We start from the raw sequence: 288,358 nt of genomic DNA, 5'->3' as shown, positions 1-288,358 counted from the left end.
TTTGCAGCTTGGGGTGATGAGCTCATGAAGTATATGTTGCAAACCTCAAGAGTTCAGTCCGAGTATGAACTAAGTTGGGTCCCCGTATGGAGCATAGCGTGGGTAAGATAATCTAACATTCCTTTTGTGGGCCATGTTTTTTACACTGACGTGTAAAGAAGATTGTGTAAAGATTCCTATGATGAATTTTGTATGAAATTTTGGAACTCCCTTATTCTGAGAGACCTTTGGTTTACCCAGCGTAGCATTGTCTGCTCTGAGTAGCTCTGCAAGTTGGAAGGGAGTGAAAAGTCTCCTGGCCCTGGAAGCTCCAGTGACCTTCTCTTAGGGCTGAACTGTACATTACAGGCAATCAATCACACGAAGGAATTATTCACATGCTGGTTTTTTTATGAATTTCACAGCAGGAGCTTTTCTTATTTTAGGCAATTTGCATATTAGCCTCCTTAGTTTTGTAAATGGTCTTCAGGTTATCAGCACATTTTTTTCCTTTTTATGTCTGATGTGTAACCATTGGATACTAATGTGATTTCAGTTGTAATGGCAGGTCAGCAGCATGTAGGGTAGCATTTGACCCTTAAATGGTGGCCAAAACTAAGGCTGCCTGCTCAGACTATACCCTTTCACAGATGCATGATTGTTCACAATCCAAGGCAGACTGCACGTTTTTCCCTCCCTCCCTCCCTCTCTCTTTCCACACAACATAGAATCTCCTCTTCGGTACATATTTATGTAGTCAGAATCAGAGAATAACTGAGTTGGAAGGGGCCTATAAGGCCATCAAGTTCAAGCCACTGCTCAAATCAGGAATCCAAATCAAAGCCGATCTGACAGATGGTTGCCCTATTTTCTTTTGCATGCCTCCAGCTTTGGACCATTCACCACCTTCCCAGATAATTGGTTCCATTGTCATACTGTTCTAAGAGGAAGTTTTTCCTGATATTCAGCAAAAAAAATGGTTTTCTGTAGCTTGAGACCATTATTATGTGTCCTGTACTCTGTGAGAATTTGGAACAGATCCTGTCCCTTCTCTGTATATTAATCTTTCAAGTATTTGAAAAGCGCTATTGTATTTCCCCTCAGTCTTCTTTTCTCCAGACTAAACATGCCCAGTTCTTACAGTCTTTTCTCATAGGGCTTGGTTTCCAGTGCCCTGAACATCCCTGTTGCGTCCTCTGAATATATTCCAATTTGTTGGTATCCTTCTTAAAGCACGATGTCCAGAACTAAACACAGTCCAGTCTAGATGAGTCCTAACAAGTGCCAAATGGAGTGGGACGAACACCTCTCAGGACCTGGAGACTATACTTCTGTTAATGCAGCCTTTGTTGCAGCCACATTGCATTGCTATATCATTACGTCCCATACAGTATTTGGCTTTCTGCATGCACCCTTCTGGTGCTGAAAACATGCTCGAGAGGGGTTTTCGGTTCTCCCAACACAGGGTTTTAGGACATGTGGGAATTGCAGGCAGGAGGGAAGATTAGTTATCACCCACCGGGCCTCACAGAAACTCTTTCTGCAAATGCGATTACAACACTGGATACAGGTGAAAATGATACAAAAAATTATCATCATCGTCTTTGAACTGCAAGGGACCCTATGGGTCATAGAGTCCAGCCCCCCCCCCCAAGAAGGCACCGTGGGGGAATCAAACTCCCAAACTTTGGCTCTGCAGCCAGAAGCCTAAACCACTTAGCTATCTAGAAGTGGTTGTTGTTTATGGCTCTTTACTACACCTATGGTATTATCTGAGAAATAAATGGCAGCGATCTCTGTTAAACATTAGAAAAGACACAGAACTGGAAACCACTTGTAATGGATGGAATCCAAACATTTTGGTGGGGGAAAAACCCTCAACTCCCACTTGTCTGACTTTTTTAATGACTCTTATATCAAAATTCTACACATAAGGAACAATTAATGTCCTTTATAAATCCGGCGATTGTTCTGGTCCTAAAAATTACCAGCTTATTCCCTGTGCATCCAGTTTACAAGCTCACGTTTGCAGTTTTCTCAAGTATTACCTAATGGATCAACAGAAAGGCAACATTAAGAAACCCTGTGGTTGTAAGGAATTGTTTAGTGTTGATTCCTTCATATTGAATCCAGCTTGGAGGAACTCCAGGAACTTACCAGGATATTGATTATCAAAACGCATTAAATTCTGCAGCCCATGCATGGCTTCTTAAAATGTTGAGGACTTACAAAATTGGTAACAGAAACATTACTATCTAAGTCAGAATTGACTTGATGGCACAGGATGATAATGATGATGATTTCTGAACTCATGATGTAGTAGTGAAGGGTACAAAGAAGATGCAGGGACCTCCTCTCTGATAATACAGTGGTGCCTCGACTTTATGAACGTCCCTACTTATGACCATTTTGAGTTACGACCAGCTCCGGCCACAAAATTCATGTCATTGCCCTAAACTAGCATCAGTGGATTATTTGTATGAGCATAGCCAAGTTGTAAAGATTATTTTTCTAAAGCAGTTAGCTAAATGGTATGGATTACCACATATTTTTCTCCATATTAGAAATCCCAGACACCTCAAGTTTTAGAAAATGAAACCACAGTACTATACAAAGATAAGCAAATTATCATGGACAAAATAGTTAATTTTAATATGTTGGACATTATATTTCTGTAAAAGAAAAGGAAAAAAAGCATGCCTTATAGAAGTAGTTCCATCAATAAGCAACCTTAAAAGTACAGAAAGTATAAAACTCATGAAGTACCAACCATTAAGGCAAGAAATTAAAAGAACATGGAAGTACCAATAGACAATCTTCTTCCCCATAATAATTTCAGTAATTGGAGTTGTTTCAAAATCTTTGGCTACCAATTTAAACCCGTTACCAATAGCTCCTAATGTGCTTCCAAAAAACCAAAAATCTATGGTTTTGCAAATGCAGTCTCTTCCACCATTTTGAATGAGATGGCTCCTAATGTTTAAGTGCAAAGCATGAGCTGAGACATAAGACATATAATGATCAATGATGATGATGATGATGATGATAAGAATCTTCGGGTCTGCTCCCATGCACAGGCAATGATGAGAACTAAGAAGTTTCTTATAACAACAACAAGCATTGTAAAGGATTTGCTCTAGCCTACGATTGTTTTGTTTGCCTTTTCCTGAACCTTTTCCAGCCCTACAATCTGCTTGCTGAGGTATGAAGACCGATCTGTGCCACAAAAAGGCAGTAGTGTGGCTGTTATGATGGCACACGATATTGATCGCTACTTTATTTAATCTACAGAACAGTGCCCTGTGTTTCACTTACATCTGCAATAAGAGGCTTTCTCTAGTTGGCTTTGCCCCAGCTGGCAAATGCAATGTTTTGTTTAGTTAGAAGACACAAGCCCTTGTCTGTGGTACAGATTAGACATATTAGTATATTAGAGCTTGCCCATATCAATCACAATCATGTCCAGACCTTGAATCAAATGAAAACATCCTCAAACTGAACAAGCTTCATAACTGGAAATTCCAGGGAGAGCTATCCAGGAGGCAATGTCCAGACATTTGGAAGAAAACATAATAAATCTATTGTGGACAAAAGCCTCAGATGCTGCGCTCCTAGTTCATAAGATGGGTACTGATTGCCTTTGGGAATTGGTTATGCTGTGCACACTATGCACTTTGGAATTGTTCTCCCTGATTAATTTTTTCAGAACTGATTTTAGAAGAAATTGGTGGACTGGGCAGAAAATGATAAACAAAACAAAAATAAATCTGATTTTTTTTCAGGATTTAAAATATATATATATATATACAGTGGTGCCTCGCACAACGAGCGCACCGTAGAGCGATGAATTCGCTCTACGGTGACGCTTTTGCGATCGCAAATGCGATCGCACAACGATGGCCCCAATGGGCAAAAATCGCAGAGCGAAGGTCGGTAAGCTGCTCGCTTACCGACCTTCGCTTTGCGACCCGCCGATCAGCTGTTCGGCGGGTAAAAAATGGCCGCCGGAAAAGCCGAAAGGGGCCGGGGCGCAGCGTTTTCGCGCCCTTGGTAAGCAAGGGGAGCGCGCGAAAACGCTGCGGAAGCCCCGAAATGGCTGCGTGCAACCATTTCGGGGCTTCCGGCAGCGTTTTCGCGCGCTCCCCTTGCTTTCCAAGGGCGCGAAAACGCTGCGCCCCGGCCCCTTTCGGCTGTTCCGGCGGCCATTTTTTACCCGCCGAACAGCTGATGGCAGCCATTTTGGCGCCCTCGTTCTGCGAGGGGAGGGCGCGAAAATGGCTGCCGTCTATGGAGGAACTTCGCTGAACGGTGAGTTCAATGCGTTTCTATGGCTTTTTCCCTCCCGCACAGCGATGTTTCCCACAGCGAAGGTTAATCCGGAACGGATTAACCTCGCTGTGCGGGGCACCACTGTATATATAACCATAGCAGTTTTTATGTGCTGGAACAATCTATCTATCTATCTATCTATCTATCTATCTATCTATCTATCTATCTATCTATCTATCTATCTATCTATCTATCTATCTATCTATCTATCTATCTATCTATCTATCTATTTATTTATTTATTTTATTTATTTATTTATTTATTTATTTATTTATTTATTTATACCCCGCCTATCTGGCCCACCGGACCACTCCAGGCGGCTTCCAAATATAAATCAAATAACAAAACATAGACAAATACATAATAATCAAACAAGACCAGCAGTAAAAATAATAAGGAAAAGTAAGAAAAAATCAAGAAGGCCTGAATAAACAGCCATGTTTGGGTTTTAAAGGTGCCCAGCGTGGGGGCCGCGCGAATCTCCGGAGGGAGATTGTTCCAGAGGCGAGGAGCCACCGCCGAGAAGGCCCAGTTTTGTGTCTTCTCCTTCCGGGCCTCTCTCGGCATCAGGCTCCTCAGCCTCACCTCCTGGCTCGCGCGGGTGATCCAGGTAGACCTTGGTGGGAGGAGGCATTCCACCAAATATCGAGGTCCTAAACCGTTTAGGGCCTTATAAGTAAGCATTAAAACTTTGAAGTTGACACGGAAACAGATGGGCAGCCAATGCAATGCGGCCAGCGTTGGAGAGATGTGTTGATATTTTCTCACTCCTGTAAGGAGCCTGGCCGCTGCATTCTGCACCACCTGAAGTTTCCGTGTCAGCCTCAAAGGCAGCCCCAGGTAGAGCACGTTACAGTGATCTAATCTTGAGATTACAAGCGCATGCACCAAGGTAGTGAGCACCCCCATGTCGAGATAGGGTCGCAGCCGGGCAATCCGCCAAAGATGGAAAAATGCGGTGCAGACTACCGACGCCACCTGAGTTTCCATGGTGAGCGTCAGGTCCAAATATATGCCTAGGCTGCGGACCCCACTCTTCACGGCCAAGGTGGTCCCCCCAAATGTGAGAGAGCCACCCAAGCCACCTACCACGGGGGCACCCACCCTCAGAACCTCCATCTTATCCGGGTTCAGCCTCAGCCCGTTCTCCTGCATCCATTGCAGTACGACCCCCAGGCAACGCTGAAGGGAAAGGACGGCATCACCTGCAGTTGGTGAAAAGGAGATGTAGAGCTAATCCAATCACCATTTCCGGAATACTGTGTTTGTAGATAGCAATGAGAGGCCAAAAGATAGACTGGGATTTATCAGTAAACTATTGAGTCTACCGTGGCAGATCTGCTGCAACTTGAGACACTCCGTAGGTTAGAACAGCGGCTCCCAATCCAGGAACATGTGGGAACCCAAGGTTGAGAACCGCTGGTTTTGGGAAACCAAACACAGTTACCACGTGGGGGATACGAGTATTTGGCTCAGCAACACTACATGCACAAAGGAACTAGGTATTGTTGCAGACTGCAAACTAAATATGAAAACTGTAATGTGGCTGCAAAAAAGGCACGTGCTCATTTAGACTACATTAACAGAAGCATAGTCTCCAAAACACATGAAGTACTAGTTCCCCTCTATTCAGCACTGGTTGAGCCTCATCTTGAGCATTGGGTCAACTTCTGAACACTGCCCTTTACAAAGGACGCAAAGAAAGTAGAGCAAGTTCAGAGGAGGGCAAAAAGGGTGATTGGGGACTGGAGAGCAGGCTCTGTAAGGAAAGACTGAAAGAATTGGGCATGTTTAACCTTGAGAAAAGACGTCTGAGGGAAGATATGATAGCCCTTTTCAAGCACTTGAAACATCATACAGAGGAGGGACAGGATCTGCTTTCAGTCATTCCAAGACACATAATGATGGGCTCAAGTTGCAGGAAACAAGTTCTTCTTCATGGTCTCTGTGAATCAAAAGTCTTCCCGAAAGAGGAAACATATCTCCTCGTATCTTCCGCCTCAGACACTGATACCGAAACTTGTCCGACCATCGTCCAGACTCTTGATACCATGTGTCGAACCCACCACCCGTTAGACCAGTGGTGTCCAACCTTGGCCCTCCAGATGTTCTTGGACTTCAACTCCCAGAAATCCTGGCCAGTAGAGGTGGTGGTGAAGGCTTCTGGGAGCCGTAGTCTAAGAACATCTGGAGGGCCAAGGTTGGACACCACTGCGTTAGACGATCGGCGAGCTCTAGCCTTCTATGTTTCAAGGACTGCTTCCTTCTGCACATCCAAGAGACTTTTTCCCCACACTTAACACACAGAGGATCATTTGTTTCCTCCCAAACCATCTCTAAATGGCTAGTGGTGACCATACACCTAGCATATCAATTAGCCAAGAAACCTCTTCCTGTTGGGATTAAGACTCATTCTACGAGGGCAGTGGCCGCCTCAGCAGCATTCCTCAGAGGCGTTTCCTTCCCTGATATCTGCAGGGCTGCTACGTGGTCCGTGCCATCAACTTTTGCCTCTCATTACCGCTTGGACCTCCAGGCTAAGTCGGATGCAGCCTTTGGACGAGCGGTTTTGTCATCTGTTCTTCTGTGACGTCCCTCTTCCGGACAGGTAAGCTTGTTAATCACCCATTAGTGTGCATTCACAGAGACCACAAAGAAGAAAGAGAGGTTACTTTCCTGTAACTCTGGTTCTTCGAGTGGTCATCTGTGAATTCACGCTTCCCACCCATCCTCCCTTCTGTCTGTCACGTCTGTATTTTTTATGTAGCGATGGGCTTTGGGGGGGGGGAGTTGAAGCACTTGCCAGGACAGGCAGACTACGTGTACTGGGGGGGGGGGCGGTCCTGGTGAACAAATGTTAAGCACTAGAAGACTCTGGAAACCTCTGCGCCGGCACAAATGAACCCATTAGTGTGAATTCACAGATGACCACTCAAAGAACCAGTTACAGATAAGTAACCTCTATATGTCAGTTGAGCATCAAGAAAAACTTCCTAACTCTTAAGAGAAGAAAGGCAATGGAACTAATTACCTGTGGATGTGGTGAGTGCTCTAAAACGGGAAGCATGCAAGAGCAAATAGGACCATCTGTCAGATCTGCTTTGATTTGAATTCCTGCACTGAGTAGGGGGGTTGGACTTGATGACCTTATAGGCTTCTTCCAAATCAATTATTCTATGATTCTATACTTATAAAAAAAGAGTAGTACAATAATGGAACCTGTCACTTTGGTAGGTGATGAGCAGTACTGGAGACATTCAGGCAAAAGCTAAACAGCCATCTGTCAGATATACTGTAAGTTGGATTCCTGCACTGAGCAAGGGGGTTGGACTTGATGGCCTTATAATCCCCTTCCAACCTCATTATTCTATGATTCCATGGTGAAATGTAGTGACAACAAATTCCGCTACTTCCAGGCAAGGGCCTCTGGTTAGCAGCCACTCAGATGTAATCCTGAGGAAAGTTACTTTTTTTTTGAACCATAACTCCCAGTGATGTAAAAATTCTGATTCATTTCCTCTGACAGGACCAAACCTTTGGGTACCTGGAAGAGAGAGAGAGAGAAAATATCACTAAACATGCAACACTGTCTTTATTAAATATAGTGTTTGGTTTATTAGAAAGAGTAACCCAGATCAATGCATCTCAATAGGATAAAATAATACCCATGCCTTTATAGTGACCTCAAAACATAACAAACTGAGATTGTTAGATCGAATGTCTTAGCTACGTGGACAGTTTGTCCCACAAACTGCTCTAGGACAACCTTGATGGTATGTTTGCAGCCTTCTGATGGGCTGTGACATGTTCATACAAACATCAGAAATATACTGGTTACATGCTTGCATGGATGCAGTATAAGATACATTAATTGTTTAATATTTTTGGAAGGAAAAATAGCCAATTCTCTCACAAGCGAATATGTCAGTTCATCTGTTACATTTAAGCTTCCTGTTCTGTCACGGGGACTTTCCTGTTATCTTCTTCCTCTGTGTCTCCTTGGTTCTCCAGCTGGGAGAGTGGGAGAGAGATCCCTTTGGTATTTTCAAGCAGAGTTACCAGAAATGGTTTGAGGTGCTTATCTAGAAAGAATATTTTAAGGAGAAATTCCTATTGAATGGGTTCCTCTGTACAGTATTGGCCCATATGCAGTAATTAGAACACAAAGCATTTGATATATACTGATATATATTAGAAGGGGAAAATGTGAAAAATAATTTTGTATCATCAGTATCTCTCCTAGAAACACAGGCATAACTAGACTGCAGCAAACTTCACTTTGGGACTGTCTTCCATTTCCTATGCCAATGTCAACACAGGGAGGCTCGGTTAGAAAGATCCTTGCTTGCCCAGGTAAGGCTGTAGCCCCTTAGCCATGGGAGGGAGAGGGTGACATCTGATTAGCACCTGGACTCAAGAGACCATATTCCCCCGGACTCAAGGAAGCTCCCCACCCTGTGAGAGCATTGGTGTGTTTCTGTTTGCTACACTAAACCATGCAACATCCCTGTCAATCCCCAGTACAATTGTCCACTGCATCAGCAGCTTCCTGCCTTTATCCGGACTCAAAGAACACCAGCGCAGAAGGTTGTACGTTGGTCCAAAACATCCAGTAGCACGGGCAACCACATTGATTCAAGTTGATAAAACATTTCTGGCAATTTTCATCCTTACTGGGAGCAGGCCTTTTCCATTTAACACCAAGTCTTTCCAAAATACTGCATATAACTCATAATAATACATTGCTGCTAGAAAATCCGATTCCTCCCCTAGTACTCTTCCTAGATGATGGCAGCCAAACCAGGAAAGGGCAGGGAGGTTTGTGGAGGCTGGTTATTGCTGTTATTGTCCCTGATAATCAAACAGTTTTGACCCTATGAGCCCTAGTTCCATGATGCCACTTCCAGCATAAGAAGGGCTCACCGGAAAGCGACTTGCATTCAAACCTAGAACTAACCTTCCGTGTCAAATTTGTCTCTTAACCACTGTTGTCACATAGTCTGTTTCTTATTTTTTTCCACAACCTAGCACGTATCTGCTGTCTTTTCACTTCCAGCAGCCACTTTTTAACGGGTCTTTCTTTATCGCTCAGGTGATGAACCTACATCACGTCTACAGTTTTCCCCATTGAAATTAGACTTTTTCTTCTGTCCCCTAAAAGGTGAGGATTTGTTTGCCAAGATTTTAATGCTAATAATGTCCCTTGAGCACCATGTTTGGAAACATTTCATGGCATCACAGTGACCCAGCATATCAAGGGTTGTAGAAAGGAGATGGAATTCACCAGCTAGCAGCCAAGATGAAGTTCTTTGCAGTACTTACGACACTGGGTTTTTAAAAAAATTAAGATATCTGCTTAAAAAAATAAGGGACTGTAAATTCCCAGTAGTGTTAGATAAGAGGATAATTTACACTTCGAATAAATGAAATGTCTTGGCTCTAGATCAAATCCCAGCAAAGCTCAACATTATCTGTTTTTTTTCAGATAGACATAGACATTTTTTCCTAAAATACACAGGCAATTTTATATTTCACTTATAAAATTTAAATGAGGGCATTATGTAACTCACACAGAGGGAGAAGGAATCTGACTTCCTCGGGGTTTTTTTCTTCCCTTTCATTTTAATTTCTTTTAATACAGCAGCAATTTTATTTTGTCAAAAGCCTCCTTCCACCCTCCTGCTTTATGTTTCTCTAAATCTTAGTTATTGAACAAAGTCCTAATTATTAACCTTTAAACATTTCATTTCCCTTGAAATAGATACACCTATTTGTTCCACTAAAAGGCACAAAAGAGAAGTTATGAAAGTGATTCCGTGCTGTGAATCATTTCCATTCGGTCTAGAGTTTCAATGTAGGCTAGCTTTCGACTACACCAACAGGAAGAAAAACTTGTTTATAGTCACTCCACCCCACCACTGCCCCGGGAGCGAGAAATTTCAAAGATGAAGTATTGACAAGTTTGGTTTTCTTTCAAAGGAAGTTGCTGTAGGCTTTTTTTTTTTTACAGTTTTCTTTACAGTTGAGTTCAAATGTGCATATTGAACACTGATGGAGGCACGGCCCAAACCAGCTTGCCTCACCCTAGTGCCCTCCAGGTCTTTAATAATGCACCTCCTAGAAGATCCAGCTTACATATCTAATGATGGGAAAGCTTACATTTGAAGACTAAAACATCTGGAGAGAATGAAGCCAGGGCTGGCGTAGCTCCACTGCTCTCATATCAGGGCTCTATAACCATCACCCAAACACGCTAACACAGTCTGGACCCAGCAATCTGGGGGTCAAACTGCACATTACAGGAAATACAAGTTTTCTGTTATTACACTGTACCCTTCCCACAGGTGTGCAATTCCTTCAAAGGAATGCTTACCTCTTGAAGACCAATCACAAAACAAACCAAGCTGATCTGCAGCATGTTGAGAAAGGTAAGTTCATACAAAACTAAACAGGCATCTTTTATCTCTTAACAGGTTCCTGCTTTTAATAGAGTGCATGTGTAGGATGGGCATATAACCTCTTACAATCCCCCTTTTGAAAGACTGTACAGTCTAAGACTGATGGACTAGGGCAGGCAATTGTCATGAGTGCAGCCGAAGTCCTGGAACCAGAAGGGTTAACTGAGGCTGAAGAGAATGCTGAGAGATCAGAAACACCTGAACCGCCTCTGGATTCTCCTTCCCCAGCAGACAAGCTTCGGGCCAGGCTTCGGGAAAGACTTAGGACAAAAAGGTCAGAGGATCGCTCAAAGCCTGTCCACAGAAATATCCGTTCAACTAGCCCTGAGTATTAACAGGATGGAAAGGTTTCCAGCAGCTCAAGGAGTTGTTTTACTATAAAACAGCTCCTAGTCAGCCAGAAATTCAGTGGAAGCAACGAGTCAAAACCCCTGGCTTGCATCCATGCTCCTTGAACCATGTTCCTGACTCTGGATTCTGACCCTGGACTATGCTGTGTATTGGACTCTGGACTCTGACCTTGGACTGCATTCTGTGAGTTGGTTTATGGACATTGGCTTTGCATTCTTGGTATTCCTGACCCTGGACTGGTTTATCGGGCTTTGGCTGTTGTAACCCCCAGGAATGTGACAGCAGTGGATTAAGGATCTTGATGCTGCCTATCCACAGTTAGCACATGAACAGCAAACTCGAATCATCCTCCTTCAAGTGAGATACATTGGTGCCTTGACTCATGAATGTCCCTACTTATGACCATTTTGAGTTATGACCAGCTCCAGCTGCAAAATTTTGCTTCTACTTGTGACCAGAGCTTCGAGTTATGAACAGAAAAAGGCAGGGAAAAAGGTGGGAAATTCAAATTGCTAACTGTAGGTGGTGGCAAGGCTGCTTCTTTGTAGCTCTTTCGCCCCAGCAATTGGAAAGTGTGCATTGGAGGAGGCTGCCTGATAAGGTAAGGTGCTGTTTTCTGCTTTTTAAAAACTGTTTTGGTTGTTTTTGCAGCATGGTTTTGGGCTGGGGAGGTTATGTGCTGTGATGGGTCTTGGGGGGTTTGTTTGTTTGTCCCCCCATTTCCGATGGGTCTTGGGGGTTTGTTTGTTGGTGCTTTGCTTTTCCCCCATTTCTGATCGGTCTTGCATGCTTTGCTTGCTTTTTGCATTGCTCTCTTCCCATTTCCGATCTGTCTTGCATGCTTGATTGCTTTTCTTTCTCCCCCCCCCTTCGGCCAGAAGGGATTAATCACATTTCCGATGGGTCTTGCAGTGATTTTTTTTGTGATTTTTTTCTTTGGCCAGAACAGATTAATTGCATTGCAATGCATTTCAATGGGAAATGGTGCTTCGCCTTACGCCCATCTTCTGGAATGGATTAAGTTTGTAAGTCGAGGCACCACTGTATGTTTAAATTGTAAAACCTAATTTCTAATTTGCACCTGTACACATAGATTTGCTTTTATTGTGTGCTGTCAAATTGCTTCCAACTTATAGTGATCCAAGTAGAGTTTCTGAATTATGTGAAATGCTCAAGGAGAGGTTTACCTTTGTCACTCATGGAACATAAGTACAGTGCATGGAACCATTCTCCTATACAAAATGCCTTGTTCCTCTAGGAAAATGTATGTGTGGTGTGTATGGTACTTACCACCATTATCTGTCTGGAGTGCCTTGAGTTTTCTTTCACATTTGTTGCTTACCTTGGCCACACACTTCTTCAGCATATCTAGGGTCTCACTCTTCTCTTTCAACAGGTAAGTGACAGAGTACCTTGAGAAATCATCCACAAATATTAGGATACGTCTATTATGTCCCGGTGATGAGATATTGAGTGGCCCACACAACTTCATACACATCAAATCCAGCACTTGTTTGCTTCTTATATCCATCCTTGGCAGGAATGATGTATCATAGAAAAGCATATTAGGAACATCTTATGAGCCTGTTTGTTTTGGTTGTATTATGTGGGTTTATCTTGACACCTATAGCATGCATTTGGTTTTGCAGCAGCAGATTTGTTTTTTGATCTCTGTGTGCAATGTGATGATGCCTCAGCTCCTTGTAGTTGCTGTCTTCTCTGAACTTGTACTATGTCAAGCTGCTCATTTAAAAGACTCAGTTTATATACACCATTAGATTTAAGTGCTTGAAAATACATTTCAGCTTTCATTAGTCTACCCTGTCCCTTTTTAAAATGTATAGAAAAACCTTCTTCATTCAATATTGATGCACTTAACATATTGCATTGTATTTCAGGAACGAGCAATACATCATTTATAGTAGTCTCACTTATTTCATCAGGCATATCGCATCATAGAATGCCAGCTCCTTTCCTTCAATTTTCATGGAATCACTATTAGCAACTTGAATATTTCCACTGGATCTTTCATCGAGATTTATAAAGAAATAATTTTGATGTGTACAATGATTAGTGCATGAGTCAATGATCCAGTAATTTGATTTCTGTTCACAATGGGCCGTGCATACTTTGTTTTCTTTTTCCAGTCTCTCTTTTAGGTGCTCTGTTAGAGTCAGGCTTCACATATTTCCTGCTAGTTATTCTGATTTAAAATTAGCAAAGCTTTTATTGGCTGAGGAATCTCTTGGAATGGGCAGTCCTTTGCCATGCGACCCATCTTCCCCCAGCTATAGCAGCTGAGTGATTGGATGCCTCTCTCATTGCCTTTCCCACCTTAATATGAAATTCATGCAACTTTTATTTGAAGTATCATGAAAACCATTTGGGTCTATGACAACACAACACCTCAGACAACACAAACACTCTTGAAAATGTAACTGTTTACTATACACAAAAGCATCAAAACATTGACCAAGTGAAGCTGTGAGAAATCCCATTTTCTATCTATCAGTCAGTTCAAAGCTAGTCAAACTTAGATTGCCAAACACTGTTAATAGAGCAGATATGTGCTTTTCACAGTCTTGTTTGTTGTTAAGACAGAGCTGCATAAGTTATCTAAGAAAAATTGCCTCTGATTTAGAGCTGGAAAAACCATAGGATATCTCAAGTGCTCCTAGCATTGCTCTGGTAGTTTTCCAGCCTTTAATATATACATCATCTCTTTATCTGAAAGGCTTTGTGAAATTATTGTTTTTCTTATAAAAATCCTCATTTCCCCCTTTAGCTTTGCCCTGTGCTGCTTTTGGTTTTTGTCTTTGTAAACAACCATGCACCCTCAAAACTCTGAAGTTAAAGTGCAGCTTCTCTTCCCCCTGGTAGAAATTCAGAGAAGTTAACTCTGGAAGGTTCCCATAAAACGTTTTGCTGTGACCAAAATCCTTTCCCGCTGCCCATTTTCTCTTTCTGAGCAGCTTTGCTTAGCAATCTCAGAAAAAGAAGCAACAGCTCTTTCTTTTCAGCCAGTTCTGAGGTGTTTTTGGATAAAACATGGGGTGAAGAGAAGGAAAAAAGCTCAAGTACTTTGAAGAAATAACAAAGCATGAAAAAATATGTGTTAGCTATTTGTCTGTTTTTCTGGTCTCTGGGCCCATAACCTAGTGAAGAGTTTTGAATTTCTGGATAAATTCCTCTAGCTGTGCAGCAGAAGTGCAGGGATTCAAAAAAAAAAAAAAAAAGTAATAGCTTAAAGTTCCCCATATTACTCCACCCCTTTTCTCTTTAACTGGCACTTACAGTCTCAATAACTCACTCTGAGAAAGAATAAAAAGGAGTCATTACTTACAGATCTACAGGTCAAACAGCAAACTGACAACATGATTGACTGACTTTCAGCAACAGACCTCAACAGACTCACGCATTGACAACAGGGAAGGAAAAAGCAAAGTGAAGAGGCGGGGCTGTCTTTGAACCAGAGGCAGGAGGGAATTATTAGTTAGTGTTGGAAAGATTGATAGTCCAGAAAAAGTCCCTCCCAGCCAAACCTACTAAAAGCAGCGTGCAAGGATGCAAAAACCCCAACAACAACAACAACAACAACAACAGCGTTTGTGCATATGCATGCACACTCAGAGGCTGCAGAAATGAAGGGGGGTTTTTGGTGGGGCAACACAGAAGGAACATTTCTGTCACAGGACTGACTGATCTGTTCATTTCATTACATCATCTTCAGCAAGGAGTCAGGGTAGGTAGGAAAAAGGGAATTTCTCATCAGAGAAAATCGGAGGCATATCAGTTGCTAAGGAACATTAGGCTGTCCCTGCTCCCCATCCCAGCTTTCCCTGCAGCTGCGAGAAAAAGTGGGAAGCTATTTAGTGAGCCAGCAACCCGTATAAGAGTGGAAATTCGTTCCCATGTGTAGTTCCCATGCCTTAGGTCAGGACTTTTGTTCTTATCACTCAAAACCTTACTCCTGTCAAGATTAGCTACATAAGACAAAAACTGACTTAGAAAAGCCTCAGAAGCATCACGTAGGAAAATTATAGCCCAGGGCTGGATTTGGGCCAGGCTGATCTTTTGAATTTGCCATAAAATATTCTGTACAAGAATGAAAAGCACACATAATCACATTATTGTATTTTCCATAGAACCACAATGCTGACATAATTTTATTATTGTCCTTTCTTGCTCTCTCCCCCCCTCCCCGTGTCATTATATAATTGAAACCATGTCTAAGAAAGCACAATCTCTTTCCCTTTCAAAAACATCCAAGCAGGTCTGGTCAAATTGTTTCCTAGAAAATGCTTTTCAATTCTTGAAAAGGCCTAAAACAGATTAAAAGGCTATTTTTCCCCAGCCCTAAAAGCATTTTCTATTGCTAAAAGGAACTAGGAAAGGTCATCAAGTGTAAGAATGTGTCACCGGAGACAGAGACCAAGATCATCCACACTTCAGGATTTCTAGTCACCCTGCATGCATGTAAAAGCGGGACAGTGAAAAAAACGGACACACAAGTTTGTTAAGGATTTGCTTACAATAAACATAGTAAGTAGTCTGACCCTGAGAATATAGGAGATGGATGGTGTGGTGCGCCTGCTGTCTTCCATCTTGAAAATTCTAACATTTCAAACAGAGATAACACTGGCTACTATACCATTAAATTTTCCGTTCCCATAAATGTATGGCCCACCAGATTGAAAGCTGATGCGAAATCACAGTTGCAGTAACTTCCCTGAAGTTCTGGACTGCCTTAACAGCCTATGATCTCAGCAAAAGGCAAACTTCTCCGCTGATGTGATTGGATCAGGCATGAGGATGGATGCTTTTAATACACATCATTTATTGACTATTCCAGGGATAAACAACCTGGTATCTGCCAGAGGATTTGGGCTGTAATTTCCATAGGTCTCACTGTGGATTGTACTGGCTTATTTTATGGCAGTTATTGTCCAATAACATCTAGAAGGCACCAGGTTGCCTAATATTGGCTTCCTGTGCCTGACAGTAGCTTTCCATAGACTTGGGTAGGGAATCACCAGTCAGGTGATCCTTTTGGCTCACATTTCCTACAACCCCCTCGCCGCTCAGAGACCACTGGTCATGGTGCAAGCTAAAAAATCTTGTAAATAAATAAACTGAACTTGGGCCCTGCTGTCTATTGAGCATTTGCTTGACTTATTCTCACAGGCAGCAATGTTTATAGAAACCACTAAAAGGGGCCATATGAAATCATGTCCTCATACACTATTCTTTGAAGAGAATCGACACCTGTAGCTCTTGCTTTGACTTAGTTTTGGTCTAGCTTAGTACATTTTCCCTCCTCTTTCTTGCCTAGTTATTGGCAGCTTTCCCACATTTTATTATCCGGCTTCAGCTGAACTCTACATCATCTGTTTAAGCAGAAATTGCCTTGTCTTTAGCCCAAAGGACAAGCGTGTGCCTGACAGTATCTTTCCATGGATCAATATTTGGATCGATGCTTTGCTATGGGTGGTCAAAGGCCTAGAGAGGTGATGAATACCCAGCTATTTCAGAAATCATTAGAATCCCTCATAGGAAACTGCCTTATGGCCAAGTTTGATATTTCTTCTACAGCATGAAAAAGTTACCCTTTTGCACTCAGGGAATTCTCAGACTTGTAATCCAAAAATATAAGTTTTCTAAGCTCTGATTTTTCCACCATCTTTTACAGTATTCTGTATTTGGTAGCTCACCAGGGTGTCAAAACAGAGAAAAATAATGAATTATAGTACCACAGTCCTAAAAGTCATTAATTATTGTTATGGTTATAATTTCAGAAGCAACTATTTGCTTTATTATTCAAAACTATCTAAAATTTATACCTTTAGTTAGTTAAAACCTTGGGAAACCTTGACCTCTGAGTGTTCAGCCTGGAAGCAGGCGGCGCATCACGGCCTCCCCCAGTTTGAAGAGACCCTTGTCCAGCAGGCTGAGGCCAAGAGGCAGTCCTGAAACCAGACAAATCAGGGAGCTGGACAGGGTGCAGATTATATTTGTCTTCAGTGTGGAAGGGATTGTCACTCTCAAATTGGCCTTCTCAGCCACACTAGATGCTGTTCCAAGTCCTCCATACAGAGCACGTTACCATAGTCTCTCAAGACTGAAGGATGCGTAATCTAAAAGTTAGTTAAAAACAACATCAGACTATCATAAGCTGCCTGTTTATGGAAGAAATACTTCTAAATTGTGAGGCCTCAAACCCTTGCAACTATAGAAGTAACTGAATAAATCACTGCAGTTACAACACCGAATAAGTGAATTATCCCTCAATTCATAATGTGACATAGTTAAGCCTTAGTTCTTGAAAACTTGAACTAATTACATGTATTTATTAATTTGATTTCTATTAGGCATGTGCCAATACCAGCCACTTTGAAACAGTCTGAATTATTTGTCTCACAAATTGCAACCAGTTTGCTTCAAACCAATTTGCAGAACATCTGATTTGATTTCTAGCTGAATATTTTGAAGTGTTTGCAGCTCATATAATTAGATTTGTATATGCATTCATTTTTATCCATCTGAATTGTGAAAAAAATATGAAAACTTCTTCATTTTGCTTCAGAGCAGTTTAGAAACAGACACATAGCCTTTTATTTCACTTTGTTTTCCAGATAGTTTCTAAATCTGAATCACTTCCCTGATTTCTGTCCTAGGACTGGGGCTCATGATAGCCCACCAGTTTAAAAGAGATACAAATTAAAGCAGACAAAAGTTATAATACAAAAGCACAATACAGTAGATAATACTAAAGCACAATACAGTAGGACACCCGTATCTGTGGGATCAGTATCCTCTGATTCACTTATTCACTGTCTGAAAATATTAAAAACATTAAAAGAAAAATCCTTGACATGTATATATTTCTAAAGATGAAGTTATCAGAACTGGCCACTAGAGGAAAGCCAGAGACCATGCCATCTATATAGCATTAGCTATTAAACTGGTAAAGGTAAAGGTAAAGGTAAAGGTTCCCCTTGACAATTTTTGTCCAGTCGTGTTCGACTCTAGGGGGCGGTGCTCATCCCCGCTTCCAAGCCATAGAGCCAGCATTTTGTCCGAAGACAATCTTCCGTGGTCACATGGCCAGTGCAACTTAGACACGGAACGCGGTTACCTTCCCACCGAAGTGGTTCCTATTGATCTACTCGCATTTACATGCTTTCGAACCGCTAGGTTGGCGGGAGCTGGGACAAGCAACGGGAGCTTGGATTCGATCTTATGACTACTTGGTCTTCTGACCCTGCAGCACAGGCTTCTGCGGTTTAGCCTGCAGCGCCACCACATCCCTATAAACTGGAGTTCTCTATAATTCAAGCTTTTTAAGCATCTGAGGGGGTGGGTGGATTTGGAACCGTTCTCCTACAGATATGGGGAGTCCTACTGTAGACTTATTTCTGACTATTCACGTCCAAGATCTGGTTCCTTCTCACCATTGACTGTCATCTCCTTTTAAATGGGGTTTGGACTACAGCACTGCAAAACATATAATCTCTCCCCATTGTGTGATCCCGCCACTAGGCTTATAGGCTGAAAGTGCCCTTACAAAAAAGCCCCTATCAATTAAATCAATGGGAGCAATGTGGGCCATTTTTGGCTCTGTCTTGGCTCCTATGTGCCACGATCCACATCACAGTTATGTGTGACCTTCCAAACGCTGTTGGCCTGCAGTTCCTGCCTGCCTTCACCATTCACTTTCCTAACTTGGGCGGATGGGAGATGCAGTCCAGCAACATCCGGAGGACCATATTTTCCCAAACCCTGATCAAAACAGACTCAACAGCAACCCAGAAACTTCACTCTTCGTGGAGTTTTCGAAGCCTCTTTTCCTCTCTATTTTTCTGATCCCGTTTTTCAAAAGTCAAAAGCGCCCACTTAATTGTTTTTCAAATTGTATATGCAAATAGAACTTAAGTGCCCAAATGGATTCCGAAAAATAATACATCCCTTCATAAGGTCTTGCATGTGTCATTTATTATCCATAAATGGAACCTGTGGCTGCCCAAGGTGCTGTGGGCCATAATAGGCAGTTTCAGCCAGTACAAAGAGGCCATAATTGCTGCCGAGTGGGACCACTTAACCCTCAGAGGCTGACGTGCATGCGGTGGCAGGTAGCCATTGAAATATGCACGTCTTCAGGGCTGTGTGGGTCCTTCTTCCCTAAGACACGGCCTCTTAGCTACTGCTCATCCTGCCAAAAAATTTTTTTGTTTTCCTTTTGCGTTATGTGAACTTAATTCAGCAAATTTTCTCATACACAAACACCCGGGAGGGGGGGAACTAGAGCTAAGAGGAAATTCTCTTTTTTTAATGCATTTTTGCATATTCTTTGATTGTGATTTGTGCCCTTTTTAGACATACAGTATATATATATGGGGGGGGGGGAGAGAATTGAATTAAGAAAATCAATAAAAATTTGCACTTAAGCACAGACACAAAACAACAGCTGTGTCATAAACATAAAGGAGAAAAAAATGTTATTAAAAGCTGTGTGGCCAACCAAGGGCACAATCCAGGCACCAAGACAGGCTGGCGGTGTTGAGTTTGGAATGGTGGAAGGCTGTGGTGCTGACGGAACTGCCCTTATGCCATCCTAACCCCTGTGTCTGAGGACCCTAGATATGTCAGCACAAAACAAGGGGGTGGAGAAGGGGAGAAGCAGTGTTATGCCAAATCCAAGCCCAGCTCAGCTCAGACCCAACATGCTAGCACAACTTAGTTCAGGGTCAGGGTGTGTATGAATGCCATGCCATCAAGTCAATTCCATCTTATGGAACATTTCCGAGGGTTTTGGAGGTAGTGAATACACAGGAGTGGTTTAATCATTCCCTTCTTTTGGGGGTGCCCTGGGACTGTGCAGCTTGCCCAAGGCCACCCAGGCTGGCTCTTATTGCAGGAAGCACAGTGGGGAATCAAATTCCCAAACTTTTGCTCCGCAGCCATATACCTAAACCATTGAGCTATCCAACCGGCTAAGTTCCAACATATAAGACCCAATGGGAGCGTTTGAAATAATTAAGGTCCCAATCCTCCCACCTCTAAGGGAGACACACTTAGTTGAGGGGATTGACCTTAGGATACAGCACAACTACCAACCAATCGGAGCACACCACCCCCAGTATATAGAAAACCCATCTAGGGAAGATTGAGTACCAGGGGACTCAATCTCTCTAGCTCCACAGTGTGTGAACTTTGCACTGACAAGGAGACATTTAGGTAGTGGTGGCTCACTATGGAAAATGATAGTGTGCACTACAGAACACGCCACAGGGGACTTCCAGGAATGTGGCTGCCAGCAACAAACAAACACCCAGAAAACTGAGGCTTGCAGCCTCCAACAGATCACCTAAGTAAATGAAGGGGGGAAAGCCATGAAACAGCAGTGTTGTTATTATCTGACACACAGCCTGGGCTCCTCACCTATGTCTTTGAAAGGGCTGTGGGCTGTACAGTGGTGCCTCGCTAGACGATGACAATCCGTTCCACTGAAATCGCTGTTTAGGTAAATCATTGTCTAGCGAAAAGCATTTCCCCATTGGAATGCATTGAAACCTGTTTAATGCGTTCCAATGGGGAAGAATCGTCGTTGTCTAGCGAAGATCGGCCATAGGAAAGCTGCTTTGCGAACCACCAATCAGCTGTTTAAATCACTGTCTTGTGAAGCTTAGGTCACGAAAACACCCGTTTTGCGAGCACAGAGGGAGCTGTCAAAATCATTGTCTAGTGAAAATCGGTTTGCGAAGCAGGGACCAAACATTATCCAGCGAAATTCCCCCATAGGAACCACTGTTTTGTGAATTGCTATAGCGATCGCAAAAAGCCAATGTCTAGCTAAAAAACTGTCATGCGGGGTAACTGTCTAGTGAGGCACCACTGTACTTTAAAACTTTCCCAGCAGCTGGACACACATACCCATAGATAAATGGGACAAGAAACCACAGGTAAGTGAACTGAGCTTGCTAGCTTCAGTACAATGTGAGCTTCCTTCCTTCCTTCCTTCCTTCCTTCCTTCCTTCCTTCCTTCCTTCCTTCCTTCCTTCAAATTTCATGAATGGATACCAGAGGACTCTCTGTTGTTAACCCACCCATTCTTATTTGTCACTCATTCAAAAAAGATTGGAGCTGATGTTTCTCCACTGGTGACATATTCTCTCAGGGTCAAACTATATATTACAGATAACATGTCATTAGAATCTGGAAATCCATTTGGCATTCCAGAGATATGATTCCAGCAGACCTTCATTACTGAATAATCACATTTGAAAATAAAGCCCATGTTTACACATGAAGATCAATCACAAACAAATCAAGATAATTTTCAAATTACAGAAGGTGTATGATGTTCCTGTTGTGACCATCAGATTTCTCAGCACTTCCGGATTGCCCTTGCTAAATCACCAGCGAGCTGTATTATAGATATCCTTCAGATTCAGAATGTATTCAGAAAACAAAGTAAGTGAACCAATCCAAAGCAAAGTAAGGAAACGCCATACTGGGGTTTGAGCAGTAGTTGATGGCACTGAGTTTCGCCACTGCCAACCTTGCCATGCCAAAGCACTTTATTTTCTGCATGTTTGTGTTTTTTTATTATTCAGACTAATACAAATGTGTACACATTCTTTAAAATAGATATATATCAACGTGGACAGGCTAGAAATTGGCTTGGGGGAAAATGGCTGCAATTTGTAAGAGAAATAATTTGGGCATAACTGAAGCAGATTCGATTCACACACTCTGATCAATAGCATATGCTTTTGCCCTCAATTGCAGCTTCTCAAAAGTTATCCTTTTATTTTCCACAAATGCTCCCCAAATGACAACATCCAGGATATTAAGAAAATAAAAAGCAGGGAGTAACTATAATTTAGAAATGTTACTTTTTGGAGTAAAATATCCAGGATTTCTCAGACAGCCCATGATGTAGCCATACCAGCTGAGGCATTCTGGGAAGTGTAGTTTTTAAAAAGAGTGGTTTTCCACCCTCAGATCATCGTTGCCAAGACCAGTCCTCTTTCTACAGCTGCTGGAAATGGTAGCCAACTCTAACTCTCTAATGAAAAACAAGTGTGATGCACATGAACACATCATTAAAAGGAACAAGGACTTAAGTAATGAAAGCAAACAGAATTATGAAACAAACAAACATTTCTTGCATGCTCTTAATTCTGTACAGAGAGACAGCTCAGACAGGAAACTAGGCTGGGCCCTGCCATTCGTAATAGCAAGCCAGTTGCTTTGATCAGATTGTTGGCATCAGAAAAAGGCAAGGAACGGCTAGTTACTTCATCTGTTATTCTGTTGTTTTGTTGTTGGTTGATTGACTGAATAATTATGAAGCTGATTTTCCTGCCAGACTGGAGGAGACACTTTGTGGACTGTTCTGACTCATGCGCCTGAACAATCTGGCTGGACTTTGGGTACTGTGGCGTTTGCCCAGGCAGAGAAGCAGGCAAGTAGCAAAAGGGCTTGAGCCCAAACTCTTGGGAGTTTTCCCTGTCCTATGTTCTCACTGAGGGAATATCAGCCCATCTTTTCCATTAGCCGTCAGCCAAACAAAAGCAAGCTCTGCTTACAATAGTCATACCAATATGTAATGAAACTAAAGCAAACAATTTAATTGCCCCCTCCCCCTATGAGCTGGGCACTCTGTTTGCCAACTTCAGAAGGATGGAACACGGAGTCAACCTTAAGCTGGCTACCTGAGCTTGTTGGAAACTAACTCAGACCAGGAGCAGAATCTCGGCTGCAGTATTGCAGTTTTAAACAGGTTCACTTTTATCAAATAAGATGAAAAACAAGGAGTGTGTATGCTCAGTGCATCTGTGACACAGTGGCAAAACTAAATAATGAAGGCAGGCTGCTTTTACTTTTAGAACCTCCAAAACCACTGGCAATTGTCAGCTGTGCTCATTTATCTTTAGATTAATATGTGTTCTTCTAACAACACACATCCCAAGATGCTGGGACACAAGCTATTTTTTCACACAAGGATTTTCACCTGTGGAGGACAGAGCTGTGTGTGTGTGTGCGCGCACGTGTGCCATCAGCCTTCCCCTGTGTCCTGTAAACTCAGGAGACATGGAGGATACTATCCCCATTGCCTGCATTGAGGTTAGATACAACTGCCAGTCCAATTAACGTCTCTACATGGAGCTTGTCCGTTGCCTCCAGCAGCAACATATGGTGGACCAGCCAGGGATGAGAATCCAGACATTTTCATTTTTCATTTTGAACCCTCCCATATTTACCATTCTTTCTCCTGCCTTTTTCTTTAGCCCCATCCCTGCCCCGCCTGCAAAAACCCCAAAACTTCTTACAGTAAGGAGGAAAATGAAGGACAAGCTATGCAATGCCTTTTGATTGACGGTACGAAAAACAGCTTGGTGTTGCTGCTCTACACGACAAACTCCATCATGGGAGGCCATGATATCTGGGAGAACGGGAGTGGTCTTTCGAAAAAGCAAAATTCTCAACATCTGGCTAGGAGCCACATTCCCAGACACTGCCAAGGAGCTGAGGCGGAGGGCAAATGGGGTGAAAGTTGACCAGCCCAGGGGAGGGGGCAGGAGCCTTGCAGGCCAGCTGAGCTAGCAAGGGCTCAAGGAATGTGCTGTTCGGTTCCCAGCCTGCCTTTGGCATGAAACTCCTGTAATCTGCAATGTGGTGGAGGTGTGCCAGTAAGCTCTGCTGGAACCTTTCAGCATTTTCCATGATGTAGACCTATGGGAAGGGACAGGGTCGTTTAGTACAAAGAGCTGAAATGAAATAAAATAGATGCTTTCCCCTCCTGCTGAGCTTTGAACAAGCGAGGAAGCTGAGCTGTGTGAGCCGGAGAAGCAAGGAAACTGGAACATTTTAGCCCATGTAGGACAGCAAACGTCACTCACTGGCACCAGACTCAGTGGCTGTTAGAACGAGCCTGGGAACCTTTGCCTGTCCCCAGGAGAGCTACCCTGGACTCTCATCAATCATGAGCCAATGTGGTCAATGGCATCAAGTCTTGATGGGAGTTGCAGGCACAGGGACAAAGATTTCCCGGCCATGCTCCATCGACCACCTTGGCACCACTCTGCACCTGCCCCACCTGGTTCTGAAAAAGAGCTGAATTTTGTAATATGAAATTGCACATCTTCATCCTAACGTCATGTCGATTCTTGATGCTTAGATATTCTTGGTGCTGGCTTTTGTTGCTGCATTTCATTCACCCCTAGAGTAAATAGGCAGCAGCCTCGGACATGCATCTCTTAAAATGGATCAGTAGGTGAACATGGGCGTTGTTGTCTTCTGCAATAAATGTCTGACGGCCACATAGGCAAGATTTTGGAAAGACCTCCAGAGTGCCAATCAGCAGAAGGAACAAAGGGGGGGGCTTCCGCTGGGAGCTCTCTCCTTATTTGAATACAGTGAGTCGAGCAGAGATGTCCAGCTCTCCGTCTTGCCTGGTAACTTTCGACACCTTTCAGCCTGTCACACCTGATTCTGTAGCCAAGGTGCTTGACCGCTGTGGAGCCACCACCTCCTCCCTTGACCCTTGCCCGGCCTGGCTAATCAAAGCATCCAGGCCGTAAACAACAGAATGGGCCACAGCAATAATAAATGAGTCTTTCCTTGAGGGCAGGTTTCCCTCTGCCCTCAAGGAGACACTCATTAGACCCATTAGAAAGAAACTTAATATGGCGGTGGATGAGATTGGCAATTATAGACCCATCGCCAATGTTCCTTTCATGAGCAAAGTGGTCAAGAGGGTGGTCGCTGATCAGCTCACTTGGATGAGGCAGATGCCCTGGATCCATTCCTGTCAGGCTTCAGGCCGCGCCACGGTACAGAAACGGCATTGGTCGTCCTGTACGATGACCTGTTGAGGGAGGCTGCCAGGGGCAAAGTGTCTCTGTTGGTCCTCCTCGACATCTTGGCGGCCTTTGATACCGTTGACCATGGTATCCTCCTGGGGAGGCTCTCCAAGTTGGGAATTGGTGGCTTGGAGTTAGCCTGGCTCCGTTCCTTCTTGGAGGACCGCCCCCAAAGAGTGCAGCTTGGGGAGAGTGTTTCGGCCCCGTGGAATCTCAATTGTGGGGTTCCACAGGGGTCGATCATCTCCCCAATGCTGTTTAACATCTATATGAGACCACTGGGTGGGGTCATCAGGGGGTGTGGAGCCTCGTGTCATCAGTATGCTGATGACAGCCAGCTCTACATCTCCTTTTCACCAACTGCAGGTGATGCCTTCCTGTCCCTCCAGCGCTGCCTGGGGGCTGTACTGCAGTGGATGCAGGAGAACGGGCTGAGGCTGAACCCGGACAAGATGGAAGTTCTGAGGGTGGGCGCCCTTGGGGCTGGTGGCTGGGTGGCTCTCTCACATTTGGGGGGGGAGACCCTGGCTGCTAAGAATGGGGTTTGCAGCCTAGGGGTACACCTGGACCCGACGCTCACCATGGAAACCCAAGTGGTATTGGTAGTTCGCACCGCCTTTTTCCACCTTTGGCAGATTGCCCGGCTGCGACCCTACCTTGACATGGGGGCGCTCACTACCTTGGTACATGCGCTCGTAATCTCAAGACCAGACCACTGTAATGCGCTCTACGTGGGGCTACCTTTGAGGCTGATGCGGAAACTTCAGGTGGTGCAGAATGCAGCGGCCAGACTCCTTACTGGACTGAGAAAACACCAACATATTTCTCCTGTTCTGGTCAAACTGCACTGGCTGCCCATCCGTTTCCGCATTGACTTCAAAGTTCTAATGCTTACCTATAAGGCCATAAATTGTTTAGGACCTTGATACTTGGCGGAGCGCCTGCTTCCACCAAGATCTACTTGGATCACCCGCATGAGTCAGGAGGTGAGGCTGAGGAGCCTGACGCCGAGGGAGGCCCAGAGAGAAAAGACATGAAGCCAGGCCTTCTCGGTGGTGGCTCCTTGCCTTTGGAACAACCTTCCTCCGGAAATTCGTGAGGCCCCAACGCTGGGTACTTTCAAATGCCAACTGAAAACATAGATGTACATCCAGCCTTCCCTCCTGTCAACTACTGATTTCTTTTGCTTTGCTATTTATTATTTATTTATTCCTGCACTATTTGTTATTGTTGTATGCTAATGTTTTTATGTTTTTTTTAAATTGTTTTTGATATTCTGTAAGCCGCCCAGAGTGGTAGAATATACCAGATGGGCGGGATATAAATCGAACAAATAAAATAAAATAAATAAAATAAAAATACCATCAGAGATGCCTTATCACATTTGATGTAAATGAGCTAGAACACATTGTCATCTTAAGAGAAGCCTGTCATAAGCATGTTAAGGCCAAAGAAACTATTATATCAAAATCTAAAATTACCCATGGGCACTGTTGGGGACTTCATGATTCATACACATTGATGGCTCTGTCAGAGCTGAACCACTAATAGCCGTAGAATGGAATTAATAATAATTATCATCATGTATCATCAAGCCAATTCCGGCTAATGGTGACTCCAGGGCTTTCTAGTATATAATTCTCAGAAACGGCTTGCCATTCCCTTCTTCTGGGGACATTTTAGGATTGTTCAGCTTGCCCAAGGCTCTATAGGCTGGTTTTTCTCCCAGGGGGCACATCAGGGATTCAAACTCTTACCCTCTGGTGCCGCGGCCAGATACCTAACCAGTGATCTTACAAGCAGCTGCAGCTGGGAGATCAACTCAAGAGCCAGGGCAAAGAAAGCCGATCACTGCATAGGCAAATAAGCGAAGAGTTCTTCCCCTCATCCAATTGGCTACCTCATTAATGGATGGTGATAGTGAAGAGGGAGAGTAGTGGTGGTTTGTAATTTGTTAACGCTCCCTTAGCGTTAAGGGCTTTAGCATTTAGGAGTTGCCCCTGATACTTATTGAGTGGTCGCCTACATTTCGGCTGACAGAGTAGGGTTTTGGAGGCTCTCAAGACTGTTTTAGGTATACAGTACTACCAACAGGAAGAGAGGGAGTACCTCGCACTGGGTCCAGCATCAAAGCCTTGTCCAGCTCTCAGTTTGGTTGGACCAATTTTATACATTCCTGAGTAGGTCAGAGCTGATTATGAGAATATATCCTTTAGCTCCATCTGAGTGGTGGCACTGTCCTTTCAATGTGACTCTTTGGAATTTCAGCCACTCAGAATGTCATTATAAAAATGTTGGTGACTTTATAAAATCTTTTTTATGAAAGCTTATGCTAGTTACCAATATATTTCCACGCATAAGTCAAACTGCTATTTATTATCTTTAAATCCCTAAATTGCTTTGTTTCAGGATCCCTTCGGGACCAGTTTCTGCCAGTATTATATCTGCTCCCTGAAATTCAAAGGAGAAGCTCTTCTGTGTATTCCATATTCCATGGAAAAACACCTGGATAGGACAAGAGATAGACATTTTTTGGGGGGGGCTGCACCCAGAGACTGTAGAACATACTGCCCTACAAAATTATAGCCAATCCCATTTGTCACTGATTACTGTTAAACACTTAGGGGGAAAGACCAGTCTTTTGTTTCAAGAAGCAGACAATACATACTTTTGCATACATTTATTTGTATTTCCTTTTTTTCTCCAACAAGTTCAAGGTAGCTAAGGGCTTTCCTTCTTCCCAATAATCCTGTGAGATAGGTCAGCCTAAGAGTGATTGCCCCAATGTTGCCCAATATTTCTCTAATTTCTAAGTCCTCATAGGCATCCTTCAGTCTCGAGAGACTATGGTAACATGCTCTGTATCGAGAAGTGTCCTCTTCAGAGCATGAAGCCTGGGTAAAGTAATATGGAGGATAGGCTGTTACCCAAACAGCAAATCCCCCCTCTCCACGTTGCTGAAATGGTCCAATGGAAAGGCAAGAGCCAATACAACTGGTTCCAGCAATGTCGCAGGAGTTGGCAGAACAACATGAACTGCCTTCGGGACTCCAGCTCCGGATTTTGCCTCGAGGTTAATTCCTGAAGCCTTTTCCATCAGTGGATATAGCCACAAGGCAGTGGAGGTTTGAAGTCGGAGTTTTCCTTCTCCTAGATGGGCTGCCTTCCATGGCTGACAAGCCTCACCTACCCGGCCTGCTCTCTAATAGTGCGGAAGTATGGTCCGACCCTTAAAACTTTCCTGCCTCCCAGGTGTATGCAATATTCTACCAATATATATTATTTATGAATTTTCATTCGTCCCTTATTAGAATATACAGTAATCCAACATTTTGTACACGGTGTTCTGCATACTGATTGAACAGATATGCTTTTTAGCCAATAATGTTGTTATGCATTGTCAAGTGGCCTCAGACTTATGGTGACCCTATGAATTAATAACTTCCAAAAGACTATCACCAACAGGCTGGTGCAGCTCTTGCAACTCAAGATCATGGCTTCCTTTATTGAATTAGTCCATCTCTCATTTGTTCTTTTCCTGTTGCCACTTAGCTGCACAGACATGCAGCACTGCAACAGGTGCATGCAACTGAGCCAGTGGTGTTGCCCGTTTGCTTCCAGTTGCAGCTGGAACACTGCACGCAAGGTGCAGAGCCCCTGTGCAGTGCTTCAGAAAATTAGATGGAATGCTGCCTTTTGCCTTAAATTTTCCAGTGCTGCTGTCTTTTCAAATGCGTCTTGTCTCTCATCATGTCCCTAGTTTAAACATATTTGCTTCTAGGGAGAGGTACAGCTTGATCTTATCTAGAATCCATTCTACTCCAACAACACATTCAAAATGAATATTTTTTTTTCTGTCAGCTTTCTTCCCTCAAGGTCAATCAGGACAAGTCAGTGCTAACTCCCTCTCAAAGGGTAGATTACATAGGTGCAGTTCTCGACTCTTACCACACCAGAACTTTCTTCCCCCAGAAACGCACAACCAAAATAACTTTCTTGTCGACCACTTCCGGCCATATGGGTCTGTTACTGCCCATTAGGTGCAACAACTCCTCAGCCTCATGGCCTCGACCACATCTGTCATCCAACATACCAGATTGAAACTGCACTTGTTACAGGCCTGGTACCTGTCTCTGTTCAACCCACTTCTTGACGTACCCACCATGCACCTACAGGTTACCCGCAAGTTTGCTTACCAACTGATTTGGTGGATCACACCCTCCAATCTCTTCCTTGGCCGATCCTTCGCACCTCTCCAACTGTCAACTCAGGTCAAATGAAGACTGAAGCCAAGAAATCAGGAGCCAACTGAGACATGGAAGAGCAGCTATTGGAGAAATAAATAAGATACTCAAGTGTAACCCTTAAGCATAAGCATATGTCACTAGAGGTGAAGATCACTACTATGGAGTTCCCAGTTACTGTTTACAGATGTGAAATTTGGACGGTGAATTTCTAAGTCCAACCTAAGACCATTATACCACATTGGCGAAATGAAACAAAAAAACATTAATGCAAACACTAGTCAAAATCCTGTTGCTTAGTGTAGTAAATCACACTAGGCTAGGCCCATTGAATCAATGGGGATTTAGTAAGTCAATTCCTTTGTAAGTTTCACTGTTTCAAACAGACTTAACTGTGGCTGACTATGTTGATAAGTTAGAGTATACCCATTTGAATCAATGGAATTTATGGAGGAGGTGACTTCAAATCCCCATTGATTAAAGGGGCCCAGTCTAGTGCAATTTATTATTCTAAGCAACAAGAGTCTATCCAATAAAACACTGAAATAACAAAATAAATTTCATTTGAACTACTGACTGCACCCTTTTTAAAATAATGCCATTGATTGCATTTTTATGACATTGTGCTTTTATGGGTGGCATATAAGTTAAATAAATAAACATAAATAAATTTTTGCATGGGGAGTTGACATTTAAAAGGTGATACACAGGTACACATATAAATGAAGAAATAAATGAGTAAGTTCAATGGTCCAAAGCGCAACTTAGGATTTTGAGAAAGGATCTGTGTGGGCTGTTCCAGAAACTGTGTCTGTTAATGCATTGTTAATGCATGTTTCTTCGTTAAGCAAGCTCTTTCCGCTTAATTAATTAACTGATGGAAACCAAGGCCCTTCCTGAAAATCAAACTTCTACCAACATGAAGTGACAGTTTAAGCCCTAACAAATTTATCTGAGCAGAAGTAATACACAGAGGAAATCTGCTCTGTTATACAACTGCATGCCACAGGCTATTCTGCAAAGCTTTTCACCAATATGACAGGGCAGTGAATGGAACCAGTTCTTCACGTTATAAAGGTCCAAGAAATGGTACATGCTTGCAAGCACGTTCTGATGGATGAGTGTACTGAAAAGAAAGCCCCACTGAATGCAATGGGAGTTTCTCTTGAGGAGCATGGATAATGACAGCCTTTGGTGACTTCGGGACTTTTTCAGAAATTGTATATGTAAATGAGAACACAAAATTGATGCATGCCCTGTTTCCCCTAAAATAAGACCTAACCTGAAAATAAGCTCTAGTGAGGAGGAATTAAAGAACCTCTTAATGAGAGCGGAAGAAGAGAGTGCAAAAAATAGTCTGAAGCCCAACGTAAACAAACAAACAAACAAAGATCATGGCCACTGGTCCCATCACCTCCTGGCAAATAGAAGAGGAAGATATGGAGACAGTGACAGATTTTACTTTCCTGAGCTCCATGATCACTGCAGATGGGGACAGCAGCCACGAAATTAAAAGACGCCTGCTTCTTGGGAGGAAAGCGATGACAAACCTCGACAGCATCTTCAAAGCAGAGACATCACCTTGCCAACAAAAGTCTGAATAGTCAAAGCTATGGTTTTTCCAGTAGCGATGTATGGAAGTGAGAGCTGGACCATAAAGAAAGCTGACCGCTGAAGAAGTGATGCTTTTGAATTGTGCTGCTGGAGGAGATGCTTGAGAGTCCCCTGCACTGCAAGGAGATTAAACCTATCCATTCTGAAGGAAATCAACTCTGAGTGCTCACTGGAAGGACAGAACCTGAAGTTGAGGCTCTAATACTTTGGCCATCTCATGAGAATAGAAGACTCCCTGGAAAAGACCCTGATGTTGGGAAAAAGTGAAGGCAAGAGGAGAAGAGGATGACAGAAGACGAGATGGACGGACAGGGTCATCTAAGTGACCAACATGAATTTGACCCAACTCAAGGAGGCAGTGGAAGACAGGAAGGCCTGGCATACTCTGGTCCATGGGGTCACAAGGAGTTGGAAATGACTTAACTAAACAACAACAATGATTTTTCAGGATGCTTGTAATATAAGCCCTACCCCCCCAATAAGCCCCAGTTAAGTGAAAACCCGCCCTCCACCATTGTGCAGCAACCAGAAGACGACATGACTATATTTGAATAAACGTAGATTGTTGTACATTAAAAAAGTAAAACAACCCCTGAAAATAAGCCCTAACACAGTTTGGAGCAAAATTTAATATAAGACCCTGTCTTATTTTTGGGGAAACACGGTATGACAATGTTGGTTGAGGATAATGGATGCTGTAGTCTGGAGCATATAAGTTTGGGAAACACAAGAAAGGTTATATTTTCTAGTACATTTACAGTGCAATTCTATACATTTATACCTGGAGGTAAATCTCCATGCTTTCAGTGGATCTTACCTCAGGGTCACTGTGTGAGCTTAAGATTCCTATAATATTGTCTTCATACTTCAAAGCAAGTCTGCTGAATGCAACAGGGCTTGTTTCTGACAAGACACATGCAGTATTGGGCTATAAATCAAATCCTACACATCTTGAATGGGAAGTTCGTCCGATTGTCTTCAGTGCAGATTGGTCCCTGAAAAGTATCTTTGGGATAGCAGCCTTGATCCATTCATCTAGGCTAGTTGTTCCAGCCTTGGGTCCCCAGATGTTTTTGGGTCCCTCAAATGTCCCCAGATGAACTCTCAGAAATCCTAGCTAACACTGCTAGTTGTGAAGGCTTCTGGGAGTTTTAGTCCAAGAACATCTGGGAAACCAAGCAATGAACTAATTAAATGTTGCTGTCGTCCAACTTCTACAGTAACTTTCACATGGAAAACAGGACATTCAGGGTACATATATTCTCCAAGCCCAAGATCCAATTACAGTGATTTGGCCTCCTTTCCCATTTAGTGTGATTTGACCTGCTTTCCCATTTACCTCTTCATTTCTTTTTATGATACTGCTCTAAGTTTAACCTGTCTAAGCTTTAGATGTCGAGGTATTAGGAAAAGTGACAAAGTCATGATGCACATCAGCATATATCTGGTTTCAGAATAGTCAGTCCTTGCCACTCCTCTGGATCACTAGTTCAAAGAACATACATTAAAACATTAAATCTTAAAATGCAGGTATATATATAAAATCTTCTGATTACTCCCTTATAGTCAAAGCCAGCTTATATCCAATTTGTTTTATTTCTTGATATTTCATATTTCCAAGGAAATTCAAAGGAACTTCAGACAGCATGCCCATCCTTTCTTTTCTCCATCAATTCACAACAACTTTGTGAGTCAGATTAGACCGAGAAGCAAAGACTTATCCAAGGTCACCCAGGGAGCTTCATGGTGAGGGAGATGGAAACTTTTTTGTGCTCTTTTCCAGAACTCAGAACAGTTACTTTTTTAAAACCATGATTCATCAGCTCTCTTAAACTGGTATTATTCTGGGGATAAGTGCTCTGTCAGTGATGCCTGTACCGGCTGCTGCCGTGCTTAACAACCACCACCTTTGAAATGCAGAGATGGAGGAGACCCTTTGAATCACTGAGTCCAGATCATGAAAGAAAAGCAGAGTGGGGGATTCGAACACCCAACCTCTGGCCCCACAGCCCGATGCCAAAACCACTGAATTACCCAGCAGTTCTCTGCCCAACATGGTTATTAATGATATTTTGCACTCACAAACTCATGAGGAAAGACAGCAGCAGAAACCAAGATGCCAGCAAGCATGTATAGAAATTATACCAAATACTAACAATATCAACAGTGCTAACTTGGGTGGAAAATCGAGGGCATCTTTCCATTTCAAACATTGCACTGTTGTGACATTAGTGGACTTTGGGACCAAGGTTTCTATACTGATAAACTGCCCCTGTCACGCCACCCCTTGTTGCTCAGTTTCCTATGTTATTTAACATCTACATGAAACCACTTGGAGTTTTGGGGTTCAGTGTCACCAATATGTGGATGACACCCAACTCTATCTCCCATTGCCATCTAACTCTAAGGAAGCTGTTTTGGCTCTAGATCAGGGTCTAGTAGCAGTAACACAAAGGATGAAGGTAAATAAACTGAAGACAGAGGTGCTCCTCATCAGTGAAAAGGCAGATCAGGGAAGAGAGATGCACCCAGTGGTGGATGGATGAGGTGACCCTCCCCTTGAAAACTCAGGTGCGCACCTTGGGGAGGGGGCTCCAGGATTCATCTCTGAGCCTGGATGTTCAGGTTTCAGCCATGGCCAGAAGTGCCTTTACAACATCTGCACTGACCCCTGGAAAGAATCTGATCTGGACACTATGATACATGCCTTAGTCACTTTCTTTGGATTGGTGTAACATACTCTATACGGGGCTACCTCTGGAAAGTGTTGGGAAACTTCAGTGGGTCCAAAATGCATCAGCCAGATTGCTAACTAACGTTGGTCACATGGATCACATCACACACACATACACCCTGTCACAGTTGTTTCACTGGCTGCCAGTCCACTCCCGGGCAGAACTCAAAGAATTGTTTTAAGCCTATAAAGCCCGAAATGGTTTGGGCCCAAATTATCTCAGGGACCGCGTCTCCCTTTACGAGCCTGCCCGGGTGTTCAAATCATCAGGAGAGGCCTTTCTCTCAGTCCCACCACCTTCACAGGTAGGGGACACAGAAGGGGGCTTTCTTTGTGACTGCCCTCAGACTTTGGAACTCCCTCCCACAGGAAGCCAGACAGATCCCATCTTTGCAGAAGGATTTCTGTAAACAGGCAAAGACCTTGCTCTTAAGATAAGCCTTCCCACAGTGACTGGTTGCCTTAGCAGGGTTTTTAAATAGATCGTTGTACTTTACTGCCTCAAATGTATTTTGCTATTATGTTTTTAGTATTGTATTCATTTGTATACTCACTGTTGTTAGCTTTATTTTTTTAATGATGTAGACTGTCTTAGGTACTTTTAAAGGAGAAAGATGGGATAAAAATATTGGAAACAAGCAAACAAATTTTCTTTTGCACCCTGGGATGGAGTGAAAAGCACTCAGAAGTATATTGTCTTGCCCCCCTCATGCCTTAGCTCTTTTCCCTGTGCCAAATCTTCCTCCTGCATGCTTTTGGGAGAATGCAGTTGAATTTCATTTCCCTAGAATATTGCACAGGTTTACAGAATGTTCTGAGTTTTAGTGCAGATCTCAGCCGCCTATTAAGAAAAGAAAAGAAAAGAAAAGAAAAGAAAAGAAAAGAAAGAGAACCATGATTTCAATATAGCTTTTGGACAGCTTCCTCTTTTTCGGCATCAGTGAGGGAGGCCGCAAGAGAACTTGCTGACAAAAACAAATCTCTAGTTAAACTGACCCAAAATATAACTTAGAGAAACAGTGGCCCGTTAATGGGATGTGACGTGCCTCCTAGCCATCATTGCTGCATCTTATGCTGAATTCCCCCAAGTGACCTGGTTCATGCATTTCCCTGCGGATGTGGTATGCTATGATGATCACTCTGTGAGTATCGGGGTTGGGTGCATAGGTCAGGCGGACATTCCATCTGTCAATCTCCATTGAATAGCATGGGACTGAGATTGAAGAGCCATCTCAAGAGACAGACGTTACATAAAAACAACAACCCACTGTTTCATTAAGCAGAGCAAAGCAGCTGCTCTAAGTACAGGTGCTGAGAAGCAGCCAATAAATAAAGGCATATGTACCAATTAACCGGCCAGCTAACTGCCCATGAGCCCCTAAGCTAACTTGCTGCCCCCCTGGAGAACAGATGACCACACCTTGGAAAAATTACTTTATTGCACCACGATTCCTAGAATCTGCAACCCAACAAAGCCACTTGCTCCCTCATAATGGCTAAGTGCAGTCAGCCCTGGCCATCCTAGTTCTTGTGGCAGCTGTCAGGGGGCAAAACAAGAGGATGTTCCTCATCTAACCGCCTCTTGGACTGAAGTCATGAGGACCTCATCATGTGCTACCTCTTATTTTGCTTGAGGAGTCAAATCTCTCAGAGATGTTTATGGAGCCATCTGAGCAAGAAAGGTCCAATTGCAAGGAAGCTGTGAGGACCTAGAGTTTGTTTTGTTTTGTTTTTCCTCCAAAAGAGGAGAAATCAAAACTGGAAGTGGCCAGAAGTCCATTTCTGTTTTTTTAATTATGGGAGCAAGAGAAGGTGCAAGTTCTGTAGCCTGTTTAAATGCAATATTGGTGCTCTTTGATGATGGAGCAGAAGTGGAGACTGACTTTTACTGGCAACATTTGAGGCTGGGGGAGAACATTGGGGAAATCACAAGGGCCACACCAAGAAGGTCACTGGGTGGTGCATTTCACCTACTTTTGCAGCAGAGGACCACCTACAGGAGAAGACCACCGCCCCTCAGATACCACCTCCTGTTTCTGCTAGATTGAGTTAGATCCAGATGTGGAACAAACCTTGACATTCAACATATCCCACTGACGACAGCCAAAGAATATGCAAAATTCTCTCCAGAACATTATTGATTCCTTTACTAACAATTTTAAAAGGCTATGCCGGTAGACCACAATGTGTAAGTCTTTAAGTATGGCCATGGTGATAGATTTTGTGTCTTTAATTCTAGAATCAGCCTAGCTACGTACAGAGTGCCCTGTCACCAGATGGTTAACTGGCCATAGAGATAATGCATGGAATAGTTAGCATCTCCATAACAAACTCAAAGATCTTCCAGATATTCCAGGTATTCAACCCAGGAAACACACACATATACACAACCCGTCCCTTTCAATCAGTCTTCCCAATGCCTAGAAGAAATCTGTCACGTTTAAGCCATACTGGCCATTAGATCGCAATTGACAGAGTCTCCAGTGAGAAAAGATCCTGGGGTTTGGCAGGCTCCAAATGAACACCTAGCAGCTCACGCATCTTTTGGAAATAACTTTCAAAGGAGTAACTGTGAGGAGATGTCCTCCTTTCTTCCTCGTCAGATGATTGTGCAGGGTGTCCGTGTTAGAACGAGGTGTGACTCTGGGCATGTGGGCTAGCTGACTCAACACATCTGAAGGGAGCCAGGTGGTGGGAGGCTGATGCATTGGTGGCGGAGAACCAGAGCTTCCTTCAGACATTTATATGGCGGATTCAGACCACTGAGAAATCTATCAGTAGATTTGCATCTACATTCCAATCACACCTACAGGATTCTACCTCTCCTCCTCCTCTCTACTTTAGCTTTAAAAATTTCTGCAAGGTAAAACCAGGCTGAGAAGAGCAACGAAAGGTGCCACCACTGTGGGATTTGTTGTAGGTGTAAAACGGATGGATTTGCATTTTTTTAAAAAAACTGATCACACAATGCAAAGGCCAATTCAAATCAATCCAGCCATTTTTTGCTTCCGATGCGGAGTTTTTTCCTCTCTGCCTCTAGGGGCTTCTGCTTTATTCATGCCAGAGCAATTTGATCGGACTTTTCCCCATGTCATCCCTTGTTTCGTTCTCAAAAAGGATGGAGGGGGGGCAATGACTGTGGGTGTTATTCTGGTGACGTGCTACGCTGGGCATGATATTTTGGACAGCAGGAATACCCACCCCCCCAATCTTTCTCTCTACTTGCCCTGAAGTTAATTCTTTTTTCTCAAACAACCAAGTTTAATGCTAGATCACTTTTATCACTACACTGATATGCTAGTGTAGCCCTAGATCACTTCTGCAGACTGAAAAGAGAGAAGAAAAGGAGAAAAACTGATATGAAATAGAAGCCAACTCTGACAAACTGCAGCAGACTGTACTATGTTTCTCTGATATGGGTGTTAAGTGTTTGTACGTTACAAAGAACTCTGGAAAATAGCCCCTTTTTCCTAGCACTGTGCAACACTCTAAACAGACCACAGGCTTTACAATAACTGTAAAGCGATAGCTGGGGATAAGCAGAGGATGGGATCAAAGGAAAGGGGGCTCCGGGCTCTGGCACGCATCAAACTACATCAGATTGAAGGACGCTGGCACTGAAACAATCCACAGTCTCTGCATGATCAGCTAATCCAGACAGAAGTGTAAAATGGGCTCCTAACCAAACCACCGCAAAGCTGAGTACCTCAGTTTTGGCTTGCTACTGTAGTCGCAGCCTTAGTAGGTTTCATGAGCCACTGAGGAGTAGAACCCAGATCTCCTACACCCAACTCCAAACCGGCTCTCCATTTTGTTCAACAAATTTGTCAAATAATTGTGTTTCAATTTGTGACCCACTCTAGGTCTCCTTCAAGTCATCCTGAGATGTAGCAGTAGATCCCAGTTGACCTCCGGTAAGTAATAACTTTCAATGGCTCGCCAGAGGTCTCAGTCAAACGGCTTTCTCAGACCTACCTGGAGGTATAAAAGGTTGCAGGTGGGACTTTCTGCATGAAAACCATGCCTGTACTTCAGGCACACAAAGGGTGACAGCAGTAGGACCACTGGACACTCTGCCTGTGCTCATGATGGAGGGCTGCCTCACGAAGGTGAAGCCACCAATAACACTGCAAAGAGTTGGGACTATGGACTCCTACCAAGAAGAACCTGGTTCAAGAGCCTGAGACCCAGGGTGGAGCCAAGACATCTTGGGGCTGGGGAAGATGACACCCATCCTCCCATTCCACATACAAAAGCTGACTGGGCTGCTAGTTCAGCTGTACTTCAGTCTAGTAAGGTAGCAGTGGCCAGGAATGCCTTCGCATTGTTAAAAATAGTGCGCCAGCTGCACCCAATTTTTTTGAGAGGTTTGATCTGGCCAAAGTGACGCAGTTAGGTCCTGGCTGTAATGTGCTCTACGTAGGGCTGCCTTTGGTAAGTGTTTGGAAACTTCAGTGGGTCCAAAATGTCACAACCAGATTGCTAACTGGGGCTGGTTAAAGGGAACATGTTAACTCCCCTGTTCCAGCAGCTCCACTGGCTGCCAGCCTGTTTCTGAGCACAATTCAAAGTGCTGGTTTTAACCTTAGAAGCCCAAAATGTCTCAGGTCTAAGCTCTCTAAAAGACCCTCTCCCTTTATGAGCTTCTCTGGCAATTAAGATCGTCAGGGGAGGCCTTTCTCTCAGTCCCACCATCTTCCACAGGTGTGCATCTGATGGGGACACAGGAGAGAGCCTTCTCTGTGGCTGCTCCCAGATTCTGGAATTCCCTCCCATGGGAAGCTAGGCTGACCCCATCTTCGGGCAATGATTTTTCTCTTCAGACAGGGTTTACCTGAGCAACTGGCAACCTGAGAGGGTTTTTTTAAAACACAGATTGTTCTGCTCTGTTGTTCATAAATGTGTTTTAGTACTGGTTTAATTAATGTAATACTTGTTTAATTATTTTCAGATATTTGTATGCTCACTGTTTTTCGCTTTTAAATATTGTCTTTCAGTTGTTGCAAGCCACCTTGAGTCCTTTTGAGGAGAAAGGCAAGGTAAAAATATCTTACATAAATACATAAATAAATATATCAATCAGTCAGTCAGTCAGTCAGTCAATCGAGCGACCGACCAACCAACCAACCAATCAAAGTAGTGCTTCCACCAATGCACAGACATCGGAAGGGGAAAGTTACCAGGGCTAGCACGATAGGGGCAGTCGGGTGGTCACAAGCTACCAAATGGTCTTTGAAGGTCTAAAGGAAAATTCTGAAAAAGGCTGCAGTCATTTTGAACATCCCATTCCTTAATCGCTTGGGAATGTAGAGGCAGCCTCATCATTTTGGTTTCCACTTCAAATGCTCATGAAAACTCCCTCGGCACATTGAGAGGGGCTGGAAAATTAACAGCCTTGCAGATCCAAGCTTGTAAGAGCAAACTGTTTTAAACTCGTATGTGGAACGCATTGATATTCAGATGATGTTTGGATTCCCCTCCCCCAACTTGCCTTTCCTTTTCTGTCAGCAGAAACATTTATCTGAGAATAAATAATAGAATGGTCTAAAGCCAAAGAAAAATGAAATACTTTGACACCGCCTAAAGAAAACGCATTAGTCAAATACACCCTTCATTTAATAACCTATCTTTTGTATGCTTGTGGCTATCATCTGGTGGGAGGGCTTCATCTCCCCAAATAAAGACCATTGCAACACAAAAATGACATATCAGCTGCAAAACCAAGGAGGCCTCAGAGTTGATCCTGGAAAAATCACTTTTTATTTATTTATTTATTTATTTATTTTGGACTTCCCCTCCACAATATCTCTGTGACGCTGTTGGCTGAAGGGTTCCGGAAACTACAGCCCAAAGAAATAATTATTCCAAGTTCTGGCTGGGAATGTATTAGGGAAACCTCCAGAAATCTAGGGGACACACATATGAATCCCTGGACCCTCAATGACTGCATGTTTACCTACTCCCACAACTGTCACTCAACCACTCCCAAAATTTCTTATCAAAATATGATGGGGGATGCTAAAAAAAAACCCACACACATGCATCTAGTATTGAAAAGTGTATGTTGAATGTGTGGGATGGTGGACGGTCTTTGAAAGATGACAAAATGGCCTCCTGTGCTTCTTAGAAGGCAGAAGGCAACCTGACACACTGGGGCCCCTGAGGGATTCTATTCAACTTTTTAAAAGAATTGTTATAAATTGCCATAAATTCTGGCTACCAGGCATTTCATGGCATGGCATGCATTGTTAGCATAATTTACTGGCATGGAATGCATTGATACGTTACAGTGTGCCCATCTGTAGACATTGAAATAATGTAGAGATTTAAGATTCGAGGATCATTAAGGCAGCAGCAGATGACTTTCTGAGACATGGCTGCTCACTACAGGAGGACGGCATCTTTTCAGACCTATGAGTGCATCTGGTGGGAGCTTGGGAGCTAGGGATGAAACTCACATGCACACACATACACACTTGCTCATATATATGCAAACACACACACAGTTACTAAATAAAGCAACAGCCTCATTCTACCTAACGGGAGGATCCAGCCTGCTTGTTACGCATAAAAGGTAAAGGTTCCCCTTGAAAATTTTTGTCCAGTCGTGTTCGACTCTAGGGGGCGGTGCTCATCCCTGTTTCCAAGCCATAGAGCCAGCATTTTGTCTGAAGACAATCTTCCGTGGTCACATGGCCAGTGCGACTTAGACACGGAACGCTGTTACCTTCCCACCAAGGTGGTCCCTATTTATCTACTTGCATTTGCATGCTTTTGAACCGCTAGGTTGGCAGGAGCTGGGACAAGCGACGGGCACTCACTCCGTCGCGTGGATTCGATCTTACGACTGCTTGGTCTTCTGACCCTGCAACACAGAGGCTTCTGCGGTTTAGCCCACAGCACCACCACGTCCCAGCTGCTTGCTATGCATAGGGATGTTTTAAGTGGGGTGGAACTTGCTTTATATATATGCAAGTCCCTGCATGCTTTATACCTGCCTGGGCACACAGGGATCTAAATCAGTGGTTCTTAACCTTGGGTTACTCAGGTGTTTTTGAACTGCAACTCCCAGAAACCCCAGCCAGCACAGCTGGTGGTGAAGGCTTCTGGGGGTTGCAGTCCAAAAACACCTGAGTAACCCAAGGTTAAGAACCACTGATCTAAATCACACAAGGTGCCGACCTGTAGAGCCTTAGGAGAGCTACTTTTGTTTTATTGCAGTTCCCAGAAACCCCAGACTACCATGATCATCAGACTAATGGAGATATTCTGGAAGTTATAACCCTAAAAAAGTAACTTTCTCAAGCGGCTGTTAAAATATACAGAACAGGTACCTCAGTTTAGGGTGGAAAGGGTGGGCAGGAAAGCAGAGTTCAACTAGGCCTAAAAAGAAACTTTGAAATATTAGGAGCAGTAGGAGAGTAGAAGAGACTTCCTTAAGAGCAGCTGGGTTCTCCTGTGTGGGAGATATTTAAGGTTCAATCCCAGGTAGCCAGTTCAAGGTTCACTCAGCTCTCCATCCTTCTCTGATCAGTAAACTGAGCACCCACCTTGCTGGGAGGGGCAATGTGTAGCTTACATAAAGAGAGTGCTTTAAATGCTATGGGGTGGTATATAAGCAGCACATTTTGCTTTGCTTCATTGCAGCATTTGCACTGAGCATGGGGTTGGCCTAGATCCCCTCAAATTCCAGTCCCAACTTTATCATACTGTGACTCTTTTTGTAAACAGCACAGTTGTGATTAATGCACCTCTGAATCAGTCTGCAAAGAAACATCAGGCATATGGCAGTTGCTCTTGACATTGCAGATCCTGCTCAGAGCAGGGGATTGCACTTCCCCGATCTTCAAGATCCCATAAAATTTTATTACTTAATGCGCACGGCAGTGGTGCACGTCACAATAATACACTTCCAATCAGTACTGCAGGATACCAGTACTGCTTCCAGCTGTGCATAAGCTACAGTAGAAATCCAAACATCTTCACAATCCAGTCAACGATTATGGGATACTAGCTGAATTGTACACATCCTTTTGATCTCCTCTCCTTTTTCTCTGTTTCACGTGATTCTCCAACACTGATTACATTGCCATCTGCCATCAGGCCCAAGCAGCTGCCAGTCAAGATTCTCCAGGCAGCCTTGCCTGCTGTTTGTCAACGACTTAACTGCTGTTTTCCTCCCTCTGGGAAGTTCTAATTTATAGACCTACAATCCCAGAAACTCTTCTCTGTCTTAATGTGCCTTGCTGTTTCCAGGCAGAGATTCACTAATAAAGTTAGCCTTATATAATCAGCGTAAGCCACTGGTCCAAATCCAAAGCCAGGAAACAAGGCATGGCGGGAGAAGGGGAGAAGGGACAGGAGGAAGCCATCACCCACCAGCAAGCACAAAGGATTGATTTAAGGAACAATAGTGTCATTTTAAAAATGTGATTCGGCTGTGTTGCAGGCATCTTAGAAAAGTTCTCAATTTCTCAAGTTTAGCACGCATAGGGGCGAAGTGCAGTAGTTTTAGTGTGGCTTTCAAACTGGAAGCAAGTAGGCAAAGTTTTCATCGTTTTGACTTCCCATTAATTAAAGGGGTAGCTTTATTTCATTTCACTTTATTTTTTAGCTATCCAGTGGATCTATTTTCTCCAGGGAAAGCAGGTCATATGTTGGGGCTGCTTGATGTGATCCATAGTCCAACAGTGGGGGATATGGTTGAGTCATGCAATGGACCAGTTCAGAACCAAAAATAGTTGAATTCCAATCTCTCTCTCTCTGTTTCTCTTTATTTTTTTCCTGCTACAGTATTTGTTCTCCCTTCCCACCTCTCTGTCTTCACTCCCATCCAGCAGGCTGTTGGGAACAGGCTTATGTGCAGATCTAATCTGAACATGTGCAGAGGGTTTCTAAAGCTGCCAGTGGGCAGATGAGTTCTAAGGCTCAAGTTGCTTTCTGCTGCTGAAATGGTGATATTACAGGACAATTGTACTCTATTAGAATTGGGAGGAGGGGCAGGAGGGGCTTCTGGTCCATCAAAAAATGGCCAAATTATTTGCAACATCACTTAGAGGGCATAAGGGGACTTTTTACAAAATTAAAACAATTGAGGGAGATATGATGGTTGCCTTATTTGGTCACGGGGGGCGGGGGGGCATATAAAGCCTTTGCTACTTGTTGCCCATCTCTCCCCTATAGGGTGCCCTCCCATCACACTGGCATGGCAAGAGAAACTGCAGCTGTAGATGGAGGCCATAATCCAAAACATTTGGAGGGCAGCTGGAGTGAAGGTTGAACAAAGCTATAGGGAATTTTTCCAAGCATTGACATTTCTTGGGGTCTGGTGGTCACTCCAGCTTCAGTTTCACTTTGTATCAAGGTGGCGCTGTGGGCTAAACTGCAGAAGCCTGTGCTGCAGGGTCAGAAGACCAAGCAGTCGTAAGATCGAATACACGCGACGGAGTGAGCGCCCGTCACTTGTCCCAGCTCCCGCCAACCTAGCGGTTCGAAAGCATGCAAATGCAAGTAGATAAATAGGGACCACTTTGGTGGGAAGGTAACAGCGTTCCGTGTCTAAGTCACACTGGCCACGTGACCACGGAAGATTGTCTTCGGACAAAAACGCTGGCTCTATGGCTTGGAAACGGGGATGAGCACCGCCCTCTAGAGTCGAACACGACTGGGCAGAAATTGTCAAGGGGAACCTTTACCTTTACCTTTTACTAGAGATTTACTGTAGTTGTTTTTTTACAGCACATGTGGATCTAGTTGTTGCTATGTGCTGTGTATCATTAAATCACATCTGACGTATGGTGACTGTATGAGTGAGTAACCCCTGAAATGTCCTGCTTAGCTCTTGTGTAAACTCAAGGCCACGATTCCTTTATGGAGTCCACCCATCTCATATTAGGTCTTCTTCCTTTCCGGTTGCCTTCAATTTTTTTTAATATCATCATTGTCTTTTCCAGAGATGTGCCCAAAGTATGACTTTTTTTTAAAAAAAAAATTACAACTCCAATAATTTCCTAGACTGGAGAAACCTGGAATCTGTAGTTCAAAAAGCCCAGAACTTCAAGCTCTGGTTTTGCAATAACTATATTTCTTTACAAATAGATATATTATGTTTCTCCCCCTTGTTTTTGCCTGTTTCACAGGTGTGAGGAGTAGAAAGGCATATTAGTACAGATTTGTGGGAAGAGGTGGCATTAGCAATTTTAATCCTGTTCCCTTGGCACGGGGAAATGTGTATCTAGGGGTTCAGTACACATGCAATTATATGAGTTCCATTTCCAAAAGAGCAGGTTTTTAGGTGGGTGCTCCTTCAATAAGTAAAGTAACTTCAATTACATCCCACTCTGCTACTTCACTGGAATGTCAACATGAACCTGGAGTCTCAAAGTCTATGCCAGCAGACCACTGTCCAGCCAGTAAGATCCCACCAGCAGTGATTTCTTTATTATTAAAAGCTCTCCACATCACATCCTAAGGCTTCTAAAATTTATCTGGGGCAAAAGGGAACCTCAGAACCTGAAAGCCGGGGGGGGGGGGAAGGGATTATACGAGGTTAAATTAAATATTTCTGGCACCTGATCCAAGTTTTGCCAGTGCAAAGTTATACAACAAGATTTTACCCAATATATTCATTAAAGGCAGGAAGCATGTACGGTGGTTTGTTATTGGAAAAACTTTTTTAGTGGTCTGTACACTGGAAAACATTTTAAAATACATGTTCTGTCTTTCTGTTCCTATTTGCATATATCACCTTGCATTTTTTTCGAAGCCCCTAAAGAAGGAACTATAATTTTCAAATGTGCTGGGCATCCACATGAAGTGATTCACATAATCTAATAATTGTTTTTTTTTTCTTGCACCTTCAGTCTTACCAGTAGTACTTGAAAAAAACACATGTACTTCAAAGCCCTGTTTCCATAGGTGAAGATGGATGACTCTAGAGATCTCCTTATATAACATTCTTTCTTTAAAGCTGCCTTGAAGTCTCAAAAAAGAAGGAGAGGAAAAGGTAATGAATCGCCTTCAGTATATTCCACTGCCCATTCAGAATAAATCAGTATACGCCAATGGCCATTTGAGGTCACTTCTTTTAGCATAGCTTTGATTTGCTGATTGAGTAGTGGAAGATCTGATTCATTGCAATCGCTTCTGTCAGAAACAGTCAGCTGTATCCAGCACTGAACTTCTGCTAAAATATAAACAAAATCCAGGAGAAGTGAGGTACGATCCTCTCTTCCTGCTGCAGCCCCCCTCCCATAGTTACCTCAAATATCTGTGCCTGGAGGGTTGCAAAAACTTTTGGATCTGATTTTCGGGCAGCTCAGAAGACAATGCCAGCCAGTGTCATGTGGGCTGTTCCACTGCAACAAAAATACAACATGACACACTCTGTGCATATGCTAAAGTAGGACATAATCTTTGCATGTTTAAAGGAGCTGGAGCTACTGCTTCTGAAATAAGCAAACAAAATGTTTCTGTTCCTCCGTCTCCCCAGCAGGCTGATAAAACGTTTGTAGGCTAGTAACTTTTGTGAACTTATTTACAAGGTTATGAAGCGTTCTTGATTTTTCAGAGCATGTTGCTTAAGATATTGGCTGCCTGTACTTGCAGCGTCACCCCAAAATGGAAAGGTTACTTTTTCAGACTAGAAATCCCAGAATGCCACTGTGAGCAGAAGCTCCACCATCTCTGCCTCGCCTCCTGGAATCCATTTTGTCCTGAACTGCCTTGACCTTTCTGGGATTTGAAGTTCTACTTCTCTTAAAATAAAATAAAAACTATCCCATTTGCCAAAGTGGGTTTTGTTTGGATTTAGCAATTAAGGAGACTAAAATTATTTGTGTGCATTAATGAAAATGTAGGTAGTCTGGCAAACCCATGACCTCCTCCCCTCCTCCTTCCCATTTTGATACCATTTCTTCTAATATCTTGGGACTTAGAGATGCTGGGTCAATTCCCAAAACTTATTAAAATATTTAGAAATAATTATTTTTTTCCAAGGACATTCAAAGGCACTTGTTTCAGGCTATAATAGCAATACTCACAAGAAAGAGTTTGAGTTTAGAAGCTAAAAATATAAAATGAAACGCTAATGGAATGGCCCAGTAAAAGTATTTTGCTTCATGTGAGTTTGTACTGAATGAGCAAGTTAAAACGAATCCAGACCAATAGAGTATATTTGAGCAAGCATTGCATTCTGGAGACTACAGCTCTTCTGGAGGGCCAAGCTGCAAAGAGGAATCATGGTGTCATGGTGAAAATGTGAGGCTGGGGTGGCCTTGAAGCCTGTTGGGCTCTCTCGTCGAAAGGTATTTGTGAGAGAGGAGGAAAGCCATGTCCTCTGCCTTGACGTTGCTGGAGGAAAAAGTGAAGGATAAATGTATAAGAATATTGAGTGTGGGCTGCATCAAGGATCACATGACAGTAAGCTTTTCCTGTATCCTTTAGGTATGAACTTTCCTGTATCCTTTACTTATGCCACACCTGTGACAAGGTACTGTTTTTACATCTTTATTATCTGGTAGTGCTCATGCGCCTTGAAGCATGCCTTGTGAGTGTGGTGGGAAGCATAATATGGAACAGTCCCTTTGCCCACTGTTAACATAGTACAAGGCCATCTCTGTTGTAGCCTGATATTCTGGAATGGTCTCCCCAAAGGCTTTCATTTAGCTTACCGAATTTTTGGCTACATTTGGGAGGATCCTGCCCTTCTTTCACACCACTGTCTACATGGGCACCAGCCAACAGCGGCTTCTTCTTTGCTCTCCAGATAGCCTTTGATTGGTGTAATAGCTTGTACTTGTTCTATTACAGTGGTGCCTCGCTTAGCGATTGCCTCGTTTAATGATGTATTCGCTTAGCGATGAGGTTTTAGGAGTGACCTTGCGCTCCGTTTAGCGATGTTTCCAATGGGGAAATTTCGCATAGCAATGTTCGGGACCTTGCTTTGCTCAGCGATGACAGTTTAGGTCCCCTGTTTTGCTTAGCGATGTTTTGGACAGCTCCGTTTTTGCTATTTTTAAAAGGTGTTAAATTGTTTAAAAAGGGTTTAGAGTGCTTGAAATTGTTAGTGCACTTAATAAACCCTTTGTTAACCAAATTTGGCTTCGTTCTGACTCTTTTTCAATTTTTAGTGATTTTCTTTTCTCCCCCATTGAAATGCATTGAAAAGGTTTCAATGCATTCCAATGGGGGAACCGCGTTTCGCTTAGCAATGTTTCCTATGGCGATTTTCACTTAAGGACGGCAATCCATTCCCATTGGAACGGATTATCCGGTTTTCAATGCATCTCTATGAGAAAACGCATTTCGCTTAGCGATGTTTTCCCATAGTGATGTTTTTTCCTGAACCAATTAAAATTGTTAAGAGAGGCACCACTGTATTCTGATTCTGCTGCTGCTTATTGAGGTTGTTTTATTGGTTCATAAGGTTTGTTCTTCTAAATTTTCATGAAAAATTACAAATAGTAGCAGTGTTATCTTTTAGAGAAGACTTAAACACAGAAACAAATAAGGCTCTTTCCCCCTCTACTAAATAACTTTTAACACTGTTATTTTTGAGGACAGGTTTGTTGATAGCCAAAACTCGTTCTTCCTTAGAGAAAATAAAGGATTTATTTTTAATCTTCAATAGAAAGACATTATACCACCACATAAGTCTTTAAAACGATGAAAGCTTTTGTGCAATGACTGTTTTTCAGCCAGAAATGAAAAATGAACCAGAGGTAGGGTTTCAAGATGTGCTGGCATGCTGGAGAATAGTGTATTGCTTTAGCAGTGATGCACAAAGTATTAAGCAAAGGGCCCCTGCACCTCATACAACAATATCCATGGCAAGTGCTATTCTGAGGAAAAGTACCCTTTATAATTGTTGTACTGCCTCCAAGGAATATTCCCAGTATATACTATGTAAAGCCTAGACTTTCTATGTACAGAGAAACAGTTGCATGGAAGTTCAACAGTTGACCAGAAAAACAGGAGTACACACTAAGAAACACCGAGAAGCCATATTCTACTGTTGACTCATATTGAGCTTGTGGTCTACTAAGACTGATGGAGACTATACATACATACAGTACTACTTTATACATACTACTTTCCCCAAGCTATAAACCCCCTTTTTTAATTTTAATTTTTAAAATTTTCCAAAGCAAATACAAGAATACAAAATACTTGCTAACACTGTACAACCTGAAACAAGTGCACCCCCCATACCCACGGGACCCTTAGGAGCAATTCTTTTATTATGAACCTCCTTTCCAAAATTGTATTGATTGTTGCTTAGAGGCCTTCCCCTTTCCTTTCACCAATACAAATTCAATAAATCAACCCCAAATAGCATAAAAATATTTAAACTTATTTCCCCTCTTTTCATCTTAAGTTCATTAGTCAATTTATCATTTAATGCAATGACCCATACTTCATTATACCAATCTTCTAATTTAATAGCATTTTTATCTTTCCAGAATCTACCTTGTTTCCCCAAAGATAAGACAGGGTCTTATATTAATTTTTGCTCCAAAAAAACGCATTAGGGCTTATTTTCAGGGGAATGTTTTATTTTTGTCATGTACAACCATTTACATTTATTCAAATGTAGTCATGTCATCTTCTGGTTGCTGCACAATGGTGGAGGGCGGGGTTTCACTTAACTGGGGCTTATTTGGGGGGCAGGGCATAGTATAAGCATCCTGAAAAATCATACTAGGGCTTATTTTCAGGTTAGGTCTTATTTTAGGGGGAACAGGGTAGCTATTAATATCCTAGCACTTGTCATAAAATAAGAAATCAAAAATTGACAGCAAAGCAATTTTAGAATTCAGTTTGATATCTTTTCCAAATATATCACATATTTCCTTAAAAATCAATTCCCAAAATTTCTGAATCAATTTACACCCCCACCACCTATGATAATATGTGCCAATTTCTTCATCACATTTCCAACAGGCCTTAGAATAGTCTGAATTTATTGTGTTCAATTTCACTGGAGTCATGTACCACACCTTAAACTAATTTTGAAAATTAATCTACCACCTTAAACTAATTTTTTTTAAAATTTCCTTTATTCTTACCAACATTGATCCTAAAACTCTCATCTTCCAAATTTTTGTCCAATCCTCTGTTTTAATTTCTATCTTTAAATCATGTTCCCAAATTTGGGAACAATTTGGGTCCATTCTCTGTTTTTGCATCTTATTTTTCCTTCCTAAATGTAGAGCTTTACATTGAATTCTGTTGAAACTCAGTTTATTCAGTAAAGGCCATCCTGTGCCCCAATTCTGCTTTCTGAAGTATTCGTTACCTCATGTCCTCAGACTGAGACATGACCAGTCTGTTCATCTGAAGAGATGTGCTTAGACACACAAAAATGTATGAAAAATAAAAACTACTGTGTTTTAGGGGTGTTTTTCAAGTTTCAGTTTAGAGAGATAGAGAACTAGGGAGAAAAGGAATTTAATAGAACAGAAACCAGTCTCTTATTTCCTTGAACAGGCTGATATCACCACATTGATGCAGGAAGGACAATGGAGGGGCATATTCCTCGTGGTGGATTAGTACTTACCTATGCATTCTATTTTATGGCTTTCAGGTTTTTCTTTTGGTGCTACATTTCTTGGATCATTTTACAGAAGAAAACTCTGAAGGACACGGTTGTCCTATTTTTTTAAATTAAACAGACATTGTAGGTATTATCTGTTAAGTTGCTCCAGTTCAGAAAACTCAGGGCTCATGAATTCAGTTTGGGCTGTCTTTGTATCCCTATTATTGTCGATTTTGTTACCTGATTCAAAATCTTTGCAAAGTCAATTGTGTTTACGATACTCTTTTTAAAAGATAGGCTCTTGGAACCAAGAGATTTTTTTTCTTGCGAAATGCTTACAGATTGTTTAATTACCTGTTCTAGAACATTTCCTCGTGCTCATATCAGACTGGCAGGCATGCTTGGCTGTGGTATCAAGGCTATGACCAGAATGTCTTGGGTTGAACTCTCCACTTAGCCATGAAACCCATCAGATGATCTTGGGTCAGGTACTTTAAAGTCTCAGCCTAGCCTACCAGACAGAATAGCTATGAGAATAGAAGATTTTGGGCTTGGCTACATGGTTGCCTTGAAGTGGGGTGGCGTGGGCTAAATAGGGTCACTAGGAGGTTGGATATGCCATTAAGTGCCGTCCTAACATCCAAACGATATATGGACCTTAAGCAACCCTAGTGGGTCCACATCTGCTTGCTGTCAATTTACCAGTATCACGAAGTGGCTTAAGAAGGAGTCACTTCAGAATATTGGTAAATGAAACACTTCCTTGGCTTCATGGAGGGGCCAAGGAAGTAATTTTTAAAGTAGTATGCGAGGACAGCACATATGCGCTACATCACTTTAGTCAGAACCAACTTTTAGTGACCCTAATAGGGCTTTCTCAGTCTACATCCCAATCCCAAAGAAAGGCAGTGCCAAAGAATGCTCCAACTACCATACAATTGCACTCATTTCACACGTTGGCAAGGTTATACTCAAAATCCTCCAAGGTAGGCTTCAGCCGTATGTGGACCAAGAATTCCCAGAAGTACAAGCTGTGTTGACCACTGCAAACTATGGCAAGTTCTTAAAGAAATGGGAGTGCCTGATCACTTTGTCTACCTCCTGAGAAATCTATATATGGGACAGGAAGCAACAGTTAGAATTGGATATGGAACAACTGATTGGTTCAAAATTGAGAAAGTAGTACGACAAGGCTGTATATTGTCCCCCTGCTTATTTAACTTATACAGTATACAGAATACATCATGCGAAAGACTGGACTGGAGGAATCCCAAGATGGAATTAAGACTGCTGGAAGAAATACCAACAACCTCTGATATGCAGATGATACCACTCTGATGGCAGAAAGTGAGGATGACTTAAAGAACCTCTTAATGAGGGTGAAAGAGGAGAGCGAAAAAAATGTTCTGAAAATCTAAGATCATGGCCACTCATCCCATCACCTCCTGGCAAATAGAAGGGGAAGATATGGAGGCAGTGACAGAATCTACTTTCCTGGGTTCCATGATCACTGCAGATGGAGACAGCAGCCACGAAATTAAAAGACGCCTGCTTCTTGGGAGGAAAGCAATGACAAACCTTGACAGCATCTTAAAAAGCAGAGACCACACCTCACCAACAAAGGTCTGCACAGTCAAAGCTATGGTTTTTCCTGTCGTGATGTATGGACGTGAGAGCTGGACCATAAAGAAAGCTGACCACTGAAGGTGTGAAGGCAAGAGGAGAAGGGGACGACAGAGGACGAGATGATTGGACAGTGTCATAGAAGCGACCAACATGGATTTGACCCAACTCCGGGAGGCAGTGGAAGACAGGAGGGCCTGGCGTGCTCTGGTCCATGGGGTCACAAAGAGTCGGACACGACTTAACGACTAAACAACAACAAAAATAGGGCTTTCATGGTAAGTGAGAGATTTTAAGGAGCAATTTTACCAGTTCAACACGTGTTTCCATTGCTGAATGTGTATTCAAACCCAGGGCATCCTTGTCTGTCACTCTATCCACTACACCAGTGGTCCCCAACCTTGGGCCTCCAGATGTTCTTGGACTTCAACTCCCAGAAATCCTGGCCAGCAGAGATAGTGGTGAAGGCTTCTGGGAGTTGTAGTCCAAGAACATCTGGAGGCCCAAGGTTGGGGACCACTGCACTACACCACAGTGAGTTTTACAGCTCTTAACTGTGTAGCAGAATCAGTGGGATCAATACAATCTATGCTCTGTATATAACTATCAAATTCAATTACTTTGAGATCAGGAGCACCAGGGGTTCCTTCCAGCAAACTAATCTCTGCTCTTTCCCAGCATCTTTTATGCCAAAGCACACTGCCAGCTGTGTGTTTGTTAGCAGAAGTCATCCCCACTTGCAGCTCCCTGGCCTCTCCAAAGCTGCATTCTTTTTCCATGATACAAGATTCTGGCTCCACTGAAGTGCTGTTTGCTTATATTCCGCACAGACATCCTCCTCATTTTTGCAGGCTAGATGTCAGAGAAGGGGGAATAAAAATCTCCAAAATGAAATGCTACAGATTAAGCAGCTTAGTTGTGGTAGAAGTCTGTTCCACTTGGAGATTGCAAAATGCAGTGCAGATGTTGATTGACTGACCCTTTTCATTGAGGGGCAGGTACTTGAGGTCTGGAAGCGCTGCACGAATTCCATTCTGCTTAGTGCTGAGTTGCAGGTTCAGAAAGTTCATGTGATGCTGCCTCTTACGGATTTCACCATCCTTCTGCTGAACAGGAATGGAAGGGGGAAGGGACAGAGTGCAGCAAGTTCCTCCGTTACAAGTTGGAAATGCACACAGAACAGAATACATGAAAATGACGACTAATCTCAAATCTTCAACCTTGTACCACAAACTTTCTAGAGATAATTAATTTCCAACATGGGAGGAACAGAAGAACCTCCATTTGTGATGCAATCCAGGCATTGCTTTATAACATGATCTATCTGCACACAGTCATTGTGCTGTAGCCTTAATAATTTATTACACTGATCCAAACCTGTTATTTATCCCCTGCAGACACGCAGTATCTCCAGTTTGTTTTTGTCAAGGCAATGTACCAAGACAGAAAAAAATAGTCCCAACATATAAGGAAAAATCACCAGATGATCACCCCAGGTCGGATTGAGTCGGATGTAATTTAGTCATGATTATCTCATTAGTTTCACTGGGTCTGCTTTATGTATGAATAAATCTGCAACCAACCCAAAGTTACTATTTTTGCTTTCAAAGGGGCAAACAGAAGTATTGGGTTGAATGACTAAAGACTAAAAAGAGAGCAGGAAAAATCATATAAGGAATCTGTGTGTGTGTTTGTGTGTGAGAGAGAGAGGAGGAGAAGGCCAAACAACAAAAGATTGTGTGACAATTTTAAGACTCAAGAGATTTATTGTAGTGTGAGCTTTCATGGACACACTGCCCAGGTCTTCAGGCATAATTTATCAAGGATAAGGAGAGATTCGAACCCATTGGTCTGCTGGCTGCGAGTGATAGGAATTGTAGTTCATCACATAGAGGGAAGTTGAGGAAGATTGACCAAGATGCACATCAGGCTAATCAGGTACAACTATTGTTATTTAAACTGGGTTAGGAGACAAAGTGGTGCATATTATGTGTGAGATCCTCTTGCTGTTGAAATTGCCTCCTTCTGCAACTGAAGATGTGGGAAGACCTGCAAATCGATCGCTTCTGGCCCAACGCAGGGGCTTGAAGCCAAGTGCGGCCTATTTAAAACAATTGTGGCTCCAATTTATATTCATATCTAGTGAAAGTTGGAAAACCGTTGACACAGTTCAGGAGGGGGGAAAAGTTTTGGAATCCTTTGACTTCTGCAGAGTGTATACTTAGGACTCTGCATCTCAATCAGCTCCCTCCCCCTCCTTTGAAGAAATGCTGGTGGTCCTCCTCCCCCACAACAGAAGTATGCAGAAGGAAGACTGACTCAAATGGTAGAGGGAGGGGATTTTAAGGGGCCATGATGCCTTTTATAAATGCAACACTGGAAAAACCTTTCTCAGTGCAAAATGTTCTGGTTAATTTAATTTAAGTTGTTCTGGTTAGAAGTCCAGTGCCTGGCAGACATAAACGAAGGGAAGGAAGCTTTCCCCAACTCCATTGGTGTGGGGAGCATATGAAGGCAGGCAGCCAGTGAAAGAAAGAAAGAAAGAAATGGAAAGCATGTGTCCCATGCTAGGTAATGTTTTTTTATTAGGATAATCAACATGTTTCAAATGTATGCAAGCACTTGAGTTCTACCGAATTCTGTAACCAGCTAGATGGTACGCAAATTAGGGGAAGGCATTTTGTTGTTGTTGTTGTTGTTGTTGTTGTTGTTGTTGTTGTTGTTGTTGTTGTTGTTGTTGTTGTTGTTGTTGTTGTTGTTATGTGCTGCCAAGTCATTTCCAACTCATGGGATCTCTATGAATGAATGACTATCAAACAATCTTATCACTGTATTCTCGAAGGTTTTCATGGCCAGGATCCGATGGCTGTTTTAGGTTTTTCGGGCTGTTTGGCCGTGTTCTGAAGGTTTTTCTTCCGAACGTTGTGCCAGTCTCTGTGGCTTGCATCTGCATGTCTGCAGATGCCGGCCACCGAGACTGGAAAAACATTAGGGAGAAAAACCTCCAGAACATGGCCAAACAGCTGGAAAAACCTACAACAACCCATCTTATCACTGCTCATGTCTTGAAAACTCGTCTGTATTCTCGTTGACTGAGTCAATACATATTATGTTGGCTTTTCTCTTTTCCTTTTGCTGTCAACTTTCCCCAGCATTATTGTCTTTTCCCATGCAACGTATCTTCTCACAATGTGCCCAAAATATGATGATCTCAGTTTCATCATGTTTGCTTCTAGGGAGAATCCAGACTGGGATTGATCTAGGATCTTTCTGGTAGTCCACAAAGTTCTTCTCCAGCACTAAAATTTGAATGAATATGTTTTCCCCTCTCAGTTTTCTTCACTATCCAGCTTTCACACCCATATATAGCAATTGGGAATATTACAGTATAGATGGTTTTATTCTTGGTTTCTAGTTAACACACCCTTACTTTTAAAAGTGTTTTTTCCTAGTTCATTCATAGTTGCCTTTCCAAGTCTTAATCTTCTGGTTTCTTGGCTGCAGTCTCCATTTGGATTGATGATTGAAATCAGACAATGTTGGTTTCTTCACTATCAGCATTAAAGTTATGTAATTCTTTTGTGGTCATCATTTTTGTGTTCATTATATTCGGTTGTATTCCTGCCTTTGCACTTTTTTCTTTGATTTTATTCAGTAGTTCTTTCAAATTATTGTTGCTTTCTCCCAGTGACACACTGTTGTCCTCTTATCTTAAATTCCTGACATTACAGATACAAAGATAAAATATACCCTTTGCCAATGGGTATATTCTGTCTCTCCACATATTGTCTAACAGTAGCCTCTTGCTCAGAGCATAAGTTGCGCATCAGGAAAAATGAGATGCTGGCACACACTATTTTATCTGAGAACAAATCATAGCTTTTCCTGATCCATACAACCAAAGGATTTGCTGAAATCTATAAAGTGTAGAATGACTTTTTTTCCTGAAATTCTTTTGTGCACTGAAGTAGCCAACATATATTTGTGGTATGATTCCCTAGTGCCTCTTCCTTTCCTGAACCGAGGTTGAACCTCAAGCATTTCTTATTCTGTAAATGGCAAAATGTATTTTTATTTTATTTTTTTGCAAACTCTTGTCACTTGTTTGGAAAATAAATGCAATGGTCTGGTAGTTACTTCACTCTTCAGCATCTCCTTTCCTGGTTATTGGAAGGTATTTCAGTGTTTCCAATCTGTGGGCCATTATTTATTTTTCATAGTTGTTGACATAATCTTTTTAAGATTATGACAGATTTAGTTTCTGAAGCTTGAAGTAGTTCTATTATTATCCTATTTACTCTTTGTGATATATTTCTTCCAATTGCTTTGAAACCAGCCTTCACTCCACGATCTGAAACTACAAATTCTTAACCAACGTTATACTGATCTCTGGTTCACCCATGAAGTTAAGAAAGCAACTTCTTGGAGGGGCTTCATTAGACATGGTGACCACCTTGACAGTCACTTCTGTGGCATGTTAATTATGCTTGCAATCTCAAATAGGAACATTAAGTGTTTGCCTTTGATCAACTGTCTTTGTAGGTCTAATAAACAAGACAGCCTTGATTAATGTGATGCCCTATGAATATTTTGGACTTCAGGCTAATATTAGTGTTCTAATAAAAAAAGGGGGGGGAGTCCCCACAAGACTGAAGTCTCTCCTGCTCACAGCTGCTTAATTGTTTCCCACTAGAGTAAACCCATTGAATCAGTGGACTTTACTCACATATGTGTTGACTCACTATTTAGCAGTTGATTTATAGGTTTTCTTTTGCTGGGATGAGCCTAAATGTTTACTAGTCCTAAATGTTTACTTATAAAGAAATCTTGTGAAGAAAACTGTGACTTACTTGTTAGTAAAACTGTATACAGTGCCTTTCAGGCAACAAGGCTGATGCATTAAAATATTTAAATTTTAATGAACGGACAACCGGGGCAACATGGTTACTTCTGTATTCGAATTCTAATTGATGAGTAAACGGGTAAATTTCCTGGATCCAAAGCTTAATCAGAGGCTCTCCTGTATCTTCTCTTTCTGTCTAATGGCAGAAAAAGATGATAAGCAACAGCTTCATATTTAGGTGATAATAAAACATTATAATGCCGGAGATATATTATTCACAGCTGCCATGCCTAGGCATTCAACATGCAAATGAAGTTGGTGAATGAACTTTATCCCCTGATGGCTAGCTGCCAAACAAAAAAAATGATAATTTGTTGCTTGCAAAGTTATGCAACAATACAGGAAGATAACCAGATGTCATTTATTTCTTAAGGCAATTCTAGTTCTAACTGTGAAGTTATCTTGCCTGTTTTTGCCCTAAATAGCATATCTTTTTCTCCAGGTTTACAAGAACATGAACAACAGTGGAATGGTTGTGTATTAATCATTAATTAATAATAATCATGTTTCTTTAACACTAATCACTTTAATTATTATTATTTTTTAGCTTTTCAAGTCTATTTATACCAAATTTAGCCAGCCAGATTCCTGGCACAGTAGCTTGGGTGAGAAATGAAGAGCAGTCCCTTTCAAATATCTTTCTTTAATTGCAATTCTACTTGAGGGTAGATGCTGACAATGTTATAAGCTTACATGTGATTATGTTGCTGCTATTTATATCCACCACCACCCCATGGTACATCTTGCCAAAGTTTTGTATCAGAGGATCACCATAGCTGGAAGCAGTAAGAAGAGAAAATATTCAAACATATTTAAAGTGCTTATTTCAACCTTGGCAATTTAGCTTAATCAGAAAGAACAGCGTAAATAAACCAGAAATCCTTTTATGGTGTCTGCCAGAAAATACATATTTAGGCTATGATTCAAAGAGACAGGAACAGAGAGACAGTACTTTACTACGCTATGCTTAGGGTCGGCGTGGTGTAGCATCTGGAAGAGGGGTGGGGAACCTCTGGCCTCCCAGATTTCATAAGCTACTACCTTCGTCATCTCTGACAATTGGTTGGGGATGATGGGACCTGGAGTCCAACTTCATTTGGCAATACACCTTTTCCCTGTAATTTCTTAAGAATGTCAGATTGAGTCCAGGGAGGAATCAAGTTTTTAAGAGCCAAAAGATAAGAGCCATGACTTCCACTTCCTGAGAGGGCAAGAGACACAAGAACAGAGGGAAAGAAGTGGCAACTCCAGGCCAGGCTGAAGGGTTACTTGGCTAGCTCAGCGGTCTTCCCTCCCACAATGGCCAAGAAGCTCCAAAAGAGAACAGAAGACTCATCTTTTCCCTGTTGTTATTTGTACCAATGAGAAGAATGTTGCCAACTAGTTTTCCTTCTTCTGGCAGGTCCCATTTGTTTTCAACAGCTTTCTGGCAAGAATAAATATTAGCGAAGAAAAGATTCTGCATCGTTACTGCCTGTAACCCTACTGGTGTGCTGCTCTCAGATCCACATCTGCGGAGTGGGCAGGAGATGGTGGCAACCACCCGGGTGAAAAATTATCACTACCACCATCACTATTGGGCCTGTTCCCGAAGACTGAAGTCAGGTTCTCCTATGATATAAAAAAATCTAGCCAGATTCAATTTCAGCCAGAACTAACTCAGCTCATAAACCTACAAGCTTCTTTAATAGAATAATGTAAATAATAATGTTAATAAGTAGAGGTAAATATTTTCAGATTATCTACAGAGTATGATACATATATTCAAATAATATAAACAAACACACTTGAAAAGAATGGAAATAATAAATAAAAACTCCACAAACATCAGATAATATAAACTTTTCAAAAAGCTGAAGTTCAGGAGATCAGCATGAATCAATTAAGATCTTTCAATTCCGTAATGTAAAGCACTAATTAGAATTTGATCCATCCAAGGAAAGATTTTTGCTCTTAAAACATATTTTCAGTTTGATCCCTGCCTTTCTTCTTGTTTCCTTCTCAGGTCCTCACATTTCTCCCTAACTCAGTTTTGCAAAGTTCACTTTCCAAGTCTTGCGTTCATCTAACCTTGCAAAAAGGTTTGAGGGATCACAGACCTTCCATAGATACAGAAGTGACCCATTCCGCCTGTTCCTCAGTGTTGTTGTTGTTTAGTCGTTTAGTTGTGTCTGACTCTTCGTGACCCCATGGATCAGAGCACGCCAGGCCCTCCTGTCTTCCACTGCCTCCCGGAGTTGGGTCAAATTCATGTTGGTCCCTTCCATGACACTGTCCAACCATCTCGTCCTCTGTCGTCCCCTTCTCCTCTTGCCTTCACACTTTCCTAACATCAGCATCTTTTCTAGGGAGTCTTCTCTTCTCATGAGATGGCCAAAGTATTGGAGCCTCAGCTTCAGGATCTGTCCTTCCAGGGAGCACTCAGGGTTGATTTCCTTCAGAGCGGATAGGTTTGTTCTCCTTGCAGTCCAGGAGACTCTCAAGAGCCTCCTCCAGCACCACAATTCAAAGGCATCAATTCTTCGGCAGTCAGCCTTCTTTATGGTCCAGCTCCCACTTCCGTACATCACTACAGGAAAAACCATAGCTTTGACTATTTGGACTTTGGTTGGCAAGGTGATGTCTCTGCTTTTTAAAATGCAATCGAGGTTTGTGGAAGTCAAATTTCATTTTGATCCCAGAGTTGCACAAGCACCAAAGGGGCTTAAAGCAGATGTTGAAGGCACCGTGACGGCAAAGGAGTGCTCCTAGCTGGTCACACGTAGGCACAGCAAAAAATCTAGAAATATGGATGGGAGAGTGGAGAGGTGAACCATATGTAACTACTGTGTTTCCCCAAAAATAAGACAGGGTCTTATACAGTATTAAGTTTTGCTCCAAAAAAAGCAAAAAACACATTAGGGCTTCTTTTCAGGTGATGTTTTTTCCCCCATGTACAACAATCTACATTTATTCAAATACAGTCATGTCATCTTCTGGTTGCTGCACAAGGGTGGAGGGCAGGGTTTCACTGAACTGGGGCTTATTTTTGGGGTATGGCTTATATTACAAGCATCCTGGAAAATCATACTAGGGCTTATTTTCAGGGAAACAAGATAAACATTTTGGCAACTGGGGCAAACAGCACCCTCTCCTGCCCACTCTGCCATGAAGCCTGGGTACAATCTCACCATGGAAAAGAAAGAAAACATGATGCCACTCCCCACACACCCCAATAAAGTTTATGCTTTCCTAAGTGGAAAGTGAACCATGTGGGATGTGTGGGAAGCGGGCATTTATATGGGAGGGAAGGACCTCTTCAGTCTCTTAGCCAGTGATGTAGTGGAGGTAGAACACACTGGAATGCCACTCCCAAACTCTCCCCCCCCCCCCCAGCCAGGAAGACTGGTTTCCTATGTTGAAGGAGGAGGACAAGTCACCCATGTGGCACCGGATGTTTTGATAGCATGATCTGCAATAATGGGAAGGGAAGCTCATCTTCCCTTCGATGAGTTTGAGGTGATGATCCATCATTCCTGCCCTCCCTAATTTTGCCTCACTATACTTCTAGCAGGGAGGTGAGGCTGAAAGGGACTGGTCAGCCCAAGCCACCTAGGGAGTTTCCTGGACAACTGGGGGGGGGGGGGACATGGATCGCCCAAATCCTAATCTGGGATTTTACACACCCACACTGGCTTTCTTTAAATGGAAATATTACACTTCTTAGCTAGACTGTTTACATTCCTAATGAAAAGCCTTAAAGGTTGCCTTTCATTTTAGCGGAAGCTCTTTGGTTGGAGTTTATTGGTCAGGAGAGGGCTTTCCAGCCTTTAGCCAGGCCTATAACCGTGTGGTGAACATGAATTTCACACATCGATTGGAAGGGTGGTTTGGCTTTCACGTGAACTAGACAGAAAACGCCCATTATGGCTTTATTGCTTGTGTGCGCCTTTCACAATAACCTCATCTTAAGAAATTTCCTCCAGACAGGCAACGATCATTGTCTCCAAGGTTTCTCCCATGTAACGGTATTTGGGCACAAAGGGCGGGACAAAGGGAACAGGCGAACATTTCAGGATCCTTGCAAGGAGTCGATGTACAGTAGTACCTTCTTCTTAAGTTCCCCTCTGAGATCCCCGAGAGCGGTAGCTCTTCTGAGCCTTGTGCTGCGTTTTCCAAATATTGTCGATGCTTCTTCTTCTGCAGTGCAGGAGGGCAGTTCTGTTGAGTTGTGCTCCTCAGTGTGTATGTATTATAGTATTCAATTAAAATCCAACTGCTCTCGTTGCAAGTTAAAACTCTTGCCAGGAGAGGAAGGCGGCATCCCCAAGTACTACTGTAGTCTCATGGCACGGGATCCCAGGCAAGCAGCGAGGCGGCTTGTAGTACGAGTCCGGGCTCTCTCCTGAGAGCGAGCGAGCGAGTCGCGACGAGTCGCCGGCGATCGGGGGGGCGCGTCTCCGGGCCCCCCGCCCGCCCCGCGTGATCCTCCCTCGAAACCCCTCCCTCTTTCCCCGCCACAAGTTGGAGGGCAGAAGAAGAAGGGGCGCCCGCGCCAGAGAGGCTGGCCGAGCCGGGAAGCGGCCGCTTCGCTCCAGCCCTTCTTTGCGCCCGCTGGCTGGCCGGGGGAGAGAGAGCGAGAGCGGCGGGGACCAGCCCCGGGGCAGGCAGCCGGCCCACCCACCCGCCTTGCTCACGGAGGAGCACCCCCCCGAGGCCCCGGGAAGGGCAGGGCGAAAGAAGCCGCGGCCGGGCGCGCAAGAGCGCCGGAGGGAAAGACTGCAGGAGAGGCGCGGCGCGGCGCCCCAGTGGGGCGCAAGCGGCGGGAGAGCCTGACGGGACCCCGGTGTGTGGAGAGGGGGCGAGCCCTAGGAGTCCCCTCGCCGGGTCCCTCCCCCGCCTCGCCCCTCGGGGTGGGGGGGCTGCCTCTGCCACCGACGCCGCTCCAGCCTGCCCTGCGCGAGGCGACCGGGGGGCGCAGCGGCTGCGCTTGGACGGCCCGCGCGCTCGGAGCCCCGCAGTCGGCGGCGCGGCGGAGGCGCCTGGCGGGGCGGGGAGAGGAAACTCGCGCAGCGGCTGCCGAGACTGTGGGGAGCCCGGCGGCGGCGGCGGCGGCGGCGGGGCGCGAGGTGAGGCTCCCCCCGGGACCGGGTCGAGGGGAAGGGGGGGACGGCGGCGGGCGGCCTTTCGCGCTCCCTTCCAACTTCCCCGGGCCCCTCGTGGAGCGGGGGGGGGGGGCTTCGCGGCTCTTGTGGGGCTGGGTTTTCAGGGCTCTTTTCTCCCCCCCACCCCCAAAACTGGAGAACTGGACCGAACCATTTGGCGCTGTGCCCCCCCCTCCTCGCTTTCATAGCAGGAGGTGAAGGAATCCATCGGAAAGAGGCAGAGGATGTACAACAGCCAGCCCCCCCCTCTCTTCAGAGGCCCGCAGGACTGAGGAAATTACCCCCTCAGCTACCAGAGACCCCCCTCCCTTTTAGGAATCAGTGCCCCGCTCGCCATCCTTTGAAGAAACATCCCAAGGATGTTGAGAGGGGGATGTGCAGAGATCCCCACAACGAACCCCCCCCCCGTGTTCCCTAATCCCAGGGGGTTGTGCGGTGCAATGGGTAAAGATGCTCCAGAGCCGTCCTGACTTCTGAAATGGCCATCCATCTCCCAGGGAGGGAGGGAGGGAGGGAGGGCTTCGGGTGGCTTCCCCTCGTCGTGCCTGCCATGTGTTCTGGGTGTTCCCTTGTGCCTCGCCAGAAAACTTGCCAGACCAACTCTAGAGCTCTTTCCCTTCCCCTCTGCAAGAAATGAAAAAGGTCCAGAGCCGCTGGGGTTTCTGTTTATTCCTTCCCCTTCCTGGCATGTTTTTCTTCAGATGGCCCAAGAAACAGCAAGCCGGTGGGAAGCCGCACCACGTTTGAGATCCTTGGCCTTCCTTTTCCCAAGAAAGCAGATCCAAGTGTCGGAGAAATAATTGAAACGGAAGAACATCAGCGAAAGAAATATTAACTCCCATTAAGTGGCGGATGATGTCTGCTTTGCTTACAGTAAGTGGCTCTTCCCAGCTGATCCCTTGTGTCTCGGAGTGGCCCTGTTGCATTGTGTTGTTGATGGGTTGTCTTCCAGCTATTTTTCATTCCGTGGCGTCAGTGCAAAAACATTTGATTTGTTGGGAGGAAGCAGATATCGCACTCTCCATCTTTAAAAGCTTCTGATAAACACCCCATTAGAATCATAGAAGAGGTGGGGCGGAGAGCAGATTCAGAGAGCAAGGAGATTTGGTGATCCTGGAGGCAGGTCAAGATCCTGTTCTTGCAGGACAGTGCCTCTGTCTAGATTTTGGCTGGATTCCTATACAATGCACTGTATTCTTTGTTTTATTGTGCAGTACACCATACACATTTACCTACAGCAGTCCCGCACAATGTGCTGTGCTTTATACTGTACTATGCATGCTTACTTAGAAGTAATTCTTATGAAACATAACAGGTTTACATCTAAGTACACATGCATGGGATTGCATTGTAAATAGCAAACAAGCCTGATTTGTATTTACCATTCCTGGGTCCCAGTGCAAAGGCCAGATGCAGGACCATTATGTTGAACTAACTTGTGAATCCTTGTGGCCTGGATTGGCTGCAGAGTTGAAAGCCAAAAATGGGGACCCCTTCATTCTTTCATTTCTAATGGTCTCTGGGACATCCTTAGAGATTTCAGAAAGAAAAGAGGATGAGGTGAAAACATTGGTTGGTTTAAGCCAGTTTTTAGCTTTTTAAATGAAAAACTAGGAGGATGAGTGTGCATTCATAAATCCAGATTCTTGGTTTGATTTCCATTTTAAAAGAAATTTATAGGGTTGGTGGGAACACCGTGGTGTATGAAACATTTCATGGTTTGAGAGGAGGAGAAAGAGGAGGAGGCTAGCATCATAGACTTGAACATGCCAAAGGCTGAGGTCTTTTTGGTAGGTGTCCATCCACTGTGGATAAAAACAGATTTCAGTACTCACAGGGGCCTTTAGAACTGGAGAGAGGAGAGGTCCACAGCCAGGAGGATGAAAGTTCAAGATGAGAGCAACCTGGTCAAATCAATGTGCTGTATATTTTCTTTCTGCTATTCTGTCTCAGTGTCATTTCGGGCAGGACATGGGATTTTTAATTTTGACACCATGGTCAGTAGCTGGGGGGTTCAGGGAGTTATAGCTGAAAAAGTAAGTTTTCCAGACTCCGGTTTTGGGCAGAGTTCACTATCTTTCTACTGGCCTGTCCTTTAAAGCAGAATGGATTATTTGGCTGACCCATACAAAGCTTACTTCCATCAAGAGGCAAACTATAAACACTACACCATCTACAAAAAAAGTATTGCGTAAATGATTTTCAGAGACTAAACATCAGAACCGTATTTTAATCCATTGCCACCACTGCTTTCTAAATCCAGATTTCCCCTGATATTTGCATGGGCAAAAAAAGGTCCCATTGGTGCTGGTCTGTCTTTCAGAGTTTGCACCCCAAAATCTGCCATTGCAAGTGTAATGCCTATGTAAGAGCATCCTTCAGATGTTGCTGGACTGAGAAACCCAACTTCCCTCCCTGCTTATACTGGCTGGGGCTGGTGGGAACTGCAGTCTAACAGCATTTGGAACACCCCACATTGCCAACCCTGATGTGTACATATTCTTCTATAACGCTGAATGGTTGACTTGGATAGATCAGTGAGAAGAGCTAGCCTGTGTAGTCTTGGGCAAGAAGCACCTCAGAACAAAGGAAGAAGGGAATGGTAAACCACTTCTGCATACTCTGTACCTAAGTAAGCCTGCAAAGAGTCACCATAACTTGGAACCAACTTGATATTATGTAATTTTGCAATTATTATAATTACCCTGAATTATTTTTTATTTTGTGTTACCTAGGAGTAGACTGTTGTGTGAAATATCTCTGATTTCCATTTGGTTCTGGTACCCAGGCACAATGGGATGAGACATTGTCAATTGAAATTTGAGGCTGACGCAGACTGAGATTCTTAGTTATCTACTTATTTCTACGTTTACTATCAGGAACGGATGGAGGTTCTTGTGAGATTTATTGCCTCATATGCTAAAAGAACTTGGATAGCTTTCAGATGAAACTTGGCTGCTGGGCATAATTTGTTACTCTGTCTCAGACAGCAAAGTGTCTTGGGCCAGCCCTACGTTGGCTCTGGCTGGCGAATTTCAGGGTGCAAATAAAAATAAATACCGTATTTTCCCGTGTATAAGACTATATTACGGAAGTAAGCTGAGGAAAGAACAAAAACAAGTGGAGGGGAAAGCAGGGATCAAAGCGATTCTGCTACACTTTTGTCCCTTTTCCCCACACTTGCTAAGCCCCACTTAGATTTCTTAATTTTGGATTAGAAAAGTGGGGGGGCGTCTTATACACAGAAAAATATCGTAAATAATGTAGTCTGCCTATCCACTGTTCTCATCTCCGATTTACAAAAGCTTTCCAGGTTCTTAGACAATAACTTTCCTGAGACCTGTCTAACATCTGTTAGTGGGAGATGTTGGAAACTGAACCCACAACTTGATCTATGCAAAGCATGTTCTACACCAGTGAGCCTCCTTATGCCTCATAAAACATCTTTGCAAGTAAATCTAAAGCTTGGGGACATTATTTTTTGAGCAAAACAGTCTGAATCCCCCAGGCTGCAGCCCTACTTTGCAAAAAACACAATGTACAAGACTCAGTAGAAGACATAAGGAAAGGGATTTTATAACAATTCATTAAACAATACCGGGGGGGAGGGACCTCAACAGCCTTTCTCCAAAGACATTTTATGTTATTTTAATTATACATGATTAACAACTTATTATGTAACTTGTAACAGCAGCAAATTGAATTCTAATTAACTAGCTTAATTAGATGTTTTAAATCCATATGTTAATCATTTGTTGAACATCCCAGTACACTGAGTTGATTGTTGTTTTAGCCCAGTCCTATTTATCACCCACCCCATTTTATTTTCTCAACATTGAAAAAGGGACTATTCAGTGCATCAAGTTTTTCTATCTCTTCTAATCTGCCCCTTCTGTATGATCATTTTATGCATTTAATAATGAACTAACATTCATTTCTTCACACAAGTCCTCTCTCTTCACCACTACTCCCAAACATTCACTTTTTTTTTGGCTTGTGACTCAGTTCAGAGACCTTTGCATCTCTTAATTTTGGAAACTGTTCTTGTCAAGCAGCTGCCCCAGCAGGACTCTCCCGTCTTGCATTTTTAACATTTATTCTCCTATTGATGCCTGTAATGCATCTGTACAATCATGGATGAGCCCTGTGAAGCAAAACTATTATAAAACCACTTGAGAGATTATTAAGAAACCAGGGAATGACTCAAGCTTGCTCCTACTGTTTATTATATGCATTCTTTATAATGCAGGCTTCGTCAGTGTAGAAGTGAGGAAACCAGGAACTTAGCTTAGCGGTACAAGCATATACTACTTGTGTTCAAGCGGTCCTGGCAAGAGATGTTGGTAACTTACTCTACCGTTTGGTAGAGTAAGGCAACTGCCTTAAGCAGGAAATTTTGGTAGGTAGCAGTGTTAGCCCATTGGCTGATCCTCTTCATTATAGCTCTGTGTGCCAGATAGTTTTCATGATCTCTTGAACTAGCCTGCCACCTTCAAAGTGTGTGAAAAACATGCCCCCGTTTTGAATATTGACATCAGAGTTTAGAAAAGTTTCCCTTTTGGATTACAATTTCGAGACTATCCCCATCTAGCATAGCCCCTGGCTGTCCTTTCTGAGGGCAGGATGCTTGGAACTGGAATTCCAAAAAGATGGCTTGCTTGCTTTTGAAGCTCTGATTGAAAGAGGAAAAAAAAAGACTCACTGTGCAGGATACAGGAAGAGCGAGGCGTCTTGCCTTTTGTCTCAGACAGTGCTTTGTATCACTCTTCAGGTATCTTAGGGAACTGACCTGGTGTTCCTCTGATCCAGCTTCCAGGTTGAAAACGTCAGTTCCTCCCTGTTCTCAACTGTTATATCATCCCTGGTGAGGGCAACTCTTCACTCCTTTGGTCAGCTATTCCCTGGCAAAGGATGGAAGTTTACAAAAATAGAACCAGTAGCTCAGATAATATGCTTTTGGTCCTGGGTTCAGTCTTAGACACCTGTAACAAAAAAGAGATTGGGGGGGTCTACTGATTTCTAGTAATTTGAATATATTTACAAAGCTTTCTGGCTTGCAATGATTTAATAAATTGAAGAGTCAAGTCTTCACTAAGTGGAGAATTATATTGGGTGGGATAAGATATGGAGGGGAGGAGAACCACATGTGCCACCCTGAGCTGATTGGATGAAATACGGGATGAAAGTGTAACTAATAAATAGTAAATAGTAAATAGTGAAAACTGTCCCTCTTGCCCTTCTAAATTGAGTTACTGAAATAGGGAAAAGTGTTGGGAGGCACTTGTGCCCCGTCTGTGAAAGACTTACCAGCTTTATGCTGCAACTAGAAAGACGTTTCTGGTTTGAATCATCTGCTCAGCAGTGCTCAGTTCCTTAATTCTTTGAGTGGATGTCGGCCTATTGATAGTCCTTGAAGTCCTGGTTAAAAAACAAAAACATGTCTGAGATGCTTGTAATCTGCTTGCTGCCTGCTGCTGTAGACAATAGTGAGCTCAATGGCCCAATTGTCCGACATGCATAAGGATGCTTCTCTATTCCTATGATCTTCTTTAAGTAGACTGGCACCTTTAAGCTTCCATATTTAGTCATTGTGTGCCAAAGCATCTGTTCCTGTGCCTTGAAAGCCTCTCTTCTTCAGTAGTTTTTCAAAGCTCCCATGTTGTGGGAGCTTAGCACCATGTCTGGCACAGATGTAGCAGACAGTCTGTTCTTGCTCTGTGCCAAATTTGGGGAAGTTTGGGGAAAGGGGTTTTGAGTTATGACTTAAAATTTAAAACATTACCCTCATGCAGAAACAAGTGATATTAAATGTCTCCAGATTTCAAATAGCTCGTACAAATTTAAAAGACCACTCTTGCTTATCTTGAAGAGAATGGTTGTTCCCACCCATTTTTTTTAATTTGGGAAGATTCCAGGTTTCATGGGCTGAAGTATTAATCCTCAAAAAAGGCCTTTCAAAAGGGCAAAACGACCATTTTTTGTTATAAGCTTGAGCATTTGGAACCAGTTTACCAGCAAGAAGGATGCAAGCTAGATAACATTGTTGCAGCTTTGCAAGTGGGGAAGGGAATGTTTGGAGGGCAATGAAAGATCACAGAAACAGTTAAAAAAAACAGTTTTCTATGAAGAGTAAAAAAAAAACAGGCTTGCTTTAAAGAAAGTAATGGAGTAACAGTCCTCCAGAAAGGGGGGAAATTCTCCATGTATCTCCAGGGAATTAGAATACAGTTTTGTAAAGCATATCCAGAATATTTCTGCATTACAAAAGCTGTTGTATTTGTTGCAGTCCTGAGTGCTTTCAGTAAACATTCTCTCCTGACATAGGCCTTCAAAGAAGGAATCATCTCCAAGTCTGGGGCAATCTGAACTTTTGAACTTGTCAGTCAGCTGACTCTCAGGAAGATAACTTTTTAGGTTCTTGGTCATTCATGCCGGAAAAGGAATTCTGTGTATGGTTGTAAACATATTTTAAAAACAAAACTTGCTGAAAAAACAGCTCTGAGAATTGCTTTATGTCTGGGTGAAAAGTGGTTAACTGATAAAAAAAAAAAAAAGAAGCCAGCATCTAGGATTTTCCCTTGCTTAATGACACTCTGTGAATGGTAGTGAGGACAATAGAATAGACAATAGCACAATCCTGTAGAACATCTTGACTAATGCCATTGGTATTGTCAAGGTTCAGATTGCCTTTTGCTATGTAAAGCTTAGCATCTTTTTTCCTCTTGGGAACACAGGTATGATATTTTGAATGGTGGATACAGAAGCACAATACAGTATCCTATATTCATAAACTGGATTTTTTTTTTTGAAGAATTGAATCCATTAATTATGTTCCTGATGAACTTTACATTATTTAGAAATGGAAAACATTTTGCCCCGTATCACTGTATCGTGTTCTGTGTTTATTTGTTTAGATATTCCTAAGGAAATAGTAGGGTGAAGGGGACCAATTTTCTTTGGGGCGTGTATGCAATGGAAAATTGAATTCTTCCATCTCCTATGTTACTGTCCTAGAATTATGCTTACCTCCCAGTGGTATGGTGTGGCTGTCTGGCAAAACAAAGATTCAAGAGACTGGATAATTTTTCTCATGGTCTTACCTTGTTTAGTTTTCAGATCTTTTACTTCAACACATATTCATTAAACTCAATGGAATAAGTAGCAGAAAGACTAGAACAGTGGTTCTTAACCTTTGTTACTCGGATGTTTTTGAACTGCAACTCCCAGAAACCCCAGCCAGCACAGTTGGTGGTGAAGGCTTCTGGGAGTTGCAGTCCAAAACTCCTGAGTAACCCAAGGTTAAGAACCAGTGGACTAGAAGACTGTGAGATGGTAAATCAGGGATGGGAAGCTTTGGCTGTCCAGATGTTTTAGACTAGAACTCCCATAAATAAAGGTAAAGGTTCCCCTTGACATTTTTAGTCCAGTCGTGTCTGACTCTAGGGGGCGGTGCTCATCCTTGTTTCCAAGCCATAGAGCCAGTGCTTGTTCGAAGACAGTTTCCGTGGTCACATGGCCAGCGTGACTAGGGAACACTGTTTTACCTCCCCACTGAGATATCTACTCGCATTTACATGTTTTCGAACTGCTAGGTTGACGAGGAGCTGGGACAAAGCGACAGGAGCTCACTCCGTCGCGTGGATTTGATCTTATGACTGCTGGTCTTCTGACCCTGCAGCACAGGCTTCTGCAGTTTAGCCCACAGCGCCACCACATCCCTTTAGAACTCCCATAAGCTCTTACAAATAAACCATGCTGGCTGGGCTTCTGGCAGCCAACATCTGTGCAAAACATTTGGTAAAGGTTCCCTACCTCTTACTTAAAATGTCATTGCTTGTCAACTATGTTTGCCAACTTTAGCTTCATCAGGGCAAAGGTGTTGAATTCACAGTCTTCTGATTATCATGAGTTTCCCACAGTATTGCCCCAATCCAGGGTCAATGCAGGCCTGGCTACAGTAAGGGGTCCATATGCTCCCAGCGTGATCCAAAGAGCTTCTGATCACTTTCGTCATCTTATTTGCCTTAAATACTTCCAGTTGAACAATGAAAGTGTGACCTCGTTTCTGAAGACGCCAGTGGTGAAGAGAATGTTCAATGTGTCTCAGTTATTTTTGGTAGAAACTAGACCATGCCGAATATAAATGGTTTCTGGGTGGCCAAGTTATTTTGTGATTTCCTGGTTATGAAAGGCTGGATCTCCATTTCCCAGCTGGAGACATGACTTTAATTAGCAGGTTTGAAGTCTGGGTGGAGGAAGGAACAGAGGCTCAATAAATTCACATCTGGCCAGATTGTGCAGTATGCCGCTTCTACCATAGAAAAGGGTGGACACATTAGTCTCTATGCAGGCCATATATTCAGTCTGTGCATTCATATGTATTCACTCAAATGCCCCTTCTATCCCAGTTTCTGCACCACTCTTAGTATTCATTTTCTTACGTAATGTTCCCTAACGTGATGGCTTTGTACAGAATATAGGAAAGTTACTTTTTAGACCATGACTCTCCCCCTCCTCCTAACCAGCATGCTGTGGGGACTTTGATATTCAAAACAAGCAATCAAAACCATTTCCTAGATCTGGGTTTTGTTTGCGACAGTTCCTGGTATGTACCTTTTGTACACAGTTCCCCCTAATATACATATTTTTGTGCCTGATTCCAGAGTTGAGAAACTGCATTTGCAACATTTAGCAAAGTGAACAGTCTGAAGGAGAACTCCATATCAGGGCAAATGAAACTGAGGCTCAGATGAAGTTCTCCCCTTCCCTGAAAGTGCCCCCCAGATAGGTCTAAGGGCTTCTTTTTTTAAAATGAGATCTTAGCTTAGTGAGAATCTCTTCTGTGGAGGTAGCTGTAGAGAAAGGAAAGTGGGCTCAGGTTCAAGTTCTCTAAGCCAAAGGTGGGCATTTGTATGTCTCCGGCATACAAAAAATAGATTCTAAGAGTAATGCAGAAACTGGAGGAAATGGGCATTTGACGGAATATGTGTCAATACTTCATGCCTTTCTGTGCTAGAAGTGGCATGCAATACAGTCTGGCCAACTACCACGTTCATTCCTTGAAAGTCATTTGCTCAGAGGGCACTTGCTAGTGGTGCACAGGGCTGAATTCAGCGACGGCCGGATTCAGAAACGAAACGTTGGCAGAGACATCGCTTTTCTCTAATTCTGCTATCAACTCATTTCTCGCTCTTCTTTGACATCCTGTTTCTCCTTCCTTCCCTGCTCAGCAGGATGCCAGAAGACAGAGTGATTGTCGGTCTGAATTAGCAGAGGGCATTTGACATTAGCTGGGCAAGCCCACCCCTGCTGGAGGGCGTGGGGGACTCTGGGAGGGAGTGCCGGCCTAGTTGTGCTGTTGCGGCACTGTGGCCCCCCCCCCCCCCCCGGATGAGTAATGCTGAGGGACAAGCGTCAAGTGGGCATAATAGGAGTCTAAATTCATTGTTTTGGAATTAAATGACCCCTGGCTTCAGCTGGAGATTTCTGGCATGAATATGCAGCAAAAGTAGTGGGGTCTTCAGCTCCAGAGTTGGTGTTCTAACCCTGAGGGGAATTCGACCAGTTTGGGGCATTTATTTATGTATATCTACCCTCTTAAAACGTCTACCATAGGGCTGTATCACAAAACTAGCTCAAGGGTTCAGAGTCGCTTTGTGATGGATAGAAAAGGGAAGGGAACCCAACAGTTAAAGGGAGTGCCATTCTTCATTCTTTCCCCCCTCCCCTCATGCCACGGAGTGGAAAGAAATTGTGCGTTAACTCATGGCTTCTGTCCAGTTCCATTTTTTTTTAAAAGCGGTTTTCTTGACGAGTCTCTGGGGAGAGCAAGTAGAAAAGAATGCGACTTAGCAAATGGCCCATCCACAAATCATGAAGTACTGCCAGCTCTTCTGCTCTGAAACTCCTCTTATTAAGGGAAATCTACTCCTGTGACCATTCCAGAACGTCTCTCGATGCTTGGCCTTGGGCATTCTGGGCTTCTTCGTTTCAAGGGACGCTCAACTCGTAGGCCCGAAACTGACCTTGCTGTAATAAGGGGAGCTTTCTAGGGCCCTAAATAGAGCACGATCTGATTTATCCTGTGTATTTGACTTTTATTTCCCCCTCAGCAAAACTTCTTAAGTGTTCCAATTGCCCATAAATATTTAAATATCAACATTATAGGGGAAAAACATAAATTACGCTTGATATGGTAGAGATATTAGTTTTAAACAAATACAAAGGTTTATGTGAAAAATTATTTTATATTAAAATACCTGCCTTAAAATTCTTTAAATTTTAAAGGAAAGGGCCATGAAAATGACTAACACGCTAAATGTAACACATGAAACGAGAGCAGTGCATGCTATGTTGTTGTTACTTCTGGCAGCATTTAGCTGTCTTCCGCAGAGGTTAGTGGAGCACTTCCAGTTTTACTGTAACTGCTGGTGCGGTCACTAGCAACTAAGGGGGCAATGGGGCCACCCTTTATCTCATGTTTTGGACTGGTTTGGGCACAATCAGATTTCATCTGTTTTCTGGCGACTGCACAACCTACTGGTAATTGCCAGTTGGACCAGTCTTTTTCCACGGCAGTCTCTGCATGTTTTGGATTACTGGCGGGGGTGACTGCTTTTTTAGTTGGGTAGGATCACTGTGTTTGAGTTCTGTTTCTGGCACGTTTGATCAACAATATTAAACCAAAGCGGCAATGTTAGGTGTTTCCCTCAGGATTTCAGTGCTGTGTCACTTGGGTAGCAAGCCAATATGTTACTTATCAATTCTTTTTTTTTAATCTCGGTTTCCTCTGCTCCTCATGGAAGGGGAAATAGGAGAGAAGGTGGAGGGTGATCTCTCTCTCCCCACCCCCATTTCCTTTTCTTTATAATCTAGCGCTATGTCATTTGTGTGGCAAAGTGAGTGTCTTGGTATGCCACTTACCAATAAATGAAAAAATATTCAGCCTACCCCTCATCCTGTGGATGGGGAGATAGAAGAGGAGGTGGAGAGGCATCCTCCTCCTCCTCTTCTTTCCTTCTACAATCTAGCTCTGTGTCACTTTGGCATCAAACCAATGAAGTCATATGTCACTTACCAATAAATTTTAAAAATCCAGCTTTCTCCAAGGGAGAGACGAGGGAAGGTGAGGGAGCGCGGAGGCTGAGGGCTAAATAGGGTCACTTGGAGGTGTGCTGTGGTTTCCTGTTCTGGACCCACTGATCCTGACATGTGGATGCAAAGATGGTCTTAAATGTCAGACTTCACTTCCAAGTGGCCCTTTTTAGCCCACTCCAGCCTCGATACCTTCACTCTTAGTTAAATTTCACATTGAAGCAATTCAGCATCCACTGTTGCTAAATCAATTTCATGCAATAATTTTCTCCTTCTTTTTGTTTAGAAATAGAAAATATTCCATAGAAAAATTAAGCCCTGGAAGCCACATCACTGGCTTGCCCCACCACCAACTCAACCCTAAAATCCATGTCTCCCAAATAATTAGCAGCAGATTGCACTCGTGCATTCTGGTGAGATATTGGGAAAGGTCATTAAAGCAGGAGAAAATGTTTGCTTTAAAGAGGTTTTTGTGGGCTACCACTTAAATACATTGGCAAACCAGGAAAGCCCTATTAAAAAGCGTTTCCTGCTTGTTTTAATTCTGTTTTCTGGTTTGCAGCTGAGATGAGAGCGACATGATGTGCTGTCAAATTTCAGAGGCAGAGCAGGAGGGAAATGTGGTCTACAGTGGCGTCTAGGAGACGAAGTTATTCTCTGGATGATCCAGAATGACTCACCCCTGTTTTAGGACATGGCTCCGGGACAGAGGATTGCTGCAGACCAAGATTCTGTCTCTGACATCTTCAGTCAAAACAGGGACAGTGACTATGTAGTCCTCCAGATTTCACTGGACTGCTGCTCCCTGCAATCTGTGCTGGCTAGGGCTTATGGGAGCTGTACATATAGCAGCATCTAGCGGGTCACACATTCCCCAATTTGAGCTAAAAGGATCTGGTAGCAGGAGATGAGAAGTACTTCTGCTGGAGAACCTGGAGATTCCCTCAGGGACAATGGAGGCAGGGGCTAGAGGTTTGGGTCATTTAACTGTATATAAGTAATTTGCAGGGTTGAAGCACCGGACCTCAGATTAGCTGCAATAGTGATGTTCTCTTACTCCTTCAGGTTTCTCTTCTCCCCCCCCCCTTCCGAGTTTAGCTGCCACACTTCTGGTATTGCAGAAGGGCATGGGGCGGGTGGATTTTCCCAGCAGTCACATTTTGCTATAAGCAATCTCTCTTGCTGTCTGGAATGTACAGTTTCCAAAATATCTGCTTTGGGTGGAAATGAAAACTGAACTGATTTGTTGAGATGAACCAACACCACTGCTTACGGTTTCAGATTCTGCTTGGAACCCTCACTCTTGGACCCCAGGATAGTGAGCTGCTCTTCAGATTTGTTTGTTTGTTTGTTTGTTTGTTTGTTTGTTTGTTTGTTTGTTTAGGTGACACTGCTGGATAAAATACATTTACTGATCAGAGATCATGTTGTTTTACTATTGTCTTGTTTTATTGCTATAACATTTACTTATCAGAGATCACGCTGGCAAATGTTCTAGGCATTTAGTACTAACAAGATCAGGTAGTAAATGTTGGTCTATATAAATATTTATGCTTCTAATTCCCACAGTGCCCGTATGCCTGAGTTTGCATACCCTTAGATGTGAAGAGATAGGGCATAAAAAGAGAAAAACAAAATTAATAACTACATTAAAGTAAGGCATATACTACATGTCCTTGTGTTTTTTGTCCATGGTGGAAATGCAGATGGTATAACAAGGAGTTGTGTCATGGTTAATATTAGTGATGTGCACGGGTCTTTGAGCCAGAGGTGCAGAATGGAACAAATCAAGGAGATTTTCATCATTTTTTTGGGTGAAGGAATCTGTTTCAAGGCAGGTAAGCCCCACCAACGGATCACACAGATTTGTTCTGACAGTATAGTCATTGAAACATCAGCCGAAGCAGGAAATGCCATAGGAGAAGAAGGCTGACAAGTGAAATGCCAGTGCAGGCCAGAGATCTCCCATGCAGTCCCAATTGCTAAGACCCAGGGAGGGCCAGAATTTGTATATGCAATCCACTGTAGCTGGTCTGGCAGCCATTTTGCAGTTAGCAGGATGGAGGGTGCTCCTGTCTCCCTTTTAGGTTGGCCAGTGTCTCCTGCGGTTATCTCATTTTAAAATCCTCCAGAACTTTTCCCCACTCCTTTTTGGTTCTGTAGTGACCAGATCTGTACATTGTAAATTTTGTTCCTTGAATTGCATGGGTCTGAACAGCATGGTTTGGGTTATATATGGATCTGTTTTCACTAAATAAATAAATATTCCAATAAATAAATAAATACCCAATAAATACAGTGGTGCCTCACTGGACAATGTTAATTTGTCCCAGCAAAATTGCTGTAGAGTGAAAACATTGTCAAACGAAAAGAAATGCGTTCCAATGGGCTGAAAACTCACCGTACAGCGAAGATCCTCCATAGGGGCAGCCATTTTCGCTGCCTGTAAAGCGAGGAATCCGTCCAAAAACCACAGTGGGGAGCCATTTTGAGCACCCGGCAGCCATTTTGAAACCAGACGATCAGCTGTTTTTAGATCATCATAATGCGAAAATCAGTTCCCGAAGCAGGGAGCCGATCATCGTGAAGCGGATTTTTCCCATTCAAACCATCTTTTTGCAATCGCTTTTGCAATCGCAAAAACCTAATCGTCAAGCGATTTCCTTGTTAAGCGAGGCAATCATTAAGAGAGGCACCACTGTACTGTGCCCCCAGTCCCCCTAGAACCTCATTAGTTTGACACTGTAAGTGACGAAGTGGTCCACTTACCCCGGAACACATCACAAAGACATTTAGGGCTCTTTGTAAGAGCAGCCTCACTGTAGATCTGTGTAAAAGTGTTACAACACTAGCCATTTTATTTTACTGTCCCTTTCTCAATGATCCTCAACCTGTAATATGTCTCCTGGCCACTGCATATCAGCCACAGTTTGGGTCCATGTTTTGCCAAGCAGCCAGCTGCAAATTCAAGATCTCTTTATTCAAGAAGCCTTTACCAGTTGCTTGTTCCCAGTGCAGACCACATCACTCCCAGAGCCAACTAACAAAAAGTCACTTGACTTTGGTTTCCTTATGGAAGTCTGTAGGTGTTTAGATCTTGAAACTGGCTTTGGCTTAAAGGAGTTATAAATAAAAGTCATCACAGTTTCTCTTTGGCTTAATATTAGTCTTCAGAACCTAAAACTGAGACTGCATTTCCTTCATCTGGCCTCCAGCTGCTCTTTAACAGCTTCAACAAACCAACCCAAGAAACATGAATGCAATCACACACTTTATGTATTACATGTTACATAGTTTAGCCTTAAGGGTGAGGATTTCTTTAAGACAGCACTACTGTTTGCTGCTGCTGCTTCTTTTTTTAAATCAGCACAGCCAAAAGATTTCTTGGAGTTGCCACCCCCATTCTGAAAACAGGAATCTTTTATTAGTAGTCGTTGGAACAGGTTTTCGACTTCCTTTTAGTTGGCTATCAATTTGGTTTGTAGCAGAACTTGGAAGTAACACATTACACATAATGCGGCTGCTGGAAATAAGTTACCAATTATTTAAAAAGTAGTAAAGGCAGAACAAAAATTACATTTCCAAAGTAAAGCAATGAGTGGGGAAAAGGGTGTAACATTTTATAGTTATTTCTAAAAGTTAATGTAAAACAGCATTTACAGAGCTACTTCTAACATTTTTTAAGAAGTCTTATGCTATTCTCTTGTAAAACCTAAGTTGTGTTTTAATTTAACAAACTACAGTGAAAAGCAGCAAGCAAAACAGTTGGAAAGCAATGAGCTACTTTTAAAAGCTAAAACAAGCACAGATAATAGATCGCTATTTTAAAAAACCCTATAATGAGTAGCAGGAACAAGTCATTTTAAGAAGTACATTTCTAAGCATTAGCTTTGTAGAATTTTCCTGCTAGTACAGAGGTGTTCAGGGAAGAAAAAGATGAAGGAACAGCAGTTGATGGGATTGTTGTTGACCTGCATTTATCAGTGCAAGTACCTTTGGATTAAAATGTCGCAGGCTGCAGGTGGTAGCTTGCATGAAGGAATGCTCCTGGCAGGCCAGACAAAGAGTCTTATTTGTAGGTACACGTTGAAGGCATTTCTATTTTTGCAAGCCCCATGTTCTGCAGTGCCACCCACTAGTGTCCAACTGACAGATCAGACGGGGCTAGTTAACGCCCCCAAATCCAATATTATACTGGGTCAGGTTGCAAAACTTTATAAAACTGCTCTTCATTATGGTTCTTGGGTGTTTTTTTAAAGACCTTGTTTTGCAAAAGGAGCTTGTTGTGTTACTCTGTTTTATTCATTGCGTGTATACCGCTTTTTTATTATGTTAAAAAGTTAAAAAAAAGGAGAGTGCTGGATTTTGGACTGTTGTCAATTACATTTGAGGGTGATGTGGCAAAAACCTGCAAAACGATTGCAAAGCGTCAGTGTGGGTTTTAAGGGAATCCCAAAACTTGGGGGGGGGGGTTGGTTAGCTAGCATAGTCTCCCTTTTTATTTCATCTGGCATTCTGTGCATTTGGCTTTCAGGCAGAGAGGGAACCTGGGAGGGTATTGGGAGGAGTTTCAGAAATAACAGCAGGTTCCTTGCTGCTGATGCTTGACTTCCAGTGCACGGAGGGTATCAGAGCTGGCGATGAGGGTGCCATCAAGGGAGCAGCACTAACCACTACATCACTGCCCATCCAGCCCCTTGTTGAGAGAGGAGACAAAGAGCTCAACAGGGCCAAGCCAGGTGGGCTTTGCGTTTGCTCAGCAGTAATGGCGAGAAATAATGCGGCAGGAGGTAACTTTCAGATTTTCTGACTGTGGCTAGCAGGGTGGATGGCGGAGGTTTTCTGTGTGTGAGAAAGCCTTCCTTTCGAGCATCCTGCAGCAGGCAGGCATTGCCATTTTTTGGATCCTGTCCAGCCTGTGAAATCACCCTGAGTGTTGCCATATACTGCAGCTGGAGGTGGTTGGCACCTTTGTGTGATTGACTTCAGAGCACTGCTCCAGGGAGCTGGGGGAGGAGGGAGGCTGCTTCCTCCTCCCATCCTACTTTAGCAATCTGCTGAGTGTTTCCATCAAAAGAAACCTGCCTTCAAGGCAGAAACTGAACAACTCTGTAAACCAGAGAATCCGCAAAGTGGCGTCTTGCAAATGACTCTTGCAGATGAAGTTGTCTTCAGCCCAGCCAGTGATGGTGAACGTGGGGAACTACAACCCAGGAACTGGTGGGGTTCTGCAGTTTGCCCACTTCTTCTCTAAGCCCACCCACCCACCCAGTTACAAATTGGCCCGGGTTGGAAAGCCATATCACAACAGATGCTCACTCCAGGCATGCTGGTGTGTGCGTGTGTGCCATCTCCTGGTTAAGATGACCTAAGTCACCACCCTACTCTGGTCCCTGCTGTTTCTGCTCCCCATTTGACTGCCGTCTACCCAAAGCACATCACCATTCTGGGAGAGGGCACGGTGTTGGCATGATGCAGTGGTTAGAGGGCTGAACTGAGGTTAAAGAGATCCAGGTTATAGTTACCACTCAGCTTTGAAAACTAGCTTTTAGAGCCACCATAGATCAGAGCAATGGGATAGCAGGTAAAGCCAACAATAATAGCGCATTGTCCACAGCACCTGAAGCAGTGTGGTCGTTTGGACCTGGGGCTAAAGGGGAGTGATGCTTTGGAATTGGCAGCTTTGTCTCAGAGATGGTAAATACCTGGTGTGTGGGGTGTGTGTGTGTGTGAGACTGTGGAAGTTGTAGTCCAAAAAGCTCAAGTATTTCTTGTCTTAGTTTTGTCCCCCCCCCCAATAAACGGGAATGGCTTCCAGGCCTTCTCGAACAGCAGCCTCCCTCTGCCTAACGGTAAGGCTGGTTCCGTTTTTTTTTAATTCACCAAAGTCTTCTGCCAGAATTCCAGGAAGGATAACAATCCAGACCTTCTATTTTTAGGATTGGAAATGTGGAACGGTGACAGATTGACAGGAATAAGGAACACATAATTGGACCAGGGATCCGTCAACACTGCTCCCTCCCTTTCTCAATCCATGTAGGTGGCACAAGAAGGTTATGCTGAAAGGGACTATTTTTAAACCCCTTATCTTGGAGCAAGCTGTGATTATGCCTCTTTTCTTTCTACGTGAAAGGTGGTGATGACATAGAGGAATGTGAACAGTCACGAGCAAAACTTGAAATACTACCTTTTTTGGATTACAATTCCCAAGATCCCCCAGTCATAGCTGCTCCCATCTTTCCTGGGGAAGGCTTATCTAAACAAAGCTCGCCCTACTGTTAGGCAAACAGAAGTAATGAATTCAGGCAGCATAGGATGGGAGGCAGCAGGAAGAAAGAGTTCTATTCCATGTGGCCCTAAGTGAGCCTGCTGCCGGAGAACACACACCCATCATCATGCACCAGTTTTATGTAGGTGACAGGGCAAGAAGGTGTGCCTTGGGCAGGCCCTGGGTATAAGGCATGGATGAAGAGGCATTGGGAATTAGTGCTCTGGTACTTTGAAACATAGTATCTGACGAGGATGTTGCTGTGATCATTGTTTCTCAACTGCTGACATTTCCCGGGTGATACCCCAAGGCTGTTTTTCTGCAGGCTCTTGCAGCATCATGGGGAATTATGCCACTGAATTTGGGTGCAGACTGTTAACTTCCACTTAGAGGAAGCAAAATGCTTGCATTTTAAATGGGAGATTTCCAGCTTCTGACTAACATAATTTGCCACTGAATGTTGGTGAGTTTTGGACAGCGGTGATGAACAGTGATGTCCTTTGAGAGAAGATCTGGCCTAAGGATGCTTGTCCCTGGGTTGTTAAAATAACAGGAACCCAGGAGGCGAGGTGCCAGCCATTTCTGATGTGAGAGAAGTACATAATTCTGCAGTAGCTAGACCTTTACAGAACCATTCCTATTCACCCTGCAGCATGTCTGAGAGGCCATGGAAAAATTGGGGACAAGTCTGGAGGAGAACGGTGAAAAAGAAAAAGTTGCCACGGATGGTGGGATCGGACTGAATGTTCCCAATTCACAGAAGATAGACTTTGGATGAATATTTAAGAAGAAACTTTTTTTATGGTGTTGAAAGGGTTAAACAGTGGGATCAAGTGCCTGGGAGATCTCTTCACCTAGAGCTCATTAAAGCGTGGACTGCCGTTCGTTGGGGCTCATTTGCTTCTTGTACTGAGTCAGAAGCTAGAGTAGACTAAATGGCCTTCCAGCAAAGGTGGTAATGGGGAATCTTGGAGCGGAAACGCTCATCATGACAGTTCCCAGTGTTGTCCCAACAGATCCATTTTAATAATCTAGTAGTCTTTGTCTCCACCAAGAGCAGGTAAAGCCAGTGGATCTTAATTGCCTGCTCAAGACCTGCCTGCACTAAAATACTTCACCACATAATAGAGATAGCTCACAACACTGTGGAGGGTTGGAGATGAACTTCCCAACAATGAGCTCAAAGGTGACAATTGCCTCTGTGAGTTAGCAGATGATGCATTAATTATTCTTACTATTCAAAAACCCCTTGTGCTTTGTACCTTTGAGCCCTGGATTCCAATATACCAGTACCCTGTATAGGTGAGCAGGAAGTTTATAAAACAATAATTTTCAGGGACTACTGGAGACTCTGAAAAGCAGTTTCTGCTGTTGAAATGTGTTGTGCAAACAAAGTGGTTTAGTTTCCCTAATGAATTCCATTTACAAAATCATGAGCTTTAGAGAGTTTGCAAGTTCTTCTGGCAAGATCTTTTACTTATTAACTGTCTGCAGCAAGTGGGTCTGAACAATAAGGAAATAAGAGAGAATTGTGGAATAGGAAGAAAATGCATTCTCAATCACACAAAGAGGGATCATTTGTGAAAGAAGTAGGAAGCATCTTGAGTTGTTCCTTGATTTTGTTTGAGCATAAGTTGAACATAAAAGAAGCTTCAGGACGTTCCCCCCCCTTCAGCTATTTCCCCTTCAGCCCTGTATCTTTATTCTAAAACATGGTGGATGACAAGCATCTTTTCATGCAGACGTTCATGGTTTTAATGTCGCAGTTTTAGCAAATACATGTGTTTCCCCAAAGTATTACAACAAGCTGCCTCGTGAGTCAGATCGCCCGGGGTCAGCTTCAGCTGGCCTGCCAGTTATAACCTTTCTAGACAGGGGCAATGTGGCAACAGAAGTCCATGCGTTCAGACCACTGCAGTGTGTTTTATGTAGGGCAGCTGCTGAAGACAACATAAAGGCTGCAATGAGTGCAGTAGAAAGCTAGATTTAGCAGAGGTAGTTGTGTTCATCTGTGCAAGCTTTCCAGGCAAAAATCTGTGGCACCTTGAAGACTAACTGTTATATTTTAATGTTTTCCTTGGGTCAATTGTTAGGAGGCGAAGCCCTGACCTCGAACGTATGTATTTGTTTCACGCTGTCTGTGAATCCAGAAATCTAACAAACTAGCTTGAATATGTTTATTTTATATGCCAATAAAGGTTTATTATTATGTATTATTTTAATGTGAGCTTTTGTGGACATGTCCACTTGTTCAAACATATTGAGTGAAATACAGTAAAAGATGGACGTCACAAGTAAAATGTTAATGCAGGGTTTGAGAGTCAGTGGTGTATGGTTGCAGTAATTTATGGCTTATGTTTTGTATTCAGTTCTTTTTGAGTCTGGTCTGTATAAAGTGGTTAGGTTTCTGGCAGGACCACTGTATAGAAACCATCATCTTCTAAAGAAACTGCATGAGCTGTTGATAAGCTTCTGGTTCAAATCATCTGGGGCCCCATGGATGTATTCTGGCAAGAGTGTGGAGTTCTCATTTCGTGTACATTGTCTAAAATTGTCTAAAATTATTTTATTTCCTGTGTCCTCCTCTAAGACCCTTGAGTTTATAAATAGTGAAATAAATATATACATATACATGTGAGTAAAGTTAGTGGGGAAAACCCATTCTCCTCCCTGTAGCCTAGTTACCGTTAAGGATTGCAGTTAAACTCCGAGGGAACAGACCACTTTTGGTTTCTGCCCCGGCCTAGGAAGAGGAGAGGTATCCAGACAGAGGGCTGTTCCAACCAGATGGTGGGTAGACTATGCAGATTTCCCCACATCTTGGTAGATCAGGCATCTAGGCCAGACAATAGGAAGGCCATCTTATTTATATATGGTATGCTGAACAATAGATGAGCTGGCCGGATAGCTCAGTGGGTTGGAATACCAAGCAATAGTTGCGAATTTGATCCCGTCTGTGCCTCCCAGGAGAATAGCCAGCCTGTATGATCTTGGGCAAGCTACATGGTCCTGGAATGCCCCCACAAGAAGGGAATGGTAAACCATTTCTCAATGTGTTATACCTAGAAAGCCCTGAAAAGGGTCACTGTTAGTCAAAATCGAATTGATGACATGCAGTGATAACTATTATTATACGGTACACACACATACACACATTTTGGATTTGTTGTTCTAGTCTGACAATACTGCTTATATCCTGTGAAGGGAGATGTTGGCAAGATGTTCAGTACTGTATTTACTTGAATTATTTTCACATCATAAATCTCAAAGTTGACTTGAGGGTGTGTTTTGTATTGCTTGCCCAGGGCACCAAAATTGCTAGTTCTTCTTTATGGCCTCTGTGAATCACCAATCTGAGTGATCTGCACCTGCATGGAGCCTCATTGGAAAGTTCTAGAGCTTCTGCGGTAGCAAAAAACACATTAGAATAAGGCCTTTCCCCCTCGTATAAGTACCTTGGCGCCAAGGCTCCCCTTTCAGTTTCTTTCAACCACCGCGTTGAGAGCCTCATAGCTCTGCTCCCGTGAGTAAAAGAGAAAGAGAGTTTATTCTTGATTCCTTCCTGTTATCAATCTTTTTTCCTTTAAACTTTTAGATCAAATTCATTATCATCAGAGGGTTTTTTGTTTTCTACTTCACCCGGCCTCTGGCCTCAGCACACACACTCCAATAATTGTTTTTTCTCCTCAAATTATTTTCTCCTATTCATGGCTCCTTTGGGCCCAATTAAACACTACGTGGTCTGTGATAACAGAATACCCCTCTCTGACGGCCACACCAAGTGTCTTTTTTGCTTGGGAGAGGCACACCAGACGTCCTCCTGCCAGATTGCAAGAACTTCAAGCGGAGAATCCTCCGTTCTCGCCTATCCAGATTGAAACTCTGTCTTTGGGAACGATCCCTTCAACCAACCAAAATGGTCCAGCCTCCTTCTAAGGCCACCTCACAAACCAAAGCAATGGAGAAGGCTCTTTCTGAAGCCTCAAAACAACATCCATCGACCACACCATCCCACTCTGATGCCCCATCCACTTTGTCTAAAACTTGAAAAACCCATAAATCAAAGTGCTCGATACAGAAATCCTCAATATTAAAGCCCTCCACTAAACGTCAAATGTCCACCGCAGCCTTTACGGTTCCAGAGCCTTCTCTGCCTAAAAGACCTAAACAGCATAAATCTAAACCTGAAGTCATTTCTCAGCAGCCTCAACAAACCCCCAAATCAATCTCTGTTGGCTCGCCTTCTGGCGATGACGAAATCCCCTCTCATCAACTCTGCTCTCAATCACCGGAATGGGATGACAGAGTCGATCGATTAACATCTTCTCCTCCCAGTCCTCAACACTCTGTTCTTTTGAGCAACCCTTCCATAGTTGCTTCACCTAACAGGGTCGACTCCAAAGAACAAGCACAGACCATACCACATCTGATCATCCACCACGACCACTTCAGAGACATCGGCCCCAACAGTCCCTGGAGCCATCTGTTTCATCACGTGTGGCTCAGACCCACATTCAGCACTCTCACAAGGTTGCCATTTGCCCCGACCAGTGCTTGACCAGACAAACCACAACCGCCATTCAGCCAGTTGCTCTTTCCAGCTTGGCCATACCTTCTCATGGTGGGCCTCGATCTCGACAGCCATTGGTATCAAAACGGACATATCACCGTGACCCACATCAACTCAAACCTGCTCCCTACCTGGCACCAAAAAGACCCAGGACGGTCTTCTACACGCGAGGCTTTTACAGCTCCAGCCTCCCGATATTTTCCTGCTAATCCAGATGAGGGAAGTCATTCCTTTCGCTCGGCATCTCCAGCTTCTATATACTCCACTGCTTTACCAGCTCATCAACAACCTCCATTTTGACATCACCGAGACACAGGCTCTGATGTCGATATCCATCCTGGTCCCTGGACACTGGTTCTGTCCCTCTATCAACACACGATTTCCGTCACCCGATAGAACCAAGCCATCGAACTCTACATTGCTATGACCCCGAGTTCGACACCGACGTTCAACCATATCAAACAACTTCCATGTACACTTGGATGACATCACTCGATATCGAAAATCCTCGACACTAACAAATGCCCATGGACATGCCGCCTCCATCAACATTGAGCCACAAACATCAATACTATGACACCCAACCTATCGACACCGAAGTCAATTTGCAATCCGTCAACTCCCAACGTGATCCCGATTATTCCTATCATGGATCCAGTCCTCAGACGCCATCAGTATTACTTACCTCACCGGAATCCGACCTTGTCGATGCTGATGGTGGCATCGTCGGTGGAATACTTCCAAACTTATGCCCAACTTATGATACGTATGGCTAAGACTCTCAATCTCCAAATCCACTGTCCTTCGACAGAATCTGCCAATCATCTGTACGACCGAATCTCTAAAGATACAACGACTCCAGTACACATCTCGATGCTTCCGTCTCTACTCAGCACCACTCAACGATCCTGGACAAAACCAGCCTCTTCGCATACCATGTCTAAACAAATTGATAACCTCTACAGAGCCCATGATCCTGGAGCTCTGTTTCTTCAAAAACAAACTCTATTTTTGTCAAAGCCTCATGATCCAGATCTCGACATTGACAAATCCTCATATCACCAAATAAAGACAGTAGAAGGACTGAATCAATGGGAAGATGGCTTTGTTCATCATCAGTGTTCACCGTGCGTGTCGCTATCTACCAGGGAGCCATGGGTGCATATCATCATTTCCTTTGGGACAATATGTCAACCATTGTCGAATCTTTACCAGAAGATAAAAAAGTACTCACCCAAACCTTTCATCAAGAAGGTCTTTCCGTTGCCAAACAACAAATGCTTTCTGCTAGGCACACGGTAGATGCCACAGCAAAGTCAATGGCCATTTCAGTAGCCTTTCTCTTGGCTAAGGACAGCTGGCCTGGCTGAGGATGCCCGCGCATGTATCGAAGACCTTCCATTCGATGGGGCAGGCCTCTTTAATACTGAAACTGATGATATTGTGGGAAACATGCAAAAGAAAAGATCAGCAGCTAGACATTGGGGAGTTTATCCATCTTACCAACAATGCCCCCGACAAAATCAGTGGAGATGACCATACAGGTCATATCAAAAATTCCAACGTGATCCTCCAAAACAAACATCTTATATATCCTATTTCAGAAATCAAAGAAACAACCCATTACTAGGCGCAACGACCGCAAGGCCAAACATCACGTTTGACACTCCCATGACCGAGATTGGACACCATTCCACCCACTCTGCCCTCTGGAAACACCTACCTGTCTGGAAATTCATCACTTGCTACTGTTCTATGTTTTTTGCTTCATCTCAAGTCTAGAGGCCTTTCCCTCTCTTCCTTGAGAGTTTACCTCTTCGCCATAGTTTCTTATCAGCCCCCTAACTCTCCAGCAGCTGATTTCTTCAAGCATCCAACATTGAAATGTTTTCTTAAAGGTCTATCTCATATCTACCCAGATACCCACCCACCTTCCCCACAATGGCCACTAACACTAGTACTGCAACAACTTACTAAAGCTCCTTTTGAACCTTTAGCTTCAACTGATTTACGGCTACTTACCTTTAAAACAGCTTTTCTCATTGCCATCACTTCAGCTCGACAAGCCTAGTGATTTAGTGGCCTTATGTCATGACTATCCTTATTAACAGTTTTTTTCTGGACATAGTCAAACTATCCATGAATATTTCTTTCCTCTCCAAAGTCGTATCTCAGTTCCATCTCTCTCAGCCGTTTATCCTTCCTTCCTTCTTCCCGTCACCATCCACAACTCAAGAAAGAATCCTCCATACTTTAGACGTTAGGCGAGCCCTTGCCTTTAAGTCCAACGCACCCAACCTTTCAGGCATTTATTTCGAGTTTTTATAAGTCACCAACCGCCTACTAAAGATCACCAGGTGATGTCTCAAACTATATCTAGATGGGTTGCTTCAACCATTCACCTCGCATATCAGCTGGCACACAAACCAGTCCCGAAGTTGATTTGCCCTCACTCCACCAGAGCAGTGGCGACCTCTACAGCATTCCTACATGGCGTACCTCTTCCAGATGTCTGTGCCTCTGCCACCTGGGCACAGCCCTCCACTTTAATCCAGCATTATAGACTTGATCTCCGGCAGAAGTCTGATGTGGCCTTTGGGCATGCTGTTCTAGCCTCTACCTTGGTGTGACACCCTACCTCTGGGTAAGACAGCTTTTTAGGGTGTGATTCACAGAGGCCGTGAAGAAAAACAACAGGTTATCCACCTGTAATTGTATTTCTTCAAGTGGACCTCTGTGATTCACAATCCCGCCCGTCCTCCCCACTGTCATGCCATTCTGCTTAATGTAGCGGCGGTTGACACAACTGAAAGGGAAGCCTTGGCACCAATGTACTTATATGAGGGGAGAGGGGCCTTATTCTAATGTGTTTCTTACAGCCGCAGAAGCTCTAGTACTTTCCGATGAGGGTCCGCGCAGGCGCAGATCACCCAGGGTGTGAATCACAGAGGTCCACTTGAAGAACTACCGTTGCAGGTAGGTAACCTGTCATTCTGGTTGTGATAATAAGTTGGGGAAGAGGTGAATCATGAACTCTCTTTGACCTTTTCTTGTGCTTATTAGAAGAATGGTAGGGCATAAATTCTTGCTAATGAATAAATAAAAATTCCAGAGTGTCCCTGAGCAAATGATAGGAACATCTTAAAATCCTCATTATAGGTGTTCCCTAGGCAATGTAGATAAACTGTACACTTGAAATTCAAGCCAGCACACTTTTGAGTAATTTAACACCCACACTTGGAATTGTGCTATTTATTAAGACTGAATCCTCCTCCACCACATTAGAGTGTAAGTGTGGGGGATGCGGACTGTAATGCGGGGATCAGAAATACGGAGTGTACTCCCAGAAGTCTTCCTTATGTTCCTTTTCAAATTCAGCCCATCCTGCTTCTGATCTGAGATGGATCCAGTCCTGTTTCCATGGGTCTCTGTTATCCAGGTGAAGAAGCCAGGTGTTTTCTAGGTCAGAAACAGTATTCGGAAGAGGGTATCCCTTAGCAGGAACAGGGAAACAGCTTCCTTCTGTGTGTGAGAGAGAGAGAGAGGGGAGGGAGGGAGGGAGGAAGAGAGATCGCACCCCCCTGCTCAATGCAGGAACCCAAATAAAAGTATATCTGACAGATGGTTGTCTAATTTTCTCTTGAAACACTTCCAGCATTGAAGCGCTCACCGTGATTGCCTGAAATAAATGCTGGGTGGGACTAGAATGAAAAATGGGCAGGCCTATCGCTTCTCTATCTCTCTTTCTGCCACCCTCTTCTCCTCCCTCCTGAGGGCCACCTCCCTGTTTTCTGAGTCAACACAGAGATTACAGTGGATTTGTCATTGGAAGGAGAGCTCCCTTCAGATGTTACACTTGGTGGTTTGTTCTAACAGGAGGTAAGCCCTTGCTGGCTTTTGTTCGGACACTGATAAAGGGAGATAGGCCAGTGAGATTCCTTTGCAAGTTGATTGTGCAAACATGGCAGCTTTGAATATCTGCATATCTGGAGGAAACTTGTTTGGATAGAGCAGTGATTCCCAACCTGGAGTACCAAATAACAGCAGGGGTATGAGCTAGGACATATAGGGGTATATGAAAAAAAATTGAATAATAGCGGGAAAAGGCGCGTACATCAAAAGTGTAAGACAAGATACAAGTAAAAAGTTTTGAAATTAATTGAACGTAATGAAGAGTGGTCGGCGGGTTTTCTTTGTTATTTAATCTTGAGAAAAGCTCATTTTGTTATTTCGGTGAACGGTGGGGAGTCTCTCCCTAAGCAATGTGTTGCAAACATGCCAGTACAGTGTACATCTTTGGCAGCACGCCCCTCTCTGCCTTAGCACTCTTCTCTGCTTTACTAACACTGAAGTGCTGTTGCACTTGTACCAGTGTATATAGAAGTGGCCATCTCAGTCAGTCCTGTGAGGCCAGCAAACTGTATTCATCACAACTATTTTGCTGATATGAAGGGTACAATTTATGGAAATGGGCTGCCGATTGGTATGCAATTTTAAAAAAGATTTGGAACCACTGGGATAGAGGAAACATGTGTCTTCTTTATTTTGGCCCTCACTATCTAACTCTCTCTTTCTTCCACACCCATACCACCCACTCACCTGCCTACCTTCCTACGTTCTTCTTTCCTTCCTTCCTCTCTCTTACTTTCTGTGCTGCTTTTCTGCACTCAAAGGCGGTGGGTCTTCAGAAGGCATCCCCTCTACCACATAGAGAGCAACAAGACTACCATTCCCCAGAAGCATTGCGGCAGCTTCCTCCCAGGAAGCATTATAACAGGAAACAAGGCCTAGAAGAAAGTCTTGTCCTTATCCAGGTGAGTGAAATGAAGGTGTCTATGTGTTTATGGGCCAGAACTCCCAGAATTCTGCCTAGGGAATTCTTGGAGAATTCTGGAAGCTGGAGCCCTCCAAAAAGAGAGAGAGAGAGAGAATTAAAGCACCATTACTGTTTTGAATGGCAAATTGAATAATTCATCAGCCAGCGTGTCCCCTGGTCTTTCTGACTTAGGGGGATTTGGGGAAATTTCTTCTCCTGAAGTAATGTTTCCAAGCCCTAGTGGGTTTTCATTGTGCACCAGCCCCATATAGTATGGCCAACGGTGGGAGTTGTAATCCAGCACCAAGTGAAAGGGGTTCAGTTCCCCCCACCCCTTACTGTAAAGGAATTTGTTTGGCTCTTTATTCAATTTCTGCTCTCTCAGGCTCAATTCCACCTGCTTGTGAGCCTCTCTGGTATCATATATAATGTTCAGTATACTTCATACTAGATAGATTAGCCAAAATTTGATGGTCTGGATTAGGAAACTATTAATTCCCTTTTAAAAAAAACACTCTGAAAAGCATCTCCTGCAAATACTGAAAGTTTAAACAGTCAAGGAACTGAACTGTTGTTGTCTTCAGCACTGGTAAGAATATTTACATTTCTGTTGCACTTGTCATCCTAGCAACTGTCACACATTTTAGCCCCTACAACCAAAATAAAAAAAAATGCATAAGTATGGATGGGCAGGATCTAGCATTTGGTCACAAATAACCACTGAAATCAACTGCCAATTTTATATTTAACAAGGTTGTGTATGCCTTGCTAAAATGTGGAATCAATCTGTTAAATTGAGCGACAATGTCAAAGAGTCCTAGAAGTTAATGTTTGATTTTTTTTTAAATATGTGTATATATATTTAAAAAGCTTATGTAACCTTTCTTGGGAATTCTAATAATAAAATTATGATCTTGAACTCTATAAAGAGAGCAGTCTTTGCCAAGCAAAGCTTTCTTTTGCTTTCTCTCTCTCTCTCTCTCTTCATTTGAACTTTGTTACTGCCAGATAAATGAATATTGCTTTCAGGCATCACATTAATTCTGTCTCCCAGCAAGGGCCAAAATGATGTAGCCTGTCTGTGACATTATTTGTCTGCAATTCTTCCCCAAGTTATTCATCCTTTTGGCACATTCTTTTTTGTAAGATTATGGCTTAAGTACACATGAAGAATAAGTGTGAGACAGTGGGTTGAATCCACATTTAGTCAAACTTGAAGGAGATTGATGGAAATCAGTGGGACTTAAATTCCAGTGGTTTTCCTGGGTTTACTTGAAGTGTGACAAAATTCGCATCCAGCCTAACAGTTCTATTATTCGCATCACCATCAAAGGTTTAGCAGTCACTCTCAAAAGGATGCCACTCAACTTTTATTTATTGGCTATTTAGGAACTTTGGGCCACTAGTTTATTTGGGCCACTAGTATTATACATATTGCTGTCCTTATGTGCTGTCAGGTCATCTCAGAGTTATGGCGACCCCGTGAATCAGCAGTCCCCAAATTGTCTTTTCTTCAGCAGCCCTGCTCACTTCTTGTAGACTCAAGCCTATGGTCTCCTTTTAGGGATTCAGTCCATCTCCTATTCGGTCTTCCTCTTTTCCTGCTGCCCTCAACCTTTCCCAGCATTGTTGTTATTTCCAGAGAACCTTGCCTTCTCGTAATGTGCCTAAAATAGGACAGCCTCCATCATCATTTTGCCTCCAGAGATAGTTCAGGCTTGATTTGCTCCAAGACCCACTTATTCATCTTTCTGGCTGTTCAGGGTTTCTATAAAGCTCTCCTCCAGCATCCTATTTCAAATGAATCATTTTTCCCCTATTGTAATAGAGGTAGCCATGTTAGTCTGTGCAACCATTATCAATAAAAGCAAAACAGAAATAAAAGGTAAAAAAGACAAATATGTGGTGGTACCTGAAAGACTAACTTTTATATTTTTTTTTACTGTGAGGTTTTGTGGACAAGTCCACTTCATGGGCTTGCCCATGAAAGCTTACATTGAAAAATACATTAGTTAGTCTTTAAGTCGCCACCAGGTTTTTGTCTTTTTTTAACTTCTGTTTTGCTTTTACCTAGAATTTCTGTTCTGTCAGTTTACTGTCCAGCTTTCACACTGTGGTGAATTGGGAATACAAGAGTGTGGATGTTCTTGGTCTTAGTCTCCAGTGACAAATCCTTCATTGCTGTCCTTCTGAGTCTCAGTCTTCTGATTTCTTGGCTGCAGTCTCCATTTCGATTGATGATTGAAGCAAGGCATACAGAATCTTTCACTATTATACAGTGATAATGAAATCAACATAATCAGTACTCTTAACTCTGAAGTATTGCATCCTTCAAGAATCGCAGAAACACAATTTGGAGAAGTTGCTTTTTAGACTCTAATTTCCAGAACTTTCAGCTGTTCGTTTGGAGATTCTGGGGATCATAGAATCATAGAAAAGTGAAGTTGGAAAGGGACCTACAAAGGCCATCAAGTGCAAGACTCTGCTCAATGCAGGAATACAGTGGTGCCTCAACTTACAAACGTCCCGACATAAAACTGTTTTGAGTTGCGGCCAGCTCTGGCTACAAAATTTTGTTTCGACTTGCAAGTTACAAGTCGAAGCAAAATTACAAGTTACAAGTCAGAGCTTCGAGTTACAACCAGAAAAAGGCAGGGGGAAAAGGCAGGGAATTCAAATTGCTAACCGTTGTTGGCAAAGAGGCTGCTTCTTTGTAGCTCTTTTGCCCCAGCGGTTAGAGTGTGCGATTGGAGGAGGCTTCGGACTGCCTGGTAAGATGCTGCTTTCTACTTATTAAAAACTGTTTTGGGTGGGTTTTGCAGCGTGGTTTTGGGCTGGGTGGTGGGATTATGTTTCTATGCTTGATGGGACTTGCACGGTTTGTTTTTTGGTGTTTTTTTCCCATTTCTGATGCGTCTTGCGGGGTTTGTTCGCTTTTTGGGTCCCTCCCTTTCCGATGGGTCTTGCACAGTTTGCTTGCTTTTTGCTTTGCTTTTTCCTCATTTCCGATGGGTCTTGCACGGTTTGTTTGCTTTCTGCTTTGCTTTTTTTGCTTTTCCCAAAGGTCTTGCGTGGTTTCTTTGCTTTTTGCTTTGCTTTTTTTTTCTTTTTTTCTTTTTGCATTTCTGAAGGGTCTTGCACGGTTTATTTGCTTTTCTCCCCCCTCCCGGCTACATCGGATTAATCGCGTTGCTGATGGGTAATTTTGTTGTTGTGATTTTTTTTTCTTTGGCTGGAATGGATCAGGTTGCATTTCAGTGCATTCCTATGGGAAATGGTGCTTCGACTTACGACCATTTTGAGTTATGACCAGAGTTCCGGAACCAATTAATTTCGTAAGTCAAGGCACCGCACTGTACAATCAAAGTGTACTGTATCTGCCAGGTGATTATCTAAGTTTTTCTTGAATGCCTCCAGTGCTGGAGCACTTAATAAACGTTGTCTTTATAAGTAACTTTTGCTAGCTCTTCCCAGAAACGATGGTTACATCTGTGAAAATAACTGGCTTTTCAAAGAGGATGAGCTGCAGCAGAATTAGCAAAAAGAGAACTATCAAATATTGAAAAAATAGTGTCATGTGCCTTGTGTTGCTGTAATCAGTGTGGATGTGCATAACATTCTCATAAAACCCATCAAGAGGAATGAGTTCTCTCGGAGAACAATCTCTCCTTGCATGACCTGACAGCACTTGAAAGTTTGCAGTGAGGCTGACTGATTTTGCCAAAAGTTTGGAAGGGTTGGTACCACCTACATTGTCAGCAGGAGATTTAGTAGCTTAATGTAACTTGATAAGGTAGGTCACATCTCAGATGGTAATTAAAGTTAGTTATCCTCAGCAGAGGGCTGAGGGGACAAGTGTATTAGAAGCAATTGAAGGCTGAAGAGAAGGAAAATAATCTCTGGAAAATTCAAAGGGAAGCTTTAAAATGTGTTATATATTTGTCTGCTCACTGGCTCTTGGAAGAGACAAAGGTTAGCTGCAGGAGCAACTCCATCATGAGGCATAGCTTAACTTCATCTTGCTAAAGGATTAGCTGTATTTTTCCAAGACCTCTTTGAATTGTCATCTTTTACACGCTTCTGTTCTTTCTCTTTGTAAAAACTCCCTCATAAAAATTATGATAGCTTGACAGTTTGAGGTAGGAAACCTCTTTTCATCACAAAGCTTGTACACTTAAAATCCCCAGGAGACTAATCACACCTTAAAACGATTAGAAAGCAAAGCAGACACTTTTTCTGAACTTAGCTCTCTTCTCATCTCTATTAACTCCAAGTTGTCCCTGTTTAGCTTCTCAGACTCGAGTTCAAACTTTGCCCAAAACATGCAACATGAATTCCACCATAGTTCAGTGTTTCTATGTATGTCTATGGCCATTTATACAGTGGTGCCTCGCTTTACGACGTTAATTCGTTCCAGCGAAATTTCTATAGAGCGACAACAGAAATAAAGCGAAATTTAAAAGCCCATTGAAATGCATTGAAACCCGTTCAATGCGTTCCAATGGGCTGAAAACTCACGGTCCAGCGAAGATCTTCCATGGGGCGGCCATTTTCGGTGCCTGTGCAGCGAGGAATCCATCCCTAAGCACAGCAGAGGGCCATTTTCTTCAGCCGGCGACCATTTTGAAACCAGACGATCAGCTGTTTTTGATCATCATAAAGCGAAAATCGGTTCTCGAAGCAGGGAACCGATCATCGCAAAGCGGAAAAACCCCATTCAAACCATTGTTTTACGATTGCAAAAGCGATTGCAAAATCCTCACCATCAAGTGGATTCGTTGTTAAACGGGGTAATCGTAAATTGGGGCATGACTGTACACATATTAGACCTGGGCTATTACAGTCATATCTGAACAACAACAGAGGCCAGTGTTTTGAAGGACTTTCATAAAAGTGATGGATCAAATTTGTTTTGTCTTGCTTCAGAGGATAGGATCCAAACCAACATTTCTCCTGGGTGTGTATTGGCTTATTAAGCTCCCGAGACTCACTGTATTGCTAGATGGGTACCTTATCTCATCCTGTTTGCTGCTTATACGAGGAGGTGGCAGCTGGTTTCAACACTAAGAGTCTTCTGTTCACACCTTTCACAATCCTTACTTTGACTCCACAGAAAGACATTGTTGTGTGGCACTACACTAATGCTGAACAATGTGAGCGTTCATGTTTCTTACTCTGGATTTGGAATTAGGATGTGATGAGTACAGGGAAAATATCCAGTGACTATCATGTTGAAATTTCCACTAGGCAGCATGCTGTAAGACTTGTTATTTTGAAAAACAAAATGTTTCATGGAGACAAAATGAGTTGGAATAGTACAGTGCTGCAGCGCAAAAGCACTACTAAAGTGAAAAACTGAACTACACTTGTCCAGTTTGTATTCTCCCTACACCACGGCAACAAGAAAGATGTGCAAGTTAAATTTCTGAATTCAGTTGTCCAACATTATACGTAGTCTACGTAAGTGTAGACATAAGTGGTATCCCTGCAAATTAAAGACCTATAATAATAATCTTAGAACTGTATGGCTTTAGGAGACTGAAAATGATGGAAGTGATTGCAGAAGAGAAACAAGCCTTGTTTAGTGGTGAGATTTGCATTGTAGGTGGAGCTGGTATGTGTTATGCTCCGCAATGAACATCTTTTAGAAGGGAAGAGGCACTAGCCCAGAACTTTACTTAAATATAAAAATTAAGTGACCTAGTCATATTCAAAAGCACATTACCAGCCCCACACTGCCAAGATGCCACAAAACGCCTAATCATTAGCAGTGCCGGTCTTGTTCCTGTTGCATCAAAGGAGAAGCCCATCTCCTTGCGTTTGGTCTGTCATGCTAGTTGCATGTGGACTGAGGTTCTTCTCTTGTCTCTATAGAGTGTATGGCTTTGCCTTGTGTAACAGTGAGTTTTATTTTAATCCCACTCCTTCTCCCTACTTTTAGCCCCTTTTATCTTCACAACAATCCTGTGAAGTATGTGAGCAGGAGGGGGGGGGGTGTTGGCCGGAGATCATTTGAATTTCATGTCTGTGTCAGGATCTGAGCCCAGCTTTTAAAGCAGTTTCGCCACAGCACCATTTTAGTTCTCAAGTAGAATCAAGGGCCCCCCTGTTTTTGGCTTTAGGACGTTATGGAAGTGGTTCCAGCAGATAAACAGCCCTTGTTTCGTGATCAGATAGGCATTGGCAAAGGAAGACTAAGTGTGTTATGCTTTCGGCCGACAGCATTGCTGTGAATTAAAGACCTGTAATGATCTTAGAGCTGTAGATCTGGACAGGGACGCTGTGGATCATCAGGTCCAGCTTCTGTCAGGGAGGCACAGAGGGAGGAACTGATCTACCTGCCAGATATCTAAACCATGGAGCTATGCAGCAGATGAGACCTGACAAAAAATATTATTTTTCACAGCCCTAAACAAGTCCTGCAAACTAAAGGTCATGGCTTTTTTTAAATTAATCCATCTAACTCATATGTAAAATCCTTCCCTTATCCTGCTACCTTCAACTTTTCTTAATTCTGTTATATTTTCCAGTGAGTTGTGTCTTCTCATTATATGTCAAAAGTACAGTAATCTCAATTTAGTCATTTTAATTTCATCATGTCTAGAGCAGACTTATTTATCTTTCTGTGAAATAGCTAATACTTCTTCAATACCATATTTCAAATGAATCAATATTTTTCCTGTCAACTTTATTGTTCCAGCCTTCACACCCAACTAGGGTGATCAGGAACATCAAAATACGTACTGTGCCCATGATCTTGAACTTGGTCTCCAGTAACACATCCTTACTCTTAAGGATCTTTTGTAGTTACTTCACAGTTGCCCTTCCCAGTCTACTGAGTTTCCCTTCAATTTTGTGGGTTTGGTAAATAAGTGAATTAAGGTATGGAAAATCTTAAACAATTTAGATTTTTTTTCCCATGGTCCACACTGAAGTCATGCAATTCTTCTGTAGTCGCTATTTTGTCTCTTTAATGTTCACTTGTTAACTTGCTTTGACGTTTTTCCTCTAACCTTCATGAGAAATCGTTTCAGATTTTTGCTATTTTCTGTCAGAGATGTAGTGACATGGCACATCTTACGTTACTGCTATTTCTTCCTCCAGTTTTCACTCCTCCTTCATCTGAATCTAAGCACGCTATTTGAATGCCAGCCTTGACAGAGTCAGCACGTGGATCCTCCAAATCCGTGGACTTAACAGCAGTGCTTGAAACGAAGAAGGATTTATTAGAACTTGACGGGGGGGGTGTGTTCAACAAAAACTGGCTGTCTTGGCTGGCCAACGTCAGGCCTAGTTATCTTCATTAGTCCTGGCTCAGTCTAGGTTTGTTCCACACTCCAAGTCAACTGGACTGGGCTATGTGAGTTTCTGCCTGGCTTACTAGTGGGCATCATGTGGGAATGTGGTGGCGCTGCAGGTTAAACCACAGAAAGCCTCTGGGCTGCAAGGTCGAAAGACCAGCAGTTCGAATCCACGCGATGGAGTGAGCTCCTGTCGCTTGTCCCAGCTCCTGTCGACCTAGCAGTTCAAAGGCATGTAAAAATGTGAGTAGATAAATAGGTACCATCTCAGTGGGAAGGTTTAGTCACGCTGGCCACGTGACCACGGAAAATGTCTACGGACAAATGCTGGCTCTACGGCTTGGAAACGGGGATGAGCATCGTCCCCTAGAGTCGAACACGACTGGACAAATTGTCAAGGGGAACCTTACCTACCTTTACCGTGTGGTGCTGGAAATGGAGGCATGAGGAAGTGAAGGCCTGTATGCCCACATGGAGAACTTGAGGCCTCAACAGGGTACAGATCTGGTACAGCGGCTTCTACTGCTCCTGAAGTCAACCCTGGTGTTCCCTGTGTTGCATCCTCCTCCAGTGTCACAGTTATATCAGGGTCAGCTCCCCCAGACTAGACCCAGGTTGTTGCTGTGGACCCTGCCTCTGGTAACATTCCCCCAAGTAGTGCAGGCATGGTGATGGCGATGGCTACACAACATGGATCTATACCTTTTCCTGATTCACACAGATGGGTTTACTGCAATCTACAAAGGACAGAGACATTTCCATGTGAAATTCTTTGGTATGCTCCAGTATCTGGCATACACTTGCAATGTTATCGCTAATGCCTCTTCCTTTTCTGACTTTAGAAAGGGAAGAGGCACTAGAGAAAAGTTAATTGTTTTAGGAAAGTAATTGTTTCAGGGTGTACTTTGACATGCCATTTTCTAGCCAAGTGAGAGGTGCCCGGAAGCCTGTGTTTGAGTGTGTTTTGTGTTAGTTAATATCTTCTCTTTTTCTTCTCTCCTGTGGTTGATAGATGGCCCATGGACGACATGATTGTAATGATGACAGCTGGAGATGTTGAAGCTAAAAGCACCATGAAGAGTCACAATCCATCTGGGAAGAAGCCAACAAGAACTTCTGCTCCTTCCCGATGGCATAGGGGCAGGTTTCGGCGAAAAGTGCCCTCCGAAGTGACTGTGAAGGGGCAGCTCCGGATGCGCTCACCCTCAGGAGCTTTTGTGATGGTGGGTGTCTCAGTGGTCCTGGTGGGCATGACCATTGCTGTCATTGGGTACTGGCCTCACCGTACAAGATCTGGAGGTAGCAGGCTGGGGAACTCCAATGCCACAGATGAGATCAAGAAGGAAGTGAAAGTTTCCTCCCACCCCATTCCTCACAGCGAGAAGCTGAAGCTGGTTGGGCCTGTTATTATGGGCATTGGGTTGTTCATCTTCATCTGTGCCAACACCATGTTGTATGAGAACAGAGATATGGAGACCCGCTTGCTGATGCAAAGGGAACTCTATTCCATGAGCCTGAGTGTCCCGCAAGACACAGGCCAAGCAAGCAGTTACTTTCAGAGGAAGCCAAGCCCATCTACCGTCCAGGCCAACGCAGAATGTGTAGAAGGATGTTACGAGGTGGATCTCTCTTCCGGTGGGTTCCTGTCCTGTTCCTGCCCTGTAAAGAAGTGGAGCAACAGTTACAGCTCAGATAAACTCCACACCCAGCTTCTTCACCACAAAAGCGTGTCACCTTCCCTCTCACTCTTGAGTGTCCACTCGGAGGTTGGCCACTCCATGCCAGAAAATCTTGGCCTCTCCTTTGCCCATGGAGATGAATCGGTCATCTCCACGGCTGTCAACACCCTCTCACTGCCTCTTATTAAGCTCAATAACCGTCTGTTTGAAAAACAGGGCATTTCTCAGGTAATTGTCCAGGAAGGCACTTGTGTTAGATTGCCAGAAGAGAGGGAAGAGATACTAAGGCTTTCGTGGACTCTTCTACCTGGAGGCAGCAGTGTGGCTCCCCTAAAAGATGAACCCAAGGGCAATCATATAGCTATTGATATGGATACAGAGTCCTCCTCAGCCACTTCCCTTGAGAAGCTCTTGCATCCTATAAATGTAAAGAGGGAGTTCAGTTCAGGCACCGAAATCTCTACTTCAGGTCACTCCAAGTCTTTGGATCTTGGCCAGCCAGGAGTGGTGCTCGTGGCACCTGTCAAAGAAAGGAAGCACAGGAGTTGGCCGAGACTTGACCACATGGGTTTAATCAACTGTGCAAAACTGGAAAGCAAAGGAGAATCTTCCGACAGGCTTTTGGAACTAACACGAGAGCCTCTCAGGGAGAAGAGCAAAAAGTCATCCAGGGAAGTGGTCATGGATATAGGTTCTGGAGTCTGATTCCATGTCAGAGGGATTGTGGGTGCGGTGGTTGTTCCTTTCTTTTTTATTTTGCTGCATCACACTGGGCATTTCCAAGCATGGATCTGTGTCTTATGACTTTGCAGTAGCAGCTGTTTAGTCAGCCAGCTAGTACTCGGACCCCAAACTGGGCTACGGAAGCATAGCACATCGGATGCTGCTCAATGGATTGATTGATTGCTCAAGGTCCCATTCCTTCCTTGCCTTATGAGATCTGTCTTCAACCCAACCCACTCAGTGTACGTGGGAGAATCTGTATTTTGAAATGGAAACTGATTACAGATTTAGTGAGTTGGAGTGGGGGAACTGCTGCTCCTCATCCAGACTTCCCTCTCCACTCTGTCCTCATCTGAAGCAGAGCTTGACAAAGTTATCTTGTTTTGGATTACAGCTTCCAGAACTCCCGGACCTGGGCAGGGCAAGCTAAATAGAGGACTTGGGAGTTTTTATCCAAAGAAATAACTCTGCCGAGCTCTCTTTCAAAAACTCATTTGTAAGGACCCCAGGGAAACGTTAGGTGTAACTACTAGGGTTCTAAAATGATAAACTGGTGCCTCCTAAAGTCATAGAGATGTGGTTTTAAATGTTATGAGATTATAGTTTTATACTCAGAAGCTTCTTTCTAAGCTCTTTTGGGAGCCAAGCAGCAATCCCTACTTATGGTCTTTTATCCTCAGGTAGAAGAGCAAGGTTTTTAAAAAAAGAATCATACACTTTAATTGCGAATCTCATTTTCAAGTTCATCGTTTGCAAGTTCTCTCCCCTGCCCAACTTTAGAGACTCATTGGGTTTTTTGCAGTAAAACAAGCTTATTAGCAACAATGGTTGTGTCACTGTTGTGAAGATCTTGAGTCAATAATCATGCCTTAATTATAATTTGGAACTAATTTTTCCCCAAGGGAAGTTTCCCAGTTGACTGCATCTGGTCTCATCTCTTTAGAAAACACAATTCCTTTTAAGAATGGGAATAATTGGATGCCATCACGTAGTTTCCAACTTAGAGCAACACTTTCCAAGGTTTTCTAGGCAGATAATTCATAGAAGTGGTTTACCATCCCCTTCTTCTGGGGGCACCCTGGGACTGCGCAGCTTGCCCATGGCTACACAGGCTGGCTGTTCTCCCAGGATTCACAGTGGAGAATCAAATGCGCAACCTCTGGTTACACAGCCAGATACCTAAATCGCTAAGCTATCCAACCATCTTTTCTTTTAGTCCTTTAAAAATGGATTTTTATGACCTGGTGAATTCCTAGAGTATGGGAAAGTCAGAAAGTCAGATTTCTGCTGTGAGCCAGATGACGTAAGGCCTTTTTTCACAACCCTTTGGCCCTTCACTACCAGCCCCTCCATGTTAAACCAACTTGCTTGGTTGTTTCTAAAAGCATGTCTTGTTTTTGAGAACTGCATATTTCTATAATATTTGGGGATGGGGGGAATTAAGGAGAACGTCGGGGTACAAAAGGAACTTAGGGACCATATTGCAGCCTATGAGCTGCTTAATTCTGAAACCTGACAGAAAGGAATGGGCACCCTGTGCTATCTAGGTCGCCGTCAAAAGTGTTCACCGGAAGACTTCTCAACTTTGGTAATAGAGCTAGCTGGTTTTTGCCTTGTCTGGGCCTTCCCCAGCCAAGAAGAGCCTGAGAGGAGAGAAACAACCACAAGGCTTGCTGAAAGAGCTCTTCTCCAGCCAGCGCTTCAGTCAGAGCTGGTTTTGACCCATCAGGCTCTTTCCATCCAGAGAAGGCCTAGGTTGGGTAGTGCAGCGTCCAAGGCACTCAGCTGGCTTGGTGACCTCCTCTGCTTAGGGGAAAGGCCAGAGAGAAGCAAAGCAGGCTCTCGCTGAAGCAGCTGCCTGATTTCCATTCCAGCTTCAGCCACCGTTGCCACCACCCACACCTGCTCCTGTCTCAGAAGAGAGGTTCCTTGTGTGGAGACCGCGCCACTCTTTCCTCTCTTTCAAGCAGGGGAAGACAAGGGGGGGTAGTTATGGCACATGGTTTCAACTCCCCCCCCCCTTAATTTATTGTTGAAGGTAGGGCTTCAGAGACAAGGAGCAAATCTCATCTCTCAGACCCCTTAGATTAAAGGAGCTGGTCCGGTAGACCTGATTTAGCCCCCATGCCCTTGTCCTGAATTAACACCATTTTTTAAACACTGCCAGGCTAGAATATGTGGGCATTCCCTGGGAGAATTTCCCTTTCCTTGACATGTCTGGGATTTGCACTGAAGGACGTCGTTTCCCCCAATCCTTGCTTGCTGGAATCCATGCCTCAATGGTGCCCCTATGGCAGGACTTTAGGGCAAATATCCGGAGCCAAACTCTGCGGAATGTCCCTGAAGGACCTAACACAGAAAGTAGGGCGATTTTGAAGTCAGTGAAGCAGTTCACTCCCAAATTCCCATTTGGAGATGTAAACCCACAGAGTCCAGAATTTTGGGGGGGGGGGGGCAAAAGATAATGAAGTCTAGAATTTAAACTTACCTAAATGTGCCATTGCCGGGCCCCTTAGCAGAGAGTGCTTTCGTTTCCCAAAGATCGAAAAATAAAGCTCTGACAGTTCAGACATAACCTGAGAACAGGATTTTGGCTGTAGGACTTTCCCAGGATGATGGGGATGTGCTGTACCCAGATATTGCACTACCTGGCATGCAGGGGGTGGGGATTAGGAGAATCACAGAAGGATAATTGCAAAACCAGCCATCCATAAATGCAGGTAACCTACCTGTTTTCTATGAAGTGATGCAATTGTATTATTTCTTAAAAGCCATTTGGGTGGGATACCTCATGTTCTTTATAGTTCTCCAATGAAAAGGGCTGAAAAGAAGGAAAAAAACTTGAATGGATTAAAGTAGGTCAACCTTGTTAGCTCCAGGTTGGATTCGGAGGGGGGGGGGGCTGTGAGCCACATTCCTTCAAGTGCCCACCCCTTCAAGAGTGGATGGGCATTAGTGAGTCTCCTTGATGACAGCAGCCACCATTTAAATTTTTCACAGCACCTGCTGATGTATAGCATTCCTGCAGGGTGTTCTGGGAAAGAAGCTTTAGGACTAGCAGACCCAGCAGCCCAAGGGAGATCAGGAGATAACAGATTGGAAGGGAGCTCAGAGGAAGCCTTAGTTCGGAGCCCTGATGATACCAGGAGTGGCTCACAGACTCCCCATTCCTGGTACAAGTGGAGAAAGAGCAGGGCCAGTACCATTCCTATTTCATACTTGATGGTCCATCAAGATAATTTCAAGCAGGTGTCCCCAGTGTTTCTCATCATAAGGTCTGTCTCCACTATATAGAGATGCAACTTCTATGTCTCTTGGCACCATCCTGTGGGATTTGCCAGCCTGTATCCTGTTGCAAGTCTTAACTAGAAGAAACCCTTTGACTCTATGGGATTTACACAAGTGTTTATTAACCATTCAGCAAGTGGGTGGGAATGATTCTAAATTAAGAAAAATGAAAACGATACTGGGCATTGCTGAATAATATAAAGAGTTCTGTACTTTTAAAAAAAAAACTCTAATGCACTCCTCTAAACAGAATTCTCAGTCCTGGGGATGCATGAGTTCGATCTTAATCTGCTTTGTATCTGAATATTTGCTGTGCATGTTGGAACTGCTGTGCCACAAGCTGGTTTGAAGGTTGCCTGAAACACTGTGTTCTTAGATTCTTGTGAGGATTTGTATGTTTCCAAATTGGAGCGCAATGTGAATGGTTGAAACAAAAGACTACGACTGGGAATGAGGGGCAATGTGTTGCGCCTTCAAGAATGGGGTGGACTTTCAGTGTGTAGGCAAAGGTCCTGCTTGCTTTCTTCTTTCCACTTCTATCCAGCAACTATGCTGACACCCTTCCATGAATCCACCACGAATCAGCAGCAGGAGGAGGCATTGCAAGATAACAGAAAATAGATCAGGTGGAAAAGAAGGATTATCTAAAGTGTTACTTTGACTTATCTAATCAAAGCCCTGATGAGAAAGTCAACCATACATCCCACGATCGCACATGCACCCAATCCAAAGTGTAATGAAAAATTAGCGTAGCAACCTAAAATGGAAAAGGAAGAACATTCTAGAATTCCGTCAGTCGAGTAGGAAATGTAGCATACTTTCTCTGCTGTGCCTGGATGGGAAACGTCTGCTTGATCAGGTAGACATAAACAATCTGAGGAGTTCAGTGTAAGTGCTCCCCAAGGGCTCAGCAGCTGGATTTCCTTGCACTAGTGTTTGAGCTATCTATCTCTCCTTCCTTCCTTCCTTCCTTCCTTCCTTCCTTCCTTCCTTCCTTCCTTCCTTCCTTCCTTCCTTCCTTCCTTCCTTCCTTCTAGCCATCTCCTCCTTCCTTCCTTCCACAACAACTGCCACCAAATTCCAACCCTCCAGTTTAGACATTTCTAACCCCCCCCCCAAATGCTGGGATAAACTTCAAGGATTTGAATTTGTTGGGGGTGCCCTAACTGATCCAAAGATAACAGGATTTCTGGAAATTACTCGACAGCAGACCCTGAAATGTGGTATCAAATAAAACTTAAAATTAGAAAACCTGGGGTTGTCCAAGTGTTGGATTCTAGCTCCCATCGCCACCCGCCAGCCTCAACCCATTGTTAGGAGTTATGGGAGCAGTCATCCGAGATCATCTAGGTCAGTGGTTCTCAAACTTGTGTCCCCAGATGTTCTTGGACTTCAACTCCCAGAAATCCTGGCCAACACAAGTGGGCAAGGCTTCTGGGAATTGCAGTTTAAGAACTTCTTGGGACCTCAGTTTGAGAATGACTGATCTAGAAGGTCTAGAGCAGTGGTCCCCAACCTTGGGCCTCCAGATGTTCTTGGACTTCAACTCCCAGAAATCCTGGCCAGCAAGAGGTGGTGGTGAAGGCTTCTGGGAGCTGTAGTCCAAGAACATCTGGAGGCCCAAGGTTGAGGATCACTGGTCTAGAGAGCATATATTCCCAGCTCTGCTTTAAGCAAAACAGCATTCTATTTGAGTACACCTTATGGAGGTGCATTTCTTTCACCTTGTAAGGAGACTGATTATCTGCATAACCAAAGCAAAGCAAACATCTGGTTTTCATTTTTTCTTGTAGTTAGATTCCAAGTGTTTTGTCACATTCTTTCTGCATTTTCCCCACTTCCTTTGACATGACCTCAACTCCCTTCTGCCGTTGGAAGTGTGTCAAGCAGAACTTTTAGTTCTTGATGTTTCAAGGAAGGGGTAGCTGGGGAAATCTTGCTTCTTTACCTGAATCACTTTTAACTGAAGCAGATTACAAGCAAAGACTTTGGAACTCAATTTTACTTAATCAGAGTAAATACTGTATGCATAGGACTGTGCTGGCAATCTAAAACACTAAAGTTTCTTTAAAATCAACAAAGTTCCATTTTCCAATGTGAGTAACAGGCATGAAGAGCCTGATCCTGATAATTATTGCAGTTGGAGGCAGGGTTAAATCTCACATGGAGCATCAACCACATCATGCCATGCCAGAATACCAATTCAAATCAAGGGACCCACTCCTGAAAGTTACTAAGATCGCCCAAATCCAAGGCTCTTGAACTGCAATGTACCGTTTTCCCCATTGTCTTGTTTTCTTTGTATTGCTTGTTGCTTATTTTTTGGTTTGTTTTTGCACATTTGTCTTGAAAATGAAGCGAACAATCCATAGCCAAAAGGCAATAAAAAGCCATCTTTTGAGTCCCAGGACTTTCAAAGCTGATGTAAGGTTGTATTTCTTACTCATTCCTCAGGCCATTTCTGCAGCACTGTCTTGTGGTTGCTGTTTGTTTTAAATACATGGGAGAAAAGTGGGCCTTATTACTGGAAAAGAGATGAGCACCACACGGATTTTGCAAGGGGAGAAAGACTTCCTAGCACTGACATTCACATTGTTCTTTATTTTTAGCGGGCGGAGAACTTCTGAGCTCTTGTTTAAGCTGTCAGTCAGCTATCCATTCCTCTCGCTGGCTGTTGTAGTCCTCTTCCCATCTCCCGCTCCCCAAATAGATCTTTGAGTCTTATACACTCTGCCGGCACAGCGGTCTACATACCACATAGTTAAAACCAACAAATGCACAAAATTAAGTAATTGCATTGTAGTTCCTGTACTGTAGGGATACTTTTGTTCTGTGAAGCAGAGTGATCCCTCCAACCCCGGCGCCTCTGCAGTCAGGTGGAAATTATGGAGCTGTCACTGGAGCAGGACTAGTGCAAAAGCTTGTCCTAGGGGAGGAAATGCTTCTTCCCCCCTCAAGAGTAACAAATGCCTTTACTGTCCTGAAAGTTCAGCAGATGAGCTAGTGCATTGGGCGGTTTGCCAATAGACCCAAGGGCTTAATTTAGAATCAATTTCTAAATCAAATAACAGTCAAAATATACGAGGAGTCCAACTGGACAATTGCCCGAAAGATTTTTTTTTTAAAACACCACTGGATCTGGCTAATATTTCAGCAGTTCCCACTAAGAATCAACAGAGACTTCCATATTACTGGGGGTCCTGGAGGCACTCCTGGCCCTACGTTTCTGCAAAGTGAGATGCCCAGCTCAAGTGGCAGATGCTGGAACATGGCGGGAAGGCGTTGGAGGAGGTTGCTGTATGCCACAGAGCCTGGCCCTTCCCAGGTCCAGCTCCCCAAGCTACTTCTCCATTGCTCGTACTGAAGAAGAGTCAACTCCTATTTGAGTCAGCATCTGTATATGGAATGGGAAGGGGACCCCTTGTTTGCCACCTTAGGGAGCTAAATGTTTTGGGGTGTCTCCACCTCAAGACAAAGTGTAGGATGTTAATCATTTGTGCTGCGGTTTTTAACTCAGTTTTTAACTGTCTTGACTCAGACAGAGTCAAGATTGCCTGCAGGCAAGGCAGTCCCAGCTGTCCTTTGTTATTGACCACATGTTCACCGTTGCTTGGAAAAGGCATCATGTGACCCCGCCTGTTGTGGATGCCCTGGCAATCCTTGTGTGGTCTAAGAAGCACAACAAGAACAATGAAAAGCCCCAACAGCCCTGCAGCTGAATCTCTCTCTGCATGGACTGGATGGTTCTTCCATTTCTACTGAAAGCTTCAATAAAAATGTATGTGTGTGTGTGTAGGAATCACAGTGGAAAACAGTTCTCAGAGTGCCTCAATTATTTATTATGCCCAACACATTTTAGAAATGTTATTCTTTATTCAGGACCTTCTGCAAATGCAACAAACACAAAGCAAATGCAATAAACACAAAACATCAAAATGTTAATTCAAAGTGAGACAACACATTAAAATACATTTTGGAATATGCAAACTATTATAAGAAGTTGTTTTACAAGAAACAGAAGCACAGAACACTGCGCTTTTTCTCAGGAAGGAGAACAAAGACAAAAAAAAAAGACTTGGTTTGCTTACTTTCTTACTACATTTGGGGTGTCATCCTTCAAGGGCAGCTGAGCCCCAAGGGCCTGGCCGGTGCGGATGCCGGGTGCCAGGCAAATTGAAGCTCTGAGAGGTTGCTTTCGTACTGCAAGTTGCCAAACCATTCTGACTGCATAGCTATTCTAGGGTGGGGGTTGTTGGGGAGTTGAGAGCTGTAATCTGTTTTTTCAGGCAGAGAGTTGTACAAAAGTGGATTCTCCCAGCACCCTTCAAGGCAGAGAAGACAAAGCAAAGGGCACAGAGGCAAAGAAGAATGTTAAAAAGTGAACAGGCACAGTGGAGGGAAGAGAGACATTTCTGTGGTGGTGACCTACAAAGTGTGTGCAGTGTTTGTCTTCGTGCCTGAGAGGAACACAGTGTACACATGCAGCAAGAGGATGAAACGTAACCAAGACGCGCCACTGAATCCACACTCTACAAAACGAAGAGAAGTGGTTGTAGTAGGAGACTCCCGATTGTGTGGGACTGAAACAGAAATACGCCAAGAAGATCCATAGATCTTCCAGGTACGTATGCTGTCTTCCTGGAGGATGGCACAAAGATGCCAGAAAGTTAGCCATCGCTCGTATAACCCACGGATACAGATCCCTTTCTTCTCATCCGTGTTGGAACAAATGACACAATCAAGAGGAACTGCAAAAAAATCACATCAGACTTTGAAGCTCTGGGAAGGAAACAAGAATTTGGGGTCTCAGAGTCTTACTTACAACTCTAAACAGCCTGATTTCAGCAAATAGAAGTGGAGACGTATCTAGAGCTCCCCAAGTTATAAGAAAGGGGCTTGTTTAAATACTTCGTATCCTTCAAAGTATTTTGGATTGGTTACATTTTTGACTTAACATTTAGATACTAAGTTATTTTTTAATAGCCCATGAATCAGGAATTCTGTTTCTGAAACATCTTGGACATAACGCAACAGAGGTCAAGTATTATTGAGTTGCTCACTCGTTCCTCACTTCCAAGCGGCTTATGAAGAGTCTTCCCCTTGTGTTGATTTTGTAGTTTGCTTTTTCATCAGAAATACAGCTTGAGCAGCCGGTAGGCCAGACAGTCCCCACCTGCAGGCTCATTGGTACCAGAAAAGGCCTGCTACACAAGGAGTGGGACGAAAGGACAGGCAGAGGGGGGATATGCCTGCCACAAAAACCACCATCTTCCCCCCATGACAGTTCATGCTCTGGAACAGTTCCAGAGCTCAGTTCATGCTCTGTGGCAGCCCCGCCAAGGTGCCACAACTTGATTTTTGCTTCCAGCGGTGGGGAAAAGGTTACTTGGGGTGTGTGGGCTAGGCAAATAGCAAGCACTGCATGCCACTTGCGCTCCCAGAATCCCACAATCGACCTGGCCAGTGTCTGTGCCAGCTCTGCAATTCTGAAAAATTATACTCCAAAACCAAACATTTCCTGTCTCAGACCCTTTCTGGAAGAGAAAAATAATTTCCCGCCAAGAACTTGGAAAAATTGCTCTTTTCAGAACCAGACTCCCCCATCCAGCTGTCTATGTCTGAATAGGAGCATGTTTCATTTAGACCATTTTTTTTTCATTCATTGATGTGCAGAGGCCAAAGGCGAAAGCAGTGCTGCTTTTGCGCAGAAGGCCTCCAGACGCCCAGGGTTGCCATGGCAGATCCCGGGATGGCTCTTCTCAGAACTTGGGTAGAAGAGGAATGTCTGCCAGCTGCCACAAAGCCGTGTCTGCTTAAATGCTCCCTCCTAGGGATTCCTTTAAGGGGACATCCCAGAGTCTGGACTTCGCATGTCCCAAAATGTTTTCCATTCCTTCTCAAAATTAGTGAGCAAGCAATGAAACCTCTAGTTTTACAAGGTCTTCCTTACATTCCTCTCACTGCATTCCTCTCGCTGCCCCTGAAGATGCCTTATTGTATGCATTTGTCTCGGGGAACCTTTGATTCCCCAGGTGTTTGACTACAGTTTCCAAAATCTTTTACAACTGGCCATGCTGGGTGAGTTTAATTCCTCCTGCTTTACTGAAGGAATGGGCAGCAACAGGAAGGGAAAAAACTGTGTGGTTCAGATGCCTGCCTCTGCCTGCTGTCCGCCTGGATGCCCTTGTGCTACCCTTTCATCTCCTCTCACGGCCCTTGTGGCCTCCCTGCAGGCCCTGCCCAGCTCTTGCGACCGTGCCCAGTCTGTGTGCCCTGTGGTCCCAATTTATCCTCTCTGGACTTTCACAATTCCCTTGGAAAACATCTCCACCCCACTGAGGGCATACACGGCCACCCCCACTACCCCCCATTTTGGGAACTAGTGTGATGCACTGCCCAAGAAACAATTACCCTGTTTTCCCCAAAATAAGACCTAAACTGAAATTAAGCCCTAGTATGATTTTTCAGGATGCTTGTAATTTAACTCCTACCCCCAAAATAAGCCTGTTAAATAAACCCCCGCCCTCCACCACTGTGTACCATTGTGCAGCAACCAGAAGATGATGACATGACTGTAAAATAAAACATATCCTGAAATTAAGTCCTAATGCGTTATTTTGGAGCAAAAATTAATATAAGACCCTGTCTTATTTTTAGGTAGGAATTGCAAGTTCGGAAGACCAGCAGTCGTAAAATCGAATCCACGCAATGGAGTGAGCGTTTCCCAGCTCCTGCCAACCTAGCAGTTCGAAAGCATATAAAAATGAGAGTATATAAATAGGTACCACCTCGGTGGGAAGGTAATGGCGTTCTGTGTCTAGTTGTGCTGGCCACGTGATCACGGAAACTGTCTTCAGACAAAACGCTCTATGGCTTGGAAACGGGGATGAGCATCGCACCTTAGAGTCGGACACGACTGGACAATTTGTCAAGGGAAACCTTTACTTTTACCTAGTGCATAGGACAGAGAAATTTGAAGACCATTTTATCGTCTTCTGCATCTCTCTCCAGTATCCTGGGATTCAGAGAGAATAGCCTAGCCTTGGATTCTCGGGGGGGGAGTGAAGGGGGGCAAAAATCTGGTTAGGGTTGGGCTGAGTGACTAGGTTGGCACAGCACTGCCTGTAGGATGCAACCATTTTGCTCATCCTACCAATACCATTGGAACTTCTTGCATGATTTTTTGGCCCACCCCCCCCCCCATGGTTTAGGAAACTCGGGTTAGGTCCATTCCAAAAGAAAAGAACTTGTGACAATGTGGCAATACTAGTGTTGTCATGTGTGTGAGATCCTTCCCATGGGTGAGGCCTGGGACTCTGGCCCCCTTCCTCTCTTAAGGAGGCCCTGTAGGTGGGAACGGTAGTTCCAAACATTCCACCTGAACTGGAAGGTGGGCCATTCTGTGGGGAAAGCACATACTCCCCCTATACATAATAGTGACTAATGGCACACAGTTATTATTAAAGGTCAAACTAGACCTTTAGGTAGAATGTGTATTCCCCACAATTAAACTGTTCGCCTCCCATAAATGGATCTTCCTCAGCAATCAGAGCTGCAAATTTAGGCTGTGTTTACTGAGCACGTGAAATGCTAGATCAAGAGGTGATAAAAATGATATACTATGGAAAACAGGATAGCCTTCAACACTTAGCTGGCACCCTCCTTTCCCCAAAGAATTAAATATGTCACCTTACTCTGACATATCAAAGGAAGAAGCCGTCAGCAAACTTCTCCTGGAGTACTTTAGGGCTGAAACTGCCATGCAGAAATGAGATGCAGGCTGCATCTCAGAGTGAACTACACCTGTGTACAGGTGATCTTGAGTTAAATCCCTAGTATCTTGAGTGAGGTCTGGAAGAGATTTCTGCCTGAAGTGCTGGCAACCCAGGAACTCAGCCTTAGCCAGCATGGATGTCGATATAACTGAGCTAGATGGACAAATGTGAGGCAACTTCATACACTTGTAAGCTTCAGGAAGTGGGATTTGGGAATTGTCCTAAGGAGACATTGCTTGGGATGTTTACCACGTCTGAACACTCCTCCGAAGAAAATGGTAAGAAGAAGGCTGGCAAAGGCAGGAAATGATACTGGAAGCAGGCCGTGAGACTTTCTAAAACTATTGGCCTTCCTCTCTCTCTCTCTCTCTTTCTCTTTCTCTCTCTCTGTAAACATTTGCATGTTTATACCTTTGATATTCCACTTCAGGCAGCAGTTTGTCTGACCTGTCTTCCTCCAAAAGGAAACCCTAGCTGTTCCCTAAAAAGCCCATAAATCAGGGATGTACTTGGACCCTTTAATTCCTGCCAGCTCCAGCTAGCATAACTAGTGGTCAGGGATGATGGGGTTTGGATCCCAACATCAAATTCCTCCTCAGAGACTGGGCAACCTGAGGCCCTCCAGATGTTTTGGACAATGTTAGTTGACAGATTTTACTTTCCTGGTCTCCATGATCACTGCAGATGGTGACAGCAGTCACGAAATTAAAACACCCCTGCTTCTTGGGAGGAAAGCGATTACAAACCTAGACAGCATCTTAAAAAGCAGAGACATCACCTTGCTAACAAAAATCCGAATAGTCAAAGCTATGGTTTTTCCAGTAGTGATGTATGGAAGTGAGAGCTGGATCATAAAGAGGGCTGACTGCCGAAGAACTGATGCTTTTGAATTGTGGTTGTGGAGGAGGCTTTTGAGAGTCCCCTGGATTGCAAAGAGAACAACCCTATCCATTTTGAAGGAAATCAACCCTGTATGCTCACTGGAAGGACAGATCCTGAAGCTGAGGCTCCAATACTTTGACCATCTCATGAGAAGAGAAGACTGCCTGGAAAAGATCCTGATGTTAGGAAAGTGTGAAGGCAGGAGGAGAAGGGGAACGACAGAGGACAAGATGGTTGGACAGGGTCATTGAAGCGACCAACATGAATTTGACCCAACTCTGAGAGGCAGTGGAAGATAGGAGGGCCTGATGTGCTCTGGTCCATGGGGTCACAAAGAGTCAGTCATGTCTAAACGACAACAACAACGTTTTCAGACTCCCACTTCTGTCAGCCTTAGATAAGATTGCATGAGCCGAGGACTGTGGGGGGCATCTCAGAACGTGGACTGAGTTAGCCACCCATGTTTTTCACCCCCACCTGAAACCCAGTTTACAGCTGGGTGTTCAGTTTGGAGCTCTTTGGCACGCTTCATCTGGAACAGCAAAAGGCTAGGCCTTCCCAAAGCCGCTTCCTCTGGGAAAGTGCAGCCCTTGGCTCCCTCGCATGTATTATTTCTTCTGTTGATCCCATTCCCAAAATTCCCTCAGGGCTTGAAACCACCTTTTGACATGTGCCTGCTTAAATAAACTTTAACTGTGCCACAAATCAACTCAGATCGTTTCCCTTCTGCTGGGGAGGAGTCAGCTGGGTGGCAATAGCATGAGAAGATTGGGGAACAAACAAAACATGCCTCTTTTTGTATTTTTTTCTTTATTTGCCTAAAATACCCTCCTTGTTAGGGGCCAGCAGCTGCTCTTTTATGGGAGGAGCTGATTAATTTGCTTCGAAAATTATTTTGTTAACCTTGTCATTAGTTTACGAAGGGCATATGTGGATCTGGGACTTTGTTATTATTTATAAAGGGGAGGAGAACCTTTCTCTCCTCCTGGTAGCATGACCGGCTTTCCTCACGAGATGAGGCTGCCACATATAAACCTGGACCTCACTGATTTGGGGGGCTGGAATCCAACGATCCTCTTCAGTTACCTGTCACTGCAGTTTCTCCTTTTCTCCTGCTAAGAGCTAAACACAGTTGGCTGCTGAGATATTTGACACATTTATTGTAAGCTTCCAGTTCCAACAGAAGGATCAGTTGTGGCACTTTTTGATAGGAAAAGCTCCTCGTCGCGGAGGCAGTTCGTGTCGTTCTGCCAACTCCTGCGACATTGCTGGAACCAGTTGTATTGGCTCTTGCCTTTCCATTGCACCATTTCAGCAACGTGGAGAGGGGGGATCTGCTGCTTGGGTAACAGCCTATCCTCCATATTACTTTACCCAGGCTTCATGCTCTGGAGAGGACACTCCTCGATTCAGAGCATGTTACCATAGTCTCTCGAGACTGAAGGATGCCTATGATGAACAGGTACGAGTTGAATATCTAATGTGCAGTTTGGAAAAACTGTGTAGTCAGAAAACTGAGAGGTGCACTTAGAAAAAATGTCCTATGTCTGTCTGTCTATGGAGAAACATAAATACTGTAACAGTATGTCTACAGTAGGAAAAAACACTCCTAATACATACAGAGTACAAACCAAGCCCGTATGGGAGACGTTTATTGAGACCTGCGTCTCGTAGGCTCTCAATCCATGATTTCTAAAAATGGAAAAAGAATCAGTGTCTTTAACAACGACACAACAGGCAAAAAATGGTGCCTTTTGTCCTTTCAATACTGCCTGATTATGGTGATTTTAAACTATTAATTGTATGAGTTTTATCCAGCTAATCTATTCAGTATATATGCAGCCAGTTAGATGCATGTAAAACAGAAGTATGTTGTCTTTGTAATTAAACACATATTTGCTGAAATCCTATTACACAGTTCCACAGTCATAAGGCTGATGATATCACCAGCCATGACTTTTAATATTTAATTTAAACTTTCCTACAACCCCCCATCCCCAAATTCCCAGGCTCCTTTTGAATTCCTTTCCACCCGGGGAATACTTCGGGAGTCCCAGAAAGGGTGAGGAGCTTTTCCTATCAAAAAGTGCCACAACTGATCCTTCTGTTGGAACTGGAAACAGGACTCCAGCCATTATTGACTATTATTTCCTACTATTGTTAATGCTGTTTCCAGAGTTTGAGAAATTAATGGGCCACTTCAGTTTTTTTTGAGGCTCCCGGGATACTAAAAAATGAAGAAATGCCAAACCAGGGTTACAAAAATTGTGGTACATTTTAAATGGGGAGACCTCCATGAATGTAAGCCAAGTTACCCTCCTGCCCCCCTGACAGACCCTGACTGCTACTCCAGCTACTTGCACAGGAAAAAAAAATCTATGTTTTTTTCCCTTTTACATGGGAGAAAATAGAAGATTCCTCTTCTAACATGCTTGTTGTTTGCAATTTTTAAAATGTATCTTAAACGTATTTTCACAAAAATTTTAAATACTGCTAATTAATTTGATTGACTTTTATTTGATTAAAGCTTTGAAAATACATTAATCAAATTGATTAATGAATTATACTTTGTAGCACTACTTTATTTCCATACCAGGAATTGTTTGACCATTGATTCTTATATCCTAGGAAACTCCCATCATTCCCCACCTGAACTGGCCATACTGGCAAGAGGGATGATCAGATTTATAGTAGCAAACATTTAGAGACCGCCAAGTTCAGAAAAGATGCCCTTACAATGGAAAAAGACCCCATAAGAGAGTTCTGGAGTGCGGGAGATCCTGAGCTCTCAGGATCCCTATTTAGCCCCTTTTTCCTACCACCACCTGGAGTCTGAGCCGTCTATCCTGCCACCATACCAAGCCCAACAAAAGGGAACAGAGTACTCTGTTAGGATGCTTCCAGAAACGAGCAAAACAAAAGGGCTAAAGTCATCTTAACTCTATTTAGTGGTGAGTGCATATTGTCAGCGGTGTGTCAGCTAGCATTGGTGAGCAAAATAAAACATCCACATACCTGGAGCCAAACTGGCCACCTGGTTTACTGGGGAGCTGATGATGAAGAAACAAGCGGGGCATACACAGATTTGAGTGACAATGGTGGAAAACCCGGAGCGAATCTGATCAAACACAAGCTAGGGCCCATTGGAAGGCCTATTCCATAGCAATAGATGTGGCAAAGAAGCCTTTCTTCTCTGCCACCATTGCGTCTGCAAAGAATTGCCCAGCAGAGCTTTTTTCGAATCGTCAAGGGCCTGTTACATGTTGCCCCCCCCCAGAAGGTCATGCAGACCATATTGCAGCATGCTGTGAAGAATTTGCACACCACTTTGCAGTCAAAATTGCTCAGATCCACTTTGACTTGGATGCTGTAGTTGATTCAGGCCCCTGCTTGCCCTGTGTTCATGGACGAGTTTCAGTTTCTGCAGCCCAATGATGTGGGTCAGGGCCCCTGGGGAGGTGAGGGCTACCAGGTGTCTTGCTGGATCCTTGCCTTTCCTGGCTCGTAAAAGCTGTGAGAAAGGGACTGTCTGCGTGGGTTGGACGAGTGGCGAATGCCTCTTTGCCACAAGGTAGGAGGATCCCATTGTGCTTACAAGAGGCAATAATAGGACCATCATTTTTTAAAAAGCCCTCTTTGGATCCCACAGTAATAGTCCATTCTTGGGGAAGGTGCTAGAGTGGGTTGTGGCCTCTCAGCTCCAGAGGTTCCTAGCGGAGATAAATTTAGACTAATTTCAATTGGGCTTGTCCTGATTATGGGGCAGAGACTTCTTTGGTTGCCTTGCTGGATTATCTATGCTGGGAACTGGATAGGGGATCTGTTTCCCTGTTGGTTTTGCTCGACCTCTCAGTCAGTGGCTTTCGATACTATTGACCATAGCATCCTCCTGAGCCGTCCCCCTGAAATGGAACTTGGGGGCACTATTCAAGGCCTTCCTGGAGGGGAGAACTCAGGTGGTGGTGCTGGAGGAGGATTCCTGTTCGAAGCCCTGGCCACTGACCTGTGGGGTCCCTCATGGTTCTCTTTTTGTCTCTTATGTTATTTAACATCTACATAAAACAGCTGGGAGAGACTTTCCAGAGTTTTGGTGCTCAGGGTCACCAGTATGCAGATGACACCCAACTCTCCTTGCTGCCTAAATCTAGGCAAGTTGTTTTGGCTCTAAATCAGTGGGAAATAAGGATTTGGACCTTGGAACTAATGGAAAAACTGACAGCACATTTCCAAATAAATAGACAACATCAGTAATTTCGTGTGGTATCCCTTTATTCAATATAATGGCAACAAGTATACATTGTATTCCTGTCTTTTCAGCTGTGTTGACCTGTGGAAAGACATTAAGCTTGAAGACTGAAGACATTACCCTGAAAATCCCTGTCCTCTAAAATCATAATGGTTTATCCTGTTATGTACTTAAATGCTGATTATTTTGCTGTTTAACATAACTGTTGACCTACCCCAATTTTGTTTGCACTTGAATATCATTCATTAAATTTACTTTAAAAAGCTCTTATGGGCAATTTGAATAAAATGTTAGCAGCCTTTGAAATTTCCTTGGGCTCTATTAAAAGTTGCATATTTCCATTTTTGACTTAAAGATTAGGTTTAAAAGGATATCATAGAACCCTAAAATACTGGAGCTGGATGGGGACTGTAAGGCCATCAAGTCCAACCCCTTCCTCAATGCAGGAGGAATCCAAATCACAGCAGATGAGATGGTTGTGTAATTTTCTCTTGAATGCCTCCAGTCTAATCAGTACTATGTTTGATTCCACCTTCTTCATATGAACTATTTCAAATGCAATGCATCATAAATACACCAGTATAACTAGAAAGGAAAAAAAAATCATAGCTAGATATGGAATAACGATTGTTGCTGAAAATGTTACAGCTGGAAATAAATACTTTCCTAGTAGGAGGTATCTTGTGTTAGGTTTATTATAAGTAACAGTCAGCTGCTTAAAAGTTGAATGAGCTGATTCTAAGCATGTACAGTACAGAAGGGGCTGTGGAAATTTAGAATAGACCACTGGAATTGACAGGACTTGTTGACCACAACTTAGAGGCCCCACTGATTTCATTTGGTCTAATGAGATTTGGACTAACATTGTGTCCCCTAGGGTCTGTACACGAAGCAGCAAAAACAGGTACTCCCTGCTCTTAGTAGAATCAGTGTCTCTATTTCAAAGGTGGAGAAAATGCCAGCATGAACTAAAAAAGTCTGGGAATTTTAGTCCTTTACAGACTGTATCTGATAGGGGGCAACAGTATTCTGCTCATTAAGTGAGAGGTCTTACATACTGCTCACAGACAGAAACTGGACTAATTATTTTTAACTAATTAGACTAATCTAACCCAATATGGCTACTTAACATAATTAGGCCTGAACGAGTTTATAAAAGACTGTAGCCAAGTGAAGGAAGAGCTGTGGAGAAGGTAAATGAAATCCTATACCTGCACCCAACCCCTCAAACATTATTTGGGCTGGGAGTTACATCTACTTCGTCCTTTAGATTTTCATCCCCGACCCTAATTTTTGAGAATGGTTGAATACACTGCAATCATAATTTACAAGTTAATCAAAAGCAGCAGGTAATCTCATGTCAGAAAAGTTGGAGATATATGGAAAAGTTGGAGAAAGTTATTTTTGAACTTTCTAAGCTCGTAGTACTCACAGGAGAAGTGAGCTGCCAAAGTGGTATAGTGGACAGGGCAATGGAGTAGCCTAGGACTTAGGTGACCTGGACTCACATTTCCCATCAGTCATGCAAACCCACTGGGGAGCAGCACTGGAAAAACTACTTCTTAAATCTCTCAAACACCTTGAAAACCCTAGTAAGGTCACCATAAGCCACATATGGTTGGTTGGCACATAGCAATAACATATGTGATGCCACACTTAGGACTCACCTATTTCGCAACTTATGTGTAACCAAAGGCCCATCACAGATGTAAGGATCAGCTGTCAGGGGATTAACACCTTGTCTTTTGCTTCTAGTTACAAAATGGTCACTTGGGTCTGTACATGAAGAAACCTTTGGTTCTATGAGTAGCTCACTTTTGGTTATTTTTTTGCAAATGTTTTATGTATTTGTTGCCATTTACCTTTTTTTTCAAAAACTTGTCATGTAGAAGAACATGCATGTTATGAGGCGAATATGCATGTTATGAGGCGAGAAAGAATATTCAGAAATAAAATAATCTTTTTCTTAGTGATCTATAAGTAAATACTAAGTCCACAGCTATTGTTAACTATTTTTGAACTCTTATTTCAAATTCTGGCCCAGCACAGTGGATTAATGTTATTTGGTGCAGGTTTAAAAACAGCTCATTTTAATTAGGAGCAGACAGTGAGAAACATTAACACACAGGTGATTCCACGGTGTTTTAACCTCCATTAAAAAGTCTGGTAGTATTATGTCTAGAACAGCTGTTGCTGACCCTACAACTGTGATAACAGATACTGATGCAAGCAGAGACAGATTTACCATGAAACACAGATCCTCAGAGGGCAATGTGAAAGGCAGCAATGATACTGTGAGCATTTTATCTGTAGAGACACAAAGGAAGGTGGCAGTCTCTGCATTTCAATTTAAAAGGCAAAGGTTAGCCATGACTGCTGGAGGTGCTGGCCTGAGACTTCACAGCAACTTGTGTAAGTTCCTCAGCCAGTTTAAATGCCACAGAGAGCAAGAATTTGTTTTCAGAACAACTCTAAGACTAGCTGCTATTTTGTAGATTGATATAACTGAGTCAACAAAAACATAATGGACAGAAACTTTGTTCAAAGCTACTGAACAAGTTAATGGTTAAAAAGAACCTGGAGAGAGGAATTCTAAGCCACCATATTGATACAGTAAGCTGAAGTACCGTATTTTTCCATGTATAAAATGACACTTTTCCCTAAAATAATCAGAGGAAAAATGTAGGGTTGTTTTGTACATGATAGTGTACAAAACGACATGATAGCTTTGATCTCTGCTTTTCCCCTCCACTTTTTGCAAAGAAAGAGGGGGAAAGCAGGAATCAATGCTGTTAGCACACATCCCTTTGTAATATGTACATCTAGATGAATTTAAAAGTCAAGCAGTTTTTAAGAATTCAGACTTTGCTGGTGATATTGAGCTTCAAAAGACAATCAGAATGTCATTCTTTTATTTGAAAATTTATTTAAAAATGCAATACAAGTAGCAAGATTGAACACGTCTAAATGCTACAACTATTTTCCCTTTGACTACAAAAATTCAAAATAACAGCTACATAAGCTATAAAGATTTGCTAATTTTTATCTGTTCGTATTTTTAAAGAAAGAAGTAATTTGCTATTCTATACAATTCACCATTGTCTTAAAGTTTTTTTACAAAGCTCCTTCAAATCTGCAGTGAAATAATTTTCCATTGAGTGTGTAAAAAACAAAAATCTCATAGTCATAACATAAAATTCAATTACCCATTGTTTGAAAATGGCAAATCACATTTTATGAACACCCCACCCCCAACCCTTGCTCAAATAAAACCCTTGATTTATTCTTATTTTAATTATTGGCAAGTGAAGTTTTTTTTTTCTTTCCAGTTCGGCCAGCAGGGTAACCATGATGCTGTCCTTCCATCTGTACACACATTCACACATAAATAATTTCTATTTATTATACAGTTAAGACAGCTTCTGAATGATTTCGTAGACGGGGGAAGGAAGTAACTGAGAACATGCTGCCATCTCAAGCACTGGAGCTCCCCAATGTACTGAGAATGCTAGATGTCCAGGCTGCTTAATGGAGCGATACTAGATGTTAGAGTACAAGCACCACACTGCAGTCTCTCATGCACAAGAAATGGCAGTTCCAGATGGTAATGGTAGACTGTTTAGAACAGGAATGAGCAACGCTGAGCTCTCCAAATGTTGATGGACTGCAGTTCCATCAGCCAAGCCCAGAGAAGCAAAGACAAGGAATGCTGGGAGCTACAATGCAACAGCATCTGGAGGGCTGTCCTCTGCCTATCTCCGATTTAGCAGGATGTAACCCAGACATCTTAGAATTAGAACTGATTTTCACATCACCTGCTGTGAAAAGCTCAGCAAACAAATTCTATAAGAAATTACTAACCCCACATCTTCACTCCACTTGCTTTATTATGCATACCTAATGCTACCCACTTGTAGTAAATAAACAACCCGAAAGTCAGGTATTATACAGCCTGGCACCAGAAACACATCAAGAGGACAGCACCCAGACCTGTCCCACTGTAGCTCCATTCTTCACAGTTTCAGCATTAGGTCTAAAAATGAGAAGGGTCCTGCACATGTATAAACTCTGTGAATGAGCAAGAACTCTTTAAGAAATCTGTGCTTTGACTTACTTTTTTAAAGTAAATTTCCAGCCCTTGCTGCTTCAAAGTGAAGTTTAAAGGTATTGGGGGTTCTGGAGAAACCTAGAAGCTGGAAGAATTGTTGAACTGGATTGTCAAAGGAGGAAGGGACTACAGTTTGTTATGTAACGGCTGAAATACTGTTGCTCAGCATAGTAAGTCACACTACAGTAGGCCCACTGAGTCAGTGGGGACTTGATGAGTCAACTCCTACATAAATTCCATTGATTCAAATGGGCCAACTTTAGTTGCAACTTACTAAACTGAACTAAGTTGCAAGTAGAATAGCACATTTGACTCAATGGAGATGGAGTTGAAGCACCAAATTGCTACTGATTCAGTGGGCTATTCTAGTGTGTCATATTATGGTAAGCAATAGGATTTCAGCCACAATCTTCTTCTCCTTTATAACTATCAGAATCAAAATAACATGATTTAACTCGGAAAAATCTGAAAAAAAAGTTACACAAGTCTTACAAGCCAGCTTCACTTATATGAATCAAAGAGCAAATAATGTACAGAATAGTTTTTCTTGCCAAGTAATTCATTTACTTTGAGTCAGAAAAAAATGAACCTAAAGGAACTTGGCATGGAAAGCCCACTTTCAATTAGACAAAGCAAGACTAACATTTACTATCTAATCTTGTTAGTCCTAAATGCCTACATTTGCCAACATGATCTCTGACAAGTAAATAACAATAAAATGAAATGCAAGGCAAAAATGGGATAACTGTCAATTATATTCCCAGTATGTCCCGTGCTGATGCATCCTACATCTGGGGCATGACTACATTATTATTATTATTATTTGTCCTTCTAGGGCGATTTCTCTCACCATCTATGCACACATGATTCCTTCCCTTGAGATCTTGAACTATTTTTGAGATTAGGTTACTTTTTAAACTGGTGCTAAATACAGTTAGGTATACATTTTCGTGTTTGTGCAAAAGCAGCAAAAACAGGACAGGAAGTGAAAATAGCTGATTGTGGGAAATCTTAATTATTTCCCCCCAACACAAACACATCACCAAAGGGGAAGAGATACGTTACCAATGTTTAGATAGCTACATGGTTAGATCTGGATACCAAAAGGAGCAGGGCACAAGACTATAAGAGAAAACAAATGGGTGGAACAAGGGCCAGAACAACCTAGGATGCAAATCTCTAAATATATCTCGAAAAGCTAAATAAGGGACTCACATTTCATGACAAAATGACTAGAGATGTTGAACAGAACAGAACAGACAACACCATCTAGCAATCCATAGTGCAGGGAAAGGTACAAATCATGCCGGGCAACAGCTAGTGAAAAGGCATGACAATAACCTTAAGGAATATATTTAAAAGCAATGGTTCCCGTAAATAAAAGCGTAACAGTGCTGCATCTACAGTAGGATCTAACCTTTAAAAAGGATGCCTTCATTAGAATTATGGACTTCTTTCCAGAAGTCTTTTGAAAATATAGCCTCATCTTTTTTTTGTTCTTTCAAGACTGGTGCTTTAAGCTTTTTGTGTCAAAGAGTAAAACCCTGCAGAAGTACAAAGACTCAGTACTAAAGAAAGTCATACTCAAAATTGTCTTTCATAATAAATAAATAATTTTAAGTGCTATGGACTGCCTTTACATTTTTAAAAAAGGTTCGGCCTAAGATTCTCAGGATGTCTCTCTATGATTTTAATTTGTAGAAGCAAGGGGGGGGGCTACAGAAACCCTCTGAGTTGCATTTAGTCTAATCCTATGCTTATTTGTAAGCAAGTCCCAGTGTTTCCTGATGGGCTTTACTCCAAAGCACTGGATGGCAGCTTAAGCTTGCTGCGGCTGACAGTGCCCCAATGCACCCCGGCACAAAGCCGATCAAGTGGTCTTGAATTCTTCTTCCCCACAATTCTTCCAGCTCTAATTTTTTTCACACTGACTCCCTAATTAAAATGCACTTGAATCTGAAACAAAGTTACATGCAATATGACAACATAGATTAAAGATTGCCAGTCAAAGAGAGATCATGTTCACATTACTTAAATTCATTTAACAATGTGTGTATTTATAATCTTTTAACTTAAAATAACATAACCCATTCTATTCCACTTTTCATATGCTAGAATCTTGTGGCATGCTCAACATTATTTCAACTTCATACTTCTCTCAGAAATAGCTTTCAGAACAAAACAGAACATTCACAATAAAACTTCCGTGTGCTGCTGGAAGGAAACATCAGATTCACTGATTTTACTTTTGGCAGTGAGGCTGATTTTATTCACAAACTGCATGTTCCACATCAATCTGGAATGCCATTAGTTATCATGTAAGTGGCAAAAATGTTTATAAGGGGTACTATTTTCAATAAAAGTATCCCTACTGCTTATCCTTTGCATGAGTTCATTAAAAGTGTAATTTTAAAAAAATGATATGCAAGTTCTAAAACGTTTTCTATGCCCCATCTACAGAACTAACAATTGCTGCTCTTGATCAGATTATTGTTATTTTTTGCTATGTTTTGCTACAATGCAACATTTTCCAAAGAAGGTGCTGAAAACTACACCCAACCTTGAGTTCTGTTGTTTCATTCCAGCATGGCACTGAAGGAGCAATGGACTAAAGGACTGCTGCTTTTCACCCCCCCTCCATTCATTTTGCTAGAGTTTCATAGGGACACAATCCCACTGAAATGAAGGAAGGAGGCACAGCAGCAGTGCACTCTACAGTCTGCACCCAAGAAAAACTAATAAGACTATTATTATGACTTGCAAGGAATATTATATGATAGGAACAAGTAGAGTCACTCTCCACAAGGTCTATTTTTGAAACAGCAATCAATGGTAACAACCTACATATTGGAAAATGTCTTTGAAATTGTCTGCTTAAAAAGTACTGGCTAACAACACTGGACTGTCTCTGAAGGATGATTGAGACTCATATAGAATTGCTCTGATATGTTGCCAGTTGCCAAGTTAAACAGTGCTTAGAATATCCAGCATGATTTTAAAACTATGCTATCAAAAATTGAAACTCAAAATACAAATGACTAGGGGGAAAACTATTGCCAATTATGGCCTACTTCATAGCACTCAAGAGTTAATTCCCTCTTTAAACACACAGTTCTAGCAGGCTTAATTTAATGGAGGAAAAGGGGAAAAAATGGCAGATGGAGTTGATAAGAGATGTAGTATTCCAAAGAGTGTAAAAAAGAAAAAGGAACAGGATAGAGAGGGAGTGGAGAAAGACAAGATGCCCTGTCACTGTTCATTTAAAGGATTTAGAATTGATAATACAAAAGGTGAAATAACATCCATTGTTCCAGAACCTAAACAACTACTGAAATACTTCTGCAGGTACCACAATCTCCTGCTAGGTTCAAGCCTCTAGTGGCGGATAAATCCACAAAAGGAAAGTCCAGAGGCAAGGAGGGTGACACAGCTGTGCCTGTCTCACTTGGGAAAAAAGTTGTGATTGGGAAGCTGTGGACTTATTTCAGATTCATCACAAGAGGCAAGTCAAACATTGCATAACGCGATTTTCTGACTTTTCTTGTAGGAAGAAAAGTTAATGATAAGAGCCTCAACTAGGTCATTGACACCACCACACTATATAATGTGTTCAAAGGGTATATGGGAATGCAAGAGAAGGAGGAAAAGGAGAAAGAGGAAGTTGGAGGACAATGCAGTTTAAAAGGCAACCACTTTCAGTAAGCCCTACATGTTATTTTTGCATGGGCCTTTGACATCATAATACAGATCCAGAAAAAGTGGTGGGAAAGAGAATGCAAAAGAAAGAAAGAACCTGTAAAAAATTATTTCAGTACTGTGAAAATTATGGCATACTGTCAGTCACATATGTATATAAAAATAATCAAAAAAGGATCCACTGCATTAAGGAGAATCCCACGTAAACATCAAAAAGCACAACTTCCTAGTTATAAGTGATATAATGCTTGACTGAGAGTAACAGTGGCAAGTTTGAGGTCATGGTGCTCCAAGGTAGTTTCCTTGTAGTTTTGCTGGTATATCTTGGGTGGTCTTCACAGACTGAAACAGACATTGCCTAGGAAATATAAATTTATGCTGAGTTACTCAAGTAGCAAAAAAAAAAAAGAGGTCTGAAATTTCGCAACATTTGCAATAAATTGGTGACATAATTTTATAAATGAGACAGGATGCACAAGTAAATGAATAAACATGAGCATGAATGCATATCACTTTCAAAAATGGTAGCAGGTTTATATCTCTGGTACTTAAGGAAATGGAGCAAGGGTACTAATGCTCAGATGAGAATTAATTCAGGTCTATATCATCAAAACCAGCAACGTGTTGAAATATACTGGCAATCCTTCTTACCTTTTGTTTGCACAATGTGCAAGTGCTTAATAATGAATTTTAAAATGTCATCCTGTTTTTCATCACTTGCTTTACATCTTTTGACAGCTGTTTATATATTTTACCATACATACTCTTTTGTAATTACTTTAGACTTGTTAGTTATTTTGAGTGCATAATTGCAGAAAGACAAAGTAAATGTAAAGAAACAAGACTACATGCTTGAAAGAAATAGCTAACTCTCACATCAAACCATCTAAGGACTTACATGTTTATGGGTCATAAAAGGAGAATTCCTCTCCCAGATGATCTGTACAGAGACAGTTCTGCTGTAATAAATTTGCACAGTCCAGGAAAGTTTTCCATGGTTATCTTTCCCACAGGTAACACATACATGGAGCCTCAAATTATTGAACCATAGCATACTCTGTGAGAATATAAGCGGTCTCCCAGTTCCACTACAGCCACTTTATGCATTCAGCTAAAGCTTGGAGTGTATTAATGTAGAAAATCATTAAATCATAGTATCATAGAAAAGTAAATTTGGAAGGGGCCTACAAGGACATCAAGTCCAACCCCAAATATATGTGGGCTCTGAACAGGTAGCAGTTTGGGGGGAAAATTACTTTGTGACTACTGTTCCAGGCTTGGCCATGCTGGCTGGGAGATTCTGGGAGCTGTAGTGAAAAAGTAACTTTTCAAAATATAGTAATGCAATTGTATGTGAACTTCCATGGATGATAAAAGTTAAGTAAAATGCCATGTTTCCCTTTAAGTACAATACTTCTAGAAAATGAGCAGGTTTTCCTGGCAAAGAAGGAAGGCAGATGTTCCCAACAATACTGTCCAAATGTTCTTATGCCCTCTTCTCAAGGAAGATTCTTATCTTAATAGTAGAATATGACCTTTAGAGACAGGATAACTCTTATGTTTCTTTTACTTTTTCGCCCCATCGAGCACTAAGATGCAGTTCTGGCCTTAGACATCTTCTGTAACTGATTCCCTTCTAATTCAACCAATGAGTGCAAAGGAAATCTGGTCTGAACTGGAACAGGAATTGCAGAATCTAGAATTAGAGAAATCTAGAATCTCCAAACAAATGTTTATCAGGGACTTGAAATTTTAAAAAATGCATAAGGATTATAGATTATATCAATAGACTCCAGGACATATTGAAAAAGATTAAAGATTCTGGTATTCATTTTGATGAAGGAGTTATGCAATTTTGCATGGTCCTTAGACATATCTGGAAGGAGTCACTGACTTTTTGTGACAAAGACAAGGTGAAATTAAGTTGGAAAGTCTGAGTATAAAGATGAGAGACTTTCATGTTGTCCAAAACAACAATGGAAGTAACGGAGACTCCGTTCTTAATACTTCATCATATAACACTTTAGCTGGCACCGGAGAGACATTCTCTAGTCATTATGCAGCAACAAAGTGCACAGAAACGCAAATATGGGGACCCAAAGCAGGCACGCAGCCAGAGAATCCAAAGTAAACAAAGGAATGCAACCCCCCCAGAAACTAAACAGACAGATACAAGCCTAATTTAAATCAAATGTTATGTGTGTAATAACAAATGTAAATAAAGAATTCAAAAATGTGCATAAATCTTACGAATAGATGGCTGTTATTGATAGTGTGTGTTCAAACATGTATTTCAATAGTCTGGAATATTTTACTGAATTGGACCCTAGGAAATTAGAAATATACACTTCCAGTGGGGAAACATTAACTGTTTGGGGCAAATGAATGGCTAAACTGAGTTGTCTGTTATCAGTTATGTATTGGATTCCTACATATGCTTATTATGTCCCAGTCTTGCAAGATAGTTTGATCCCACATCAGAATGTGCAAAAGAAAGGTTACAGAACAGAGTCTGATGGAGAAGATTCTTTTGTTTTGGACCCAAATGGAAAATGTTTTGCAATGGCCTAATGAAAGAAAGTATACCATTCAACTTTACAATCATGCTCTACTTCCCAAAGTAATGCAAAGTAATAACAATACCATGATTCAGATGCAAAATAAAAACACTTGTATGAGGAATAAACTTTAAATTATGCAAAGAATCGGAGAACTGTGAAATGTTTACTCAAATCAAAGAAATTAGAAAGAGCTTTAAATTAGCTCAAATGAAAGCCACACAGCACCCTCTAGAGTTAATTCATAGTAATGTTTGATTTCAATCACAGAAAAAGAAATGAAGGTAATTTGTGAAATTTACAGATGAATTCTCACATTATGCCACGATTCATTGAAGTGATGAGGAGTACATTACCAGAGTGAAACATTAGTCTGAGTCCAACCCAAGGTCATTTGAACAGACCTAGTGGTGGCAAATTATGCAAACAGAGAAAAAGAAATCTTTCTGGGGCAGCTAGAAGTAACATACCAGAAAACTGTACTTCTTCCTCCAACACGAAATAATAGGACAGAAAGAAAAAATGGCTTCTTGTTACTAAATATCTGTTAGCAGACGCAGGTCTCCAAAATAAATTCTTAGGAGAAACCATTACGACAGCTGTAGAATAGATGATTCACAAAGGTCACAAAGAAAACACCTTGTACAAGACAGAATGGTTATACACCACACTTGAATCCTCTGAGAGTCTTTGGTAGACATTAGAAGTGAACTGGGATTTTTTTATTTTTTCGCTATCCAGCACAATGTGGTAGATAGAGCAATGGGTTATAGGACTCAGGAGACCTGGGATCACAGCCCTGCTTGGCCATGGAAACTCGGGGAGGTGATACTGGTAAAACTATTCCTTCAATATCTAACCATCCTTGAAAACCCTATTAGGGTTACTATGAAGTAGGATGCAACCTGTTGCCATATGACAGAAGTCTGGATACTAAAACTGCCAATGTGAGTGTGTATAACGTGGCATACTTTGCTGAAGAAGAAAGGCAGCGTAAAGACGGTTCTGATGTGGAGGGTGGTGCCAATGGTAAAGGAAGCACCATCAGAGAACAAACTTGAAGCCGTTCGGCTGAGGAAGGTGGCTGTGGTGCCTGATGTTGTGCTACTCGATTTGAAGCCTGGAGGATTTTCTCTCAGGAGGAGGTCTGGAGGAGAAGCGGTTGGTTGTGGAGCAAAGACTTCAACAAGTTTTGACAAATGGCGGCACTTCTTGACCATGTGGTAATAATCCAAGCAAAAAAGGCACTGTGGGATCCTGACACTACATTGTGTACTTTTCTTAAAGAACACTTTTGACGCCATGGTGCAAAGATGTTTAAGTGACGATTGGCACCATGTACAGGTGAGGGCTGAATTAGCAAGCAGATAAATCATCTGCTGTAGAGAAGATCCAAAGAACCATTGATGAGAACAGCAGAAGTCATTCACTGAGGAGTTAGTGCTCTAATTTATTTATTTTATTTATTTATTATTGAATTTTTATCCCGCCCTTCTAGACAGGAGTCTACTCAGGGTGGCTCACAATACAGTGGTGCCCCGCTTGACGATTACCCGGCTTACAAAAGCAAGGCTTTACTAAGGCTTACAAAAGCAAGCCTTAGGTAGACGACGAAATCGCTTGACAACGACGTTTTTGCGATCGCTATAGCGATCACAAAATGATGATTCAAATGGTTTTTGTTCGCTTTACGACAATCGGTTCCCTGCTTGAGGAACCAATTTTTTGCTTCACTATGATTTTAAAATAGCTGATCGGCGGCTCTCAAAATGGCTCCCCGCTGTTTTGCTGACCTCATTTCACAAGACAGGGAGCGGAAAATGGCCACCCTACAGAGGATCTTCGCTGCACGATCAGGTATTTCCCCCATTGGAAAGCACTGACTTTTTCAATGCATTTCAATGGTGTTTTTTTTTTTTGCTTGACGACAATTGCGCTGTACAGCGATTTTGCTGGAATGCATTGTTGTCAAGCGGGGCACCACTGCATATTATACACCAAACAGATTTTGTGTATAATATGTCCGAGATGTGAATGAAGTGGTGGACAACAGGATTTTGCCCACTATCTAAAATTAGACATTGCACACAGGTTTCACCCACAATTTGAATTTGTGGTCAGTATATTTTCCACTTCATCACAAAAGAAATTTAGCACAACTGAAAAATTCAGTTCAGTAGTGGGAATCAAAATGGTTAGACTAAGAGTGCAAAATTCAAATGAGTGTAAGAGTCATTTTATTACGTACTGTTAATAAATAGCCCATTCAAAATGCAGTGCTTGTGGTTCACATTAACTATTTATGGTAACAAAATCCAGGTTTCATGGGGTATTTCAGTTTACCTTAGCATCCATAGCACAAATCTACAGTGGATCATGGGGCAAAAATCTTAGCTTAAGCCCAGGACAGTGCTTTGAGTCTCTTAATTGTATACAAATTAGTTTCATTTGGTCACCTTGCAGCTACTGAATTGTGTATAACAGTGTGGGAGCAACTTGTAACAGGCCACAACACTGTGCTTACAGTTTAATGTTGTGTGGACCAAGTCTTATAAACTTTAAAGATTGCATGCCTAGTCTATCTGATGCTCAACCATTTAATGCCTTCATCCAAGAATAACTAACAGTAGGGAACTAAATTTCAAGCTGATCTGAAAACTTACCATATGGTTTATGATGGGGTCTAGTACTAGACTCCCTTCTTGACCGCAGAAACATACTCATTTCTATTGTGGCTGGCGTTTAAAAATGCAATAAAATTCAAATGGATCCTCTGCTCTACCTGTACATTCTTGTTAAAACAGTCAAAATATCTACTACACCCCAACATATTCTGAAAGAACTCTCCTTGCAAAAGCGTCCAACAATTAACCACTCGTGTTTATAGCTAACATTACATTCTACTGAACTCTATCAATACAGCGGGGCTAACGGAAACATTACCTGATATATATCAGGTGATTTTGCTGATTATTCTGCAATCTCTGTCTCCTGATGGACAACCACCTTGGTCACAGACATGTCTGGGTGTTGTTCTTTTGCTTCTTTGATGGCCTGTACAAGAACCTGAAAAGATGAAGTATGAAAAACAAGCTCTATTGAATTGTGCAATCACTGCACTTTACTGTAGCTTCACAATCTACTAGGGATGAGACATTTATTTAAAATCAGAACAATAAAGCATGAAAAGAGGTTCTTACTTTGGCTTTTAGGTTCTTTTGCAGACTTCTGAAAGAAATCCTCTTAAATACAAAGATTTGTTTAAACTAAAGAAGAGGATGTGAACATTTAATTTTTTTTCATGTTCACTCTTTTTGCAAAATTTGTCCTTCACTCTAATCGCCTAGGGAATTTTCCCGGAGGTAGATGCCCTACTCTTTCCTTCTGCTCTCCTGGCCCACTGTCACCACCACCACCATGTTCTTTATGGCATATTTTTGACTAGTGCCAGAAAAGCAAAGGGGGGGGGGGGAATTAAATTTACTTTTCATGGTAAATAAGAAGAGCGGTAAACAGAAAAAACAAAAGTGAACAAGACTTCTCCCCCAAAAAGCAAAACAAACAAATATTTCCACTATATATACTTCAACTACCTACTAATCTACAAATAATTAACAATGACTCAGAATTCTGAAGTCTTTTAACACCTTCTGCAGTCACCCTGACACATCTATATAATCTATCTAATTTTTCTGTCAAGTTTTATTTTGTCTATACAGTCATGTGATCAGAATAAAACAATTTCCTGATAAATGAAGACCTGCAAACTATAACTAAAGAAGAATTTTTAATTCAGTTTATGACAACAAGGATGTTTGCAGCTTCAAAAAAGAATTAGGAAATTGCCTTCAGAGTTTCTCTGTTATTGCATATGAATTCCCAAGCTGTTCCTGAGAAGAACTCCATATTCCTATGCCTTTTGAGCATTTGATCCATGAAATGTCCTGCTAATAAAAAGGCCTAGGAAAAAAGCCTGCAAATAGTAAAAAAAAAGGAAACTAAATTAAATCTCTTACTTTATCATGATCGATGTCTGCATCTCCTGTGATGACAATTCTTTTCTCAATTCGTGTCTCTGAAATACCACCCTTCACAGTCTGTTATATAAAAGAACAAACATTAACAGCAGCTCACAATTAAAATATAGACAGCAAAATCACATTTAAATGTGCAGCAATTAACACAGGCACCCAGAGAATTTTGATTGTTAATCGCAAAATCATAGAATAATGTAGTTGGAAAAGCTACAAGGCCACCCAACCCCCTGTTCAGTGCAGGAACCCAAAATCAAACTGTCTTTGACAGATTTGCTGTCTAATTTTCTCTTGACTGTATCCAGTGTTGGAGCGCTCACTACTCCTTGAGATAATTGGTTTCATTGTTGTACTGCTCTAACAATTAAGAGGTTTTTCCTGATATCCTGCACTCTGAGAAGAACAGATCCTGCCCCTCCTCTGCATGACCACCTTTCAAGTACAGTGGTGCCTCGCACAGCGAGGTTAATCCATTCCAGATTAACCCTCGCTGTGTGAAAGCATCGTTGAACAGGGCAAGAAAACCAATTGGAACGCATTAAACAGTGTTTAATGCGTTCCAATTGGGCTGAATACTCACCGTTCAACAATGCTGGCAGCCATTTTCGTGCCCTCCCCTCGCTGAACGAGGGCGCGAAAACGCTGCGATCAGCTGTCCGGCGGGTCCAAAATGGCCGCCGGAACAGCCGAAAGGGCCAGGCGCAGCGTTTTCGCGCCCTTGGTAAGTGAGGGGAGGGCGCGAAAACGCTGTGTGCAGCCATTTCGGCTGTTCCGGCAGCGTTTTCGCGCCCTCCCCTTGCTTACCAAGGGCGTGAAAACGCTGCGCCCAGCCCTTTCGGCTGTTCCGGCAGCCATTTTGAGGCAGCAGAACAGCTGATCGGCGGGTCGCAAAGCGAAGGTCGGTAAGCGAACCGCTTACTGACCTTCGCTCTGTGATTCCTGCCCTATCTAGGTGCCATTTTGCGATCGCTTTTGCGATCGCAAAAACAGCACTGTTGCGCGGATTTGTCGCTCTACGGAGCGACCGTTCTGCGAGGCACCACTGTATTTGAAAAGTGCTATCATATCTCCCCTTAAGTCTTCTCTTCTCAGGGCTAAGCATGACCAGTCCTTTTAGTCTTTCTTTATAGGGTTTTGGTTTCCAGTTCTCTTATTATCCTTGTTGCCCTCCTATCAACTTGTTCCATTTTGTCTGCATCCTTCTTAAAGTGCCATGTCTGGAACTGGGCACAGTACTCAAGACAAGGTCTAGCCAGTGCTGAATAGAAGGGAACAAGTACTTTTTGGGCTTGGAGACCGTTAATGCAGTCTAAAATATCATTTGCCTTTTTTGTAGCCATATCACACTATTCAGCTTGTGATCTACAACAATTCCAAAATCCTTCTTGCATATAGTATTACTTAGCTAAGTATCCCTAACTTGTAATTGTCATTGTTTTTACTTTTATACTGCCTTTTAGTGCTAAAGCACTCTTTGGGCAGTGTACAACACAAGTATGCAAACAATACTTTGCCACCCCCCCCAACCCCAGTGAGCTGAGTACCCAACCTCAGAAGGATGGAAAGCTAAGTCAACTTTGATCCAGCTACTACAATCCATCAGGATTGAACTCAGGTTGTGAGCAGAGGCTTGACTGCAGTACTGCAGTTTAACCACTGTGCCACGGGGCTCGTGTGCATTTGGTCTCCCCCTCCCCCAGCAGTAGAACTTTTCAATTTTTATAGAGACGACACAAGTAAAACTGATTCCAGTAAAATTAGCTAACATCACAAATGCCTCTGAAAGAAAAGTCGGCATGAAGCAGTTCATACAGTATTGTTAATACAATATATCTCTATATAATTAAGTGAAAATGCTATCATTAGGTGAAATTGTTTCATTATAAAGTGAAACAGCTTTAAAATAACATCTAATTTTCTATTAATGAGATTGTGCACTGACAGAAATATTTGGCCTGAGAAGCGGAGGGTGTTGTTTGAAGATCTACAATCACATTAAACTGGCATGATTTGTTAAGTTCTTACTATAGTTTATATAGATTATGCTCCTCGATAGGATATTCTGCTGTTCTTCACTATAGACTAAACTAGACTGCCTGCTGAGAGTTGTAGTAAAGCAACATCCAAGGAGTTACTATCTTCTCCAGCCCAGTATTAAGTTCTTAAAAGACGGAATCATAGATGGCTCTTCAGGCTTAAAATTTGTTTAACTATCATTCTATACTAGGTGCTGTGTTTACTAAACACATTATATACTATCATACTGAATTCTGTTTAACCTGAAAGCATTGGTCCTTGTGGGAACCCCATTTATACATGCCACTAGTAGGAATGAGGGCAACATCAGTGTCATTGTGTTATCAGAATAGCTGTTGTCCTGCTCTTTGTCTGCAGGTGAAAATGTAGAGAGACAATCCCTATGCATTTGTATTCTGCACTATAATGCTAAGTGACTGGTGTGTCCAAAGTCTGATTCAAGCACATGGTTTCTGTTAACTAAAATACTAATTTAACATCCATCATGGAACTTGGCTTCACTGTTAGTAAACTGAACTTTTGATGAGTTTTGACTCTTGGCCATTTATAAAAGCTTAACTCTTCTCCTTCAGATTAAGGTAGCTTTAGACCACCTAAAAATTCCACATACCGCAACTACTTTACAAGATAAAAGTACACAGAGATTTTCTTTCACAGCAGAATATCCATGTATACAAGTGATTTCACCATTGCATTATATAAAATATGCATTTTACAATGTACTCCTTTATCTACTCAGAACTGAACTACAACACAATGAAATGAAGCCTGAAAAAATGTGAAGCTATCATATTTTTTAAATGGGAAGTGAATGTACCAATATAGGATGAAACATGAGAAGATTTTTGAAGACATATTAAAATGTTTTTCTACAATCTATAGTTTCTAACATTAGCAAAACCCAGTTTGTTCCAAATGACATAGTATCAATTAAAGCTTCTACTTGCACAAAGCATTTGGGCTAAAATCCTATGCATATGACTGCAATCCTATGACTGTTCAAATCCTACTGAAGCCAATGAGACTCAAGTTAAATAACTATATATTTTCACACATCTTAGATCAGTTACAGCAGTAAAAACTTTTCCTAAGAAAAATGGTGGCAAAATGCTATCAGAAAATAAAAAGCAAAAATAAACTTCACTAACAGGAATGGAAAAGTCCAATGATCTATTTGCTTTCATGTGTTACAAGTCATCACACTGCATCAAAGGAAGAGTGTTCATTTGTATGTATCTGCCACTCCTGTTTACTAATAACACAATGGTCAAAATCCACTTAGTGTTATACTGGTATAAGAGAAATTACATCTCACAGCAACAAATTGCTGCTAATTAACAAGTCCCAGCTTGTATTCTTCATTCTCTGCCTGTCAGGCAACTTGCTATGCAATGAAGAATCCAAATTGGGACTTGTAATTAGTGGCAATTTGACACTGCAAGTTATGCCATTTCCTTTACTTTTTATTTATTTATTTGATTTATACCACGCCCATCTGGCCTAAAAGGCCACCTGGGTAAAGCTACACAACACAATTATGGCCAATAGGTTAATTTGGCTTAAGAAGAGTGTAAAAGCTGTGCAAAAGTGTCCAGTCTATGATGTCAAACCTATTTGGAATGGCACCACAAGGAAACAAAGTAGGCTCAATCTATGGGCTTTTTGCATATAATGCCAAATATTCGTGACATTTCATTTAAGCAACATGCTGAATCAGCTTTTAATTACCCACAAAATTCTGTGACTTGGTATTGCAAGTGCCCTCTTTTCATGGCTAGGTTGCTTCTTGGTGATTTCTTCCACTTGATATAGATTTCTAAAATACATCAGACCCTTTTATATGATTTAGTGCAAAAAGAACAAAATGCTGGCACAGAAGTGACATTTCTTTTTACACAGCATGCCCTGCTTATATTTGTGGCTTCAAATGAAAGTTGTGTCTTGCGCAATTTTAGCTGATGACATTTTTTCAAAATATCTGCCCATTTATTAGCTTAATGGCACAAGATATCCATGAGTAATTCCCAGGTGTAATGATACCTCTGTGTGAGCCACTCCACCGCCCCCTTCCATAATGAGAAGTTCAGTCTTTGCATGAGAAGGAGCTTTAGTAAAGGGAGACAACAACTTGCACCAAAAGACCTTTACAGAATCGGGTATGGCTTGACCCTGAATAGAAATAAGCCTTGGCAGACTCAGGCCCTGACATACAGCATGTACATGGTCCTTTGCAGACCCAGGACCTTCTGGGCCAATAATTAAAGAGTCCTTAGCAGGCTCAGGCCCCTCCAGGCTGGGCAGAACACAGTTACTGTGAGTATGGAGAACATATGGAGAACATCTTGTTACAAGGTACAGAAAGAATCTCAAAATAGTAGGGGAAAAACATCTTCCAGTATCTTGGCCAGTATTTGTCCAAGCTGAAACCTGTATAAAGCATTGGTGGTTCCTGTGTTCCATTGAGAGTACTGATAGAAGAAAGGAAGGAAGGAGATTCAAATTCTACAACTATTCACTGTGTACACTACCAATCCTATTAGAGCAAAATCACTCAACAGAGATCCAAAGAAACTATACTTACACTACTTATTCTCTGACACATAGACAGTGTATCAGTGAACTCATACTTGTTAGCATGATCTTTTTACCTTTGTAATCTGGGTAGTGGTAGTGCTGCTTGTGGTCTCTGAAGTGATGGTCTGGGCAGTTAGCAGAACTCCAGGGTCTAAATCCCCACTGCCATCATCGGTCTGTGGCAGAGATACACAGAAGTATAAATCATCTTCCTTACCAAGAGCAAGTAGGTTGTCTAATTAAGAACTCTACACAGATAAAGTGTAATGAGCCAGAATGCTGCCGTACTAATTTTGTAAGGATTTTCCTACATTCCTTAATACGTTAGTAGCTAGAGCTAGTGTTTGTGCTACCCTCCAACTCTTACACTTGATTCTCAGAATGTTTCAGAGGTTATCCCCCAAAATCTTCTCTTTCTGGATGTAATAATTTGTTGATGAACAAGATAAGCAACCTACTGAGCTAATGTCTGACTCTTCAAAGGCCAAATTTCTGCCACCAGAACCAGCTGGGGGGTTGCACCCTGTGGCTGCCATCAAATTTGCTGCTGTGATGGTAACAAAATTTTTAAAATAATCTTAAAAAGAAAAATCCTTTTGTGTTGAAAAATGGAAATACTTTGGATGTGTCCCTTTTTTGCAAGGCTAATTCTGTTCCATGCATATTCTGTACACCTTGTTTATAGTAAAAGCAGTGCTTCTGGAATCTGTTTTTCATCACATCTTGTTTTTTAAAAACAAAATAACTGGCAGAATGGTCATTCTTCAAGGGCACAAAATTAACAAGGAGGGCATGGATTTGAAAGATCTTCATTTTGCCATGCTCTGTTACCACACAGAAAAGCCAAAGCAAGGAAAAGTTTGCACATTCAGAGATGGCCAAGGGGAGGAAACAATATTTGTTTACAAACTTCACTATGTAAATATTTGTGCTCTGACCTGCCCTGTCTGCTCAAACAGAACTGTGATTCTGAGGCACATGAGATCACCTAAAAGAAGGAAATCTCTACCTGCATAACTGCCCAAAATTTAACATCAAGGTCTTTTCCTGTCAGCCTGCATCACCCAAAAATGGCTGAGATCCATTGTGCTAAACCCTGAAGGACTACTGCTCTTTAGGAAGCAATAGATCTTCAGGTCCAAGGAAAAAGTTATCAGGACAAAAGACAACCTTGCGAGGGAGCAAAATGGCTGGTAAACTATCAATATTATCGTCTCCATTCCATGTTTACTGAAACACATCCATTAATTATTCCTAGTGTGAATCTTATAAAATCTGAAGTACAAGGTTGTGTGCCTGATCAGGCCATTTGTCTATGTTAGGGGGCTCTTTATTAAGAGGAGGCAAAGGAATTGGTATATGAAGAGGTGGTAAGAAGGCAGTGGACTAGGGCTGTCCAGGCCACAGTGAGATCAACATGTAATTTGTTGCCTCTTTCTGAATTTTGACCGGTGTTATGGGAATCAGTTCGAATGGAGAGAATGCTGAAAGAAACTGATGTGATGAATTATGCAAGAACACATCCAACAAAGAGCTGGTTCCTACATACAGTATGATGCAATATGCCTTGCATTTCTAATTCAACACAGAAGCAAGCACTTCTAGTTACATGCCATCCACACTATGTGAAGAACTGTTTCCAAATGTGCACCCTTCAAATGTGCCGGGGCCCCAGGGCCATATGACTCCCATTAAGAATGGCTTCTCTAAAGGATTATTTTGAGGAACCAGAGCAAGGTGCACACTGACAGCAAGAAGGGGATGATGAGAGGTTGGAATGAAGTCTGGAACAGCCCTGTGATGCAATAGTTGCAGGTGATCTATCCAAAATTTCATCCTCAGAGTATGAACTAACACAGATTAACTCCATTATCAGAAGATCACTGAGTAGCCTTGATGTCAGTAGAAAAGGCATTATCAACCTCAGACTGTGATGATGCCAAAGGCTTTGAAGTCAACACCATTATTAGTTATAAAGTCGGCAGAACCAAAATCTGCATTGTCAAGAGTCATGAAGCTGACCATTAAAGAGACTGAAGTACTGAAGACCACTTCTTGAAACAGAGGTGGAGTCAATGTTAAGAGATCAATTTAAGGCCACATAGTCTACTGCTTTAAGGTAGTTTTCCGAGACAAACAAGCAGATCTTAGATTGCTGATTGCAAAGGGCCTGCTTCACAGACCTGGGACAGTTTTTGAAAGAACACACTGGGTTCTTTTAGTAAACAAAACAGACATTCTAAATAACAATTGGTTGGGGCAATGTTACCTTCACAGAGGGTTAAAATATTGAAAATGATGTTAAAAAGGTCTGATGCACTCCTTGTGGCATGGCAATAAACTAAAATTTTCTATTACAAAAAAAAAATCAAATTCCATAAAAACAAACAATTAACTAGCCATTTAGGATAATTATTCACAGAGGAAGAGCTACTCAGAATCTGGGGAAAAAGGAAAGATGATTCTTCAACTAAGGAACAATATTTTAAGTGCTGCTTTCATATCATAAAGAAAAGAACTGAGAAAAGGCACAAGGAACTCAACTGTGCACTTGCAGTAAGGATATGACAACAGGATTCCTGCTGAAAGTCTAGCCAGCTCTGCAAAGTCCTGACACCCTCTGCTCAGAGGAGAACACAAGTCTAGCATATGACAACCCACATGGGTAGGGCCGTTAACATGTTGGGACATGTCCAAGGAAGCCAGGGTTTCCAAGAACTCAAGAGCCAGACTGGAAACCTCCGCCTCTGTATGGATGTTGAAATCACCCAAGATGAGTAGCCTCAGGGATCCCAACAGAGTGGTGGAGACAAAGTCTGCCAGCTCCGGTAAAGAAATGGCTGGATTGTGGGGAGCACGGTATGCCAGCAAGATCCCAATATCGTCCCTGGCCCGAATCAACACGTGGAGGGCCTCCAGACCGGCACCGCTACAGCAGAGGGCCTAACAACCTACAGAGTGCTTCTATAAACAATGGCTACATACGCAACCATCCCCCTGGTCTACCCTGGTGTTGGACAGCATAACTGGGAGGACAGGCAAAGGCTAGAGGCATACCCCCATCACTGCCCATCCAAGTTTTGGTTATGCATGCCAGATCTACATCCTCCTCCAAAATAAGATCATAAATCAGCTGGGACTTATTGGATACAGATCTGGCATTCAACAACACCAGTTTTACGGTGGAGGGGCGACTGAGCCGGCTACCTTGAGCCTGACAAGTGGTCACAGAGCCAGAACAGTGGACAGCCTTTAAACATCTGTCCACCGTTCTTCTGGAATGAGTGGCTACTGTGCCAGCGCTATATCTCCCTCTACCTGTAATCACCCGGATATTTAAAGGACCCCCACAAGCCTTTCACTCCAGTCCAAAAAAAAAGAAGAAGGGAAAAACAAAAGAAACCTAATAAGTAATGAATGAACAAATTAATAAAAAGTAAGCAATACAATAATAACAGAGTTAAGAAAGTTAATCAAAAAGCATTAATAAATGATAAACAAAAAACAAGTTAAATTAGCAATTAAACAATTTAAACTGGTATACAATATAAGATTAATAAAAATAAATTAAAGAAAAACTAAAAAACAAAAAGAATGAAATCAGTCTCGCCCTCATCATAAGGGAACTCAAAGTGTCTGACCATCTTAAAATAATGTGATTATAAAAACTGTAAGTTAAACATTAAAAAACAATTAAACTATGTGCTAAATAAAATACAATTGAATAATTAAAAGTAAGTAAACCTTTAAAACTATCTTAACCTTAAGAAGGCATTCAGGGACTTAATCATGATTGTTAAAAGTCTGCCTGAAAAAAACGGGTCTTCAGATGTCAGCAGAAGGACAAGAGGGAGGGGGCCAGCTTGATCGCCTGAGGGAGAGCATTCCATGCGGTAACTGCCACAGAGAAGCCCTTCTCTTGTGTCTCCATCAGCTTTGCCCATGCTGGCAATGGGACCAAGAAGAGGACCTCCTCTGACAATCTTTAAAGTCAGGAAGGCTCAGATATAGTCCTTCAGGTAGCCTGGACCCAAGCTGTATAGGGCTTTACAGATAATGACCAGCACTTTGAATTGGGACTGGAAACAGATTGGTAACCACTATAGTTGTAGCTGGGGTGTTATATGCTCCCTATAACTGACCCCAGTCAGCAGTCTGGCTGCTGCATTTTGAACCAGCTTATCCAAACCATCTTCAAAGGCAGCCCAACACAGAGCATGTTATAGTAATCCAAGTGAGATATCATGCATCGCTATAGCCAAAAAAGACATCTCAAGGAATGGGTGCAGCTGGTGCACTGTTTTAATTTTGCAAAAGCAGTCCTGATGACAGCTGAAACCTGGGCATCTAGACCCAAAGACAAATCCAGGAGTGCTCCCAGGCTCCTAACCTGAGTTTTCAAGGGGAAAGTAACCCCACTGAACACAGGTTGTATCTCTACTACCTTATCTGCCTTCCAATTGACCAGCAACATCTCTGCCTTGTTTGGATTAAGTTTCAGTTTGTTTACCCTCATCCAACTGATTTTTATTTTCCTCTGTTGTGATGTTCATGAACACTGCAAGTATAATGGGCATGTTTTATATAAAGTAAAGGAAGCCTGACACATTATAGTTGTTGCAGAAAAAACTAGCATCACACTACTTTTCCCCACAGCAAATACATACATCTATTATTAACCAACATCCTATTGTGCAGCTGTATTTTGTGCAACTCGAGGTTGCATGAACGATACCAACACTAGCATTGAGGCGGAAACACTATCCCCAAAGTACTTTTGCCAGTTTACTATGCAATCGATTGTGCCAGGAAAACATGACTGCCTGCCTGCCTACATAATGCAACTCCTCTTTGCCAGATGTAACGTTCAACACATTTAGGCTGGCATAACTTTACGTTATGCTGACACGAACAGGATAATGGCTGCTATCATACACACATGAAGATAAATCTGCCAAAATAAGATTTCCTAGATGGCTGGATTGTTGATATTTTAAAATGTATATTTATACATTTAATATTTCACTGGCTGCAAGAAGTGCCAGTGAAATATTAGCATTTTTCACAGCACTTATTATCTTCAGAGTTGCCTGTAGATGAAATTAGCTTTTCCAATTTTCACTACAGCTAATTTTTTAAATAAAATTAGTTGAAACAGTTTATGAACAAAACCACCTCCTGTCTTCTATATAAAACAGTGCAGTAACACTGCATAATCAGAGAGCAACATCATACCTGTGCAGCTTCATATGTTATAGTTTTGGTCTCTGTATGGACTATAGGAACTTCTTTAGTTGGAATTTCACTCTTCACGTTACTGGACACATCAGAGATGGTAACTGTCTGAGTCTTCACAAGGGGTGGCTACAAAACAGAATTTTAAAAATGAGGCACATTTAGCACCATTATATGCCAACAATATTATCTATAACCATTCTAATACTGATCTGATAGAAGCACTATGGACCCATTCTATAAAGATAAAGCTGCTTGAACCTAAGGCTGATGATATTGTCAGCCACAGCTTTTTATCTTTAATTTAAAGTTTCCTATTCTCCCTTCCCATAGGCTGTGGCTCCCTAAGAATTCCTTTATGGAAGTCTATGGGGGCCATGAGATGAGGGGTAAGGGGAGCCTTTAGTGTCTGAAAATCATCAAGTGGATTTTGGCAAATGTCTGGTTAAAAATGCATTTCCCTACTTTTCTGAAAAAACAACATGACTATTTGTGCAAACCAAAATACAGAACCTAACTCACAGTTAAAAAAATAAGCTGAATTTAATACACAGATACAGACTTATAACAAGAGCTCATGACTATGCTTACACCTACTATGTGGGAAATCTGTAGAGGGAATGAAAACAACATTTGCAAGGTGAAATATATACAGTCCAATTATTTCTATTAAATCAGTATCAGTTCATCATTATGGATATTTAAGCTTCAAGAGTAAAAGGAAAAGACAAATCAGCTGTCCCACCACCTGGTAAGCAAAAATAATAATAATAAAAGGTCACAAATGTTAGTAGAAGAACCACAGGGCATATGCCTCTCAATTACACATATTCCCTTCACCCTTTCAAAGTTTGATTGTTATGCCCTTATTAGCAGATGAAGTATTAAAAGTATTTTAGCACAACAACACTGAAGCAGGCAAACACATATTATGTGTACATGTGTGTGCTGTGAAAGAGAAAGGTGTTTTCTATGGAGATTCCTGACTCTCATGACTACAGACCTGAAGGCATGTTTTCTCTGTTGTAAAAAATACTGAGTGTAAAATCAGAGGATACGTTTACTAATATTTTCAGCAGGCATTTTGCCCTATTAAATAAGACTCAGAGCCTGTCAAATCTGTCTTTCCTCTTTGCTGCTTCTTCATGCTTGCATCAAGAGAAAGTATTTTGCATCAAGAGAAAGTATTGCGCCCAGAGTGGTCGCAATGACCAGATAGGCGGGATATAAATAGAATAAATACATAAAATAAATAAAAATTATTTTTGTCTCTTTAACTGAAACACCTTTGTTATATATACAAGAGGTGCGGAGGAGAGGAATAATTTGTAGAGACTATGGGAAATTAAGTATTTCAGGCCATCTACACATAATCTTTCTATATGGATTTGTGCATATGCTTGCTGCAGTGTTTGCAGATTGATTAAAAAAAAAAAAACCCGTAGCCAAGAAGACTGCAAAAGATATTACATATTCTGAGTTTACATTTACTACCTGGAAACAACGAATGAGGGCAGGGAATTCATTAACAGTATCTGAGGTGTGACTTTCTCCATTTATGTCTCTAAGCGGCTTGCTTGTTAATTTTTCTCCTTCAACCTCACAGGCTTCCTCCTCTTGCTCATGGAGGTGTAGTGGAACAGGAATTGTACAGATTTCCACCTCAGCCTGCTTTGAATCCTCAGCCTCCTTTTCCACATCTGAGCAAAATCCCTGCTCATAACTCAAGTCTTCAGTGCTCTCAAGGAGAGCATGGGCACCCTCTTCCTCCTGCTCTTTGCTGCTTATGGAAGAAGTGTCAGATTCCTGAGTTTGTGCCGATTCCTGTGCTGTTGACACTTGGTTCTCACTAAAGCCTACTGAGGGCTCCAAGACCTCCAATTCAAAATGAGAAGTCATATTTTCCCCCTCTGCCACCTTTGTGCCGGCATCCTCTTTGAAGGGAGAATCACACATATTCTAAAAAGAAATGAATGCACAAAAAAGGCCAGAAAAGGTTAGCAAAAAGGGTGTGTTACATTGAGAAATGCAGCAAAGTTGAGCACACACCTCATGAGAGGTCCATATGCAAACCACTGTAACCAGAGTGACAGCTGAAGACCAGCACTCAAAGTTCATTTAAAATATGGAAAGTACAAGTAGCCTGATGCAATGTGAATCAAAAGCACTGCACAGATAGTAAGTCTTCCATGAACAGGATGGAACAGCTTATCTCTCCTTCTCTGTCAGAGAAGCATGCCATTGATGTGGACAGGGTCACTTCAACTCTGTTCTGTAGCAATAGTCACTTTGACAGCACTTGTGCCACTGACAAACTGGGGGACTGGATGTCACTGGACCTCTCAAGCTACTTGGCTGCATCTCTTTCTTTCTAGCCGCAGGACAATAACACTGTTATTAGGTTAGGTTAGGCATCCTTCAGTCTCGAGAGACTATGGTAACATGCTCTGTATGAGTGTTCTCTCCAGAGCACGAACCCTGGGTAAAATAATATGGAAAACAGCATTGCATACACCTGGGGGGCAGGAAAGTTCTAGGGGTCAGATCATATTTCCACACTCTTAGGGAGCAGGCCGGGTAGGTGGGGCTCATCAGCCTTGGAAGGCAGCCCATCTAGGAGAAGGAAAACTCCGATTTCAAACCTCCACTGCCTTGTGGCTATATCCACTGATGGAAAAGGCTTCAGGAGTTAACCTAGAGGCAAAATCTGGAGCCGGAGTCCCAGAGGCAGTTCGTGTCGTTCTGGCAACTCCTGTGACGTCACTGGAACCAGTTGTATTGGCTATTGCCTTTCCATTGGACTATTTCAGTGGCATTAAGAGGGGGCATTTGCTGCTTGGGTAACACTGTTATTGGAGGCTATATATTCAGAACTCACTGCTGGTGCCTTTGGAGATCAAGAACTTCAGTACCAGACTGATGTGATTTTATCTCCTCTTGGGACTTTTAAGACTTAAAAGGAACCACAGGGGCTTCAAACTGGATCTTGGATTTTAATCCTGGGGGAGTGTCTGTTAACACTCTCTTCCAAAGCACATTCTCCAAAACTCTTAGTTGCAGAGGCAAAAGAAAGAGTGGTACTTATAATGCTACTTATCTTCCCACTACCATCAATTCCATGCAACTAATAGCAGTTTGCGGTATGGGAGTTATACTTCGGAAAATAGTATAAGAGAAAAAGGTCAGCAGAATCACAGTCCCAATTTATTCTTCACAGCTGTTTGTAAGCCCTAAAAAGCACCACATCTCGCTCGGTCCTCACAGGCAAAGGAACTGTACCACATTCTTTGCACTTGGATTAAATCTATTTCTAAATTAGGAAATCCTCCTACAAAAATGAAAATAGGCAAAAGTACATTTTCTGAGTCAAGAACAATTCTTGCTTTAAAAAGTCTTTTCACAAGGAAAGAGAAAACAACAAACATCTGGATTCTCACCAAAATGTATTTTGGAAGCAATTCACATTTCTTATGGCCAAGTTCTGATGAGTTAAGATACACATTTGTATGTACAACTCTAGGAGCCACCTTGGTTGGTAAAGTTCCTAGCGTATTAGAACAGACCTAACTTTACAAAATACTGTACAGCACTGCTTTGTAAGAAACGTGACCTCACAGATTTTATACCAAAATAAGTCCAACCAAATCAAATTTCAAACTCAAAAATCACACTATAGCATCAGCAAGACACAATCCCACCTGTTCGCGTCATTATTTGACTATCTGTTTATCTGAATATCACATCTGACTGCAGAAATGCTAGAATTTTCAAGTGGTAAACCCCTTGCAATACCAGATTTTTAATCTACTGAATGTTTACCACAAGGTCTGCAACAATATAAAGATAATGTGAAACAAAGCAATCCAGACTCCCTAAAAGAAAGCAAGTGTGTCTGTAGCACCTGAAATACTTTGGAAGACTGTGCCAAGCCAGAGGATTTAACCAAGGCTGGTGTTATTCTGTCTTCCATCGAGCGCCTGTTAGATAGTTCTCAACTAGGTCTTCATACATCTCTGCGAGCCCTCTAGCTAGAATTTGAAGGAAAGGGACAGTAACAGAAGAAAAGACAAGAGTTAAAAACATGCAGAAGACCATCAAACGTGCACAGCATTAGGCTACCCCAACTGAACGTTGGATAGGAAAAGGTGAAGATGGGAGACTCACAAATCCAAAGTTTGGACTTCAGTTATAAAAGATTATTTTGTTTTTTCTGTTGAGAGCAAAGATTTGTTGATAGAGGCAATCAATGGAATTAATAGTGGTTAAGTTCACAGTGGAGGGTTATATAGCAGCAAACTATAAAACAGCGGTTCTTCATTTTACCTTATTAAATGAGCAATGTGAAAAACTGCGAGATAAACTACTATCCAAATTAGGAAAGCACCATTCCTTTCTGACATGAATAGTATAGGTTATTTGCTTCTTTGCTATCTGTAAATGTGTGTGGACTACCCAAAGATATGCAAGGAATGCGCCTGCACATGGGTGCACATCTGATTCATTGTTTCTTAGGTACAACTATTACATCTCAGAGTCACCTGGAACACCATGTCAACTTTTGTTTTTCTTATTGGCTATTATTTGCAAGAAGGGGGGCTATATTTAGACCTTATATACACTTACTTGGAAATAAATGCTATTGGATTTGGAGAAATGTTTACTCTGTATGTTTATTTAGAATATTTATAGGGTCGGGTCTTTTGTCTTTAAAAAAAGACTTCAAGGTGGCTTAGAAAAAATAAACAGCATGAGAACATGGGTTGCCCATGTTCTTGGGCAATCGATTCCCTAAGTTAAAAATTCTTTCATAAAACAGCAATTTATTTTATGGGCACTCCAAGGTTGTCTAATTTTTTTAACTATACATAAATCATAGAACAAATCAGGAGACAATCCTCCAAAACAGGAATTCCAGTATAGACAGTACTCTCTGCTCAACAACTCCACAGGCACAAAAGGGACATTACCGCTGCTTTTAATTAAAGCTTTCCTGCTTCGATTTCAGGCTGCACATGTCTCATTGCAGGCAAGTCACAGGCAACCCTAAATCTAAACAGGAACACATCAACTAGCAGCAGCCTGCAACTGATGTTATTCCTGTTGTGCTATCAGAGCTACAGAACAGAATATTGGCCTATAATAACCAAATCACATGACTACCAAATGAATAGTAAATTGCAATTGGTACTGACAGTACTACCCCTCTCTCTGGCTAATATACTGTATATCCCCGATTGTTTTAAAACAGAAGAAACTAAAGAAAACTTGGGAGTTACAAGTCACTAGGCAGAAAAAAAACTATTCAGAACTGCCTTGATTTAAATATCAGTATATTGTGAGCTGCCCGTTTTGTGCTGAACATTTAGGTAATCTCCTTCATCCTCCATGTTATAGCTTCTGATATGCAAATATATGTATTTTAGAAGTATAGGATTTTCATATAACACTCTTTATACTATCTAGCAGTCCTCCTCATAACAACCTTTCATACCATGGCATACTAGTTGTGAGCTATACCATAACTGTTCTCTGTCTTGGTTTTACAATATAAATTTTCTGACTTCCACTGCTAGTCATGCCCTAGTCAAGGTGTCACCTGAATCAATACTAAGAATTCTAAACCTAATTCTCGCTCTGACTTTTGAATGAAGTAGGTAGATTCTTTGGGAATAATGGTGGACATTTGCTAATGGACTGACTCTGTTGCTTTAATCAGCAATAAATCAGATATTGAAAGTATTGAACACACTGACTTCAGGAGAAGGGACTAAAACCTTATTTTCCTTTTTTAAAAGAACTGAAGAATGTTCATATTTCTTGTGTTCTGATTGCATAAGATCCCTTTATGAAAGAGAACTTGGGAAATATTCTACACCTTTGCTGTCCTCTCTTAGCTCATGAAAAACTCTTGAGCCACAAAACCAAAATATTTAAACAGCATGAGGTTCAATTATCTTGAACAGCAGCCAGCAGCAACAAATTTAGCACCTGCTACAGAGAAATAAGGATTTTTATCTTCTAATAGTATAGGGACAAGGTTTCCAGAGAATGGTGTTTCCAATAAATCAAAGATTTTAAAAAGTTTCTCGCCATTGCATAAAAACGGCAGGACACAGGATATGTGAAGTATTCAGGCTAGTGCTGTCACATGGACAAACTCTCTCAAGAGTATGATTCTGCACCACAATGTAATTTAGCCTGGGAATGATGGCTGACATATACATAGTAAAGTGACATATATAAATCAAAACTATTATGAACGTTTTGTATATTTTATGCCTAGAGATGTCATTTACAATTTTCAGGAGACTGCGGAAATCTTTAATGTATGGATCGCATTTAGACCACACAATATAATCTCTTTTTTTGTACCAACGCATCCGTATTCGTACTTGAACTGAAAATATATGATCCTAATGAGCTTTCAATGAAAAATAGTGGATGGAATCCTGTTTATCTAGGCACAACATAATGTTATGCTTTAGTAAATGTGTCTGGCCATGAGAACTGCCTAATTCAATTGTGTAGTCAGTCATGTGTTTCCTGTTTTGACTGAATGTACCTGTAGCAATGCTTTGTGAATAGCGCTTCTGTATTTACACAATGTGCACTATCACTTGTGTAATGATGAGTTATGCAAGAGCAGTTACTCAACAGGATTTGAGCCACTGGGACACAAAAAACTCCAAACACTAAAAGCAGTCAAACCCAATATGCTCTTAATACTTTTAGATGCTGAAAATATAAGATTCATTATGTAGATACCTCTAAGATATCATATCACTGGTTTCTGACACACATCAGCAAATAACATTGCTGTAGTTTTCCTAAACCCACATGCATATACAGCAAGATGCAGTGTTTAGATATCTCTGGAAGCCACAGCCTGTAGGCAAATGAATAATGCCAAACAGTTTGTCTATTACTGGCCAGAATCCTGTTCATTTTGGGGTAAATTTACACATTGTGGCTAATAGATGAGTTCTTGAAGCATACTCTGGTTACATGGCTGGTCCTGTACCTGGCTGCACAACGAAGACAGACCCTGGTACCTTGTCAGTTATCTACAATTGATGGCTGCATTGTTTTGCAATCCTTAGACGAATACTAATAGGATTCTAAATCATATTAAAAACTTAACATATTCCTGAGCTACAGCCAATGATCATACTGAGATCACGAGTCTGGAAGGGCTTCTGAATTAATTGAAACTGAATCTGTACATTGTTGTTCGGTATATGGAAAGTCTTTGATACTGCAATGAATTTGAAGCAATTTCTGATGGGCTTTAAAATCAGGCAAAGAGCATACTAAAAAGTAGAACCAGAATAAAACATACAGATAGGGGATAAACTAATATTATATAATGTCATAAAGGCAGGAATTGATCCTTCTTTATTATACCTAAAATGGCCTTGCCCAGCCATATAGATTTTAATTATACACAAATCTGACATGTTCCAAAAGGAACCTCTAAAAATGCAGCAGCTTGAAGATGCATTATTCTATCTGATAAAATTCTTAAACAAAATATTTCAGCCAAAATATTAAAAATCTACTAGGAAACGTACAAATCCAGTTCATGCTATGCACTATTAGGTTATCCCCAATACTGAAACTCTGTCCAGAATCAGTGACATTGAAAAATTACTTAAAAGTGCACAACTAAAAATTAGGAGTGAACATTATAATGCACCACACTCACCAGCAAGAATTCCCCAGACCAACTGATGAAAAACATCCAGTCTCAACAGAGCTGTCAAGGTACTTGATCAAGTATTATTATGAAACATAACATTAAAATCTTTAATTTAACTCAGGTTCTCATTCTTTCATTTTTACAGAAAAAGGAAACACAGGCCCTTGAAGCGATAACTTCAAAAGCTACCATTAATTTGCTATCATTCATTCAGTAGTAAATCTAGAACCTTTGGATTTAAAAATTGCAAACAAATTTCACTGTCAGATAGATTTGTCTGTCTGAATAGACCAGGCAGTCAATTTTTAAAATGGAGATAATTTTAAGTTTAAAAAAATGTGTGTGGGGGGAGGGTATTTAATTTTTAATAGAATTTGCTGAATGGACTAAAAGACACCCACCAAAAAAACTGATGGCAATACCAAAGCTCATTTGTGCAGATCTGTAAACAAGTTATCAAATGGATACTGAAATTATTTTGGAATGACATTAATTTCCTTTAGCTTTTATGCTACATTTAACTTTCAAAATGTTAAACCATTTGAAATGGTTTATAATCAAGCTATCTGAATATCAATGATCTACTCCAAAACACAGCAACAACAACTGCAACTATACTAATTTACTACACACAGGATGAAAACATATCTAATAAGAAATTACAGAACACTCATTTCATCCAGAAGAGCAGATATCTATGATAAAAGTTATTAGTTTATTGTTATCAGTTTATCAGTTTGATAGCTGTAAAATCCATAAGGAGCTACTATGCCAGAAAATGTCATTGAACTCTGACATAACAAAATGTCACAACCATTTTCAATTATAAATAATAAAAAGCAAAACAATGGATTTCTGAAATGAGATTTGGATTCTGAGACAAGCCAAACAAGGTGCTACCAGTGACTTTTTAAATTTCCAAATTAGGTTTTTTAACTGTACCACCTAATAATAGCCACAAAACTAAGCATACATCTCTGATTAGAGTTCCAAGGAAGGATGCTAGCACTGAGAAGGCACTTTTCCTTGTTATCGGTCATCTCAATTCAGAGAATGATAGTACATACAAGGGCTTTGGGTGATAATTTCAGTACATGTGAATTTTTGTTTGGTTGCAATTGGGGTGCTAAATCATATAACACTTAACCAAGGGATTGGATATAGCAGTCCCTTTAGGGTATGCACTTCCTCTGCTAGGGTCAGTGCAAACCCAACCAGAAAAGGTATCTTAAGACAAATAAGCTACCATTGGTATATCATATCTTGTCTGGACTGAGCTTCAGTTTATTGGCCCACATCTGGTCTACTACTGTACTCAAACAATATTTTAGCACTGATGATGCCCCATGCTAAATCTACAGAACTTCCCAGCAGTTGTATGTAGCATGTGGGACAGAAAAGAATCCTGTGGATAACCACAGCATGCAATAATGGTCAAAGCAATACTATTGCAGCACTATCCTAAGGAATTAGCCATTTAAAGCAAGGATGCAACTGTTCCACCACCGTTGGTCCAAAGGAATACCACGGTGAACAGTAAAGAAAGCAGACAAGAGATCTAGGATTTAGCAGTCATAGTCCCTTTCTCCATTCAGGATGATCAAGGCAGTTTCCATTTTTCCAATTATAGCCAAGATGAAAACTAGACTGAAATGGATTAAAAGAATGGGTGTAATTTAGTTGCTGCTTGGGCAGCTTGTCTAAAAGGTGAATAATACTGACGATACAACTGTCTTTAAATTAGCTGAATCCACTCATTTTTGTAAGAAAGCACTTACTGTTTTGCGGACCTAGCCAGGACTTAGATGAATGTTGTGCAAGATGATAAGAGCCAGAAGACCATAAAAGTTTGCAAACAGGAAGATTCTGCTCCTCAAATGACTTTGTTGACATTCTTATGCTTCAACAATTGAAATCCATCTGATAAAACTGAACTACTTCAGTTACGTCTACTAACTGAGCTGCAGAACCCATGACACTCATACTGAAGCAGATAAAAACCACTTTATCATCAATGTGTTCAGCATGTAAGTGGCCAAGGGTTCTATGAAATAACTTGAACCACTTTGGACAATTCTTCTAAAACGATGCTGAACAGCAACAACAGCAGTGAAAATCTATCACTTTTAATGTCACCACAACCACTACCAAGAATGTTCAAAAATTATTTACTTAAATTTGGTAAGATTTAGTGGCTGAAATCCTATTACGTCATAAGGCAAAGAGCAGAACTTTTAGAGGCAAAGTGCCACAAATTAAGAACTCTCCATGGACATTATCTGTTGCACACCGAGTTGCATGACTCAATATGCAACAGATAATGCCTACAGAGATTTCTTAATCCATAGCAATTTGCTTCCAAAAGTTATACTCTTTGCCTAACTATGCAACAGGATTTAAGCTTTTGAATGCTGTCTATTTGTGTTCAAGCTATCATTTCCATCTGCTCCACCACCCCAATCAACAGGGGAGTCAAATATCAGAAGACAGAATTTTATATTCCATGGAGTAATTAAGGACGTGATAAGACTGCTGCAACAGGAAATCCCCTGACTTAGATCCTTCAGTTCTCTCCTGTCGCTTGATAATTAATTCTTCAATGAGAAAAAAGTAAAAATGAAAACAATGACCACTGAGAAGCATTTTCAGATATTTTCACCATCTTATTTCCGTTCCGTATTTCCACAGCTTCAATATCCCTCACTGTTCCTTACTTCCGCAGCTAATCCTACGATCCACAGTGACAGTATCTTACATATTTATGCCCTCCAAGCCCCCTATCCTACCCTTTTCCTCCAGTTCCTGCAGTCCATATAGAAAACGGTAGACCACAAAAACAGGTAAGCCTTAAGCTGTTTTTAATCAGGATTTCTATGGATAAAAACCTTATTTATTTTTTTCTGCCTTATAAGCCTTATTTTTCAAGACTAATGGGCAGAAGCACTTCTCAAGCATAGCATGAACTTTTTTTCAATTGTATAAAGGAATGCACTATTTGTTACAGTACGTATTATGAAGTTCAAAAGGAAATGCTTGCAAGGCAATGTATGTGTTGATATGCCTGTAATAGTAAATTAAAAGGATCAAAAAGCTACCAAAGCAGCCTATATACTGTATGTGATGAGATACCCTACACAATTCAAGCAAAATTCATAGACATTTTTATGGATAAGCCATCTGTCACTGGTTGATTTTTTTTCTCAACCACGTTTCAGAAAACAGATGATTATCTGTATGCTTTCATCTGCACAAACCACTACAGTAAAATTAATTTATTACTCACTTTTGGCATAGATAGAAAGATATACATGTATCTTTTGGTGCCATTTTTCCTTTCCTCCCCATTTCCTCTGTACATTTTCTCATTTTCCTGTACATCTTCACAATTAGCTGTATACAAATGTGGTTTCCCAAATGTGTATTCTGTCTACAAATTCATATCAAAGAATACACACACTGTTTTCTAGTGGAATATCTCTAGCTTATTTCTCTTCAACACTGTCATTCTGTTAATAAATTGCTTGCACAGTATATGAAGCCAGTTATGATTACACTGTCCTTTAAATCTCTCAGTTCTAACTGCTACGCTTAGTTGAGCACATGTGTGTTCAAGAAATTTTCAACATTTTCTATGGGTTTAAGATCCTTCCCTCTGTATTAGCACAACACATCCCTGAACAGCCAAACTTTGAATTTCATGTTTTAAAATACTATAAATGGAATAGATATGAAATAAATACCTATACATTTATAAACAACTGGATACAGCAAAAGTTAAGCAACATGCACAGTTTTAAACAAACAGTTAACTGTTAAGAGTTACAGTCTAAGCAAATGCCCTATTACATGTTTAGATCAACTTAACAGCAAATGCTATGAAAATAAACATACAAAGAAGACAGCACACTTACGAATATATTACTTTCATACAGATAGCTGTTAACAGTAAAAGAGAAACAATTCAGTAAATATGATAGACAAAAGAGATAAGGCATAGCAAGAGCTGAAGTTTTCAGAAGAGACTAATCTAGGCTTGCAGTTAAAAAGAATTGCTTCTAGTAAAGTTACTGGTGTTCTGCTATCCTAATCCCACATCAGGGAGATATCAGAAACTATAATATTTTCATTTTGTGTAACACAGATAAGAAAGATAACAGATGCATATAAGTGTATTGTTTTGTATATAAGACAGCTGGAGAAAGAAAAAAAACACTCTAACCATCTATATTGACTATGATATGCATTAGCTTTATGTATTGTGAATGCTGCTTCCAGCATCTGAACTTGCCCTATGACGTTAAGTAGGACAAAATTCCTTAATGAAAGTCTTCACACTTGATGTATGAAAAGTATTCAGTAGTGAGATACAAAATACACTTCAGATTACATTAAAGAAATTATTGTAACACAGTTCTCTATACTGTACCACATGGACCAAATACCACTATATTCTTCTTGCAGAGCTGTGTTTAATTATAGATGGCAGTAATATGCTTATTTTGCTCCCTTGGAATAAATTCTATAATAAATGAACTTTGCACTGAACACTAGTAAAACTGAAACAGATTTTGCAATTAAATCCGCTTCCCCTTTCATTTCCAAAGTGTACCGCAAGACAGGGAGCGGAGACTTTAAGAAAATCATCGTGATTTTTGTTTCAACAAGCTGATTAATTCAGAAGTTAACTATGAAATAAAAATACATACTGAGTGCATGAAAACATAATTTAGAAATTTACCAGACATGTATATTCTTGACAAAGTTTTGTGTTATTTGAAGACTGCAAAATCTCAACATATGCCATAGTTCAGCTTGCCTGATGATCCATTGTACCACTTTCAAACTAAGTGCCGAACAATAGTAAGAGGGATTGTGGGTCTCTGTTTATGTGTTACAAAGGAGTTTCAAATGTTTCAAACACGACTCCCTGAAAGAATTAAACTACAGAGCTTCAGCCAAGAGTTGACAAGCTTGATGTTGTTTCAAATAAGCCCTTCCATTTCCAAAATCACAGGAAAACGAGCCACCACACAGTCAGTGCAAGGATCACCAAAAAAGACATCATAAAAGGAATGCGTGAAGAAGGAAAAACTCTAGAGTACAGATGGCACATTTTGAGCGATTTCTGCTCCTCAGGAACTGGGATAGAAATTTTTGCCTGGATTTCTTCATTGACTTGCTGGAGCAAAGTTCCCTCAGTAGGTTTCTCTTGCTTTTTAATATTTTCTTCATACTGCACTAATAGAGGATGTTCCTGTGTCTGCTTTCGTGGTAGAAGATCAAGAAAGACAGAGAGATGAACAAAATGACAGATGGAAAGTGCTAAAAAATGATACTTGGGGATGTGCAAGGACAAAAGTTACGGACATTGCCGCAGAGTGAAGGACAATCAAGACATGTGCTGCTGGTGCATACAACACAATCTTCTAATAATCCTGTACATGGGGACTCGGTCGTATGCAAAACAACGTACTGTACCTTCTAACTTAGTAAAAATTCTTAGTTACCCATAATTCTCTATGTATAATCCCACATTAACTCTGCCTCTGTGTCAAGATATATATATTTGTAAGAATTAAAACTACAGCAAAAAAAATAAAATTGTTGTAGTACATGTAAATGGAAATCCTGCATAGAAAGGGAAATATTCTTATATAAAAATAACTCATAAGTTTCTATGCTATATTGCTCAAAATGGTATTATCTGTTAGACTTAATACTGAAATTTCAGTGAAAATACAATTATTTGAGTTTTGTAGAATGAATGCCGTGGAAGACAGTATCAAAATTTCCACTTGAAAATCATGTTGCAAAGATGCAAAATGTTTAATATCTTGAAAATCAAGAAAATCATTTTTATTAGCATTATTACAAACAATGTAGTTTCGTTTAACCGGGTTTTCTTTACCCATGTGTACAGAATGTAAAACACGATTGCAGTTTTATGTGAAAAGTGAGCGGAGATTGGAAAATCTGTGAGAAATTTTTGCTTTAATCAGTTAAAAATATATATATATTTATCATTTTACTGTTTCTATGTATGATAATGCGCTATCTAGGATAGGAAAAATTTGGCTCTAAGCTCTCTCAGTTGAGCCAGTCTCTTTTGACCCTCCTGGTATTTTGGGATAGGGTCTTTGCACACCCCTAAGTGACGGGTATCTGGGAGAAAGTAGCTGGGGGGCTGGTCAGCAAAAAAGGAATGATAGAATAACATGAGAGTAACATGAGGGTTAAAACAAAAAGGAAAAAATAACAGGAAAAAGAGAGGAAGACAACATAAAAAGAACAGGGTACAGTTAAACTTTCATCTTTGCTCTTTCTCTCCAAATATATGGCAACATCTTCATGCAACTTTATCAACTGGCCATGCGCTTAAAAAAAAGCTACCAGAAAGCTGCAAAAGCTTGCAGCCGTGCAAATTCTTTTGTTGTGTTAAGATTAGGGGGCTGTGAGAGATGAAATTGCTTTAAAAGGCAGCCAAAAATAATAATAATAAAAATGAAATGCCACTCAGCAACTGCTGTTGAGGGCTGTTGTTTTGCTCAGTGCCATTACAACAGCAGAAGTCTGCTTCAGAAGCATATGCCAAAACAGCAGCTTTACCTCTGGCCTACCAACCTGTCTCTCACAGGACTGAAATGTGGCTTTCTTGACCTGGACGTGCACAAAGTATGGAAAGTTCAGTTGTCTTGTGATACAACAACAGCAGCAACAACAACAATACCCCAATTTACATCACACAAATATTACTGGAATAGTTAAATAAAATGCACAGCCTCCAAAGGCGGTCAATTATAGGGCATTTCTCCTTCTTTGTAAGGCAGCAGTGTAACAAGCACAATACAGATGCCCAGCGATGCTTTTTGTTACAGTTGTTAATTAAGTTTTACTGAGAACTCTGTCAGTCTAATGAAGCACTTGCACAGATCATGAGGGCCAGGGGGAGAGAAAACACCTGAAAAATGAATAAACTCTGACCTCAAATTATTACTACTGTCAATGATGTATTTAAAAATTAAAAACGAACACTACCCTCAAATCCACAATAACCACTGTTACATGAGGGGACATACAAATAATTCCCCTTGGAAGCAAGCAGTACTTTACGATTCTACTCAATAACATTCAGCAGAAATGTGGCTCTGATCAGAACTGCAGGAACCAAGAACAAAGAGTTTTGGACGCAGTTTCATTGTCATTAACAAAGATTCATTATTCTGTTCTTTGAGTAAAACTGAACTTAAAATCAAATTCCACCACTACCTCTTCTCATTAACTAATCATCACACAGTAGTATTTCTACATACTGAATGATTCCTGAATATTGAATTAGAATTAGATGCATCATTTCTTGCAAATAAAAATACCATATAAGCATGATATTAAATGACACACTGAAAATATTGGGTTGGATCCCAAGAACCATAAACAATCGGAAAACAGCTGCTAGCACAGTTCTACATGCTTGTTTAGTAGCACTGCACGCTGGATCCAATCTAACGTAATTACAATTAGCAAAGATTAAAATTATGTTTGGTACTTACATCGGAAATACACTCAAGCTATTTTTATCAGTAATAGAACGCATTGTCAATTACATGGGGAGTTGAGATAGTTGACCTCTAATGACAGTAACTGATGACTGACACATACACCTATGGATTATAATGGAATTATCATCTACAGGGGGAGTCTTGCTTGCTAGAAATGATTTAAACAGAGGACTTAATGAAGTGTTCTACTATGACTTTTAAATCACTATACTTCTGTAGTAGTGTCACAGATATGAGAAAAATTGCTTCAGTTCGAAAATTGTAAGCTAGGGTATGAATACTGAATATACAGAGAATGAGTACATAACAAAGCCATAAATGTTCTTGCTTTATCTTTGGGTTTTTCTGTTTTTAAATTTAAAAACATTTCCTGGAGGAACTAAAATTTAGTTTCATTCAGAAGGGCAAAGCCAGATAATCATCAGTTCCATGGTATGTGAGTACTCACTCCTTCAACTCCTGTAGGGATCTGTCCATTAATGTTAAGAGTCCTGAAGGGAGAATGAGTAGAGAGACGCTTATCCCATTCACTGGGCCGTGGCTCAGGGACAGATTCCATGAAGTTTTTCTTCAGCTCACTTATGTTAGCATGATGCTTCTTTATCTCCTCTTGAGTTTTATCTAGATCCTATAATTTAAAGGGGTGGGAGAGTAAAAAAAACAAGAAACCACAAAATATTTTATTTAAAAATGTATTCACACTTTCCCTTTCCCTCAAATTTGCTGCACTATGTGGTTCAATCACCACTTATTTATACATATAAGCTGGACTAAAATGCATTGGGAACATCACCTTTCTCTTTCATCTTACCTCAGACACAACGGAACAGATTTTCCTACTGAATGAAATCCATCCCTAACAAACCTAGAAATAGTTTTCAATTAAAAATCTCATCAGAAAACTAACTTCACAATTATAAATTGAAGTTTTAAAATACTCTTCTTTTTAAAAGGCAACTAACTCCCCAATGCACAACAAATACAATTAGCATCTTTCTAATCCTATACAGTACCTGAGAGTAAGCCATACTGAACTCAGTAGGAATTACCTCTGAATAGCCATGTATAGGACTACGTTGTAAGAAGCTAGTTCCAGTATCTGTTTTTTCCTATGTTGCACAGGATTCCTATGCTGACATACTAATAAGCATGACAAAGCAGCTTATTAACACTGTTTTTGCAAAGCATTAGCGTAAAATGGCTTAAGATACACAAAATTATTTTTTGAAATCAGTAAGAGAGCCATTGGCGAACCTGAACACTAACATTACAATACTTAACATTTGTATTTTTCACTCTAATGTTATTTATTTGTATTGATGACTTGATTTGTTATTTTTCGGGCGGGGGGGGCGACTGCTGGGAGTACATTACTTCAGAATACAGAAAGGGGCATGTAATGTTTGAGTGTTCAGCATTCTGGTGAAAAACTAAACATATATGGGACTGGAGAAATGTTTTCCATCTCTTTCTCTGTGCCAGAAAGTGGTGTGAAAGAGGAAGCATGCACACATGCTCATGTGGAAATAACTAACTGCAATAAATTAACTCCTTTTCTAATTACCAAGTTATAACCACATTACAATCACATTTTAGTGAGGGATAATCTAATTCCTTCTCATAACTATAACATTCTAGTAATTTGTACAGTCAACTTGGTACTATTATGGCAATTAAATTACTTTTAGAAAGTAACTTATGTTCTGGTGAGTGGGATTTGGTGCCTATATTTGTATTCCTAAGACCAGCTTGGCAGATAAGACTATACTAGTGAGAAGGCAGAGGCACAACCCGCAGGACTAAAAATAACTATAGACAGACATGATTTAAAACTTGATCTGAATTCTGGTAGCCTCTTGTGTGCCAAATGGCTAGTGTAGCTCTCCTCCTCCTCCAATTCAGCTTCAGACAAAAAGAAATATCAAAAGGTAATCATTTGGTTTGGAGCCTTGCACTGTGATAATTAGAACAATAGAATAATAGAGTTGGAAGGGGCCTATAATTTATTTATATGAAATATATTTATTTGAAATATTTATTTGAAACCTTACCTTTCTCCTTAAAAAAGTGGTTATCATCATTAAAAGATAATATTTAAAACTAAAAACTGTCTAATTTTCTTAAATGCCTCCAATGTCAGAGTGCTCAACACCTCCCAAATAGGTTCTATTGATGTAATCCTCTGTTAGGAAGTTTTTCTGATATTCAATCAAAATCTGTAACTTGAGCCCATTATTACATGTCTTGCACTCTGAGTTGACTGAGAACAGATCCTGTCTCTCCTCTGTATATGTTTAAAGATTTTGAAAAGGACTATCATACCTTCCCTCAATCTTTTTTTCCCCTCAAGGCTAAACATGCCCAGTTCTTTCAGTCTTTCCTTATAGGGCTTGGCTTCCATTACGGTTACTATGTTTCCTTTATAAGACTGGGACTTTATAGAGAAAATATATCTTTGGTTGGCCATGAATTAGTCTGAATTGCTGGTTACTGGCAGCATGCACCAAACACTTTCTGCCTTAGGGAAGTCTACGGGTTAGTCCCTTTTGGACTGCATTTTCCCCTTCCTATTTACATGACATCCTCATCCTCTTCTGTTATAAGATCAATATCCAAAATCTGGGACATAAGAATTCTGAGTGATATAAACTGATTCTTTGATAAATTTATATTGCTACTTAATAGCAATCACCCTTTCATTTTGCTTGTGCCAATGATCTAGGATGCAAGATCTAAAGTCACCGACTTGTTGCCCAAGTGTTATACACAAAAGACTACTGAGAAAATTAATGGTACACAGTCAGGCATGTGTATTGCTAAGAAAAGTTGTTGACGATCGGGTATTCAGGGGACGATCAACAACATTCAGACAGTACTGGCAGCCATTGAATTTAAAAGGGAGTTGTAGTACACATTAAGAGCCCAAGTAAAAAGGTTTTATATGTACAAGGTATATAGAAAAAATGTTATCCAATTTTTGTTTTTTCTAAGGCAGTTTTAAAAAAACCTAGACCTAAAAACAGCCTATAAAAATAGTCACAAATAGTGCACAATAAAGAAAAAGAAGTGTCAAAGAGAGAGGGAAAAAGTTCTTTATCAACTGTGAAACCACCTTGGGAAGGCTGCATGGTATCTTAAACTTAAGATGAACAGAGGAACTTGAAAATGGAATCAGACATGTCATAATGTTTCATTGTGTCTAGCATTTTAAAAAATATCTATTGTGCTCACCTCACGGATTTGCTTTGCTTAGCACTTTAACTTATTAGTTCTTTATACTAGATTTCTTTGCTAAATACAACCAAATGGAGCACATCTTACTTCTACATTGCCAAAATGAAAAATAAAAAAAGTATATGAAACAATAGTACCCATATTCTTATTAGCCATTTTTTGTTGATAACCTGAGAACACCTGCAACAAAAAGTTAAGGGTCAAATTCAGTGTTTGAAAATTAGTAGTAGGTTGTTTCACATATGCTATGGGACAGAGCCTTGAGAGGCAATGGGACAGTACTGCAAAGAGACAAGTACATCAAGTTAAAAACCTCTACTAGGAGGAGATAGTAGATTAAACAATCAGTTTAAGAACAGACTAAAAAATCATGGGTAAAATCTTCATAGTCTCTTGCCAGATGATCTCCTGTTGACTGGGTTACAGACCATTTTACAGATGAGCAAATGCTCTGCAGTGTAGCACTCAAATCCAAAAGCTGCAAAGCACTAAATTAAGATTTTCAAAAAATTGTTAGTGCATTAAAAGGAGGTACTATTCAAGAAACTCCTATTAGCTGCTGTTTCTGTAACTGAGGGTAAAACACATAACACATAAAAACAGAGTCAGTATAAGAAGCCACACATTCTCCAGTATCATGAATATATGATTGGAATGTTCAGTATGATCAAGACCCTCATAGGTATGAAGTACAAATATAATAACACTTGCATGCTGTAAGGCTAGACACCCAAGACCAAAACATGTACGCAAAGTAATTTAGTGTCTCTAGAATTACAATTATAGAATTGTAATAAAATTGATAGCTAAATCTGTAGAAACTATGTGAATGCCACTGTTCAATGAAAAGAAAATGCCTCTAGTCTATGGACACAGCTCTGTATTTCTTAAAATATGCATTCAGAGAAGAATCTGTTTTGATGGCATTTTATGGTTTGTTTTCACAATGGTTTGGAAATTTAAGAGATGAAGTTTCTATCAGCTATAATTTTTAAATACTAATGAAGATCTGGATACCTCTGGGGGGAAAGGAAACATCATATATAAGGGAGAAAACAGGAAGTAAATCAGTAGTAGAATGCATGATTTTGCAGCAAAAGGTCCCAGATTCAGTATATGCCATCTCCAAGTAAGGCTGCTGTCCTAATCTCTACAAAGCTGATGTCAGTTGCTGAAGACAAACTCTGAGCTAGATGGGTTAATGACTTGCTGTGAAGCAGCTTCCTATTATAGCTCCTTTCTATATCATTATTATGACTATTGAATTACTATTATAACAGTCCCAGTGTCACTCTTTTTAAAAATAAGACCTGAAATAGAAATAGAGAAAGTAAAGAAAAAAAACTGCAAGTAGCTACAGTTATAGTGAAAGTTAGAATATGCAGAGTATGTCTAGTTCATTTAGACTCTCCTAGAGGTTTTTTTCCCCTCTGTTTGTGAGAAGTTTTTTTTTTTGCACTTTCTGTTGCTGTGGGTCGCAAAAAGATAAATGTCCATGAAGACTTGTGAGGATAGCCTCCATTAGTGGGCTAATGTCCTTCTGCTGAGGAGCTCAGCTTTCTGGTTGTCCTTTCCCTCTATATGAATGGAAATCGGAAAAATATGTCCTTGCAGGCACCACTCCCATAAAAGTACTGTGAATTATAGGAGGGACATGGAAGGCATTCCTCCTTGTTTGTTTACGTAGTACATAGTGGCTGTGCTGTCTGTAACATCTTGTACTACATTGCAGATGACAGGTTTCTTGAATTCTTGGAATGCTTTTATGCGAGCCAGCATCTCTACCTTGTTATGTTCAGCTGGCTTTTGTATGTATACCTCCACCCTTTGGGGGGATAATAAAGTAATAGGAGTTGAAACCATTATCCTGCGATTCTGTATGACACATTTTTGAAGACGTGATGCCACTTCCCCAGAAGATGGTGATGTAGTTCTGTAGTGTCACATGAGTGGGCAAGATGTGAACTCTATGGCATTGCTATGTTGGACTAAGGCTAAGACCCAATTGCTGCTGGTACCGGTGTGCCAGGTGTTGATGAATGACACTGAATTACTGTTGCATGGCACTGGAGAAAAGATGCTGGGATGGACAATCGGGTGTGAATAGATCTCAGCCAATTGGAAGTCAAAGCTTTAACCTTCTATTAGAGTGTTTGGAAATGTGGGTAGATCTCTGCTTTTTGAATAGAATGTAGAAGGTACTGAGAGGAGGATGCTGTAGGAAGCCTTAATATGTCTATGGGGTACCTAATGGACAATGTGAGGTAGGGGTGTTTCCAATACTGATGACAGGGTCTGCTGTGTGTGTATGTCGCTGAGGGTATTTTGTCAGAAAAGTCAGATTGTGAATGATCAGAATCTATTGAAGTACAGTACTGGTGATTATTTCTTTTTCTTTTTATTCAGGTATATGGTGACACTTGGATGTGGATCAAGACGTAAGCTTTTTTGTCAATTGTCTAGAAGAAGGAGGGTCATGTATTACTGGAGAGAATGAAGATCATTGGATTCAGAGAATGTTTGTATTTGGATGAATGAGAATTTATCTCTCACTTTGATTTGATTTGATTATGGAAGGTCATGGTGATGGAGATTATGAGACTGATGAGGGTATGTATGTAGGTCATTGACTAGGATCTATCAGAACTTATGGAATCAGATCCATTGAGCATCTAAGCTTTATATATTGAGTTTGGCCAGATTTCCTGTATTTGTCTGATGAAGCCATGGTTTATGGTGGCCAGTTGTCAAAACCAGAGACTTTGATACTGATTGCAATGAGCGGTTTGAGTTCTCAGGACAATCCTGAGGATTAACAGCAGATGCTAAGATGGAATGTCACAAAATAAGGAATTGTGGCATTTCCCTCAGTTGATCTGGAATGTTTGTTCAGTTCCAACAGCTTGAAATTAAAGTAGAGTGTGAAAGGCGTGGTGCACTAGGTACAGAGGGCACATTTCCATGTTTGCACCTTGGTTGTGGCGATCCAGAATATGAAGGCTCTTGAGATCGACTACGAGCATGTGGGGTTGGTACATTACAGTTCCCCAATATTACTCATTACCAGAGCATCCTTCTACTGCCCATCATTTATCAAAGGCATTTGTCAAGAGGAAGAAAAATGTGTTTCAAACTAACAGGCATTGCTACCCAATCTAGCTTCTATTGATTTTTTATCTAGTTGGTTGAAACTAACTCTGGAGTGGCATCACAAGATACAATTCTGAAATCCTTGCTCCTTTTGTAGTATGACTCATTCCTGTAGGTTTTGACTTTAATATTGCTCTTTATAGATAATTGTGTATTCAGTTTACTGAAATTTTGAAAATATACTTAACTACGGAACTATCCCAATCATATATTTTCAGGTAAACACAACAGAAAAAAATCTAAAAGGTAGAAAAATGATTGCATAGTGTAATGTTTGTTGCAAACATGCAAAAGCCTATTTTTAACATCTCCATGCAAGAGCGTGCAAAAAAACAAAAAACACAAATGTAGCAGCAGAGGAGGAAAAAGAGTTCAGCAAGAATGCAGAAGGTCCAGGCAAACGCAACTGAAAGAAGCTTCAAATTCATACAAACCTCCAACATTAAATTGCTATGTCTTATATAAATGTTTTCACCATCTAGTCTCTTTGATCTTTTCTGTGAAAGTGAAAGAAAGGGGAGGAAAAACAAACAAAAAAACCACAAAAAAATTAAAAAGGTTGTTCTTGCAGGAATTTGCAAATTGGAAAATGAAAAAAGGTTAAATTAACATCTGAAGAGCCATGGAATGCCAATGGGGTGTAGAGTATGGAGCTAGAAGTTCATACGAATAATCTGAGGGAAATTGGGGGGGGGGACACTTGCTCATGAATTGTGGAAGAATGGAATGCGTTCCCTTTAAAAAGACAGTCCCCTGAGCTTCTCTGGTCAATTTACATTGCGACTTTTCCCTCTGTAAAGAAAAGTTCAAAATACTTTCTCTTTTAGAGTAGTTTAGTTGGGCAGGACATTAAAAGTATGCTCTTGGCTCTTCCATATGCCAATCACAGTTTTAAAACTAGGATTTATCAGTTTTATACACTTATACATACACAATCTTAAAATCCACCGTAATTTAAACTCTCTTTTTGTTTATGTTACTTCTGCAGGCATACATCTTTTGAGTTACTGAATCCTGACCTTTCACAGCTGTGATGAAAGGGATCATTAGATTTTTATAAAGAACTGGGAGATATAGGAAATATGGTATGCTTCTATGCAGAATATTTTAAAAATGTTGTTCAATTAATTTTGGGCAAAGTTTGCTATTTTACAGTGAGCAACTGATACTAATTAAATTAAAAAGAAATGAAGCTGAAGCACTGTCTTTTTAAATATATAATGTATGCATGAATATTATGATAGCTTTGCTTTAATGGAAGTGAAAAAACAGCTAACCTTCCTCATTCTTATCGGGTCTTCCTCTTTTTCTGCACGCTGCTGTTTTGTAATAATTTAGAAAAAAGACAAAAAGTGGTTTTATTTATTTTGAAGTGTTCATATTTTAGCCTTTCCCCTCTCTTTTTTTGAAAGAAAGAATGTAAGTAACCTAACCAGACAATTTTGGTTACCATTTGTGGTGGGTACTGATACTTCGATATGCACTTTCCCCACCTATATTAAAAAATAAAGTGGTAAAAACATTTTTGTTTTGTTAGTACGGTTTCAGAGACAGCTTTGTTTCAAAAACAGGTATTTGTTTTTGAAACATGCATAAACATGCATTAACCCACATGCAGTCTTTTGAAAGGGTACAAATGACACCATATTTGACAGTGACAATTTGTTAGTTCAACACCATTTTTTAAAAAGTTAGGTTAAAAAATTTAAAGTTTTTTCAAAGTTTTTTTGAACTTTCTTCCCAAGTATTTTGTAACAAGTATTTGTCTCAGGAAATATATTTCAGTGTCATTACACAGCAACATACTTGAAAATGTATCTTGAATGTTTTGGGTTCACAGTTGCATCAAAAATGAAAACGTAACCAGGAGTGTTAAAAACGTATACTACGTAGCATATATACAAGTAAAAGATCTGATACTAATTAGCTGAACTGATTCAGGAACCAGAGCACAAAGCAGTTTGCATCCTGCATTCTGAGAAAGAAAAGAAATGTTGTCAGTTGGACTGGTAAACAACCCAGCTCAAAATAGGCTTAGGTAAGACATCCTTGAGACATAGGACACTTATGCAAGGAGGCTGAAAGAATGGGGCAGGGCAGACAAGGAATGAATCGAATTGAGAACGTGAACTAATCAGAAAATATGTTTTTAGGAAATAAGCTGTCGAAACAAGGAATCAAAGCTATTCAGAATGGGGAGTTATGAAAAAATTGCTGTGTATAAGGAGAGGACAAGCTGTATACTACAGGAATTGGGTTTGGAAAGATGATTATTAGGTAAGGTGGTCTAGAAACAGAGTAGCTGACTGAAAAAAAAATCAAAACAAATAATGGACTAAATGCAGGAATCTGAGGAAAGAATGCATATTTCAAATGTACTTTTGTATCCAAAACAATGAGAATTAAAATAGTCAAACATACCCTTCTCCAACCACTTAGAAAAGGAGATGCAGCTCCCTTCAGCTGGTGAGACAGGGGAGCTAGAGAGTTGTAGCCTGCTAGGCAGAGTTGTCAAGTGGGAGAAGACAAATGCCTTAGGGAGGATATGGCTGTAAGCCTCAGATTTAGAGTACAAAAGGGGAAGGTAATAGACACAGGAAAAGAGTTGAGAAATGTCCAAGGTGGGAATTTTTGCCAATGAGGACAAATCTGTGGAATGCTGGGGTGTTAGCTTTCTCTTCCTGTATCAGGAGATGGTTAAAAAAAAAAAAAAAAAGAGCTGGGTAAGTGCTGTAATTTGTCTTCCATTGCTAATATGAGGCCAAAATATCAAAGAACTGCAAAGTGAGGACAGCCTTTTCCCAATAAACCAAAGGAATATTTTCTCAAGGCACCAATGGAAACAAGATGACATAAGAGTGGTCCTGATAAGGATCAAATCCCAGACAACAAAGGCCACTTCACAATTAAACAAACCAGCAATAGTCTGGCATACCTGGACTCCTTCAAGAGTCTCTGTTTTGCCCTTCTCTGGTACAGTTTCTTCACATTTTGCTTCTTTTCTCACAGTTTCTTTCTCACTTTTAGTGATTTCTGGTTCCTTGCTCTCAGGTAAAGCCGGCGGGGTTGGTTCGGTTATATGGCTTTGAGCAATAGCTGGTGCAGATGTAGGGCGTGGACTTCGGTCAGGTGTAACCACTGCAACTGCTGCACAGAAATAGTTTGAGTATTTTTAAAATCAAGAGTTAGAATTCAAAATCCCACCACCACCACCAAAGAAAGAAAAGAAGAGGAAGAAAGTATTTTCAAGTCACAGCACTGCAAAAGAAAGATATGCAAAGCAGATGATACATTTAGTGTATAAACGTAATATTTGCTTTTAACAGGAACTTACGGGGGAAAAAATTAGATACTGCCGAATTGTGTCTTTGTAATAAACAGCTAATTGTAGGTGGATAATAACCTATACTATATCAGTTAATTACTGCCAATAATCCCATGATAACAGAACAAAACAAAAAATCCAGTCCTTGGAAAACAGAAACTTTGATGATCAAAAACATATTATACAACTTTCCTGTTCAGCTGAAAACCAGTTGGTTCCTCTCAGAAAACTACCTTGGATTCAACACAGATGTAATTTTCCTGCAGCACCTTCCTACGCTGCAAAGTAATGCTATAATTCTGAGGTTACACAAGAAGAATCTTTGACATGGTTTCTTCCTGCTCAATGTTTACCTCTCCTGGAAGGTGAGGCAATGGCCACAGAAGGTGCCACAGCACGGAGTCTTCCCACATCAGCTGAGGCTTCTGACACAATGCTTGCAGAGCAAACAGGAACTAACTTGTAACACCTCCCACACTGCAACAATAATTCCAGCAGAATCACTACAAGACTGTTGAGTCAGCTAGAAAGTGAGCAGTAGCAGCATTTCCTGCCACATAAATGATTAATACCAGCTTATACCCAACTAGCATTTAGAAATTCACAACTCAAAATATTGTATGATTGCGCAAAAAGCTTCTCCTTCCACTGAAAGTTCAACTTACTCCTTATACCCACACTAATCATGCAATTGTCCTAGAACCAAAATGTACAGACAGCAATCCAGCAAAATATGAGTACCGGAGAGCATGCTGCATCCAATACATCAGAGCTCCTGTTTCTGCTCCCTAATTTCTCACACTATCATATGGCATAAAAAGAATTGCAGTCATTTAAACTCGTCCATAAAGCAGTACAATATCAAATTCTTGGTAGGTTTTTTTTTCTAAAATTCTCAGATTCTCATTTGGTGGGAACGCCATACTATTTGCAGGAAATACTTCAAGAAAGGTTGTTCTGTTTGTTTGCCTGAAAATGAATCTATACCCCTAACTCACAAGACACCTCACCACAAGCATCGACATTCCTGATCCTCAAGAAAGCCATTTTTAAAAAAGAAGTGAGTTAGGTATACATGATCAAAAACTTCTTTGGATTTTCAGCATAGATAAGTGACCAAAACAAAACCAGAAATAAAAATTAAAAGCAAATTATTGCAGTGCCTCAAACACTTGTTTTTATTTTTTTTAACATGGTAGGTTGTGCAGGGGAACACCTTAGCTTGATTTGCTTGCTGCCTCCCCCCCTCCCTCACTACCTTATCTGTGAGATAAGAGTAATGCTCAAAGTGAGAGGTCTTTTAATAAACTGAGGCATAGTTGAGAGCTGAAAACAAAACATCTCTTGGGCAGCTCCATATACAAAAATGGGCAAACCTTTGAACAGGCTGTTAATTATAATTATCTATCTAAAATGGGAGTTCTGCATGTGAGAGGGAGGCTCTAGATAACGACTGCCTTTCCTTAGGCAAAATCTCCACGGAAAGAAAATAGCTGTTGTGTAAGTAAAAGCATCTTTCTCCAGCAGGAAGCAGATCTTTGCAGTCTAGATTTTTACAAGCTTGGACAAGCTACTAACAAATCTTACAAATGAGGATGATTGATCCTTGCATTTCATTAACCAGCAGTGTAGCCTTGCTTTTTTGAATTGGCTAGCTATGTTTCCTCAACTCACACTAGCTCTGGAAAAGGAGAAATACTGGATAATTGTGTATTCTCTCATTTGCACTATCAATTTTGCAAGAGAAATAGAGGAAACAGAATTAGTTACTCTAACAGGAAATATTAAGTCACACTAAAGTGAGAACTTTTCACACACCTGGCTGTTTTTTTAAAGACCCACTAATTTTATTTCTTGAAAAGGAACTTTAAACACTTCCAACTTCAGCTGCTCCTTAGCCACTATTTGTTTTGCAATATTCTCAACTGTGTCTTTTGCTAAAAGAATTGTGAAATTAATATACCAATAGCAGGACTTTCGTAAAGAAATCCCTATCTCTTTTATGTTGAAAATTCAATACTGACAATCAGGCAGCACCATCTACAATGTCACAAAACCTCAAACAATACTTCAAGTTCTTCAAAAACCTGCATCAGGCTAAATGATGAACAGGCAGAGGATAGGAAAATGGAGAGAGGAATACAAAAAAATAGGTGAGATAACACAGTCATCCATCTAATCTCAGTTTTCCTGAAGTCTGTCTGAGTCAGCCAAAGTTTCTTCATTCCCTAGGTGTAACCTGAACAGAAGCACCTAGCAGAGACAAAGTCACTTAATTGTCTTGTAAGTGGGATCAAAAGTTAGACTATAACCTCTAGCCTAATTTTTGCACTATTCTGCTTTCTCACTTTTGCCAACCATGGGCTTTCAGAACCACACAGGCTGAAGAAAAGTTCTGGAAAACTAATTTCCTTTACTTTCTATAATGTGGGAGTTAAATACTTAGAAGGACACAAGCTCTTTCAAATACTTATCTTCAGTGTTAGAATATATAGTGTTAATTCCACATTCAGAAAATGACTCTCCAATGGTCAATTATAAATACAGTACCAGAATTACAAGAAGAATGCATATAGAAGGTTATGCAAACTGATGAGGCTATTTTAACAAATAATTCCAACAACTTAAAGATTCAGTCTGAGTGAGCAGAATGCTTTGACACAATCCTCCTGTTAAGAACATGTACAGAATAGAAGAGTAATAGAGAGAAACAGAATTAAGATCTGGTTCAAGACTCCTTAGTAAAACAACACGCTCAGCTGCTATAATATATATATAGACACCATCAAATATGTACCATAGACTATGCTTCATTTCTTTGAAAATGAGAGGAAAAATGCTGAATTTTTGCGAAGAAAATTATTAAGACCCCGTGAACAGTAAAACTTATCAAAAAAGTAAAGTCATTTATTTCAACGGAGAGACTAAATATAACCACAGAATTGCAAATATAACATTTTCTGGCACAGCAATTATAAATCTCTTAAAAGTCGAGAAGATAACTATAAGAGCTTTGCTTCTTTTGCAAAATATGGAAAACACAATCAGATAGTTCTGATTCAGTTAGCTAGCAACTGACTCGAGATATTAAAATTTTCCCCACAAGCCTCTGAAGTCCCAGTTTTGCTGCTGATAGCTTTCAGAACAAAAACACAGACGCCACCAACAGAGTTCTGACTACTAAAGTCTCATTTCATTTATTTGGAAAAAGCGCAGGGCAGAACATGTGAAGCATTTCAGAATCAGCTTATGAAAGGATAGAAAAGGCACTGCAGGCTGAGATGAAGAGACAGAGAATCAGAGCAAGCCACAGTGATACCTGGCTTCTCCTGAAACTGTTCCATAGGTTCTGACTCCGGAAACCCAACCAACACCACATGCTCCTGCTTCTCCTCCTCTACAGGTCTGAATTCAATTTTTTGAGAGCCACGTTTAGCTGAAGAAGTTGTGCACATGTTACAGAAAATACAGAATACAGTATATAAGGTCGCAGATTTCAGCTTGGATACAATTATTGGCTCAAATCCTGCCACGTAGTTCCGCAAAAGCCATAATTTTCAATGATGAAATTCTGCAAATTAAGAAACCTCCATAGATCTTCTTTACTGCACACAGGGTTGCCTGACTTGGTATGCAACATATAATGCCAATGGAGATTTATTAACTTATGGCAGATCACCAGAAAATGTTACATCTCTTCCCTAACTGTGCCCCAGGATTTCAGCCATTATTTGCTCTTGTTCTTTGATGCTTATTTCTCAATTTCCACTTTCAGCTGAGCAGTAAGGAAAATAAATCTTTGCCTCAGTTACAAAATTGCTACATGCAGTTCTAAAAGCCTTTTATGATTCTGTATCACAAAGCATACTGTTGTTGATTATAATTACCACAGTGCACTATAAATAACAGGATATATACACACCCAGAGGAGAGATTAGTAAACCTTAAATATAAATATTTTTGAACTCCAGGATCCAATTATTATATTTTCCAACTCAGAGCTTAGAAACAGTACATTAAAACTAAAGTGTTAACATTAAATTTATTATTTTTTGGATTTGCACCAGAAATTCAAATTTTAACTTCCAAAATTTAACATTTGAGAAGTAATACTAGGAGCCTTGTGGCACAGTGGTTAAACTACAGTCTTGCAGTCAAAATTCTGCTCACAACATGCAGAGGATTCAAGTAGCCAGCTTAATGTTGACTCAGCCTTCTGTTCTTCTGAGGTCAGCAAACTGAGTATCCAGCTTGCGAGGTGTGGTACTAGAATGTGTAGAGTGCATAATTAAATTGTAAACTTCCCAGAGAGTGCTTTAAGCACTATTGGGTGATATATAAGCACTATATTTTGCTTTGCTTTTTAAACAATTGTTTTGGAAGTTAAAAATGTTACTTTCGTATGTAATTTTATAAGGGAGAATAAGCCTTCTTCCTCTTAGAGAATGGATTATTTTATTTATTCATTTATTTAACTTATATGCTGCCCATACTACCCAAAGGTCTCTGGGCAACTTACAACAATTTGAATACAATAAAAAGATTAACACAGGTCTTCTACTGAGGGGTACGCCAACTAACATTAAAACACAAACACATTAATAACGGTAATTTAATTAATTAAACATTTTTTAATTTCAATGCTAGCAGAAACAGGTTATTTTCCTACTTAAGGAGAGACATAAATTCATGATTTCAATTAAACTTTAAGTAATTAATGTTTAAGCCTAAAGTTCCAAGCTTTGACCCCATCATCAATGGAGCCATTACATGGCTACTCCTCTTAAACTCTCTTCGTGTTGTCTAGAAGAATCTTACACTGTAATTTGTTCCAGCTCTTCAAAATCTATTCCAAAGTTTTGCAAGTGTTTTGCACCCACCCACCCAAAGATGCTAAAATCAGAGTTCCTAGTTAACATCTCCCAAAATAGTATTAATCAATCAAAATGGCAATAACCAATTACCTGCAGCATGCACATTGTAAGGACCTACTGAGCACCTCAAAAGCAACACTGTCCATTTTGCCCAAAACGTTTGACAGGTTTAGCAGTTATTTATATACTGCATGTGTTCACTAACTGTAATATTTCTTCTTCAAGCTATTGTCGATAAATTCACACTAATGTGTCTGCACTTGTGCAGAACCACCACTTTGAAAATTTTTTGGAAGTTTTGGCAGTAGCCCTGTCCCTTCACTATATCACATATGAACGGGGCGGTATATAAGTAGCATGCTTTGATTTGCTTTTGGTGTTCAATCTCTCACTTCTATAAATTCAGATAACACAGTAGCAATAATGAATTAACTGCAGATGCCAAATGTGGGAGAAAGGGCAGGACATGCAAATACTTACATACAGGAGCCCTTGAAGAAGAAATGTTACAAAGGAATCTGCTTCTCTTTGACGTGGTATGCATGTATTAACAATAATGAGTGAAGACAAGCAAGCTTACCTTTAAAAAAAGACAGAAGCAGGAGGGCAGACACCTTTGCTCACTGAAGCACTGGGGAGTACACAGCTCTCTAAAAAGTAGGGTGTCTTTTGAGACCTGGTTAACATTTAGTAATTTTGATCAAACAATCGGGACCAAGCTGCAGCTTGACTGAAGTTGGTAGGAAGGCCCTTTTAAAGAATTCCAATAGTACCGATAGCCCTAGCGAAATGGCACTTGACTAGCTCTGGCAAATTTATTTTAGCCAGTTGATATGGCTGCTTTACGAGGGGGTGCTGATAATTATTGAGCCTTTCCCAGAAAAAAACTAGGAAACTATAAATTGCAGGATGTATTGGCCAATTTGTCTGTATTCAATGGTGCAAAAATCAACTACCTATGATTTTAACTTATCTTTCATGTACAGGTCCAAAGTGAACATGGCGGCACCTCCAGAAAAGTTCAATGTGGAAGAGTATAGGACCATAATCAAGTTCCTGTTTCTCCAAGGGAAAGGTGTAAAGCAGATCCATGATGAAATGTCACAAACTATGGGTGACAGTGGCACTTCATATGCAACAGTTAAACGTTGGGTTGTCAATTTTAAAACTGGCCATTTCGGTGTTGGAACGCCTGTTTCTGTCTCTGTGCCTGCAAATGTGAAAGCCATCCATGACATGATCAGCCAAAAGTATTCCGATATATCTGAGAATATCATGTGAGAGAGTTGGTGACATTATCCACAATGACTTGGAAATGAGAAAGCTGGCAGCAAAGTGGATCACCAAACTTTTGACAATCGAACAAAAGAGGAAACGTATGGAGTCACTGGTGGCTGTTTTGGAACATTTTGCAAAAAAGTAGTCAGATTTCCTGGGCAAACTGGTAACTGGTGATGAGACATGGATCTACTGTTATGATCCTGAGACAAAGGAACAGTCTAAGGAATGGAGCATTTCCAATGACTTGGGCATTAATAAGAGAGGCAAGATGTTCCTGGACATCGCCAGATATCATTGAAAATACTAATTTTTTATTTGCCAATGCAAATTGGCAATGAATAATATTCACATTTTCCCCCTGCAGGATATCAATTGTATCTGGCTGAGGAATACTGTTTGGACTGATGTGTAGCTGGATGCTGCTTGGAGAAATATTGCTGAGATCAAACTTACAATGTTGAAATCCATACGTCTGGGATGACACAGCTGCTTGTGTATCTTCTTGAATTTCACCCTGAACAGGTGTTTCAAAGGAGACATTGGCTGAAAGAGGCCATGCTTCATGTGCCTGCAAGATTTCATTCTGCGGTTCACTTGAAATGACCTATACCTCCTGTGTGGTTGAAGCATATTCCACTTTTTTCTTTTTCAGTTGCTCAGATCAGTCTGCCGTTTTGGTTTTGCCCATCTTTGCATTCAGTATCAAGGAGTCAACACCAAGGATGAGCTGACATGACAGGTGCTGATAATGAGGTCAGGACCTGCTGTGTTGGCTCTGCCAACAAGGACAGCATGGTGGCAGGATTGACAAAAGCTGAAGGAGTCTTCAGGTGACTTGAAGACACACAACATCTGTGCTACCAAACATGCAACGAAGACTGCCTTTTCAAAAACAAGAAGATTTTAACTAGGCACTCTGGTTTCTCTGCATATAGCTCAAAAAGGTCCCCCTCCTGAAAAAAAAATTACAGGAGGAATTGTGCCTTCCTCGTCAGAAAATGCACTTTTCATGCAGATCTGCAAGGGAAATTGCCAAAACTCTCTCCAAACAGGAGGCTCTGCATAGGTGTAGACCATAACTCTGAATCCGTAGATACCATGGTTAAGAATCCCACTTCTCTTTCAACAAGTGTGAATGAAAGGTTTGACAGGAGTAGCTGATTTTTAATGTATACAGAAATCTGAATGCAAAAAAAGGTATTTTCCCCCCTGTTTCACACTGCTTTTTTCTCCTGTCTCTTTCTGTACCTGAAGCTTTCTTCGGTGCTAGAAGCAAACTTAGTCACTATAAAATAAAATCTGAGTAAGAAATAATTTTTTAACTTTTTTCCATTTACGTCTGTTGGAAATGTGATATACAGCATATAAAAAACTACTGAAATTTTGGCATACGTTTCAAGTGAAACAGACAATAGCTTCCAATGTGCTCACTAGGCATCCATGCTGTGTATGCTAGTTACACCAATTGAGGGGGGCGTACACTGCAAAATGACCACAACGCTTTGAGGCAAGTTCAACCAAATGTTGCCATTCATAGTTAACAGACCTGTTTGTCCTCATATCAGCATTAATCCTCTTATACAATTACTCACATTATGGAGCAGTGTGAGGAGGAAGGAGCTGAAGTGATTCCCTTTGACCCAGAGTAAGGTTAATTACTGAGTCTAGTTTACATTCTTTCATTCTCTATGCCATGTAGATTTAAGCACTTCGCGAAACTAATTCATTAAAGGAGTTAGAAGTAAATTAGTAAAGGACAATTTTAACAGATTTATAAATATATGAAAAACAACTTAGACTAAAAGTCTAAGCTCTGTAACTACAGGATAAGACTGGTGTAGGGGAATAGCAAAATGGGAAACATTTAGATATTCACCGCCATCGAGGCTTCTAGATGCCCTCTTGCTTGCTGTTCGTTCAAACTGTGGTGCAGGTCTGTCAATCAGGGCACTAGCTTGTCTGGTTTGAGCCTGTGTTCGACCACTGTAGCGAAATTTAGAGCCCAGCACTAGGAACCTGCTCTTCGGGATTGCTTCAGTGGATGTTAACCTAAAAAGTATATGCATGTATGAATTTTACTTCTAACCAAAGAACCAATAACGCCCAATCAAATAAATTTATCAAATGTTTCCACATAATAACAGCTATCCGGTCAATACAAATTAGCAAAAACAACCACACAAGAGTCATATGACTGGTGATCAGCACTATCCCAGCAGTATTTACATCTTGAGTATCATACAGTTATGTGGATAAATTGCTGAAACTATAATACAGGAACAAAATACAAAATCCACAATATTCAAGATCAATTGATCTGGGCTCCACTGACAGCGACCCAAAGAGAAAATGAAGTGAATTATTGTACACAGAAAGATATTATGAACCTTCCTCTGCATATCCTTGATAAATAGAGCTCTTTCTCAACTGCTTTAAACTTCTGTGCACAAACACAAAATAACACTTACATTTAACTGAATACGTTATCATCAATACATTAGCTAAGATGACTTTTTTCATATATGGCCATCCCTCAATCCAAATTGGCAAGGAAAGGAAAGATTATAGGAAGAAAAAAAAACTCAATTCATTACAAATTCTTATTTTTAGATAACGGTAGTTGGGAATGTGAGCAACATCTTTTCAGCAGATGGCTGGCTTTGATGCTTATACTGTATACTGTACTGGGTAATGATGTGCCTTTTTTTAATGCCAACTCTCCAGATTCTCCAATAATTTCCCATGCAGAATACCAGGAGTTCACACCCACACCTATAGACACTGACATTTCTCTCACCTGGAGATGGACTTTCTCTGAGACTGCATGGCTTCCTCCTGTCTGTACTTCCTGTTGATAACGTTAGAAAGGGAAGCTGCCATGGTGCTTCCTGTGGGGTAGAAATCCTTCAGGAGGCACCACCCTCTATAAAGCCTAAAAGGTAGCAAAACTAGAACTCCCAGGAAAAACCATGGGAGGTATATTTTCATCCCCCTCCCAAATTACTAACAGGACGTAGAGGCAGGATGAGGCTACACAGGTTTAGAGAAGGCCCAATCCATGTGACTGAAATATAGGCATGGGAACTCCCAGAATTCTGCCTGGAGTAGTTTTGGAGACTTCTGTGAGTTGGAATCAAAAAGGAAAAAGGAAAAAACAAATGGCACATCCCTAGGGTCTAAAGAATATAATTATTTTGTTTTATCTTATTTCCTCTTTCTTCTATACATTTCGGTATGTTTGGATTTGCATGTTGTTTTTTGGATCTAAGCAACTAATATTCAAGGTCACAAAGAATCCAGTACTACTACCCTGGCAATATATGCCAGCAACAGGGAAAAAACACTTTGTCACAACATAAACAGCTGGAATGGCCATTTAGTTTTGCTATAAAACAAAGATACTTACCTGAAAAATGTATGATGCTCAACACAGACTTTCCAGAGTTTCTTAGCTGCCCGGTAACTAGAAAGTTTGAATCCAATTGTACTTTCATATTGTTCCTGCTACAGAGAATAGTAGTACAGAATAAATCTCCACTATATTGTATTTTGGCACAGAAAATGTACAGTGGATTTAGCCTGATTTGGATGATATTGATATAACCTATACTCCAGAAGGTAAGTTTTTCTATAGCAAACTATTCAATTATTCTGTTTAACCTTTGAAAATTGGTGTGTACGATATCACTATTAGTGCTGTACTAAAAACATCTCCCACAAGAAATTTCAGTATTCTTATTCATTTTGCTAGAAAAGAAATTCTCTTTGTTAATAATATGGAAGGATGAGAAGTTCTGGGGAACATGTCATCCAGGATTCTTTGGTTTCCTCACTTACAAGGTGGCTGACAGGCATGTCTGCATATCTTTCACTATATGCTCTTCTCTGCAGCTGCTGATAGACCCTGATATACACACATCCCACTGCACAGGTTCCCACACTTCAATATTAGAAAATACAGGCATGCAGGGAATATGCAAAATGATGATCAGATATGTAACAGAAAGGAAAAACTGATGCAGCGCTCTTGACCATCTTGCCATGAGGCATGTAAAAACTTATACATTTTGTTCTTGTGCTACAATAAGGAAGCATACACACACATACAAATCTCCTTGCCACAAGACAGCAAGATTTTTCAGTTTCAATCTCAAAGACAATTTGTGTTTTGGATTTTTTTAACAATGTGCAATATAAAACTACAATAGCTGCTGCCTTGTTGTTAAAAGCAGAAATACTAGGTGGGTTCCCTTCATCTTTTCTTCAGATTGCTCTTGTGTGTTATGCTCTATTTCATAAAGGAAAAGGCACCAGAATCATCTTGTATACATTGTGCTAATCACAACCAATTTTTTTTAAAAAGAAGCACAAGACGGTAGGATGTTTTGCCATGTTAATACAGCTGTCTTTCCTACAAGTAAGACAGTGGCAAAATTTCTTCATGTCTTTACTTGCAGTGTTATGTGAAAGTGCAGAAAAATGGGAAATTATTTCATAGGGGAAAAAATGTTAGGAAACTGGAAGACAGTTTATAGCACTGCACCAATGTCATCATTTTTCTGGAGCTGGACACCATCCTGTTCCATGCTGTACCAGGTAAAGGGCTAACAGAAATTGAGCTGTATAATAATCACTTGGAGGAGTAACAAAGCACCTATATAAACTACAATGTGTCTACATCAAAATGTAACATCTGGAGGACCCTGAAGTGCTGAGCCAGAATTTACCTGAAAAATATATGATGCTCAACACAGACTGAGCCAGAATTGAACTTGAAACATATTCTGCCATCACCACTACCTGCCAGAATAACACGAGGTAGAAGCACTCTGGGGAGTAGCAGAATGGTTGTCAAGATATCAAACTTTTGCTTCTTTGTAGCAAAAAGCACCTTTTGAAGGAAAGGAATCATCTCATGCCACAACTACTGCTAACTGTGAGTCCTACCTCTTGTATGAATTTAGGCAGGGTAAGTCAAAGCAGAGGTAGGGACAGTCACTATTTTTTTTCTTTCTTTTAATTTTCTAATGACTGCTGCTGACTCTTACAGTGGACCCTCTACTTAAGGAATTAATCCATATTGGAATGGTGGCTGCAAGTCGAAAAGTCTGTAAGTCGAATCTCCATTGACCTACAATGCACTGAAAACCAATTAATCCCATAACCAGTGGTTTTTATTCTATTTTTATTCCATTTTCATTTTTTTCTGGTCTGTAAGTCGATTCTCTGGCTGCAAGTCGAATCTAAATTTTGCAGCCAGAGAAGTCTGTAACTCGAGCCGTCTGTAAGTCGAGGGTCCACTGTACTTGTAAAACCACTTTTTTTCTTGCTGTGGGTGCCTCTGTATGTTCCAAAGCGGGTAGGGATCAAATGTGGACTACTCTAGGCTACGCAGTGAGTGGGCACACATTGATAAGTCAGAGTGGGACTGGGAACACTATGTGGAAATCTTCCACATTCCCAACACATACTTAAAGGAAGAAAGCAAGCTGATAGGGGCTTTACTTACAAACTGAAGGTCCACCACATTCCCAAAGAAGGTGGTGCTGCACAGAGCCCTCCATTACAGGGCACACTCTTGTATTTTCCAGTTTTTAACTTTTTTTCACCTAATTTGTGAACATACATATGCCTAGAAATGCTTTCAGAAACATGAACACAAATCATTCCAGAGCCCCCTGCATTAGTTTGGGGGAGACTGGTCCCTAACTGTATGGAAAACATTTTGGATACAAATCAGATTGAACTGGATTTGCACACACCTTCTGGCTCTGTCCACTGTCCAAACTACGTCACCATCTGCAGAACAGTTCACTTACTCTCACTCAATATTTTTCTGAGATAGAAGCTAAATGAGGAAAGCAAGACCCAAAATAGTATCTGAGTCCACAACATACCTCGCCAGGCCGAATTTTGATGAAAAAGCTGCTGCGTTTATAAGAAATCTTCAACACTTTGGGCCAAGGGAAACGATTGATTCTCAGTTTATCTTTATAGACAAGAAGGCCACTGGAACAGACACCTAAAGTGATATCCACACCTTCCAAATCCTACAGAAAAGAGATTGAAACACATTTTAGAGATCCTTTCAGATCCTCATTGAACATAGAAAATATTTGGCTTCTATGTCACCTGAATCTTTTTCAAGCTCATGAACTCATACAGTAACTGGCTTTTCTGTCACTTGATTTTTACATACTACCGGGTCAGTCTCCTCCCTTTTCATATGCCAATTATCTTCACTGGATATTCTGAAATTGCTCTCTATGTGGCTTTCTGACAAGAGTGCTGGTTCCGACAACATATTCTGCTCTGACACATTTTATTCAAAAGCATTTAATTCAACATCCATAGTTTATATTGCATTTTATCTATACTAAGCAAGATCCAATAAGAGAAAAATCAATCTCAGTAACATTTATTGTACAGATTCAGTCACACAAATAAATCCTGTGGGGATTTTACATACATAAAAATGGAACTGTGTAAACTGACAAGATTCCAGGCACATGCCAGTCATGCACCCAGCCACATTCCTGACTGTGCATCCAGCACTGGCTGGGCATCTTGCCAATTAGCCACAGCAAACTGTGTGATTCCTTTCATATGCATGTAAAATCCCAAGAGAATTTTGGCCACTGGATAATAAATATCTTCACAGTCAAATCACTGATTCAATCTTCTTTATGATAGTTTGAATTGAAGAAGAAATCTAGGTGATTCTTGAATTCCACTGAAGAGCAATACTTCTGCATGACTTGGAAAGATAGGTGTGCAGCAATAGATATTGTGTGACAGCTCAATTCAGCATTCCATAGGTCAACTTAAAAAAATAGGGGTACCCTAAATAAAAAATTGTAACTCAGAAACTGGAACTCGGATCAGCACCAAATTTGGGCAAAGCATTTTTGAGTTATGGTTTTTTTAAAATAAAAAAGGGACTAGACTATCATGCTCTGTAAAGGGTGCCTCTTAGTAAACTACCATGTCTTACAGTTCTCATAGAGCTTTGCTCAGTCCAGTCACCTCTTCCATTTTCATGAAGACCCACCACATCCACCTTCTGGCTGGGGGGAATCTCCTTCAGAGTTCTGGAGGCTATAATCCCCAAAAATATGGAAGTTCCACACCTGAATGTAGCAATTATGTCTGCAGTGCACCTGTAATAATGCTTTCAGTATACAGTACAATGTTTTAAAATGTTGCGCTATATATTTGGACTATAATCTTCTCTAGTGTAAATTCCCTACATTGAATCCATCCTGTATGGACATGACAGTCTTAAGTGCTGGGCTGCAGCCCTATTAGCCTTTTAATTAGGTACACTGAGGAACCTCTTCACATTGATCTTGGTTGCACTTCTCTGTGATAAACATAACACCTTCTCACAGTCACCATGCTGCTTTTTAATATGGGAGAATTAGCTCAAGGAAAAGAACACAAATATGAAACTTTTAACAGATGAAATGCAATATAATCTAAGAAAATAACTATTCTACCTTGGCTTGATGAAGATCAACACCATACATAGACAGCTTCTTAGCATTCTCAAGAAATTCGAGATCAGCTTGTGCTGGAGTCATAGATCTACAGAAACATAATGGAAACGATACACTGGGCTCAGTATCTGCTTACTTTACATGCATGCTATGTATTTTTGTACATCATAATTTTGTGACTACCTCTAATGCTATAGTACATCTATTCAACAAAAAAGCCTAAGGCTAAATAGACTTTATTCAACCATGAGACACAATGGGAAACTGAACTTGACCCCTGGCTCCACAGCCAGGGACTCCAACTCACTCAACCAGGATGCAAAGGGATTTTTAAAAAATATAATTACACTACATTCTAGGAGTCTCTAATTGTGCTAATTCACCAATGGGAGAGAACTTGGTTGCAAAAATATGGACAACAAACCAAACAAGGCAGAAAAATATGGTCACAATTCATATGATCCAAACACAGGAAGTTTTGTTTCTCCAAGCCTGGATAAACTGGTCTGGACAATGACAGATTAGATAATTACGGACAGGACTGTGCTGCAAATCTGCTGTTTGTAGATGCTGACACTAGCAGAGTTTTTATTTCATTTCCGTTCCTTCACACAACTAGCAATCAACTGAATTTGGACAGGACTTTCAGGGTAACCTGAATGGGGAAAAATATAAAAGAGGCAGCTTCCCTTATTTTTGGAGTCTTTCATTAATTTCTCATAGAGAGCCTTCGAAACAATGTATTTAGATTTTGAAAAGAGAGGGTAACAAAAATATCAGATTTATATCAGATTCAATGCAAAAGATTACCTACATGCACATAAAAGTGCCTCCTTGATATGCCAGCAAATACAGTGGTGCCTCGCTTAGCAATCACTCCGTTTTACGGCGAAATCACTTAGCGATGGACTTTTTGCCATCGCCAGAGCGATCGCTTAGCGATAGCCCCTATGGGTAAAAATCGCTTTGCAATGATCGCTTAGCAATTAAATCATTTAGTGACGGTTTTTCCTGCACGGATTAACGTCACTAAATGAGGCACCACTGTAGTGTCACAAGTCTCATATCAAGCGCTGTCTGCTTCCAATTAGAATTCAGGGAAGACCCTGGAAGGGAATGGGTACTGGGAGTTTGAAAAAGGCCCTGGAAGATAGAGATGCCTACATTTTGCTGCTGATTCCTTGTGTGATTTTGCTGTACAAGCACCTTGGCTTGCCTCCATTTTGAACTGGATTGGATTATTGCCACAATTTGGATTATTGGATTGCTTTTTAAAAATTCTTTCATTCTGAATTTGATTGGATTGCCATTGCTTTTTAATTCACTTGATTGTGAATTTCTCTTTTTAATTTCTTATTTTTCCCCCTTGGAGTCCTCCAATTTTTAATCCATTTTATTTATTTTTGTGGAGAAATTTCTCCAATTCCTGAAGCATTTTTACTGTGAACTGCATGGTTGCCTTGCGACATCTTGCTGCTGGTCTAAGGCATTAATTTGGTGATGGGGAGTAATCCTCAACCCCACATTCCAGTGGCTGAGGGCTGACTTGACTTATTTATTTCTTGCCCTTGAGTTCATTTGCATATATTTCCAGTTTATTCTATATATTTTCACTTCTGCTCCTTAATTTGGAATTTTGCTACATTGCTGTTACTGCCTAGCTTCTGAAGATGACTGATTTATGTTTCTCGCAGTGCTGTTTTTTCCTGCTTTTGCTGTAGTTGATTTTTTTATTTATTTTATTTATTTATTGGACTTATATACCGCCCCATAGCGCTACAAGCACTCTCCGGGCGGTTTACAATTTTTGTTACTGTCTCCCTTTTTAGTAGTTTTGAGTGCTTTGCAGGGTTTAATTTAGGCCAGCACCAGAAACCTGAATGAGAAAGGGGGAAAAAAAACCCCACACACATACAAAACCAGATAGCCCAAAGGGACCGGCACACCTGAATGACTTGAAACTAATAAGGGAGCCTCCCCACAATAAAACCAGAAATGAATGCAATCTCAAAGTTTTCCCCATGGTCATCCTTACTATGTACATAAGAAGTGGGGTAGCTAGTGCAATCATGCTGTAGTGTTTACTTGGGGTGAAAATTAAGGTGCAAGAGTGTATCAATGTGCTCATGTTTTTTGTAAAGGGCAGACTGATCTTTAAACAAATAAACAATGCAAAGCAAACAGCAGCAATATACCTTGTTGAATTTATTAACGTCTCCCCCCCCCCCGCTAATACGTAAACCTCTTATGAAACCACACCTAGTTAGAAAAACAGAAGGAACTGCCATTTAAGCCTGTCTCTTGAGGATCATGCATATCGTTTCTCCATGAACAAATGTGCTGTTCAAAGTTTTTAGCAAGAAACAAATTCCAGGATCACACATGTTCTGCTAAAAACTAGTCCTACCCAAGAGGCATGGATCTGAAATCTTAATTTTCTCTTCATTCTTGTCACTGAAAATTTCCCATTTGCGTAACAGGTACAAACAGTGTTACAGGTATGGATGGATGGATGCTCAGGTGGTAGAGCCTACACAGGTTTAATTTCTACTGCTGCAAGATTTTCAACTTCCAGGGATGCACTAAGACTGAGTCAGAAAACTTTGCATCCATTGTTATTCCTTGTTGGAAATTCAAACCCAAATCCTATGAAAATCTACACATAGCAGAGTTCCCAGTATAAGTGATATTTCACCAATGCAATGTTTTGAACCAGGTACCACAAAACTGGTGCCCTCAAAGTGTTAGCATTACAGTGGAACCTCTACTTACGAACGTCTCTACCTATGAACAATCCACTTACGAACAGCTCCGTTTGCACAATTTTGCTTCTACTTGCGAACGGAGCTTCAACATATGAACGAAAAAAGGCAGGGGGAAAGGGCGGGAAATTTAAATTTGCTAACCACTGGTGGTGGAGAGGCTGCTTCTTTGTAGCTTTTTTGCCCCAACGTTTAGGAAAAGGGAGGCTCAGTCTCCCAGGCTTCCACCGTTGCTGCCACCGCTGCCAGGAGGCAAGCCACCAGACCATCCTGGCTGGCCTCAGCCTCCTGGGGTTCCAGCGCCGCTACTGCTGGCTTTCCTGAGGCTTGCTGCAAGCGCCACCTTTCTCCCCCGCTGCATGGCTTCTCTGCCACCATGGGAGGTTTTCCTGGGGCTGCCAGGAGGTCTCCCAGGCTCCAGCAACCGCTGCCGGGCCAGGGCTTCTCTGCCGCCATCGGAGGCTTTCCCCAGGTGGAGCAGCGGCTGGAGCCCAGGAGACCTCTTGGCAACCCTGGGAAAGCCTCCCAGAGAAACCACGCAGCAGGGGAGAAAGGCCTCCTGGCAGCGGTGGTCACGGCGATGGAGGTGCTGCTTTCTGCTTTTTTAAACTTTTTTTTGTCTTATGGAGGGTGGGATCGAGCTGGTGGTGTTATATTTCTGTTTATTTTTGGATTTGTTTTGTTTTTTGCAGCCCCAGGGGCTTGCAGTGTTTCATTTTTTATTGGGGGGGGTATTTTTTTCCTTCAGCCAGACCGGATCACTCAGTTTTCAATGCATTCCTATGGGAAATGGAGCTTCTACTTATGAACGTTTCAACTAACGAACATCGTCTGGGACGGATTAAGTTCTTAAGTAGAGGTTCCACTGTATGTTTCTCAAGCCTCAACACTTACCATAGTAGCTATAGCTAGTCCACAACAACTAGACAGCGCCAGGATTAGAAAGGCAGATACAGACCAAGGTAGGAAATGTGTGATGCTCCAGTTATTGTTGAACTTCCATCCCCCCCCACCTATACTGTTCAAGGATTATGAGAATTGCTTTTCCATAACATCTGGAGAGCCACACGTTCCCCAGCCCTGTTTTAATAAAATGATCTATGATATAGAGGGAGATACACCATTATATGTGAAGGCAGCATATTATTTTCTGTATATCCCTTGAGGCTATTCTGATTTATTCAACAAACTTGCATTGTATCTGACTGTTCAACAGACTTATAAGTCATCAAACATGAATGGATAAATCAGCAAGGATACCTTTTTAGAAACTGTTTTTGCAAAGCTCAGGAGACAACTGCCTCCTGAAACCTGTGGTAATCCCAAAGGTAGTCACCATGCTCAGATTTTTATCTGCCATTGCTTACTAGGCAGTGGAGTTTTATACCTCCAATACAAATGACCATATTTTCCATTACACAGACCACTTCTATTAAGAATATACTATATTCTTTACTTTATCATTGACAAATATTACAGTCACCTGTATGTTTTGTGTAGTTCCATGACCTTGTCTTCCAGTTCCTTTGTCTGGTTTGGGGCTAACTTGAATTCAGTAACATAATCTGCACTATGTAGATCTGGATCATAGTCTCCAAGCTCAGACTGGATTGTGTAGGAACCAAGCAAAGCCAACGTAGCAAAAGAGCAAGGAAGCCGCCCACTGATTATGTCTTTTCTCAGCTGAAGACATAAGTAATACCTGTAGAGGACAGGGGGAAAAAAGCACAAAATAGGGACTTCAAAGGTCTAATGACAGAATAACTTTCTCCATAAACACCTGGAACTGCAATCAAGTCCCTTATTATTAAGAACAACCTCTCCATTAGCAGTTGTCTTAATTATACTTTCCTTTCACTGGAAACTGGTTTAGGACAAATGAACAGAGAACTTTGATTAGATTAACTATTGTTTCAATCATACTGTGATGAAATTGTAAATAATCTGGAATACTGTATCTTGATTATTTTTATGTAGCATAATTCTCACTTCTCTTTTTTTCTTTTATTATTTACCACCGAGGAACTGGTAGCTAAAAAAATAACTCTCTGACATAAAAAAGGGGCACAGAGCATGTATAGTGAGTACAAAGCTATGTCCAATAAAATGGAGAAAGGGATGTAGATGTGTCCACCTGTACAAATAGACACAGAGCCACCTGCTGCTCTGTGATTATGACTTGAGCACATTTTCCTCTATTCCTTGTGGAACAGCAATTACACTGTATGCCTCATATGCTAATATGTGAAGTAGCCAATACCAAAGATTCAAAAACATATGTGTCGCGTCCCCCTTGTTTATTTTCCCCAAACACAGGTCCACCCTCAGGATGCGTTGCCTCTTTTTACACTGCCACCAGTGGATCTAGTCCACAATATACCACCTATATCTCCCTGTGGGACAGCAATTATACTGATACCTCATATGCTAATATGTTAAGTAACCAATACCAAATATACAAAAACATATGTTCAGCATTTCAGGCATTAATAAAACAAAACAAAATAGTTAAAACTGAAGCCAGAATATGACAATAAAACCAAGGCATGCTTAAGAACTTGTGTGCACCCAACTAAACTTCTTCCTTTAAACTAAGGCAGACAACATACATCCCTACAGAACACCTTCAAAACATTTGGTAAAAGTTGATTTTAAAATCCCCATTTCTACCTCTGGAATCTCCTCACTTGGTAATGTTTTAAAAAAACTGAAAAGCCCTGTCTGGAAACATCTGTTTACACAGATGATCACTCAAAAAAAATCATAATCATACACTTTATAATCAGCTCCAGAATTTTCTCTGGGATTGATGTCACGCTGACTGGTGTGTAATAAACAATTTAAACATACTTGCATCTAAACAGGTATGTAACAAGTTCTCATTTGTCTATAGTTTCTTATTTATGATGTTGCACTTAAAGGTTGCTCTCATGACCCTTTCAAAAATACAAGTATCAATTGTTAGAAAGACATGACAAACCTCGTTATATCCTCTGTCAGTTGTGCTGGGTCCGGAGGATAAAACTTGACATTAAAAGTGAAATTCCATGAGCCTCCTGAAATTAAAAACAGATTTGTTGTGAGTCTTCATTTTACAGTATAAATGGGCCTGTAGCACCCTAGAAGTTGATGGACTGCAACTCCCATGATCCCTCTTCATTTGCTGTGCTATCTAGAATTGATGGGAAATTGAGACCACCAACGAGAAGATCACACCGATCCATCCCCACTGCTTTATACCACTGCTTTCAAGTATATGTTGTAAGAGGTACTGTGTTTCCCTGAAAATAAGACAAGGATAGTAAATTTTGCTCCAAAAACATGTTAGGGCTTATTTTGAGGGGATGTTTTTTTTTCATGTACAACCATCTACATTTATTCAAATACAGTCATGTCATCATCTTCTAGCTGCTGCACAATGGTGGAGGGTGGGCTTTCACTTAACTAGGGCTTATTTTTGGGGCAGGGCTTATATTACAAGCATCCTGAAAAATCCTACTGGAGTTTATTTTCAGGTTAGGTCTTATTTTTGGGAAAACATGGTATTAGGTAATTTAGGCTAGTGTCTATTGGCTTACTTGATTTCCTCCTCCTGGTCTGTGTTTTTCCCTCAATATAAAAACCACAAATTAAAAATAAAGACACAGGATTATGGCCCAACAAGATTTTGATTTATAGGAATACCAAAATTAAGACAAATAGTAACATATCCCAAATACTTTCCATCATGTAGCAGCTCAGATGTGTAGTTCTCAATTCATCTGCAGTCAGTGCTTGATATTTTTTATTGACACTATCCTAAAACCACCGCTTTCAGCAGCATGCATATCCATTGTGCCTCTCCATGCACATTTTGGTACAACCGAAACTTGATCACTTAATGTTTACATTTGTTATTAAATGCACTGAGATTAAAAATGTGGTCAAGGAAAATACCTCCTGTTAATATACTATTTTGGCCTTCTCATATAAGTAAAAATAGCTTTTTAAAAGATCCAAGTTCCATACACCTATAGTGCTGCAAAGAGATTTTTAATCTCCAGCAAGGTGGTATTCTATCAATGCTTTTATTTTTCAGTTTATAATATACAGCATGATTTTACACAACCAAAGGTTATATGCAAAAACTACAGATAAAATGCAAAAACAAAACGAAGATGTATTTATAGCATTTTTAGCTTATCTCATATAAAGTATGTGCCTAGACTGAGCATACTACGAAATCAAATGCTAGAATACTTCCCTTCTCCTTTCTTACAACTGACCTGTCTAGCCATTACTACTTCCTTTCCCCTATCTCTCTATTACAAAACAATGAACAGCATATTTGGTTGGCTGGGACAGAGATATCTGGCCCACATCTACCTCAGGCAACTAGTCCTACAGAGATTTCTTTTCACTGTCCTCAGCTCCTCCTTTGTTATCTTTGCTGTCTCTTCTTTCTGGAAGAGAAGACACTCCACAGACAAATGCCTAAGAAATAACAACTGGGACTTTAAGTCACCTCCTCTTTCTTTCTTTCTTTCTTTCTTTCTTTCTTTCTTTCTTTTGTTTGCTTGTGGGTTTTTAAAAGGACTTTTGCTAGTTTGTGCAGCTGTTAGGGAGACCTAGTCCAAGGGCAGAAAACACTGATCTGCAAAAGTTGACCAAGCCTGTTCTAGTGGAGGTCTCCAGAATGCCATATTTATTAAATTTAGAGGACTTGAAATGTTTTGACAGTGTTTTAATCCTTGGTTTTAATATTGAGAAATTATTTTTAATGGAGTTTTATAGTATTTTTAAAACTGTATCATTGCATGTTTTTAATTGTTGTGAACCACCATGGATACCCTACAGGGAGAAAAATGGCATATAAATAAAAATAAATAAATAAACATGAACCCAGCAACTTTGTCTTCTGAATAATTGGTATAAAAATCCACTTATACATCAGGAGTGGTAGCTTCCAGGGGTCCAAGGCTGAATATACCCAGTCCTCATCCTTGGGGAACCACATTACAGATGTTACGATTTCACAAAAAGTTTTTTTAATGGAAAGGTACCACTCATATCCTCTAATAATTATCCTAAAACATTTTTTAGAAAAATTAGACGAGTATAGGGGACTGAGGATTCTGCAACCCCAGGACATGGAAAAAAGGCATTTAAAAAAAAATAAACTTAATTTTGCAGTGTGTAGAGAAGATCAGCTCTGGAGGTACTGGGAAGGCATATTTGGGCTCTCCAAGAACCACAGGTGGCCCATGGTCACACTCTGCCCATCCCAACATACAGCAGTATGGTTATCCTTAAAATGAAATAATTCAATATTTTAAAGTGGTATTGAAGTTATTAATAGCAATGAATGGAAGAAATAGTTTTCCTAGGAACACAAAACACAGTACATGATAAACTTCAAAACAGAGAGATCACATGATGAGCTGATTTCTTCCACATTCCTTAAGTGAACTCTAGAGATTGAATGACAAAGCTATAAATATCTGCACTTTCAAACAGAAAAATAAAAACAGAACAACAAAAAAACTTGACCTACTTACCATGAACTTGTTTCTTTATTTCTTTGGCAGCATCCAGCCATGTCTGTAAGAAAATTGTACAAACTAGTTCTTAGAAAGTTTGAAAAGTGTTACAAAGAATGTTAAATGAAAATATGTGTCACTGCGTTAAACTGGAGTAATTACTGGATGCCAACTGGGTTATTTTAATCTGTAACAATGATATACAGAGGTAGCATGTGCACTCTTGTGTAAATAAACTCAAGTTACATCATACAACTAAATACAGTGGTGCCTCGCTTAATGGGTGCTCCGTTTAGCGACGAAATCGCTTAGCGACTACTTTTTCAGAGCGTTTTTGAGCTTTGTTTAGCGATGGTCCCTATGGGCGATTTTTGCTTAGCGATGGTTGGGACCATGCATCGCATAGCAATTAAATTTTGGGTCCCCTGTTTCGCTTAATGATGGTTTAAACAGCCTCATGTTTGCTGTTTTTAAAATGTTTTTCTGTTATTTATAAAGTTAAAGTTTACTGTTTAAAATGTTTGAAATCATAAAGTGCACTTAATAAACCCTTTGTTAACCAAATTTGACTTTGCTCTGACTCTTTTAATTTGTTGTTGTATTTTTTCCCCCACTGAGATGCACTGAATAGTTTTCAATGCATTTCAATTGGGGAACCGCGTTTCATTTAGCGATGTTTCCTATGGCGATTTTCGCTGAAGGATGGCAATTTGTTCCTATTGGAATGGATTATCCGGTTTTCAATGCATTTCAATGGGAAACCGCATTTTGCTTAGCGATGAAATCGCTTAGCAGCGATTTTTTCGGAACGAATTAACATTGCTAAGCGAGGCACCACTGTAAGTGAAATCAGGCTTTTTGAGCTTTAAGCTTAAGCTTTTATTTATTGCATTTTTTTGCTGTCTTTCACTTAAGAAAAAGCTATAAACTACAGTCAAATAATTTGACTTTAAAGGTATCTTTGCATTTCAAAGTACTGTACATCTTTTTGTTTTGAAACATGCCTTTGCCCAGGACCAATAATTATTGGGAGTACAATACAAAGGCCTTTCCTTCTGTGGTGTTAGGTGGGGCCGGGGGAACACTCTTCTGAAGTTGTTATTTCATTGGAAGGAAAGCCCCTATTGGCACCTATGAGAAAATTTCTCCCAAAGCAAATACAAATTAGAAAGGACTGGTTTTCATCAGGACCACAGCAAGGAAAAAACAATTAAATATTTCTTCTCTGCCCACTGAAATTCTAACAATTAAGAGTTTCCCAACAGCTGTAGTATTGCATTTGCTGCCATCCTAAGCGTATTTACTCAAAATGAAAATTCACTGATCATGTTTCAACAGGGCATTTTAGCATTTACATCTAGAACAGTATATATGGCTCCTCCAAGCAATAAGGCTGTTCAAATTAGAACCTAAAACTTGCAAATGTTATTTCAATTGCTGTCTTTGAAAACAGTTCAATTTTGTTTTCTCCACCTATAATGAGTTCACCTAATAAAATTTGAAAGAAGAAGAGATACAGACAGTATAATTTCTACTGAATTTTAAAATAAGTGCTACAGATTTCAGCTGAATTTTCTCTCATGTAAGAAAGTGCAAGATAAGAGATAAACTCCAAAGAAGAACTTTTCTGTGCATATCAGTCACACAAACCAATAGACTTGTACATTTTGATGGACTGTACTACAATCCTCAAATTCATTCTGCACAAAAGCAAGATATTGCTTTTGCATTTATTTGTTTGTTTGTTTGTTTTGCGCAATCATTTATCAAAGCTGTGTACAGGATACAAAATGAGGTTACCTGGTTTGTATTCATGTGACTTAAGCAGGATTTAGAAACCAGGTCTACTAAGGTGAAAGAATAGCCCACTTATCCCATTGAGCCTCTTAAGCTCATCTTTCTTAGCCTACACAACATTTTGCTCTACATGTTATTGGTCCAGCTATAGTTAGGTTTAATATTTATTTATTTATTTATTTATTATTTATTTATTTGATTTATTAACAACTTTAAGATGCCTACCAACAGCATTCTACTAGACTGATCTAGATCAGTGGTTCTTAACCTTTGTTACTCAGATGCTTTTGAACTGCAACTCCCAGAAACCCCAGTCAGGACAGCTGGTGGTGAAGGCTTCTGGGAGTTGCAGTCCAAAACTCCTGAGTAACCCAAGGTTAAGAACCAGTGATCTAGATCACTGGTTCCCACCATTAAGTAAACAAGGTGTTCTTGGACTGCAATGCCCAAAAACCCTGGCCAGAAGGTTTCTGGGAACTGCAGTGCAAGAAAACCTGTGTTACCTAACGTTGGGAACCACTGATCTAGAGCTACATAATCCATGCAGCTGGACACAAAAGGCCACCCACATTAACTGCCGTAGATCTTTAATTCTGCAAGTCAAGCAGTTTAAAAAAATACATATATGCTGACATTGCAAGTATAAGTTTTCCATAGTGAAAGGAACCATCCAAACACATCCTTATTGGCTGTGAATGCAATCATGTGTTCTCAGACCACATCCCATTTGACTTATCTGAAAGACAATGAGGAGACTGAACAAATAACAATGCTTTTATCCTGACATGTCACAAATTGGTGAGAAACAAATTTCATAGTGAAGCATGAAATTCTAAATAAACTTTTTGCTTAACTGATATTCAATTTAACATTTGCTTTGTGCTGGTGTGAGGGCGTCCCAGAAAGATCTGCTGTCAGGCCATCCCCATGTCTTCCACGCCAATAGTTCCCCACGGGATTTCTCTTGGAACACACTACTACTGGAATGAGGCCACACTAACACCTGTGGAGTTACCAATCCTGTCAGAATCCCCAAGAAAAAGGGAAAAGGAAAAGGGACCTGTCTAGAAGATTCAGAAGGCAGTGAACCTTTCAGAAAGGACTGAAAGCCAAGAAGGAGAGGCACAGTCCAAAGTATCTAGAAGAGAGGACGGTGGTCCAGAGGTTAGAAGGGGGAGACAAAAGGAAACGGAAAAGAAAAAAGAAGGTACCTGGATGGATGCACCAGAGTGAGCCCAACACAACCCACCCAAGGAAGTGATAGAGTCATCAACAACTCATAAGAATGTGACAAAACAAATAATGACTCAATGAAAAAGGCACATGTTAACAATGAAGATAAGAGTATATACTCTATGAACTACTTGGTAGCTCAGCTGTCTGGCTGCAGAACCAAAGGATGATAGTTCAATTTCCCACTGGAACAGGGGTCGGCTTAATGATCCATAGGGTCCCTTCCAGCTCTGCAGTTCTAAGAGAGGATTGTGTTTATTAAATATGATCAGAGTGTAGAAATCAACCTAAGATCCAGCAGTACATGGACATTTATACTTTTACCTCAACATTTATTTTGCAAATTCAGAAAACATGATACCCATTGACTCATTTATGCATATGCCTTGGGTCTCAGGCAAAATTTACTTCTACGCACCTAAGCAAATCCAACATGTTTTGCCAAGAAATCCTTTTAGAAAAATAAATGTTACATAAACTATCAATAACTTTTAAAATCCCCGCAAAATGATCATACATATGTTTTAATTGGTCCCTTCAGATGTATTCATCAAAAGGAAACTACAAGTGCTCTGTGTGCCTCACTCGCATCCCAAAGTATCTCCTTCCTTCTACTGTTTTCACTCAGTAATTAAATGCACACGGAGCAGCCATTTTTAAATCTATCTTCCCACAATGACCAAATAAAAAATTTCAAATAACATTAATTTCTGATGCACAGGCATAATGAGCGAAGAGCTTCCATTACAAAACTGCTCCTCAAAAGTGCATTTCATTAAACTAAAACAAACAAAAAAGGTGACATTATAAGAAGGGAAGTCAGAAATAACATTGAAATGTCATGCACAGTACTGATCTGTAAATGAAGCCTATAATAGTATACAGTTTTTCCAAACTAATACCTTCCATCAAAGAGACAATTTCTGCAAACTTTTAGCAATACTTAATCAGTTTAGAACCCTTCATGGATTGCTGCCTTGTCATGGCGAAGGGGCTTGAGTAATTCAGAGAAGCTTTGGGCTATGCCGTGCAGGGACACCAAGACGGACAGGTCATAGTGGAGAGTTCTACCTAAATGCGATACAACTGGAGGAGGAACTGGCAAGCCACTCCAGTATCTTTGCCAAGAATACCCCATGAACAGAAACAAAAGGCTAAAAGATATGATGCTGGAAGATGAGCCCCTCAGGACAGAAGGCGTCCAACATGCTACTGAGGAAGAGCAGAGGACACATACAAGTAGCTCCCATCACCTCCTGGCAAATAGAAGGGGAAGATATGGAGGCAGTGACAGATTTTATTTTCTTGGGCTCCATGATCACTGCAGATGGTGATAGCAGCCACAAAATTATAAGACGCCTGCTTCTTGGGACAAAAGCGATGGCAAACCTAGACAGCATCCTTTTCCAGTAGCGATGTATGGAGGTGAGAGCTGGACCATAAAGAAGGCTGACCGCCAAAGAACTGATGCTTTAGAATTGTGGTGCTGAAGAGGCTCTTGAGAGTCCCCTGGACTGCAAAGAGAACAAACCTATCCATTTTGAAGGAAATCAACCCTGAGTGCTCACTGGAAGGATAGATCCTGAAGCTGAGGCTCAAATACTTTGGCCATCTCATGAGAAGAGAAGACTCTCTGGAAAAGACCCTGATGTTGGGAAAATGTGAAGGCAAGAGGAGAAGGGGATGACAGAGGACGAGAGAGGACGAGAGAGGACGACAGAGGACGAGATGGCTGGACAATGTCACCGAAGCTACGAACATGAATCTGACCAAAATCCGGGAGGCAGTGGAAGACAGGAGGGCCTGGTGTGCTCTGGTCCATGAAGCCATGAAGAGTCATGACTTAACGATTAAACAACAACAACAACGCAGGCTTATTCTTAAAAAAAACTTTTTCCCCTTTTCTTTCTACCTTTGAGTTTGGAGTGTCCCATATGGCAAGTCCGAAGTAGTCTTCTTCCAAAAGATTGAGGTGATCACAAACTTTCTTTAGAAGATCCTGCCCTTTAGCATGTTTCTACAAACAAAAATACAGACAAACTGAATATACTTTGTTTCCAATCTACTTACAATTATTTTAAGAAATCTTGGCATTATAAAAGACAATTAATATCAATAATTTTTATACAGATATTTTCATCAGGATGATTCCCTTAAACGCTACAGGATTAAAGAGGACTCAGACTGCTCAGCAGAATCTTTCCAAATTGCTTGGTTTTACCTTGGCAAATACAGGTTCTTCAGACTATGTTTGCCATGATAAAGCAAATGACAGAGCACATGTTGGTGGGGAATACTTCCTACAAATCTCCCATTTACAAGCCTTAGTTCTAGACTGAGTTCCTGACAGAAAGAGCTGTAAAACTGACAGAATGATTTGGAGAAGATGCTTAAGCACTGCTAATTCTCTTACAATTATATGTATTTGATACACAAACTTTACTTATGAAATCAAAAAGTAATGGAAATCTAGTGTTAACTTCTTAATACATTTTGCCAGAAATATCCATTTATCTTTGTTTGATGAGACAGGAAATTAAAGCAAAGCGTGCTGCTTATATACCACCCCATAGTGCTTCAAGCACTCTCTGGGCGGTTTATAAGTTAATTATGCAGGCTACACATTGCCCCCCCCCCCAGTGAGCTGGGTACTCATTTTACCAACCTCGGAAGGATAGAAGGCTGAGTCAACCTTGAGCTGGCTACCTGGGATTGAACCCCAGGTCATGAGCACAGTTTTGGCTGCAGTACAGCAGTTTAACCACTGCGCCACGAGGCAAGTAATTAAGAAATACTTGGTGGTGAAGAATCAGTTCAGCGAACACAACCACCACCAAATGCATTATAACTTTTTTGGGATTTGCATTTTTTTTCAGATCTTTGTACACAGGGGTTGGTTAAAAGCCCAATCAACACTTTTCCTGGAAGCCTCAAACATATAAATCAGCATAGGAACACCCCATGAACCCTAGATGCATAAAAGAAGTCCTCCCTTTTACCTTCTTCTCTTTTGGCAAGACTTCCATACTTAAGCATTCCACCCTCCAAAAATGGCAACAAACAAAACAGCATGAAGAACTGATTTATACTGCAACAAAATTGATTATTCTGATTACAGCTGTTCATCGGGATTTCATCCTGGATCTTCTGATTAAAAATATTAGGAAATATACATGGTGAGCATGTGTTCTACCACTGACATATGGTTTCTTTGCAGATGAAAAACAAAAACTCTTACTATAATGGACCAAAACCAGTTCAGTGTTCTGCACACACAATAAGAATGTAAACATTTCTAAAACAGTACACCATATATGTGAAGTCAATGCAAAGCAAAGCAAAGCATGCTGCTTATATACCGCACCATAGTGCTTCAAGCATTCTCTGGGGGGTTTACAAGTTAATTATGCAGGCTACACATTGCCCCCCAGCAAGCTGGGTACTCATTTTACCAACCTCGGAAGGATAGAAGCACAGTTTTGGCTGTAGTACAGCAGTTTAACCACTGCGCCACAAGGCTCTCAATGCTATACTAATATTAGCTGATAGCTCCAATAATGTTGGAGACAGATTTGTGGTCCAATTTGTAAAAGATAAAGTAATGGAACTATATTGCTCAAGCATCAATGAAAACCCAGTGAGGATACATTTTCGCACCCAGATTCAACCACAGTAGTTGAGATGCAGAAAATAATTTGAGATAAGGAAAATGCTGAAAAAGCATGCTTACTATATTTTCAAGCATGGAAATGGAAATAAAGTTTTTATAACTCCACTTTAGCCTTTTATAATCTTACAGAAAATGATAGTGACCATCCTGAAATCAGACTGGCTAAGAATCTAAATACTGCTATTCTCAGTATTTTCTCTGCACTTCCATGTCTGTGCAGTTTATGCTAAAACTATGTTTACTGAAGGATACTGTATATTCTCCCACCGTTAATGTTAAATAGTGAGATTAGTATTTTAATAAGATCTAGAGAGGCAACAGAAACATGTTTTCAAATTAACATTTAATTTTGCCCTGGAAAACTCCACTGTATGCTTTTACTGCATCCTACCATATACAATGACTGTACAACAGAGGAAAAAAGCAGAAAACTGGCATGCCACAATGGTATAACAGCTTATATTTTCATCAGTAATAAATTTTCAATAGTTGGTTTGAAAAGGACAATAAGCACAGTAGTGCCTTGTACCTAGTATGATGGGTACCTGAAATACATTCGGTAGCTGAATAAATGGGAAAAAACAAGATAATACATATAAAGTATGTTGTTTCTGTCATTTGGGAAGTACAGTTCTAACATCTCTTGGAAGACTTCTTACATTAAGCACCCCAGAAAATTTTAAATATAGTCCTATCAATAAAGCTTAGCAGTAAATCTTAGTTCCTCCCCAAAGGACCCTTGGTGACAATAAAGCAGGAGGAGAAATTCTTCATGAGAAGTCAGGTATTCCTAGCCCAAAAGAGCATAGCTCTTTGGTCAATTTAGAGGACCATAACCTAAATATAGTGAGTGAAGTGATGGACAGTCTTAGATAGTAAGCCATGATTCTGTCACCGTATCCCAAGTTTGGGACAGTCCCATTCTACCTTCCTTCTCTATACCTATGTCAGGAAAAAAGAAGACAGAAGAATGGAAAGAAAAGATAACCACAGAAAGAGAACGTTTAGTTATACAGTATTAGGGAAAACACGTATTATACTTACATCTACAGAACACTCAAAAATTGTGTCATCCAGCAAAGTAATCTTGCAATGCATGCTGTTTCTTGGTCTTTTTACTGCTTTTTGACCACCTTTTACTTCTTTGTCTGTCTTTGCCCTGGAGCTTTCTTTTTTTTCCTCTGTGTTGGCACACTCCTCCACTTGCTCTTCTTCTTCCTTAGCTTCAAGGTCTCTATTCTCTGGATCTTGATCTTCTCTCCTATCTTCTTGAGCAGGCTTAAATCATAGGTTAACACATTTTAGTTCTTTATTTTAAAAAAGCAATGTATTCTTTTATAGCAATTAACAGTCAGGAGTACTAGATTTGTACAATATTTTGCACATTAATGGTTTTATGAAGTCTGAACATGAAATGGCTCATGGTATCAAGTACTTTTAATGAACAAGATTCTATACTGCTTGGAAATATCTAATTCATTTTATTTTAACAGTTGGAAGAATGAGGCTCAGAGTGATTCTTAGAATACACACACACACAGAGAGGCACAGGCACAGGCACACACACACACACACACACACACAGACATCCTGTGACCAAATTTTAAACCAAACATGGAACATCAGGATAAAAGCCTGAATCATCTACAGTTATGCCATTTTTTGAGTACAGAATGAAAACAAAGTCAGAAATAATATTAGTGCTATAACATTTGTCTAGGTTGTCAGCTTTCGCAAAAGTGCATGGAATAAGGTTGGCTGCGCAACCAACCAACTTCTCACAGTAGATTAAAACTCCACTCATTCGTCAAACTGGTAAAATACTATAAGTTCACTGCCTACTGTTTGATAATAATGGGTATTTTGTGAAGCTAAGAATGAGCGGAGGACAAGTACAAGTAGCCCCAGAGCTAATGAAGTGGTTGGGCCAAAGGTGAAAGGATGCTCAGCTGTGGACGTGCCAGGAAGTGAAAGGAAAGTCCGATACTGCAAAGAAAAATACTGCATAGGGACCTTGAATGTAAGATCTATGAACCTTGGGAAGCTGGATGTGGTCATACAGGAGATGGCAAGAATAAACATTGACATCCTTGGCATCAGTGAACTAAAATGGACGGAAAGGGGCAAATTCAATTCAGACGATTATCATATCTACTACTGTGAACACGAATCCTACAGAAGAAATGGAGTAGCCCTCATAGTCAACAAAAGAGTGGGAAAAGCTGTACCGGGATATAATCTCAAAAATGATAGAATAATTTCAATACAAATCCAAGGCAGAACATTCAACATCAGTCATCCAAATTTATGCACCAACCACCAATACTGAAGAGGCTGAAACTGATCAATTCTATGAAGACTTACAACACCTTCTAGAACTGACACCAAAGAAAGATGTTCTTCTCATTCTAGGGGATTGGAATGCTAAAGTAGGGAGTCAAGAGATAAAAGGAACAACAGGTAAGTTTAGACTTGGAGTTCAAAACGAAGCAGGGCAAAGGCTAATACAGTTTTGCCAAGAGAATAAGCTGGTCATCACACTCTTTTCCAACAACACAAGAGGTGACTTTACACATGGACATCACCAGATGGGCAATACCGAAATCAGATTGATTATATTCTCTGTAGCCAAACATGGAGAAGCTCTATACAGTCAGCAAAAACAAGACTTGGAGCTGATTGTGGCTCTGATCATTAGCTTCTTATAGCAAAACTCAATATTAAACTGAAGAAAGTAGGAAAAAACACTGGGCTAGTCGCTGCGGGCTAAACCGCAGAAGCCTGTGCTGCAGGGTCAGAAGACCAAGCAGATTGAATCCACACGACGGAGTGAGCGCCCGTCGCTTGTCCCAGCTCCCGCCTACCTAGCGGTTCGAAAGCATGCAAATGCAAGTAGATAAATAGGGACCACCTCGGTGGGAAGGTAACAGCATTCCATGTCTAAGTCGCACTGCCCACGTGACCATGGAAACTGTCTACAAACGCTGGCTCTATGGCTTGGAAACGGGGATGAGCACCGCCCCCTAGAGTCGAACACGACTGGACAAAAATTGTCAAGGGGAACCTTTACCTTTACCTTTAGTCAGGTATAATCTAAACCAAATCCCTTATGAATACACGGTGGAAGTGAAGAATAGATTTAAGGAATGTAATTAGGTGGACAGAGTCCCCGAAGAACCATAGCTGGAGGCTCGTAACATTGTACAGGAGGCAGCAACAAAAACCATCCCAAAGAAAAGGAAATGCAAGAAAGCAAAGTGGCCGTCCAATGAGGCCTTACAAATAGTAGAGAGGAGAAGGGAAAAATGCAAGGGAGATAGGGAAAGCTACAGAAAACTGAATGCAGACTTCCAAAGAATAGCAAGAATAGACAAGAGGGCCTTCTTAAATGAACAGTGCAAAGAAAAAGAGGAAAATAATAGAAAGGGGGGGGAAAAGAGATCTGTTCAAGAAAATTGTAGATGTTAAAGAAACATTTTGTGCAAAGATGGACATGATAAAGGACAAAAATGGTAGGGACCTAACAGAAGCAGAAGACATCAAGAAGAGGTGGCAAGAATACACAGAGGAATTATACCAGAAATATCTGGATGTCCCGGACAACGCAGACAATGTGGTTGCTGACCTTGCTAGACATCCTGGAGAGTGAAATCAAGTGGGCCTTAGAAAGCATGGCTAACAACAAGGCCAGTGGAGGTGATGGCATTCCAGTTGAACTATTAAAATTCTTAAAAGACAATGCTGCTAAAGTGCTACACTCAATATGCAGCAAGTTTGGAAAACTCAGCAGTGGCCAGAGGATTGGAAAAGATCAGTCTACATCCCAATCCTAAAGAAGGGCAGTGCCAAAGAATGCTCCAACTACCGTACAATTGCACTCAGTTCACACGCTAGCCTCCTTCAAGTCTTGATTTTCCTCTAACCACACATTATATGAGTTCCAGATTAAAGTAAAGACCACAGTTTGAATGGATTTTGCTAAGCCTGGGTTGGAGGCAATATTTAGTAATAGTTGCAAGGAGGGTAAAAGGATGAAACCGAAGACAGGAGGAAGTATGAAATTCCATAATACATGTTGAAATGCTGGATTTGAGATATCTGAAATGAAGCAGAGGATTAAAAAATTATTGAAAAAAGTATGAACAGAGGCAAGTCCAATCTTGCATTTCCCATAAGCATAATTTTTACACTACTGACCCTCTTATCTCTGCTCTGATTTGAATTAAAATGGTGGAGAAAAAAGGACTATATTATCAAAAACCTTCCAGTCTATAGCAGAAGAGTTTCATCTGGTAGATGCATGGAGAAGCATCACATAAAAGAAAAAGATTATACATTCTACTCAAATTCACATAAGACATGGTCTAGAATAGATGCATGCTGGATTCCAATAAACTGGATAAAAGTGACAAAGACCATAGATATACTACCAAGATGTGAATACATACTGATCATAGTCCAGTTATTTCACAACTGAATATACAAAACACAATATTGATTTGGAGAATGAACACCTACCAAAGCTCGTTTTCCTCTTTCAGACAGTTCCCATAAAGTGGTGCCCCGCATGACGACAATAATCCATTCCAGGAAAATCGCTGTTAAGCGAAATCGTCATCATGTGAAAAACATTTCCCCATTGGAATGCAGTGAAACCCATTTAATGTGTTCCAATGGGGAAATTACCTTGTCGTCCAGCGAACATTGCCATAGGGGAAGCCATTTTCCAAGCGCCGATCAGCTGTTAAAATGGCTGCCCTGCGAAGCATGAGTCCGGAAAACACAGGGCAGCCATTTTAGGAACCCGATGATCAGCTGTAAAGATTGTCGTCTTGCGAATAACCGGTCTGCGAAGCACGGACCTAATTGACCAGCGGAATTCCCCCTTGGGAATGACTGTTTTGCGAATCGCTATAGCGATTGCAAAAAGTCACTGTCCTGTGGATTCATCGTATAGTAGGGTCGTCACCTAGCGAGGTACCACTGTATTATTAAAACAAGATTTTTTAAAAGAACTGAATAAGATAATGACCAAGTTTGTTTGGGATGGGAAAAAAACAGGAATAAAACTTAAGGCTCTTCAGGACAATAAACAAAGAGAAGGGCTTGGCCTACCAGATTGGATGAATTATTACAGAGCAGTGGCTCTGTCCTGGGTGAGGGAATGGATTATTCTGCAAAATTGGAGACTTTTAAAAATTGAGGGGTATGATTTAAGACTGGGCTGGCATGCCTACCTATGGTACCAAGATGATAATCAATGCAAAACATTTAATTTACATTTGATCAGGAGAGCTGTATTATGGGTCTGGAAGACAGTTAAGGTACAACATTACAGAAAGATACCATTATGGGTAGTTCTATTAGAAGCGTTCTCTGATCCCGCAAGAACACCTCAAGGGACAAATGGGAGATATGCCAAGATATTAGATAGTGATTTTAATCTAGAAAACAAAGATGAACTGGCAGAACAAGGTATTATTTTAGACTGCTGGTCGATAAACTTGTTGAAACCAAGATATGTAAAAGATAAAGCTATAGGTTTTCAGAAAGATAAAATACCTTTGGATAAGGGGTTGCTGGATTCAGATGAAAAATTGATTAAAGGTTTATATAATACGTATTTTAATGGAGCAAAAAATGGAAGATGAAATTGTGAAGAATTGCATGGTAAAGTGGGTTCAAAATACAGGACATAACACGGAATTAAGTGCCTGGTCACAAATTTGGGACAAACTATTAAAATGACTAAATCTATAAATCTAAAACAAAATATATGCAAAATGCTTTCTAGATGGTATGTAACACCAGAGAAATTAACAAAATTGTATAAAAATGTTTTTAATAAGTGCTGGAAATGTGAAAAGAATGTAGGGAGCTTCTATCATATGTGGTGGACGTGCAATAAGGCCAAGGACTTTTGGGAAATGATTCATGAAGAGAGAAAATTTTAGGGGTTAAAATTGCTTTGACACCAGAAAGCTTCTTATTGCAGTGGTCTCCAACCTTGGGCCTCCAGATGTTCTTGGACTTCAACTCCCAGAAATCCTGGCCAGCAGAGGTGGTGGTGAAGGCTTCTGGGAGTTGCAGTTCAAGAACATCTGGAGGCCCAAGGTTGGGGATCACTGTCTTATTGAATATATTACCAGCTACACTCGAAAAAAGCAAGACTTGCTTGACCGTACACCTCATAATGGCAGCTAGAATTGTATATGCAAGCGGAAGACGACAAAGGTGCCGACAAAGAAGGAATTTATTGAGAAGATTTTGGAACTAGCAGAAATTGATATTTTGACAGATACACTAAATGACTGGATAATAATAAATGGGAACCTCTTTATACCTAGATGAAATACACTGATTTAAGTAGAACTGATTAGATTAATATTATGCTAGAGAGTATAAGACAAGATGAAACGAATGGAATATATTGTAATAAATCACTCTGGTTGCAACGGATAGAAAAGTAGAAAAAATACAATGAAAATATTTATTTAAAAATGAATTAAAATGGTGAAAGTGTTATCTATTAAAATATCTATAATAAAATCCCACAGCACAGTATCATGGCTGCAGTTTCACTTAACTTACCTGTGAATACCTGCACAAATAACACAGATACACAGATATAAACATATGTACATACACAGATCTGGGCAAAAATCTTCTTAATTTGTTAAGCAAATAAGAAAACTAGCTTGTGTCATATTTACCTGTGTTTCTGCGCTGCTAAGTGAATGAAGATCTAAAGATGGATCAGTCTTGAGTTCGGGTTCAGGAGCTGCTATTGGAGCTTTCAGCAGAATCTCTTCATTGAGATCAATACCTATATCTACTTCTTTCTGCTCCCCTTCACCATGTTCCTTTGTTTCTGCCTCGTTACCTTCTTCCTCGGAGACCTGAGATTTGGGTCTCTTGAGGAATGATGAAAACAGGCGTGACAGGCCCCGACTTTCAGATGTACGCTCTTTGTTCTTGCTCTGATCCTCTCGTGTAGGTGTGTCACCATTGGACGCTTTTTGCTTCTTCTTTGATTGATTATCGCCCTCAGGTACTTTCTCCAAGGAAGGTTCCTGTGTTCCCTTTTGTGCAGCTACCTCCTCTTCTTTTGATGGAGGCTGCTTTGGGGTTTCAGCCTCTGCTGTTAAACCCTTTTCAGTCGTCATGATGTTTCTGTTTGCAGAAATCAAGAAATAGTACATGAGCACAAAACTACTTCAAGTCAACCCTAACACCACAAAGGTGACACTGATTCCTCATCAGGTGCTTCCTGTGACAGCTATGCTTTAAGCAGCAGCAGCTATCTTATTTTTACATGTTTACATTACATGCAAGTGTATATGTTTACAATAGAAGTCTAGATGCCATCTTTAGTAAGTGGGATCAAAGAAAGTAGTACAAAGGCAAAAATACTAGTTCTGCTGACAAGGAGCTAAATGTAATTTCTTTTATCCTTCATGTCAGTACATCATCACAGATGTTGTATTACAAGACATTTGTTCATAACATTATTTACAAGTTCCATTTTAGCACAAAAGCAGGTCCCCAGGGAATTATCACTTTAATCTCTGAAACCCTATAATATAACCAAATCAATAACATGGAACAGTATGCCAGTATTATAACTAGGCTAACCATTCAGCAGATGTTGATATTATGTTTTTTCTGCCAAATGCTCAATATCTTAGAAGTACAAAAGTGCGCAAGTATCAGACATTCACCCACACCCAACTTTATTTTATTTATTTATTTAAAATATTTTATCCCACTTTTCGCCTTAAAAAGAACCCAAGGTAGCCAAAAGAACCCAAAGCAGCCACACCACATTGTACCTCCCCTAAAACACAACACAGAATATAAGTCTATAGTATTCACATGCTTCTTTAAACACAAACATACACATGTGCATGCATACACACAGAGGTGATTGTTTTATTCAGAAAAACAATAAAGAATGTATGGAAGCAGCCTCCACTGGACCTATTACCCCATGCACCCTTGCAAGTCCAAGAGAATTCTTGTGACTCACAAAGCTGCATTGGAGCAAACTGCAGAGGATGAAGTGGCGCAGAAAGGGAGTGGAGGTAAGAGGACCGTTTTACCTCCTGCCACTTGACAGCTCCCTGTCCCATAGTTCAGCATTAGGAGTTCTTGCCAAATTAAGGGACTGGAATTATTACTTTCCAAAAGTCCCAGCCCTAGTTATTACTGCTGTATGACAGATTCAATTCTTCAAAACAACAACAATAAACCACAGTTCGATTTATGAATGTCTGATATTGTGCTTCTGTATCCACGATTTTAAAGCCAGGAATGGCCTGATATTGCTGCACAATATCATGCCCTTGTTACAAGCAGGAAAAAGAATACCAAGCTTTCCATAGTGAAGGGCAACCTCAATGTGTGAACAGTAGTGAGTACAAGAGAGTATTCCATAGACCAGTGGTCCCCAACCTTGGGCCTCCAGATGTTCTTAGACTATAACTCCCAGAAGCCTTCACCACCTCTGCTGGCCAGGATTTCTGGGAGTTGAAGTCCAAGAACATTTGGAGGCCAAAGGTTGGGAACCACTGCTGTAGACCATCTTGACTCCTGTCACTGCTGTCACCCTTTGCTATGTAAAGAGTAACACAATTTCCAACAGAAGCTTCCTTCATGTAGAATTATCCAGTGCTAGAAATTCCTAGAAGATGATCACATAATCTGTAATGCAGTCACTCAGGAAGGGAAGAAGCAAGAATAGCTAAGATATGGCTATAGTCTCTCTGTGCCAAAATATTTTGAAGGGTTCTTTTGGACTTAATGAAATGGTGAAGTGAAGGTGTAAGTGCAACATAGAAAACAGAGAAACATACACACACTCTAACCTTTCAAGTAAACTAAGGTTACCATGTCCACTCTGCAGAATACAGACTAGAAAGCTATCTTCCAAATTCCAAACTGTTTCCTTGGTATAGGCAATGTGAGGAAGAAAAGTTGTCTGTTCAAAAAGCTCTATGAAAGTGCTGGGTGCATGTTTTCAAATATATGCCCCCTCACCTTTTGAAATATAAAAAGGGGAGGGATTGCAGGAGAAGTATAAGGAGGTATATCAGCATGTCCATATTTTGAGTGAGGATTGATTTGCATTCTGAATTTCCTTATTTTGGAAATTCTGGAAAACCTTTCCCCTTCTTTTGGAAATCTAAGTTGCAACCATTTATTTATTGTTAAATCTGTCACTGCTACTATGCACAGTAAAAACAGTATTTACTACCATAGACTTTTCCAGCTGAAACTCTAATACGGACAGTTCCTTCAATTACTCCTGGAGAAACACATCTGAAATGGAACCTCTCTATGGATTTCATGGATTTCACATTATAAATTAAACATAGAAATACTGCTTCAAACCCAAACTCCTGAAATTGGAAAAGCACCACGACTGAAGTGCAATTCACACATATAGAAGGCATGGGAACAAGAAATGTCATTTTCCAGGAGAGAAGCTAGAAGTCCCACATTGTCAGTGGTTCAAAGAACTTGGGCATCAACAGCAAAAGAACTACTGACAGTGACCAGGCAAGGATATGAGGAAGAACTTGTGCAATAAAACTCTGGAGACGCTTCACAGATATCTTCACCAAGGGCTTAACAAACAGTAAAGAAGCATACAGTATAGTGAAGCAGAGCAGTGTAATATATCTTAACAGAACAAAAGGAAAATCCCATCTTTGAGCAAGAAATTGGAGAAACTGTAAGCCATCAAATATGAAGCGCTGTTAAGATTGATTGTAACACATGTTAGTAGGGAGCTCTCTGGAAGCCTGGAAGAAGAAGAAGGTCTGGGTGGTGAACACATTGTCAACACTGAGAAAGGAAGTCTAGTTAAAGTGGAACACAGGAGTCAAAGGCAGTTGAACCAACCGAGACCCCTTCCTGGAGGAGGCAGACTACAGTAGTAGATCTTGGCTTGGTGGGATTGATGAAAGGAAACGAAAGAGATGAAATGTGTTGAAAAGGGGACGAAGAAGAAGGAACTGAAAATTTGTCCCTTTGTTTTTTAATTTAATTTAATTTATTTATTTACTAATTATTTCAACAACACCATAGTGCACACATTCTTCTGGGCAGTTCACAACATACTGAAGTAACTTATAATTAGAAAAACCAAAATACCATAAAATAAAAACCATAAATAGATAACTTCCTGTCCTTAACTAAAACCTATCTTTAAACAGAATTAAACAAATTAACAGCCAAACATCTCAGATAGAAAAAAGCACTAGTAAAAGGAAGCTTTAAGAGATCTACTGGTATCATCAAGGAGTCAAGGTCCTAATGGATGATTTCAATATTGGATCTAAATTGGGCTCTCAGTCAGCTGCAGTTCTCCATACGTGGGTGTAAAGATTGTTTTTGTCTGGAAGAAATAAGGCCATGGAAACAGAAAAGTTCCACCTGCTGATTAGAAGTTGCCTCAACCAGATGAGAATAGTAGCTTCTTTTAGTGGCCTTAAGTTTGTTCTGATATCTTCCAGATGCTTCCCTTACAGCCATCAGGTTGAACTCCATGGGAGTTTTCTGCTACCTGCTCTCTAGAATTCTGTTGTTGCTTCCTCATCCACAACTGCTCTGTAAACCAAGGAGAAGGCTTTGCAGCAAAGAGGGTGTTTACAAGCAAGGTTCCCACTAAGCTGGGTGTGTGCATGCACACACACACAAACAACTCTGCTTCCCTCCACATAGCTATATTCCTCATCCGTACAGTGATCGTATTAGGTTACGGTCACAATGGAAACCAGCGCGCAGGGGACACAGTTGCATGCACACGCAGGGGCAAAGCTACGTGCACGAGAGGTAGAGCCCCACCCAGTGGCACTGAAAATTAGAGGGTACATTGTTTAGGAGTGATCCTGTGTACAGCTTGAGTCACCTTGACAATTGACAACAACACTGACAGGAGTGCCATCATATCAGCCAGAAAGCTCCCTAAGACATTTTGGAAACCAATAAGGTTCATCAGTCTTTGGGGAGGACCATATTAATAGGTCCCTCATCCCCATGGAGGGGTACAGTTGTCCAGAGTCCAAATCTCAGCAAGAGATAACCTAATTATTGCAAAGGAGAAGACTCAAGGTTCACCACTTTCAGCTTACCCTCTCCCTGCCTTGAAGTGAACACCACGTCTAGAGTGTGACCTGCAGCATGAATAGACCCAGAGGAATGCAGGCCAGGCCCATGGCTGCCATGGCATCCATAAACTGCAGAGCTGCCCCAGACAACTGTGTCTCAGCATGCATGTTGAAGTTTCCCAGAAGCACATGTCTGGAGGACCTCAACATGAAAGCAGAGACATCTTCTGTCAGCTCTAGCAGGACATGTGTTAGGTCACAGGGGAGCAGTCCCATTCTGTTCCAATGGTTCAGCATGAGGTAAAGACACATGTTTTTGAAACTCACCTTGATACTGCCCTCCCACATTAACTGTTCCTTCAATTTATGCACCAATTGTTATGGACAAAAATAACCAAAGATGCAAGCTATTGTGATAACTGCAACCATTCTTGGCCACTGTTGGAAAAACCACCCTAAGTGTAAAACTGGAAAATCGATTAACCTGTTACTAATATTCCCTTCCTGGGCAAGATAACTAAGAAGATATTTGTTGCACAACTCCTGAGCTTCTTGGGTAGGACTGCTTATCTTTGTTAATTTCAGTCAGTTTTCACACCTGGTATCAGTGTGTAGAGGCTGCCTTAAATTGCCTAATGGTTGAGCTGTACTAGTAACGAGAAGAAATAATGCAACTGTATTCAGCTTTACTATTTTTTCAGCACCAGGCCAAAATATTTTGATTTTCACAGGCCTCCTGTTGAAAATGACTTTTATTACTCTTTACATGCTGTTTATTTTCCGATATTTACTTTCTCATACTGTTCTATGCTTATCTGATAGTATCCTTGTTTTTTGTTGTGCAACACTGCCCTAAATACTAATTTTAAAGTACTGTATGAGAAATAAACCTTTTAATAAGTGTATCTTTGGAAGTCCTTAAATTAAAATATGATACATTGGAAGATCTCAACAAAGTGTATATGTACGCATTTTCATCTGAACATAAGGAGAAAAAAACACACTAAGAACAAAAACAACAGAATCCCTTGGCACACTTAATACTGACAAACAGATGTGCTGAAATAACTTGTCACATTGCAAGAGAAAACATTACCCAATTTTCTCATTCAAGTATATGTTAATTCAGGTCCAGTAACAGCATGGGGAAAACTCCTAATCCACGTGGACAAGAGGTATACACAGATGGCTTCCTGCACTGAAACTGATGCCAAAGGAACTGATTTCAAATTATTTTCATTTAGTACACACAATGAATACACAAGTCCAGACCATTATGCCTTTCAGGGAGCCTAAACAGGAATCAGACCAACTGGAATACTTCATTCACATAGCCTTGAGGTATTAATGCTCATTTTGCTCCATTCTCTTCCTCAATGACTCTAGCTTTTCACCCCCACCATCAAAAGCCTTCATTTCATGGAACTCCCACTATAAAAATACAGACTGTTGCCCCAATTAGAACGCTATACACAGCCACTCTTGTTATTCAGTAAAACAGAGGCAGTGGGCTCAACTTTATTTCTTAATTATACAAAGGAAACTGATGCAACAGGGTTTCAACTTCATTTACATTCCCAATAATATTACAGTTCTAAAATGCAGTGCTGGAAAACTGACAGAACTCCCAATATTCAGCATTTTTAATTCTACGTATTTACATGTTGTAATTTATACTTCTGAATCCTTTTCAATCACAAAACAACTTATAACAATTTAATGGGAAAAATATATCTGCCAGATTTACATGGATGTCTGATTGCAACATATGGTGAAACTCCCTAAAAGCTCATTGGGTTCATGGTCCTAAATAATTTTATAAAAACTACCTTGCAATTATATGTAATATAATACAATAAATTCATTTCTTACTACAAATGTCTTTTAAGGTTTTCTAAAGAGTATACATTCTACTTGGAGCACTTTCAGAGTTACAGTGGGGTCCTGACTTGAGAACTTAATCCGTATTTGAAGGCAGTTCTCAAGTCAAAAAGTCTGTAAGTCAAGTCTCCATTGACCTACAGTGCATTGAAAACCGATTAATCCCGTAACAGGCCGTTTTTGTTCCATTTCGGTTTTTTTCTGGTCTGTAAGTCAAATCTCAGTCTGCAAGTCAAATCTAAATTTTGCAGCCAGAGAAGTCTGTAACTCAAAAAGTCTGTAAGTCAAGCCGTCTGTAAGTCAAGGGTCCACTGTACCTGATCTTAGGATGCTGGTTAAGTCTTAGAAAACTGCTACACTTCTCTGAGTCTGCAAGTAGTTACAGATCACAGAGCAAGAAATACAGGAAAAGAAACAGAAGTATTTTATGAGAGAGATGGCTTTTATCTCCATCTCTTTGCAGCTCATGCCAAGGCTCACAGCAAACCAACAGTTACTACAAGAAATTGTTACAACATGCTGCCCCAAGCTGTAACAAAAAAACAAAAACCCAAACCCATTATTTCATATATTTGTGCTTAATATTTACTGCTCTTTTATGTAAGAGACTTGCAGGAACAGGTATTATACACTCTTACATTATTACACTATAGCTCACTGTGAAGAATATGCACACTTTCAGGCAAAATTGTTCTGATATGCTTTGACTTCAATGCTACACTGTATTTGATACAGGTCCTGTGAATGTAACTATGGCCTCTGCTTGTCCTGTGTTAAAGGTCGGGTTTCAGTTTCTGCAGTCTGAGGCCAGGGACAGGACTTTGGATGAAGAGTAAGTAGGTGAAGGCTACAACATGCCTACTGGACCCTTTAAAAAGCTGCCAGAAATGGACTGGCCGAGAGGGTAAGAGTGGAGGCAAATGCCTCCTTGCAGCAGGGTAGGATTCCAGCATGCTTAAAAGAGACAATAGTAAGATGATTGCTGAAAATGCCCTCTATTTGATCCCACAATACTAAATAACTACCAACCAGTCTCTAGTATCCCATTCTTGGGCAAGGTGCTAATGTAGATTGTGGCTTCTCAGCTTCTGGGGTTCCTGGATGAGACTGATTATGCAGATCCATTTCAATCTGGCTTCAGGCCTGGTTGTGAAATGGAGATTGCTTTGGTCACCTTGGTGGATGACTTACTCCAGGAACTGGACAGTGTGTGTCCCTGTTGATTCTGCTGGATCTCTCAGTGGCTTTCAATACCATCTACCATGGTATCTTTCTGGCCCATCTCTTCTAGATGACTCTCAGCTCTATCTCTACTTGCCATCTAAATCTGAAGAAGCTGTTTTGGCTGGTGACATCCATGTCCGGTGTCAATAATGGACTGGATGAGAGTGAATAAACTGAAACTGAGTCTGGACAAAGTAGATGTGCTTCTGGTCTCTCAAAAGGCAGATCAAGGAATAGGAATACAGCTTGTGCTGGATAGGATTACACTCCCTCTGAAAAGACAGGTGCACAGCTTGAGGATGCTCCTCAATTCATCTCTGAGCCTGAATAGCCAGGTTTCAGCAGTGGCCAGGAGTGCACTTGCACAATTAAAGCCAGTGTGCCAGCTGAGTCCATTCCTGGAAAGGTCTGATCTGGCTACAATGACATACTGTCTTAGTTACATCTCAGCTGGATTACCATCATATGCTGTATGTGGAGCTGCCTCTGGTAAGTGTCTGGAAACTTCAAGAGGTCCAAAACATGGCAGCCAGATTGTTAACTGGAGTTGGTTACAGGAATCACACAATCTCCCTCTTACAGCAGCTCCACTAGCTGCCAATCCATTTCTGGGCACAATTCAAAGTGCTGGTTCTAACCTATAAAGCCCTAAACAGTTTAGGTCCAAGCTATCTCAAGGACCACCGCTCCCTTTATGAGTCTGCTTGGGTGTTAAGATAATCAGGACAGGCCTTTCTCTTGGTCCCTCCACCTTCAGACATGCATTTGGTGGGGAGACAGCCTTTCTTCTCTGTTGCTGCCCCCAGACTTTGGAAATTTCACAACACCTGTTTGGCTGGTAAATGAACCAGCACAAACAGCCAAACTGGCTATTCATGCTAATCTCTATATGTAACATCACACCAGGAATAAAAATAAGTCATACTGTAATTTTATACTTCATCTTCTGTCAAGCTTCTTTTAAGAGTCTAAAATTCTATGTTTTACAAGCTTGTTTAGCTACTCTGCATTATACTGGCTATTTACACCAGTGAAAAGGCAATGGTGTAAATTAGTAAAACTCCCAGAAGCCCTCACCACTAGCTGTGCTGGCAGGATTTCTGGGAATAATCCTCCAAGAACATCTGGGGAGCCAAAGTTGGGAACCACTGGTATAAATCATGCAGATAATTGCCACTAGTTAACCAGTGATCAATTGTATTCCTGGCATAATTAGCACTAGAGAAGGAGTACAAGCAGCATATTAGCACAATTCACTGCACTTTCCTCAGCTTAACTAACAAATAGGATTCTGGCATTCAATAAACTATTTCAACCATATGCATATCCTCATTTATGATGTAAACAATGACTTTAAAAAACAAAATTTAAAAAGCATGATACATATATCCATATAAAGATCAGGATGAATGTAAATAGTATGAAAGGCGAACTCTCCTAAAATTTGAAATCAATAACTACTTTTACTGTACTGTGTAAATTAGCATATTCAGTCCACAGCTTACAATTGCATCAATATAATGCTTCAGTTGAGAATGCATTCTAATCTCAGATAATACTGCGTAACTAATCTGTGTACTGTATCTGTGTTTAGCAAGAACTTTGTTAGTCTAGACCTCTATCTTTCAGACATTACCTCTCTCACCATGCTGCATAAATGTCTTTCCTTTTTCTTTGTACTTACTATTAATTCTGTACTTCCCTTTTTCTTCCATTCAGAACTTATTTCCTAATACTGGTAAAGCTGATGAAAATTTCCCCAATCCTTGGTCCCCACCAGCTGCCCTATTAAGCTTCTGATGTATTAAAAATACCCAACTGGGAAATGCTTAATGTTGCTGCCATTTAGGGGAGCCTAAACCACAGATGCTGCCAGTCATACAAGGGGATCATATGCTATGAGAATGCAGACCAAACTAGAGGCAAGTTTGTGATTTTTCTATCCCTCTCTTGTACTAAAAGCAGGTTTTCTTCAGAATTCTTAAAACAGGAAACTACTGCTACCCTGCAGGGATTTTTTTCCTCTCTCGTTGCAACTCAAGTGTCAAGGGAATATGTGACCTTTTTATTTTAACTGATATTGTTTCTCTCTTTTTCTCTAAGAACTTATGCATTACAGGGTAGAATCACACAACAGCTTCCCTAGTTCATTATATTCTATTTTACTTATGAGATTTATAAGAAGAGACAATTTTGAAGAAAAAAAAACCAATGGTAAAAGGGCCATTTTCTACACTCAACCTTCAAGGCCCATATATTTTCCCTTACAATGGAGTAGCAGTTTGCATGCTGATTTTGATACAGGAAATACTTCCATCCACTTAATTCAAATGATTTAATTCCTCCACTGAGTTTCACATGATTTTATATGCTTTTATTTTGCATTAGCCACAACAGAACTGGTAGTATCTCATTATAGCAACTGCGTCTTTGTGCCTTCAGTGTACTTAAGAATAATAAATCATGTCATATCTACACACACATATATATTTTTTCTGAATCAATCCACTTTTCACAACACAAACCAAAACAGTGGGCTCACAAGGTTTTTTAAATCAATGTAAAAAATGCTGTGAAGAATTCCAGAAGAACTTGAAATCTTTGAACAGTTTCTTCACCATTCCAGTTATCATATAAATCTATGTTCCTGATCTTGTAGGTTGTCACAAAAAAACATAGCTTTTACAAACCTTTTTATGAACCAGAACCACCTCTGTTGCTTCTTTTGCATAAATGAAATTAATATTTGTTCTCGTTGCTACATGTCATCAAGTCAGCTCCAACCTATGCCAACCCTATGAATGTGCAATCTCCAGAATGTTCTGTCAACAACAGCCCACAAATCTGTGGCTTCTTTTAGGGAGTCAATCCACCTTGTATTTGGTCTTCTTTTTCTGATGCCCTCAACCTTGAAGGTTGGCAATTTCTTTTTTCAGTTTCACTAAAAGACATTTCAAATCATTGCTGCTTTCTTCTAGTAAGTATAGCTGAAAAATGGTTACGCTTCAATTTGTACAGTTTAAAATTGCATCCACTATGCTGCACTCAGATAAAAAATCAATCCAAATGTTGAAGTTACAATGCCAGACAAATTACTTGTTTCAGTATGTTGCTGCACACTGAACTTCCATACTGAAGTGCCATATACAACATGAGTATGTAACAGCATCAGCATCAATGAGAAAGCATTGGCTGATGTCCTCTTACACACCTAGCATATGTAAGCTGAAGTTGTGTAAGTTGCTTAGAAACATGCACCAAGACACAAGACTTATCCAGGTAGCAATTCTTTAGGCACATTTGTATGATCAAGTGCATGGTTAATTGCAGAGTTTATTGTGCAATCAGACAAGCAGCCTGCTTGGGCATACATAACTCCCTGTGAACTTCCGCAGCTTTAACTTTACACTACAACAAGTGCAATAGGATTTCAGCTATTGTCAAAGTTCACATTCATAGATAAAAAAAATAAAATGCCACACAAATCCTCTTTTTTGCATACACACTTATTACCATTGTTAGACTTAAAACCATCATGAGGTAGCCCTTTCAAAACAATCTAGTGTGAAGCAGCAACTGGAGACCAAAAAGCTGTCTGTGATGATAATCAATTCCAGTCAGATGAATGGCATGTACTTTTGCCTATACAGTAATAACACATTAATATTACTGTATCTAGATTTTCTTAGAAACAAATTGTTACAACTTTGTCAAACTATTATACGAACTAGGATTTCACAAGCACCTTCACAGAATAACAATTGTGGAATTGAAACAAAACATTTAAATGGTCTCTGATAAGAGTTTTGCTGAATAATGTACTAATATTCTAAATGCACTGTAACATAGTAGACATTACTGTACTACTACAGGTACATGTTCATGTGATGTACTGCAGTAACCAAGGCCTACTGTGCTTTTTGTTTCACATTGGCTTATAGTTCAACACAGGAAAGGAGCTTGTTCAGCAGACTAAATCAGTAAGACTGCAGTCCTAAGCACACACTTTCTTAAAATGTAAATCCCAGATAACTCAACACTGCTTACATCAAACTAAATATACTAAGATTCATCCTGCAGGTCTAAAAACCTGATAATATATTTAATCAACAAGTAATTCAGCTGAAAGTATTCCCAATTAAATATGTACAAGACTGTTGTCTTAATTATGTCACAAAAAGTTAAGTGTGATCAACATGTTAGGAGGTACAGCAATACAGTGGTGCCTTGCTTAACGAGCACCTCGCTGAGCGATGAAATCGCTTAACGAGGCGCTCTGGGCCATCGCTGGAGCATTCGCTCAGCGATGGCCCCTATGGCGATTTTTCGCTTTGCGATATTCGCTAAGCGATTCGCTTAGCGAATATCGCATAACGAAGCGGGGGAGAACAGCTGATCGGCGGTTCCAAAATGGCCGCCGGAAGGTCTGCGCCGCATTTTCGCGCCCTGCCCTCGCTTACCGAGGGCGCGAAAATGGCGGCGCTATGGAAGAACCTCGCACAGCGGTGAGTTTTCAAGCCATTCTATGGCTTTTTTATTTCCGCACAGCGATGTTTCGCTATAGCGAAGGTTAATCCAGAACGGATTAACCTCGCTATGCGAGGCACCACTGTAATTATTCTGCAATTCAACAGATACAAGCATCCTAGAAAATAATTACAAACTAACATAGATTAAAATATAGTAAGTTACATCATTAAAATTCAGTACAGTACCATCATACTGAAACAACCACTGAATGCAAACATGTCAAAAACCATTTTAAGCCATATCATAAAACAATAAAAATGAAAAGCCACAGCAAAACCAAATGAAAAGAGATCAAGTAAGTTAATTTAATTCCAGAGTCCCAGCAACTAAACTAACAACAAGCACAACAAAATCTGGCAGCTTTCTAGACACATTCATTACTGGGTCAGAACACCAGCCCCATTCGCCACACCATTTCACAAACTCTCCACATTCCAGTTCAAAAAAGTTTTTAATATAATGTTGTTATGTGCCCTCAAGTCAGAACAGACTTATAGCAACCCTAACAGGGTTTTCAAGGTAAGTGAGATATTTAAGGAGTGTTCTTACCAGTTTCACACCCCCAGTAAGTTTCCATGGCTGAGTGGAGATCCAAATGCAGGCTTCCTGAGTCCTAGTCCATTAGTCAAACCAGTATACCACACTTAGTATATTTAATACAGCATTAATGTCTATAGTATCTAAGAAACAGAGTCTAAAACTTCCATGAGACCATTAACACCTGCATAATTTGTAAAATACATCTATGTACATACACTTGCACTCCCCCCCCCACTACAGCTGATCTGTTTTGCTTTAGAATTTAGATGTTAGCTGCCAAAAAACTCTTACTGGTATAGTGTCTGGAAACAACTTTTGTTGCATGTTACAAAATTTATGCAGACATTATCTTTGTGTACAAGTTATGCACTCAGCATCCAACAAGTGCAGTCGACATTGACTCTGTAACTTGAAACAATATTTTGTCAAAAGTTACACCATTATTCTACACTGGCAATACGATTTGGTCAAATATATTTCTTTCTTACTGCAGACAATAAGCCATTAATCAGTACAATAGTGAAATAAGACCAATAGGAAACGAGAGCCTCCACAAACCTAGGAGATACCCTAATATCTATTTCCCAGTATCCCCCCCAAAAAGCTGAAGGAATAAATACTAATAGCCTAACAGCTATCCCTAATATCCAAGGAAAGGAATACTAAATGGAAAGACCATGTTATAAGGAAAAGGCATAAAAGAAAGGGAGGGCAAGGATGAGACTGGATGAGATATAAAATGATAGAACATACATCCCAAATCTCAAACCTTTAATCTGTACAGAGGCATTCCTTCTTTGCAAGTTAAAGGGGCCACTGGAAATGGCTAGTAGTGGTCAGAGAAGAAATTACTATTTCTAATTAAAAATTACCTGTACCTTCCTAACTTTATCTGCAAAGAAAGCAGACTGCATCACTAGTAGTGTAAAGAATCTTGAGTGTGTGAATTGGTGGTTGGCGTGTGTTCCTCAACCATAATTCTGTCAAAGTCTTTCACAGGCTATCTTACTCCATGTGCCATATCAAGATAGTCCAGGGTGGATTGGAAGAAAAAAAAGGAAAGTTCCCACTATTTATCTCCTTAATATGATTCCTAACTGGTTCCCTATTTACTACCTTTAATATGTTTTTAAATGCAGTTTGCAAAGTGACATTCTATATTAATTGTGTTGTTTCATGTTACATTAATACTGAAGTACTTCTGACAGAACAGAAAGTAGCTCTCCCATATGCCTTGCCTCTTAGGTAAATAAAATCCTAGGTGTATGTATTTATTTCCTCAAGTCTTAACTACAAAGAAATGATTGCAAGTATTTGAGATGTGTGAAACACGCATTGATTTGATTTTCCCACTACGCATTGATTTAATATTGTTTTCATGCTTTAAAATGCTTACCTACTGTATAGTCAAATTCACACAATTAAAAAGAAAAACTGTTAAGAAAACTGTGGCAAACTGTCAGGAATACTTTACAAATGAATCCTTAAAAATGAATAAAAGCAGATGAAATTTTACACACTATAAACACAGTTAACTTGGGCACAAGACATTCCTGAAAGTTTTGAAAGAGATTTGATTCAAAGGATGTTGTTCACTTTGAGCCTTACTGAAAGTGTTCTGAAGTTGTATCAAAACAATATACTGTATAACTCTAGATGTATATTTATAATACATTTATATTACTGGAAATGCCCCCCATCTCCCAAAAAACCACCACACAGATGGTGATTTTGAATATTTGGCAGATGTTCTTCATCTAAAAGAGACCCATTTTGGAGCAGAGAACTTGGGTTAAACATAAGATCTATATAGACCGATAATGTACTGTACAGTATTTGTCACACATAAAAGTTGTAGTCTATCATAATGATGCTGAGTGTTTTTCTTTCTCTATAAGAAAGAAAATCATTTCCATATATAGTGGTACCTTGACCTACGAACACCCTGACTTATGAACAATTTGATTTACGGACAGCTCAGCCGCAAAACTTTGCTTTGACTTGCGGCTGGAGCTTTGCCTTACGAAAGGAAAAAGGCAGGGAAAAGGGGTGGGAAATTCAAATTGTTGGTGGCTAAGAGGCTGTTTCTTTGTAGCTCTTTCACCTCAATGGTTTGGGAAAGGGATGCAGCGCGGGCAGTGGGGGTGGCCCGGTGTCGGGAGGCTTGAGCCTGGCCAGGGTGCTTCGACCGCTCGCCTCCCGCTCGCTCTTCACCACCCTCCATGGACCGATGCCGCAGCTGGTGCCCGCCGCCGGCTCCAGCTCTGGAACTGGCACCAGCAGCTGCTCGCCAGGGGAGCGCCACCTTCAGCACAAGGTAAGACGCCGGGATGGCTGGCGAAGGGAGAGAGGGAGACGGTGCAGCACAGAGGCTCCTTGCCAACCTGCCTGCCTGCACTCGGGGGGGGGGGGGCGCAGGGGGGGGCATCTTGCCTTTTTTGACCTGGCCCAGGAGACTGGGATTGCTGGGTTAGGGTGGGTCTTTAGTGGGAAAAGTACTGCTCGTGAGGAGCTCAGGTCCCATCACAGCCACGCACGCATGCAAGGGGCTGGCTTTGCCCAGGCAGCCTGCAAGCAGGACCTGAGCTCCTCGTGCTCCACCGAAGGTGAGGCAAGGCAAGCCAGGCAGCCAAGCGTCCCCTCTGGCCTTTGTCCTTGTCTCTTCTCCCCGACCGGCAAGGGCAACGCGCTCTGCTCCTGGCCAAAAGGGACCGGCCCGCCTTCTTTCCTTGGCTTACCCTGCACTGGGGCTCCCGCCTCCACTCCCGCAGCCAGCCAGGCAGAAGGCACTCATGGGTCTCGGGGAAGAAGGTTGGCGCTCCTCTTCCTCATCTCAGGAGGTAAGGCTCCTGCTTTCCCTTTCTTCTTTCCGATGCAGGGAGCCAGAGTCCAGTGGGGAGGCCATTTGAATTTCCCGGCTCCCGCCGCAAGGTCGGTCAGCACTGCCCGCTTTCCAGCCAGACTCTGGAAGGGAGAGCCTGGATGGAAAGCCAGCAGCATGTCGGGACCCTGTGGTGGGAGGCAGAGACCAGGAAATTCAAATGGCCTCCTGGCCGGGCTCTCCCACCCTCAGCCTGCGGAGAGCGCTGAGGAGCGCCAAGAGTCAACACGGCCGCCCCAGCGAGTACCACTGGTGCCAGTTCCGGAGGCCTCCCAGCAACAGCGGTGGAAGCGCGGGAGGCCTCCCGGCCATGGCAGTTGCAGCGGTGGTGGAAGCCCGAGAAGCTGAGGAGGCTGCAGACCGGTAAGGTGCTGTGTTTTCCCTTTTTAAAAAAACTGTTCTGGGTGGGGTTTGAAGGGTGGGTTTGGAGTGGGGGGTTATGTTTCTGTGCTGTGTTGTTTTGTTTTTGGATTTTTGTTTGTTTTTTCAGTCCCAGCGTGGGACTTGCTGTGTTTATTTTTCTTCTCTCTTTCTCAGTATTTTTTTCTTCAGCCAGATTGGATTAATCAGTTTTCAATGCATTCATATGGGAAATAGTGCTTTGACTTATGAACGTTTTGACTTACAGCCACCGTTCCAATACAGATTAAGTTCATAAGTCAAGGCACCACTGTACTGTATTTTCCCATTTATAAGACAACCCAATGTATAAGATGACCCCCCTTTTCTAATGCCAAATTAGAAAAAGCAGGGATCAAAGGGCTCCCTTTTTGCTAAGTCCCGTGCCTTGGCAAAAGTCAAGGAAAGCAGCTATCAAAGTGATTGTTGTTTTTCCTTGCCTTTTTAGTAGGCAAAGAGCTTAGCAAAAAGTAAGGGAGCAATGCCTCCCCTTCCTTTTTGCTAAGCCCAGTGCGCCCTTGGCTTTTGAGAAGGCATGGGGCTTAGCAAAAAGGAAGGGAGGCAGCGCGCCCTTCCTTTTTGCTTAGCCCTGTGCCTCTGCAAAAGGCAGTGGTAAGGAGCTGCCTTCCATATATTAAATGACCCTCAATTTTTTTCTCAATTATTTAAGGAAAAAGTGTTGTTTTATACGGTAAACCTATTTTACTTGAAAATCCATTGTAGGGTCCAATATTAATAATTAATTCTAAAAGAAAACAATAAAATTTCAATTACAAAGGCAGAGAAAAAGGTTATTCAAATTAAAATGTCTGGATAAAATTTAAAGGACTGTACATCAAAACTTGGTCCTGGAGAGGGAGATAATTAGATATAAGACCCCACTTTTTGGAAAGGCCACTGAAAAGCTGGATGTCATCAGAAAGTTATATGGTCTCTGCAATAAAACTTATCTTTCGGAAAATACCGGGGGGCAATCTGTATATACAAGAGAAAGTAGGGGAATATTCTCAGGGACTGGCTCTCACAGCCCAATTACCAAATTACAGAGCAATCTAAAAGAAGGAGCCAGAAGTCAATTGAGATACAACCCATTACATCCAAAGCCTTCTTAACTCACTTTGGCATTTTTTTTCTAATGGAGATTTTTTTTTACTGTCCAAATACTGCCCCCATACATTTCAGGTGAACTAACTAAACCAGGACTAAGCTGATGTAACTAAAGGGTGCATGCTGGAGCTCTTCAGTGAAATAAAGACCTTGTGATCCAATGTTCTCTCAGACATGCCCAAGAGATATCTCATTCTGAAGCCTTCCAGAAGCGATAATCTATCTATACATGCTAAGCCTGCATAACCATCTGTGGGATGGAATAGCCCTAAATTTGAACCAGAATAAAAGATAAATGGAATGGATTTACCAGGAACTGTAAACATTTTATTAATTTCTGGGAAACTATTGAATACTGTGTTTCCCCAAAAATAAGACAGGGTCTTATATTAATTTTTGCTCCAAAAAAACACATTAGGGCTTATTTTCAGAGGATTTCCCCCCCCCCATGTATAACAATCTACATTTATTCAAATACTGTACAGACATGTCGTATTCTTCTGGCTGCTGCACAATAGTGGAGGGTGGACTTCCACAACTGGAGCTTATTTTGGGGGTAGGGCTTATATAAGCATCCTGAAAAATCATATTAGGGGTTGGTTTCAGGTTAGGTATTATTTTCGGGGAAACAGTATATTTGTTGGATTTTCCTACCTTACTCTATATGGAAAACCACTACCACTAGACAAACATTGGCTATACATGTACTGATTGAGGTTCAGCTACGATTGTACAACCTGCTGCAGCTAATTAGGAACCAAATGATAAAGTAGCAGAAATCTGTTGAACATCTGGTCATGCTACTATCGCACGCACACACATCAACCCAGAGATATTAACAAGGAAGTGATATTTCTCATATATTTTAGTTACTATATTTTTCTGTGTATACAACCCCCCAATGTATAAAATGACCCCCTAATTTTGACCCTTGACAGAGACGGAGGAGCAGTTAATGGGCAACTGTTCCTCCACCTTCATCTACTGCTGCCTCCGCTGCTCGGCCAATCACCTCCTCCAGTGCAACTGCCGGGGCTCATCTCCAGCTCAAGTCACCACCTTGTCCCCTGCCCTAAAGAGACAATTGCTGGAGGAGGTGATCGGCCACCGCCGGCAACAGGAAGAGGCGCCCAAGCGTGTACGAGTGCTTGTTTGCCTCTGTCTGCTGCTGAGTCCCATCACTCCCACTGGAGGTGATTGGGCGGGCAGGGGAGGCAGCAGCAAGAGGTGCCTGAACGCGTGTGACTGCTCCTTCACCTCCATCTCCACCTCCTCCTGCTGCTACTTCAGCCACTGGAGGTGACAAGCCGTGAGCTCTGGAAGAGGCAATTGGGCAGCAGCGGCAGCAAAAGGTGCCCGAGTGCTATGTGACTGCCTCTTTCCATGTATAAAACGACCCTCAATTTTTCCTCTAATTATTTTAGAGGAAAAAGTGTTGTTTTATACATGGAAAAATACAGTAATTTTAAAGAGATTTTGCATCACGTTCTGCTGTGCTTCTCTCTTCATTGTTAAGAGCTCTGACATGACCCTACTACAAGGGACCTACAATATAGAACAAACACTGGGTAAAACAGAGAAACAAAAAAGAAGATGGAGAAAATGGAGTTCTAAATAAACATATTTTTCAACAACAAATAAAGCTGATAACAAATCTTCTCAAGCACTCTATGCTTGGCTTTCACATTCTGAGTCAGAAAGATAACAGGTTTGAGATGGATCCCACTTATGATTCATCTGAAATTTCAAAAATAGCATTTTGTGCTTCCTGGGACATGTGACAACATAGGAAAGCTTACACAAACGAATATAGACTTTCCTTACATTCATAAAAAATGTTAGTTCATAAGCTGACTCTATTAGCAGCACTTTCAGAGAATTTCCATAATATTGCACCACTCTTATTTCCTCAACAACAGATGGGAGAAACCACTCTTTGTAACACATGTAAAGGAGGCAAGTACAAAACATCATAAGATGAAAATAAATGCACAGTTTCAAGCAGGGTAGATCTAATTTAAATCACAATTTAAAATAAAAATTGATGTTTTATTATTTAAATTTAAATTTAAAAACTGATTTCTTAACATTTAAATTGTGAATTTGATGGTTTCAAGCACAGATACTTTCACCATGAACACAAGAACAAAAGCCTATGCATTACACTCCTCAAGTTTTACCTTTGTTTCTTCCAATTTCAAAAGGTTTATAGATTTAAAAAAGAATATAATCACAATATAAAATAGTTCATTAAATGAAAACTACAACTGCATGGGTTAATATCTGAAAGCTTGATGTGGAACTAACACTCACAAGGTTAAATAGCACAAACAACTAATAATATTATGTGGATTAACCACAAGTCACAAATATTCCTATTTAATATATTTAATAAACAAACCCAAATCTGTCTCAATTTCATTGTACAACTCCCTGAAAAGTTAAAAACTGTATAATTTCATTACAATGCCTTTAGAAAGCCCTCTTCACACTGATCTGTCAACCAAAGAAGATTCAAATTACTCAAAACACATTCTCAAGTGTTACAGAGTAAATGGCAGGTGGCATTAGGAAGCCAATGGTGCTTTGTATTCTATGACACACTCAGCTCACAGGTGCACTAGCCAAACATTCTGAAACTCACCACTATTCTTCATTCCATTTACTGACGCCTAACAGAGCACAGCAGAGGAATTAAAAGTGAGACAGGCCCAGAGAATGACCAAATAAACAGTTTGGTAGCAGAATTCTGGGGAGAGGCCTCTAAAACAATTATTGTTTCTGCATATACTTACATGTTACTGAACTTTGCCAGTATCCTTCAAGACAGACAAGATAAAGCAAAAGGCACTTACATGCAAATAAAAGGAAGTAAAAAGCTAACAGGAATTTTAGAGAGAAATTTGTACCCTGCAAAATATGTGCAATGTTTGTCAGAGAACAACATGGTATACAAATGCAAACTTGACACTGTTTCCAAACTGTCAGAAGAAAACTGGGAGAAGTGGAGAAGTGAGTCACCATAGTTAAAGGCACAGACAGAACTCTTGAGCAGGAAAAATCATGGGAGGCACTGAAGATGGAAGAACAGCAAGAGAAAGAGCAGTGGAGAATGCTGAGAAGAGAATAAACATAGTGAAGGAAACACCATGGGAAACATTTACAGTTAGGAGGGAAGAAGAGACAACCTGCAGAGGAAGATGTACAAGAGACCCTGTATGACAATATGAGAAAGGCTCAAGCTCAGCCAAGTGGAAACATTGAATCTACAACCGACAAAAAGAAAATGAGACAATCAGCTATACTAGGAGACTCCCTACTGTTTGGGATTGAAACTGAAATACCATGTACCTGGAAGATCTTTGGACGCACCAGGTATGCCATTTCTCTTGAGGACGGATTAGAGATGGGAAGGATTGCCATTGTTCATAAAACCCTGATGCTTATCTCTCAGCCATGTGAGAACAAATAACACAGTAAAAACAAAACTATGAAGAAACTGCATCTGATTCTGAAGTTCTGAAAAGGAAACTCAAGGCCTTGGGGCCCAGATAGTCTTCTCGTCCATCCACCAGTACTCAGAAGAGGAACAAAAAGGAAAATATTCCAGGTGAACAACTGGCTAGAAAGATGATGTTGATTTGATAACAATATTCACAAACATGTCGAAAGGAAACAGGGAAACAGGGTAATAGGAATAACTTAATTGATGGAATTACTGTAGGAAATTAGTGGTAGAGGTGGGGAAATAACACATTATACTACCCTTACTTTAGCTCTGACTTCTCCCAAAAGACAGCCTATGACCCTCACGGGAAATGTCAAGTACAAGTGGAGGGGACAGGACTGATGAACAAGTAGTCAAGGAATACTTCATTACTTTGAACAAATCTCTAGGGCCTGATAAACTGCATCCAAAAGCTTTGCAGCAATGGGCTAAAGAACTCTCAGAACCATGGTCTATTATTTTCTTTATAGGATAGGTGAAGTGCCAGATGACTGGAGAAGGGTTAATGCCGTCCCTATCTTTAAAAAAGGCAAAAAGGCAGAACAGCAAACATCAGGATAACATCAAACTAAGCAAAAATTCTGGAACAGATTGTAAGACTCAGTCTGTAAGCACCTTGAAACAATGCAGTTATAACTAGAAGCCAACAAATATTTCGCAAGACTAAATCCTGCCAGACTAATCTTATTTTTAAACTGTGTGACTTCCCTGGTAGAAGGTGGGAATGTTATGAATGTAATATATCCTTACTTAAGCCAATCATTTCACAAAGTGCCCATGATATTCTCATTAGCAAGCTAAGTGTGGACTTGACAAAGCAGCTATCATATGGCTATACAGTTGGTTAAAGAACTGTACTCAGAGAGCTTTATCAGTGGCTCTCTCAAACTGGTAAGAGGTAATAATGCAACACAGCTGCAAAAAAGGCAAATGCTATTTTCCGCTGCATTAACAACCTAATATAGCATTTGCTTTAAGAGGAGCATAATCTCCACTTCATGTGAAGCTCTATTTCCCCTCTATTGAGCACTAGTTAGGCCTCATTTTGAATACTTCTGGTCATCACGCTTTGAGAAGGATGGAGACAAGCAGGAACAGGTTCAAAGGAAAACAACGATGATCAAGTGACTGGGAATCCAGCTTTACGAGAAAAGACTGAAGGTACTGGGCATTACAGCCTTAAGAAAAAAAGACTTGATAGTCCTCTTTAAATACTTGAGAGGTTATCATACAGAGGAAGAGCAGGATCAGTTCTCAAACATTCCAGACTGCAGGACACATAATAATGTGCTCAAGTTTCAGGAAAAGCCAGATTTTGGCTAAATATCAGGAAAAATCTCCTAAACATTAAAGCAGTACAACAATGGAACCAATTATATTGGAAACTGGTGAGTAATCCAAAACTGGAAACATTCAAGAGAAAGTTAGACAGCCATATGACAGATATACTTTAACTTAGATTCTGTACTGTGCAGGGGCTTGGACTCAATGGCTTTATAAGCCCTTTCCAAATGCATTATTCTGTGATACTACAAATCGTATTCAGAATGTTCCTCTTTAGAGAATGCTCTATGGATTTACTGATCAAAATCCTGTGGGTGAAATTTTATGCTGGTGTAACCCATACTGGACACCAGAAATGTTCAATTTAGACTGATGTAAATCTTCGTATTCCTTCCCCCTTTGCATTACACGGCTTCCTAAGGTTTTCTTTTGCCCTGGGAAAGCTTCTGGAAGCCTTGAGATGGTTGGGAAGCCTTCAATAGTGAAAAATCACCATCAGACATCCCATAGCAGTCCCTATCCCTGCAGGGTTTTTTTACTATTACAGCACACACACACACAATTTTAAGGCTCCTAAAGACTTTCCCAGGGCAAAAGGAGCCTTGGGGAGCCTTGGAACCTGAAAGGGGGAGATAGGTTGTTTTTGATTAGTTTAAGTTAAATATTTCTGGTGCCTCATATGGAATAAATTAAGATGGAATAAATTTACCCAATAAGATTTTGCCCACCATGTGGATCTATAAAGCACAACTTCATAACAAATATGCTGTATTTCTTCAGACTGAGTTACAAGTCACATATATAAAAGTCAAGCAGTCAACATTTGCATACCCCAGCCTTGCCTGAGACTGCTAAAATTAAGAGGGTTGCAACAAATACCATGTTTCCCCAGAAATAAGACAGGGTCTTATATTAATTTTTGCTCCAAAAGACATAAGGCTTATTTTTAGGGGATGCTTTATTTTACAGTCATATCATCTTCTTCTGGTTGCTGCACAATGGTGGAGGGTGGGGTTTCACTTAACTGGGGCTTATTTTGGGGGTTGTTGATCTTTAGTCATTAAGTTGTGTCCAACTCTTCGTGACCTCATGGACCAGAGCACACCAGGCCCTCCTGTCTTCCACTGCCTCCTAGAGTTGGGTCAAATTCATGTTGGTAGCTTCCATGACACTGTCCAACCATCTCGTCCTCTATCGTCCCCTTCTCCTCCTGCCTTCAAACTTTCCCAACATCAGGGTCTTTTCCAGGGAGTCTTCTCTTTTCGTGAAATGGCCAAATTATTGGAGCCTCAGCTTCAGGATCTGTCCTTCCAGTGAGCACTCAGGGTTGATTTCCTTCAAAATGGACAGGTTTGTTCTCTTTGCAGTCCAGGGAACTCACAAGAGTCTCCTCCAGAACCACAATTCAAAAGCATTAATTCTTCGGCAGTCAGCCTTCTTTATGGTCCAGCTCTCACTTCCATACATAGCTACTGGAAAAACCATAGCTTTGACTATGCAGACCTTTGTAGGCAAGGTGATGTCTCTGCTTTTTAAGATGCCGTCTAGATTTGTCATTGCTTTCCTCCCAAGAAACAGGTGTTCATTTGGGGGTAGGGCTTACATTATGAGCATCCTGAAAAATCATACTAAGGCTTATTTTCAGGTTAGGTCTTATTTTCGGAGAAACTGGGTATGAATGAAATTAAAGAGCTCATGGACTTCCACAGTCTAGGGAATGCTATAGCCAGTCTATGAGGAACACACTGCTTCAATACATTCAGCAGCTGGAATTCTTTTATTAACTCAGGATTACATCATTAGACAAAACTCTGACAGCTGGCACAACTGATAAAGCTGGCAGTGGACTCAAGATAAAGTGGAGAAGGGAGGAAAGGAATTACAAGTTAAAACATTTTCATTTTGGAACCTATATTTAATTTCTTGGTATTGCAGTGTTTCCTCACTGAAGGTATGTACAGTGGTGCCTCGCTTGACGAGGATAATCCGTTCCAGAACGAAATCGTCATCAAGCGAAAGTAAAAAACCCATTGAAATGCACTGAAAACCGGTTCAATGCGTTCCAATGGGTGAAATACCTCAGCGTCCCAGCGAAGATCCTCCATAGGGTGACTATTTTCCGGTGCCTGTATAGCAAGGAATCCGTCCTAAACCACAGCGGAGAGCCATTTTGCACAGTGGGTGGCCATTTTGAAAACCCAACGATCAGCTGTTTTGATCGTCATTAAGCGAAAAATCAGTTCCTGAAGCAGGGAACCGATCGTCGTTAAATGAAAAAAACCCATACAAACATCATTTTGCGATTGCTATAGCGATCACAAAATACTCATCGTTAAGCGATTTCCTCATCTAACGAGGTAATCGTCAAGCGGGGCACCACTGTAATCTTTTTTGTTGTTATGTGCTGTCAAGTCACATTTGACTTATGACAACCCTAATAAATACATGGGCTACTTAAGAAGCAGTTTTACTAGTGTCAAGATGGCTGGATTGCTCAATAGATTATGTATCTAGTTATAGAGTCCAAGGTTTGAGAGTATGATTCCCCACTCTGCTTCCAGGGAGAAGAGCCAGCCTGTGTAGGCATGGGTAAGCTGCATAGTCCTAGGACACCCCCAGAAAAAGGGAGCAGTAAACCACTTCTGTGTACTTACCTAGAAAACCCTGGAAAAAGTCAACTTAAGTCAGAATCAGCTTGACAGCACACTACAGTACTATTATTAATCAGTGTCACCTCTAAGTGGGTTTCCATGGCTGAGTGGAGAGCTGAACCCAGTCATCCTAAGCCCCATTACACACTTTACTAGCTTATACTAAAAACTTAAAGGACACAATTTATTGGAAGGTCTACAGATACAAGAAATTAGATTTTCAACTTATAGATTTTATTTTTAATAATTTTTAAAATAAAATATGGGATATAAATATATCACACCATACATGCTTAGTATTTTGAGAGGAATTGCTCTGCTAGCAGCAAAAATTAGATTACTTTAGCACCTGGGCAGCCTAAGTTTGTATGTGCCAAAGCCCATTACAGCAGATTTATGCAACCATGTTCACCACGTATATTGCTTGCATCTAATTGCATTTAGCATATCTATAGTTGAATTAATACTTATGGCTTTTTTTAAATGTGTACAATAATACACATGAAACTGATCAGTTTCTGCTAAATCTGAAAATTCTAAAATAAAAGTCTCAAAATTTTTAAAAAAGTGCCATTCATCAAAAAGCGTTCTAAAATAAAAACAAGTGTTAACTCATTCGTGGTCATCATGGTCCAAGTCTGGGAGTCTGCTATCTTAATATGCCAGGAAGGTCACAAGCCACTAGTGGTTCCCTTTACAAATTTAACTCAAAGTTTGTAGAAACGGATTTGCCTTTAGGAAAAAGAATCACCCAATCCAGCTTCCACTGATGGAAAAGCAAGAACGATTGAGCTGTCCGATTTTTACTGTCTCATTAAAAGTCAATTAGTTCAAACATTTATGTAATCTTACTTCTGAAAATCTAACATGAAGAATTACGACCACTAGGTTTCTCTCGATTTCAAACCAAGTTGCTCCCCAAAACCGATTTCTGCTACCTGCACAGGACACTTTAAAAAGAGAAGCAAGCAAAAATCAAGAGAAACACTTCTTTAACTATATAAACAGTGTAAAATGAGAAACTGCTGTACAGTAACTCTGATAGATACCGAAACATATCTGAAACATATGTCTACCTAAATGTTTGCAGCAATAAAGCCTGACCATGGTCCAGTGCATAACAATGCTCTCTGTGGGCAGGAGGAGACCCAGGGAGAACCGCTTTGGCTACAACCACTGCATGGACTCCATCTCATTGTACAAAGCAGCTTCTTTACCTGAGCTGCTTTGTTTCTCTCCCTCCTCCTCCTCCTCCTCCTCCAAACGCTTATACAACCGCAGAGGGTCCTCCTCGGCTTTCCAAACAAACGCCATGTCTTTCTGCCCACCACCATCCTCTCCCGCCACCCCCCCCCAACGCTCCTATCCGTACAACAACAACAACAACAAAACACAGGAGGTTAAAAAACTGGAGGGGGGAGAGAGAGGGAGAGCGCTCAGTCCCCCTGATCCATCCCTCCACAAGCAAATCTCCAGGGCTAAAGGGGAGGGAGGGAGAGTGGGATACTAAATGGATGCCATCTCCGAGGCTAACCCGCCATCTCGCCTTTTAATCTCCAATCCCACCCATCCCTCTCTGCCCCCCCTCCCCAACCCAATGCGATCTTCTTACTGAATCCCTATCTCCCATCCCATAATTCTCCCCAGCCCCTACGAGCGATGCGAAAACGCGCGCAGTTTTCTAGACCAGATCCTGTTGCAACCGATAAACGTGTTTTTTTTTCTAGAAAGCCAAGAGGGACCCCCCCCTCTCCCTGCGGTCCCCCTTTTCCCTGCGCCACATCCTGATAGGCAGGCGGGCGGGCGCGCGCGCGAAAACGGAACACAGGATTCGCCTCGCACCTCAGGAAAGGGGGAGGGGAGCTCGCCCTCGCGCCAGCCTCACGCAAGCAAGCAAGCAAGCACGGCCCCTCGACGCAGCCCAATTCCCCCGGGCGAACACGCCGGTCGCCTCGCCTCGCCCCGCCGGGGGAGGGGTGGTGGAAGGAGGTCCTTTTCCCTCAGCGCTCCCCGCCGCCGCCGCCGCCGCCACACGGCCCTCTTTCCCCCGTCCCCACAAACAGAGCCACGCACACCTCACAGAAACCAACGGCAGCAGGAGAGAAACGGCGCGCCGCGGGGGCTCCCTTCTTGACTCCGGTCGCCTCCCTCTCTGTCAGCCCCTGAGGAGAAGGACTCCGCGGCGGCGCAGAAGGAGGAGGAGGGAAGACGGCCCAGGTCGCTTTGGCTCGCTCTCAATCTACCTCCCGCAAACGTCTCTTCTCGATTCCCCCCCCACACACACAGACACACACATACCCCGCCCCATAACATAGTAGTAAGTTTCTATTGGTGGAAAGAGGAAGGCGGAGCTGCAGCGCCCCTCAGCCATTCGCTACCGCGCGCGGAGGTGGTGGTGGGGGGAAAGAAAGAGGAGAAACGGAGGGCAGCGAAACGGGGAAAGGAAGGGGAGGGGGGGAAACGCGCCGAGCGCGCGCGGCACGCGAAGGGGAGGCGGCTTCGTTTGAGGCGAATGAGATGGGGGGGGGAGAGAGAAGCAAGCGCGCGAGCGCCAGAACGGGGTATTTGGGGGGGGGAGTGTGAGGGACCGGGGGGGGGATTCTGTGGAGACTCACGGCCGAAAAAAATAAATAAAACCCACCTCAACGGCCATCTGGGTCAGCGGGGGGGGGGGCGATGTGTGTGTGTTTGTGTGTATGAGGGCGCGCGTGCTCGCTCGTTCTTTCTCTCGCTGGTATTAATCTTGTTAGTCGGGGGGGGGGGGCGGAAGGCTGCCTTCGGTTTCAGCGGGAGAGCTTTCCCCCCCCCCACGCAAAAACAGAGGAAGAAAAGCGGGGACGGCACCTAGGAGATGATGGATCGTCACATTCATAACTATAATAGCACTTCTTCCGCTGACTTTCCTCAAAGAGCGGGGTGTAGCAAAAAACAACAACCCAAAGCGGTAACCGTGTTAAGGACGGAGTGATAACGCAAGCAAAAGGGTCTGTGCCCCCCCCATCATCTTTTCCTCAAGTGTACAAGGGGCCAACCAGATGGTCTAGAAAGCAGGCTTTCTCTGCTTATCCGAGGCATCGGATCTATAGAGCCTTTGGAGATGGAGCTTCCATATAACCCTGAAACCTTAATGGGCTGCCATCATTGACAGAGCTTTCCTGCATGGATACATCTGCCTAATCCCTTTCTAATGTCATCGAGGAAGGGGCGGCCCTGACCGCTGAGGCACAGCAAGGCTGGTGGCCTGAGGCAGTAGATGCTCACAGCCCCGACCTGAGGTCTTGGGAGGACCGTACTTTTTCAGCAGGCCCTCAGCCCCCGACATCTGACTTGGCCTGATCTGGATAGTAAAGCAAGGCACTGTCTTGTCCTGTGAACGACAAGCCCCAGAGTTTTGAGATCTCTGCCCAAAACCCATGCCAAGGTTTTGCAAACGAAACGTCCTGTTTTGCAGTGCCTTTGCAGTGTAACTAACATATACATGTGCAACTGACTAAAAAGAAGGTAAAAGGGAATTCACCTTTTATTTTGTGCATGAGCAGGAATTCCAGGTAAAACTGGTTTTTCCCTAGCACTAAGGAGAAGTTCTACTGCAGAAATAGATGGAAAAGAAAGCAATCAGGAAGTAATGCAATACTGTAGAACACATTTTTCTTCACCCAGCTTTTATTCTGTGTTTCCCCGAAAATAAGACAGGGGCTTATATTAATTTTTGCTCCAGAAAACACAGTAGGGCTTGTTTTCAGGGGATGTTATATTTTTTCATGTGCAACAATCTACATTTATTCAATTACAGTCATGTCATCTTATTCTGGTTGCTGCACAATGGTGGAGGGCGGGCTTTCACTTAACTAGGGTTTATTTTGGGGGGTAGGGCTTATATTTCAAACATCCTGAAAAATTATACTAGTGCTTATTTTCGGGGAAAACAGGGTATAAGGGACAAGTGTTCCTCTCCATATATCGAGAAAGGGGAAAAATGGAAGTCACACGACACTGCTTTATCAATAGCAGTTCTTGGAACATTACAGACCACATGAAACTCTCAATAGATAATTCTGTTTTTCAAATAAATTCACCTTTTCAATTTTTCCTTGTCATGGTAGCCCATGCATTTGAAAATGAAGATTATATAGTAGTCATTGAATCACATGACCATTATATGAACAGGGTATTATATAATATTTACTCAGCTGTGTATGTAAATATGTACAACGTAAAAAAAAACCACTTAAAACTTTGGCATAAGTTTAAAATGAAATGGACAATGATGGATCTGAAGTGCTCAATAAGCCCCCATACTGGCTGAAATCCTGTTGCTTAGTGTAGCAAGTTGTACTACAGAATGAGATAGTGTAGCAAGTTGTACTAAACCCACTGAATTAGTGGGGATTTTGTGAGTCAACTCCTTCATATGCTCCACTAACTAATTCAAATGGTCCTACTCTACTTAACATAAGTTGTAACTAGAGTAGGCCTATTTGAATCACTTGAATTTACAGAGGAGTTGGCTTATTAAATCCCCACTGATTCAATCGGCCTACTCTAGTGTGACTTAGTACACTAAGCAATAGGATTTCAGTAACTGTATGCTAGTTGCACCATTTTGGGGGAATTACACTGTAAAGGTTTGTCAGTCAAAGGTTATGACTGACCAGGGAATCCAGACTTGATCCACCAGTTATAGTATTTGGGATTGCTGCAAAAACTGGGTTTGTGCTGCAAATTTACTGCAGTATTTTGGCATAAATTTGGAGAGGATCCAAAATTTAGAGATTCTTAGTTAACACAGGTACACAGTATCCCTTTGCTAGTGCAATAATAAGATTGAATTGCTAGCCCAGTCAGCTTCTGTATGCTTAAGAGGGCCTTATCTCATTCTTTATGTCAGCAGCAAAACTGTCCTGGTTTTAGACAGCAACCATGAGTATGTGAGTAATAATGATATGTTAAATTATTACAATAATTAGTAACCATTAAACCAGGAAACAATTGCATTGTTCCTATTTAAATTTATTGTGTATGTGTTTTTAAATCTTAATTTGAAAATACACCAATTTGTTCAATTTGGGTCTGATGAAAGAAGTTGTAATGTTTTTTTTCTTTTAGAGACTGTAATCCTGATGACAAGGATTGGCCAATTATTATACTGTAAGACACTCTGGGAGTTTTTTGGCTGAAAAATCTAGTTTAAATGTAATTCATTATCATCAGATGGAATCTCTGAATAAGAAAGGAACAATTGCTACCAAATGTTTGTAGTAAAATGAAGTATATATTCATGGGAACAACAAACAGCATTCTGACACTTTAAAGACAAAACATTTTAAAAAAAGACAAACTTTTGTGGACATTATCAAATACAGAAAAGCTTACATCAAATAAAATCACTTGATTTTTAACTATATTATTATGACCATACTTCAACTATGTTAAATACACAAGAAGAAACAGGACAGAACATGTCGTATTTACACTCAAAATAAAGGAAACATAAATTTAGATTACAATTTAGTGTTATTAATCTAGCTAATAGTGTGATTTGGTTATCTGTTTCTTTGTTGCACATGCTGCTGTACAAAATTTTGCAATCTTGACTGGAATTTCACTTGAGGAATCCGAGAGAAGGTAAATATAAAATTTGTGAGTCTACGTGGATAATGTTTTAAAATTGGGGAATTGAGTAGACTGTGGAATCCTTATAGAATGTGCAGTACAACAGAACATGTGCCGTGCCAGACTGACAGGAGAAAAACAATGGTCATAAGGAACATGCAAATATCTTCCTTCTAAAGAAGGTTGATGACAGAAATGAGTTAAGGTAAAAACTCTAGGTCTTTAGAACGCAATGTCTAGCTTGTAAACCATAATGATAATCCATGGGGGGGGGAAATACCTTTCTGTGATTTCTGGCCTCGGTTTTTAAAGTGCTGCAAGACTATTATTTTTCCAGCAACAGATTGACATAGTTTTCCTCAACCCCCAGAAATATATCGAGTCAGGAGTTTAGAACTTATTTTGGACTCTACGTGGATATGTTTCATTCTCTCCTACATAGAATATGTATTGGTTCTGCTAGCTAGGTACAGCAATGAAAGGTGAGGCATATCTGAGATTTTAAAATTCATTTGGTATTTCTTATAATATTTTCTTATTTCTGAGGAGTTCTAGTACATGAGAGGAATGTGTTCCCTAAATAAAAGACTTCATATTGATAGAAACATGAGTCTGGGACTTGTTTACCAAATCACACTGTAGTGCAGCCTTGAACCTAACAGTTCATTCCAGGTGGTGATCATAAGGGTTCCTCTATTAGGTGTCACTGTTGGCTATGCTGGTTTAGGATAATGACAGTTGAAGACCGTAACATCTGGATGACTGTATATTCTCCATTATATAGCCAGAAAACGCATAGGGTTAGGGTTAGAGTTATTCTCTTCATTGGCATTTTACAAATACATATCTGTTGCTTAAGCAGCATGCAAAAGCATTCCTGACTGTGTAAGTGGAATTGCTACTCTTCCACCAGTACAACTAGTTTGCTGAAGTATAAGAAAAGAATAGAAGTTCTTAAGATAGAAGAGAACTTCATATCAGTACAAAAATAGTTTTAGGTTTGTGTGAATGTTCCCTTCCATTCCTGTTGCCCCAAAAAGGATCGTGGAGATATCACCATCATCAAAGCACAGCATAGTATTTAGAGCAGTCCAGGGTTCTTGTTACTCTTAGAGAATGGGTGAGTTAAAATGTGATTAAATCTATTTGTCTAGCACTGTATTTCTATTCCAACAGTGACTAAGTGCTGGATGGGAAGTAATGGTTATTTGTAGAGGTTTTTAATAGGATTAAAAGCAATTTGTATACTATCTCCATGATCCTTACAACAAGCCTGTAAGCTTCATTATCATCTTCATGTTACAGACTGGGACTGAATTAGCAGACATGAGACTGGTGTGCCTATAAACACACCTTGTGTAGAAATGAAGAACATGTGTCCCTTCCATGTCATTGAACTATTAGTGTTAATGCTTCAAGCATTACATTTAGGAATCTGAAACAGATACTTGCTCACAGTGTAAGCTGAAAAGCAGTTCTAAGACTCTGCTAAAGTAGACACAAAGTGGGTTTAGATGTGATAAGAGAATCCACCATGTTAGGTTACAATTCAGATATTTTTGCTTGAAGCCATTCCAAATCTCTACTGATTCAGACCTTGATATTCCTTTTATTGAAATTCAAGTTCTAATTACAAATCCATCTATAATGTTCTCACAATAAGCAGAAATGGCCAACTACATGGGACTGTTCCATTTTGAATACTGATCTCTGTCAAGATTAACTGCTTGCCTCCATTAATGTTGAGAAAAAAGTACCTTAAACATAAAAAGAAGGAAGATTTCCATTATATAAAAAGTACAGCTTGTTTCAAGATCATCCATTCTTGGGGCTTGAAAGATAGTGAGGAAGAGGGATACTTTCTTCCATTGGAATATCTTGTTAATGATATATCAAATTTATTTTAATTAAGCTGTGGGGAGGGAAATGATTGCCAAGCTGAGCAGTATGGCTAAGTGATCAATAGTTTGTGGACAAGTGAAAAAGTTATCTGTTGTGAACATATTTATGTGCACACACAAGTATATAATATATCCCTAAATCTTCTACTTCCATATGAACCTGTTGAGAAACAGGGATTTAATGGGTTAATGCTATACTTTTATGAGTTTTTAGATGTGTTAGAAACACACTGTTGTTTAATTATGTTTTAGTATTATAACTTTATTTGAATTTTTTACCTGTTGCTTGTTTGCACACGTTCTTACATGTTCTCACCTATGCCAAGTTTAATCTTAATTTTAAACTGCCCGGAGTTCTGAGATACAGTAAATGTGTAATATACGTCAAACAAAGATGATGATAATAACAATAATAAATGCTAGGGGACTCTCCAGAATATTGTGAGAGGTGGTCCTGAGGGCTGCAGAGGGAAGAAGGGATCAGCAATAATCACACACATACTAGCCTAAGTTGCTCCAGGGAATGCTCAGAGAGGAAGGAGATATACTGAGACTGATTTTTAGACTGTTGTGTATTTTTCTGCAATGGTTACACTATTTCTCCTTCAGTTATTCTATCACAAAGGTGGGAAACTGCTATCTCAGTTACCCCTCTGCCACTAAGTACTTTTGGGATGGAGAGGGATCCTGGCAATATGGATATAACTTTATCTACATTTTCATTTAGATCCTTCAAACAAACAAAAAACCCTTATAAAATACTATTATTTGTATGTATTAGTAGCAAAGCTCATTTGCTACTAATATCTGCAAGCATATACTTTTTTCCTAGGAGGAAGAGAAAGGACAGAAAACCCAAAGTGGTCCAAATGAAACTCCTTTCCTTTCCCCTTCATTTGTATGAAAGCCAGCTGGCTGCAAATCTGCATTCAGGGAATTTCAAAACATTTCCCCTTCTCTCTCGGGGCTCCATGTCATAGACAGCACACCAGGAGATGGTAGCAGCTTAACAATAGATTGTGCCGTGTGTTGCTGAACACCACACAGATGCCGCTCCCCACGTGCTAAAAGCCTTTTATGGAAAAAATGTTTCTGGTCATGCATATTAATAATGATGCCCTACTAGAAATATTTCCTAAAATAAAGACATTTAACTACATTAAACAGAGTCAGTGGTTGACAGTTTCTTGAATGGGTGCCATTTCAGGAGGCGTAGCTACCGAAGCCTAGATTTTTTCAACTTGTCATCCCACACAAAAACAAACATCGGTCATTAAGTGAGGGGTTGAAATGACATCATTAGAACAGCTATTTCTCCTAGGGCTAATAGTTAAGAGGATAGAGAGGTGAAGTGATTATAGTAAAAGAAAGAGCAGTCAAGCAAAGAGAGATCAGAGAAGTTTATTGATGCAAAAGATACAATGCAGAAGGGGAAAACACAGATGCTGCTATCAAGGTGGGAAGAAAAAAGGCTAAGGGAAAAATGAATGTTATGCTAGATGGTTACTGTGCAAAACTTCATTTCAAAGGAAGAAGGGGTAAATCTCAGAAGTATGAAGTTCCCATTTTGATAATTTTTTGTTATATTTTTAAACAGTGTTTTGCTTCAGCCACAGTTCAGAAAAAATTGTGGAAGTATTTCATGATAAATTAACATGTGAATTAAAAGTCAGGAATAGAATATTGAAAGTAAATTATTTTAAAGATATATGGAACGAACCTATTTTTAGAATATGTGTTTGGAAAAGGTAAAGGAAATACTCCAGGGCAAGATTTGCTTTATTTTCAGAAAGAAATGGTGCATAATTTAGGAAGTAAAAACTTTGACTATATATTGGAGGTTCAGGGGTGCAATTGATGCTAATTGTATTGTGTATTTTGAATTTAAAATATGCATTTTTCTTTTTCTCTGAACTTTTTAATATTAAAAAGGAAGTTCAGAGCTTTGTCCATATTTTGCTTTCTACATATGTATAAGTCTAAAGAGACCTGAATATGCCCAGAGACAGAAAACACACATATAGTATATCAATTTGCCTCATACTTTATGTTTATCTAGAATCTCTTTTATCAATTAAAGGGAAGATGTTCACGTATTCCACTTCAGCTGAACCTGCTACACTGACCCCCAGTTCACTTTCACTTGGACAAATTATAACCTTTAGGCTATTTAAACCAAGATAGAACATTTATTCGTGATTATTCTAAAAGTTATTGTATAGAGCAGAGGAGTAACAAAAACCTATGTTACATTGGTTTCAACATTTGGGACAAAGAAAAGACTGGCCCAAGTGATTTTTGCTGACTGCATCAAAAGGCAACACGTCTCCCCCATTCCTGATTCCACATACACGAATAGACGGCACCAAAAACAAAATCTTACTTCAGCGCAGGTGAGGGACTAATCTTCTCTGGCACAGACAATCACACACAGAGAGCTTTCTCTTCTAATAAGTGACCTCTGTCATTTGTTATCTGCTGCCGGAAGCAGTTGCCTCGCTTTGCTTAACGACAGAACTGTTCCAGAACATATCAACAATTTCAGTGACATGCACCACTAAGTAAGTGGTTTTTGAACTCATCAGTAGAAGGCATACATAGAAATATTTCATTCAGTAATATTTTTTTCTAGTGTAGTATTAAACACTTAAAGCCATCAGCGTGCCTTCCGGCGGTGTTTATTACCTAGCACAGTACTGAGATTCTGAACCCTATATCTAGTACACTCAAGACACAAACCTACAGTGTCTGAAGCAGTTTGGGTTTAGACAGTTCAGTCTACATGATGTTCTCCAGCCTGAGCTTCTCAATAAGCAAGATCTTTGTAGAACGTCTGGTTTATTATTTTTAAAAAACTAACTCTCATAGTCCTAGTATGGATTTCCAGTGTGATGTAGCGGATAGAGTGATGAACTAGGACTCTGGAGAACAGGGTTCAAAACCCTGATCAGCCATGGAAACTGTGGAACTGGTAAAACTACTCCTTAAGTATCTCACTTACCTTGAAAGCCCTATTAGGGTCACTGTAACTTGATTTCAGCTTGACAGCACAGAATATACCAACATACACACATATTCATATTAAAGCCATAGGTGCACAGCAGAACCTTGTCAATATTGGCACTGCAATTCAATCCTTAGAAAGTCCCACTATGTTGATGTCACTGTGTACTTTGAGAAGCTCACTTCTTTCAAATACTTCTTTCAAGTTATGGAGGTCTTAAGCTTTCTTTGGCTCCTTCATGGTGTCAGAGTATGTCTAGATGTACCACTGAAGGGCCTCATGCCTTCATTTTTTACATCTCTCACATCCCCTAATCAATGCAAGGAGACATTATGGAACTGTCCTCCTTAAGAATGGGTAGGTCAGGTTTAGAGCAGGAAACTGCTCAATGTTTCATGGCTCAGTGGGTACAAGAATATGGATCTCCAAAGAATAATTTGCTTTAAAAAGATTCAGACTTCAGTTGAGTACAGCTCATAAGTCTTTCCCATTCACACACTTCAATGAATATTAATATTTTTTTTTCATATTTTATTATAAGGATGGATGGTTTCTGGGGTGCTGAGGGCCAGTTTTCAGACTAGTCAGGAGCCAGAGGCCTGCACTCCCTCAAGGGTGGGTTTTAAAAGAAAGAACATGACCATAAATTCTAATTTTCATATTGTTAATATTTTACATTTTTCTTTAAATGCTATATTTCACAAAGATTGATACAGTTGATCAACTTTTAACTTAGGAATATTTGAAATATTCCCCTTAATTAAAATAATAAGAAATTTTTAAAAGTCAAAAGGAAGATAATCCCCACCCATAATCTTCTTTCAATGTACTTTACAAATTCCCAAGGCCTTTAAATATTAACTATTTTCTCCTCAATAAAAACATAATGGAAGTAAAACAAATTTTAACCAAGTTAAAAGAATATCTGTAACTTCAAGGCCTTTTATAAAATGTATTTTAAATATTCTCACAATTTGCATTTACTTATTTATTTACTTATTTATTTACTTATTTATTTACTTACTTATTTACTTACTTATTTATTTATTTATTTATTTATTTATTTATTTATTGGACTTATATACCGCCCCATAGCGCTACAAGCACTCTCCGGGCGGTTTACAATTTTTAATTATACAGGCTACACATTGCCCCCCCCCCCCCAGCAAGCTGGGTACTCATTTTACCAACCTCGGAAGGCTGAGTCAACCTTGAGCCGGCTACCTGGGATTTGAACCCCAGGTCGTGAGCACAGTTTTAGCTTGCAGTACAGCGTTTTAACCACTGTGGCACGAGGCCACAAGGAAAAAAAATAGCATGGCACCAACAATAGAGAACTGCAGCTCTGTGATTCTTTGTTGCCCACATACCTAACTACTACTGAGATACAAAGGATATAAAAGAACAGATAGTTGGCTATTGAGAGAGACAATAGCAAGGCAAGGCCAAGATACAGAAGCTACAGGAAATCAAACAAAAGCCAGGAAGATTGCAAAAGCTACTGTGAAACCACACCACCAATTTTCAGTATGCTTTTAAAAAATAACATCCTTAGTGGGATGACTTGGAGGCCAAGAAAGTATAAAACAAACAGCTAACCATTTCTTGTTTGGCATCTATTTTCTACTTGCTTTCATCTTCAGTGTGTTTTTCCTTATTTTTGTCACTATCTATGGCAGCAATGGAGCAAATGTAAATGGTTCTTCCTAGTAACCACCACAAAATTCTTCCAGAATGCCTGGAATTATGGGATGGGGGGGATGAAATGGTGTCTGTCATGAGCAGCCATCAAAATAGTCCTTGTTCATTAAGAAGATTAAAACCATGCTCTTGCATGAAATAGAGGCTTGCCCGCTGCATTATCTTAGGAAGGAAATGAAAATGGAACCAAGGATGACCAATTTGTTCCAAAATAATGTTTAATCCTAAAGTGGGGTGTGTGCTCAGTTCATGAGAAACATCCCACCGTATAGTACTCAACAGCCTTCCCATGGATGTTGGAAGGATATGCAAAGCAATTGCTCTGCCTTACTATTGGTGTCCTTTACAACACTATAGCCTCATTACAAGAAAAGCCTAATAGCATCTACTTTATTTTTTAAAAGTAAGCTTCAATTATGGTTTCTATATATAGCCAGATCTGAAGGACTCTGTCATTAGAGATGCTCAGCCTTACTTCCTTCTTCACCGAAAATGCATTTCAGCAGTCAATGTATGGACATGAGGTGAAATTCTATGCTAGCAGGAAGGAGACATAATAAAAAATTAATAAAGGGACTCTTTGCATTGCTTAGTTTCTCCCCTCCCTTTTCTACCTATTTTTCTATTTTGACAAAGTTTAACTGCAAAGCAATCAAACCTTAGTAACAGCATCAAGATGCTAATAACTCTTATATCTGCACAGCATTCATCATTACTGGAACAAATATTTCAGACTGGGAGATCTCTGTATCATTTCCACTGCAAAAATGCTGCCCTTTCCATTATAAATACACTGCATTCCTTTTGCATTGGGTAAAATGTGAGTTGGGATATATGATGCACAATATGAGTTGCAGTCCGCTGTTTAAAAAAATGAGTCTAAGAAAACTGCAACCCTCCAGATGTTGCTGGATTCCAACAATCATCAGCTCCCCACAATGGCCAATGGTTAGATATTTTAGCAACTATAGTCTAGTAACTTCTCTAGGGCCATATCCATGCCTTGGTTTACAACTTTTCCTGTTACTGAAGGAAAAGGGACTGCATGGATGTCATTAGGGCCTATTGCTATTGGCTCTTCCCGTCTGAAGAATATTGTAAGCAGTTCCCATGGTAACAACATTCTTTTATTTCTCTCGTCCCTCCCTGTCCCCATTGGTATATGTTCAGGAATTCCCACAGGTATTTATAGCTTTTCTTGTGTCACTAATGCGGCTTCCCTACACTTTTTTTGTGGTCTGCGGTTAATAGCTATGCTTTTCCTATGGTCACATGAAATAAAAAGTGGCAACAGGAAGAGCTAAATCCTTACGTTCTACTCCATCGCATATACAAGTACTGTATCTATTCAGGGACTTCATGGCACAGAACACCCAGATGACAGGGTGCACCTACAGGGGTACCTCGGTTTATGAAATTAATGCATTCTCCAGGACGTGTCGTAATGCGAAAAAATTGCAAAGCGAAACGTGGTTTCCCATAGGAATGCATGCATGGGGGTGGCTCTATAAACCTCCCAGGCACCATGAAAACTTGCTTCGTATTGTGGAAAAACCGAGGCATTATTTTCAATGGATTTTCATTCATAAACCAAAAATTATGTTAACCGAGGCATTCATAAACCAAAGTACAGTACCACTGTATACTGCTTAGCTTGGCCTCCAATTCTGGAGGCCAACATGATGCCCTCCAGAATTGCACTCTTGAATCCTTACCTCAAGTGCAGTCTCTCAGGTTTGAGGCTAACTGAGGGGAATTTGGTTGCCTTTGAGTGTGTATATTACAGAACCTGAACAAAAATCTTTTACCAGTATAATACCAATTCTTCTAATTGCACCAGTTTAGACAGAGCTAGTGTTGTGTTGCTGTTAGGGTGCTGAACTGTAGCTTAAAAGATCCCATTTCAATTCCTCATCTTTATATGAGGAATTGTATATGGACCTTGTATACGAACATACGAACATATACAAGGGGTAACCTTGGACTTGTCGCCCTCTTGGCATCTGAATTATCTCACAATGTTGTTAAGATAAAATGGGGTAAGCCATGTATGTCATCTTGAACCTACTGGAGGAAGCCCATGAGAAAAATGCAACTAATAAATATATAAAAATATAAGTACTGTACCAGAAGAGTTCTATACTGTACGTCATACTTTCCTTGATTTTTACACCTGTCCTTTTCTCTCTATGGGCAACACATGAGCACAGCATGCCTCTTCCCCTCAAAATTTTGGAGTAAAGCATCCCTGCTCAATCCACAGAAGTGAGTCACTGCCAGCATGAAGAATATGTTAGTGTGATGATAAGGCTCTTTGATGACACACCAAACAAGTAAATGTGCCCTTGCTAGACCTCTATAAATTAAACTGGAGCTAGCTTAGTTCTTCCTTGAACTTACTTCTATGCAAGCTTCCCCCACAAACCTAGTTTTAGTCTCATTTAGTTTTATGTATTATTTCATTAAAAAAATGAATATGTTTTCAGAAGTGCTTCTTTTTTTGCCCAGGAATAACAAACCACCCTCTGAAGCTGGCCTAGAATGCATTTTAGCAGCTGAGATTTCTTTTGGTGCAGGGGGAATACTGCAGACAGAGTTCATGACAAAATAATGAGAATTGAATCTGGCTGCCTCTTGTGGTCTGGAACATGAAAAGCAAAAGGATTTTATTTTGAAGCTATAAATAACTCTTGCCATTTACATTCAAAGACCAGCCATGGAAAATCACAGCCCCCAAAGGATAACGACGTAGAGACTGCTGTGATTTCTAAAGGTATAGGAGCTCTTGAGAAAATATTTTCTAATTCTAAGCAAGGTAATTTCTATCAGGTCAAAATACTCTTCTCTGCCTGCATGTATATTATTTTCCAGGAATGTAATTAAGATTGTTAGCAGCAGGCACCACCACACCACCAAGATTTACATAGCTGTAGCATCACTGTATCATCCTTATATCAAGTTGTATACAACAAACCCTCTCCTGGTAGGTTATTGCCTTTTCAAAGCTGTCACAACTGTCCTTTATGTACAACTCACACTCTATATTCACTCTGATCTTTCTGGTATGTTTCCTGATCGTTTATGTTGATGCTTTCTATTTCCACTCCTCCTCATCTAATCCATTATATTCATAAAACCAGCGAAGGAAAAGCACACTTTCCTGGAGGCAACATTTCACACTTTACAAAATACCATTTTAGCCATTTCTTTACAGGAAGTAAACAGCTCTTTAGGAAACATCTGGGCAGGTGTTAACAGATTCCTTCGAGAAAGGCTGTGGTGCTCCCTCGGTTCAATTAGATGTTGGCTTTTAAATATATTTCTCACTCTTCACCCAACCAGTGATTTAGCAATTTGTGGTTTACAAAGCCATACATTGGGAAGGAATGGCAGGCGAAGGGTTAGGTGGCAGGGAGGGAGGGAGGAATATGTGATTATTGCAGCAAAAGGGGTGACAAACGTGGGCCCTCCTGCTGCTCGCTTCAGCCTTGCCAACAACTGGTCCCTGGCAGACTACCGTGAAAAAATATAGCCTTTTACAGGAAGATGTCCCTCCTCATCGAGTGGTCCTGAGGGACTAGATAGGCGGGATATACTGTAAATAAAATAAATAAATAAATAAAATAAATAAATATAAGTAAGAGAACTGGGAGGGTGCCAACTACTTATTCAACCTCAAAGCAGGAGAATATATTTGGATTTGTTTGGGTTTATATCTATATTCAGCCATAATGTCGGACAAAGGGAAGGATAGTGTTATGTCTGCCACCAAACAGAAAGGTAAGGGGTACTGTCTCACACAAAGAACGTCCCTTACTCCAGACTAGATTTATAATGTGTAGGTGGCCTAGTTTTTTTCACCTATTTTGTTGACACTGTTGCCTTTCAGTTGTAACCCTCATGGATTTTCTAAAACAAACTCTGCTGAAGTTCATTAAACAGTTTCAAGAGCATTCAATGGTCTTATTCAATGGAGCCCAATTTAAAACTAAAAATAGAAATTAAGGAAGGAGGCCTACCTGTCAAAGGTTAGGAGTTAAGGCCTTGTCTAGCTACAAAATATGTAAGCTGTGAGACTGAAGGCAACAGAAGTGAGCTAACAAATGCTCTGCTGGCGTGCAACACAATAACAGCTCATGTGATAAATGCCAATTTTAAAAAAGATGTAGTGAAATTTACAGATTACCCCCAACAAAGCATCTATTCAAACTGTATTAAACGTATTGGATGGTACAGTACAAGGTCACCTTCCTCTCTACAGAAGTTAAGAAAATCTTTCCCAGTTCTTGCGCACATGGTCATGCGTACTTCAAAAAGACCTTGTGCGAGCAGTACCTGTCCCCACCTCTGCACCAATGCATTTGATCACCACGAACACATCAATCACTCCTCTGTCCAAGATGGAGCAACAGCACTGCTCTCAGTTTACACCCAACAGACTTGTGCAGCTGGCACGTCAACTCTTGTTCCACTCATAAGAAGGGAATCCTCTTCAAATATTTGACCTGCAAATAAATATTTGACCTGCAAATATTTGACCCATCAAGCCTGAACAATACCATAGGGCTGCAGGAGTTGTAATCCAGAACAAGATGTAGTCCTTTCCTCCACATGCAGTGCTTTGGCATGAACATCAATGAGTGAGAAAAACATTATCACACTCAAAAACAAAATGCTTGCATAAAAGAACCCAACGTAATCTCAATAAACAATGGAAGCAGTTGCGGAAGCTAGTAAAAGGACGCCACCTTCTTGGCTCTAATCCAGTGCATACAGACTAGTGTTAATTGTTTTTAAAAGCTCAGAAAAACAGGACAGACCACGAATCCAGCGAAATATCCTAAAGAGGAAATCTCAGAGTTGGGACACTGAGCACAAACTGCTACTAACAGAGCTTGGAAAAGTTATATTTTGACCACAACTCTCAGAGTCCTACAGCCAACCTAGAATTATAAATGTGTGTTGTCGAAATGTTTCTAGTTTATGACAACCCTGCTCAGGATTTTCTAGATATACAGTGCATATAAGTGTCCTACCCTCCTTTCTTCTTGGGGGGCACTGCGCAGCTGGCCCAAAGCCACACAGGCTGCCTCTTTTCCCAGGAGACACAGGGGAGAACTGAAGTCCCAAACCCTGATTTAACAACAAGGTACCTATCATGAGCTATCTGGCACACTATTATAATTATGTGCCATCAATTTATCTCTGATGTACGACAACTCTCTCCAGGGTTTCCTATGTTCAGAACACTCACAAGCAGTTTACTGCCCCCCAGGGTCACTGGAATTCTGGAGTTGAAGCATAGAAAAATAAATGCTTCCAAGCTCTGCTTAATACCCACCCTCTTAACTGCCAAAAATGAAGTGCCAATGGAAGAACTGGCATCATATAGCTGCAATCCTAAAAAAAAAAATTCCTAACATGGAACAAAACTTCAAAAATCAAGCCATCTAACTTCTGAATAAACACATTTAGCATGTAGGAGTAGACTTCAATCTAGATGGGTGGGGTATAAATTTAATAAATAAATAAATAAATTAAATAGGACCAGTTTCACAGTCTTTGCTAAGCAGAACCTTGTGAATGTTTTTTTTTTACTTTCAGAGCCATAGAAAATAAAAATTAAGAGTGATGGTGCAGAAGAGTTCCAAGAAGCTCTCACATCATCAACTTGCGGAATAGTTTAGCTTGAGTTTCAAATGCTGCTGCAATCTTTCTGCTTTTTTCCCCCTGCTCCTATTTTTCCTGGAAGGTTTTATCCATTATTTTGGTTCTAAGAAAAAGAGGACTACCAAATCAGGCCAGTGGTCCACTTAGTGCAGTGTCCACTTTCTCATTATAGCAAACCAGGGGCATTTGGGAGCCTGGACACAAGACCTGAAAGTACTGGCCCCTTCCCTTTGTTCCTCCAAGCAGTGTACTCTGAGGCACACTGCCTTCAAACATGAGGGCGCCCGTAACCAGCAGTTATTGAAACACTCAGCCTTCATTCATTTCCATACTCTTCTTTAAAAATCTTTAAGCTGACAGTAAAATTTAAACTGCACTCCCTTACTTTTCACCTTTTTATTTTGAAATAGGAGAATTTCCTGTGAAAAATCAATTCAACAATTGATTGCCATTCTTCTGGCTTGAGTTTGTACAAATATTATTCAGGTTACAAGCAAAAGACAAAACAAATATTAATATTTCTATCACGGCATAGAAACATTTCTTCCACTGTTCTAAAATCCAAATCTCAGTGGTGAAATAGCACCTTGAAATAAAAAAAAAACACAATCCCTGATAATGGAACATATTGAGAATATTGAACAATCTGTCAGACATATTGACTTCACTCCCTTCCTTAGACAATGAATAAATAAAAATGTGTTTTTCAATTGCATTAGTAGTGTTGACGGATAAAAACCGGAGGAATTGGATTAAAGAGAAGGAAAGGACAATACCAGCGATAAGGTACTCTTTACGCTCATAAGTGATGCAATGGAAGACATACTCACCGAAAAAGGAGCCCAGTCAGAGGAATGCCACGGATGAGCCAGCAGAATCCATCAGACCAAGAAGGCATATATGGAAGAAGAGTGAGAGAGGGAACACAATTATTAGCCAAGCATCGTAGCTTTTAAAAACAGCCACAATTGTAAGCATCTTTCATCCACAAAGCTGAGAGTCCATACCTACAGATTTCCATCTTCCTAAAATACAGCAAAACTTTTCTTTAAGTTATCCTGGAGAGTAAGGGACTGCTAAACCAGTCAGAGAGCCATATCCAGCTTTTATGTATAAATATATATATATTTCTGTCCTAGATCAGCCAGATGTCAACCCTCCCAGACACCAAGAGCTTTGGAATGTCAGACTACAACTCCCAGAATCTCTCATTTTTAAAGCTCTGCTACAACATCAGTATTAGGACTACAATATGGTTTTACAGCAGAGACAGATTTCAATTAGTGTGGCAGATGTTGCTTGGCTTCTGGTTTGATATGGAAGTTCCATGTCATGCTGCTGCTGGAAGGTAAATGAACTTGCAAAAATGATTCTTAGTTTATTTAACACAATTATCAGCCAGGGTAGAAACAATACAAAAGCCTATCTTGAGTTCTGCTTTGGAAAGGAGAAAACGCCAAAACACAGTCACACTAGACTCCTGGATTTCTCCATTGTTCTCTAGGACCAGCTGTCTCCTTTACCTCCAAGAGAAGGGGGGAGGCAAGGGAATCAAAATTAACCAGGAAATCTGGTCTCCAGATCATGGAAATTTAACTAATAAGTTGTATGGCCAGCTGAACCAAGGTCATGGTCTCCCCGGAACTGCTTTTTGTCTACCAACCTAAGAGATGGACAGAAATTCTAAATGAGCTGAGAGACATGGCTGGTCCCATCTGTATTGCACCTGCTACCTTCAGCATTTGTCGGGGCTGAATTGTGGGCAGCAAACTGTGATAATCCAGGCATCTGTAAATGTGAGTGATGAAGTACTGTACTTGGAAGAAGCAAAGGGTACCAGGAGCAGGGTCAGCCTCTACATTAGGCAGAAAGAGCCAGCTGCCTAGTACCAGCAAGTTGCGAGCATCTTAGGGCAGTACACTATTGCTCATTTAATTTTTTGCAAGTGTGTTTTTAAGTGCTGAAATAGAGGAGAGGCTCTTGTTCGTTCGATACCGAAATAACCCTATGAGACACCTTAACTCAGAGGGCCACATACGGCCCACGAGCTGCTCCTGTCCAGCCCGCGGACAGTTCTGAACATCAAAACCATTTATAGCTTTTTGTCTAAAGTTTATCAGTTGCTTATCTTTAAAATACCGCAAAAAAAAACTCTTTAGTATTTGTGAAGATTAATAAGTTTAAAATAAAAACAATCATAACATCACTGTTTCATTTTATTTTTAAGTAAAGTTGGTTCGGCCCCCAAACACAGTTCAGATTTTTCATGTGCCCCCCCCATAGAAATTAATTGCCCACCCCTGCCTTAACTTGAGAGACGTGGAAGGCATTTGCTTTTTTGTCTTAAACAGGAAGACATATTGAGCCAGCAGTAACCAGGAAGCAGAATAAAAGAGGAAAGCAAAGGTCAAGATCAAACAGCAATCCAGAAGACAAGACTGTGAAACAAAATAGAACTCAGGAACACCCCCCCAAAAAAAAAACACCCAAATAGCAACCAAAGAGCAAACTAGGAGATTAAATTTAGAAGCAAACCAGAAATCACTGAAAACCACAGAATATAAAAAGCAGACCAGAGCTCAGGAAGATCATGTTGCTCAACCATGTTGCTTAACTGGAACAGAAAATCCTCTTCTAGTCCAATGGCCACCCTTGGATGGAGTCAGGGCAGGTTGTGGAGATGCTAAGCTACCAAGCAGATGCTCCAACACATAGTTCAATGACTCACCGCATGGGTCAACCAACCCAAAGCTTCCCAGTCTGAAACTAAGTGGTACCTGACAGAACTTGACCATATTTCTATTTTGTATGGTCAACGTATGCACCATCTGAGCATATGAAAAAAAGGCAAGCAGTAAGACTGTCACAGGCTTGTCAAAATGAACAAAAAAACCTAGCTCTTGATCACATTCTGTTTTATCACAACTACTGTGTCAAATATCCCTCCAGCATTAAAAGGGGATGCAAATGCATGCTGTAAAATGGGGAGGAGAGATGAGATTTTGGAGACAGACCATAATGGCCCATCCCCAGAGAAGAGTCTGATTCTATGACATCCTTGCTGAAGCAGAGTAGTTCTCCTGCTTAGATGATCCCCTGCAATCCCCTATGCCCGCTGTCTTCTACAACGTGAAAGAAAGGTGTCTCCATTGTGAAAAGGTGACAGAGGTTTAAACAACAGCTTGTGGGAATTCTGAATTGCCGCCACCACACTCAAGGCAAGACGGCAGTGCTCCAGTTCTCCTCATCCACTTTATTTTTACAAAAATTCTGTGAGATGGGTGGAGCAAAAAGGGAGAATAAGTGGCCCAAGGTCACCTAGGAAGTTCCATCCTCAAGTAGAAATGAGAATCTAAATTTCACAGATCCTCAAGATCAACACATGCCTGAGCAAAGAAGAGCAGCATGGCTGACTCGTGCACAAGGTCCATCTCACCCTGCTTCTCATGATGGCCAGCAAGGCGTCCTCAGCAGAAGGCTTGAAAGCCCAGAGGAAATAAACGTTTCACCTTCTAGGTGCCCTAAACTTCAACCCCTAGAAGTTCTAGCCATCGTGGCTAATGTAAAGTATTATGGGAGTTGTAGTCCAAAATTCCAAGCTCTGGAACAGCCCTCTTCTGCTGTTACACTCAGCCATTGAGAGCAGGCGGCAAAATTCCTCTAAACATGATCGTTCCCTTTAGCACAAGGAATCAGTTCGCCCAGTTTTGTTTTTGGTGGGCCAAGCTCAATGAAGACAAAGAACTGTAATGCCTAGGACTGGACAAGGAGCACTAAATACATCCCCGCTTTTGTGATTTAAACATGATTTATCTGCCTTGGTGCTTTACTAAGCACAGGGCTCCTTGCCTAGATGAGATCCGGCTCAGCAGCTATTTCAAAAGCAAACAAAACTGTCCTGCTTTGACCTAGGGATGTTATCTGGGCAGCCAGTGAAATAAACAGTCCTCTTGACGTTCACCTTCTGGAATAAATCCAAAGAGCTTTTTGGCCTCCCCAGCCTAGGCAGGGGCACAGATGGTCCTAGGGATTATAACATATAGGGAATTAAACATGGCTACACAAATGAGCTTCCTCATTCAACCTTCCTGGGGTTGCCAGGTGTTCCTGGAGGCTAGTGCTGAGCCGTGTTCATTACAAATTGTTTACCTCTGGTACCCTGCTAGGCAATGCACAAATGAAGCATGGCATACAAAAGGTTTTTTTTTAGGGATCAGAAAGAAAAGAGAGGAGAGGGATGCAAGCTGGAAAGTGGAAGGGCCAGTTGCCTACTGCGATGGCAACATTTGCCATTACATATTCTACTTCTTCAATGTTTTTAATAGTGTCTTGAGAATGATTAGTGTTTGGGTGGCAGCACTGTGCATCCAAGCTACTGTAAGTGAAAGCTTAGCAGCTGGGATCATGCTGGGGAGAAAAAAGGGACCTCAGCCATTTTGCTTGCAAAAAAAAGAGGAGGCAATCATGCATGCTCCAGCAACCGTAAAGCCTTGATCCAACATTAAAAGATAAAACAGGATTAGAAATTATGCTGTGTTTGTATTCTTGATGTCACCGTATTCATGCCACTGCTGGTGTAAAAACAGACCTGAGATTAACTACTTAGGGCCTTGAGCACAGACCAAAACAAAAAGGCAGGAATGAACACACACACACTGAAAATGTACACAAGGCTACAATGCCAAGGCATACTTGCCTATTTAGTAGAACCCAGTGAACTATGTTTGAGCAAAATATTTAAAAGGAGTGAAATGTAAAGGTGCCACTTGATCTCCTAACTCAGTAATATAAATCTCACCAATGAAGCAAGTCTTATGATCCCATAATTAGACATGGGCACCACAGATGTGAATGTTGTAACTCAGTGTAAGATAAATCACTGGTTCTTAACCTTGGGTTACTCAGGAGTTTTGGACTGCAACTCCCAGAAGCCTTCACCACCAGCTGTCCTGACTGGGGTTTCTGGGAGTTGCAGTTCAAAAACATCCGAGTAACAAAGGTTAAGAACCACTGAGATAAATGACTATGAAGTTAGCCTGAGAACAGATATTTTTGACACATTGCAGACATCTGAAAGCCAATTCCTGCAGCCATAAAGAAGCTGAAAATAGAGACAAGCCATCTTTCAGGTGTTCTGTTCACTGAAGAACCTCCAGCTTGCGTTTCAAAGATCTAGGGCTCACTAAAAATAATTTCAAGGCTACAAACAGGTCTGTTTATTTGACAGTATTTGATACTTGGTAGAACATTATTTTTAATCTCATTCTATTGAAGTGATAACATACACACTTGAGTGATGAGAAGTTAAGAGCAATGCTGCAGTTTGGTGGTACAGTATTGCTCATGACTCAGTCTGCAATAGGAAATGTTTATCCTGACATCTTAATTTATGGAAGGTCACCACTGAAAGTTCTACTGGGGAAACGGGCAACAGAATTTTTATAACCACTGATAGCAAGCAAACTTCTCTAGCAGGGAGCACATTTCTGCATTTAATTCACCAAAGGATGTGACTGTTTCTCCTTCTTATCTAGTCCTATTTACTCTGAGTGGTAATAGCTTTGAAGGGTCTCAAGAAGGAGTTGCTCCATCACCTAGTATCACCTGATCCTCTTAGCTAGTGGTGCCCAAGACTGAACCTTTGACCTTTTGTGAGCAAAATATGCACTTGACACTATTGAGCTATAATACCTCTACTCCCCCTAGTATTTATCTAGGAGCATTTTCAATCACTACCAGTTATGGAAGCAAAACAGAACAAAAAGCCGATAACTTTCAAATTGTTCTCGTCTCTCTCTGCCCTTGTCCTCTACAAACACAGGGGCAGTCTCTGACCTCAAACCCCACCTGTTACTTGAAGGAAGTCTTCTAATCTTTTGCTCTCATCAAGGAAATGTCAAGTGACAAACAATGTGTCTAAGCCAAAATACGCCAAACTCTTATGTGATCTGCCAGGACACTTAGGGAGTCTCAGATAAACTCTACAAGTACTGTAGTAAGAAATGGTATTTAACATCTGACATGATTTGGCAGAGAACAGAAAACAGCAATTCCTGCAAGCAGAGCCAGCCTGTGAACCCATGGGCAAGCTGCACAGTCCCAAGGCATCCCGGGGTGGCGGGGGGAGAACAGCAAACCACTTCTGAGTACTCTGTAATGGAAAAACCCTGGAAAGGATCGCCATTAAGTCAGAATTTACTTGGCGCCACATGCATGATGAATCAGTGATGTGACAGCTTATGATGTCGGATGGGGGGGCTTCAGGCATCATATAATCAGATGACCATCAAGTTGTCTGGATAGGACCATCTACCAATGAGAACTGGACTTAAAGACCACCTAGATAATGAAAATGACCTTTTTGTGACCCCAGTACTTTGTGACCTCCTAAATCCCATTTTTTAAAAAAATGAAGAAAAAGATGAGAATAAGATACAAATATCCATGTGCTGTTTAAAGACATAACATACATATTTTTTCCCAAAACTGAAATGTACTTCCAGCATCTTCTAATTCTTTTCCATGTGTGTGTGTGCATGTGTGTGTTTTGTTTTTCTGTTTTTTTTTTCTTTTAGGTATTTTTGGTGGGCTGTATACATCTCAGAGGATCTAGCAAACAGACAGTTAGCTCTTAGATCTGCCATAGGCCCACACATTATATAGAAGCTCTAAATAGAAACATACAAAGAAAGTTAGCACACACATGTTGTGATGCTGGATCTCTGGTGCAATTTAGCAGGATTTTGCTTATGTCGTTTTTGTGATCACTTAGTTGCACACCTGTCTTGCAGCCTCAGATGCCCCAAGCACGTATCAGACCCACAACAGTGCAGTTCTTAAAAAGGCATCTATTACCCAAATGACATACAACAACCCAAAAGTCATGACATCATACCCATGACTTTTGGGTATTTCACATGTTAACTTCCTATCTACAGCATAGTACTGCATCACTGGATAAAGATTGTTGTTGTTGTTTAGTCGTTTAGTCATGTCCGACTCTTCGTGACGCCATGGACCAGAGCACGGCAGGCCCTCCTGTCTTCCACTGCCTCCCGGAGTTGGGTTAAATTCATGTTGGTCACTTCGATGACACTGTCCAACCATCTCATCCTCTGTCGTCCCCTCCTCCTCTTGCCTTCACACTTTCATAACATCAGGGTCAGGATAAAGATTAGTATAGAGCAAAAGATAGCTATTTATATATGGAAAAAAAATAGTGACCCACTAAAAGGATCACTTGCCCTTGCTTTCGTACCTGTGAATGACTTTTTCCAGACAAGCAAGGGCACCTCTGAGGTTGTAGCAGAGCTGTGCATCTCATTGGTCACAAAACATAAGCAGAAATTACACCAGAGATTCAGCATTATTGGCGCACAGCCTGCTGAAGATTACTACAGACTGAAAGCTAGCCTTTAAAAAAATATACTGGTCCAATGGAGGCATCACCTGCTATTGTTTTTGTATGGACCACATGGTTTTGTTAGTTTCCATTCAATGGCATTTCTGCAACTGGAAGCACATCCATGGGCAAAACAGCAGAAGAACTTGTTCAAGCACAGCATTCTCTTCTGTTTTTCTGCACTGTACCAGCTCTCCAAGCAGCAGCCGTGACCCCACCCCATCTGCCGGCCTTTAGAAATCGGGCTACTTGCAGGGTTACAGATTGCACGAGGACAAGCTCCCGCATCTATGAGAGGTTTACCTTCACGTCACAAACACGTGCACTTACCACACAATGTCAACAACGCGGGGGGGGGGGGGAGGAGAGTCACGTTACAGCACAACGTGGAGAGCAAGCGGAGGGGAGGGGAGCGGAGGCAAGCAAGTGGGTCACATTTCACCGTTCCTGATGCCTAATGCCGTAATTAAGATCACTTCCACTGGAGAGCAGCAGCTCTGAATCAGATGTTTACTACTTCAAATGAAGACTGTCCTCAAAGCATTAAGATGGGTGGGAGTACATCAACACAGATGTGGAAATAAATACGTTGCTACCCACAATTTGTGTTGCTTTTTACTCACAATCTGTGTTGCTTTTAATCTATTTCTGGTAGCAGCAGCACATAGATAGATATTTGCTACAAGCTTTATTGAGGCTTCATCGAACAATAGGTTTGCAAACTGCTCTTAATTACCAATGGATTAATTTATTTATTTTGAAAAATGTTTTTTTCTTCTTCCCCATCCCACTTCCTTGATTCTTGTCCTCCTTTCTCTCTGTCCCCTTAGTATGATCTAGTTCAGGAATAGGGAGCCTTCCGCTCTCCAGATGCTAGAGAACAATTCTGACTCTTTCAGAACACTGGCCTTGCTCACTAGGGCAGAGGGAGTACAATCCATCAATTTGGTTCCTCTCCGTTCCTCATTTTCTCAGTCTCACATTCCTTTTGTCCCCCTGGCACCAGAGGTTGCCGTTGTGTTTTTAAAGGCTGGCACAAAAACGTGCATACATTTCTGTGTGCATTTCCCCTCATATACTTTATGTGTTTATGTAATTTTGCCATGCATATACAATCAGCAAGCAATTTCCCCTAATACAGTGCATTTCTGTTTATTGTATTACATGAATATACACATTTTGTGTGCATTTTTCTCTACCTATTCTTTTTTTCTGATCTCTGTTCATTTGGAAAGGGCAAATTGCAGATACCTATGTTTCAGATCTCATATTAATTAAAGAACTGTACATCAGATAGGTTGCTGGAGTGTCTTCTTCCAGGCTCTTGATTCAAAAGGGAGCCAGCTTGAATCTCCTCTCTATCACCTTTTCATTTAGGCAAGAATTTGACAAATGACTTTGCTTGCTACAGGACTGCCTTTGAACCATGCATTTGCCTCATTTTTCCGTGTTACTGATGTGTCAAAATATTTGTAACTACATTTTCAGTTGTTCCAACATTTTAATTAATATGCATTTTTACTTTAGTTTGATCTTTTTGTGAGCCACTACAAGTTCCATTTATATGAGAAAGTTGAGTAACTAGACATCTGGGCTGATTTATTTTTCACTGGCTTGGACTCCTGATTTATTATAGTGAAGTGCTTGTTATATTTATTAATGCTATTAATTCCATTCCATGTCTTGGAACCACAGCTGGAAAACATACTTTTGGAGGTTACAATGACTAGAATTTCAAAGCCAGGAAATTATATTCCAAAAAGTAACTTTTCCAGGCTCTGAAATCAGATTTGGGATCGCTACCTTAATATATACTAGAATCCACTACAAGAATGTGTAGGAACCTAGAGGCAAAGGGAGGAAGTTGGTTCACAAAAACAGACATCACCTGAAATGATAAACTGATTATATACAGCATTTAAGTGAGATCTGTAAATAAAATGTTGCAGTCTGAGCGCTGCTATCCAGTATTGGCAGAGTATGGAAATTTCTTGGCTTAAAAATCTCTAGCCACACAGCAGATAAAAGTTCAGAGGCCTGCAGAGCAAAATTAACTTCACATCTCCCACAGTAGACCACTCCTTATTTTTAGTTCTTATCAACTGGCACTTAGATAAAGGTAAAGGTTCTCCTTGACATTTAGTCCAGTTGTGTCCAACTCTAGGGGGCGGTGCTCATCCCCGTTTCCAAGCCGTAGAGCCAGCTTTCATAGACAGTTTCCCATGACCAACACAACTAGACATGGAACGCCGTTACCTTCCCACCATGGTGGTACCTGTTTATCTACTCACATTTGCATGCTTTTGAACTGCTAGGTTGGCAGGAGCTGGGACAAGCGACGGGAACTCATTCCATCGCATGGATTCGATCTTACGACTGCTGGTCTTCTGACCTTGCAGCACAAAGGTTTCTGCGGTTTAACCCACAGCGCCACCACGTCCCTAAACTGGCACTTACTGTCTCAATAACTCACTGAGAGATATTGGTAAGAGGCAAAAAACAGAGTGGATAAAAACCAATAATTTCAAATTAATTTTTAATTTTAAATCATTTTTAAAAAGTTAATTTAAAAAATTAAATCAAATCCACTGTGGGGGGGGAAGTCCATTTTACTCACAGTTCTTCATAGATCAAAAACAAACAGCGTTCTGTAGAAAAATATTAACTGGTTACATTAACAGAGTTTAACTGGTTAACTAGTTTCATGATGATCCACTACATGACTTGCTGACTGAGTAAAATACATTGCTCTTGCTGTCTTCAGACTGTCTGACTGGAAAATGGTGGGAGAAGAACTCTTGAGCAAAGAGATGTGGCTCTCTTCAAAATTCTGAGGCAAGAGAGGGAATACTTGGCTGCTACTAGATTTATTGACCTTCACCCCAATCTGAAAAGTCAAAAGGCAAACACACGAGGGTGCAATAATTCCAACATTCAGAGTCCCAGCCAGGCAGCCAAAGTTCTGTGCCTATGCAGTATATTACATCTTTTGATCTACCCCCACCAACCTGCATTTAATGCCTGTTGTGCTTGAACTCCTTGTCAAAGAGTACCACAAATGTCTCACTTCCTTGCAGGGAAAGGAGAATAATTTTGAGTCTTCCCCATCTTTACAGATAAGGATGGCACAAGAAACGGTTTGCTTCCTTATTACAGAGGTTTAAAAACTTCCTGCTCCCATAAACGGAAAAGAGAAACGTTTGTTGTTGCCAATGTATTTCCCAAATTTGGCAGTGGTGGAAAGCAACCCACCTTGCCTTGGCATCTTCCCATAACATTATTCCCACTGAATCAACAGTGTGTGGGGGGGAAGGACAGCACCTGCTCAATCACAGCGATAGAGGTGGCAATTCAGCACCTCATAGGTTTGGATGGCAATCCGGTGCATCCTTCCCATGGGTGGAAGTTGCTGGCTCCTCTTCTGCAGATCTACATGGCTGTAATTCTAATTTTGGATATCTAGGGTGGTGCAATGAACAGACTGAAGGACAAGGACTCAGGAAACCTGGGTTCAATTCCCGGTTAATGGGAGACAACGACCGGATGTCCAGAGGCCACCCACACAACCTCTGGACTTCGATGGGCCACTTTTGCCCTTGCCCCCAAAAACTTCCATTTCTTTTTTAAAATTATTATTATTTATTTATTTAAAAGAGATCCATGCGCCCTCCAAGAAACACGGGGGGGGGGGATTTCACCACATTGTACAACATCCAACCGACCCATTTGAGGCCAGCAGGGGATTTTACTGCAAAAGTAGAAGTCCCTAAAAGTCTTTTTGTTGGGGGTGGGGGGAGTAATGGGGCATGGGGTGATGGGAGCTCACTCAAGGTGCCATGGACCATACTTTGCCCAAACCTAGATTAGATTGTGGTTTCACCCCTGAAGACAGTCCGTACATAGCAAGTAACTCAAAATTCAACTGTAAGATTGCTGAGAGTTAGCAATATGACCTTACCCCTTGCTAAGGAGACCCGGTTTTACAGAGTACCGCCCTCTGCTTAGAGGCATCCCCCCATCTAAAATCTGGTTTCAATTTTTACAAGAGCCCATTTAAAAGATAAAAAGAAAAACTTTAGAAGGGACTGCACAGGCTTTGAAGCTGCCCATCATCGGTCAGCACCTGGGCAGTGAACTGAATCGCAGGCACTCACATCACTGGGTGTGAAGGTGATCAAGAGAGTGTGCCGTCCTCCGTTAAAAAGGAAGATGTAGAGGAAGGCGGATGTGTGGAAGGGGTGCTGATAGAACTGGACCAAACGGAGGTGGTGTCTGAGAGGGCTGAAGAGGTGTGTCTTGTGGAAGAAGGAGGGGAGGAGGTGGATCTAATTATGTGGGAGGAGATAAAAGAAGGAGGAGGCGCGCGGGACTTTAGAACTTGGACGGACTTAAACGTGGACAGACCAAGACACCGAGGGGTCCAGACTGAGCCCATTCTCGACCCAAGTCAAGCGTCTGGAGCAACATCGGGGTTCCCTAATCTGATGACCGGAGGGGGACTACTGCCGGATCCACCATTCCTGGGAGCCAAAAACAGAGGTATTGAGCCCCTGGAATGGAAGGTTTCAGTTTTCCCCCTGAACTATCCTGGGGGAGGGAGGCGTGTGATCCAGCCTGGGCCAGAATATCAGAAGAGACCTTTAGAGGGAGATTGGGCCCGCCACCCTTGCTGCGGCACGGTGTGTGCACTGAGGAGCGCGCCCTTGCGTCAGATGACAGACAGGGAGAAGTTTGGGCCAGCTCCCTTCTAGGAGAACAAACCGCGGTTCCTACTGTTCGTCCTAAGAAGTACCATTTGTTGAATGATCGGTTGTTGCAAGATCCGTTTGATCCTTTAGAGTTGGAAGCTGTTTACAATAAAGTGTTTAATAATGAACCCCGTGATGAGCCTCCGTGTCTGTTTCCCGCCTTCACTACAAGTGCCCCCCCCCCCGCTGGAGAAGGACCTTCTTACACTGGGTCACCTACCCAAAAGTTTAGATGCTTTGTGGAGATCCTGCTCCACGTGCCACCACTCCTGCTCTAAAAATCCTTTGCTCCAACCCAGAGCTCTGTTAGACTACAACTCCCATAATCTCCAACAAGCATGATCACTGTTGGGCTGAGCATGGTACACCAGAGGACTACACATCTGGGAGGCATCAGGTTGGTGGGGCTGGTCTAAAGCTATAGGAGGACAGAGCTGTTATTTCATTCCTCCAGTCAAAATAAACATCTGCCACCCACTGATTTCTGTGGGTTTTGTTTTCTCCAGCAAATTAAGCCAGCATCTCACGTGCATAAAACATATAGCAAAGCCAATACAGCAAAGCATCCTGATTTTTGAAGGCAATGGTACGTCCCCTGTGCTAGCTCATCCTTCTTTCTCCTCAAATGTCACTCCCCACCTCTCTCCCCATTCCTGCACTGGCTGATCAATGTCCATGTCCATTATCCCTCCACATCAGGCCACCGAGAAGTCTCCAAGACATGGAAAATCCATTAATCCTACAGCCAAGAAATGCTTTAAAAGTCAGCCTGGTGTTTCTACCCCTACATCAAAGTGATCAAATCATCCACAAACAGTAAGCACAGATATCATGCATTCAGGGCTAGCCTGCAGACATTATGTAGAGTTTCCATTAAAAAGCCCAGGAATGCTGTTAGAAGTCACATCCATTCACAAGGCAGAGTAGCTTCAAATGGCATCAAAGGCCAGCTGCCATTTTAACAACACTACCTCCCCAGAACATTTCTCAGAACAACACTATACCATGAGTTAGTACGGGAAGGCAACTGTGCATCCTCCAGTTATTTTGGACTACAAATCCCACCAGCCCTTATCATTAGCCACGCTGGCCGGGGCATGTAGCAGTTATAGTGCTAAGCATCTGGAGAATACCAGGTGGCTTACCCTCAAATTGTTTTATGGTGGAGTGTAGTTTGGATGGATATTCAGAGGTAAAGAATGAGAGCATGTGCTACCTCCACCACCAAGCCAGATGCAAACAAAAGGAGAGAGAAAATGTTCCAGTCCAGCTCTAATAACCCATTCCTTGCTATCTTGCAAAGACTCAATGGCTTTAGCCCATGCTGGGGTGCTTTGTGTAATATATATGACTTCAGATTTGTGAAGAAAAAGAAGAATCTTGGCAGGAGATCACAACCTGGAAAAAACTGGGTGATCTAGATGCTAGAACTGCATTGGTTAGGATTATCATAATTACCATGATATAAATATACCATTCATTTTATCACAGTTGGGAAGAATCTCACTGGGTGTCCGGTGTGCTTGCCCAGTCTGCTGTTCAGATGCTACATGTTGATGGGCAACCTCAAGAATCCTGCATTCTCTGCTCCACAATAGCAATATGAATTGTGGGCTAAACCGCAGAAGCCTGTGCTGCAGGGTCAGAAGACCAGCAGTTGTAATATTGAATCCACGCGACAGAGTGAGCTCCTGTTGCTTTGTCCCAGCTCCTCGCCAACCTAGCAGTTCGAAAGCATGCAAATGAGAGTAGATAAATAGGTACCACCTCGGTGGGAAGGTAAAACGGCGTTCCCTAGTCACGCTGGCCATGTGGCAATGGAAACTGTCTTCGGTTACAAGCGCTGGCTCTATGGCTTGAAAACGGGATGAGCACCGCCCCCTAGAGTGGGACACGACTGGACTAAAAATGTCAAGGGGAACCTTTACCTTTAAGATGATGGCCATTCTTCCCCAATTTGCCTCTAGTCATGCATACTTTATGCATATCTGCATTGTCTGCATTTATGGCAATACCTGGCCTCCTTTACAACCACCTTAGCGATGAAGACATCTCTCAAGCTTTAACCCAGCTTGGACTGTGGCACTTGTGAATGCTCCATCCATACACCAGTTTGATACCTGAAATCCCAGTCCTAGAGAAGATCCGCTTCTAACTATATACCAGTACCTCCCTGAGACCACCTCATTAACCTCCGAAGTGATGATGTTTCCTACAAAGTCTCCTGAAACATCCTGAGGAATGCTGTGGGGAGATAAAGGCCTCTTTAGTTATCTTTTCCAAACAAAAGCTGGAAGTGAACCTTGAATTAAAGACACCAACCAAGGAATGTATCTCATTGCTTTCCAATAGACCACACCCTGTCTTGCCCGGGTTGTTTTTCTTTTTCCCCCCAAGTAAGACCTATTCATGACATGGAATAGACTTCTTGTGCATCTCTAGTACAAGTGTGCCTTTCTTGCTACATAGCTGAGGATTGTTGTCCCAGAAATGTGAGCAAATCCTCTTCTTAGAAGTGATTTGCATTTCATTTTGGCTGGGTCTCCAGAGAGTAATTTCTTCTGGCCACAACTGACCTCAGCTAGACCTGAGCAGGAGATCTAGAAAAGGAATGTGCGCCGTGTGTGTGTGTGTGTGTGTGTGTGCGCGCGCGCCGTGTGTGTGTGTGTGTGTGTGTGTGTGCGCGCGCGCCGTGTGTGTGTGTGTGTGTGTGTGTGTGTGTGTGTGTGTGTGTGTGTGTGTGTGTGTATTTTCTTAGTAGTTCTATGAGATGTTTGCTCCTGTCAAATGCAGTGCAAACAATCCTCTTCTCAACTTGGTGCCTTCCTATTGTGTTAATCGCCATCCTAAATCTGTCTGCTCAGAAATAACTTGACAGAGTTCAGTACGACTAACCCTGTGCTAAATGAGTTTAGGCTACAGATTTTAGAAGTGTGCAGATTTGTTGTTGCGTACAATTTCAAAAACACAGAACTCCATATACCTCTAGTAGACTTACTAGGATTAGGAACACAGAAAGATAAGAAGCTGTCTTAGACTAAGTCAGACCCTTGGTCTTTCTAAGCAGCATTGTTAATATTGATTGGCAGCCTCTCTCCAGCATTTTAAGGAAGATTCTTTCCAGTCCCGCGTGGACTGAAGCTCAGACTTCCTGAAGGCAAAGCACAGGCTGCACTACGCAGATCGGCCCCTGTTGTTCTTTGCTTTCTAGTAGATGCTAAGAGGTTTCAAGTTGCACTGCAAATAGTGAGGCTCTAGATTTGCAGGTTGTCCATCTCTGGTGCTCCAGATTTCTTTAAAGTAGTTGAATTTAAGGACATACAGTGGTGCCTCGCATTACGACATTAATTCGTTCCAGCGAAATTGCTGTAAAACGAAAACGTAATGCAAAAAGAAAAAAACCCACTGAAACGCATTAAAACTCATTTAATGCGTTCCAAAGGGCTATAAACTCACTGTCCAGCGAAGATCCTCCATAGGGCGGCCATTTCCGTCCCAGAAAACAGCAGAGGGGCATTTTGTTTACCCAGCGGCCATTTTGAAACTGCCAATCAGCTGTTGAAAAATCGTCGTTTTGCGAAGAATCGGTTCCTAAAGCAGGGAACTGATCATCGCAAACCAAAATTCCCCCATAGGAAACATCGTTTTGCGATCGCAAAAGTGATTGCAAAAAGTTCATCGTAATGCGCTTTTGACGTTAAATGGGGCGATCGTAAAGCGAGGCACCACTGTATAAGAGGACACACACGTCTGTCATTTTCACTCTTACCTTGTATTCTTCAGCTCTTCTGCATACACACCCACTATATTCAGTATTCTTCACACTCCTAGAACACTAGGCACCACCTGTGGCACTTATGATACATCAACCAGTTTACCTGCAGCAGCAAGAGAGAGAGAAAAAAAGAAGTGTTACCATCCCAAGAGACTCTGAAGTGACATGGCCACTCCTGTCATACCAGGTTCAATATTAAAGAGCCCCTGTTAACTGTGGAGAATTTTCCCTGAGAGGATTTTTCTCAAGGCTCTGACCCCATAATTAGGAAAATCCACCACCGATCCCTCCAGTGTCTCTACCACTGCTGTTCAGAGGCCTTCCCTTCTCCCTCTCAACTCCTCTCCAAAGCCAAAGTAGGTTTGTGTGTGTGTGTGTGTGTGATCTTTGGCAAAATCCCTTAGTCCCATATAACACTCAGCAGTGCGCTGGTACATTTTAAAGCTCATCAGGAAATCTCTCCTAGCCATCCCCTAGCCAAGAAAACACCAAAATACATTTTGATTCACACCAAGAAATAAATTCTAGTATTTTCTTCTTTACTGGGAGCAGTATTTTGTAGAGAGATTTTGTTCTTTTGCCCATTCAAGCACAAACCACCTCAAAATGCTTCACTGGGAAAAAGTGATATAGCGTGGATCGATTGATTGATTGATTATGTGTCATCAAGTCAATTCCAGGTTCAGGGTATTTAGAAGGGGTTTAGCATTCCTTCTGAACGGGGCTCTACAGCTTGCCCAAGGCTACACAGGCTGGCTTTTCTCCCTGGATGTACGCTGGGGAATTGAACTCTCAATCTCCACCTAACACACTGAGCTATATAGCCAGCTGCAGTGCGGATACCTTAGAACAATGCATGACTGCTGAGAAAACCCATACTCTACCCAGCTACGAGGAAGACTTCAGATAAACTTGGAGAGGCAGGAGAGCTCATAATCACAAACACATTGGCGCTTCAAACTTTCAGGCCCAGGGACCACACTTCCACTGATTAAGATATGACATGTTACAAGGCTAAGGAAGATGCAACTGAAAGAAAGATGCAGGGTTGGCTGGACTAGCCAGCCAGAAACACAAATATCAAAATCCATTTCGCAGCAATCCTTTTATTGGTCCAACTAAAAAGGCACACTCTGCACAGTTTCCCACGATCACAGGTCTCCAGGCACTACATTAGGAAAAGCAGGCGGGGGCTTGATGTTAAAGCCCTGTACTCCGCCTGCTGTCTTGATATGTAATGGAGAAGACGCTGCAGACACTTAAACAGGGCTCATTGAGAGTTCACTATCATTCTACATCGCCTCTAGGTTTCCTGAGTATGTAAAAAGCTATACAAAGCAATCAACTTTGAATTTCCATTTTGAACATACAGTACAAACAATTTTCTTGAAACCCCAAACAATCTCCATGTCAGGACCTTGAAGCTTATACAGTATTTCCCTTTGAAGGAAGAAAGTGTAAATGTTTTCAAGACTGGAAATGATTTTTGATGCTTAATTGATAAAGCAATTAAAGTAGCTTTGCTTTGGGTTCTGCGGAATGAAGCCCCAGGGATTGCAGTCCCAGTCTAGGGGGCAGGGAATCCTCTTCCTCCAGGGCAGAGGGGAAAACTGATGGAGGCTATGATGACACACTTCAAATACCTGAAAGCGTTTCCACAAAGACTTGTTCTTTGTAGCCCTTCACATAATGGACTGAAATAAATGGAGGGAAAATTAGAATTAATTCTTTCATAGTGAAAGGAGTTTAACAATGAGACCAATAATTATTGGGGTGTGTGTGGAGAGTGGACTCTCCATCACGTGAAATCTTAAAGTAATGGCTAGACTGCCATCTATTGGAGATGCTCTTGCCATGGATCCGCTACATCAAGCAGGAAATCAGACCTACAGATGACCTATAGAACTCCTCCCGGTTAGACAGAATCCATCTTCTTTACCTCTGCCTCCACTTCATTTCCCTTCATGCCAGAATAAGCCCAAGACATCTTGCTGCCTGAGGTGAAATACCGGGTGGCTCCCTGTTCCAGGTTGAAAACCCAATCAGACTGGAAGTTGGATGTTGCCTGGGCAACATTCCAAAATGTAGCTTTTCCAAACTACGGGTACAAAGCACATTCACATTACAAACACAAACTATCCTCATTGTCCTTCCCTTCCTTCCTCACATCTGATTACACCTGTAGCTGTTTTAAGAGGTTCTGTTTATCTTGAAAGGCAGAAGCACATGTTATGCACAGAAGGGGCTCTTCCAGATAGACAAAAGGACCCACAAACTTGACTGTGCTTGCTCCTGGTTCATTGCAAAGGGGAGGGTGGCTGACTAGAACTCTCATCCAGACATTACTGGATGAGAATCCTACATAGTCAAAACCAATTAATTCCACAAAATATGTTTCTCCCCTGGAAATCTTTGAAATACTTTTCCAAAAACCCCTTTGAACTCTCTGGTGTACCTTTGCTTCTAGATCCACTTATTTGTTTGCTTAACAGTTGTAAAGCAATCAAAACATCCCAAAACATTTCCAGTAGAAAGTGCCATAGCACATCACGTATAGAACAAATCAGATCAAACCCCTGAAACAAGATAAGCTATGCCCTGGAGAAGTGATCCAACAAAACAACAACAACAACAACAACAACAACAACAACAACAACAAAACAACAACAACAACAACAACAACAACAACAACACAGAGAAAGAACAGAAAGATATAGAGGAATTCACTGATGTAACCACATCAGGTCTTTTACTGTCTGAATGGTGGGAAAGGGGGAGGGAGGTATGTACGGAGCGCAGAACCCAGCACATTTAGAGGCACTTTTTTGCTGTCTGGAAAAACCCAATGTTATGTACACAATGAATCCATTACCCTGCTATTTCAGAATTCTCTAATACAGATCAGAACAGCTGGAGAGAGAAATGCCGCCACCACGCTTAAGGGGGAAACCTCACTGCCCTGGAACAAGCCTTACTAAGTGAGAAGAGACTGCCAAGAAACTCTGATAAAGCAAGAAAACAGTTTCTCTGCAGTAGAATTAGGCCAACGGCCGCCCACATGCAAACAAATGATGACTGAGAAGTTTGTCTCCCTCGCTTTGCAGTCCAGAGAGCCGACTGGCAAGTCAGGCCAAGAATCTAGGAAGTTTACTCAACTCTGGACAGTGGACAATAGGAAACAAGCCTTTCCAGGCACAACAACCAATTTTCAAGCCCCGGATTATGTAAAACTACCCCAAATCCATTGTGAAAAAGGAAACTGCAGTCTGTTTTCGCTCTCAGCCAGCTGGCAAAGATGTAACTAAGGCTGTGAACCAGCTGGAAGAGAAAATGATTTAAGCAGAACAAGTTGCATGACTAGGCCACAAAGCAGTGCAGGACAGCTGAGAGTCATGCAATGGCAGGACAGTATAGAATCCTGTACGAATGGCATGTGATTTTCTTTACCTAGCAGGTAGTTCTCAAAGGGCCTTCTATAGCCACAACCTAAAAACTGCAGTTTAAAGGATGCAGATGTTGTACTAAAAAGCAAGCATTCCTTGTTTTGTTGTTGTTGTTGTTTTTAAGAGTAATATTCCTGCAAACAGAAGAACAGCGGGCAACACTACTGCAGTCCTCTGCATGGCCCTGGGGTAGGATCCGTTATGAGCAATGCGGCAGCAGTATTAATTACTACCTATGTTGTTGCATGCACACTAGCCATAATTAAGGAGATTGTGTTTTGTACATTACAGACCCTTCTATTTCAGTGGTTCTCAACTTTTCACCCTCTAAATGTTTTGGACTTTAATTCTCAGACCCTGCAACTGGCATGACCAGCAATTCAGGATTATCACAGTTGAAGTTCAGATCTAGAGGTTGAGAACTATTGATCTACTTCTAGTGATACCATGTTTCCCCGAAAATAAGACAGGGTCTTATGTTAATTTTTGCTCCAAAAAAACACAATAGGGCTTATTTTCAGGGGATTTTTTTTTCATGTACAACAATCTACATTTATTCAAATACAGTCATGTTACCTTCTGGTTGCTGCACAATGGTAGAGGTTTCACTTAACTAGGGCTTATTCTTGAGGTAGGGCTTATATTATGAGCATCCTGAAAAATCATACTAGGGCTTATTTTCAGATTAGGTCTTATTTTTGGGGCAACAGGGTAGGATGTATTACATTTCTAACTTAATTATCCTTATTTTCAAGTATACATCAATATGTGCATAATTAATGCAAATGTGTATGCTCTTTTGGAGAGAGGCATTAAGTGACCACCTGGAACAGACCAAGTAAACACTGAAGCTGTTGTAAGAAGCTATTTTTTATTCTCCCTCTAACCTGCTACAGCCAGAAGAGTCTAGTTGTAGCTTTCTGGACTTGCTCAAATTTTCCAAGCAGTTTCTAAAGCATCTCCATGTAAAGGACATTACAGTTTTCCACATGCATGTTTAACTAAGCCATGTGTCACAGTGCCAAGATAAGACATCTGAGATACGAATAGTTGGGGCACTAGTTTTAAAACATACTTCTAGCAACTATCAGAATCTGGGTATCAGTCAACTCATGGATGACTCTTAACAGGATCTTCAAGCTGTTCTCCAGAGTCTTGAAGGGATCCATCCAGCACAAGTTGGACTGTATTCCCTGTTCTGCCTTTCAAATGACCAGTTCTATTTTGTCTTAATTCAGACACTCAATTGTGTTTTCGTTTATTCAACCTTAGCTTATCCACTACTAACAGGAGGCATCAGTTTAGAAACAAGACAACTCCCCAGATGGAAAGGAGAAACAGAACTAGATGTCATCCACATACTGACAGATCCCAATGCCCAACCTCCAAGCAGCCTCACCCAGTGTTCTATATATGTTAAACTAGGACATGTGCCATTAAAACTCCACAGGGCAACAGCTAGGACACCTGTCCATACTTGGAATCCACAAGCACTACCTTCTAAGCTCACCCTTCCAGGAATGACCAGAGACACCTCAAGACAATGCCCCCAAAACTGACCCTGGAGAGATGAACCAGAACAATACCGTATTTGATGCTACTGAAAGCTAGTGAGAGTTCCAACAGAACCAACAGGGACACCCATCCCGTCTCATGTCTGATTCCCAGCACAGATCATCTGGCCAGGTGTCTCTGCCCAAAGCCAACTCTAAAGCTAGACTGAAACAGATCTTAAAAAGCCATCTCATCCAGGAACTCCTGGAGTTCAGAAGCCACCACACACCAGAACCTTGTTCAACAGTGGAACGCTTGAGACTTGCTAATACAGGGAGAATCAGGGAGACGTGGGGTTTTTTTAACCCTTACTACTATCTCTTTTAAGCAGGATGGAACTCTGCCTTGTTCCAGGAAGGCAGTTACCACTCCCTTAGCCACTCTGCCAGCCTCTCTGGCTGACAGTAAGGGCAAAAGATCGAGCACACACAGGATGGTTGTCATCTCTTCAAGGATCCTGTCCTCAAGCTGCACAAACTTCAACTTATCCATCAAGGCAGGGCAGGGCAGGCACATGGCGAAGTTATATCCGAAGGACCTGTGTCACGTCATACAGCATCCCTGTTAGAGCAGATCCAAGCAATTTTATCTGCAAAGCACGGAGCAGATTCTTCACAGCAAGCTGACAAGTGGTCCAAATTATCTTTTGGTGGGCCACAGTGTGATAGGCCTTGTTGGCCAATTCTCTGAAGCAATATGATTTCATCATCTCTGCTAGAAGCCAATGAAGGCAGAAAAAGAGGATTTTCTTGCTGCTGCTGCTGTTGCTGCCACTGCCACAGAGAGACCTTCCAATAGGCTCTAGCCTGTGATCTGCACAGCTTACTACAGGTTTCCACCACAGTCAATTAGCTCCCTAATAAAGAAAGAGTCGGGTTTGCATCCACTAGGTGGGAGAGGATGCATAGGAAAAAAATCATGTCCTCCACCATTCGAGAGATAAATCAAGAAGTTAACAAACAACCCCCAAAGTAACAGAAAACTCACCAGGAATTGTCAATAAGCCATTTGGATCTATCAGCCTCCTGGAATGAACCATCTTCATTGCCCCTTTGCTCCTGGAGATGCTCTGAGTTCAAGTGAGTACAAATCCCACCAGGTAATAATCTGTCCATGCCACTAAAACTATAGAGTGTTCTTGGACACCAGTGAACCAACATCCCACTAGTACAAAAACAAGATCCAGAATGCACCCTGCAGCCTCCCTGTGGCCAGACTCCACTGGAAATTGGTCCATGGTTGACACAGAGGACATGAAATCCTGAGTCTCTGCTGACAAAGCTAGCATGTCGACATTGAAGACTCCTCCTCTGAGATGTCACTGGGAATCTTGTTTCAATCTTCTGTTGGAACAAGGATGTCTCTGCCTTCCCAAAATTGATTACACATTTTCTGCCCTTATGGCAGCCTGTCTTGGGCTACTGGGCCACTCTCTCCAGATGGAAAGCAAAGCAGAGGAGGGGGGGGGGAATGAAAAGCAATATGATCTCCTCAGCTCTGCTTCATTGGACCTCATTCCTTCAAGGTACAAACACATATAACAAAAGATGGGGGAAATGTTAAGTTTCCCATTAGCCACGCACCTGAAAATAAAGGGCCGTCTTCTAGGCAAGTACATTTCATTTTTATTTTTGGACTCCAAGTCCCAAATTTTCCAAGATCCATACCTACAGGCAACTATATTTCACTCACCTGGACCAGGTCCTATCTCTAAGGCTACCTGTCTGTCTCAGGCCCTGCTTCCTGTTGTTAATGTACAAGGAAGGAAGCTGCCATTGGAGCTTCCTGAAAGATGTACTCCCGCTGCCTTTTCTATACAAGGCACCTCTCAAAGAATTATGATCCCCATGAAGTACAGTGGTGCCTCACTTAACGATGTTAATTCGTTCCAGCGAAATTGCTGTAGAGTGAAAACGTCGTAAAGCGAAAATAAAAAAACCTATTGAAACGCATTAAAAACTGGTTAATACATTCCAATGGGCTAAAAACTCACCGTCCAGCGAAGATCCTCCATACGGCAGCCATTTTCTGTGCCTGTATAGCGAGGAATCCGTCCCTAAGCACAGTGGAGAGCCATTTTGAGCACCCGGTGGCCATTTTGAAAACCCGACAATCAGCTGTTTTGATTGTCGTAATGCGAAGAATCAGTCTTCGCAAAGCAAAAAAAAAAACACAATTTTAAACATCGTTTTTTGATCGCAATTGCTATCGCAAAAACATCGTCATGAAGCTGATTCATCGTAATGCAGAGTAATCGTTAAGCGGGGTACTGCCACAGCTTCCTTTTTTTGTACCTTACAATCTCAGAGACAGAGTCCATGCAAATAAAATGTAGGTGTCTGTAGGTCTGAGTCTGCGGGCTGGAACTCCCAGATTTCTGCCTGGGGAATTCTTGGAGAATTCTGGGACTTGAAGTCCAAAGAAACCAAAGCTATAACAAATGGCACACTAGCCACTAGCAATATTATTTATATGCCACTTCTCTCTCCATAGCAGATTCAAGGCGGCTCGCGACCATGAAAACTGTATAGAGTAAGAAGTTCAAAATGCTATACAAAACTATAATTAAAAGAATCAAACATTAATCAAGATTGAAAAGAAACTTTAAACAGTTAAAAAATGCTAAAATATCTAAACGTCATAAATGGAGCGTTTCCTAGGCACCCACTTATTGCTTTAAAGCCTGCCTGATGATAGAAGGCCAGGAGGGAGGGGGGGCAGCTTGGATTCTCGGGGCAGCGCATTCCAAAGCCTGGGAGCAACTCCTGAGAAAACCTTCTCGTGTCCTCACCAAACAAGACCAAGAAAGTGTTGGAACCAAGAGAAGGGCCTCCCAGATGCTCTTCAAAGCCGAGCAGGCTCACCTAGGATGATACAACCCTTCAAATAGCCTTGACCCAAGCCACAAGGGGTTCATAGATAATAACCAGCATTTTGTATTGAGCCCAGAAACAGACTGGCAACCAGTGAAGATAAGGGAGTTACATGTTCCCTAAAACCAGCAACATTCAGCAGTCTGGCTGCAGCTTTTTGAAGCAGAACAAGCTTCTGGACGCTCTTCAAAGACAGCCCCAAGCAGAGTATATTGCAGTAATCTAGACAAGATGTAACAGGTAGGCATGTGTCACTGTGACCAGACTGGAAATCTCAAGGAACAGGTGCAGCTCACCCTCCAGCTTTAACTGTGCAAAGGCATTCCTGGCCACCGCTAAGACCTATGCATCCAAGGGCTGGGCTGAGTTCAGGAGCACACCCAACCTGTGAACCTGGCTTTCGATAAGGGTATGGCGAGATGGCTCTGTGCAGGTGGCAGAGAAGAATGGATACCACAGAATAGGCTTCCCAATCAGCTCAGGCCACGTCCAACTGGACCTGCTCCAAACTTTCCACCATCGTTGCTCTAGTTTCCATCCTACTCATTTCATCATCCCTAGGAAACCAAGGAGCTAGTTTGGCGACACTACGTGGGAGGAGGCGCCTAGCAGCAATCGTGCCAACAGTCCTGGACACCTGTGCATTCCAGAGATCTGCCAAGGCCTTGACAAGATCGCCTGCCAAGAAAGCTGGAATCCCCACCCCTGCAGAGAGCCTCAGAGTTCCAATAAGCCTCAATCCTACCAGGCTGTGATCTGTCCATGACAAAAGAACTAGTGAGAGTTCCTCCACACACACAGATTATCCCCATCCTGCCCAGGAGAGAAAAGAAGGTCAAGAGTGTGCCCTGCAGTGGTGCCAGGGACCAGTTTTCACAGCCCCACAGTCATCACAGTAGACAGGAAGTCCTGAGCCGCTCTTGTTAAACCAGTCTCTGCATGGATGCTGACGTCCCCCAGCACAACAAGCTACACCATACCTGGGACCAGCTCAGCTAGCTCAGGCAGGGAAGTGTTGTACAGTGGGCTGGGCTGTATACCAACAGAAATCCTATGCCGTCTCAGGTACATGCACTCAAACCCAGCAGTCTGTGGGGCAGGGCATTTGGTGAGGGTGATTGAGCTTCAACCAACTATTGCAACTCCTCTTCCCCCTGCCCCCCCCCAAGTCTGGCCTGCTGCTGGGAAAAGAATCCAGGTGGACAAAGCGGAAAGGGCCATCTCCCCCCCCCCCCATTCCCCAGCTTTCTCCCACCAGTAATGAAAGCCAAGTCAGCACATTCATCCAGGATCACAGCCTGGATCTTAGCTGTCTCAACTTCCACTGATCTGGCATTTAGCAACAGCATCTGCAACCCAGGGGGACTGATTTGGGAGACTCTTTGGGATGGGGAGACAGAACAACCAGCACTCTATTTTCTACCCTCCCCTCATGTTGTTGCCAATGTCTCCTGACTCTGTCTCTCCCACTGCCCTCTGCAATTGTCATGGCGCTCCCTGCTCCCCTCAACATCACAAGACACCAGTGAACCAACATCCCACTAGTAGAAAAACAAGATCCACAGACAAGGATCTCACAACAGTAGACAGGCACTGGACATGTTAGACGAACCCTCTCAAAAACATGACACACAAAAAAGTGTCCTATACACTCCACCTCCAAATAAGTGATTAAAAAACAAAAGAAGAAAGAGAGAAGAAAGCAAAGCTGCTGCTTCGTAATCCAGCAGCGCAGAGGGCTTGATCCTGCTGAGAAGCCAAGAAGCCACAAGATGACAGAGGGGAAGTGGAGGGGAAGTGGAAGGACACCACAGCAGAGGCTCCCCGGCCCACACACACCCCTGCCCTGGCAGACAATGCACACAACTCTCTTCTTCTCCACTCATGAATGCTGACAATACAATAAACTGCTTCCCCTAGACATTTTCCTCCTATACCGTAAGAGAGCTAGATTCTATAAATCTTGACTGTACTGCCTAGAAATGTCAAGGATTTTCTCAGCTCTGAGATGCCCACGTTAATAGGTGGCAATCTAACTCACTGGTTCTTAACCTTGGGTTACTCAGGAGTTTTAGACTGCAACTCCCAGAAGCCTTCAGCACCAGCTGTCCTGACTAGGGTTTCTGGGAGTTGCAGTTCAAAAACATCCGAGTAACAAAGGTTAAGAACCATTGATTCTAACTCACACAGTGAAAGGCAGGCCTAGCAAGATTCCTTGTGTCTACTGTACTCCAGGGTTTGGAAAGACACCATGGCCTAGAGGGATCCCAAATGACATGCAAAATCCTGCTATTACTATTTCACACTGTCAGCCTCAGATCTGTGAAAGCAGGTCAGTTTCATCAAGGCCTCCTTAGATTACAAAGTTCCTGTTTCTAACAAGGTAGTTATGTTGGTCTGTTTCAGTATGTACAGTACAGCAAAAATAAAAACAAAACAGTTCCGGCACCTGAAACTGCTTTATTTCAGAGTGAGCTTCTGTGGAACACAATGCACTTCCTCAGACAGAAGGGCCAAAATCGTTTTCTGCGGGTCCTCTCGGCACAATGGGAATGATGTCAGCAGCAGCGGAGTGTTGCTGATTAAAGACTTTTGTTTTCTATTTTCAAGTTAAAGTGAGATCACATGCAAATAATGTGAATGCGAGCTGTGCACATCTAACATTGAAAAGGGAAGCCAAACTGTTGCTGCTATGGCGGGCATCACTTCCATTACACAGGCAGAGCTACACAACAGGATCTTAGTCATGGAGCATAATAGCGAGGCCAAAAGTTTATACACATATAACATAGTGTGGGAAGGGAGCCAGGTGAGATCAGAAAGAGGATGGCAATTACATGGGTAATCAACTTTTGGAATGACTATAGCCCAGGAACAGTCAGACAAACTGCATTCTACTTGAGAGGACAATCTCTATGCAAGAAAACAAAGGGGCACAGACAGGACATAAGAAAGGGTAATAGACAAAAAACAGAAGATGGAGTGAGGAGCCACTTCAAGCAGAAGATTAGGTGTGTCGTACTTTGACAGTTAGTGATGGCATCAAAACATCTTGGGGCAGTCTTTCAAATATATGCTCCCCAGGGTTTCTTGCTTTATGGTTTCCAGGTTTTGTTGATTCATACTTTTCATGTTCCACTTGTAAGTGTTATATAGCATCAGACTTTCCTTTCACTTCTGTACACAATGGCTACTAGACATCTTTTCAGCTTTAATCTAGTTGCGCCATTAGTGACAGGGCTATTTGTTCTTGTCTTCTCCTCTTCCCCAATAGTTGATTTCAGTGCTTACCAAACAGGGAGACTCATCTTTTAGCACTATCTCTTGTTTCTTGGCAGGCTAGAACACTGGAAGCAAGCACATCACACTACAACATTTTGTTGCAGTTCCTGCTTTTAAAAAGGTTCAACAAAATTGCTTCTTTCTTTAAAAATTGGCAGATACACAGCAAGGGTGGAATCGTTTGCTTCTGGTAAAGGTAAAGGTAAAGGTTCCCCTTGACAATTTTTGTCCAGTCGTGTTCGACTCTAGGGGGCGGTGCTCATCCCCGTTTCCAAGCCACAGAGCCAGCGTTTTGTCCGAAGACAATCTTCCGTGGTCACATGGCCAGTGCGACTTAGACACGGAACGCTGTTGCCTTCCCACCAAGGTGGTCCCTATTTATCTACTTGCATTTGCATGCTTTCAAACTGCTAGGTTGGCGGGAGCTGGGACAAGCGACGGACGCTCACTGCGTCGCATGGATTCGATCTTACGACTGCTTGGTCTTCTGATCCTGCAGCACAGGCTTCTGTGGTTTAGCCCGCAGCGCCACCCTTTGCTTCTGATTTTGTTCTAATTTTGTTGTTCCATCAACCAGGATTGTGTTTTATTTACCAGCGTCTGCCACAACACTTGTGCCTTGGCAAATAGCCACGCTGCATTTTCTAGGCAGCTCCTGTGTCTTGCTGGACTCTTTCCCAAACGGCTTGTTGCAGCACAGTATCCTGGCGATGATGAAAGTACAGATGAGGAAGCATTTCTTGAGCCAAGGTTGAGGTTTCAGGAATCTTCTAGAAAAGTGGCCCCTTTCAGCCATACATTGTTCATTACCTAGCTGAAATGTTAGTGGGACTTTTCAGAATCAGTTCTTTTTCCACAAAGAAGCCCTTCTTCTTGGCACTGCATCACATAGCAGGGGTGGGCAAGTTGCAGACTTATTATTATTTATTTGTTACTTTGATTTATATAACACCCCATTAGTGCCGAAGCACCATTCTGGGCAGTTTACAAACAGTTAAAACAAGCTCGTTCGTTTAGTCGTTAAGTTGTGTCCGACTCTTTGTGACCCCATGGACCAGAGCACGCCAGGCCCTCCTATCTTCCACTGCCTCCCGGAGTTGGGTCAAATTCATGTTGGTCACTTCGATGACACTGTCCAACCATCTCGTCCTCTGTCATCCCCTTCTCCTCTTGCCTTCACGCTTTCCCAGCATCAGGGTCTTTTCCAGGGAGTCTTCTGTTCTCATGAGATGGCCAAAGTATTGGAGCCTCAGCTTCAGGATCTGTCCTTCCAGTGAGCACTCAGGGTTGATTTCCTTTAGAATGGATAGGTTTGTTCTCCTTGCAGTCCAGGGGGCTCTCAAGAGCCTCCTCCAGCACCACAATTCCAAAGCATCAATTCTTCGGCAGTCAGCTTTCTTTATGGTCCAGCTCTCAGTTCCATACATCACTACAGGGAAAACCATAGATTTGACTATGCGGACTTTTGTTGGCAAGGTGATGTCTCTGCTTTTTAAGATGCTGTCAGGTTTGTCATCGCTTTCCTCCCAAGAAACAGGCGTCTTTTAATTTCGTGGCTGCTGTCTCCATCTGCAGTGATCATGGAGCCCAGGAAAGTAAAATCTGTCACTGCCTCCATATATTCCCCTTCTAACAAACTACACAGAAGTACAAATATCACATAAATAAGACAAACATAGTCAAAAAACTTAAACAATGTTGCAACGGTAAGGCATTCAACCAGGGTTGATGTGAAAGGGCTCCCTGAATAGCAGTGTTTGTAACTGCCTCCTAAATGGATACAGGGAGTTGATTCCATCACGTAAGTGCCATCCCCGAGAAGGCCCTACCTCCAGTAGAAGACTTTTAGGCCTCTCTTAGGGTGGCTACACGGAGGAGCCTGGCCTGAGGAGATCTGGTGGCTGAAGCTGATGACATTGGGGAATGATGCTCCGGCAGGTAACATGGTCTCAAACCATGAAGGGCTTTATACATGAATGTCAGGATCTTGAATCTGATCCAGGACACAACAGGTAAAGCTGGGCAGCACTGGGATGACATGATCAACTCTGCTCACACCAGCAACCTGTCTAGCCAGCACATTCTGGACCCACTGTGGTCTCTGAGTCAAGTCTCAAGGGAAACCCCGCTTAGACAGCTTTGCAGTAGTCTATCCAGGAGATGACCAGTGCCTGCACCAATGTCCTGCCAGAGCCCTCGTCTAGGTAGGGGTGAAGTTGGGCGATAAGCCTAAACCGATTAAAAGCCAATCTGGACACGGCTGCAATCTGTGAATCTCAAGAAAGAGCCAGGTCCAAATTACAACTTGATCCCTAAACGGGAGGGCAGCGCCATCCAGTCTAGGAATAATTCCCCCCCCCCGATCTTTCAGAGGTTGAGAATGGCCGCTCTAGAGCACCAAAACAAACTAGACATCATCCTATTCTCTACTGACAACCCCTTTGGCCTCTTTGGGATTTTGATAGCACTTCATTTCCTATGCTTTGTCATTGCCATTTGATAAGTGGACAGGAAGTTATGTACAGAAGATAATCTAGGCAGAAATAAGCAAACAATGAAATATATTTGCAGGCAATTTAAATAACTTATATAACAAGAAGCAGGAGGAAATGAAATTTACTTGTTTGAGTCTAATTCTCTGAATCAGCCAGAAAGAAACATAGGCACTGGCTAGGCTAGTAGATTCTGGAAATGGTGGTAAAAAAAAAGTAACTGTCCAAGCTTTGGGAGGAATACATAACATATTTGATGAACAATGTATTCACTGTTTACAAGGTTCAAGGTCCAGAGGTTAAATAGTTAAGTCTAAAAACCTATTAATTGTCAGCACTGTTATAACACTGAATACATATTTCAACATTTAGTAAAGAATGTTGCACCCATTATTCCTATCTGCAATATCAAAGATCCACAGTGCACTCAGGAACAAGAGAAAAACTATCTTGTTTCCTATGCTTTGTCATTGCCATTTGATAAGTGGACAGGAAGTTATGTATAGAAGATAATCTAGGCAGAAATAAGCAAACAATGAAATATATTTGCAGGCAATTTAAAGAATTTATATAACACATCTCCACAAAACTTCTATCTTCCACCGTGTATAAATACATATATGCAGTAAATGTAAAAATGATTAGTGAGAAGAAACAAGTATATAGCAGGCTCAGCACCTGCTGTACTTGTTCAGGTGTTCAGTGCGGAAAGCAACATCAGGACTCATGCCCTCCGTTATGGGGGTTCTTTTTCTTACAAGTAGACCTGGACTAAACAGTCCCCTTCTCCTTTCTAATGATGGGATCAGTGGAATGAAACGAGGACGCAAAAGAAAGGCCAATGGGTGGGTGAATGAAAGTAGACGCAGCGTTGCTAAAGAGCACCTGCTAAATCTCTGAAGGCAACCAATTTATCACAGAACACCAGAAATGGAGAGAGAGAGAGAGAGAGAGAGAGAGAGAGAGATATCACCTAACAGTAGACCATGGCTGGGGAACATTTGGCCCTCTAATAGTTTTGGACTACAATGCCCGGAATCCCTTTCCCATTGGACACACCGAGAGGTTGCTCCAAAATATTGAGAAGACCGAATATCACAAGCTTGACCACTTGCTCCAAGGATGCACCACCCATTTAACCCCACCCGTTCTGCAGATCATCCTTCCAAATTACGCACAGAACCAGGACTATTCAACCTAAAACCCCAGCACATACAGTATTGATGTTTCCAGTCTTGCTCCTCCTAGGAGAGGATGGGGAAATTGCATCCCTCCAGATATCCCTGGACAGCAGCTCCCATCAGCTCATTTCAGCACAGCCAATGGTGCAGAATGCTGGGAACTGCAGTCCAACAACATGGGCGGGGGGGTGGGGAGACAGCAATTTGCTCACTTCTCTCTGAGAAGAAGGTGGCCATTGCAACTTGATCCCACTGTGACCGTTTCAGAAGCCAGACACAGAGGGGGCATTGGCTTAACACCCATGGTGACAAATTCCACAGGGATAGCCTTGTTAGCCTGCTGCGGCCAATGCACATAGGCACAGGCACACAAACACGCACACACACACAGCTTGGGAATGTTTCAAATGCTTGCAGAACCATACAGTAACCATTCCAAAACCCTTGCAAAGTAGATCAGTAGGATGGTCACTACATGAGACGAGGCCGCCGAGAGAAGTGCCTTTCCCAAGTCCAAATCACTGCAGTTGTGAGAGACAGAAGACCTGACTTGGAGAAGGAGCCTCCGGATTCAAAACCCTGGGAGCAGAGATCAGCAAACATTGCTGGGATGAAATGCTGCAATGGCGTTACAGGTGCTTTTCTACAAGTAAAGCCACCATTTAGTGGGAGGGTGGCCTGTAATCAATTTGGCCATCCTTGAAAGGTCGTGTTCTTTTGTCCTCCTTCCCAACAAAGAAGATATTGCTAGTGGCAAGCATTCTAGCAGCCTGAGGAGTGGAGAAAGAAGCGAGATATTTAACCACCTCTATCATGGCCAGTTGTTTTGGGCCTCCCTCAAAGAACACCAAGCGGCAGCTAATCCAACAGGCTCCGTGAACTGTTCTATCCAGAATCGTAAACTGATTTTTTGGTAATAAGCCTATTACAATTAGGTGACAGGGATGTTTGTAAGATATTCTGGGGGCTGTTTTTACTAAACTACATAGATTAATGCTTTAAATAAGGTGCAGGAAAGATGTGTTGCGAAAGTAACATTAATTTGGCAGCAAGCCCTTTCAGGACACTCCCTACAGTGTCTTTAATGCAGTATTCGACAGATTACAGAGGGGCAATCAGGATAGCACATTTATTTTATTTTATTTATTATTTATTTATTATTTATTATTTATTATTTATTATGGAGCCCTTCTTGGGCTCCATAATCACTGCAGATGGAGACAGCACCCACGAAATTAAAAGACGCCTGCTTCTTGGGAGGAAAGCGATGACAAACCTTGACAGCATCTTAAAAAGCAGAGATATCACCTTGCCAACAAAAGTTCGAATAGTCAAAGCTATGGTTTTTCCTGTAGTGATGTATGGAAGTGAGAGCTGGACCATAAAGAAAGCTGACCGCCGAAGAATTGATGCCTTTGAATTGTGGTGCTGGAGGAAACTCTTGAGAGTCCCCTGGACTGCAAGGAGAACAAACCTATCAGTTCTAAAGGAAATCAACCCTGAGTGCTCACTGGAAGGACAGATCCTGAAGCTGAGGCTCCAATACTTTGGCCATCTCATGAGAAGAGAAGATTCCCTGGAAAAGACGCTGATGTTAGGAAAGAGTGAAGGCAAGAGGAGAAGGGAACGACAGAGGATGAGGTGGTTGGACACTGTCTGCGAAGCAACCAACATGAATCTGACACAACTCCGGGAGGCAGTGGAAGATAGGAGGGCCTGGCGTGCTGTGGTCCATGGGGTCACGAAGAGTCGGACATGACTAAACGACTAAACGAACGAAACGAATTTATTTATACCCCGCCCATTTAGTCAACTGACTACTCTGGGTGGCTAACAACATATAAAATAAACAATTTAAAATATAGGAACAAGGTAACGCATCAATAGACAGAACTCAAGATGGAAGAACAAAGTAAATCAAATAGTGGCTGGAGAGAAGGCTCGCCTAAACAGCCAGGTTTTCAGTTGACCTTTGAAAATGCCCAGCGAAGGGGCCATAGGGCAATGCCTGTGGGATACTCCAAACAAATGCCTTTAGGGTTAGAACATTTAATTACAAACTTTGCAGTGTTTCTCTTATGGAATCTGGGCATAAGGCTGGGCATAGCGATGCAGATGAATTTCCTTGATTTGTAATAGCGAAAATCCTGTTGTTTAGCAAAATAAACCACAGTAGAGCAAGCCCACTGAGCCAACCCCTCCAGAAATTCCATTGATCCCAATGCATGTCTTGGTGTGCAACTGATACTGTCCACAGAGAGTTCTTAATTTGAGGCAATTAAGTCTGAAAGTTACATATTTTGCATAACTGTGCAACAGGATTTTAGCCTCTGCATGCGTATTGTGACTATCTGTGGTGCAAACATAAAAAACCAACAAGAAGAAACAACACTTTGTATCAGGACCAGCACTGTCCCAGATAATTTTGTTTCCTGAAGCAAATGCCAATGACGCTTCAAAAAAGCCTCTTTGCATCATTCACATGCTAACTCCTGACTACGTCCGTCAATCCAATCCCATCATAACACTGCCTGAAGCAAGTTGCTCTACTATGCTGCCTGGCAGAGTTGGCACCTATTAAAACTGCATTTGCCCTGCGACAGCAAGTACAAGAAATAAAAACAACGCTGCAGATTAGTAAGTCAAAGGCTAACCCCTTTCCTTGTCCAAACTTGCCATATGTATGATTTAAAATGCCTGAAAAGCAAAAGGCTACTGATCTAAATGCCATACAATCACTATTTCACAATGTATTCAAGGTATTCAATATACGACACCCAGATCAATATAAATAAGCAGACTGTACACTTTTGGAGGGATCCAGTATCAGCCATCAATATATATACTAGAGCACTTAAAAATAGGTACCGTGAATTACGCAAGGTCCTGGTTCAGGAACACTGCTATCTGAACTATAAGCGATACTGTTGTGTGCCATGGTATTCGAAAATAAGTCCCAGAGTGGAATGGAAAAATCCCAGAGCCGAACACCAATCTGCCCTTGTCATGTTCCAAGATTCCAGCTTGTGGATTAACATTAAACACCGTACAAGGGATATATATGCCCTTCTCTCTGTGTGTGTATCTGTTGCCAACTGAGGATATCTTTCATGCATCTGATGAAGCAGGCTGTAATCAACAAAAGCTTCTGTTGCAATCAATCTGTTAATCTTTAAGGCAACGCAAGAGCCCCCTCCCCTCGTTGTGCATTTGCTGTAATGGACTATCACAGCAATCCTGTGTTATTTCTTCCTTTGCTTGTCACGGAAGTTCTTTGCACAGAAATGGAGCGGACCTCTCTAAGCCACATCTGCAGATTTTACCCGTAGAATAACCGGAGCTTGGAATAGGTTCCCAACCAATAGGTTCCCAACCAAAACAGCCACTGAGCATGCATGTGTCTATCCAAAAGGCTAGGGAGTTGTCATCCCAAAACTGAACTTCAAGGTTTTGAAGATGCCTAGAGCCTCTTTCGGAAAACGCCGTTTCAAGAAACAACAACAACAACAAACCATATCTCACAGAAGCTGGAATTCCATCCATAAGTGACTTCAAAAGTACAAAAACGACAAGAAATTAGAAGAATATGAAAGCAAGCTCATCTTATTCTTCACCTCCTTCTAATTTCAAAAACTGGAATTGTTTCAAAAGCTCTGGTTACCAATTTGGAACAGTGGTCAACAGCTACTAATGCGCTTCCCGAAGTTTAAAAATCAGTGATTCTGCCAATGTCTCGCCTCCCTTGCAGATTTTTAGGATCCGGCGTCTAATTTTTAGACTTGACTCTCGGTGCCACCCCTTGTTTCAGCGATGCTGGGAAACAATAAGGACAACTCGGGAGCACCACGGCAGCCGCTCTCACTGCCTCCCAGCTGTCACAGCCGCTGGATGCCCCGCTCTGCTCTCCCCAAATCTCTCTGCAAAACACTTTCCCGACTCCCCACCCCCACCGGCTGTCCTGAACTGTCCCCCCCCCCTCCTGCTCAGGCTCTCCACCTGTCAGAAGCGGTACTGCACACCAGCAGACACCAAGTCAAAACTTTTCAGTGCTGCTATGAAGGCAACACAACTTTTGTAGCTTGCCTGCTGGAAAGGGAACCCTCTGCTCTGGCCTGGGCTCTATTGGGGGGGGGGGGCTTGGAGGCCAACAAGCCCCCGTGGGAAGCAGGCGAGTGGCCGCGTGGATGTCCCTCAGCAAAAGGGACGGCGAGGCAGGGAAATCTTCCGCAGTGCTGCTCCCCTGGCACCGCTTTCCGCGTCCGGAATCTGCTGATCTTTCACTCTGCGGCCCCAGGAAAATCCGGAGGCAGGAAGGAGCTCCGCACTGCAGCGTTACGAGGCCGTTTCGGTCCCCGTGAAACCGCCACAGCCCCCCCCCAATACAAATAAAACGAGGAGCCCGTGGATGGGAGGGAGGGCGGCCTCCGCAAACACCCCCCCCCGTCCCACCACGCTCGCCTCGGGTCCCGGGCAGGGCGCATAAAGGCAGCCTCGTGGGGGGGGGGCGCCGGTCGCGGAAGGAGAAGGACTCGCTCTCTCTCTCTACCTGGGTCACCAAGGGCTCCGGCCAGGAAGTTTTCGGCGGCAGGTTCTCTCCCCTCCCCTCCCCTCCCGGCCAGCCAGCCTCCCTCCCGCCGCCTCTGCTGAGTAATGGCAAAAGGCAACGTCACGACAGCCCAAAGCCCGGAGATGCAAAGTCATTCGAGCGCCAGGAAGGGGAAATATATACAAGTATATGTATCTATACAGGGAGAGAGAGAGAGAGAGCCGGAAAAGACAACAAGTAGGGGAAACAGGGCGGGGGGGCGTTGGGGGGCTGTCTTGGCACCCCTATCAACCCCATTCGCCACCGAAGTGCTACTATTAGGAAAAGCAGAAAGAAAAGTCGGTGGAGACTCTACACGCTGAAGAGCGTTTGCACACGAGTCGGCGACCCCCATCAAAAATCCGAAAAGAGAAAGCACCACTTTCCCCCCCCCTCCTCTCCGGATCGTGTCCTTTTTTTTTTTTTTTTTTTTTTGGCAACTTGGTCCCGTTCCTTTTTCGGGCTCAAGGGGGGGGAAGCTCGGAAGTCGCCATCGCCCGCGGCCGGGGCTCCCACCTCCACCTGGATCTCCCACCGGACTCCCCTCTGCTCGCCCGCTCCCTTCCCGGGCGCCGGTCGGGGTGGTGGGGGGGGAGGCAGGAAGAGTTCGTCCCTCCGCTCCCCGAACTCCACCGAACGCTTCCCCCCTTCCTTCCTTCCTTCCTTCCCGGTCTCGGCTTACCTGCAGGCGGCCTCGTTGCCAAAGCGCCCCCGGGGCCACCTGCGCCGCGCGGGGGGGGGGAAGAGTTCCGCGTCCTCGCCCTTTAAGACGCAGCAGCTCCTCTGCTTTCGCCCTCGCCGGCTGCCCCAAAGCGCTCTCCACCTGCGCCGGCAGGAGAGACCCGCCTCCTCTGACGTCACCCCAGCCAGGCGGGCCCGCCCCCTGTCCACCATTCCGAGCGGCCATTGGCTCTTGGCCCCGCACGTTACGGGGATCTCCTTAACGGGGCAGCGCTCGCAGACTTAGCCGGCGGCTGCGGCGAGCGGGCGGGCAGGTGGAGGTGTGACCGTCCGGCGACCGGGAAGGTGAACTCGGCGCTCTCGCCTTGCCAACAGCACCTTTCAGAAGCGGCGTCTGTACTGTATTTTTATTTTGTACTTTTTTCTGCCAGCGATGCTTTGGTGGCGATACTCGGGTGACTTGGCTTGAAATGCCCGCCTGACCTAGCAACTCACCGGGTGACCTTGAGGCTGGAAACTTTTTTTGGACCGTCCAAAAAAGATCGTCCGTTTGGCCTTGCCTAGCCAATGTGCCCCTGGAGAGGTTTTGTGTTGGGTGTCCGATGTGGTGGGTTGTCAGCCAGGAGAGAAATCGGTTAGTCTTTCAGGGACTTTTTAACTTTTTTTGCTTCTATCTTTGTTATGCATTATACATACTAAATTTGTTATACATATTCTCCCCTTCTGGCCTACCTCGCAGGGTTGCTGTGAGGAGAATGTGGGGAAAGAGAAGATCTACATGCATGGCCTTGAGTCCTTGGCAGGAAATGCAGATATAAAATAAATAAAAATTACAATTTGCTTCCCTTGTGTTGTCCTTCAGCTTTCTCATGGGTCCAGGAGGGGTCATAAGGCAAATGGAGGCTCTTGACCCAGACACTCCCTTAAGAGCATCATGAAGCCTGGCTGCTTTGGGAGTAATGCGTAGGACCAGTTAAATAACAGTGATCTTCTAACATAGAGATTGGGAAAGCTAGGTGGCGGATTTTGGGAGAGGCAGTCAAAAACAACTTTTCCAAGGGCACTGCTTTTGGTTGTAAGACTTCTTAACTGCACCATGTTCATGCGGCTGCTGCAACAACTTGTTAACGCGGTAGCCTACTTCCCTGCACTGAATAATTTAAAGTTATTTGACTTCCACTGAAAATGAGATTGGACAAAATGAACGGGAAATGGGATTGTCCCTCTCCTTTGCAAGGGTTTTATGGGCTATTACAAGTAGGACTGGCCCAAGACATTTTGCTGCCTGATGCAAAGCAAATACCACCCTATCACCAAAAGTAAAAGAGAACAGCATTTAAGACTAGCCATGCTGTTTTGGCTCCTGAGGGCACTTCTTCTCAACAACAATAATACATTTAATGACTAACAACCAGCTGCCCTTTCATAGTATACAATACTGTGGAGAAAGTTATTTTGTGGGACTACGACTCCCATAATACTGCCGTCAACACAACCAATGATACTCTTGTTGCAGAGTTTTGAATTTCTACCAAAATTCCCATTTTGCAACACAGTAGAAGTACAGAGGCCCACTGAGAAGAATACAAGTTCCCCAGAGTCATTTGTGACAGAAAGAGTAAAAAATGACTCTTTACTTACAGTTTCTTGAAATTACATGTTTGTGTATGCTGCTTTCCTCTGCCTGCATACCAGCAATCAACCAAACAGATCAACAGCAACAAACAACTTCCACCAATTAAGTCTTTTAATTTCAAAAGCTGAAAGGAACAATTGGTTGGTGTTGGATAGATAAACAATTACCCCAGCCCAGAAAAATCCCTCCCAGTCACTCGAAGTACAGACCACCTGCGAGGTTGTAAATAAAACTCCCAACAATTGTAGGCATTGTACTTTTTAAAAAAGAGTAACTTTTCCCATTCCTCAGCTGCCTGCTCTGACTGGCAGTGTTTCTCCATCTTTCCGGGCACATGTAAATCAGTCACTTCCCTGTCACTCCCACACTACACACATCTGATGTCATCCAGATGTTCTGGGCCACAGCTTTGAATACATCCTGTGAGCACACCCACTGGCTCTGCTGACAGAGGATGATAGGATTTCTAATTCAACATATCCAGAATGGAACCAAGTGGAGAAAAGCTGCAAATGACCCACACATTATAGTGATGCTCCTGATCTAATGGGCTTGAACCAAGAGAAGAAGGGGAGGAACCATCACTACCAAGCACATGCTTTGCATGGCGAAGGTTGTGGGTTTGATCTCCGGCAACTCCAGGGAGAGCTGAGAAAGAATTAAAGAAATGCAGGAGGCCTTAACCCACTTGGTGGCCAAATATTGGACACGCAACTTGGTGCCAATCTACCCTGCGCCCTTTAAGAGACATTTTGAACCACTCAGTTTGGAGTATGTGACATGATTTGTCTGTTTCCATTTCTCTAAAGATTAACCTGAATGGTAGGAACACAGACAGATGCGAAATGAGAGGGGAATGCTGTGCCACCCATTTGGGGTGTGTGGTAGGCCTAACATTGCAGATAGTGTTGTGGTAGATCTTACCATTACATCCCACTGAGAATCCCGCTGACATAACCAAAATCATCGCAAGCTGTAATGGTGCAAATTGCAGCTCTTGCGTGACATTCCGGTCATGTGAAACACCACGCACCTTTCCAGTCACTTCCAAACATACACCTGTGTAGGTAAGGTACCAGGAAAGAAAGGATGAGCCACACCTGGATTGCCCAACTCTCTCCGGTCCTTATGCAGGGGAACCTCTGGCCTCTTAGACCGCTCGGCTCCCCCAGAGAGCTGTGCTGTTTTTCTATCCAGGGTGTGCAAATGCATCTATGGGCAGATGCCCCACATAAATTAAAGAAAAGAATGCACGCCCTTCGCTATAGCTGGTGCTGGGCTGAACAGCACCTGGTAGTACTTGTACTCTGTCCACTGGTAAGTATTAGCCCAGGGGGCATTAATTCCCAGGAAAGATTACGATGCTTCACAGTATGATTCCCATCTCCCAATTTGTCTGTGAACCACAGCTGTTTGATCTGCCCCAGAGTGAATCAAACAAACACTCTTGATTTGTTCCATTTTTGCACACCTGTACAAACACAGTGCACATGTCTAGGAAGAACCATGGGGAGTCTTTGCCAGCTGGCTTGGGATCATGCTCCCTATAAAGCCGCTTCCTGTCTTCCTGGGAGAGGAAGCTACCTGATACTCAGGTGGGACTCTTTATCCATCTACCATCGTTGTCCCTGATTTGTCTACTCTGACCGGCAGAGGTTCTTCCCATCACCTCTTATGTGACCCTTTCCGTTGTAGAAGGCAGGGATACAACATAGGACTCTTCTGCAAACTCACTGATCGCATCCCATAAACCAGAACCATAGTAGTCCACGTCACCTTCTGGGGAGAAGGCACACCCTCTTGTCCATCCCCATCCTTTTTATTTACCCATGAGCAGGCTACCTGTAAACAGTGATGTGCTGTGAAAGCAAAAGTTGGCATTGTTGTGCTTAACTGGGGTTGCTTGTGGACTTATCAGCTCCACGCATGCATTCTCCCAGTCAGCTGAGTCACTGCTGTCCAGCAAGCAGCTCTGCTGACCGAGCAAGGCAAAGGCTTAATTCAAAAAACAAACTCAGCTCAAACAAACAGAAGAGCAGCAGAGAGAGAGAGAGCCGGCTTGCGCGCAAGGCACATGGTTGAAGCTAGAAAGCAACAGGTCAGCAGCGACAGCGTTCTAGCCCCTTTGAGCTGAAATAGCATAATCTTCCCGATTGCCATGGGACTCCAGTACTGTGTTTTCTCTATCATGAGTTTCAGGCGGGGGGGGGGAGAGGGGAAGGGAGGGAGAACAAACTGATAAAGCTGATGTTCCCGCAGCCTTATCAAAACATGGAGAAAGAGACCACATTTCTGTGGTGGAACACACACCTCTTACGCAACCTTGGCCTCTGCAGTTTTCAAAGAGCAGTCAGGTAGCGGGAGAGACTCTTTTCTGCCTCCGCAGAACTGTTTTTCTGTGACACAGAAACACCTGTTATCACTCCCCATTGGCTAAGATGTGTAAGGCTGGTAGGAGCTGTGGGCCATTCAGAACTGACCAAGTCCCATTGATTTAAATATGACTAACTTTGGAGCCACCCCTTTTGTTTTTCATCTGTCGGTTTCTTTTGCCACTGATCCAAACTTTAGGTTCCAGTTTTTAGTTGATTGTTTGGTTGGTTGGTTGATTGATTGATTGATTGCATACATGCATGCATGACTATTGTATTTGCTCCCTCCCCCACCGCTTCAAAAACCCGGGTAATGCACAGACCTCGGTGCTACGCCTGGAAGGGAGGCCAAACATCCTTCTTTTTAAAAGCCAAGTACCGCATCACTGGTCTTTCATAACTGGACCATCACCATTTCTTTTTAGGGCCAAGTAAACAGTCTGTGGCCATACTGCTTGAGGTACTGAGGTAGTTCTGGTCCAAAATGTAACTTTCCCAAATTCTGTTTTTTTTTTTTTTTAACGTCAGCTGCAACCTTGCTGGTAATCCCTGTTCCCTAAGAATAGTGGTTTATGTTTTATCATCCGCCCAGACATCTTGAATCTCAGGAGAAACACTTTTTACAAATAGCTCAGACAGATGGGACCTCCAACAAAATGCTGCAGCATGGCATGTTCCTTACCATTGAGAGAGATGGGAATAAATAGGAGTTCGAGTGACAAAAAAAGGTTCAGCATCGTATTGGAAGGAGCCTGGAGTTAGCCATGAAGCTGGCTGGGTAGCCTTGAATCAGACACTATTTCTCAATTACAGTATAAGTTTCTTATGAAATCACAAACAGGTAAAGGACCATGTTTGCTTCTTCAGAGTCCTTGGAGAAAAAGGGAGACTTCAACGCAATACATAATAAAATGCTTGGACTGATATATGGTGTTACAGGAATCTGGTGTCCGTGCCCAACACCTTTAGGGGCTGGTTGAGGCTCCTGCAATCCAAAGACTGTCTAACACTGATTAGGGAGAAGGACATTAAAATGAAACCTGACTCTCTGACCTGCACAAGTGGCTGCAGACGAAATCATTTATATATTTGGTGTTTATTTATCTGCCGTTTATTTATAGCTTGCATTTACTCCAGGGTGCTCCAGGCAGTGTGTCTTTTCTCATAACAACCTGGTGAGGTAGGTCAGGCAGAGAAACCATGCCCAGAGTTACCCAGTGAGTGGGGATTTCAACCCAAATGACTTGAGTCCTAGGTCCCGCACTTTATCCACTAGACTGCTGGCTGCGCATCATTTATTAGCATTGTTGGTGTTGCGCAGCCTGTAAACTGTGCATTCCTCAAAGGCATTACAAGAAATTATGAGCTTCAGGATCAGGTTGAGCAAAGGAAACCCTTCCAGATGTTGTTAGTCTATAACTCCCACCCTCCCAAGAGTTCTACCCAGTGCTAAGGCATACTGAGAATTGCAACCCAATGCTACCTGGTGGGCTGGGCTTGCCCCAATCTGCTGTAGGTCCTACTGCCCATTGGTGATCAGCACTTCCTCTGCTTTCCAGTCCCTGCTGTTACTACAGTACTGGAGTGCTTCACCACCTCTGAGCGGGATAAGAAGGGGTGTCCTGGTTCAGTGCTAGAGCAGCTACCAGTTAGCAAGGGCCTGGATACTAGACTCTCAGTCTGAAGACAGCAGTTCCAAGGACTTCTTGACCAGGGCGGGCAAAGTGCAATCCAAACACAGGATCAGCTTAAGAAGCAAAGTCTGAAAAAAGTCCAAACCTGGCATTAAAAAGCTGTGGTCCTCCTGGTGTTCTTGGGGTGCAACTCACTGTTGGTTTTTCTGGCTAAGGTTGATGGGAGCTGAACCCTAACAAAAGGCAGGAGGCGATCCCTTCACACAGGATTGGAAACTAGTAGAATGTCATTGTTCCAGCCTTTTCTGCTTGGAATGGAAACCAAGAACACAGCTGCAGCCCCTCTGTGTCCCTTGTGGAACTGGTGTATTATGATGATGAGAAGCGTCCTATTCACAAGAGGCCTTCCCATCAGGCAGGCATTTCTGCGCCTGGCAGCTGCCTCAGCCATACCTTTAAGCGCCAGCATTCCCCTCCCCTGGCCTCCCCCCTCCTCTAAAATGGTAAAAGGGAGGCTAGCCACATCCTCTTTATTTTCCAGTTTAAATCTTTGTATTGAGATATAGCACAAGCAAGCAAGCAAGCAAGCAAGCAAGCAAGCAAGCAAGCAAGCAAGCAAGCAAGCAAGCAAGCAAACAAGAGATTCAATATGATTATATAAGGAACTTTTTTGTAAAGAAAGAAACACTAATTTTTTTAGAGGAATATTGTATAAGCACATTCCTCATTCCAGCTAGTATGTCTCCAGTCATCATAAACTTGTGTTCAGAATAACTATGGAATCGAGCCAATAGGCCTCCACCTGTTCTCATGTGTAACGAGAAGATTTCAGCTTTCTTGAAAAGGCTGAATAGCTTTTGGACTGACCACAAAGTAATAGTTAAAAGAATACTGTACAATTTTATACATCCTGTCCCATAGTTTCTTTTTCCATTCATTGTGTAGCCACTATTATATATGTAACGTATATGTACATATACATATATAATGTATATATAGGATACCATTGTCCTATAAATTCTAGGTATCTGATTTGAAATATTGCCTAACAATATATTAGCCAAATTCCTGCTCTATGTTATGCAAACAACATAACTTTAAGCAGCAGATTGGTGTACATTAAGAAATTTCTGCAGGTATTATCTGTTGAACATTGAGTTGTGTGGCTCAGTATGCAGTAGATCATGGTGTCGAACTGTGGCCCTCCAGATGTTCTTGGACTTCAACTCCCAGAAGCCTTCACCACCACCTCTGCTGGCCAGGATTTCTGGGAGTTGAAGGCCAAGAACATCTGGAGGGCCACAGTTCGACACCACTGCAGTAGATAATGCCTATATTAACTTATGATAGCTTTGTGCTAAAAGCTAATGTCTTTTTGCATAACTATATAACAGGATTTCAGCCACTGGGTAGATTCAGACCAGCCATTTTCTGGATTACAATCATGATCCAATATTGCTTTACTCAGTCTAGGAAGACCCCAAAGGATGAGGTGACCAAATGTTGACTTCGCTTTTTGCAGCACCAACAAATCTTAGAGGCAGCTGGGAATATTCCAGGTACTTTGTCAGGTGTATAATACCATCTGTACGTAACTGTGAGGGAGAGATTTAATTACTGGATCCCACACGGATGAGGCATTCTGGGAGCAGTATTCCAGAAAAGGAAGTTTTCCAAGCTCTTCATAGGCTTCACATGTGTTGTCAGCAAGCAAAAAATGAATAAAATATGTGAATTGGGACAGTATTTCTTGCCACCAATTTGAATTGCAAAGGAAGAATTGGGGGAAATGGACATTTCATGTATATTTGGCAGATATTCAGGAGCTGGTCCTGTCTGGCCTTTAAAAATCTCCAAGAGGAATTTGAAGCAGAAAGTCCTATATCCTCATAGAGTGAGATTCTTGGGTCCAGAGAAGAAGCATTTTGGGTTGAACAGAGACGACCCACCTATGGAAGTTTTTTCCCCTGCTTTTTAATCCACAAAGATTTGATGTCTAAATAAGGCACACACTCTCTAAATAAAGCTGTGGGTTGCCCTTACCTGGAATGTTGTCTTTACGTGTTAGCCCTGAAATCTCAAAATAGACAGAGCAGAAAAAAGAAGAAGTTATCTCAAGATGGGGCATCAACGTGCTTTGAGGGCAAGGGGAGGGGGAGAGACTGAACAGGGCATATCAAACTTGAAAAGAAATTCAGCACGCTGCTCCTTAGTCATGGATAGTTCTGATTTCTTAGTATCTGACCATGGTCATATTTGTGCTCTGTGTTGCTGTTGTTTTGCTTCCTTGTTTGTTTGTTTTTCGCTTTTTGAAGATGCCATGATAAAATCCTATTCGCATGATGAATATCAAGCATTATAATTCATTACCAGTCAAGAAATTAGTCTTGATTTGTTTAACATTAAAGGCCACTGTAAAGCAGAAGGAGAAAAATGACCTCGCAAAAGGTGGATTTGCTCTAACTAATCAAATGATGCCATATTTTATAATCTCAGAACTGCAGAGCTAGAAGGGACCCTATGGATCATCAAGTCCAGCCCCTGTCAAGGAGGCACAAGAGGGGAATCGAACTCCCAACCAGATGCCTAAACCACTGAGCTGTCCAGCAGTTGTCACAGGAAACTGATGTTCCAGGTATTGTTGGATTGAAACTCCCATAGGCCCTTGACAGCATAGTTAATGGTGAAGCATGATGGGATTTGGGGTCCAAAATACCTGGAGGACCATATCCCCCCCAGTCTTTTCATAAAATAATGCCATTTGTTTTTAAATGCAGCCATTTGAATGATAAAACTGCACACGAAATATATTTGTTCTAGTCAACCCAACCCATATAGATTTTTTTTCAAAAGCTGGCATCCTAGAATAAGTGGACGGGTGGGCTAGATTTTTATTTTTATTTTTAAATTCGCTTTCTAGGGGCCGTATGCAAAGAAAGACAAATATCCGGCAACTACAAACTCAAAATAGTTGATCCTGACAGATTTTAGGGAAGCTTTCTCCCAGAGAAGTGCTGGGCATAATCTGAAAATGGATCTAAGGTTGTCATCTTTAATTGGTTTTATGTTTGTTGGGTGGTTGCAACAGTTTCTCTTACAGCAGGGGCACTTAATTTCAAATCATTAACATCGATTGTTTCTGTTCCGCGTGACAGACAATTTAGTTGTCATTTCAATTGGCTTCCATTCTTTCTGTTTTGGGGCGGGCGGTTAAGAGAGCTGCGTTCGTCCATTGCAGCAGAAATAATTGAGAGTCTCGTGTCAATAACTAGATTAAACCAACACATTTATTCTGGCATTTGCTTGCTGGACTGCAGCCGCTTTCATCAGGTGCACGAAGTATCCCGAGTTGTCATTTAGCTTTAGAACCTCAAATTAATAATTACGCCCCCACCCCTCCCATGGACTTCCTTCTTTATAGTCACCCCTTTGCGATGCCAGAGTATTTCGCTGCCCGAGTTGGAGCAGCAAACGGCACCCCCTCCTCACCCACGTCTGAGTGAATCGTACGCCAAGCCAACCAGGTGATATTGGCAGGTGAGGCAGAAAAGTGTACAGGGACCTCTTTCCCTGCCTGACAGAACACGAACAACACAGAACATTAATCCTTAACAACGTGATGCCCCCTTCATGCCCATGCTGATGGATTTGGGGAATTATAGTTCAAAGAAGTAGGCTCTGTTCTTCAGCCCCACAGAGTCAAGATTTCAAAGCACGGCCAAGAGCCCCATCCTTTGTACGTTTCTTGGCAGGACAGACGCAACCAGCTGTCCTGAGGCACTGCTGTGTGTGTGTGTGTGTGTGTCTGTGTCACCTGAATGTAGGCTCTTACTCCCCCAGAGACAGCTGGGTTTTCCTGATAAGCAGCTTTAGCTGCTTGGTAAGAGAAGGCCGTTTGGGGGGATACCGTGGCATGCCCAAAGTCTCGTGGCAATTACCAAGAATCTCCCGCTGGCTTTCTTATCCCTTCAGAAGCAGCTGGGGCCAAGCTAACACACCCAGGACAGGCCCCATCGGCCTGGCACACACCTCGAGACTGCAAGAGCCTGGGATAAAACGATAAGGCTGTTCATGGGGAACCCCATGGGGAGAAATGTCAAGAATTAATTGCAGTGCCCCTGGGCCCAGCTTGGGGGGACCAGAAGCCCATCCAGCTCACTTTCCAAGCTGGGCAACCAAGCAGTTGGACACTTTCTCTTATAATTAAGGGCAGCTGGAGCCAAAGGAGCAGAGGGACGGCCAAGGGAGATGAAGTAAGACGAGCAGCTGCTCCTGGATAGGGCAAGACAGGAAGCTCTGTGGAGTAGAGACCCAGGCTTACCAACAGATGGCAGTCTTGCAACATCTGAAATCGTAGGGTGGAAGGTTATGTGATGTCGTTATTGGGCCACTAAAATGCCACCACCGTGGCAAGCTTTCGAGTTCTTTAGAACTCTTCATCCAGCTAGATGATAGAAAGCTTGAGGAACGGGAGAGGAAGCAAAGATCCAAATGTGTTGCCAAAGGCAGGGGCCATTGCCCCACCAACAGTCTGGCAAAATAGAACGAAGACATGTCTAAGTCTTACGACTTGTATTTATTTCAGATTCAGAGAGGAGTTAAGGAAAAACCGGGAGGCATTTATGAGATACATTTTTATCCCACCTTTCCACCAATAAACGTACATGGTTCTCTGGCTCCCCATTTTATCCTCATAATATTTGTGCGTTTGCTTGCTTGCTAATATTTGTATAATTGTTTTTAGCTTTAAATATTGTCTTTTAATGACGTAATCCTCCTTGGGTCCTTTTAAAGGAGAAAGTTGGGGTAAAAATATTTTAAATAAATAAATATACGTTTATTTATATACCAGCCCCATTTGTGCAATTAGTGCAGCTATTCTAGGCAGCTTACAGATTAAAGAGGCAAACAAAACCAACATGGAATAACTAAAAATAATTTCCAAAAAACCAAGAGAAACGTATCAAAACAAATCCAGAAAGGGCAGCATGCGCCTTTACAAAATCCATCAGGTTAAGGCAGAAAGAATGACTGGGCCAAGATCGACCAGTTCCGTGGCAAACAAAACGTGCTTCTCCCTAGTCTTCTGCTGTCTCCTCAGCTAGAAAGGATGAGTAAATCGTCACCCTCCAGATGTCCCCATTCCTGTCACTCTGGGCCAACACAGCCAGTGGCCTGGGGTGATGGGTTATATAGTCCAAAAGCCCATGGAATGCTTTTTAAAAAAAAAATTGCTATAATGAATGCAAAATAGTTATCAGATGTGGCCACACCCCCAGGACTTCCTGCAGGGAAAAGTCATTTTCAAGAAAAAGAGGAAGAACATGAAAGTGAAATAGCCCAGTGTATACAGTTCAAACTTAAGGTGTGACTTCACAGCTGGAAGAACTCACTCTTTCGCTTCTGGTTTCGGTGGATGAAATTGCCCCCGGCTGCCCAGATGAGTTTGAACAATCACCAAGCTTCAGGAATCAGCAGGGGAAAGAAAGCTGGCAGAAAACTGTGAAAAGAACGATTCTTGAGCTTAGCCCTCTCCACCTGAAGCACCCCTTCCCTTCTCTTTATCATTTCTATTTCTATTTTTTGAGGTGTCATTGTGTTTATCTGGAATGCATTGGGGGGGGAGAAGCAGCAGTGCTTTTTGGAGAGAACAGGCCCTCCTCGGCTGAGAGGAACTAGCACCCTCACACACACGGCCAGCTGTTTGGAGTGAAAGAAGCCACCCTTGCCAGCTGAACAAAAAGAGACAATTCCCCCCCCCCCCACACACACATACAAGATTCCTCCCCCCCCCCCGCCCCTGAGCTTAATGGCATGTGGTCTCCGGTTTTTAATTCAATGTAATCCATACCAGCCCCAATGCAAACCGCAGGGCAGCTGGACAAACCATACTTAATCATGGATATTTCAAAAATGTACAACTGGAATATACAGTATTCAAACGTATAAACATAAAATATTAATCCCACCAGCCCCGACCCCACAACAACGGAGTCAAAACAAAACAAAACAAAACAAAACAAACAAACAAACAGAGGCGTGTAATATATAGCCTCCCAATTAGGGGTCATTCATGAATATACTTGGGGCGGGGGCAACTGAAGGCCCTTCCCTCGACAGAAACAGCTGCAATCCACCAAAGGCTGACACTCAGAAAAGGGCACAGGACCCTTGATGATAATACTATGTGCGTTTATTCAGAAGCAAGCCCCATTAAATTCCGTGGCATCCACAGACCAGACCCTCGGAGCGCCTCCTGGTCTCATCCGCGGCTCTTTCTCCGATTCGGGGGGTGCACACCGCCACCTAGCGTCCAACTCGAGGGAGCGAAAGTGCCCAACAATTCTTAGGGAGCGCCCTGTCCCAATTCATAGCTGGTTTTGGTTTTATTTTTCCCTTGCTGTATCTATGGGGCAAAGCCCTG

The 288,358-nt window shown here is 41.6% G+C and overlaps 2 protein-coding genes across 54 annotated transcripts; one reads left to right on the top strand and one right to left on the bottom strand.

The window, feature by feature from the left end:
• Positions 1 to 53,027: 53,027 nt before the first annotated feature.
• TMEM200B (transmembrane protein 200B) lies at positions 53,028 to 102,942 on the top strand. 4 transcript variants are annotated; one of them, XM_078380180.1, is made up of 4 exons: positions 60,617 to 60,749; positions 61,487 to 61,658; positions 87,391 to 87,531; positions 95,847 to 102,942. In XM_078380180.1, the coding sequence occupies exon 4, from the start codon at positions 95,854 to 95,856 to the stop codon at positions 97,216 to 97,218; it is 1,365 nt and encodes a 454-aa protein (XP_078236306.1). In that variant the 5' UTR covers positions 60,617 to 60,749; positions 61,487 to 61,658; positions 87,391 to 87,531; positions 95,847 to 95,853; the 3' UTR covers positions 97,219 to 102,942. The 4 variants fall into 4 exon arrangements, 3 of the variants coding, with proteins under 3 accessions (XP_078236308.1, XP_078236306.1, XP_078236307.1); XM_078380182.1 differs by lacking the exons at positions 60,617 to 60,749; positions 61,487 to 61,658; positions 87,391 to 87,531 and adding an exon at positions 53,028 to 53,309; XM_078380181.1 differs by lacking the exons at positions 60,617 to 60,749; positions 87,391 to 87,531.
• A 13,362-nt stretch (positions 102,943 to 116,304) lies between these two features.
• Positions 116,305 to 276,432, bottom strand: EPB41 (erythrocyte membrane protein band 4.1). 50 transcript variants are annotated; one of them, XM_078380170.1, is made up of 23 exons: positions 276,294 to 276,417; positions 256,196 to 256,304; positions 197,982 to 198,419; positions 192,313 to 192,546; positions 189,511 to 189,615; positions 184,587 to 184,629; positions 182,030 to 182,105; positions 180,533 to 180,751; positions 176,288 to 176,375; positions 174,686 to 174,838; positions 172,195 to 172,292; positions 170,665 to 170,837; positions 165,953 to 166,069; positions 162,244 to 162,455; positions 160,586 to 160,627; positions 159,743 to 159,805; positions 153,373 to 153,552; positions 139,164 to 139,628; positions 137,670 to 137,798; positions 132,509 to 132,610; positions 127,806 to 127,886; positions 126,733 to 126,855; positions 116,305 to 121,589 (listed from the first exon to the last, which is right to left on the bottom strand). In XM_078380170.1, the coding sequence occupies exons 4-22, from the start codon at positions 192,364 to 192,366 to the stop codon at positions 126,760 to 126,762; spliced, it is 2,496 nt and encodes an 831-aa protein (XP_078236296.1). In that variant the 5' UTR covers positions 192,367 to 192,546; positions 197,982 to 198,419; positions 256,196 to 256,304; positions 276,294 to 276,417; the 3' UTR covers positions 116,305 to 121,589; positions 126,733 to 126,759. The 50 variants fall into 50 exon arrangements, with proteins under 50 accessions (XP_078236296.1, XP_078236297.1, XP_078236265.1 ...); XM_078380171.1 differs by lacking the exon at positions 276,294 to 276,417 and adding an exon at positions 275,573 to 275,607; XM_078380139.1 differs by lacking the exon at positions 256,196 to 256,304 and having other exon boundaries at positions 160,586 to 160,624; positions 276,294 to 276,432.
• Positions 276,433 to 288,358: the final 11,926 nt, after the last annotated feature.

Source organism: Pogona vitticeps, chromosome 9 (genome assembly GCF_051106095.1).
Source record: "Pogona vitticeps strain Pit_001003342236 chromosome 9, PviZW2.1, whole genome shotgun sequence".
In the NCBI taxonomy this organism is placed as follows: Eukaryota; Metazoa; Chordata; class Lepidosauria; order Squamata; family Agamidae; genus Pogona; species Pogona vitticeps.
The sequence above is the reverse complement of the archived record's forward strand: the minus strand, read 5'-3'. Positions and strand labels throughout refer to the sequence as shown.

Excerpts from the sequence above, each read along its gene's own strand:
- EPB41 (XM_020799702.3), bottom strand. The coding sequence starts at position 198,434 with ATGACGACTGAAAAGGGTTTAACAGCAGAGGCTGAAACCCCAAAGCAG. Across the intron at positions 176,376-180,532 it reads GAACTACACAAAACATACAG|ATCTATGACTCCAGCACAAG; the intron begins GTGACTGTAATA and ends ATGTTTCTGTAG. Across the intron at positions 153,553-159,742 it reads ATAGCAATTTAATGTTGGAG|GATCTAGATAAAACTCAAGA; the intron begins GTTTGTATGAAT and ends TTTAAATTATAG.
- TMEM200B (XM_078380182.1), top strand. The coding sequence starts at position 95,854 with ATGGACGACATGATTGTAATGATGACAGCTGGAGATGTTGAAGCTAAA.